The following is a 203,979-nucleotide window of genomic DNA, read 5'->3' as shown; positions in this document are numbered from 1 at the left end:
CACCAAACACCCAAAAATGCGCTGAGCTCTAAAATATGAAGCCGTATAATACTCGCGTCGGAGTGCTCTAATATGAGCAACGAAATACTCGCCACGAGCTTTTTATATTGAGCAACAACACACATCAAAAATGCGTCGAGCTCTATAATGAGCAACAAAAACACGTGGCGAGCTATAAAATGAGCAACAAATACTCGCGACGAGGCTTTAATTTGAGGCAACAAACACTCAAAATGGCGCTGACTATATAATATGAGCAACAAATACACGTGGCGAGCTCTAATATGAGCACAAATACTCGCCACGAGCTTTTTCATATTGAGCAACAGGATACTCAAAGTGCGTTGAGCAATAATGTGAGCAACAAATTCTCAAATTGCGTCGAGACATTATTTTGAGCAATAAATACTCAAACTGCGTTGAGCTCTAATTTGAGTGGCGAATTTTCGAAGTGCGTCGAACTGCATAGTGGCAAGAATACTCAAACTGCGTTGAGTTTTAATTTTAGAGGCAAAATATCAAAGTGCGTCGAGTTGAATAATGAGTGGCGAATACTCAAAGTGAGATGGGCTTTAATTTGAGTGGCGAATTCTGAAAATGCGGCGATTTCAATTACAGTGGCAAATTCTTTAAGTGCGTCGAGCTGTATATTGAGTGGCGAATACTCAAACTGCGTTGAGCATTAATTTTAGTGGCGAAATCTCAAAGTGCGTTGAGCTATATAATCAGTGGCAAATTCTAAAGGGCGGCGATTTCGATTACGACTGGCAAATTCTCAAAATGCGTCGAGCTGTATATTGAAAGGCAAATATTCAAACTGCGTTGAGCTTTAATTTTAGTGTCAAAATCTCAAAGTGCGTCGAGCTGAATAATGAGTGGCGAATACTCAAAGTGAGTTGAGCTTTAATTTGAGTGGCAAATTTTCAAAGTGCGGCGATTTCAATTATGAGTGGCGAATACTCAAATTGCGGCGATTTCGATTACAAGTGGCGAATTCTTTAAGTGCGGCGAGTTCTTAAATGAGAGGCAAATTTCTAAAACGCAGCAAATTACATTTTAAAAAAGCGAATTATGAAAATATGGCGAATTTACATTATAATGGCAAATTCGTTTAAGGGCGGCAAATATAAATTAGAGACGGTAATATGTCCCCAGTAATTATCGATTGCAGAAAAATTTAAAAATATTGAATGGCGGGAGATTTAAATTTTGCTTATTAATACATATGTTAGTATACCTTTAAAAGTTATTTAATCTTAAATAAATGTTTTTATAAAAACTAAATATTACAAGCAACTACAACAAATTAACCTTACAACTTTTAAGTCAATTAATTGATAGAGTTCGATAATTTACATTTTTGTTGTGTACATTTATTAAAAAAAATTAGGAAAAAACCACCTGCGTTTCTAAAAATATACATTGTATGTTGTTTATAGTTGTTTTATATCATATATACCAATTTAAGCAATTGTTGTTTAAAAATTTGTAATAAATCAAATTATACAGATAAATGCGTTGTAAAATATGATTGCGAAACGCGTGTCAGGCAAATAACAAATTGACAATAATTGAATTTTATCTGCTATCCTACTCAACCAACTTCCTTTGCCTTTTTAAAGCTAACTACCAACCTTACTTGCAAATGATGCAACATTACAGTTTATGCATTATTGCGCAACGACTTTAGCTAATTCTAGCTGATTCTGGCTAATTTACCCAATTATTTGGCCACTGAATAGTTTATTCCTATTAGTTCAAATATTTACAGCCAAAACTAAGCTTTTTAAAGTTAACTACCTCCCTTGTTTGCAAATGATACAACAGCACACTTTATGCACTGTTGCGCAACAACTCCAGCCAATTTTATCTGATTCTAGCCAATTTACTCAGTTTTATTGACAATTAAAAGTTTTTTTCACTAAAAATAACTTTTTACAGTCAAAACTTATCTTTTAAAGTTAAATGCTTGCTTTGCTTGCAAATAATATAACAGCACACTTTGTGCACTATTGCGCAACGATTCCAGCTAATTCTAGATAATTAGGGCCAATTTACTTAATTATTTGAATATTCAGTACTATTTTTCTTTAATTTTAACTATTTACAGCCAAAACTTAGCCATATAAATCTAACTCCCTGCCTTGCTCTTAAATAATGCAACAGCACACTTTGTGCACTATTGCGCAACGACTTTAGCTAATTCTAGCTGATTCTGTTCAATTTACACAATTATTTGGCCATTTAATACTATATTTCTCTAAATTCTACTATTTAAAGCCAAAACTTAACTTTCAAAATTTACCTCCCTGCCCTGCTCGTAAGTGATGCAACAGCACACTTTGTGCACTATCGCGCAACAAATCCAGCTAATTCTAGCTGATTATGGCCAATTTACTCAATTATTTGGCCATTTAGTAGTATTTTCTCTAATTTTAACTATTTACAGCCAAAACTTAGCCTTATAAAGCTAACTCCCTGCCTTGCTCTTAAATGATGCAACAGCACACTTTGTGCACTCTTGCGCAACGACTCCAGCTAATTCTAGCTGATTCTAGCCAATTTACCTAATTATTTGGCTACTCAATATTATATTCCTCTTAATTTATATATTAACAGCCAAAACTTAGTTTTTTAAGTCTAATTCACTGTGTTGCTTGCAAATAATTAAACAGCACACTTTGTGCACTATCTCGCAACGACTCTAGCCAATTCTTACTGATTCTGCCCAATTCACGCAATTATTTGGCCATTCAATGATATACTTCTCTAAATTTAACTATTTATAGCCAAAACTTAATTTTTTTAAGCGTACTCCGTGCCCTGCTCTTAAACGATGTAACAGCACACTTTGTGCACTATTGCGCAATGACTCAGACTATTCCAACTGATTCTGGCCAATATACCCAATTATTTGGCCACTCAATAGCATATTTCTTTTAATTTAAATATTTACAGCCAAAACTTAGACTTTTAAAGTTAACTCCCCGCCTTGCTTGCAAATGATGCAACAGCACACTTTGTGCATTATTTGCGCAACTACGCTAGACAACATTTCTAACTGTCCCGCAATTATTGATACACAAGGGACTTTACCTTAATAATATATATGTAAACCTTTATGGGGTATGCTACCCAAGAAGTCTTATATAGTAGGTACTCATAGGGTACTTACCTGTGGAGACATATATCTGGGTGTGGTCGGGTTGGTGTTGCTGTCCATGGTTCACATAAAAAGTATTTGAATTGCATATGGTATTGCATGTGGTGCGTGTCGTTGGGTTCCGAGGGGTCCGAGTAGTACGAGGGTACAGTCTGCAGTTAAAGAATAGGTTTCGGTTTTTTTTTAGTTACAGTTGCTACATTTGGACGCAATAGACAAGCGGCTGTACAATGCGCAGTACTAAAAAGTACAGTAAAACATGCAGTATAGCCAATTCTTGCTGATTCTGGCCGATTTACTCAATTCTTTGGCCACTCAATAGTATTTTTCTCTTAATTTAAATATTTACAGCCAAAACTTAGCGTTTTAAATCTAACTCCCTGCCTTGCTCGCAAATGATAAAACAGCACAGTTTGTGCACTATCGCGCAGCGACTCTAGCCAATTCTAGCTGATTTTGCCCAATTTACGCATATATTTGGCCATTCAATACTTTATTTCTCTAAATTAAACTATTAAAAGCCAAAACTTAACTTTTTGAAGCTAACTCCCTGCCTTGCTCGCAAATGATGAAACAGCACACTTTGTGCACTATCGCGCAACGACTCTAGCCAGTTCAAGCTGATTCTGTTCAATTTACCTAATTTTTTGGCCATTCAATACTATATTTCTCTAAATTTAACTATTTAAAGCCAAAACCTAACTTTTTAAAGCTAACTCCCTGCCCTGCTATTAAATAATGCAACAGCACATTTTATGCTCTATTGCGCAACGCCTGCAGCCAATTCTAGCTGATTCTGGCCAATTTACAAAATTTATTGGCCACTCAATAGTATATTCTTCTAAATTTAAATATTAACAGCCAAAACTTAGCCTTTTAAAGTAAACTCCCTGCCTTGTTTGCAAATAATGCAACAGCACACTTTGTTTATTATTTGCGCAACTACGCTAGACAACATTTCTAATTGTCCCGCTATTATTGATACACAGGGGACTTTATCTCTTAATAATATATATTCAAACCTTTATGGGGTATGCTACCCAAGAAGTCTTATATAGTAGGTACTCATAGGGTACTTACCTGTGGAGACATATGTCTGGGTGTAGTGGGGTTTTTGTTGCTGTCCATGGTTCACATAAAAAGCCTTTGAATTGCATATAGTATTGCATGTGGTGCGTGTCGTTGGGTTCCGAGGGGTTCGAGTAGTACGAGGGTACAGTCTGAAGTTAAAGAATGGTTATTGGTTTTATTATCAGTTACAGTTGCTACATTTGGACGCAATAGACAAGCGGCTGTACCATGCGCAGTACCAAAAAATACAGTAAAACATGCAGTATAGCCAATTCTAGCTGATTATGGCCAATTTACTCAATTATTTGTTTATTCAATAGTATTTTCCTCTAATTTTATCTATTTACAGCCAAAACTCAGCCTTATAAAGCTAACTCCCCGCCTTGCTTGCAAATGAAGCAACAACATACTTTGTGCAATATTTGCGCAACTACGCTAGACAACATTCCTAATTGCCAAGCTTTTATCGATACAAAATCAATACACTGGGGACTTTGCCTCTTAATGGTATATGTGTAAACCCTTACGGTGGATGCTACCCAAGAAGTGTTATATAGTAGGTACATATAGGGTACTTAACTGTATAGACATATGTCCGGGTGTAGTGGGGTTGGTGGTGCTGTCTATGGTTCACATAGTCTTTGGATTACATATCGTATTGCATGTGGCGCGTGTTGTTGGGTTCCGACGGGTTCAAGTAGTACGAGGGTACAGTCTGCAGTTAAAGAATGGTTATTAGTTTTATTTTCAGGTACACTTGCAACATTTGGACGCAATGGACACGGGGCTGTATCGTGCGCTTTAATAGAAAATACAGTAGAACATGCGGTGAAAGCATTATTGGTTGCAGCTGATTTTTAGAAATGTTGAATGATTACTAGATGTACTAAATGTGTAATATTTTTTAATTTAAAGAGCATTCGCTGCTTACTTGAATGGCCCTTAATAACCTTTTTATATTGCTCACTTACCGGCATACACATTAATCATAGTTCTTGCGAACCAATCACAGTTGTTTAATCGTTCGGCAAACGTTTGGATTTATGGTCGCGTGTGCCGATGCTGCTTGGCTTAATATAGCTATCTCTGTCACGCACAATAACCGCATGTTGCTATTTTTTGCACGTGTACAAATAAAGCTCTTCGGGTTTGCGTTCGTCTCGGTAACGGATACATTGCCTTGTTTTCATTGGTCGGCAAACGATCGGTTGTCTTGTTTGCGTGTGCCGCAAGAATGGTATGTTGCGTATTAGACGCTACAAAAACAACTTTGCATATTGCGCCTACAAGCATACAACATACTGATATAGTGTTGTCTCGCTTGCGCACAAATGTATGTGAATATATAATTATAAACGTTTATAGGGAAAGGATGCTACAAGACAGTGATGCTTTATTGCAGGGCGATGGTATGTGCATTTGTAGATTGGGACTTTGTTGTTGAAGGCACACACAATAGGTGGAAACATGAAAGAGAGGCGTTAGGTATGAGTACATTGGACTATGCAACGATTGATCGGTTGTAGGATTGGTTTACGTGATGGGGGTATATGGAGGGATATACTGTTGCAAGTATAACTACTAATCTATACAGTTGGCTTGATTAATATGGTGGAGGAATAGTGCGTTTCAGCAGGACCGTATTGTACGCTGTTATGGGTTTGACATGTGTTAATGCGTGTTGCCGCTTACTCAGTTAGTAGGGGAATGTCGTTTGTGATGTATACAATAATGTAGGAATGTTAGCAATTGTTTTCTATAAACAGATGCAACGGCAAGAGGAATGGGTATGTTACGGATGGGTGAATATAATTTTGATTGGGGGTCGGGCGTTGGTAGTGCAAGCTGGCGTTGGATACTGCTCTAAACCCTTACACACAACAGGAAACCCTCAAAATGCGTCGAGCTTTAATATGAGTAACAAAAACACGTGGTGAGCTATAAAATGAGCAAGATATACTCGCGTGGGGCTTTAATTTGAGCAGCAAACACTCAAAATGCGTCGAGCTCTAATATGAGTAACAAATACTCGCGTCAAGCAGTATTTTGAGCAACAAATACTCGCTTCGAGCTTTAATTTGAGCAATAAATACTCGCTTCGAGCTGTAATATGAGCAACAAATACTCGCAATGAGGTCTATTTTGAGCAGCAAACACCCAAAATGCGTTGAGCTCTAATATGAGCAATAAATGCTCGCGTCGAGCTGTAATATGAGCAACAAATACTCGCCACGTGCTTTTGTATTGAGCAACAGACACTCAAAATGCGTCGAGCTCTATAATGAGCAACAAAAACACGTGGCGAGCTATAAAATGAGCAACAAATACTCGCGATAAGCTCTATTCTGAGCAGCAAACACTCAAAGTGCGTTGAGCTCTAATATGAGCAATAAATACTCGCGTCGAGCTCTAATATGAGCACAAATACTCGCCACGAGCTTTTGTATTGAGCAACAGACACTCAAAATGCGTCGAGCTCTATAATGAGCAACAAAAACACGTGGCGAGCTATAAAATGAGCAACAAATACTCGCGACGAGCTTTAATTTTGAGCAACAGACACTCAAAATGCGTTGAACTATATTATGAGCAACAAATACACGTGGCGAGCTATAAAATAAGCAACAAATACTTGCGTCGAGCTCTATTATGAGCAGCAAACACTTAAAATGCGTCGAGCTATAGTATTAGCAACAAATACACGTGGTGAGCTATAAAATGAGCAACAAATACTTGCAATAAGGTTTATTTTGAGCAGCAAACACCCAAAATGCGTTGAACTATAATATGAGCAACAAATACACGTGGCGAGCTATAAAATAAGCAACAAATACTTGCGTCGAGCACTATTATGAGCAGCAAACACTTAAAATGCGTCGAGCTATAGTATTAGCAACAGATACACGTGGTGAGCTATAAAATGAGTAACAAATACTTGCAATAAGGTTTATTTTGAGCAGCAAACACCCAAAATGCGTTGAGCTCTATAATGAGCAACAAAAACACGTGGCGAGCTATAAAATGAGCAACAAATACTCGCGATAAGCTCTATTCTGAACAGCAAACACCCAAAATGCGTTGAGCTTTAATATGAGCAATAAATACTCGCGTCGAGCTCTAATATGAGCAACAAATACTCGCGACAAGCTTTAATTTTGAGCAACAGACGCTCAAAGTGCGTCGAGCTCTATAATGAGCAACAAAAACACGTGGCGAGCTCTAAAATGAGCAACAAATACTCGCGATAAGCTGTATTCTGAGCAGCAAGCACCCAAATTGCGTCGAGCTCTAATATGAGCACAAATACTCGCCACGAGCTTCTATATTGAGCAACAGACACTCAAAATGCGTCGAGCTCTATAATGAGCAACAAAAACACGTGGCGAGCTATAAATTGAGCAACAAATACTCGCGACGAGCTTTAATTTTGAGCACCAAACACCCAAAATGCGTTGAGCTCTAATATGAGCAATAAATACTCGCGTCGAGCTCTAATATGAGCACAAATACTCGCCACGAGCTTTTATATTGAGCAACAGACACTCAAAATGCGTCGAGCTCTATAATGAGCAACAAAAACACGTGGCGAGCTATAAAATGAGCAACAAATACTCGCGACGAGCTTTAATTTTGAGCAACAAACACTCAAAATGCGTTGAGCTATAATATGAGCAACAAATACACGTGGCGAGCTCTAATATGAGCACAAATACTCGCCACGAGCTTTCATATTGAGCAACAGATACTCAAAGTGCGTTGAGCAATAATGTGAGCAACAAATTCTCAAATTGCGTCGAGCATTATTTTGAGCAATAAATACTCAAACTGCGTTGAGCTCTAATTTGAGTGGCGAATTTTCAAAGTGCGTCGAACTGCATAATAAGTGGCGAATACTCAAACTGCGTTGAGTTTTAATTTTAGAGGCAAAATATCAAAGTGCGTCGAGTTGAATAATGAGTGGCGAATACTCAAAGTGAGATGGGCTTTAATTTGAGTGGCGAATTCTGAAAATGCGGCGATTTCAATTACGAGTGGCAAATTCTTTAAGTGCGTCGAGCTGTATATTGAGTGGCGAATACTCAAACTGCGTTGAGCATTAATTTTAGTGGCGAAATCTCAAAGTGCGTTGAGCTATATAATCAGTGGCAAATTCCTAAAGGGCGGCGATTTCGATTACGACTGGCAAATTCTCAAAATGCGTCGAGCTGTATATTGAAAGGCAAATATTCAAACTGCGTTGAGCTTTAATTTTAGTGTCAAAATCTCAAAGTGCGTCGAGCTGAATAATGAGTGGCGAATACTCAAAGTGAGTTGAGCTTTAATTTGAGTGGCAAATTTTCAAAGTGCGGCGATTTCAATTATGAGTGGCGAATACTCAAATTGCGGCGATTTCGATTACAAGTGGCGAATTCTTTAAGTGCGGCGAGTTCTTAAATGAGAGGCAAATTTCTAAAACGCAGCAAATTACATTTTAAAAAGCGAATTATGAAAATATGGCGAATTTACATTATAATGGCAAATTCGTTTAAGGGCGGCAAATATAAATTAGAGACGGTAATATGTCCCCAGTAATTATCGATTGCAGAAAAATTTAAAAATATTGAATGGCGGGAGATTTAAATTTTGCTTATTAATACATATGTTAGTATACCTTTAAAAAGTTATTTAATCTTAAATAAATGTTTTTTATAAAAACTAAATATTACAAGCAACTACAACAAATTAACCTTACAACTTTTAAGTCAATTAATTGATAGAGTTCGATAATTTACATTTTTGTTGTGTACATTTATTAAAAAAAATTAGGAAAAAACCACCTGCGTTTCTAAAAATATACATTGTATGTTGTTTATAGTTGTTTTATATCATATATACCAATTTAAGCAATTGTTGTTTAAAAATTTGTAATAAATCAAATTATACAGATAAATGCGTTGTAAAATATGATTGCGAAACGCGTGTCAGGCAAATAACAAATTGACAATAATTGAATTTTATCTGCTATCCTACTCAACCAACTTCCTTTGCCTTTTTAAAGCTAACTACCAACCTTACTTGCAAATGATGCAACATTACAGTTTATGCATTATTGCGCAACGACTTTAGCTAATTCTAGCTGATTCTGGCTAATTTACCCAATTATTTGGCCACTGAATAGTTTATTCCTATTAGTTCAAATATTTACAGCCAAAACTAAGCTTTTTAAAGTTAACTACCTCCCTTGTTTGCAAATGATACAACAGCACACTTTATGCACTGTTGCGCAACAACTCCAGCCAATTTTATCTGATTCTAGCCAATTTACTCAGTTTTATTGACAATTAAAAGTTTTTTTCACTAAAAATAACTTTTTACAGTCAAAACTTATCTTTTAAAGTTAAATGCTTGCTTTGCTTGCAAATAATATAACAGCACACTTTGTGCACTATTGCGCAACGATTCCAGCTAATTCTAGATAATTAGGGCCAATTTACTTAATTATTTGAATATTCAGTACTATTTTTCTTTAATTTTAACTATTTACAGCCAAAACTTAGCCATATAAATCTAACTCCCTGCCTTGCTCTTAAATAATGCAACAGCACACTTTGTGCACTATTGCGCAACGACTTTAGCTAATTCTAGCTGATTCTGTTCAATTTACACAATTATTTGGCCATTTAATACTATATTTCTCTAAATTCTACTATTTAAAGCCAAAACTTAACTTTCAAAATTTACCTCCCTGCCCTGCTCGTAAGTGATGCAACAGCACACTTTGTGCACTATCGCGCAACAAATCCAGCTAATTCTAGCTGATTATGGCCAATTTACTCAATTATTTGGCCATTTAGTAGTATTTTTCTCTAATTTTAACTATTTACAGCCAAAACTTAGCCTTATAAAGCTAACTCCCTGCCTTGCTCTTAAATGATGCAACAGCACACTTTGTGCACTCTTGCGCAACGACTCCAGCTAATTCTAGCTGATTCTAGCCAATTTACCTAATTATTTGGCTACTCAATATTATATTCCTCTTAATTTATATATTAACAGCCAAAACTTAGTTTTTTAAGTCTAATTCACTGTGTTGCTTGCAAATAATTAAACAGCACACTTTGTGCACTATCTCGCAACGACTCTAGCCAATTCTTACTGATTCTGCCCAATTCACGCAATTATTTGGCCATTCAATGATATACTTCTCTAAATTTAACTATTTATAGCCAAAACTTAATTTTTTTAAGCGTACTCCGTGCCCTGCTCTTAAACGATGTAACAGCACACTTTGTGCACTATTGCGCAATGACTCAGACTATTCCAACTGATTCTGGCCAATATACCCAATTATTTGGCCACTCAATAGCATATTTCTTTTAATTTAAATATTTACAGCCAAAACTTAGACTTTTAAAGTTAACTCCCCGCCTTGCTTGCAAATGATGCAACAGCACACTTTGTGCATTATTTGCGCAACTACGCTAGACAACATTTCTAACTGTCCCGCAATTATTGATACACAAGGGACTTTACCTTAATAATATATATGTAAACCTTTATGGGGTATGCTACCCAAGAAGTCTTATATAGTAGGTACTCATAGGGTACTTACCTGTGGAGACATATATCTGGGTGTGGTCGGGTTGGTGTTGCTGTCCATGGTTCACATAAAAAGTATTTGAATTGCATATGGTATTGCATGTGGTGCGTGTCGTTGGGTTCCGAGGGGTCCGAGTAGTACGAGGGTACAGTCTGCAGTTAAAGAATAGGTTTCGGTTTTTTTTTAGTTACAGTTGCTACATTTGGACGCAATAGACAAGCGGCTGTACAATGCGCAGTACTAAAAAGTACAGTAAAACATGCAGTATAGCCAATTCTTGCTGATTCTGGCCGATTTACTCAATTCTTTGGCCACTCAATAGTATTTTTCTCTTAATTTAAATATTTACAGCCAAAACTTAGCGTTTTAAATCTAACTCCCTGCCTTGCTCGCAAATGATAAAACAGCACAGTTTGTGCACTATCGCGCAGCGACTCTAGCCAATTCTAGCTGATTTTGCCCAATTTACGCATATATTTGGCCATTCAATACTTTATTTCTCTAAATTAAACTATTAAAAGCCAAAACTTAACTTTTGAAGCTAACTCCCTGCCTTGCTCGCAAATGATGAAACAGCACACTTTGTGCACTATCGCGCAACGACTCTAGCCAGTTCAAGCTGATTCTGTTCAATTTACCTAATTTTTTGGCCATTCAATACTATATTTCTCTAAATTTAACTATTTAAAGCCAAAACCTAACTTTTTAAAGCTAACTCCCTGCCCTGCTATTAAATAATGCAACAGCACATTTTATGCTCTATTGCGCAACGCCTGCAGCCAATTCTAGCTGATTCTGGCCAATTTACAAAATTTATTGGCCACTCAATAGTATATTCTTCTAAATTTAAATATTAACAGCCAAAACTTAGCCTTTTAAAGTAAACTCCCTGCCTTGTTTGCAAATAATGCAACAGCACACTTTGTTTATTATTTGCGCAACTACGCTAGACAACATTTCTAATTGTCCCGCTATTATTGATACACAGGGGACTTTATCTCTTAATAATATATATTCAAACCTTTATGGGGTATGCTACCCAAGAAGTCTTATATAGTAGGTACTCATAGGGTACTTACCTGTGGAGACATATGTCTGGGTGTAGTGGGGTTTTTGTTGCTGTCCATGGTTCACATAAAAAGCCTTTGAATTGCATATAGTATTGCATGTGGTGCGTGTCGTTGGGTTCCGAGGGGTTCGAGTAGTACGAGGGTACAGTCTGAAGTTAAAGAATGGTTATTGGTTTTATTATCAGTTACAGTTGCTACATTTGGACGCAATAGACAAGCGGCTGTACCATGCGCAGTACCAAAAAATACAGTAAAACATGCAGTATAGCCAATTCTAGCTGATTATGGCCAATTTACTCAATTATTTGTTTATTCAATAGTATTTTCCTCTAATTTTATCTATTTACAGCCAAAACTCAGCCTTATAAAGCTAACTCCCCGCCTTGCTTGCAAATGAAGCAACAACATACTTTGTGCAATATTTGCGCAACTACGCTAGACAACATTCCTAATTGCCAAGCTTTTATCGATACAAAATCAATACACTGGGGACTTTGCCTCTTAATGGTATATGTGTAAACCCTTACGGTGGATGCTACCCAAGAAGTGTTATATAGTAGGTACATATAGGGTACTTAACTGTATAGACATATGTCCGGGTGTAGTGGGGTTGGTGGTGCTGTCTATGGTTCACATAGTCTTTGGATTACATATCGTATTGCATGTGGCGCGTGTTGTTGGGTTCCGACGGGTTCAAGTAGTACGAGGGTACAGTCTGCAGTTAAAGAATGGTTATTAGTTTTATTTTCAGGTACACTTGCAACATTTGGACGCAATGGACACGGGGCTGTATCGTGCGCTTTAATAGAAAATACAGTAGAACATGCGGTGAAAGCATTATTGGTTGCAGCTGATTTTTAGAAATGTTGAATGATTACTAGATGTACTAAATGTGTAATATTTTTTAATTTAAAGAGCATTCGCTGCTTACTTGAATGGCCCTTAATAACCTTTTTATATTGCTCACTTACCGGCATACACATTAATCATAGTTCTTGCGAACCAATCACAGTTGTTTAATCGTTCGGCAAACGTTTGGATTTATGGTCGCGTGTGCCGATGCTGCTTGGCTTAATATAGCTATCTCTGTCACGCACAATAACCGCATGTTGCTATTTTTTGCACGTGTACAAATAAAGCTCTTCGGGTTTGCGTTCGTCTCGGTAACGGATACATTGCCTTGTTTTCATTGGTCGGCAAACGATCGGTTGTCTTGTTTGCGTGTGCCGCAAGAATGGTATGTTGCGTATTAGACGCTACAAAAACAACTTTGCATATTGCGCCTACAAGCATACAACATACTGATATAGTGTTGTCTCGCTTGCGCACAAATGTATGTGAATATATAATTATAAACGTTTATAGGGAAAGGATGCTACAAGACAGTGATGCTTTATTGCAGGGCGATGGTATGTGCATTTGTAGATTGGGACTTTGTTGTTGAAGGCACACACAATAGGTGGAAACATGAAAGAGAGGCGTTAGGTATGAGTACATTGGACTATGCAACGATTGATCGGTTGTAGGATTGGTTTACGTGATGGGGGTATATGGAGGGATATACTGTTGCAAGTATAACTACTAATCTATACAGTTGGCTTGATTAATATGGTGGAGGAATAGTGCGTTTCAGCAGGACCGTATTGTACGCTGTTATGGGTTTGACATGTGTTAATGCGTGTTGCCGCTTACTCAGTTAGTAGGGGAATGTCGTTTGTGATGTATACAATAATGTAGGAATGTTAGCAATTGTTTTCTATAAACAGATGCAACGGCAAGAGGAATGGGTATGTTACGGATGGGTGAATATAATTTTGATTGGGGGTCGGGCGTTGGTAGTGCAAGCTGGCGTTGGATACTGCTCTAAACCCTTACACACAACAGGAAACCCTCAAAATGCGTCGAGCTTTAATATGAGTAACAAAACACGTGGTGAGCTATAAAATGAGCAAGATATACTCGCGTGGGGCTTTAATTTGAGCAGCAAACACTCAAAATGCGTCGAGCTCTAATATGAGTAACAAATACTCGCGTCAAGCAGTATTTTGAGCAACAAATACTCGCTTCGAGCTTTAATTTGAGCAATAAATACTCGCTTCGAGCTGTAATATGAGCAACAAATACTCGCAATGAGGTCTATTTTGAGCAGCAAACACCCAAAATGCGTTGAGCTCTAATATGAGCAATAAATGCTCGCGTCGAGCTGTAATATGAGCAACAAATACTCGCCACGTGCTTTTGTATTGAGCAACAGACACTCAAAATGCGTCGAGCTCTATAATGAGCAACAAAAACACGTGGCGAGCTATAAAATGAGCAACAAATACTCGCGATAAGCTCTATTCTGAGCAGCAAACACTCAAAGTGCGTTGAGCTCTAATATGAGCAATAAATACTCGCGTCGAGCTCTAATATGAGCACAAATACTCGCCACGAGCTTTTGTATTGAGCAACAGACACTCAAAATGCGTCGAGCTCTATAATGAGCAACAAAAACACGTGGCGAGCTATAAAATGAGCAACAAATACTCGCGACGAGCTTTAATTTTGAGCAACAGACACTCAAAATGCGTTGAACTATATTATGAGCAACAAATACACGTGGCGAGCTATAAAATAAGCAACAAATACTTGCGTCGAGCTCTATTATGAGCAGCAAACACTTAAAATGCGTCGAGCTATAGTATTAGCAACAAATACACGTGGTGAGCTATAAAATGAGCAACAAATACTTGCAATAAGGTTTATTTTGAGCAGCAAACACCCAAAATGCGTTGAACTATAATATGAGCAACAAATACACGTGGCGAGCTATAAAATAAGCAACAAATACTTGCGTCGAGCACTATTATGAGCAGCAAACACTTAAAATGCGTCGAGCTATAGTATTAGCAACAGATACACGTGGTGAGCTATAAAATGAGTAACAAATACTTGCAATAAGGTTTATTTTGAGCAGCAAACACCCAAAATGCGTTGAGCTCTATAATGAGCAACAAAAACACGTGGCGAGCTATAAAATGAGCAACAAATACTCGCGATAAGCTCTATTCTGAACAGCAAACACCCAAAATGCGTTGAGCTTTAATATGAGCAATAAATACTCGCGTCGAGCTCTAATATGAGCAACAAATACTCGCGACAAGCTTTAATTTTGAGCAACAGACGCTCAAAGTGCGTCGAGCTCTATAATGAGCAACAAAAACACGTGGCGAGCTCTAAAATGAGCAACAAATACTCGCGATAAGCTGTATTCTGAGCAGCAAGCACCCAAATTGCGTCGAGCTCTAATATGAGCACAAATACTCGCCACGAGCTTCTATATTGAGCAACAGACACTCAAAATGCGTCGAGCTCTATAATGAGCAACAAAAACACGTGGCGAGCTATAAATTGAGCAACAAATACTCGCGACGAGCTTTAATTTTGAGCACCAAACACCCAAAATGCGTTGAGCTCTAATATGAGCAATAAATACTCGCGTCGAGCTCTAATATGAGCACAAATACTCGCCACGAGCTTTTATATTGAGCAACAGACACTCAAAATGCGTCGAGCTCTATAATGAGCAACAAAAACACGTGGCGAGCTATAAAATGAGCAACAAATACTCGCGACGAGCTTTAATTTTGAGCAACAAACACTCAAAATGCGTTGAGCTATAATATGAGCAACAAATACACGTGGCGAGCTCTAATATGAGCACAAATACTCGCCACGAGCTTTCATATTGAGCAACAGATACTCAAAGTGCGTTGAGCAATAATGTGAGCAACAAATTCTCAAATTGCGTCGAGCATTATTTTGAGCAATAAATACTCAAACTGCGTTGAGCTCTAATTTGAGTGGCGAATTTTCAAAGTGCGTCGAACTGCATAATAAGTGGCGAATACTCAAACTGCGTTGAGTTTTAATTTTAGAGGCAAAATATCAAAGTGCGTCGAGTTGAATAATGAGTGGCGAATACTCAAAGTGAGATGGGCTTTAATTTGAGTGGCGAATTCTGAAAATGCGGCGATTTCAATTACGAGTGGCAAATTCTTTAAGTGCGTCGAGCTGTATATTGAGTGGCGAATACTCAAACTGCGTTGAGCATTAATTTTAGTGGCGAAATCTCAAAGTGCGTTGAGCTATATAATCAGTGGCAAATTCCTAAAGGGCGGCGATTTCGATTACGACTGGCAAATTCTCAAAATGCGTCGAGCTGTATATTGAAAGGCAAATATTCAAACTGCGTTGAGCTTTAATTTTAGTGTCAAAATCTCAAAGTGCGTCGAGCTGAATAATGAGTGGCGAATACTCAAAGTGAGTTGAGCTTTAATTTGAGTGGCAAATTTTCAAAGTGCGGCGATTTCAATTATGAGTGGCGAATACTCAAATTGCGGCGATTTCGATTACAAGTGGCGAATTCTTTAAGTGCGGCGAGTTCTTAAATGAGAGGCAAATTTCTAAAACGCAGCAAATTACATTTTAAAAAGCGAATTATGAAAATATGGCGAATTTACATTATAATGGCAAATTCGTTTAAGGGCGGCAAATATAAATTAGAGACGGTAATATGTCCCCAGTAATTATCGATTGCAGAAAAATTTAAAAATATTGAATGGCGGGAGATTTAAATTTTGCTTATTAATACATATGTTAGTATACCTTTAAAAAGTTATTTAATCTTAAATAAATGTTTTTTATAAAAACTAAATATTACAAGCAACTACAACAAATTAACCTTACAACTTTTAAGTCAATTAATTGATAGAGTTCGATAATTTACATTTTTGTTGTGTACATTTATTAAAAAAAATTAGGAAAAAACCACCTGCGTTTCTAAAAATATACATTGTATGTTGTTTATAGTTGTTTTATATCATATATACCAATTTAAGCAATTGTTGTTTAAAAATTTGTAATAAATCAAATTATACAGATAAATGCGTTGTAAAATATGATTGCGAAACGCGTGTCAGGCAAATAACAAATTGACAATAATTGAATTTTATCTGCTATCCTACTCAACCAACTTCCTTTGCCTTTTTAAAGCTAACTACCAACCTTACTTGCAAATGATGCAACATTACAGTTTATGCATTATTGCGCAACGACTTTAGCTAATTCTAGCTGATTCTGGCTAATTTACCCAATTATTTGGCCACTGAATAGTTTATTCCTATTAGTTCAAATATTTACAGCCAAAACTAAGCTTTTTAAAGTTAACTACCTCCCTTGTTTGCAAATGATACAACAGCACACTTTATGCACTGTTGCGCAACAACTCCAGCCAATTTTATCTGATTCTAGCCAATTTACTCAGTTTTATTGACAATTAAAAGTTTTTTCACTAAAAATAACTTTTTACAGTCAAAACTTATCTTTTAAAGTTAAATGCTTGCTTTGCTTGCAAATAATATAACAGCACACTTTGTGCACTATTGCGCAACGATTCCAGCTAATTCTAGATAATTAGGGCCAATTTACTTAATTATTTGAATATTCAGTACTATTTTTCTTTAATTTTAACTATTTACAGCCAAAACTTAGCCATATAAATCTAACTCCCTGCCTTGCTCTTAAATAATGCAACAGCACACTTTGTGCACTATTGCGCAACGACTTTAGCTAATTCTAGCTGATTCTGTTCAATTTACACAATTATTTGGCCATTTAATACTATATTTCTCTAAATTCTACTATTTAAAGCCAAAACTTAACTTTCAAAATTTACCTCCCTGCCCTGCTCGTAAGTGATGCAACAGCACACTTTGTGCACTATCGCGCAACAAATCCAGCTAATTCTAGCTGATTATGGCCAATTTACTCAATTATTTGGCCATTTAGTAGTATTTTTCTCTAATTTTAACTATTTACAGCCAAAACTTAGCCTTATAAAGCTAACTCCCTGCCTTGCTCTTAAATGATGCAACAGCACACTTTGTGCACTCTTGCGCAACGACTCCAGCTAATTCTAGCTGATTCTAGCCAATTTACCTAATTATTTGGCTACTCAATATTATATTCCTCTTAATTTATATATTAACAGCCAAAACTTAGTTTTTTAAGTCTAATTCACTGTGTTGCTTGCAAATAATTAAACAGCACACTTTGTGCACTATCTCGCAACGACTCTAGCCAATTCTTACTGATTCTGCCCAATTCACGCAATTATTTGGCCATTCAATGATATACTTCTCTAAATTTAACTATTTATAGCCAAAACTTAATTTTTTTAAGCGTACTCCGTGCCCTGCTCTTAAACGATGTAACAGCACACTTTGTGCACTATTGCGCAATGACTCAGACTATTCCAACTGATTCTGGCCAATATACCCAATTATTTGGCCACTCAATAGCATATTTCTTTTAATTTAAATATTTACAGCCAAAACTTAGACTTTTAAAGTTAACTCCCCGCCTTGCTTGCAAATGATGCAACAGCACACTTTGTGCATTATTTGCGCAACTACGCTAGACAACATTTCTAACTGTCCCGCAATTATTGATACACAAGGGACTTTACCTTAATAATATATATGTAAACCTTTATGGGGTATGCTACCCAAGAAGTCTTATATAGTAGGTACTCATAGGGTACTTACCTGTGGAGACATATATCTGGGTGTGGTCGGGTTGGTGTTGCTGTCCATGGTTCACATAAAAAGTATTTGAATTGCATATGGTATTGCATGTGGTGCGTGTCGTTGGGTTCCGAGGGGTCCGAGTAGTACGAGGGTACAGTCTGCAGTTAAAGAATAGGTTTCGGTTTTTTTTTAGTTACAGTTGCTACATTTGGACGCAATAGACAAGCGGCTGTACAATGCGCAGTACTAAAAAGTACAGTAAAACATGCAGTATAGCCAATTCTTGCTGATTCTGGCCGATTTACTCAATTCTTTGGCCACTCAATAGTATTTTTCTCTTAATTTAAATATTTACAGCCAAAACTTAGCGTTTTAAATCTAACTCCCTGCCTTGCTCGCAAATGATAAAACAGCACAGTTTGTGCACTATCGCGCAGCGACTCTAGCCAATTCTAGCTGATTTTGCCCAATTTACGCATATATTTGGCCATTCAATACTTTATTTCTCTAAATTAAACTATTAAAAGCCAAAACTTAACTTTTTGAAGCTAACTCCCTGCCTTGCTCGCAAATGATGAAACAGCACACTTTGTGCACTATCGCGCAACGACTCTAGCCAGTTCAAGCTGATTCTGTTCAATTTACCTAATTTTTTGGCCATTCAATACTATATTTCTCTAAATTTAACTATTTAAAGCCAAAACCTAACTTTTTAAAGCTAACTCCCTGCCCTGCTATTAAATAATGCAACAGCACATTTTATGCTCTATTGCGCAACGCCTGCAGCCAATTCTAGCTGATTCTGGCCAATTTACAAAATTTATTGGCCACTCAATAGTATATTCTTCTAAATTTAAATATTAACAGCCAAAACTTAGCCTTTTAAAGTAAACTCCCTGCCTTGTTTGCAAATAATGCAACAGCACACTTTGTTTATTATTTGCGCAACTACGCTAGACAACATTTCTAATTGTCCCGCTATTATTGATACACAGGGGACTTTATCTCTTAATAATATATATTCAAACCTTTATGGGGTATGCTACCCAAGAAGTCTTATATAGTAGGTACTCATAGGGTACTTACCTGTGGAGACATATGTCTGGGTGTAGTGGGGTTTTTGTTGCTGTCCATGGTTCACATAAAAAGCCTTTGAATTGCATATAGTATTGCATGTGGTGCGTGTCGTTGGGTTCCGAGGGGTTCGAGTAGTACGAGGGTACAGTCTGAAGTTAAAGAATGGTTATTGGTTTTATTATCAGTTACAGTTGCTACATTTGGACGCAATAGACAAGCGGCTGTACCATGCGCAGTACCAAAAAATACAGTAAAACATGCAGTATAGCCAATTCTAGCTGATTATGGCCAATTTACTCAATTATTTGTTTATTCAATAGTATTTTCCTCTAATTTTATCTATTTACAGCCAAAACTCAGCCTTATAAAGCTAACTCCCCGCCTTGCTTGCAAATGAAGCAACAACATACTTTGTGCAATATTTGCGCAACTACGCTAGACAACATTCCTAATTGCCAAGCTTTTATCGATACAAAATCAATACACTGGGGACTTTGCCTCTTAATGGTATATGTGTAAACCCTTACGGTGGATGCTACCCAAGAAGTGTTATATAGTAGGTACATATAGGGTACTTAACTGTATAGACATATGTCCGGGTGTAGTGGGGTTGGTGGTGCTGTCTATGGTTCACATAGTCTTTGGATTACATATCGTATTGCATGTGGCGCGTGTTGTTGGGTTCCGACGGGTTCAAGTAGTACGAGGGTACAGTCTGCAGTTAAAGAATGGTTATTAGTTTTATTTTCAGGTACACTTGCAACATTTGGACGCAATGGACACGGGGCTGTATCGTGCGCTTTAATAGAAAATACAGTAGAACATGCGGTGAAAGCATTATTGGTTGCAGCTGATTTTTAGAAATGTTGAATGATTACTAGATGTACTAAATGTGTAATATTTTTTTAATTTAAAGAGCATTCGCTGCTTACTTGAATGGCCCTTAATAACCTTTTTATATTGCTCACTTACCGGCATACACATTAATCATAGTTCTTGCGAACCAATCACAGTTGTTTAATCGTTCGGCAAACGTTTGGATTTATGGTCGCGTGTGCCGATGCTGCTTGGCTTAATATAGCTATCTCTGTCACGCACAATAACCGCATGTTGCTATTTTTTGCACGTGTACAAATAAAGCTCTTCGGGTTTGCGTTCGTCTCGGTAACGGATACATTGCCTTGTTTTCATTGGTCGGCAAACGATCGGTTGTCTTGTTTGCGTGTGCCGCAAGAATGGTATGTTGCGTATTAGACGCTACAAAAACAACTTTGCATATTGCGCCTACAAGCATACAACATACTGATATAGTGTTGTCTCGCTTGCGCACAAATGTATGTGAATATATAATTATAAACGTTTATAGGGAAAGGATGCTACAAGACAGTGATGCTTTATTGCAGGGCGATGGTATGTGCATTTGTAGATTGGGACTTTGTTGTTGAAGGCACACACAATAGGTGGAAACATGAAAGAGAGGCGTTAGGTATGAGTACATTGGACTATGCAACGATTGATCGGTTGTAGGATTGGTTTACGTGATGGGGGTATATGGAGGGATATACTGTTGCAAGTATAACTACTAATCTATACAGTTGGCTTGATTAATATGGTGGAGGAATAGTGCGTTTCAGCAGGACCGTATTGTACGCTGTTATGGGTTTGACATGTGTTAATGCGTGTTGCCGCTTACTCAGTTAGTAGGGGAATGTCGTTTGTGATGTATACAATAATGTAGGAATGTTAGCAATTGTTTTCTATAAACAGATGCAACGGCAAGAGGAATGGGTATGTTACGGATGGGTGAATATAATTTTGATTGGGGGTCGGGCGTTGGTAGTGCAAGCTGTTGTTGGATACTGCTCTAAACCCACACACATTTAGTTGTAAGTGTTACTAAAGAATTAATTGTAATTGCTATTGAGTATGATTTTTAGGTATAAAAGTTGTTCTTAATATAATACAACAGTATATTTAATTTATTTTTGCTTTAGAAACAATATTAAATAATTAGAAAATATATTATTTTGACATACAATGTATTTTATTTGATTGATTGCATTTTCTGCAAAGCAAGCGTTTTTATTTGTATGCGGCCATTTTTATGCTTGGCAGCCATTTTTCATTACAGCCAATGGGAAACGACTACATTGAACACACACAACGTAAGCAACCAACTGTAAGACCCTTAACCACCAATGGCAACGCTCGTCGAATTTTGCTTAAAGCGGCATATTCAATTTGGAGTAGCAAATTTTAGTCAATGTGAAGGCGAAGAGCAAATTCAAATTAGAGTGGCCATTTTTTATCTGTGCGGCGAAACCCAATTTTCGCACCAAATTTCGATTAGAGCGACAAATACTCAAAGTGCGTCGAGCTGTAATTTGAGTGAAGAATACTCAAAGTGCGTGGCGGTCTAATTTGAGTGGTGAATATAAAATTAGAGAAGGTGGAATGTACGCAGTTGTTATCGACTACTGCAATATTTCAAAAATATCGAGTGGCGGGAGATTCGAATTTTGCTAATTGATACATACGTTAATTTACGCATTAATGAAATATTTAACCTAAAATAAATTTTTTTATAGATATCAATTATTACAAGCAACAACAACACACACCAAGGTTACAATTCATAAATCTATAAATTTATAGAGTGCGATAATTGACATTTTTGTTGTGGGAATTTATTTGAAGGATTGGGAAAAAAAATACCCGCGGTTGTCAAAATATACACTGTATTTTGTTCATAATTAGATTATAATATACAGACCAATTTAAGCTATTGTTGTTGTTTAAAAATTATTAATAAATCAAATTATACAGATAAATACGTCGTAAAATTGTCTTGTAAAACGCGTGTAGGGCAAATAACAAATTGACTAAAATCGAGTTATTTCTGCTATCCCACTCCACTAATGTCCTTTTAATGTTTAAAACCCACACAGCTGAGAATAAAAATAATAGCGAAAAAAATAATCTCTACAATTCAATGGATATATCACATATATACAGGAAATTTTCCCGCTACAACATACAAATTTTTATATGTATAATAAAATGAAATTTCTTTCATACTAGGTGCAAAAAGATGTTGACTAAGATATCCCTAACCAAATTGAGCAATCGATCCGCCATTGCGGATTTTAATAGGGTGACAGGGTACTTACCCTGTCGACGGTACCGCAACGAATATTCGCAGCAGCATTCCGCACGTAGCTTGTCCTTCTAAGTCCAATAATCAATAACAATGCACCTTCGTCTCTGTTACAACAGGGAATGGTGGACACATCACAGTAGCCGCAGTCCAGTCGGTCCTTGAATGGTCTGTCCAAGACTACATCCAACGTTTTTTCTGATCTGACCTACACATAAAATTATTGTTGATTTTTGAAAGGAGATGCAACATTAATGAAAAGGAAAAATTCGCGCACACTGATAGGCTAGACAAGAATTTTGTCAGATAGATGAAAACTGATTGGCCGCCATGAAAAAGGCAAAACAATTTGTTTCTCTCTTACTCACATGGAACGTGCGTATGCTAGGTATACGCACCATTGCCCCTGCAACATTTTTGTTGGGCAATTTACAAGAACTGCTTTAGTAAAATGGTAAATTACAGATTATGGTTAAACCTATAAGTCTCTTTTTGTAAGTCATATAAATATATTGCGTATTAAGATTATTGTATTAAGATCGTATTAAGATTACGAGCCCATATGGCTAGAAACAAGAATTATTGGAGGAATTTAATAAAAATGTATGAATTTTGTTTTCAAAACAAAACGGTGGGCAGAATGTCAAGTACAAATTTTTTTATTGCTAAGAATATTATATGTTTCAAAAGGCAATAATGCTTAAATTAAAAAATCGTAAGATAAATTAATATATGAATTGCATAAGTTGTGATTTCTTTTTGGATTCTTATTTTTTTAATAACTAATAGTTTAAAATCTAAAAATTATTCGATTAAAAGAAATCTCAAAGTGGATAACAAATTGATGATTTATGGTATTTTTTAGAGACGAATACTTTAGGAAAAGTATTCCAATTTGCTAATAAACTAAAAAATTAATCTATAACTTTTAATAACAATAAAATTTCGAGTTGAAAATGTGAAATCAGTTATACGCTTAAACTCTTTATACAATTAAATGAAATGGGTGTGATATTTAGTTCTTGAAGAACAACTACTTGGTGTATGCTATAAATTCTTTGGAGCTATGAGACGTTTTGTTAAAACAAGAGAATCTTTGGTCAAGGTTATAGAAAGAGAGCCAATGTCATATTCAAAAACAAGATCTACTCCATTTTAACAACAGTCTCACGATCAACACCAAATTTTCGTTGTTGGTGGGCAGCCGCTTGCATTGCATAGCTGGCTACGGCAAGTTGTTGCTGCTGATGTTGGTTTTGTTGGTGGTGATAGGCCGCCAATTCATATTGCTCATCTAAAGAGATAGAGCGATTAAGCAGAAGATCCTCAACATGTTGCTGCTGTTCCAATTTAATCTGCTGCTGCTGCTGATCCTGAGCGTCTTCAGTCAAATAAGGAGAAGCGCCTGACTTGCACAGTGGCATTACAGGTTGACCCACCACGAGTTGGTGATAGGGATTTTGCAAGCTGATAATGGTGTTGTTGTGATCGTGAGTAAGTGTCGAAGCTGTTGTCAGTGTTGTGGTTGCTGTTGTTGCAAATGCAACATTTGAAGGCTCGGATTTTATGGTGTTACTCATAGCTGCTGCAGCCGCCACTGCGGCTGCTGAAATATTGTTGTTGCTCATTGGTTGAGCTTGCAGGTATTTCTGTAGAAATTTATTAGTATTTTCGTTATTATTGTTGTTAAACAATGTATTATTGTTGTTTTGTAAATGAGTGGGCGACGGCATCTGATAAATGCTATTTGACACTGGTGTCGACGTGTTGGGCGACATATCAAGGCCCGAGCAAAGTTGTTGTTGTTGTGAGGATGATGAGCTATGGGAGCTGGCTGGGGATGAGATATTTTCAAGGCTTTGTTGTGGGTGTTGCGGTGTATATGCCATATATGCGATTGATTTCATTTCTAACAAAGAGAACAGACAACACAAATTAGGCCATGCTACTATTTATTGACATAGTCGATTTATTTCACTTACCATCGGAAACCTCATTAATAATTTGACTTTCCAAAGGAATGCCAGCATTTTGGCAGGATGGATTATTATTATTGGAAGTCTCGATGTTGCTGTGCGAGACAATAGTTTTCTTTTTGGATTTCTCACTTTTGGTACCCTTGGGTTTTCGTTTTCGTTTCTACGGTAGAAATGTGGCACACAATTTTAATTTTAGTTAAGCCAACAAATTAATAATGAATGTCTCACCTGTATGGTGTCCTTTTTCATAGTCAAGGGCCGCGCAACGTTGTGCAGCTTAAAATAGAGACCGCAGGCGTTACACACAGGCTCACCGCTGGGATTACGTCGCCATAAAGAAGTGTAGGTAGTCAAACAGTTGGAACAAGAGAGGCCGGCTCGCCTAGACGCATTCTAAAGACGGAAAGCAACATAAATATAATTACAATTTTGAATTATATTTTAAATTTAGGAAGCTTTTGTTTTTATATGTGGAACAACCTTTCTGTATAATAAATAAACTATGATTAGAATCTGTTAGTATATTCTATAGGCTACTTGAGGTTTTAATGAATGAGAATATATTTAATATAGTTTGTTTTGATCAGTTTCAAATTGTATGTATCCGGTCTGAATAGCATACGTTGTTGTTAGTAATGATTACTATTTTCTTTAGCATTACACTTGGCAATGCAAGAATTTATTTCAATTTGACTCGTTAATTAGATGTTGGATAGTTTTGCATTAAAGATGTGTATGTGTGTTATTGTTTTTGTGTAAGTTTGGACGGGAAAAGGAAAATTCATTGGTTGGTTTTTGCGTATCGATAATTAATGGACGACCTACCAAGCGTCTCGAATTGGCGCGACTAACTTGCTCGTCGAGCGTTGTGGTACTTGTTGTTGCCGCCGCCGCCGCCGCCGCCGCTGGCGCTGACGCTATGCTGGTGCTGTTGGCATTTGTGGAGGCCTTACTCACATTAAATGAGTAGTTCTTATAGAAATCCCCGCCTGATTCAGCGGCCACTGTAATTGTAATTGTTGTAATGAAGAAGAAAGGATTTGAGAATTCAGTTCTACGTTTTTGTTTTATCATTGTTTTCCGTATTAAACTAATTGGTAAAATAATAAATTCAATTAATTTGTTGTCCATATATTGCATTAGACATAATTATTTTTTAAAAGGGGCTTTGTTCAAAGAAAGAAGCGAGAACGTTGCACACAACTGTAGTCTGGCTGGCTGGCGGAGTCGGAGGCGGATTTCTACAAGTTTAACCCATTTAAAGACAAAGAATTCTCTGCTTGTTCAAAAATTTTGTTCCACACAAAAGCTAATTGTTAGTAATAATTGTTGTTGTTTTGTTTGTTTTATTGACATTTACCAATCTTCTAGGCTGTTTAATTAAGGGTCGATTCATGCCGTTCATTTTCATATACAAGCCGCAGGCATTGCATAAATAGTGTCCTGTGTTATCGCGTCGCCATAATGGGGTTGAAATCGCACCACAATTGACACATTCTCGCCCCTCAGTGAACAAATCGGCATCGAAAAATGCTTCAAATATTTCGGAAAGGTATATGGAAAAATCGAAGAAATGTGTATTTTTCATCATTGGTTTTGTTTAAAAATGTCAAGTTATAATAAGTTTCATATACATACATATACCTATATTGTGTCGTATGTTTGTGTGTATGTATGTGTGATAGGGATTTGTTTTTGCCATAGTGCTTTATTACATATACAATTGATTTATTGTTGCTTCGTGTTTCTTTTATTCCATTACAAAGTATATGTTATGCATTTATTGTGTTTATTAATAAATTAATTGAATTTATTATACCTCATTGCCAAGAATGTGTACGTTGTATAAAAGTAAAATAATACAAGTCACAAATACTACCTGTTGCAGTAAAAGAATATTTTAAATAATTTTGAAATGCAAGTAAAACCATAAAAATTTCAAACATTCTAATCTTTTTGACATTTTTATGTACATAGCTCCATAGGAAGTTGTATTTCATTCTTTTAAGTATTTTTGAAATTTAAATATTATCCCTTTTTTCAACATTTGCCTACATCTGCATTTATTTGGTAGCGACTGCAGATTCTGTTTCTTTTTGGTTTATACAGACTCGGCAAATAGTGGTAGTAACCGAAAGTGTGAAATTTTGTCTAGACTCTGAAACTATTTTCGGTTGTAGCCCAGTGACAGAGAAATGTGGCGGGCAAATATTAACTGAAGAAATGTAGGAATACTTACATGCAGTTAGAGATGCAGACGCTGTTAGGTAACGTGATGGATCTACTCCGACATTGCTTGAGGCTGCTCCGTCGTTTGCTGCGATCGCTGCTGCTGTATTTGCTGCACTTATAGCCCGTCCATTGCGAATAACTCCAGTGCCTAAATGTGACGACTGCGTCTGGCCAGATGCATTGGAGGATGCGTAACCAATTGGTTCGTAATGATTCGCCCATGCATCGTTCTAAAAGAAAAAACCACAAGCTTCAACATTTAGAAGATCGTCCAGGATCGAAATGCTCAATCCTACGACTTACATGTCCGCGGTAATTTGCCAGCGAAGCGTAGGCAGGCAGAACACCTCCACCACTCCCTCCATTAACTCCAACAAGTGGACCAGAACCAGGCCCCGGACTACTACTTGTGGAATTGTTTGGCTGGTCCTGTTGCGATTGCTGTTGAAGATGCACATGACTGTGGTTGGGAGAGGAACTAGCATGAAGTGCACCCAGTGGACCAGAACCGGGGCCAGGACTACTGCTAGTTGAATTGTGGTGTTGATGAGGTTGCTGATGAAGATGTACATGGTTGTGGGTGGGAGAAGGCAAAGGCATACCGTACTGCATTCCATTAGCAGTCGAGGTAAGCAAAGGCCCCGCATAGACAGAACTGTTAAGGAAAAGGAAATTAATTGACAACTCAACTATGCAAACACAAAAGGATTATTACCTATAGCAATAGTTTTTTAAGTACATATTATTATAATTCGAGAAAAACATTTTAGATTTTCTTTATTATTAAATTGAACGATATGAATTTACAGTTTGAAGACGATTTTTAATTTTTGGGTAGCTTTGGATGCGTTTCTCTTTTCTATTTTTTGTTTCTGTGGCTCACATCAGTGGAAAAGTGAACAACGGTTAAAGGATTGTTTTTGGCTTTTGTACATGTATACGAAATACAAAAGACTGCCAATGTATGCGTCTAAAACAAGTCTATGTCTATGAGAAAGTTGTGAATTGTTATTTATCAAATTATCTTTTTCTTTTCAGACTAACGTCACAATTTTCAAAATACGAGAAGGAAAAATGTGCTACGTTCTACTCCTTTGATCAAATGCTAAATCTTATAATTAAATAAAATGGTTGAATTAAGATTTGTGATAACTATGAATGTTACAAAATTCAATGGCTAAATTCATGAAAATCATGGAGGTTTATATATCTGAATAACTTGGAGATTACTCTCTGGCATACAAACACGTGGGCATATCTCGATTCAGTAAAGATAAATAGACAGCCGCCTTTGTCTGTGCACAACCATATGATCAGTTCTTTAATATTCTTTGTATTATGAGAGAGATTATTGTTTTAGTTGATAAAAATTATTATAGTTTATGTATTCCATTTCGTATTTTTCTAGATGCCGGTAGCCGAAGCTGATATATTTTCCAATTTTTGGAAAGTCCATATGAACCTCTTATCTTGGTATATCAAAATTAACTATTGAAGGGTTACGGTTGCAATTAAATAAAATGCTATGCCTTGACAGCCTAAGGCACTCAATACACACACTCACACATACACATACATTGGCTGCATATGGACATATGCAAATATATAGTTATATTTTAAAGATATTAACTTTGAATAGCGACCACAAAAAGAAATTTGCATTGACGATAAAAGCAAGAAATTATTGAGATCAAAATTCAATAATTGCAGAAAAAAAAACACGTAGATTGTCTTTTACAACCCTTTCTGCGTTTCATTCAATTCAAGGCTCAAAAATGCTTAGGATCCACCAAGAAAAAAACACGCACACTTTTTGTTCAGATTTAATTTAATTTTTTTAGCACACAAGTTTAAAAGTCGAGGAAGACGAGAAAGAAACAACAACCGAAACGGGGCGCGCGCGTTCGCATAATGAATTGTGTCGGGTTTATTTGCCAATGCCGTTTTTCAGTTTTGACGTTGTGCTGTTGCAGTTGCACTTGCGTCGCTGCGGTCAGTGGGAAATGACAACCAAGATCTATCCAAAGAGATGCACACAGAACATAAGATACAAAATATTACAAAGAGAAATGAGATGGCATACTCGTTTGGGCCACGGAACAGCAATATGTACATACTTTAATTCGTTCATACACATACGCACACATAATATTGAAGATCCATACAATTTGCATATAAATTTTTACCTAATTTGAAATAAACAAAATTCAGTGCTTTGCTCACGCTCACTGATATTAACAACAACAATTATAGACCATGACAAATCATGGCAGATGCTCAAGCTAGAAAGCTATGCTTGGTATATAGGAAGTGTGAATACATGATATTATTTTATCGGCGCTTGAGTTGTTGTTGTTTGTTGCAGGTGAGTATTTCGCTTCTTCACTTCTTGTTTCTTGTGTTCTTATGGCAGAGTACGAGTATGTGAGCTTGAAGCTGTCTGATATCTTCTTCTGGTTTCTGAACACGAAACTGACCGAAAAGTCACATACACCCAAAGATGCAGATGCATATCATTTCTCTCCAACATTTCCGTCAATTCCAAATAGCCAAGGAAAGTCTGCGTCTCTATTTACAGTTCCCTATATTTATCTACAAATTATTTTTCTTTTTCAAAATGCATTTGTTGAACTTGAAATGTTTACTTTTTTATACATTTTTTGTCTTCATGCCTATTTTCATATATGCAAAACACGTTTCCAATTAAAACAACACTAAAAGCCTAGCAAACCTGGCGGTTTAACTGGAGTCGGGAGATGGGTGTATAAGAATTGTGCGGGTCCAGAGAGGGCGGGAGTGAAAAAGTGTCACCCACCCGAATCCAAACCGTCTCACCTGCTTAGTCAGCAGCGGCTACCCTGAAACGTTGATGCCTTTCAAGCTGTTTGCGTTTCGATTTAGGTTCAGTTTCGTTTACGTTTTCTATGTCACTGAGTAGATTTGAATTACACCCATCATCCTCAATGGCTTAAGTTGAATATTGTTGGAGTAGAGTTGCAATTGAATACCCAAAACAACATAGAAAAATGCGCGAGAATTGCATTTATTTTAAGTTTTAAACTGTTATGTTTTCTGAGGTGACTAGTATATTTTTGACTTACGTCAAATGCGGGTCACGCCCCTTTTCTACCTTTTTGTTTATTTAATTTGGCACGTGTTACTTTTTATATAGGGACACGTGTTGCATGCAGCCTGCATAGAGTTTATGAACCGATAAAGTCTGTATGTATTCAACGACTTTAGTTACTAAGAGGGCACTAACAGTTTTTCTTGAATCGATCCTTATCTTAAGGTGTATAATAATATTTAACAATATTAAGCAGAGCTTTGTGAAAAAACTGTTGATAATAGATGTTAGGCATATAAAAGTGAACAACCCAAAGACATGCAGAAAAATATTGCGATGCTTCGTCGGCAAACAAACTGTTACGATAACCCTCGTAGTATTTATTATTTGTTTATGAAATTTGAGTGCCGCAATAATGTTCCTACAGATGTGCGACAGTATAATTTTGCTGAGCTTTTTAGTTATACCCAAGAGTGAAGACAAAACGTCACAACTTTTAAAATTTAACAAAACAAAAAATAAATAGAGTCTTGATGCTTCGATTGATTGGGAAAAATTACAAAAATATCTGTTATTAAGTTAACGTTCCTCTACCTACTTAATGTGCATATTTCTTTAAGCCGTGGTATTTGTTTAAAAAAATATAGAATAAAATGACTACAACTCAACTCAGTCCTTAATCTAGGCCCATCGCCTACATACTACTCAGCAAATACATATTGGAACAGATTTCTGCATTCCACAGAGAAAATGCCATGCGCACATAGGCACAAACATACACACATGTGTTGCAAAAACCACCTGAGTATGTCATATAAATAAACAAACCCATAACCATTGCTGAATATATAAGAACGGGATGAAAACGGAGTAGAGCAGAGGTGAACAAAGTCTATGACTTTCGATGACTCTGATTTGGTTAATATAAGCAATGAAAAGTGGAAAAATCAAAGTCGAGAATGCAATAATATAGAAAACAAAGCCAAAAACCATAAATACATGAATCAGAATTGGAAAAGTAACCGACGATAGGTGATCATGACATTTAGTAGTGCTGATGGAGCGTTGCGCCCAAGCGTAGAAACGTTTTTTATCAAAAGGCACGTGCGGCTCTTATTCTTACTTGTAGTAAGATGTGTATTTGGTGCCGTCGTGATAATGAGCTCATACTTTATTTAAAATGTAAAGGTGCTAACTCACCTGGTTTGCAAAACAGGACTAAGCGGTGTTGTAAAATAACTGCTGTGCTCGGGCGATATGCTCCCATAACTTTCTCGGGGATGTCCTGCACCGTTTAACTGGGTGAAACTTTGAAGAGTAGAAAGGGCATTTGTGGGCGAGGGCGAGTCGCCGCCCACTGAACTAGCGGAATTATTGTTATTACTGCTGATCTGGTGATGATGCGGCTGATGATGTTGAAGATGTAGCTGCTGTTGCTGGTGATGCTGCTGCAACAGTTGCTCGTGACTTAGTGCGTAAATAGCTGAATTCGGGTCTTTGAGGTTTTGCAGGTCGGAGACGGGTGTCAGCATGTGGAAACTAGTACTGTGGGCATCATCGAAGCATTCATCTTTTAGAGTATCTTGGATGACCTCATCAATATTCGATGTGCCATGGGTCAGAGATGATGATGCTGACGTTGCAGCCGCCGCTGCCGTTGCAGCAGCATTGAGTGCAACAACATGTTGCTGCAAATGATCGGGAGTGCCCCCACCGCTTCCATACACACTATATAAGGCAAAATTATTACGCATTGAATCCGTGTTTACGACACTATTGAGATTTTGATGAGGATCGTAATGATGGGGATGGCTGTGCGGGTGGGTATGATACGGCAAGTGGGCCAAATAGTGCTGTGGAGCCAAGGCGTAGAACTCGGCTTTGTCTCCAGGATTCGAAGAATTGTTTGTCAAATCGTACGCCGTTAGCCAATTAGTGTGTTCATAAACTTGCTGTTCGTGTTGATGCTGATGGGCATAGTTGATCACTTTGATTTTGTTATCAACACTTTCACTGGCGTTCTCAGTAACTTGTTGCTGTTGTTCTCCTTGATTATCATTTATCACATTAACATCTACTGCTGTCGCGGGTACACTGACGATTGTTGTTGCAGATGAAATTACTGCCGTTGTTATGACTGTCGATTCGTTTGGTGACACTGACGCGATCGTGGCAACCGTTTGCTTTGGTGCTTCGCTGACAACTGAAGTGTGAGCCTGTAAGCGCGCGGACTCAAATGACGATAAATTCGCTGTGGCAAGCGTTGACTGCGAAGTCAGCGTCGCTGCTGCTGCCTCAGCCTCGGTCTTGGTTTCGGTTTTGGATTCGGCACCTACACCTACCTCTGTTGCCATCTCTTTTTCGTCATCGCTGCCCTCGACATTTGATCCTGTTAGAGGCACCGATGCACATGTTGTTGTTGCTGGAGCAGCGGTTGTTGTTGTTGATCGTCCTTTTTTGGTCTGCTGCTGCGTTTTGGTATTGGCCAGAGCCTTGTTTATTTTCATGTTTGCTGCACTGTTTAATAAACTGCTAGTCGCCGACACTCCCACATTCCTATCTTTATTCGGTTTACCCGTTTTGGTCATATTTTTATTTTAAAGATTTTATTCCGTGATCGCAAGCGCACTGAGACCAAGTCAAACAAATGTGTCCGTGTCCGACGCGATTTTCAGACAAACTGAGCTCAGCTCAACCCAGCAACATGCGCTTAATTTCGAAACGCAATGAAAAAAATCAATAAAAATTGTTTTTTTTTTTAGAAATTCAAATACGAATAAGCAGAACAAAAGCTAAATCCACTCAGCATCTCTCATCTTTGTTGCTCCATTCATTTTGCTCCACATGCCGCTACATTTGTGAGCTTCTAACGCCAGTTGAGGTCCCCAAGACTCTCTTTATTTCTTTCACTCTCTCTCTTTTTATGGGGGCAGCCTCTCTTCCTGCTCTGCTACTTGTCTGCGTCGACAACTTTGGTGCGGCTTTGGGGGCTTGCGGTGCGGACCTTATCGCACACATACATTTTCGGTTGACTATCAGACATTTGTCCTCTCGCTTACTCAAATGCTACACCAACGACAGTACAAAACAACGACAATTTTTAGCTACGCCTCCTATACAATACATATACCAGGGCCGAATCAAGATCGAGCCAACACATTCTGTGGGCGCTATTGTAATGCTGATACTTAACAACAAAAAAAAAAAACTGTATTTATTCTGAATATAATAGGAAACTAATTTGGCATCTTTTTGAAAAGTAGAAAACATTTAATGTGTATCTGTTTGTTGAAGAAATTAAAAATAAAATGGCTTTTATATCTAGGCGCAGTTTTCTCTAACTACAGCACAGTAGCAACTGGGCCTACATGGCGTATGAAAGGAGGGGCAGACTCGACATACAAAGGCCATGTCTTGGGATTGGTGCTGCCATACGACGGCAAAAATGATCAACAAATAAGTAAAGTATAAGCATTTTAAACTTCTCAGCGATCATTAACTAAGAAACGCAACAAATATACATATGTACATATATTCAGTCAAGGCTATTTAAATAAATATACATAAATATATTACAAGCTTCTAGATGTGTTAAATTCAGAGTGCAAGAAGTTAAATGTTTACAAAGCGAAAAGTTAAGTTATTAAGTTATTAAGTTTAATTTACATTATCCCCAATTTATGTAATATATTTAACAAATTTCGTTGTCCTTTCTCTGTTTTAAAGAGCAGTGTCTATATTATTAAAAGGAATAGGGAGCTCAAAATGTTTTTTATTGTCAAAATAGAATTTTACAGCCAGTCCATTTATTTTATTTAGTAAATGATTTTCTGTGCAACAATTTTCTATGGTTATAAATCAGAACTTGCTAAATGAAATAGAAATTTTAAAAATAACATGCGTATAATAAAGGAGTAGGAGTGGTATGTTCATGCCTATTTAGATGAAATCATGAACATTTAAATGAGACGCATATTGAATTTCAGAAAGAAAGTAACAGGACCTGCTTCAAGTGACTACGGGCAGGCTGTGAGAAAATGAAAAAGACTTTGGAAAGGTTTTTACTAAAAATGCGACTTGGTTCGCAAATTCCCTAGACGTCGAGCCAAAAAATATATTAAAGTGGAATAATAAAAATTTGTCTGTAACATACATATGCACTTGAGGTTCTTTCATTAGTTATTCCGCTGATTAAAATATTATTATATTTGAACCAGGACATGGGGACCAAGAAACAGAGTCGTAAAATGGGAAATATTTGGTAAAAATTTTATGTGATTTTTATAGTTTTTGAATAGACGGCTCCAACGATGTGTTTAGACATTTTAAGTATAATTTTACGATCGATGTTCAATTGGAAAAGTTGGCGACGTTCTCTCAAGTGGATCGGTCTTCTGATCATTGCTAATGTAAGTAAGTATTTTCCTATACCTACGTAAATATGTACATATATGTATGTAGCATGTACATATGAATATAAGTAGGAGGCTCGCATTTAACCTTTGCGGGCATTTTAAAAATATATATGTATATTTAAAAAATTAAAAAGAAAAAAAATTAAAACTGATAAGGCCAGTCTAGAAGATGAACTGAAATTGGTCAGACACAAATCATACGTCGAAGATTTGTGTTTACTCTATATACATATGTATTCATTTCTTCATGTTCGGCCTCATTAACAAATTTTCAATTTTTTTATTCAAAACAAATTTATATATGTATGTATGTATGTATGTACATACATACATTCATATAATGTACATATGTACATACATACGTATATGTATGTACATATAAATGTATGTATGTCTGTTTAGTGTACATACATACATACATATGTATGTGACGACAAAATGTTATTACATTTTTCAATACACGGGTTCGTAGGTTACATGTGTCTGTGATTTATATGGAACTTTAACCTTGAAATTTATTTAAATGCTAAGCAGAAAACTTGCATGGACGTCATAATCACGCGGTGAAATCATGCATTAGAAGAACCTGAAAAAATGGATAATTCTGAAAACTTATACGTTCTAGGGTTAATTCAAATTTGTTTTCTATTATTATTTTTATTGTTAATTACAAAAAAATACTCTTTTACAACACGATTTGGGTATATTAGAAATTACACATTTTGTATATGTGTGACATTCAAGCTCAGGCCGAGTTCCCACAATTAAGTTGACTGGGTTCACTTGCCAAGAGCCATTGTTCTGCTAAGTTAGTTTTGATAAGTTTTTGAGCACAAATGCAAATACATGAAACAACCCCAGATAAAAAAAAGGGGTCCCGATATGTGTCAGTATGTACATATAATCACCTAAACACCCAGAACAGGTTGCTCTTTGGGTTAGTACATTTTAGTCCTTTGTGTGGTTAGTTTTAAACGAAAGAATGTCAACAAACAAATTCTCTGGGCCATCCCCATAAATTGTCAATGAGCCATGAATACATGTTAATAATGTGATTTATTGCATTCCACTAAAAGCAGCTCCAGTCTCAGAAGGATAAATATATACGGACAGGCTAGAGGGTAAACGCTGTGTTTCACACATCAATTGCGATTGCCAATGAGCCGCATAAAGAACTCTATTCCATGAGAGCCGTGGACATCTTGAAAATATCGTATGCCTTATGTTTATAGCGAAAATAACATACAATTGTAGAAGTTTTTTATACCCACAAACGTTTCATACGTTTACGCTTTACAATGTATGTATACATTTACGTATAAACATTGTACATACTTTTACATCCCACGAGACTCAACCCGGCTCAACTCAACTCACACTTTTTTGATCTTGACATATTTATGGGTTGCTCCAAACTGCTTTGTCTAACAAGTGTCTCACATATCATCCATTGCCCACACTGATATATTTATGCGCGTTTAATAGTTTGAGCACACAATGCATAAATTATTATCCTAGTAATCCAATACCACTAAAATCTCTATTTCGCACTTCAAATAATTTCTTGATACCAATCGTTTGCCTCGTTGGTGGGGCAATTATCAGTACTGTTATGTGGTAGGAAGTTCAATAAAAAAACGGGAAAAAATCTGGTCCAAGTCAAGTGCCCTGTGGTCTAAGCGATTTTTAAGTAGGTTCATGTATTTCTTCTTATCAAAACCCATTAAATCACTCTACGAACTATTTTATGTCTTTAACACATCATTTAATTCTTTTTTAGTGGTTAACAATTTCGAGACACATTGGTTTCGTAAATAATTATTGTTAATTTAATGAATCACATGCAAAAGAAAATCTGAATAAACATTTTGAAGTCCTTACATCAACAAACGGGAACATTTTTAGGCAATATTCCTTTAACACATATTTCCAACACATTTATATTCATAAATTGTTTTTTCCCACAGTAAAGGTAAACAGCACCAACACTTGAATCTATTTAAATAGGCTTTATAAATTAGAAAAACTGTCAAAAAGCCATGATCAAAACCATTCTAATCAGACAACCACAGCAATTACGGTCGATGCAGGTAGAGCGGGTTCTCACAGGATACTTGACCAGGTAAACGTTTTATTTGTTTTGATGAAGATCGCCGAAAAATGACAACACGCGCCGACAGGACCAACTGGCAATTATTATCCTTAAGCCTAAACCAAACAAACAATATCTACAACAACATCCTAATAAATTTGTATACACTAATATTGTCTAGAAAAAATATTGGGTATTCATTCTTGGGTTATATAATTTTTAAATCTTCTTTGTATTTGTTTTTGTTTTTTTGTTTTTAACTACTAATGTGCTTATACATATGTACATACATACATGCGTATGCATACGTAACTGGCGCTAGTTTTCTTTATTTCCTCCTTTAAGGTAATTTATGAAAATTTGCAGATATTATGCAGTTTTTTTACAATCAAAAATTTAAACTGCTGAAATACTATTTATGCATGTATGTATTTTAAAAATTTTCCTAATTAAAAACCAGTTAAAAAGCAAGAAATACATTCAGAGCAATTCATTCACAAAATGTTTATAACTGAGTCAGCAATTTGGTATTCCCACAATCGGGACTATGTCTTATGAATGAAGACCTTATCCTCGTTAATTTTTATGCAGGAAACAAAACAATAATGTGCAGACTGCTATTTGGCAGCGAAAAGGGAGGACAGGCAATTAAACTTGCAAGTCCATGACTGTGTCTAGTCTGTGTCTGGGTCGGCAGGGATCGGGGTCGGAGTATATCCTGACAAACACATTAAGAACAGGTAGAATAACATCATATCAACAGGTACTCCATAGACTATGGACACGCGCGAAAAACAACATTACGTGGGTTGAACTTGAGTACGGATGTGCGTACATGCATGGATAGGCAAACAGGCTAATATGAAGTAGAGTAGTAGGTGCGGTTTTTTCATAGATATTGGCGCACTCCGATAGCCAATGCCAAAGGCATTCGTATACATACATATGTACTTGAACATACATACAAATATATATGTATTTATGTATCTTGTTTTGTCTTTTCTGATTGTTGTTCTGTTTGTCTTTTATTCTTTGTTTTTCTTTCGGGATTCCTTTTATACTACAATTTAAACGTTTTGCGGTATTGGTTGTCGCGGGTTTCTCATCTTGGTCTGTTCCTATGTTTGTCGGAAATCTTACACAGACATGAGATGCGATCACTGCACGTGTTCAACCTGCGTGTATTTGAAGTTTGGGGACATTGAACAAATGTTCTAGTTCGTATTATTTGCAGAACGACACCAAAGCACCACAAAGAACATGGAAATTCAATTTGCTTCATGAATTAGTAGTATGTAAATACGTCCTGATTTTCCGTGCATATCTGTACTATTTTTATTTACATCGGATACACAGGATACAAGTTTATTATTCGGGAAAAATTATAATTTTGCAATATAAGATAATTATCTTATTACCTTTTAGTTAAATTTCTAACTAACTTCTGGTATTATTTTGGAACGGTTATTTTATTACCTTAATTTGTAATAGAAAAATGGTTTAAATTTAAATTCTTAATTAAATTCAAAGATGTAACAGTGAAACTGAGAAAACTACCTTTTGCTTTGGAAGCTATTTAACCTTACAAACCGGATAAATCCAAAAGTTTTAGTGTCTGCAGAAAATGTTCTTAAAAGTTGAATATCTAAAAAATCAGAAAACAATTCTCCAACAGCGAAAATCCCATTTTACACCCCACCCTACCACACTAACATACATACAAACATATATGTTTACATACATGTACAAACATTGTAGACTTCATTACATTAATTTCTTTTGTTTTGAAATTCTTTTGACTCGAGGCATCGATAAGTATTATTTTTCCAACTTCTATAATGTGCTGTTGTTATGTAGGGGCAAACTGATAAGGCTTCAACTCAACGATCGCTGTATAATGTCGAGGGACCCAGTCTTGAAAGTATACATATGTATGTACATATGTATGTATATACACTTGTGTGTATGCAAATGTTTTACATACAAAAGTACATACATCAATTTTTTTATTTCTCGGGTCTAAATGGGCTCTGTTGGTCTGCCATAGCTTGAAAGCACAAGTACATTTCATATAGCTGTATACATATGTATGTTATATACAATTATAAAATGGAAATAGTACGTACATACTTATGTATGTGAATAGCCACTTGGCTTGTCACAAGAACCGTGTGCAACATTTGTGCCACGATGGGTTCGTTGCTCGTCATGCTGGTTTCATGTCATAGGATGTCGTTTGCTCATTTCGGTTAGTTTTAAATAGATACCTTCAGTATGTATGGAATTTTTTGAAACGCTGACATTCGCGGTTTTCAAATGTTTTTGGCATAGGAAGGTACAAATGAATGTCCGTCTATATTTATAAACAACTATTAACTTTTATGAATTTTATTTACCTAGTGCTTGCTTCAGCTGCAGTATCCAATGGAGATTAGCCCGGATTTTTAGATCCGTTTCCCTCATTATAGGGGGCGTTAGTTCACATGTGGTTCACATTGATGATGACGGTCAGCAAACCAAAGACCAAGAAAACGGCATCTGGCATTTACACTCACATTCACACAAGCTCACACGCTTATTTGCTAAGCAAGCGTTACATTTTATAATTTTTGGTTTCGCCCGATTTTTTGTAGGCGTCAACCTTGTTTATGTGAACGAGAAACAGTATAGTATACGGATATGCCCGCAGAGCTCAACTCTTTCTCTTGTAGGCTAACGAGAGGGTGGTATTCCTAGGCGCTCACCGGATCCCGCCGCTTTTGTGGTTAAACACACATTTACAGGATTTTCCTTGCGCCGGCGCAACTTTTTTGTTTCACGTTAACAATATTCTGTGGCTTAGAGTGATTATCATCACGCCACTGCACGACCCACACATACTATATACTAGGACGCACCCGCATCTGATCCGAGCTCCGACCTACTACTACAACTTTTCAAATGCTACTCATGAGACACAGGCCAGGCCAGAGACCCACCAAAGCAATGCGAGTAAAATATTCTTGATTAAAACTTATCAGAGCACATTTCATATCACCTTTTCAAAAACGCAACAACAATAACAACATGTACAACAGCAGCAATAAGTAACGCTCGTATTTATTATCGGGCAAACGGTCGAACTCGTTGCCGTAGTTTGGAAGGCTCCGCTGATTGGACGCCTGGTCCAAGATATGGCTATCAGACCAGAGTATGCCGGCATGGGCGTACAAAATACGATTTGATTAAGTTGCATCACACGCTTATCTCGGGACTGATCCTCTAAGGGTAGACAGTGAACACTTTAACATTTTAGTGCCAATATAGTTTTGGTAATCAATGGCAATTGAATGTTGTACTGTAAGCTTCTCGATAATGTCTTTTTAATAGGTGATACGATACAATTGCAACTTTCAGAAAGAAAATTTTTGCCCATAAGGACCAAATCTATTCGCTATGAACAAGTAAACTTAAATTATATTTAGATAATTTTTAACTGCTCAAGCTTAAAATTTCAACAAAATTTAACAAAAAAATTGCATATACATATATACATATATACCGTGTATGTATGTACATATATATGTATAATATTTAATAATAAATAAATGCATATAAACAGGGCATAGCCAGCGCGCCAAACTGTCTGCAAGAAAAGTAATGAAATCTAGCTAGAAAATAACAAAAGATAAGGTTTAAAAAGAAAATGCGATAAGTAAATAACAAAACTCTGGCTATGTGACGTCACTAAGGTCTGAACAAAAACATTGTCACTATCTGGTCAACAACAAGGCGGAGGGAGAGAAAGAGATCTAGACAATAAAAACAATGTAAAAAGTCAGAGATAAGGAGGTAAATAACCTGCAGAGGCGCCAGACTGCTTTGGAATACAAGAGAGCGGGCCACGAGATAAAGATGTGAGAGTGTTAATCTCCGACTTAGCTTATCAGAAGCCGCAGCAGCGGCAGTAGCCAGCCATATCCGAGCCCGGAAGAGTTGTTGTGGCAAAAGATAAACCCGAATTCGTCTCATGCCACATAGTTAAAGGTCAAATCCTACATTAACCACAGTTTCTCAGCTCGAGTCCAAGTGACTTATCAGCTTTTCATATACTTCGTATTCATGTGTATGTATGTATACATATATACATTTTTTGAATTAATTTAAATACAAAATATTACTAATGAGCAATAACAAGAAGCAAAACACTCACATGTGATAAGGCCAGCATTAACAATGACGAGAGGAAATCAGAAAAATAAAGAAACCTAAAAGTAACAAAGGCAAGCTTAAAAAATGAAATAATAAGATTTCTTAAATTCAGCACTCACCATCGGACAAATAACATGTAAGACCTGAAATATGTATTACGACACTAAGAGAGTTTAACTCTTATTTAAAGGTTGAATAAATTAGCTTTCTTTAAAAATAAAAATGAAATGGTGGACTTGTTTTTTCTCTTCATTTGACCTACCTCGGCTTAAACAATGCAGAGATAGTTAAAGGACCAAATGTCTGATGCCAGGGAATTCAAATAATTTTTTTATTTCGTGTTGGAACTTTCGCTTAACTGATTAATATATATAGATTTTGCACCATCATATTATTAAACATTTGTGGAATATGTACAATGTACATACAAATGTACATAGCCAGCATACCGTGCGTATACGTTATTGTCGGCTGAAATCTTGTTAGGTATAATAGTATTGGGCACGAAGTTATGTGGTGCTCTTCTGTTAAAAAAAATATATGTAGCACTTGCGCTGGAAAAATGTAGATATTAAAGATATATTTTAACCTCTTTTAGTGTTAAATCGATCATTATCTGACAAAGTTTTTAAAGTGCGTTTCGTGCTTCTACATTGGAAACTATATTTTGAATTATTTAATAAGCTTTTGGCTAGTGGACTTTAATGCGTGATTACAAATGCATGAAAAGGGGTAAATGAGGGAAAACTCTCTCGGCCGTAAAATCGAGTGGCAATTTGGCATATTTGGCGTGTTTGAAGTAGTGTTAAAAGTTAAGTTGGAAATTCGAGCATTAAAAGAATACATACACCTGCAAGTTTGCAGATTTTAGCGAGCAAATTTACCATTCACATAAAAGAAGATTCGATGGGCTGAGCGAATTCGGTTCAATCGATGGGCTTGCATCTCTAGTTGTTCGATGCTGGCATCCGACGTATGATGCTCGATTTTGAAGTGGTTGCATGTGACGATAGTTTCGCCGCTTCCACCTCTAGATGGTCGATGTTTCGCCACTTGGGCTCGATGTTGGCATCAATCTTGGTATGACGCACAAGTTGCATCGAGCCAATGTGTTCGGCGGGGGGAGGAGGTTATAAACAAAAAAAAAACACTGCGTTGCAATTAATTTGGTTATTAAAGTTATTGCAAATTGTCTGTAGGTCGGAAAATTAAATTAATAACTAATGCGTTTGCAAAACAATTAAGGAGAATAACGGAAGTTCTCAGCACTGGTGGGCAGCCATTCTACAGGCGAAGTAGCAGCAATAACAATAACAAAAACAACGGAAGCAAAGAGGCGTCAACGTTAACAAACAATAATAATAAGGTTAATAACGGTATTTGGACAGAACAAGGATACCAATAGCCAAAGGAAGATCATCAGATGCCAGACATCTAAGAGTGCAGTACTTAAAACGTCAAATTCAAAAAAATATTTAAAAATTTATAGAGATCAGGCAAAGTCATTCGGAACAGCAAATGCTGAGGAGATAAGCATATTGTCAGTGACCAACAACAAAATGGGTGCCTGTGTGGGTCGCATGAATCCGGACAATGAAACAATGAGTGTCTCCTCTGTCTCCTCGCGTCCGGCCAGTGCAGGTGAGTGGCCTTATTTTTGATTCATTGCTCGATTCCGATTATTCGTTGCATTTTGTTTAAGGCATTGCTTTGGGCGCCTCCCGCAAGAACCGTCATTTATGTCATGAAACTATACGGTGGAGGTCAGATGTCCCCCTAACCGAAGGACAATTAAAGTCCAAGCGCGATGAGTTCTGGGACACTGCCCCGGCTTTTGATGGACGTAAAGAGATTTGGGATGCAATAAGGGCTGCATCCCAAGCAGCTGAGGGACTAGACTTTCAAATGGCTCAGGCAATTATAGATGGAGCCAATGTTTCTGTGCCAAATGGGTGAGTGATTTCTTTGACCATTCCTCCGTTGAGAAGTCAGGAAATCGATATTAAATTGGTGTTTTTAATATGTATTATTGATATACCCGTATAAGCTTAATGCAACAACTGTGCCGGACTATGGACAAATTTAATAGCTGTTAGTTTCTTTATATAGGTTAAAATTATCGTACCAGGTCTAAATCAAAATTATGTTAAATTTGTGTGCATTTGTGTGGTCTCTACGTTCTTTTTTAACAACTGGAACTTGGAACTGCGTCCGCAAAAAAAAAAAAAAAATACTTGCAAACTTTATAAAATGCAACACTCCGTAATTTCTCATTATTGATTTTAATTAGAGCAAGTTTCATTGTTAAAAATACTTAAAACTACCTGGTTTTGGGTGGGGATAATTATTAATTATACTACCGCAATGAAAACTAATATAATTCATTATTATAGATACCTCACGGAGTGTTATGATGAACTGGGCACGCAATACAAGGTGCCGATCTATTGCCTATCATATCCCATTAATATAGTAAAAGAAGAGAATGGAAGAGATTCGCCCGCTGAATACTCAGAGCCAGTGGATGGTGGTACTGAAATTTTCCTCAAATTGCGCATATCATCGACTATGTCGGATGTTAAACTGCCTGTATACTCAAAGGATACAGTGGGACAGTGCAAAAGGAAGCTGCAGGTAAGGAATTGTACTAATTAATTCAAGAGCAAATCAACAATTCCGTTAATTTTATTTACGTATTGATTTCTTCCGTTTAGGCTGCAGAAGGAATTGATGCTTGTTGCCAGCGTTGGTTTTACAGTGGCAAATTACTTGGCGATAAGGTTCCCATTGATGAATGCAACATTCATCAGGGCTTTATAATTCAGGTGATTTTTAATGCCGAGCACTTTAATCATGATAGTACCACGAGTACGATGAAAATAGCACATGCAAGCTAGCGACGCAGCAAAATTCAACTAGTCAACACTAACAAATACAGCAACAATAGCGGCAAAAGTAGCACCATTTGTGAAAACAGCAACAAAATCTTCATAAATATTAACCAAGGTGATGTAAGGACGGCGAACGAGGGACAAGGCCATGGAATATACTCAGTCTACTATAGCACAACGAAGATTCAATACTGCAATAGCACAAACATAAGTGTCAGCATAAGCAGCAACATATGTAAGCCCTCATCACAAAAAATTAGCAAATAACAATTCAAAATTGTTGTTTCATCTAGTTTGTTTTAGCTGTTATGACTGGATATATTGTTGTAGTTAAGGATTATGGAAAAACAAACTCTAGCTGAGAAAACAAATTCAAAACGGTTAAAGCTTATAAAACGAATACCTATTAAGTAATGCATATTTACACGCATCTATATTTTTTTTAATAATAAATCAGAACTGTCTTTATAAAGTTTAATTTATATGATGAATAAAAATAACATGCATACATCAGCTAAATAATTAAATATTGACGAGTCTACATCATTTTATACAAAAATAATTATAACAAATATTTAAAACATAAAAAATAACATTGTAAATTTTTCATTGTAGAAAAATTTATATCATAAAAATACGAACGGAAGAGTTCAATTTGAAAAGAGGCAAAATAACATACTTTTGATACTGTAAAAATATAAGATGAATCACTAAAAAAAGTACACGGAAAAAACAATTGAGAGTTGTAGAAATTGTAAAAAGACCAAAAACACCAATGAGTAGTCAGGAATATAAAAGGCATTGGGTGGACACTAAAATCAATCCACAGTACTAATGCGTGGAAATAAAATATCCGAAAAAGTTAACAGACGATTTATAACGTACAAACAATCAATAAACAAACTTGAAAAATATTTCAATACACTTAACGATTGCTTCTCCTGACTACACAAATTATGTCTTGCTCAAATTACCGATTGAAAATGCCATGACATTTAGTGGATGTAGAGTGTGAAGAAAACGTCAATAGAATAAATCCCAAGTACCTAATTAATGTATATGGATTCTTATTGCTTTTAACTGTGAAGCCATTCAAAAAAATATGTAATCAAACACCTAATTTATTTAGCAATACAGTTGATAAATATGTATATCTTTTGTTAAAATATGTTTCTGTAATAGTGTGCTCAAAAAAGACTGAACGCGCAACTTACAAGAAGTGCGTGTTTCAAGAAGTAATGTGTGGAGTACTGAATGCATATATTTGAATGCATATAAAACAAATTGACGTTTGTACATATTTCGACTCTTCAGTTAGTTTTATAAGCTTATATAAATGTGTTTAATGTATTTGAAATATTATTTCGCTTTACCGTCACAAACTTATGTTAAATTTATCAGCAAATTTGTAATATTTTATTATTAAACTGTGTAAGAAACGATTGAATATTTTTCAAACTGAAAAGCAACTAGCCACGTGCATCCAATTTCTGCAACAATGTTAGGAAAGAGAACGCGGTAGTAATTGTCTGAAACAAATAACATCAGCGAGTGGATAAAACAAATACTTGGTAGTACACGCAATTGAGGTATTGTAATTGCCATTGATTTTAAAAAACAAGTTAGTTTTTACTTACACCTCGAAAACGGTCCACATTTAAATTATATATCTTTCCAGCTGTCAATTGAAATTTTCTTTGGGCATTTAGCAGAAAGAAAAGATAGTCGCTTCGCACTTCCCATATATGTAAATGCCACGGACTGCGCCAAAGAGCCGCGCCGCATTGTTGGCTATTCTGATAAATTACCTCTGCGAAGTAGCAGATGATAAATAGTTCATACAGCACCAGTAATAGATATTGACCAAGCGATACCATCCGCATTACTGAATTATCCTGGCTGCTTTTGGTCGAAACAAAAGCAACAAGGCACATGAGGAACGTGACTTCTCCAATTTTCACGAACCAAATTGGGTTATAGAACTTTTCCATTTTCTGTAGTGCTTTTATTATATAGCGGTGATGCTGTAGACATCGTTTAAACGACATCTTGAAAGCAATTTGAAAGTTTGGACAAATCTTTGACGGTGTTGCAAGAAGTTCTTCAAGAGGTGTATGATTTTCTACTGAATAAGAATATTGATCAGTATCTGCATTCGTTATTGATTGGGCTTCAAGCAGTTTACTGTAAAAATGTGTAGAAACAAAAAAATTTTATATTGCAACAAACAAAAAAAGAAATATACAACCGAAATTTCATTTCTGCTAATTTGAGGTTAGCATTTCTACTTGGATATGACTTAATTGCGAAGCTACATACTTTAATTGTAGCTTAAATATAATATTAGTCCAACTTACTTTAACTCCGCCCTATTTGCACCCATTTGGATATAGGTTGTGGCCAATACATTCTTTAAACTGCAAAATAGCACATCGAATTGTCCAGATATCAGAATAGCCAATACCATATGAGCTCCACTGGATGATGCGAAAGCAGCTGCCACTTGAATCTGGCCAACTGCCTGTAGAAGAAATACTAACTCGTAGACAATGGGTTGCTGAAACATAATGCACAAATCAATTGTTGACATGTAATGTTATTTAAAATCAGAGTATAAAGAAGATTAAAAATAGTCGTTTCGATTAACAATATTCTTACCGTATAATCAAAAGGATACCAGCAGGCAAGGGGTAAACTATTATCCCTGTAGGCTATTGGCAGTATCAGCCAAAATATGGTGCCTACATAACAACAATAAACATAGCTTTTAATCCACATGTTTGATTGTTTTAAGGCACCCGACATTGTAACATAGGTGAATCCCGGAGCAGAACGTAGTTCATATTTCTCATTCATGAACTGCAAGATTTCGTTCAACAAATTTGGCCGTATTCGACGAAAGTACAACTTCATGGAAATTGTCCACATATAGATAATTGTTTGTATTAGACAGCTGACGAAAAAATCCAAATCCCCTTTGCCGTAGTTAATGTATATTGTACATATGTATAGCCCAGCTATATGTATTGATACTATGAGATTGAAAGCCTCGTAAATTAGATCGAAAGATCTTACAAGAATACTGGACTGGTTGTCCCCAAAAGGAAACATTGCAGCAACGCGAAACGTGATGCGAATAAAAACAAACAGGTCTCGGCGTTTAATTGTTTGTTCGTCGTACTGCATGATGAGAAAAATTAGTAGATTTAGAATTTCATATGTCTTATATAGTGGAAAATATATTTGAAGGCGTGTCCCATCTTTTCAAATTCAATTTAAATCCAAATTATCAGCTACAAAGTTTTGTCGTTCTCCATAAAATATAATTTGAATATATTATAAGACAAAAGTTTGACAAACTTTTTATTATAATTATATTAAATTTCAAGTTTGGTTTGTCTATTAAATTTAGAACAAAACATTTGTATACATATATATAGGCATATATTAAATTTTAATGAATGCCTCAAGCAAATTTTGCCCTACGTATGTATATTGATGGAGTAGATCATTGATACTTATACCCTTCAGTTTGTTGGCCTTTTCAAAGAATATTCAACATTAATACCTTAAAAGTAATAAAAGAGCTCAAACGGTTTTTTTGTTTATAGTCCACGGCTTGATTGCAGACTACAAACAAGGAATTGGTAATTTTATTTGCTCATCCTTCACTATTTATTGTGAAAATTTAATGCAAAATTTGCACAAGCACAAAGAAAATAATAATACGTATACATGCAATAGAAGATCATGGAGAAGAGTTCAATAAAGCGAATTAATTTTGCAAGATGTGTAATTGATTCCAAATTTTTAATCAATGTTCAGTTGACGGAATGTACCCTCCATTCCAAACAAATCGTCACTGGTCTTTGGTGCGCCGGGGCGCAACGATTCATTGGCCTTTTTATCCTCCTGCTCCTTGAACCACTTAGTATTGTCGGCCAACTTTTGTTTCCACCACTGATTAAGCTCCACAATACCACCAGCCTTGCCGCCGTATTCATTGGGAAGCAAATCTTTTGGAACCACCTTGTAAAGGCTCTCTACATCATTGTGAAACGTTATGCGGCTACGAATCTTCTCTTTAACGAAGGGCTTCACGAAATTAAAGATCGTGTCCACCAGCGGCGAAATGTTAATCACATGGACCTCTTTCACCTTCACGGGATACGCTTCCTGAACAGCAATTAGAAATTTCTTCACTACAGTCGGTGAAAATTTAGCAAAGTGCGAAGCACTTGCCACTGCAGCGTCTAAAATAAATATGTCGCCGGCAATGCCAACACTCTCTTCAGCTAGACGCACATCTCCAATCATTAAGGCCACCTTCATGGCATCCAAAATGTGATGGGGCTGGAAGTCACAGTCAATTCCCCTTATAAAGGTGATGCGGCGCCCATTTGGCGTTATGCCTGGTAACGTGGGGCAGTGTCTAAAGAGCATACAAGAGCATAATGAGTATTCTTAAAGCAAATCAGTTTTCCTTACACATAGTCTAAAACAATGTTTAGTTCTTCACGGTTAATATCCCGGTTGGCAAAAAATTCCGGTACCGCATTCCTCATTGTATAGTACATATCCAGCTTCTTCTTTACCTTCTCCAAGCTGAACTTACAGCCACGCAAGAAGGTCGTTAAACGCATATCGTCCATATCCTTGGGCAAGTGCGGCTGCGTCTCCAACCATTCCCGTATCAACTTGATGTCGCGCTCAATATCAGAGGGGTCCTCTGGTTCGCGTAACTCCTCGCGTATGCTGACGCGCTGAGCCGGAGTGGGATGCAACATCATCATCTAAGATATTAATCCAAATGTAATTAATGCATGTACATATCAGTGCGCCATTCCACTCCCGTAATTTGTATAAAACCGAATATCTCACGTAATTTTCTAACTAATGCAAATAAAATTGGCATACTTAATGCATTTGTTATTGTCATATCAAAATATTTGTTTTACTTGGTGCATAGTATGCCTAAGTCCGCGAGACGGCTTACTTAGTTCATTTTTTAATCAAAGCACCGTGAACACAAAAAACAAATTTAAATGTTTAGTGTGATTATAATATTTGGGAGTAGGAATGACATTGAACTTATCTACTGTATTTCTTAACATCTTGACTATTGTACTATTTCACTTCTGACATTTTAATTGCACGTCTTGCCGTTCGTCACACGCCAAAGACTCGATTCATTAGCATGGCCAAAAATGCATAACCCCCAGCTCTGTGACACTCTCCCAATCAGGTATACTTAGACCACCGACAATCACGCCCACTTGCGTAATGTTTAATTGTTTTTGTTTGACTCCAAAATAATCAACCAGCATCGACCTTAAAACAACAGAGCCCATGGCTGAGGGCTGACTTTTGCCGTTTTATTGCCTATACAGCAAATTTTATATTAACTTCACCACCGTTTAGCAAGTAAAAATATATATGTACGTATAAGCAAAACAAAATGAATAATTATACTGTTTAAGCAACTTTAGCAATTCGATCGAGGGGGACAGCGAGAAAGAACGATTCCAGCAATTGCTTTCACTTTATTTCAGAGGCACCTACACTAAAAAGTATAATATTTTTTCTATGCATATAAATCCAAAAGGATTTAAGGTAATTTACTTCGTAAAGAAAATTAAATAAATTGCAGCTTAAATTAATAACTTTAACGGCTACCATACCTGAAGTTCCTGATAATTTTGACTCGTTGCTTAATTTCAGCACTAGCGGCTCATTGAGGCCAACATAAAGAATTGGTAAGAAAAGCTTACAAATTGCACAAAAAACTACAATTTGCAACGCGGCAGCTGCTGCAGTGGTAGCAACCACAACCTGTTAGAATACAGCTAAAGCTAATGTGGCCGCTGCCGCTAATGGCTATTGCATTCATTGCAAATGTTTACCCAGCAACTTTACCTCAAAGATTGCGAAAATTTTGGGGAAAATATGGTATAAAAAGGGGCAGACTAAGAGTCATAAAAACGCGCCAAAAAACGAGTTGTGTTTCTTTATTATTTTTGACTGTTGGTCTTTCGGTTTGCGCAAAAGAGTTGATGCCTCCTTCTCCCCTTCACTCATTTTTCTCTCTTTGTGTGCGGTCTACTAGTCACAAGTGTATTGCCTGTTACAATTTTCTGTTTACGTATTTTTTTTTGTAATTATTTTCACAGAATTTCGTCAACTTTTAAGTGGTTAACGAAACGATTTGTAAACAACTTGGACAAGTTCTTCTCGAATAAGCAAAAGAGCTTAGTTTCACAATATGTTAGGTTTGCACACAAGATTTCAAATGCGCTACCAGTATCTATGCATATTATTTTTATCACACAGATAAATCTCACAGTTCAATGATCTTATTAATGAATATTTAAAATACATATTTTGGGGACCAATTGAGCTCTTTTGTTGCAATACAATGCATTTTGAAAGGCACTTGATTTGCAACTTTATCACGAATATGTAATAAGTTTATTTTTTGCGTTCTCATCATCCTTATCATCGCTTATTAAAATTCCAGGCATTGTTCTCGATGATTCTTTCACAATTTCTCACCTTCAGGCGGTGTTTGTAGTATGTAGTGTGTTAGCGAATTTATTAATTTGGTAATCCTTATGTTTTGGAGTGTCCAAGTGGTGCAACGCGGCGTATGGCGATCACAAAATATAAGTATACACCAGACTGACGCACTCTAAAAGACACACAACCGAATTGCTTGGAATGATAACTAAAACTGAATGTCTGAAAACATGTTTCGGTGGCATTTAAATACAGACGAGCCAGAGCCGATCTTTGCGACGCTTGACGAAGCTCATGGTTACGACAATAACAATCATGAGCCTGTATATGGGAGTGTAGCAAAAGAAAACCGAAAGCCGTAAAACAGATCATGCCATGAAAATCGGTCAAAGAGAAAATCCAGACACACGAATCAAATGAGCAGCTGAGCTGAATGCACGAGGGGTTGGCAAGAGGAGTGCAACATCGGTATTTGCGCAAGAGAAGTTCAATGAGCGGCGAACTGGCCGCCGACGCGCTCCACTGAAGATACTTTACTTTTATCTAGCAGACAGAAAATTGACTCAAACTGAGTAAGCGAAGTTTCGAACCAAAGTTCGTGTCTTTAGTTTTTTGAAATTTGCCAGTAAAAATAAATAAAAACCGAACAAGGAAAAACTAAACGTGTGGGGCATAATCGCCACCAATCGAATGCCAAAATTGTATTGTTTTTACAGATAATTATTATATTTCTGATCGTTTTCAACATTTCACAATTAAGCAACTTAATGCACATGGAGAGTCAAGCCTTTGATCTGGTCGTTGAACTTGCAACTGAGGCAATTTACATATTTTCTTTTTTTGTTTTTACTAATTCATAGAATATGGGCAAAAAGACAGAAAGCAAATTATAAATTTTGCACAACTTTTTTATTTTGTTTTGCTTTGCGTTTGGTGGTTGGCAGCAATTATCAACACTTATTGGGCCAACGAAAGGGGTGATTACGTGGTACATATGTACATATGTATACGGGGATGGTCTCGACTTTGACTTTGCTTCTCTTTAACTTACTATGCTCTTTTTTTGTACGTTGTTGATCCCTTACAAATATAAGATATTATTCAGAAATACGTTGGCTATCAGTTAATTTAAATATTTAAAACCCAACGCCTAGTTTTGATGGTTGATTTAATGTAATTGTAATATAGAAATGTGTTATTACTAAAATTTATTTCGTCAGTTTTTTTTAAACACAATGGTACGACACGAAAAGGTAAACCTATAAAACACAAAAATAACGATTATTAATATAAAAAAAAGAAGAATAAGATACCACGTTAACGTAACGAGTATACATGAGTTAGGCGGCTCTTGATAGCAACTTGCTCATGTTAAGAAATTTTCATTGCCAAAGACGAAAGTCTGCACTTTAAAGAAATTAACAAGAAGCAGTAACATCAGACTAAGGAAGGCTGGCGTTTTTTGTTTGTTTTTGTGGATCTCTCAGATGTCAAAATTACAGACTTCTCTTTATTGCCAACAATATAATCGCTGTTAAAAACAAAATTTCATTTGACCGCGCTAAACGCGTTGTGCAGCATATTCTATACCTCGTAAACAAGTAGACATTTGTTTATAATAAATACATATATTCTCTATTGCACTCTGACAGATGCATGTTCTTTTGTCAAAAATTGAATTGATTTTCCTATTTACATGAATATATGTACATATAACTAACGCATCAACTTGGTAGAGGGTATCTTAAAGTCGTAGATCAGCATAGTGTTGTTTCGCAGTTGTTGCTTTTGGGGTCCGCAAACGGAGTTGGGTAATTTAAAAAACCGTAAAGAGCGCTTTCAAAATGCCCAAAAACAAAAAATAAACATATGAATGTGATTTTAAATTACATTTTTGCCACATTTCGTTTAATTGTTAGCTGCAATTGTTTATTACTCTTGCTGTTGTTACGGCACTTTACTTGGCCAACCATAAAGTTGCGACTCTGCCGAAATACAAAATTGAGGAAAAAACTCACAATCAGACTAGAAATTGGCATTCATAATTTTAATTCAATTAAGCCGGCTCTGCACATCTGCCCAACGGATGATGTCCGAGGTTTGCTTTTAACGCAGCCAAGCGTGCCGTGTCTGGACCGTTCAAAATCTTGTGGATGTGGACGTTAGATCTTAGAGCGTTAACGGAAAGTAAAATAGTGGGGAATGCATAACAAATCAAGCTAATATTCTACTCAGTTCGATATATATTTCGTCTTAACTAACTTAACAAAAGGACAGTACTAATTTACGATGTATGTAGATATTTTGTGCAATAACAATAAGTAGATATATTAGTAAAAGAGACCAAAGATAGATATTTTGTGCAATAACAATAAGTAGATATATTAGTAAAAGAGACCAAAGAAAAGCACTCATCATTCTTAATCGAATAAAGCTCTAATTTCGTAATTGTTGTGTTGAGTATTCGTTGTTAATCACTACACGTTTATTTGCATATAAATTTCTCACAATATTTATGCTTACATTGAAAGCTCTATATAATATGTAGCGTGTGTAAAAATGAATAAAGAAAATAAATACATATGTAAATAGACATATGTATATGTTAATAGACATATGAATATGTCAGTTAATAATTATCTCTTGTGTACTACAAAACATTTGATTCGATGTTTTTGTCACTTTTTTTGATGTTGTTGTTAGCACAGAGTTTGTTGGCATATGCAATTGACATTGACTTCTGTTCAATGCTCACTTAAGCTGGACAAGCACCATAAAATAGGTGACCACAGCGCCAAGAACCTACGCATACAGCCACAAAATTAAAAGATCGGGATAATAAACAACAAGAAATAATTGGGAGTCCGGTTATATGGTGAAGTTCAATGGGTTGGGTATTACAGATTATCTTACCGAAGCAAACAAATCCAACGAGACAGTAAAGAATTTCGCACCCGATATGCTCATAGCCTTCTGGCATTGCTGGCAAACAATTTGAACGAATGTTTTCGCCTCCTCAGAGCCATCGTACCAGTGGCAGGAGTAGGCAGCCTCCATAACAGATGAGCTCTATATAATTTCAATAAACATTGTTGTCTTAACTGACATTTTACAGCTGCACAGATGTCTGACCACTCACCTCCTCAATCAGACGGTTGCCAAAAATGCAAAAATGAAACACCTGGGCCAGCGCATACCCCAAATATCCAATCACCGTAAAGGCGTAAACATTTACACCAGTGATTTTGGTTGCTTGGTAGGCTAACAGTGTAAGCTTGATAGTTGAGGTCAGCATATGCAGTAACAAGGCAGCCCCATAAGTATCCCCAATTGCAGCCACCAGGCTAAGAAAAGGTAAGGGATGCCAAGTCAAAAGCTTAATCAACAATTCAAGAGACAATAAAAATAACTAAGCGAATATATAGTCAAAAAAACTGACTTGATTTAAACGTCCAACGTAAATCCAAAAATTATCAAAAATAATTTTTAGTTGCGTTCACATGCACTTACTCACCGTACAACGTGCTTATGTCTCTCTACCCAATATTTAATGGCACTGCGCACCATCATCTCCTGTTTTTTTGTCAGGCCATTGGGATTAGCACCATTTATCCCGTTACCGCCACCACCGTTCGAGCCGCCATTGAAGGACTGCAGAGTAGAGGGTGCTCGAAATTGGGCGCCCCAATCTGCTTTAGTGCTGTATATACCAGACATGTCCATGTCGGCACCAGGATCTTTCTCTGCAATTCGGCAAATGCAATTAAGACCACAAATATGGAGTGCCTTATCATCCGCCTCTCTTACCCTCGTTGCGTATAAGCTCCGACTTTGAATTTGCCGATAATGACCTAAAAAGAGCAGCTGAATTCGGTCTATATGTATCTAGCGAGGCAGAAAGCTCCATTAGCGGCTTCATAATACCCTTAAGATGCTGTAACTGCTCGCAGGCAAAAATCAGCCAAGAGCAGAACATGACATCGCACAAATTCGAGTGGATCATGGAAAATAGAACGTAATAAATCTGAAAAGCAAAACTTATTGTGTAGAACATGCCCTTGCTGGCATCCCAGGGGTAGAACGATTTAATAGGTAGGCGGGGAATTTCAACAGCAATGCTCGAATTTGTCTCTTTGTCAACTACCATTTTAACGCTATCGCCAAAAAAAGTTATGGTAGTCCATGCAGTGGCCGATGCAAATGTAGTAAGCATGACTAAAAAGAAAAGTTTACGCATTTTGGCCAGGGCAATCGAATGATAACGAGCGTCGGACTCGGCGAATAATGGGTGTGTGTTTACTTGATTCCAGATATTCAGAGTTCTGAAACAACAGCCATGATCGCAATGAAATATATACTGTTATTAATTTTTACAATGAATTCCCCCTTGGACACCTTACCTATAAAAGTTCTTCTGATTGACGGCCAAATAAATGAATTTTGTAATGCAGTGGGTGAAAAATAGAGTGGTTATCGTATTCCCCGATAACTCATTTACCTCTTCTGCATTAAGAGCCATGTTAACCAATATAAAGGCAAACTGTATAAACAGAAAGACCAAATGCACCGACGAGTAGATCTTCTTCATAAAGCCACTACCACCAGTAAAATTATGCATAAATAGACCTGAGTATTTCATGGCCCTTATATTAGGCATCAAATCGGCCACTAGGCCAGTGTATTTACTTGGCTGCATTGGAGTTGTCATCTGCAAAAAGTATTTGTGTGCGATAATTCCAATTATTAAATTAAAACAACTTGTCTCAGTTGCAGTAGATACAAAAAAAAAGAAGAAAATTAAAATCGAGAAAATTCCACGAAAACGTATTATCGGGCTTGATTAATAACTTTAATTATATTTTAGTCAAATCCTTTTGCTATTTTTAGCTAAGACCTTTCTGTTTAGATCAATATCTTTTCTCTTTTGAATGACATAATTAATTGAATAACCTCTAAAGCACACTTTTGTTTTTACCTTTTTTTTTATATGTTAATATATTATCTTTACACAATGTTCAAAAACTTTTTTGTTTTAAATCGTTTTTATGCGAAATTAATAGACGATGCCGCCTTTGAAAACCATACATACAAAATTTAAAGTATGTTCTAAATAGACGATCCGCTGAAGAAACCCGGGATAACTTGCCACCAACGAGCTTTCGACATTAATGAAAGTTGAAAATTTTTAAAAAGTTCACAAGTTGCGCTGGAAAATTGTTTTACATAAAAGTAGGTTTAATACATAGGACGGTTCCCACGATGAAACTTTAAGACAAGGCCATGACCATACACATTAAGATAGCTTCAATTGAAAAAGTGAGAAATGAAGGGTCCTGCCGCCTTAGCTTTAGCAGCGTCCATGGTAACAAACTGTGGGTGTGTGTACCATACATATGTAGTTAGTCAAAAATTCAGTTCTTATAGCCACGACATTCATTTCCACTTTATTTACATACATGTGATTTGTGCGTGGCAGACGCAAAATTCCCACAATTAAATTGAACGCCCACGAACTTGCCGACGCTGCCGCCCTTAGGTCTTGGACTTGAGCTCAGGTTCAATGCGGCGTATGCGCAATGTGAAAATGCTCAATGGGATATATTGAATATGGTAAATAAGAAACAAGGTTGAGTTTAGCATCTGTGTGGTATCCAAACTTATGCAAATTTTAAAAGCATCGATTATTTTATTATGCCTCGGTGTGTGTCATTCATTCCATCGGCATCACCCCGTAGGCCCATAACAAATGCTGACCTAAAAAAATAGAAATACATACATACATATGTGTTCACAAATGCGTATGTACAAATACATATGTCACAAATGCGTATGTACAAATACATATGTATATGAAGGATTTTGTGAAATGACGCTGTTCTTCGCTTGGTTCCAGTGTACTGCAACTATAATAAACTAACAATGGCTTATGGCGGAACCCCTTGGAACGGAATGGAACAACTGATGGCGAGTCTGTACTGAAACTTGTTAATAGAATCCGATTGGTACTGTTATTTATTTTATATATTGTCACACACAGGACATATGTACATACATAGACAAAGGCATGGACCCTCTTACAATAAGAAATCTAGATGAAATTAATGCTTTGTGCTGAGTACCCACAATTTAATACGAAGTTATCAGTGGTTTTATATGGAACAACTTTAAATTGATGCGAAGCGACACAACGTAGTATCTGTGGCTCCAGTAAATTAAGTATTTAAATAACATAATAAAAAGAATTATTATAAAAAGATATACAAACAATTAGAATAACTACTGTTTATAGATACGAATTAATGCACTGAACAACACATTAGCAAAACAAAAACATACATACATATGTAATTCTTTCAGCTGATCAGAGGAGAGTTGCTATAAAAATCTTATACAACATTTTTTTTAGAAACTTTTATACTAAGTGGCAAACTTGTAAAGTCTCTAACCCAACATAATGTGGTCAACACAGATCATGGATCATGGCCCACATTTACAAACAGTTAAAGTTTTCCCAGTTGTCATAATACCAATCTAGGTACAGATCTTCTTTTCACTTTATTTAATTTAGAGCATAAAAGAGCAATTATGAAGGGCTATATTGTTGGGAATAGTATTCTTTTAATGGACCGTCTCCAGATTCATATTCAAGTTCAAAACTGAAAAACAGAATGTAGAAAATTATACACTAAATAAACAATAACACAGTAAGCGTCTGTTGCATAAGAATCAACACAATTTATTGGCTTCGTTTACCATAAATTTAAACCAACGCAAATTTTAGGACGCCGATAATCAAATCGAGTGATAATAGGAATACCAGGTAATTAATCATCAAAATATACTAACTATATATACAGTAAAAATAAGCAAATTTGGCACTGTCAATAATAAATATATTGAACTGAAAAACTAATAAATTTCAGACAATAGATAAAAAAATAGAACTAGTCTCGATGTGTGGATGAAGATTACATGTATAAAATTGATTGGAGATTCTTTCTTCTCTGATTTGTATCCCAAGGACAAAACTAATATACTCGTTTTGCAAGGGTATAATAATTTGCGAAATCCATCAAATTGCTCATAAGTTACGAAATCTGAGCGTATTTATGCACATACACCAACTCACATATCGAGATATGTATGCATAAGTGGCCCACAAAAAAATGGAAATCAATAGAAACAACAAATAAAAGAAAAATCTGTTAGGTGACAAACAAAAAGGCGGCAAAGTTAAAAATTTTAGATGAGCCATACATAGCAGCACAAGTCGGTGTTTGTGGATAGGAAAACAAATGTTGACATGCTTCTTAGAATCCCTTAGAACAGGCGTATGAAAATTTATTAATATTTATTTCCCACCCGTAAAAGATTCCTAAAAATGGCAGACAAGCAAGCAGCAAGCAGGAAGAGCCATATAAATTGTTTCAGTGTGTGTAGAAAGAAGAAAGAAAACGGCTCCAGCTACGAGTCATGCCAAGACAGTGTCAAAAGTTAACATTAGATTTATAAGCCATTTTGTATTTTTTTGTTGCCTAACATGTATGTGCGTATAGATATGTAAGCAGGTCAATGCTTTTAGCTTGGCCAAAATTCTTAACAAAGAAGTCCGTGCATTCGCATGGTATCTTTCTCTAACTTGTTTTTGCCCACCTATACAAAATATTCCTTTCATGACAACACACACATTGTCACTTTTACCCCCCCTTACTATATCTCTCTCTCTCTCTGTATACTGTGGGAGTTTGTTTCTTGCTCGCCACAAAGTTGTCAGCACGGCAACTAAACGCGTTTTGGTCTTGTGGTTTGATATATACACATACATTTGTCGAACACTGTGCAAATGTTCTGTTTAGTATAACACCTTCCTCTTTCTAAGCTAAGCTCGAAATTCGAAATTTAAATAGCAACACGGGGAATAGAAAATTGCGCATGCTCCAGTTAAAGGCAGAATGAATATAAGAGCAATATATGTATTAACAGAGTTACCAAGTAAATGACTACTAATTTTTAGACAATAATATAAAAAAAAAAAAATATTAATCAAATATTTCTATAAATGGAAAATCAGAATTTATGATTGTTCGAGTTTTGAATCCTTGATACTAAACATTATTGACTTTATTGTGCAACGTGGCAACTCCACTTTGCACATCGCACTGTTAAATAAAAAAAACAAACATAAAGGACCTCTCAATGGTCACATTTTCATTTTCTCCATCACTCTCATTTGTCTCTCATTGTCTCTCTCAGTAAGTTGGCAAGGATTTTTCTAAGCGAGAGCAGCAGCAGCAGCAGCTGGTTAAACATGTATAAGGATCTCGCTGCTGTCAAACCACATCGATTTGAAGACAGTCAAAAATGGTCCACCGAAGTGACATGAACAGCATCCGGCAAAATATTTAAAACACGTCTAATACAAATTTGAAACGAACCGAAACGGAATCGAAACGAAACCTAAATCGAACCGGGACAATTCTAAACAGTGTCAACAGCAACAATGCAAGCAATGTGAAACGAAATAGAAATATAGTTTGTTTGATTGTGTGTGTGTGTGTGTGTCCATGTTGAGGCAAGTCTGCACGTCTCTCTCTCACTCTCTCAACATTTATTCGTGTATGCGTATGTACATATGTATGTAAGTGTGTGTTGATGACAACGACAAATGTCCATGTCTCCAGTGGTATGGCTGCTCCTTGTTAGCGGCAAAAGAATTATCAGAAGCACAGAAATACCAAAGTCTGACTAATAGAAAAATGTGCCAAATCACTTATAAGCACACTCACACCCACAAGCACACACACACATCCTACACGCATACTCAATAGTTAAATAAATATGTATGTATATGTGTCTGTGTGGGTTCGAATTATGCAGCGTTAGTTACATAAGTTATCATCATCATCAGCAGCAGCAACAGCAGCAAGCAATCTAACCCATCACTGCTTGTCCAATAGGACTGTCACCATTAACAATGAAAATCACATTTTTCTTAGCCTTAAATGTGAAACAAACGAAAAATTTCACCCACTAACAGTAGCACTCAACACCATAAAACCAAAAGAGAGGGGCCATATTCTAAAGCTATACAACTGTTCATTTAAGCTTCTAATGAGTTAAAAACAGATTTATTTATTGATTAACTTCAACGAATTGATGACAGAAAAAGTTGTCTAAATTACCAAACCTTTGTGGATAGTCAGATTTCGCATATTCTTTTATCTTGTTTTCTTGTTATCAAATGCCTATACCGATTTCCTGTACTGGGCATGCTTTGAGTTTGCCTGAATGTCTGCAATTGCAAGGAGCAATGTAACCAATTCTCTTAATTCACAATTCCCTCTGTAAACTTTAATTTTGTTAACAAGAGAAACAGAATATGCGAAGACTAGTCTATCTAAAAAGTAGAAAACAAAAAAAGGGTAAAAAGAACTTTAGTACTTTATAAGACAGAAATTTGAAATAAACTCGATTACTATTTGAGAAAGTATCTTAAAAGCTTCAAATATTATTCTAAATCGCTGTTAGATCGCAAATGTTGTTTTTCATTACAGAGCATTTAAGTAGTCAGCGCAGCAAAAAACATGTAGTCAAGCATTTAGTCTACTTTGTTTCCCACGCAATTAGAAATCCACTTCCCGTGCATAACCGATTAGAGACACGTCAACCCTTTGCTTTGGATAGGATTTTCTCAATGTTTTCTGGGAGCCTTCTCTTCTCTTTTGTTTTTTTTATCCAACTAAGCATTAGCTAAATGTTAAACCGCACACACACAGCGGCAGTTTTTCCCAGGACATTAATAATGTAAACACTTCAACAACGCCGAAGTAAAATTTCGTTTGGCCATGAGAACCAACAGCAGCAGATGTTTTACCTCCCATTCAAAATTTAGCCCTCGAAAGACAAGAAGCTTGAAATGTTGTAAATTACGAATTCAAAATAGCGCCCAAAAACGGAAAAGGGAGATAAAAATATAGGTGAAATATTTTTCTTCATTGAAGAAGCCCAAATAATTGCCTTTGGACAACGCCTAACAATTAAGAAACCATTACAAAAACGGAGCTCTGAAAGTGGAATTTGTAATATCCGTTTACCCTACCAGTTAACTAACAAAGTTAACTGGAAAAACAGAATCGCTGAAAATGACAAATGAGAAACTTGGGAGAAAATACCAAATGAGGAACTTAGATAATGTTGAGGCAGTTATAAGCAAAACGGACTAAAGGGGGACAAAAGCACAAAACAAATAAAAGATCGAACTGTCCTGATAAAATAAAATAGGTAAAACGTAAAACGGAATGTGTAAGTTATTAAATATAGACACAAATTGAAGTAAGTCGTCTCGCCGACTTTGTTTTTTCATGCACCAAGTAAAGCAAATGTTTTAAAACCCGGAAAACGGAAAATCCCACAAAAAAATCCGCAATACTATGTGTGTGGGTGCCATTAGGCATGCATGCAACTTCTTGAGCTGGAGATTTCAGAGCAAATGTCCTTCCTCAGCCAAACACAAATAAAAAAACACCCTAAAATGTCATATGACGACTTGGCTATACCCTTATTAGTCAAAACTCTATTCTTGAAACGTTGACACTTGTAATCAAATATTCCAAATCAAATGTCCGACTGCAATATTTTAAAAGTACGTTACTTTTGGCAATACTTAGACGCACGGTCGGGTAAGAGCTGGACATGCTGACATAGTATATGTTATAAAAAGATAAAAATACCATTAAAATTAGTATTTCCATTTTGCTAGGGCATTAAAGCAAGTACAAACAAACATGCATAAAATGAGCAAGAAAAAATTAAATGAAGTGGGCGTTAAACTGGGCGGTGCACAGTCCCTGCCAAGTTATTTATAGATTTTTGCAAGTAGACACTCACAACCTTACACATACATTCATGGACTTCTTATGAGCCTCTAAAGAATAGTTCAGGCCAAATCGCTTTGAGGTTGTAAAGATGGTGTACTCCGAGTGTACCATTTCCTATACTTCAGCGCGACTAAGCCAACTACTTTGACTTTCCTTGTCTTGGCTAAGTTTTACACAAGGCATTTAGCTAAAGGATATTCGCTGTCCATTTGCCATACGTTCTCATTTGTTATCCTATGAATTATTTCTATCTGTAACACGTCTTATCATGTCTTCTAATTAACCCTTTTATTAACATACTTTTTGGCAAGGACCACATGGCTGCTGTAACATATGTATGTAGTTCAGCATAGTAGTTCGTAGGTTAAGAGTTAGACTTTGCCATATCCAATCGCAAATTAGCATCATAAACTAAAATTCAACAATTTGTCTAGATTTCGACCTTATTGAAGTTAATCAAAAACTTTGTTTTAGCGGGGCTTCAGGTCAACAAAATACAAATTTTAAGCCTGTAAGATCCAGATTACCAATCTAATCCAATAATCGTGATTCGCCTTTTTAAAAAAACTTTCCCTTTCTACTTTTGTTAGTGCATTCAAAGGCGGTTTTTGTTAATATATTTGCATTTGCAATATCAAGTCTTTTGTATTTGCCAAGTGTGCGATCCATTAATTTGAAGAGGACAACAGAATAAGAATGGCATAATGACAAATAAAAATATGTAGGCTTGTATGTATGCATGTTTGTGTGTCTTCGCATCTTAATTATAACAAGAAAGATCAGTAAATGTTTAGCAAGTCGCTACTGCTCGACTTCAATGTCCTCAGTTTGAGTTTTCCTTTGAGCTTCCTGCTGTTCTTGTAGTTGGCTCCTTTCACGAAGCTTCTGTTCACGGTGCTGGTGCTTATGATAACGGCAAGAGCAACGTGGCTTTTTCATATTCTCGGATTCCTCCCTCTCTAAATCCACCCAATCGAACAGGAAATCATAATGGAAATAGTTTCGACGAAACAGCACTTTAAATAGTTGCCTCAAATACATGTAGTCCGGTTGTTCCGCAAAATGCAAACTGCGACAATATTTCAGATACATGAGAAACTCGATAGGTAATCCGCCGCAGAGCGAATGCAACGTCATCGAGGATTTCTTTTCGGCGATTTTTTCGTATTTCTGTTGTCTAGATTCGGCCTTAATACCCTGCCATGGTAAATGTCCTCGGCGAAAATACAGTAATAAATATCCTACAGATTCTAGATCATCCCTACGTCCCTGTTCAGCATAATGGGCTCTAACCGATGCATATCGAGCAGTCCCAACCAAATCGTGATTTTCACTGTAGCCAATATGTCGCTTTGTCCGGGAACTATAGAACTTTTTTGCTAGACCAAAGTCGATCATAAACACTCGTGCACGCTGTCTGCCCAGGCCCATGAGAAAATTATCGGGCTTAATGTCGCGATGAATGAAACATTTCAGGTGGATGTACTCGACCCTTGCCAACATTTGATCAGCGAGCATTAAAGTAGTCTTCATACTAAATTTCCGGGCACAGAAATTCAAAAGATCTTCCAAAGTAGGTCCCAAAAGATCCAGGACTAAAACATTAAAAGCCCCCTCTGTGCCATAGTGCTTAATGTGCGGAAAACCCAAACTGCCCCTTAGTAAGCCATAAATCTTTGCTTCCCGAGGCAACAAAGGATGACTAACCAATGCATTTTCCAACTTTACTGCTACTTCTTCGCCAAATTGAAGGCCACATGCCCGATAAAGTTCTCCAAAAGATCCATGGCCAATGCGACTTAGTAGACGATACTTGCCAGCTACAATTATGTCAGATTTGGTATCGGCGGCAGCTTGGGCCCTGGAACCCGCTGGAGGACGTAATTGAGGTGGCTGCTGCATGTGATACTGAAACTGAGCGTGCTGATGGCGATGCTGCTGCTGGTGCTGCTGCTGCTGTTGTCGTTGAAAACGATTACGCGAATTTTTACGCGCCAAGCGACAGCAACAGCTGTTGTTTTCTTGCTGCCTATGTTCATCGTCTTTGGCAGTTGCCATGTCCTTAGGGAGTTTTCTGGGTTTTTTCTCCGTTCTACGTTTTGAGTTGAAAAATATATGTATCTTGTGTAATAATGATGAGAGTAACTGCAAGACTAATGTGATCAAATGTGTGTGTTCTGATGGGTCTTATTGTTAGAAGTTTTCCCAAACAAAATTCAAAGTTTGAATTTCAAACCCGTAAAGCCAAATCAATAGCATATCCAAAATTTATACTCCGCAGATTGGATGCCTTTTTTTTCTTGATGAGGCTCACATAGTGATACATAGTGTTACATTCACACCACCCATGACGTAGAGATATGAATGGTAAGTACATACCCATAAGAGAAGGGTTATATTAGCCAACAAATGAACCTAAAGAAGTTTTTTGTAAGTTTTAAAAGTAAAAAAATTCTTTAGAAAATGTTCATCTTACTGAATACGTTAAAAAAAGTTAAAAAAAAAAAAATCAAATAATGTTGGAAAACCAAATAATTGTAATTGAAAAAGTAAAAGTAGCAAATGATGGAATGATGAAAGGGATGCCACACAGTCATACTTATAACTCAGTAATGGAGCGAGTGATGCAAAAGGCATACCAATGCCAATATTTAATAAAATATAATTAAATTAAATAATATATTAAAATATAACCTGTGAATTATAGACTTTCTTTGTCCCACTCTCTAGGGTATTGACTAACTCAGCCACTCAAACAAATGCAAACTGCAAGCTTCTTGGTGTAATTGTGTGGGTTTACTTTGTGGCTTATGTTTTTATGTATGAAGCAATATTTTAATGAGCCAGGCCTTTTGGCTTTTGGGCTTTTCACACTCTCAGTCTCGCCCTTCAAATGCAAATTAGTTCAATATGACTTGCTTAGATTTGCAAATGTTCTGCTTACTCTTATTTTGTTCTTGTCATAATGAGAATTTTAATCATGCTGACTATGCGTTACAGGAGTACGCTTCTTTTCTTATATGCCTCTGGTAGTCTGGCCTGATTATCATCACAAGCGAGGACAAATTCGCTGACTCTGTTACAAACACACACAAAAAAAGAAAAAGCCGTGAGAAAGAATGAAAAAATTCATTCTTCAAAAGACAAAAGTCGTTAAAAACGACATACAAATTATGGTGGGGGAAGTTGAGTCTAGAACGATGACAATACAAACCAACAAAAAAGTTTCAGAACATCATTTCCATTGTAAGTACAACACCATGGGATCTACGGTGGTTTCAATTCTGAAAATAAGAATTGGCATACAAACTAAGCGGATGAATGCAGCTGGAGGCTTGAACGATCATTATAGTTACACCAAATTTAAGTATGCCATTATGCCCATTGGCTAAATACATATTCAGTATTTAATTTAATTTTCGCTCCTTTTTCTTAACAATTTACCAATTGTGACACGTACGCCAAGCGAACAACAACTAGGAACCAAGGAACATAATTTCAAAGTGTTTTGGCCATTTGAACACGTTCATCGCAAAAAATCTCTTCCCCCGACCGAAATTTTTGTTTGCTATTTTTAAATTCTGTAGGCGTTACAAGACTTTAATTTTTCAGCCGACTTTAAAACACGTACCGTACATAAAGACACTGGGTGATTAGGTTGGTGTACGGTTGGTAGCCATATGAGTACGGCAAACGTACAACGAAAGCCTGGGAACAGAAACCTGAACGGATGCTTAAACAGACAGGAGGGTTGATTTGCATCAAATTCAACACAATTCAAGCACAAGCCTATAAGTTATAAAACAAGAATATATATTAACTATTGAAAACAGACTAAGAAGGACGAATAGAAAGACTTTGATACCTAGTAATTCAATTAGCAACAATGATTAGATAATCATCTACGCTCTTGTTCATGTTTATATAAGCATATACAGGTAGCAAATTTGTATTTTTTACTCTTGATGTTCCAATGTCTTGTCACCTAGTTTTTTTCTTGCCGTTTCTTAACCTAAACATCGGTACTTCACTTTACCCTTAACCATATACCCACATTTATTTTTACATCATTTAAACGTTTTAAATTTCCAGCTGCGATATGTTTTTATCTTTCCTCTGAAGATGCTGTGAAAATCCGTTGAAATATCTTAGGCCCAAGCATAAGCGGGGTACATATATACATACATATATGTGTGTGTGGGTTTGGGTGGGGATGGGTACGCGTGTGTGTATTTACTTATTTATGTTGGTTTATATGTATGTATGTATGTATGTAAGTATATCTGAGTTGGGATCAACTCGTGCGCAAAACAGTTTAAGCAAAAATTGAATCTGTCTTGCATTTTAATGATTTAATTTTGCATGCGCTAATATCACTAAGGCGCTATTTTTCTTATACTCTCGCTATTCTGTTTTCCCTTTTCTGTTGGTCTAGCTGTATTTCAGCATAATACTGTACTTGCTTTTAAATGGGTGAAGAGTTGCTTTGGACTTGTAAATAAGTGACATACCATTTGATGACATTAGCGAAATGCCTGCTTGAGTTTCTTAGCTGACTGATCTGCGGGCGTTCTTTATTCCCTCCCTATGTCTTATAGGTTCCTCTCTTTTTCTTTTTTTCTTTATATTTTTGCTAAACGAAGCCGCGTGAGTATGTTTTGGCCAAACTTTTATCGTAGTGGAGTGCTGTTTGCCACTTCGTTATTTGATTTTCCACAACAATTTCTCAAAAGGATATGCGTAATTTCCGAATCCAGAAACACACTCGTGCTAATGATGTCCTTCATGTCAACTGTAAGTTCTGTAGTGCTTCCTGCATGACGTTCTGAGAAACACTAACACACACACACACACTTACATATATCCATTCTCAAAAAAATAGAGAAGAAAAGAAAAGAGACAGCTAGAGACCTAGTCCCCAACTTGTAACTTAGGTGTTTTTGTCACGAGTTCAAAATGAATCTGGCTCATCAACGTGCAAAATTTTTCTGCTGATATGTTGACCTGTCTGACCACATGTGCCATTTCGTATACTGTTCCTATTCGGGCTAGATTTTCCAATTGGTTACTGGTTGACTTGACTCATCAGTCTCATACCAAGCTTGACTTTTTTGAAACTCAATAAATATGCATTTTGAGTCAGCTGAATACAGACCTTCTTCCGTAGTTAGTTTTATATACATAAATAGGTACGTCTACATATATGCATGCGTATGTGAATTTATGAAGAAACTTCCGGTGGTGGTATTGCTCTTATTGCTGGTTGACATTGATTCCATTGTGTTGGGTTTAGATAATCCCCAAGCAGTGGCCACATGCATAGTCACAGCACGTGCTCACGCCTGACTACTATAACGTGACTCCACAGGCATCAGCAGTGGCTTTGGCACTGACGTTTATTAAGCGTATATTATCGTAAAAAAATTAGCTTATATAAAGCTCGCACGCAGACAGCGCAGGATGGCAGCGTGATTTAAATGCAAATGACACTAAGTGTAGCATACTTTGCAGAGCTAGTCGCCCTTACATCTACTTTCACTTAAGCAGTTTGGTTACGCTTTATCACCATCTTCAAAATTTACAATTTAGTTAAGAGTAGAAAAGTCAAAAGCATTAATTGTTTTGTTAACCTTGTTTTAAATATATAATATATAAACACATATATTAATATTCGCTTTGAATTTATTTATTTTCTCATTCTCCTGCCTTATTCCACTAAATACGAAAACTGAAGAACTTTCCCATAGAATCGGACTATGACCGTCAGTATTGTAGCAAAGTTTATAAATAAACCAATAAAATTTCAGTGTCAAGTAGCATAAAAAATACACGACTCAAACGTAAAAGCAAACACACACAACGGACAAGTAGCGCCAGCACGACGAAAAACAAAGAGCGCAATAGAAAAAACAGAGCATACAGACAGGCCATGAAATGGTCGTACTTTGAGGGACTGCTTAAGTCTGTCGGCATAAATTTGGTGGCCGACATGGAGAGCACAAATGACAAAAGTTGAAGAAGGGGAGATGGGTATTATTGACAACAGAAAAAGGTCTTACACAATAACTGAATCACAATTGTCTCGGACTTCTACTATGATTTGAAACCGTCTTGCCAAAGATTAGACAGTTGTTAAAGTGGTTCAAAAATATGTGGAAGGTTTTCAATTGTCAGGATTTGGGCACACGCTCTCTAGTAGCTAGCCACACAAGTGACTTGCAAATCTGTTTATGTGCTGTTTCTCTTCATATTGTGAAGAGCTAATCAATCAGTTGAGAGTCCTGTTGTACCTACATACGTTCTGATACTCCGGCCCTTTGTATCAAAACAAATATAAACTTTGCAAAAATTAGAAAGTCTTAAGGTACTGAAGTAATGGCTTAACAATAACAAACAGTGTGGCCAATTTTAATAACACCCATTGATTTAAATCTTAGGAACCAGTCAATGATGCGTTATTTTTAATATTTTTTTTTCCTGCTACTATCTTTTATAAATTCCTCTTATTTACCGTTACTTCAGTTTATGAGTATGTCAGCATTTTGGCGTCAGACAGACTTGTTTATATGCCAAATAATAACAAAAAGATTTTGCTCCACCCATTTGCGCCCCTATCAACTACAGTAAAGGCGGCAGTGGGACTCAGAAACTTTTTGTGTATAAGAATGTTTGTGTGTGTCTATACATAAAGGTGGAGATATGCTGGTGTCAGAGTGTGTGGGTGTTACAAGACTACGCCCATTTGCGGGCGCTTTCAATCATATGAAATCAAATCAACGTTGTCTTGCTGCTGCTGGCATCCTGTTATTAGACCTACGCAGACATATAGCTAGTTGTTATTTAGGAGAAGGCGTCGTAGTCCTTTCGATGACGCATGCTATATTTAGTGAGAGTGGAGGGTAAGTAGGTTAAGGCTAAAGCTTAGATGTTCGCTATAAATAGGGCAGCCATTTTATGGCTGTGTGACTTTTTATCGGCCCTCAGACTCACGGCATATTTTGCGGTTATTAAATTTATTAAGTTTGCCCTGCGCAATGTAAGTAATGTAAGAGCGCTGAAAGCGCTAATGCGGATGAAGGCGAGAGGAAAATTTGGATAATAGATGATAGATGAATTTGTTGACATCATGTCGGCCTAATAAATTGAGTTAAATAATTGCTTTCGTTACATTTAATTAAAGAGAGCCCAACATTTTTTAAATAAAGAACTTGAGAAAGTGGCAAAGGCAAAAAAGCTTTTAAAACATTTCGATTATCATTCTCGTTGTTCTGTTAATAAAATCCAATTTCATGACAAACTTTTCTAATTACGCTGCCTTTAATGTAATTTACATGTTGCCCTAAAAACAACTAAGAAAAAAATCGCCTAATTTTTCACGCTTTGCTTTTTATATATATTTTCCTTCATAAATAAGAACGCAAGAAATTGTGCGTTTTGGTAAAATAAATGAGTCTTTTTTGCCAGAATAGCCCGTCGCATATTGGTAAAATACATTTCGATTTCTTATCACAAAGTTCATATGCTACCTAGTAATTAAATATAAATATTTATATCTTATCTCATTAATAGCGAGCGCTGACTATGCGGCCTGCCTCGATTGCCTTGTCAAGTTGAAACTTAAACATTAATGGGTTTTACTGTACCACAGTAAAAAAAATCCGTCAAGCTGGCGTCGTTAAAGCAAATAAATCGTAAAAACAATAATTACAACAATAATAATACAAATAATCTAAGCAACTATTCTAACAATATAATGTGGAGTAGTACTATATCGCCAACAAACTCGAAAAAACTATTAATCAATAGTTCCCGAAACGTTGATTATGTCGGTAGTAGTACAACAACAGCAAGTAAATTTAGCACTGAAACAACAACAGAAGCAGCGAGTACAAAAACAGCAGCAAAAGCATCCGGAGTTGGAACAGGAGCGAAAGGAGCAGGAATCAAAGCAAGTGGAACAACAACCAAGATTTCAATTGAAATGGAACTTCATATACAAAATAAGTGCATTTCGGCATAGCGCATCACTCTGGAGGAGCCGCCATGGCTGCAAGGCCCCCTTAAAGCCGCATTTTTGGGGGCTACTGGCGTTGGCAAAACAAGCATATTACAGGTTTGTAATACTTTTACTGTTTACTAGACAACTATGTATGTATGTATATCATCTAAAGCTCCAACATGAATTCATTACTATGATAATTACTTTATACATTCAAACAAACTATTCATGTCAATAGTGAAATTTAACATTAACACTGAATGCACATTAATGACACGTAGCACAAATTTATCGCGCTTTTCTACCATTTACTTATTAATAGCCAAGTACAGAGGACCAAGGGTGAAACAGAGAACGAAGTTGGAATAACGAATTAAAAACTTTTATTAGAAGGTTAAAGTTTTAATAGGCTAGTCGACAAAGTCAGGTAGATGTCTCTTTCGTACTTAATACAGCTCATAGCAGCTGTTCTTCTCCCAGCTGCCATTTCTAATTGCATTTGTATGTGGATTCGTGTAAAAGTGTGGGTCTGCCGTTAATTTGATTTGGGCTTCGCTTAGCAAATCGTTTCGGTATCTTTTGTGGTATATCTTTTGTAGTCAGAGAATGGAAACGAGCATAAAGTGAATAGAAACGACAGCGGCAACACATGTGTTTTTGTTTTATTCAGAAAAAATCTGAATAAGTAAAAAGCGACTAATTTAGTTATTTAGTATGACACATAAATGGTTTTTGGCGTACTAGAGATTAGCGTTTATATTCCTCATATGTGGGTTTAAGAAGGTTGTAGGTTAAGTAAATACACCTTTTGTTTACAATACTGAGTAAGACTTAGTCTACTCGACGCCAATTCCCTTTCCTTTTGGCTCGATTTCCACATTTACGCTTTGGCTCTCTGCAAATTCAATTAACTGCAGTCGGCAGTTGGCCGTGTTGCTTGGTTGCAACGTTCCTGCATTTGGTTTTCCATTGCTCTTTATTATTCCTTAGTGTGTGAGCATTTTACAGCTGCTTTTAATGCATATGTGACGGAGTGTGGGTGCATTAATTTAATAGCCGTTCAGTCCCTAACCCCCGTTTCTTCTAACCACGGCACTACGCCGTATTAGACGTAGGAGATTTGTGTTTGAGAATTGTGCAGTTTTATGGCATTTTAAGTACTGGAAAATCAATTTGATCCCGTGTCTGTTTGTGCTTTAATGGCCATTTGTGCTCAAGCTTAAAAAAGGATCAAATAGTCATGCTTTTGGGAAATGGGAAAATCCAGGTTGACTTGAGTTGCGGAATGATTCTAAAATCAGTTGTAATTAAAGGGTTTTCATTACCTCACAAAAAGGAACATTTCAAATTCTGCTTGGACGGACAGCTCACACATTAACATAGGTATATGGCAATCATTACAGTTTGTAAGTCGTAGTTTATTTTTTTAACCATTTACCAATGATAAAATACATTTGGACTTTATATTTAACATTGTTTTCCAAAACTGTAAAGTTATCTCGGACGTTAAGTCCAGCGAAACTTAAAGCCTTGAAAACCATAATCAACACTCAAAAGTATTAAAATTGAAATATCAATGAAAGTAGCCCGCACGTCTATTAGCAAGCTTCCTTCAGTTATTTTAAAAGACTGGGGCAAAGTAATTTTCCACAACATCGCAGGGAGTCAAAGAACTAAAAAGGACAAGGCCAGCAAAGGCATAAAATAAATTTGAAAAAAGGAAATGGGAGAGATACACAAAAAAAAAACTAAAAGCCATCATGAAAAAGGCAGAAAACTGGCAGTGGGTCTGCATTTGTATGTGTGTGTTCGGGTCTGCGCCTGTGTGTGTGTGTTTGTGTATGTGTATGTTTACGCCATCAGAGGGTATCAATGCATGAGACCAATGAGTGACAGGCCAAAGGATATTTAACGCCTGATTGCATTTTAAAGTGATGCCTTGTTATTATCTTTCTTTTTCACTTTGTTTTGCCAGTCAAAGGAGCCATCTCATTGAGAATCTTGTCGCTGGTTTGTATGTGTTATGCGTGAGCGTTTGTGCGTATGTGTGTTTGAATGTCTTCAAGTACCTAAAGTGATAGCTGGCTAATAGTAATAGTTAACATCATTTAGAGTTGATAGGTCTATTGTTCAACCAAACTGGTGTTGCGGCATTTAAATCAAAAAATCGAATGATAACGTGCAAAATTCAATGTGTATGTAACTACTGTACTTCAAGTTCCAATGAACTCACCTTTTCTTTTAAATATTAATATTTGGTGTGTTTCGAAACGTTGGCACCTTTAAAAAGATTCCAATAAAGATTTATAGATTCATTTGAAGTGTGTTTTTCTTGAAAGTCTGAACGTCATATTAAAATTAAATTAAATAAAGGCTTTTTTAAATAAAGGCCCCGACTCATTTCTTTGAGATTTATTTTTATTGAACTGGTAATTGAATAAGAAATGACATTGATGGTCGTTGGGAGCCAACAAGTGTCGTCATGCCCTGGCCAGCTTTAGCCTTTTTATGCTGCTCCTGCTGCGCCATTAAACGCGCTACATTATCTACCACATAAATAACCAGAGGGCCGGGGCTAACTTCGACCGCGTCAAAGTTTGTATACCCTTGCAACTTTTTTGGTAACTCTATCCTTACATATTAGCCATCAATGTGGAAGAACGTTTTATCTAAAAAGGCTTAAGCTTGAGAAAGAAAGGCCTACAATCATAGGAAATAACAAAGATATTGATCAAAGTCACTGTTTTCCACCGATCGTTCCTATGGGAGCTATATGATATAGTCACCCGATCTTTATCAAATTCGGCACAGTCATTAACATATATATTAAATTAAGAAATGTTTAATTTAAATGCAATCGCGTTAAAAGTAACGAAGTTATTTACAAAAGTCACTGTTTTCGACCAATCGTTCCTATGGGAGCTATATGATATAGTCACCTGATCTTGATCAAATTTGGCATAGTCGCTTATAGGCGTAGTAAACTCTCTAATATTAAGTTTCACGACAATAGCTCAGAAAATAACGAAGGTATTGAGAAAGTCACTGTTCGTGACTTGGCCGTTTGTATGGGAGCTATATTATATAGTCACCCAATCTTGATCAAATTTGGCATAGTCGCTTATAGGCGTAGTAAACTCTCTAATATTAAGTTTCACGACAATAGCTCAGAAAATAACGAAGTTATTGAGAAAGTCACTGTTCGTGACTTGGCCGTTTGTATGGGAGCTATATGATATAGTCACCCGATCTTGATCAAATTTGGCATAGTCGCTTATAGGCGTAGTAAACTCTCTAATATTAAGTTTCACGATAATAGCATAGAAAATAACGAAGTTATTGAGAAAAGTCACTGTTCGTGACTTTGGGGTTTGTATGGGAGCTATATGATATAGTGGTCCGATCCGGCTGAATCCGAGATATACAACGCCTGCAGTATATACAAGCCTACGTGCAAAATTTCAGCTCTGTAGCTCTTACGGTCTAGGAGGAGTTTGCGTTGATCCAGACGGACGGACGGACGGACGGACGGACATGGCTAGTTGAACTCGTCTCGTCGTGCTGATCAAGAATATATATACTTTGTATGGTCGGAGATGCTTCGTTCTATGCGTTGCACACTTCTGACCAAAATTAATATACCCTTTTTGCAAGGGTATAAAAACGAGGAACTTTTTTAATTTTTTCAGTCATTGTTTTTCTTGGCTTATGCTATACAAAGTTTGTACGTGTATAACCATCGTGAATGCGAACTGCATTATCCGAGTTACCTTAAATAAAATTACTTTGGCTTATGTATGTTAAAATTAAGGACTCTTGATGTACTTTATGAACTTAATATAGGAAAAGAACCAATTCCATTAATAATATTTGTATCAATTAAAATACCAGATCAAACAATATTCCCTATGAGTTATCAATCAGCATAAAAGTGATTAAAAGAAATTTATATGCATGCCGGAAGAACATTTCCATTTAGTAAATAAATTATTTCAAGATTTTAAATACAAAACAAAAGAACAAAAAAATATTAATATGTGTGTTAAAATCTAAGCTAATTCTTCGCAGACTTTTATAGGCATACCCTTTAACAATAATTCTCATATTCTATTTGCCTTTTACGTGTTTCCTTTAGCAATTTTTCTACCATGACTTTCCGAATTCTTATCAAACAACCACTCGGCGAAAGATTTACAAGAACTGTTTGGTTTGCGATACCTGCATACGTGAGCTAATGGTACTAGACGTTCCGCCCCAGGTAAGTTATTGTCGCGTTATTAAGCTAAAAATGTAGTTGTCCATATCTAATTTTGAACATTATCGTATACCCTTGCTTGTTTGGTTCACTCACTTACTGACTTACTTACACAATGTTTATTGAAGTTCACAATAATATTTTATAGAATCATAAATAAATTTATGCGAAATTACAACAGGCAACCTACAGTAGCTGCAGTCTTTGGACCACCTGCCGCCTTCTTATTAATATTCCTTAGATGGCGACTACGGTGAAGTCTGATTTTGTTTCTATCTCTTTGCTGTTTCACCGCCTGATGGTGCTGTCTAGACTCAAGCTGCTGCCAATGCAGTATTTTCATTACATGCAAAAGGTTTTTATTTTCCCGCTGCTTCGCATAAGCAACAGTTTACCATAGGCAACATTTATGGCAGAACAGCAAGACCAACCACAAAGCAAAATGGGCCGACAGAGAACATTTTGTTTCTTGCCACAACCAAAGATATATACATACATACATGAGATTCAATTTTAAAATAAAATTGTTTTATGCACCAACTCGCATAAGTATGTATATTAATTCTATCTATGGCGACCGATTAAAAAAAAACCAGAGGGCCGGGGCTAACTTCGACCGCGTCAAAGTTTGTATACCCTTGCAACTTTTTTGGTAACTCTATCCTTACCTATTAGCCATCAATGTGGAAGAACGTTTTATCTAAAAAGGCTTAAGCTTGAGAAAGAAAGGCCTACAATCATAGGAAATAACGAAGATATTGATCAAAGTCACTGTTTTCCACCGATCGTTCCTATGGGAGCTATATGATATTGTCACCCGATGTTTATCAAATTCGGCACAGTCATTAACATATATATTAAATTAAGAAATGTTTAATTTAAAAGCAATCGCGTTAAAAGTAACGAAGTTATTTACAAAAGTCACTGTTTTCGACCAATCGTTCCTATGGGAGCTATATGATATAGTCACCTGATCTTGATCAAATTTGGCATAGTCGCTTATAGGCGTAGTAAACTCTCTAATATTAAGTTTCACGATAATAGCATAGAAAATAACGAAGTTATTGAGAAAAGTCACTGTTCGTGAATTTGGGGTTTGTATGGGAGCTATATGATATAGTGGTCCGATCAGGCTGAATCCGAGATATACAACGCCTGCAGTATATACAAGCCTACGTGCAAAATTTCAGCTCTGTAGCTCTTACGGTCTAGGAGGAGTTTGCGTTGATCCAGACGGACGGACGGACGGACGGAGGGACGGACGGACGGACGGACATGGCTAGTTGAACTCGTCTCGTCGTGCTGATCAAGAATATATATACTTTGTATGGTCGGAGATGCTTCGTTCTATGCGTTGCAAACTTCTGACCAAAATTAATATACCCTTTTTGCAAGGGTATAATAATAGCTAATTTCCACGAAGCACAACATCTTGTCTTTATTAACATATATAAAAGTCAATGCATGCACAGAAATAGTGCACAATAATACACATAGAACAATATTTTTGCTTGTATATATGGGAGTTTAATTCTGTGGGAAAATGAACATCGCTTATGTATGTATGTATGTACATAAGTGAAAACCATTTAGGTGGACTCTGACTGCGCGTTATACTTTTGCTGTGCACTTGACGATGAAAAATCTAGCACAATAAACAGGCTGTTCTCCGTTTGGAGACCAGTACAGCCTCCCGGGATGGCAGGAGCATTTGGCCAACACAATGGCTGAAACACAATCAAAGCAACAAAACCAAAGAACGTATACAACAACGTGAACAACAAAAAAACCTTACTCGAAAACAAATTTACGCCAAAATGTGTATGAATAAGTTGAAAAGCATTGAAAGGTGGTCAACTGGGAATTGGAATCAGGGTTAATATGACAATGGATGTCGTTGGCTAACTGCCCGACTGGCAACTGCCTTTTTGTCCACCTCTCAACTCTTTTGCCATCCTGTCCCAGCCATTGACAGTATCGTTGTTTGCTCCGATTCAAATTGTTTTTTTTTTTTTTTTGGTTTTTGGCTTGTGATATTTTTTTTCTCTTGGCAGCTTAACTCATTACCAAATGGGTAAAACGATATGCTCATTTACATATACATATGTATATGCCATTGATTTTGTTCTGACTGTTTTCTATTAAAGTCGCCAGATTTTATTCTTTTGCTGTAATGTCAAAGCCTAAATTGGTAAGATAGTTTAATTAGTTTGATTTTGGTAAAAGAAAGGATCTGGCACTGAGAGGTTAGTCAAGGAGTCTGTCCACTAAAACTACTTTGGTTTTAAGTTAGTCTATGAATAGACCGACAATATTTGCTGGTTGTCTGGTTGCTCTCAGATTGTGGTTTTGCGGTATGCTTCGAGATGGTGATGCTGTTACCCAGCAGGTTCCTTAGGCCTTCAAGGACTCCGTATGTTTGCGATTCGGTTATGAGGCCTTAAGCTTTATAGCACAATAAACTGCCCCAGGATACACAGGCCAAACTTTATGAGTGGCAGTAATTGTGCTTTCATGCGAGTAATGGCGAATAAAAGGAACAACGAGCACCTAAACCTATTTACTTATATACAAATGTAGTACACACTTTCGTAGGCACACCCACATACGAGCAATTTCTTGGCAATTGAAATTAATAAAAATCTGAATATACACATCGTGCTTATACATACTATGTCGTCCGACTGAAATATGCAAAATTTGTAAACAATAATATAAGCATATTTTATGCGCTCGGTAACGATGCACAAATCAAAGGTGGCTTTCGTCGTTTACTTATACATTCGTTTCATTAGAGATCTTAGAGCCGAAGATAAAATACAAATTCAGTTCCCAGAGATTGGGAAACCTTCATTTTCTGTGAAAACTAATGTGATATAAACCCAATCTGATTTATGTATTGGAACAAGGAACGCAATAAAAAGCAGCAGTAAATGGATAACATTGGACTTAAAAGGGGATGTCAATTGTTCTGTTGTCGGCTGACGATCTGATTCACCCATTCCAAAATTGCTTTACAAAGGCGGTAATTAACGAAAACAGAAACGGCAATCCCAAACCGGAAGTAGGGAAAGCGCAAATTAAATTAAATTTAATCAAAAACGTAAATCCAGCCAACTTAGACCAAACTGGATCCTGAGTTCGGGGCTGGCAGACAGCCAGCAACTTATTTGAAATGGCATAAGATACAAACAAGCAAACACTAAATAGACACAACGGCGCCAAGGAATGCCGACTCTTAACTCCAAACAGGAGCGCCAAATTAAGGGCTGGAAATTGGAGGTTTGGAAATTTACGTAAACTTTGTAGATTTAAACAAAACGTTGCTCCAAAAATGTTATATACTTATATTATAAAATCTGCGTGATTTTTGCATTTTAAGTATAAATCAAACGTTTATAATTGCGTAATCCGGACCTGAACTGAACTAAGCATAACTGTGCGCCCGTGAAAAGGTCGCTTTACGAGGTTATCAGCATCTACTGGTTCAGCTTGTCTCTTTTAGCAACTTCTTTTGCTCTCTCTCTATGTCCCTCTCTTTATCGCACACTCTATTTGTCCGCTTTTTCTGAATATATCTTAACTTTTGTTTGCACCTTAAAAGCTGCTGCGTAAATTTAATTAGACCGTTTACTTACTGGCTATTGCCATTGGCGTTTTAGGCCTAGCCAATCAGGCGTCTTATTAACGCTTTGTCCATAAAAGATAGTATGAATCGAATATGTTAGAATAATGCAACATTATTATTGCAAACGACAGAATTCCACACCCAATATAATATGTTTATTATATTTTTAAACTTTTTGGCCCTGTAATAACAATTGAAAATATATTATAAACTGTTTTCTTACCCTTTCACAAATTTGCTATTCATATTCGTGTGCGCCTTTCGAATGTAACGAAAATACAACTCTACCAAAAATGTTGACGTACACAAATAACAAATTTTGGAAAACAAACAATCTTACAAAATACTCAACCAATTGGCATGTAAATGTCAACAGAAGCGATTTCCGGCTGATAACTTTGCTGAATGGAATAATGGACATCCGCTGGGGCTGCGAACGGTGCACGCTTATGTTCTAGTCTATGACATGGGCAATTTGGAAACGTTTCAGGTACTTAGAAATGCAATTATATGCAATGTTGACAAAAATACATGTAAAAGTCTCTGTCTCAGATTTAGACCTCAAACGTTTACATTTTTAAATTTTTCAGTACTGCCGCTCTATGAGAGATCAAATTTTGGACAGTTTCAGTCATCGTGATTTTAGCATAATTGTGGTTGGCAATAAATATGATAATGTGTCTGAGGCGCAGGCCAATTCGCAGGTGAGCATAAATATTATCAGAACTAGTGAACATATAAATAAAACAATGAACATGTGCCAAGGTCATCAACACAGAAAGTGTTTTTAGTAATTTGAAGAGCAATGCAATTAGGACTATAATTTTTCTATTTTTATCCAATTTTTTAGGAGCTCAAGGATATCTCCACACTGGTCCGCAAACACTGGCGCTGTGGCTATGTCGAATGTTCGGCGCAGTAAGTAAATCGGATGTATTTATATGACTACAGTCTAATTCAGTACTTTTACCATTTACATTAAATTCGTAGATACAACTATAAAATCGGAGACGTTTTTCGTGAGCTGATGGGGTGCACTAACAGCGGCATTAGTGTCACAACTGTTGGACCCAGAGCCGGTGGCGTTGTTGGAAGTGGTTTGGTTGGCACTGAGTACTCACAATCAACTAGGAATAAGGGACGCTGTACAATACTTTAGCAACTGTTGCATAAGTTTTTTAAGCAAATGTTTTGATCTAGTGCGTAAAAACAACCCGAGGGAATCTTTGGGTCTTCCACCGTTCTGTGCTTTTGGTTATTTCCTTTTTGCCAAGTGCAACTTGGGCTGATGCATAATTTAGCGTATATCTTTTCCCCTTCTACCCATTGTCCTCTTTATAGCCATTAACTTTAGTTTTTGTTGCTTTAAGGACGCTTTTTGATTTTGATCTCAATTTCTTTATCTCTTAATATCCCCTAATTACTACCAGCCTTATCACTTAAATGGCGTCGTTTACAACTTTTGCACAACTCTCCAATATTGCGATAGGACAATTTCTTTCAATTGCTACTACTTAAAAAGACGCAAACCTAAAAGGTTAGTTTTTTGCAAAATGCTGCATCTGAAGAAGTAAATAATACCATTTATTGAGTAAATTAGTGCTTCAGAGACTTATTTGATGATCGTTAAGTTATCTCACGAGTTTCGTTTTTCAAAAAATTATCTTGTTTTGGGACAAACCCCGGCAAGTAACTTATAAAATTTATAAATGTTTAATTTTTTTTAATGGAACGTACATTGGTAATTAATCCCACCATAATTTACAATACTTAGACCTTGTTATTAACGACAAGAAAAACAAATTGTATTAGTACTAAACAATATTTGTTTGCGATATATACAGCGATATATGCATGTATATGCCAAACGAAGTATAGAATAAATATTTAACATCCTTTAACGTTGTGATCATTTCAAGAATTAAATAATAGGATGAAACACACGCATAAAATAGTCGCTTAAAAGTAAAGTTAATGGAAAAGTCAAAAAAAAAAAAAAATGACTATACGTAATTTTAACTAACATCAAAGTTGAATGAGTTGGTGGAAAATCAATTAAGAATCAGATAAAGATATTATCGGTGAATCGACTCGAATATTTTAATTTTTCATATGACCATTCAGTCCGTAACTCCAAGTCGTAGCAAAAGGATAATGAGAGTCTACTTTCCGACACATATTTGAATTCTCTTTTGGGAGTATCAATAAATTTTCGTTAGATAAATAAGATGTTTTGAATTGACAAGCTTAACAAATTGTAGCATCAAGCCTTAGATTGGAAAAAACAAAAAATTGGGAAAGCAAGTTGAATAATATTGATATTAATATTGAACAGATATAACAAATTGTCAAAATTAAAAAGATGATTAAGCGCACAAAAAGAACGGATAACGATTGTGTTAAAGCTAGATATAGGTTTAGTTTAAAAAAAATAATAATAACAGGATATCATTCAATATGCGAAGTTTTAGAAAAGACATTGGTAAAAAGCCATTCTCACCGGGTTACACTCAGTACCCTAAAAATAAGGTAAAACAAAAAATTACTGTTACGAAGTAGCTTATTAGTTAGGGAAACAATACGACGGATCAGCCTTTCTCTTCCTATCAGTCAGATGGATCTTTTCGAACTTCACTTATCATACTATGACTATTTCTTAACATTTACTCTACTCAACTGAACTCAAAAAAAAAAAGCAATCAAGGCTGACTTTGTACATAAAGATTTCAAAAACTATGCCAAGCTAATGACTTAGACACAAGTAATAAACCAAATACAAAACAAAAATTAGTCATCTACAAGAGTATACTTAACTACCTATTATAATATAAAATTTTACAGCAACATAAATATAAATTATAATGTGTATATACACAAAGTATTATACAGACTACATAAGTACTCCCATTATTAAAAAACTGGGCGAAAACTGCCAACTCCACACAAAGATTGGATGGTCTCGGTTTAAGAATTTATTTTAAGTAAATTACAATAAGGATTAGAATGTGCAATAGCGATAATAATACCAGTATTACAACAAATATTTATTGATCAAAGTAAGCAGTAAAGAGCAATTTGTAGGATTGTGGCTTTATACCAAATAAGACACGTTAATGCTGTACTTTGCTTACTTGTAATATCGTGATCAGGCCTTAACATGTTTATACCATGCAACCGCAGTGTGAATTGTTATATTAGATTCGCCAAAATATACTATATGACAAGCAGTATGAAGCTTTTCGGATCCCATTAATCAGCATTAACAACCAACTCGATCTACCCATGACCGTCAGTCTGTACGTCCGTCCGTATGAACGCTGGTTTTAAAGTCAGCAAAAGCTAAAGTGCGAATTTTTGTTTAAGACACTACACGAATGCGCACGAAGATCATTTAATTTGATTTTTTTTTGAGACTCAAAAAGCAAAAGTCATTAAAATTTGGTTCGTAGATTCGTTCAGTATGCGCGCAAATAAACCATTGCCTCCTGCACATTTCTAACACCCGAATTAAGAATAACTATCTGAATACCAAATTTTACTAAAATCGGACTAGAAATATTGTAGAGTTGGACAATTTAATTAAATTTGATATGGACATTTGATATTATAAATTTCAAATTGGTGTTTCACTTGGTGCATGGTATAACGAAGTCGACGCATCGACTTGCTTACTTCTTTAGATACCCAAGCAATATCACAAACTTAAAGGTTTTTTAACCTATTAATCGTTGAAAGTTTTTGATTTTAAAGTACATTTAGCTCATTTTTATCACTAGTTAGTTATATCAGGTAAATTAGTAAGCTTACGTTTAGATAAGACAGTGTATCAAGGCCGTACGCATTTCAGGTGGCATCAAGGACTATTCCTTTCTTAGCCTTCTTGAAAACGATACGTGGCATCACAAGTTTAAGTTTTAACCACTTAATCCAATAATCTTAGTTCATTAATAGTTGAGCAAACGATGTCAGAGAATTTAGTCATTTAAATATGAGGTTGTTAAAGCAACTACTGTTTACTTCGAACCATAATGGCCGCACATATACATACATGTTTCTGTTATAACTAATTATTGGCTTTTAATTTTCATACAAATAAACAGGAAGGTTCAAAATATAACGCATGTATCTAAGAAAACAAATTTATAGTAATTTTTATGCCACATAAAATTAAAAATACAATACATACATAGTACAATTGTACAAAACGTATGCATTTCGTTATCAAATTTTGTACTTATGATTTTGAAATTTACAGATTCGTCAAAATGGCTGTTAATTTTTTTGGAAAAAAAATATGTAAGACGCAGTAAAGCTAACCATAAAAATGAGAAAACATTACAATAAAAATAATATTCATTGTTAAATAACATTTAAGCAAAACGCGTTGCCTGCAACAAAATGCGATAAAATAAGGAAGAACCGAAAAATAATGCAAAAAAATGCTTGTTAGTTGTTACAAGAGAAAAGCATAAATCATATTAAGAACACATTATTAAAGCTATTATGTATAAGTTTAGAAGACAACAAAAAATAGTTTGGCCAGTTTAGTATTTTATTGTTCAATAATTATCGAGAAATAAGAAACCACGCACTCAAAATAAAGGTAATGTCAAGCAATTTGAAAAGAAAGCCTCAAATCAAGATACACAAAACGCATAAAAACTATATACAACGTAGACAAATCGTACTGAGTACATATATGCAATATGTTAACATATGTAAATATGCAATATGTAAGCACGAAAGCGAATAACCAATTTATGATAATCTTTTGACAGAAACGACGACGATTAATCCATTAGACCTATAGAAAAAGTTTTTGGAAAATAAACCAGACAATGGCGCTATACCATTCATAAATAGAAAAAACAAAAGCGAAAGAAAAATACAAAATAAAGTGATACAAACATGCACAAACCTTCTTTTCATTTAAGCAACACCGACTTGAGGACACCTTATAATAACTCAATAAGTACAGAACAGACAAATTCAGTTATCTATTGATTGAGTGCAAATTAGAAAAATTTGCTACCGTTGAAGTTTTTAAATGTTTAGGCAAGACTCTACAAACTCCTTTAAATTTGCAATTTCGAAGTAAGCTCATTTGAGCACTATATCAAATTTTAGGTTTCATAACAGACTTATTAATATCGAAATTCCTTATGTAGGAATATGTTCAAACAAGAACATTATTTTAAAATATTTTATTCTCTTGTTTGTCTTATTTGTAGAAATCGGTTTATCTTATATATGACTAAAAACAAACATTAACCGTACACTTAATTAAATAGCCATAACTATTAATTTGTTAATATAATGGCTGCAGGGAGTTGTTTGTCAATTTGTGAACGCCTATATATATATATATTGATAAGAAGTCGGTTTTAAGCACTCGCTTTTTTTTTTTTTCTCTTTTTTTGCAATGTGGTTGTTTTGAAACATATTCTAAATATGATAGAAAAACTTTTAATGCAAAAAATATGTAGTTAGATATTGGTAAGCATCACTTGACGGCGAAGAGAGTGAAAAATAGCCATTGATGACAGACTTGAGTTATGTTTATAATAGAGTAGAACTGGTTTGTATATTGGTAATAACTTATAATCAAAATGCTCACTTGATAAAATGGTCCTGAATTTGTTGTATTTCGTTATCACTGCTACTAAAGGTACGACTTCGGCTAAGTCGTTTGTTGGCTTCCACCAATGCAGCCTGTTCGCTCCGTCCATTCGCAACATGGTTTGGTAATTGCAAAATCTTATGCAGTTGTTGTTTCAATTGCTGTGTTTGTGGACGGCTTTCCGGCTGAGAGCTCAGCATCTGCAAAAGCAACTCATATTGTTTCGGATATTTTGATGTGAAGTCCTTGGGATATTGGCCATCGCGTAAGGAACGTAACGTTTTGATCCTTTCCATTTCGGTGGAGAAATGTACATGTAACTCGAAAAATATTAAGCCAAGCGAATAAATATCCACTTTGTAGTCATAATGTTGGCCCAACAACTGCTCGGGCGACATATATAGATGAGTGCCAACCTGCTGGGTATGACGTGGACACGATGGTAACCCCGTTTGATCGCCACATTTAGCCACAAGATTCGGTATGTCCGCCATATCGGTAACAAGGCCAAAGTCTCCAATTTTTATTTGTCCATCTTGAGAGAAGAATATGTTACTCGGCTTCAGGTCGCGATGAATCAGCCCCTTAAGGTGAACATAATCTACTGCATCCACTATCTGATGAAAAATATGTGCAATATGAGCTGCGCGAGCTTCTGTTTGATTTTCTCGCAGCCAATCCCGTAAGCTTTCTTTTCGACATAATTGCATCTGGATATAGAGATAAACTTTACTTGGCTTACTAGTGATCGCCAACAATGGTCCATTTGGCTGAATTGTGGCACTTCGAGGAGCACCTACAACATGGTGATGATGCTGTGCCAAAGCCAAAGTGAGTGGTTTCCGGGATTGACGTGGCAGAATACTGCTTAAGTTATCCTCATTGTTGCCTCCATCTTTTGATCGGACAGATTCAATTTGAAATGAATTTGACACTAACTGATGTTGACTATAATTAATATTTTTTAAATCAAATGAGGCGGAGTGTATGTCGATAGAAACAGAGTTGCGTTTAAGTGGTTCGCTAGCTTCGTCACTGTCGTCGTCGTAATCATCTTCCATGCTCCCTTCCTCTGCTTCCCTTAAAGCAGCTGATTGCGATTCACTGCGAAACTCTATAAGAGAGTCTTCCTCTTCTTCGTTAGTTTCTTGCATTGGATTATATCTACATTTATCTGATAAATCATAGCTGCACGCCGTGCTGGTGGCTGCATCGGATACCCAAGATAAAAGCTGCTGATGCCGTTGCATATTTAAGGCTTGCAATTGATTGTCAGCGAAAGATGGCATTGTACTACCGTCAGGAGTCTCAATCTGAATAGAAGTGGAGAGTTCATGCGCTAGCAGTTTTCGGTCCTCTTCCTCCTGCCAGCCAACTGGGGGCGTTTCTACCCAAGACTAAAGAATAAAAAAAAAACAAATAAATTAGTTATCTGTATCTAATTTCTTGAACAAATTATAAACAAATTAAAAATTTTTAATTATCAACCAACAATTCCAGAATGTTCTATTCTGAAAACTTGAAACTCCTACTTACATGAAAATATCGGACGATATTGTGATGCTCACAACTGGCCAATGTGCGTGCCTCTCGCAATACCCGTTGTCTTGATTGTTCTTTATTAGGCAGTGTAATTCTTTTAATGGCATAACGATTTTCATCTAACTTATTTTTGGCCTCAAAGACGACACCGAAACCGCCGCGTCCAAGACATTGCATGAGCTCAAAGTCTGTTTGAAATCTAGAGGTAAAATGTTCACCTGAATGTGAAGTAGATTCGGAAATCGATCTTTGTGTGGAACCCCTGTCACCACCGTTGCCAGTAAGACTTCGAGGTCTTTGATTGTGTTGCTGAATATGTTTTTGTCCTTGTAAGGACGACACAACGGGTCCTAGAAGAGCTTGTGTTGATGCCTCTGTTGCCTCTATAGCCGTTTGAACTGGCACATGACGTTCAATAACCAAATATTCACGCTCCACACGTTGATTACGTTGTCCCATAAATATATTTAGTAGGACAGCCGAGGTAAAGGCAATAACTACAATCTCCTTCCACCAAAACCAAAGTGACAAGATGACTACCTTAACAGGCGCATCAATATCATCCAAGCTGAAGCCCAAATCCTCATTTATGCTATGGTTTGTCGTCGACTGCATAGAGTCATTGGCAGGAGCTGTCGTCGAAGGACTTGCTTCAATCGCGGTCCCAGCAGCTGGTGGTGTTTCATTGGTACCACATTCTCCGATAACACTAGGTGACTCCAGCTCCCACTGAGCTTCAGTGTAGAAATAAAAGCCATTTCCATTTACGAATTCGGAAGCATTCAGTACAGACTGAGCGGCCACAGCAACATTTTGATCGTCATAAAGTACTAGTTCAGCACCTACAGTATTTTCTGCTATGTACTCTTTATCCTTTTGAACATCTTGGAATAGTACCAACGAGTTACTACTGGCAGCTATGGGTTTCCATGGTATTTTCGGCATTAAACTTGTGTCCCCAGTGAGCTGTTGATATACCTGAGTTTTATCTAAAATTTCCTTACGCAGTCGTATAGATTCCTGTATATACAGCTGTTTCTCATACATGCCCAGATAAACAGATGGCGGAGCACTTTCTGATGCCTCCTCATTTTGCTCATAGAGCCACTGAGCTGAGCTAAAGAGATCTATTTGTTTAAGTTCATCGTGTCCATTTGTTTTCCATGCACTTACAATAGGATGATCGAACTAGAAAAACATCCCAAAATATTAGTGAACCTGTACATACATGGTTTATTCGTGAATTGAGCAGAATTTTGAAATGATGGCCTACCTGATATCTCCACAGAATGGTCTGTGGGTCGCTTTTACTGAAGGCACATATTATACCCTCTGGCACCACCACTCGTATATCCACATCTAGCACAGCCAGCTCCAGATCACTCCGTGTCTGTTCATGGCATTCTGACGCCTTTATAACATCTAATTCATGTTGACCCACACTAAAGTTCCAACGTTCCATCCCGGTGCGCGATTCCACAGCACGAACTGTCTGCGTTTGACGACGAACGACAATAACATCGTCTAGTAGGGAATCGTGGGTCTCAACATAAGCACTATTTTTGTTCCGATTTTCATAAAAATCCCCTTGTTCATCATCTAGCTCATCTTCAGTAACCGTTGCTTCCTTAATGGCTCGGATATCATCTGTAGAATTTACACAACCATTTAAAGAGCATTCGTATAGTACTTGACCGGTTCGAATTGAGATGCCGTAGGATCTCGTCTCTTTGCCACCCGAAATAACCAGATCATCACTGAACTTGGCACTTGAACTGAGTAAATGTTCTGCAGTTATTGGTATAGGATCTATGGAATCACCATCAAATTTGTATATGCCACCACTCAAAGAGGGTATCATGCGTACAAATTGTCCATTATTGGTTAACTCCAAACGATGAATGCTAGATGATATTAGGGGTCCTGGTCCCGTAGGTATACTCCAGTGAAGCTTTCCCGATTTGGATATGTCTAAGGCACTCAAGCGTCCATCTAATGTTGTAACGTACAGTAGTCTAAGGGCAAAAAAGGAGATATCAATCGTGACTGTAGATTTAAATAGTTTATATTTATATCAAATCTAAAAGCATTTTTTATAATATACAGTTAAATCCGCAGAAAACAGGGCTTTATGAACTATTCAATAAATAAACCTCATTATTATTTTTCATAATTAGTCATAGGCATTTAGAACCTACCCCGAACAACAATTTCGGCAACTTATCAGTTTCGGATTCTGTCTGATTAGTCCCAGACTACATTTATAACAAACCAAAACTAGAATGTTTTGTTCGTAAATATTTCATCATAAAGTTGCATAATTTCACATAAAAGGATATTGGGGTTAAAGCCTTTGCTTGGTTCAGACTGACAGGTGGTTGGATCTTAGCCAAGTGGGAGTGAGATAGCACATTAGTTTTTGGAGTCGTCCCCGGTACGCGAGTGGGTGTATAGATAATGGCGCGCATAGCTCAACAGGTGCCTTGATGTTTTCTCCCTAATTCTCTCTCTATTTCTTTTTCTCTCACTCATGGGCAAATAAGAGCCAAAGCAAGGCCAAGAAAAATTGTGAAATTCACCAAACATTTAAATATGTTAATTGACTCCAACAAACGAATCTAAACAAATTAAAATCAAATACACTTTTTATGTTTAAAAAAACATGGTTATCTTTCGCTGCGTTTAATTTTGGTCGAAATGACTCACCGCATTTTTGATAAGGTGTTCAATCGAACTCTATTACTCTGTTTAAAAGAAGTGCACGTAAGTTTTACTTTTACAGAGAATGACTCTGTTGTGCTTTTTTTTCCCCCCTATTCAGCAAAATTTATTAAAAGGTTAATGCAATTTTTTATCATCAAACGCAAATTTGTTTTCTTGCACTCACAGTAACACGTTTAGGAAAATTAAGAACATTCGAGAAATACATCACACAGAAGGGCATTTTTCCTCTCTTCTCTTTCAGCCTTTTTTTTTTTTGCTGTTTCTTCTTCTTACCTACGACCAACGCGGCGTTCTTCCTGGTCAACGCAATAAGTCAACGCCGGTGGAGCTGTTGAGCTATCGGGCTGGAGCTCCCAGTTATCCACAACTTCCCCAGTTGTTGCTGCTGGTGTTATTGCTGCCACCACAATAGAAGTGAGCATAGTCAGCTTTAGGATTTTGGCATAATTCTCATAATTTATGCCCATATTATACGTCGTAGTCGTACACGTAAAAGCTACGTTGTTGCTGTTGTTGGAATGTGTAACTTAAGAATTAATTGGCTTCGCGGTGTAACAGCCATTAAATTTAACGCACATTGCCTCATCACTTGACAAAGGGACAAAGTAAGCGAATCAAGTGCACAAAAGTGCACGGAATTAACAACTCTTTAAGCAATAAATTGTGTCCAAAAAATTCACTACTGCTTTCCCCACGATGCGTGCTTTTTGCAAACTTGTAATGTTGTGGGTAACAGCATCATTTGCGAGCTCTGTAAACAGCTGTTGCTTACAGCATCATTTGCGAGCTCTGTAAACAGCTGTTGCTAACAGCATCATTTGCGATCTCTGTTAACAGCTGTTGCTAACAACATCACTTGTGAGCTCTGTTAACAATTTTCTGCTAAAATTTAACAGATGAGAAGTTTGCTACCCACTGTCTGAAGGGCTTATCGGTGCAATAACTTTTTGTTAGCAAACAAATTCAAGGCAAAATTTTATAAATTTACACATGCGTATGTACGATGAAGATGTAGTTGCAATATTAGGCTCTTCAATTTCAAACAGTTCACCACCTTTAACAATGCAGCACTACAATTTTCTATTAAATTTAAATTGTCTCATTTATTTTAAAACGATGTTTATTAACTGCTGCACTCAGGTCATTAACTGAAGTTGTTAAATCATTTAAATCCTTGAAGGATACAGCATCTGAAAGTAAATTTAACATATAAATAACATGACAAGAGCTCGTTCGTTGGATATCACTTACGATGCGAATACGGTGTCCCATGGCATGACCGGGCAGATTTCTGTTGAAACGGGCACGCACAGAGCCAGTATTGCCGTGGATACGGGTCACCTTGCCCCAAACAGCGCGGACACGAGTCTTGCGCTCGGGATGCTGGGGAACGCACTTCTTGGTCTCAGCTTTGTATACATAAACACAACGCTTGCCAACGTAGAACTCACCGTGCTCCTTACGACGGGCTCCCTCAATCTGTGATAGAATTGAAACTGTTATACAAACTGCACTCAATTTTTATACAATTCGTCTGACCTTTAGGATTGCCTGGTTCTCGTGTTGATTCCTTAATCCACGCTTGTATCCGGTGAACACAGCCTTGGCAAACAAACGGCCATGACGTTTGTATTTCTTAGCCGATACCTTTGACTCAGTTGCGGCTACCTTCTCTGCTTTTGGTGCCTTGGCGGAGGCGGCTTTTGGAGCCTTAGCGGCCTTAGGCGCAGCTTTGGGAGCGGCAGCGGGCTTGGCTTGTGTGTCGGCCATGATTTACCTGTTGGAATAAACAATGAAAAATAAACTTTGTTAATGTCGGTCCTTATATGTAAATAAAAATGTACATTGGTTTTTTTATTTTGATTTTCATCTCTTAACATCTTCTTAGACTATTTATTTAAAAGCTTTCCAATTAATTAACTGCATAAGAAGAAAGTTCATCTAACGTATAGAACCATTATTAACATTAATTATGTTAATTTTCTACTCCATATTATATTTTTTGTTAGGGGTTCTTAAAAAATCGCGTACGTACCGGAAATATGTCGAATGGCGAAAGAGCGAATTTGTGTGACCAGCTCATTGAGAGAGAGAAAATACTGCAAGAGTGTAATGTATAAAATACTAAAAATACTAAATTCGTTCAGTGGCGCTACTGAGCGATTCCATATTTGTGGGTATTTTTAGTGCTAAGGCCTAAGTCGTAGTCCTAAGGTCTCGGCGAATTTAATATGGCGGGGCGAATTTTATGCGGCTGGCGAATTCAATATGGATGGGCGAGTTCAATATTGATGGGCGAATTCCATGCAGCGAAAACCTGAGACGAAGTGCTAAGGTCTGCGCTGGAAGTACTAAGGTCTGAGGAATTCATTTTGGCTGGACATTTAAAAAAATGTACTCTAGATAAATTAAGCTGCCATAATGAATAAAATATAATTTTCGTTGACCGGTGCATGCAACAAGAGAAAAATTGTTTAACATTGACGTGAATTTTTTAATATTAAGGTCCTAGGGATTAAACTTGATCTGTGTATACCACACACTTTGGTACTTTAGTAATGTTAAAGGATAGCTTTTCTAATATACTAAAACTAATATGTACAAACATGAATATGCAGAATGATTATGAATTAGGAATAATCGCACAAAAAATTTACAATTATGAACTATTTTGATTGTGAAGCAGGAAGTGCAACCGGAGTAAAATTATTATTATTATTATTTACTATTTTTTAATAACACTAAATAATGAAAGAAATTAGCATTCGTTTTAAATCAAGAGTAAAATCCTTAGTACATATATTGGAATTATAAAAGGTTCAGACGATGTTCATACTATTGCATAAAGTAATGGGTGCAACTTAGACAACGGTTGAATAAGGGAACTATGAATATTTGGCAGCTATTGTGAGGGTTTTGCATATATGTATGGGTGAACAAAACAATAGCCAATATTAAATTTTACATACAAATTATTTCGTTACATTTCTTGTTCCTCCTCATATTTACTATAAGGCCGTAGGTATCACAGTTGAATTTTTAAGCACTAGTTTTCTTCTTATTTCCTTTACGAATAAAATCGTCTCACTTCCTTAGACAAACGATCTACACTATCCTCGTCTACGGCTACAAAGCATTTCGCACCACGACTAAAATAATATATATCTCCAGTATAGATGTCGAACCACAAAGCATGTATGTGTAAATCATGGGATTCCAATCGTGCCTTAAGAAATCCATATGATGCTATATTTGACATTTGTTGGAGCGTGTTTATCTGGGACAGTTTATCTTCGATAGAAAATTTCTGATCCTTATCAATGTAGGCTACAAACCGGCGTAGTGGAGTTTCTGACGAAAACAGTAAAGGATCGTTCATGCCAGCATCTCGCCATTCTTGAAATTTTTCTAAGCTTGTATTCGCATGAGTGCATAGCCAAGATCGCAGGGGGGATAGACGCCGATTGAGCTAACAACAGATGAAACGAAATAAAATACTTCAATATTCTTAAAATGGAAATACTCACTTTGGATGCAAACTCAGGATCTCTAAGTTGATAAAGCAAATTCATGGCCTTACAATCACTGTGCCCACAGACAATAATATGCCTAATATCATTTACCACACATCCCAACTCTAAAGCCGCTGGCTCACAGCTGAAATATTCATCCTGGAAATGTTGGGCATGAGGTATAAGGTTACCAGCATTACGGACTGAAAATCATAATTATGATAAATAGCCAAAATTTTGAAAATCGATAAACTCACCTACGAACATATCACCCACATGAGTATCCGTATATCGAGTGGGAATCATTCGGCTGTCCATGCACGTAAAGAAGACGGCCTTGGGCTAATGATAACAGAACGAAATAGATAATATAAGTAATTGTATATGTATATGTATATGTATGTATGTACATATATACTAAATATCTCAATCTATAGTTGGCAGAAAGCCAAAGTACACAAAGTACATGGTTTTGATAATAAACTCTGAAATCGTGCACTAATTCTTCCACTGTACATATGTATATGTACATATCTAATGTCAAAAGCCAATTCGTTCATTAATAAATGTATAACATTATTATTCATACACAAAAAAGATCAGATGAAACCACAACTAGGGAGTAGTCTAGAAAGCGCAACAGCCGCAAATTTATGTCTCTTATGACGCGTTCTAGACGTGTAAAGTACAAAACAAAAAACAAAAGCACACTGTATTATAGTGCCGAATATTATATACTCTGACATATACAGACGTATCGTCCAAATTTGTACAGCGAATAATGTCATAGCTTCTTACAAAACGTATCACATACATATGTATGTAGATCTCTTTTATACTTACTTCTGGATTATCGCGCACTTTCTGAAATTCTTTGACCATTTGCTCCCTTGTTGTATTCCGATAACGCATAATTCCTCTCAAGATGCGCTCCATTGCGATTGTTTTGTTGTATTTAAAAGTTCTTAATTGACTAATCAAACGATTTGATTTAGTATTCACACGTCTTTCCGATGCTTCAACAACAACTAACTATGACAAATAAAATAGAAATTTGTTGGACTCCAAACCACGCGACGCCAGCAGCAACAGCTGTTGTTGGGGCTCTCTGAGAGACGCCCGAATACGGGAGAGTAAGTTGCCTATACGTGTATTATGCTTCATGGAAGTGCCTGCCATGATACATGTGTATGTATGTATGTACATTCATATGTACCTAAACAGAGGTGTATTATTATGTATGTATGTATGTATTATTTGTTCATGTATACATCATACGTTTTATGTTATCCTCAAATTATTTCTAGAAGAGCCACTTGTGTTTTGCCGTCCCCTCCCCCGTGCATTGCCTACACACATATCCGCCTTCCCCCGTGCTGTGCCCACTTACTGCTCTTTCGCCCACCAGCTCCATCTGGATTTTTTTAGCTGTGAGTTAGTAGCTCAGTGTCGCCTCAGGTTTAGTTCCGGCTTTGCTTGTACCCAACACCCATTGGTTAAAGTGGTCCATTAAAGCCTAAACTTCAGTGGTCTCTTTACATTTTTGATGTCTTTCAGGAATAGTTTGCTTTGCCCATGGCCTACGTTAACTGCTTTTGTTATTTTTAATGTAATTTATTTAATAGGAGAGTAATTTTAAATTCATGTAAAAGTTTTTGTATTATTTATTAATACATTCTTCTACTGACTGTTTCTTACACAGAATTGTTTTACTGCAAACGCGTAGTATAGAAAGCCATAACAAAAGAAATGGCCAAAAACATACAACATGATGTCATTTCGAATGTTGGCCATTTTTTTTAAACTCATTTTTGGAGTTTTCTAAGCATAATTTATAAGGGTGTTACCTTTAAGCCTGGCCTTCTCCCTCTCTAATGCCACAATATCTCATTCCCTCATCTACAATTTGCCAATGAGTTTTTGGAGCATGATTTTTATTTTGGGCTTAGGTTAATTAGTAAGTATCTTTCTCTATAGCACGCACAACAATGTTTAATTTTGCTTGTGTGTGTATTAATAATGGATGAGACAGCTTTGGTTGTTCATATTAGCGCTTGGAGTATACACATGCATACATACATACATTTTGTAAAACTGGGTCAGTGGCGTCGTTAAACCTTCCTTCTATGTATGAATGTACATACATATGTATGTGTGAGTGAGCAAAATAAATATTCTGAGTTCTTGTTGTTGAATAAGCAAATCATCATTTCATCATACATATATGTATGTAGTTGTTGTTGTTGCACTTCCTCTTCTTTCTTACATATGTCTGCTAAGTTTTTCGATCGATTTATAAATAAAACACATATGGGATCGTATTGTGTTCTAATTGAATGCACTAGACTATGTTTTATCTATCCTATCCGTCCACGGCTTTATTTATTATATTATAACTTGCTTTCGGCTTTATTTAACAACACACTTCAAATACGTTACTTTGTTCTTTGATTTTGATGCGTCTTGTACGTTACGTCATCATTCCATTGCCACGTTGCATATTATCAAGTATACATATTTTGCTAATATGTAGTAGAACACCTTGGCAATTTTTGGAATCAGTTCATGACGCTTGAACATGTGTTAGTCGTGCGTCCTAGGCAAAGGGATAGCGATTTTTATTGCATAAAAATTACCTAAGCCAGTCGAAGGTCTTGTCAATGAGACAGTTACGTTTAGTAGAAGAGGTTTTTAGCATAATTTTGCACAAGTTTTGGGAAACTGAAAAAACATTTGACACGCTGCAGGGGTTAAAGAATATTTAAATCTGGGTCAGCCTTTCTTCCGGCTGCGTGTTCGACTGCCTGTCTTTTGGACAAATGTTTGTCTGCGTCACATACAAAAACATTGCCTCATGATTTACGACTGTCAGGTAGCCACAGCAAACGGATGCAGCACTAAAATATCATCTAAGCCAGCAATGAAATCCGCCTTTCTCCATCCTTTTACAAAAGTGAGTTATGCTAAAATTATACTCAACTTAACCTTTGTAAAAGGTTTCTTGCCTCGATCTTGTGGGTGTTTTATATTATTGTAATGTTCTTCCCATAAGAACCTCTATAACCTTTAGCACTAAGTTGTAAGAATTATTTTTATAAAATATAAGAGATATACAGTAGAGAAACCAAAACTATACTGCGTTAGACATGTAAATAGTAAGTTTTTTTATAACCAAAAGGAGACCATGAGTTATTAATTCATAAATCTACACTCGACCTTTTAATACCTCTCAAACATCTCCAACACCACCAAAAAAATGTATGCCAAATAATCGCATCGTTGGAATACAGATACAGATGTCTGTCGGTACGGCCATTAATTTGGCGGACTTTTGTTATAGCAAGAACTGAAATGAACTTTATATAGGAAGGAATTTAGTTGATAGCCACGAATAGGCAATCCCCTTACTAAATGTAAACTTATACATATATGAAAACTTTGTTGAAGATTTCTTATCCGTTCCTGGAGTTTTAGTTTATCAGATATTGTATTGACAAAAGTTCCCAAAATTTATTCCCCCTTCTTACCTTGCTGTAGTCTCTCACCCGTGTCCATATATTATAGCTCAGGTACATACATACACACATAAGTACATATATCAAATCTTATGCACTGGTAAATACATTCACCTAATTTTCCACCAACTTGTCATGCTTACTAAATTTTTGGTTTTGTTCCAGAAACTATTTTGGGCGTATCAGTAGCCAAAACTCAAGAAATGCTGACACAAGCTAAAGTGGTCGACTTCCATTTGCCTCAAATTTAAACGGATCTAAATGTTGAAAATGATTATGTATAGAAGCAGAGATGCTTCATCATAGCGCCACAAATACAGAATACATTCAAGGACATTATTAAGATTTTTATTTAGTTTTTATCAATTGGCTGGAAGGAACACGAACGCTGGACTATTCAAAATGACACAAATTGTTGAATATTGCACTACATTTAATGTATGTACATGTGGTTGTTGTGGTCGTTGTCGATGAGTGACTTCTGTACACCCGGATTTTAAACCGGAGTTAAAAAAACTCGTTGCACACGTTTTATATTAAAGTGTAAGCTTGTTCCTATTTTCTTTTTATTAATCAAAGCACTTAACAACATAAAAAATTCTCTGGCTGCAGTTGACACACATTTATCAAAGGCGAGTTGGATCGAGCTCCAAAGTGGACCAGGTGCAAAGTCAAGTTTGGGGTTGATCTTGTTAATCGCTTTTGATTGTCGCCCGTTTTCAGCCGCTGATGATGATTGTCGTTTGGACCAGTAAAAGAAATGGCTATGAATGCAGATTGCATACCATTTGATAAAAGCATACTAGCACTTTGCCTCACCTGACAACGAACTTCCATAAACCAAGTGAATATCGTTATAGAATTCTGCTAATTTTATGTATTTACATAGAAAATAAAGTTAATTTTCTGCCCATCAAAGACTGTGAGGCGGGGTAACGTTTAGATTGTTGTTAAATGTTTTTCTTCATACGGTAAATCACGCATAATAAATTGTGCCTTTTGGTATAAATTATAACCGTTTTATTGGACTTGGACCAGAGAGCCAACTAATTGGTTGTGTATAATGACACATTTATATTTATTTTTCTTTTCTTCTTTCTTTTATTATTGCTCAATTGAAGTGTGACGGAACCGAAAGGGAGAAGAGACAAGGTAATGATTTTTAAAGTATTTACTAAAGTACAAAAAATATTAAGATGAAAATAAAAATATTCTGATTAAATACAAACATCTTACTTCTTTGAATACTTTTCAAACAGCGGACAGTCGTAAAATGCGAATCACAAAGAAAGACCAAAAGAATAAGGCAAAGAAGAAAGATATATAGAGAAACTAAAAAGTCGGTCATGAAATCGCAAGTGACCCACTTGGCAGACGGCGCAAACGAAAGACTTAAGCAACGAACGCCAATGGCAGACAAATATGACACGACGTAGATAGAAAGACAGAGAAACATAGTAGCGCAAATAAAGAGGACACCATAATTGGCCAAACACACAAACATATACATACATACATACATACTTAAATATACATGTGTGCTTATACAGTGGTGGGGAACTCTTTCCCTGCAGGGGGCTAGCAACCCCCTATATATTACTCAACATTAGACAAGTTAAATAAATTACTGAAGTATAATTTAAATAAGTTGTAAATAAAAATTAAATGCATTTGGCAGAAACTTAACTGTCCCAAGTGTAAGCAAACTTTGAAGAAATCTCTTTAAACTCCGTCACTGGTATTTACTTATGTTTTTGTTTATGTGTATACAATATATGAACATATTTATTTATGTACATACATATAAACAAACAAGAAATAAAAAGAGAGATGCCAGATGCCAGTAGGACCGGCAGCTCAGTCTGACTAACTACATTACTAACTTGGTCTAGCCGGACCTGTAGCTGCATCAATACCAACATCCACTAAACTTGACCGAATTGCACTAGGAAGTGGTAGTCAGGGGAGACAAGGTACAGGTACAGGTACAGCCTTAGCTTTTAGACAATTTGTTGTGACTGTCCACGAGTTCAGTTTTACTGTCTTTATCTGTGGCTGACCTCATAAAATTTTGTTTTCTCTTGTAATGTGAGATAATTGTATATGTGTATTGTTTTCATGTACCTGTCTATCTCTGTGACGTTTGGTCTGGACATCCATGATGGGTGAAAATATAATTGCCAGCGTATGCCCTTTTTTTTTGTATGTGTAGAAAGACTTAACAAGGATACGATAGGATTAAAGTAAATGCAAAAGCGAAAAACAACCTAACCTTGCGTAGAACATATGTACATATGTAATATTATTTCAAAATTTTAATAAACTGAGAGCCAAAGGCCACTAACAAAACATGTATTTTGAAATTGTATCAATATAAACAAGGCATTTTATCATGCGCTATATTTTGCTTATATAATTACTTATAATGTTTTAAGTTTACTTTGACACATGTCTGAAGAATAGTTTTCTTTTTTTAGATACTTTATATCATCTTCCACCATTCAGTTGCAGACTCTTCCGTAGACATGGCTTACCAATATCCACATAATATACTTGACTTTATGTAGGTCATAGACTGTACATACATATATGTATTTTCATATGTATGGTATCTAAAGCATTCTTAACAGACACAAACCCACAAATATAGCCAAGATACAATGCGAACACTTTTACTCTCATAAGCATAATCATGCTTACTCAAGATAATTGGTTCTGCCTGGCGAATGGGATCGGGTACTTGACTGCTCATTACCATGCCAAAGCAGTAATAAAACACTTACAACAACAATAACAATTATTATACCAACATTAACTAGTTTCCACACTTGGCCTGCTCTAGTCTTCGAGCTGTGTTTCAGCTTGCCCGCACAATTTTCCATTTCAATTTCCATTTTCCTTGCGAATGCGGTCGCCGTCTTTTTCTTCTTCTTACTCTGCTTCTTGTCCATATGTGGGTATAAAAAATACTTAATGGGACATATCAAAAAAAGCTTACTAGGTATAAACAATTTTGTAAATTAAAAATTCCTCACGTTCGATCAAAATAATCTTGACCAGTGGGTTATGTTTTGATGAAATAAACCAGGAGAATGAAAAGCTTTACGTTTTTATATTACATGAGTCACTGTATGTACAGACATACACACATATATGTACATATGTAATTGCAACTTGAAAGCAATAACATACACAATGTATCAATATGCACACACATACAATTATAACCACACGCACCTATGTATGTACAATGTACATACATATGTACATAAGTATGTATGGTCTTTGCTTAAAACGTTTTTCGAATGTTTTGAATAACGGTGCATGGAATACCAAAATCAAATCAAGTGGAATCGCTGACCCGGTCTCCACTTGAAACCCACGGAACAGAAAAAAACGACAATGAACGCGAAGACGATGCATATAAATTTTTGTTGTTTTTGGGTGCGATGGTGGCAAGTGCGCTGGGAAACCAAAAACCTGTTGGCCCATATCACGTATTGCCTCTGCCTTCTACTTCGTCTCTACTTCGACCGTTTACCGCCGCCACAAAAAAATCTTGGGCCGCCACTTGCCGGAATTAATTATGTAGCCCAAAGCTGAATTGTATGCGAAAGAAGCTGCATCTTCACAACCAACAACCAACACCCCCTGGTCCCAAAAGAAAAATATATACAAGTTGCAATTCGAATATCCCCTCAGCCCTGCCCTGTCGTTCGTTTTATGCCCGTGAAGCTATCCGAAACTCGTTTACGCATTTAATTTATGGATGCATCACCCAAAGAAACATTGCACTTGTTGGCTGCGAATCCTTTAGGAAAACCTTCAGCAGGCGGGTAGAGCTATGGCAAGGAATCAGGTAAAAAAACGAAGAAAGGGAGGTGTACTCAGCCGCTGGCACTCGCATCATAAAATTGTCAGATTCAAGCACGTGACCCAATTTAAGTTCGCATCTTATTCGATACCAACAGCCAGCCATGCGGACGAGCCTATCATTCCTGTCCACTTTGATTTTGCTGCGCCTGGACATAATTGGGTTAATTTTTTTTTCAGTATTCCTTTTTTTTTGACAGGCGTTACATTTTCTCTGCTGGGAGAAATTTAAATTCAAAAAGGTTTGTTTTTTACTTCACAAGCGATTCCAACAATATAATAACAGTTGCGTAAAGAAACGAACCTATCATAATGTTTCCATAAATTCCAGGAATCAAATCTTTTAAAATATAAACTCTTGTTTACAAAAGTAATTGTAAAATGTAAGTACTAAAGCTAAAAGAACAATCAAAATGCTGTATCAATAAAAATGCTAAACAAATTGACAGGCGAAAAAAGGGCTTGACTTAAAAAAACTAAGAATTTATGAATATGGTGTAAAATGTAGGCGGGCGGGTTGAATATGCAAATAGTTAGAGGGGGAAAGCAATTGCAGACTTGGAATATAGGTGTGGGTGTGCGGAGGCGCTGTAAAGGTCAAGATGAATGCAACACGCATAGAACTAGGCAACAGCCACCGGAAGTAGGTCACTAAAACCGGATCCCACATAGACAAAAAACACCCGCAGCTGCGCCTAGAGAAGCATAGAGAGATGAAGAGGCAAACCAAACGAGCAGACAATACAAAATGCAATTGAGATGCAAATGCGAATTGCACTCGAGCCACATGTTGCCATTGTTGCTGTAGAAACAATGCACGCCATCAACATTTCGACTGGCCTCCGAAAACGCAGCAAAACTTGTGAAGTATAGGGAGTTCATGTTTGCTTGTACCAGGCGACGGTTAAAGTTGGTTGAATACCATGTGTACGACAGGAGAAAATACGAATTATGCATCTTTCATCAATACTGTTTGATTTGATAATTTAAGAATCATATATTTTTTATCAGACAATTTATAAAATTAGAAAACGAATGAAAAGAATGAAACGCTCTTATTGTTACCACAATCATTATTCAGTACAAGAGCAATCATTTGATTAATATATGAAATTGCGATAAAAATAATACAAATATTTCATATCGAAAAATCCTAAATGTTATACTTACTTTTCGCTTATAAATGAAAAGATCTTTGAAATTGGTTTTATTTTTTTTTCATGTTTCAATTATACAATAAATTTTAAAAACAAAAGCCGGTAAAACCATTGCAGGATTCACCTTGGGCTACCTTTGACAATACCTGTGACACCGGCTTTTATCGGCTTCAATTTCTCGAATTTCTCTCACTTAACCAAAGAGAAAGATGAGCATACAAAATGTTCGACACTTGCAAAAACAAACCTTTGTTAATTTTGACTTCTGCTCAATTGTTTGCATCTTTATTTACAATTTGTTGCGGTTAGACTTCATTTGGAAGCAAGTCGATGGCTTAGGGGTTTCGACTGACTTTTTCACCGTTTGTATAACCCAAAATATGACAAATGCACAAATCTTGTTTCTGGTCTAGGCTTTTGACCCCCCCTCATGACAATATTTATTTAATGAAAGGCTTTTATTTGGTTTACCGTTGGCCCAATGACCTCTTCCAGGTGGCTCCTTTGCTTACCTTGATTTGATTACTTGTTTTATTTGTTTGGAACAAATAGCTGTGAGCTTTTTGACTGATGGGCCTGACTTATTCTCCAAACTCCAACTTCATCCCAAGTGTCACGCTGTCCAAGTTCAATTAGTTTTTCAAAAGAGTTTTGCCGTGTTCTTCTCCATTCCCGATACCAGGTCGGCCGGGTTGGGGTCTTTTTAATACTTAAGATTGATTTTTTCGACGTTCGTTTTGTTGAGCTGCGTTGGTTTCTGTATTTCGCTGTGTTTGAAAAAGATTGACATTTGACGTGCATAGAATTTGTCTAACTGTAATTTTGCTATTAGCTTGGCTTATACGCTGAAGCTCAGTCTCGAAACCAAAACAGAGTTGCGCCCATGCCCCAAAGCAAGCAAGCAACTGTCTTCAAAGGTCTGGAAAGACTCTTGAGCATTAAAATGTTGGCTCACCAATTCTGATTGTCTGTAACTATAGGAGAGTTTGAAGTCGTTCTTATAGCTGTTAAACAATAAAATACATACATATGTATGTATGTACATACATATATACAAAATTTCGAAAAATTATATTTGGTTATCATGAAAAAATGCATAGAGATATCTCTTTATTCCTATCTTTAAACCAAAAAAAAAAAAAAAAATTCCTGGTAGTCCATCAAGTTTTCCTTTTTCTAAAAACAAAAAGACTTAGACAACAAACTTGTAAGACGGACAAAACAATTACCGCAAATATATAATATCTTTAATCAACACAACAAAAAATGGAGTAAGTAAGTAGCCGACTTTGGTATACCATGCCTATTGCATACGTTTTCGACTTTGATATACCATTTCACATAATGGGTAACATGCTATAAGAACTGACTAGATTTTGACTTTTTTGAAGTTAATCAAAACTCGGTCAATAAATTTTACTTGTTGTATTATTAGTAAAATTTATTGGCCTCATACCACGAAATAAAATTTATTTTTTATAAAGGGATACATAAGAAATCATGAACCATCAATACCATAAAATTCAAACTCACTGATATACAATATATGCGGACAGTACCCAATCTACAGAAGTGACGCAGTTGCATCCTGGCCAACATGAGCATGATGATGAGATGAAAGATGATGTTTATGGTAATGCCAGACAACAACAAAATTCGTGAACCCAAAAAACCCAACCTGTGAGTCAAGCGCAAGCTTTCATTTTCAAAGTGATACCGTTAAATGCAAAAACTAAAGAGCGCTGAAAAGAGCAAAAACAACCAACTATCCAACAACAACACGCGCAAGTGCGAATAGGAAATGCAACAACACAAAAGAACAAAAACAACAACAACATCAAAACTGGCAAAACAAAAAATAACAGGAAAAAATGTGAATTTTTTTAGTCGCCAAAGTAGGTCAGGTTGTATTTGCGAGTGAAAGAGCGACAAGCGAGTGGGAAGTTGTGAGAGATGAAGAATAACCAAGAGAGCGAGAGAGCTTCAAACAGGTTCGAGCTAGAAATTGTTTTTTAAATACAATAAGGAACACAAAATATGAATTTATGTGAAAATTTATTTTGTTTTTTTAATCATAATAACTATTTGTTTTTTATATAGAAGTACGATTTTTGTTTCTTGGTTTTCTTCGCTGATAAATCAAAAACAACTTTAGCCCTGACTTTGAACCCGACTTACACTCCCTGGCTCTGACCTCGACTTTTACAGAGGACACCTGTTCAGACATGTTGGCCATTAAGCCCACATAAGCGTAGCGCAAAAAGGCAGAAATTCTTTGTAAGCTCTTCTTACAAATAAACAAAAAGCAATTGCTGAAATTGCTTATCATCCTTACATACATATGTATATATGTATATAGTATTTTGAATAAGTTGCTTTAAATTTGAGAAAGCAACGAAAGTGCTGTTTTTGTCTATCCCTGGCCACCTCCGCTCATGACATCAAACATGTTGCATTCGCTCTCAGGTATACATGCCTCTGTCTCTTTTTCTCTCGTGGCCTGTGCGCGAGATTTCTGACTTCTTTTACCTGCCGAGGTACAACAACATTCGGCTTCCACTTCTTTTGGCTCGAAAATTTCTTTTCGTGTTGCGCCTGCGCACAGTTGGCTTTCTACCTTCAATGTCTTCGGATTAGTGCGAATTTACTCTGAGGCCGTCGCGTTGTGTACATTTCGAATACATACATAAATATATAAAAAAGAAAAAATAGTTTCGCGTTGTCGCTTCGGATTTGGTGTAGACGAAATTCCAAACATTTTAGTGACCCTAATAAATTCTACATTTAAACCAAATGAATATAATCAACTCGAAAATGCATAACAAAAATTGTGAAAATGGTTAAAAAAATGTTTCGAAAATGTTTTGATACATTTCAAATAAAATAATAATTTTCGAAACGAGTGATAAAGAAAGAGTGTCCCATAAATACATATTTAAGTGCAATAGAAAAGCAACAACCGCAAAGGAAATACGAAAAAAGTTAAAAATTTATTAAAACCAACAATATATATATAGTATATTTATATATACGAATACCCATTCCAAAATTCAGCAGAAAATTGGCATACCCGCTGTTGTAAATATTTTCATTTGAAAGGAAATACAAACCCAACCTTCAATTAATACGTCGTCCATTGTATATATGAAATACGACATATATTAGTTAAATCAACCGTTTAAGAAACTTATACAACATCCCACTATTATTATTTTTGTTTTACTATTTATGCCCTGCTCCCATTGTTTTTGTGAGTATACCAAAAAATACACAATATGTATTCTGAGTTTTTGTTATTATTCTTCTTTAGCTTTGTGTTGCTTGTCCAATTAACATACATACATTTAAGATCGTATCTTAACCAAAGCATTTAACAAACCAATTTGTATAAATCTAAACCATTTTAAAGGACATTTTTACGTCTGGATTATAGAACAAGGTCTGGATTATCCAGCGAGGATTATAATAACGGACAAAAAATATACATGTACTTTGCAATACAAGTACTGGAACATTCACGAAATCAATCTCTCTCAATCTTTTAATAGGGACGTCATTTCATAACAGTAAGTAATCACTATATAACAAATACACTCGTATATGTAAATTAACAACAACAAATATTAACAAATATTCTTAAGTCAATGGCCTCGCTTATGTAGAAGAATATTCTCATGCTTGAAATTTTATAAACAAATCAGACAAAAGTCAATGACCGAAATCATCATCGCGTTTCCGATATTATTACTCACCTGTTATAAATACAAATAGGCATTTTGCGTAGACTTAGTGTGGGCGTTGACAGCAGCTAAGGCTCGAGAGAGGCAAAGTCCTATTTCACCATGACACTCTACCATTTAAATATACATAGGTTGTGAATAAGTCGGGCTGTTAGATATAGAAAAGTAGAACACAATTTGTTTAGAGCATGAATTATGCGTTTAAATCCAATTTTATTTGTATTAATTTATTTTGTGATCATCAGAATCTTTTGGAAAACAAGTTTATTGTTGTTTTACTGAACATTTGTTTCAAATCGAATTAAAGCATTTATATGTATGTACATATATCATACATACATACATATGTATGTATGTATCAAAGGTATGTATCAAAGGTTCGTAATTAATATGTTACACCGCCAGAAGGTTCGTATCCGATCAGTTCACAGTTACAGTCCCCTATGTTCAAGCATACCTACATATTAAGCTTAATTTGAAAAATTCAATTAGAGGAAAATCTTTTCTGGCCAAAATGCAACCTTAATGGTTTTAGGCGAATTTGATACGCTCATTGAAGCCGCCAGATAGACAACAGTCTACACACCGAAAAACAGACTATTGTAGCTTCTCTGTCTTATATTTGGGAAAACTGTTGCCTTGCCGCTTGCTGAATGAGTAAGCGTAATTTTGCGTCATCTAACGGTACAAACTGCCGCTACTGTTGTTATTGTTGTTGGACTTTTTTTCGGAGGTTGCTATTGCCATCCCGTTGCTGCTGTTGTTGTTGTATATTAGACCATTTTTGTCAGACAAACAAACGGTTTTTATGATTTATTTTTAGATCTTTCACCGGCTTAGCAACAGAGTATGACAGAGAGAAAGAGATTGGAAGAGAGACCTAGAAAACTTCGTCTCATTAATTGTTAGCTGTAAACCGAAATATCTATTTACTTCCGACTGCACTGTTTGGTACCAGCTTTTTTAATTGTTGGCATCGTAATTCTTTAAGTACAGAATGTATACATACACATACATAAGCAATATATTTAAATAAATAAGCGTTTATACTGCCAATTGTTATGACAGATAAGGCTTTTCACAAGATGGGTTTGTATAGGCACTTTGTTTCATTAATTTTATTAATATTTGCAAATATGTTTAAACTTTTTGCTTGCATTCCCAATAGTTTCAATAAATAAATAATTACAAAATAATATTCACCATAAATTAATTTGTATGCTAATAACAACGTTCCCTGATACATCTAGTTAATTTGAACAAAATAAAATGATGTGTTTTAGCAAGGCGTGGCGCCGACTTGAATATACACTGCACAAAGCTAAAAGAGATCCAGATGTGTACATATTAGGTACAATAGTTCAAATAGTTTGTCCACAAATAATTAGTACCCTTTTTTAAATGAATAAAGTATCCAACTTTGGTTACTCTCTAAAAGTTTCAGTTTAAGCTTTATATATAGGGGTAATTAATAAAGTGTTGAATTATATTTAACTAATGAAACATACCATTTTATGTTAGATCTATAGGGTATAATAAGTAAGCAAATATTATGCACAGCAACATAAATATTTTGGGTTCGCTGACCTGAGCAATGTTTTTTTTTTTTTTGTTTTGTTTTGGGACTGGCTTGTCCAGATGACCACAACAAAAATATATATATGTATGTATATATATAGTCTCGACACGCACAGACATAGCCAAAAAGACCCACCAAAGGTAAAGCCATTTAAATAACAACAACCTAACATAGCCCAAAAACAACAACTAAAAAAATTAAACACCGTAAAAATTTGCATAGTTGTTGTTGGTCCGCTAGGCACAACCATAAGCACTGGGTGTGGTGGGTTCATCTCCATCTCTCTACTTGTACTACATACTATAACTTAAGTCATAAAAATAGCGCCAAGCCTCCTTCCTCCGCCGTATGCTCCATCTCCATCTGTTTCATGCATTCAAGTTTATCGTTAACTTGTCATCTCACTTGTTAGACACATGTTCGTGCACGGACTAGCAGAAAAAGGGAGTGGAAATGTAGGAAAAAGAAGCCTGTAAGTCAAAAGATCTAAAACAAGTGTTTGACCAGTTGGATAGTATTCATTCATAACCAAAAAAATAATAATAGGAATACGAAAAACAAGACAAAACCTCAAATGTCCATAGGCTGAAGAAAGTATCAAGTTCATATTTGGATTTGTGCATCCATAAGTAAATCTGTATTCGTGTATAGGCCATCCAGATCAACTAAACCTACGCAGTTTAACAATAAAATGTTGTACTAATATTGTACTTGGGAATATGGTTATATCTGTGAGTTTTAATTTAAAGCGTTGCCAACAAATTCAAGTTCTAAATACCTAATGATTAGTATGAGCACACAATAATCATACTCATATCCCCGAATTCTACCCACAGAATCTTTTTCCATGCTCTATCACTGACATTTTATAACTTATCACACGTGCCGCATGTCTAGCGAAGTGTATAGCTGGCAATAAAAATAAATGTACCCATGAGCCCTGGTTGTATGACTCGCAAGTTCTAAGGAAGAGATACGTTAGGAGGTGAGGAAGCACGTTTCCCAATGCTATGGCAGTTTGTAGTTAACTTGCTGTTCTCGTCAATTGTAATTTGTTGCATGTTTGGTAGGGTTTAGAAGGGGCACGGGCGAAACCTTCAGTGGTTGGCGATGACCTCAATGTAAGCCACACGTTAGCAAGGTTGTTGGGAGATCAAAAACATACAATGCATTCAAACAGACATTCACACATATGTATATGCAAACGTTCATGCAACTTTTTGTCTTCTCGGTCTTGGCCAAATATTTTTTTCTTGATTGAAGGCCTTGGTGGAAGCTGTACGTGCGGTTTTACCGATCTTCGTCCAATTGTAAAAAAATGCGGTTTTAAAGTTTTTTATCCACTTACTCTCCTTTTCAACAATGTCGAATTGTTTTTTTTTCCTATTTTTCAAGAACGTTCAAATACTTTCAAATGGTTTTTATATTGTGTTTTTGTGCTTTCTTTTATGGGATTTTTTTCGGATTGACCTTTTGCCTGTTGCATCGTGTTTAATCATTTAAACGGATGCTGACTGCCTCCAGAGGTTAAGCTCAATTTCCGATAGCATTAAACTTTTGGTACTTTTTTTTGCCCATTTAAGAACTTAATTTTATGCCAGCTGGTCTGGGCTGCATTATTGGAGTTCACTTTATATGCGGAATTCTAGAGGTCAGACACTAACATTAGTCGGCTGTTCAAAAATATCTAAGGTCCTTATTCTTGTCTTCAGCAAATACAAATGAATGAAAGGTTTTCCGACAGTTAGTGCGAAAAAAATTTACAAATGTAGGTCTATTGAGTTCACTAAAGCACTCAACCGTTTGAAATAACTGTTATAATTTCACACAGAAGTAATTATAATGCCCATAGTGGGTCACTGTCAACTGACAAGCTGAAGTATTTTTGTGACCATAATCTGAGCCAAAAAACAAACATATACATTTACTAGCTTAAATTACAATGGAAGCGCTTTGTGGCGCGCCCCCGCATTTTCTGTGACTATATTAAGTCTACGTCTGGCAGGGGAAGCGGGATGCGGCTATTCAAATGCAAAAGAGAGTCAACGGTTGTCCGTTACAATGCTTGGATCGTTAACAAAAAAAAAACCTGATTAAATAAAACTTCAATGTGTAAAATTTGACGCTCACCAAACAATAACAACAGCCAGAATCATAATCCAGTAAGTAGAATAAAATAATATGAGTATACATATGTACATATGTACAGTGGCGGATTTACCTCAAAGTCACACTAGGCCCTGCTCTGGGGCCACCAGACATTGTGACCTGTAATAGAAAAAATATGGGGTAAAAGTACAGAAAAGGTTACAGTAAAGTCAAAGAGCTTCAAATGCAATATAACAAAATATTAATATACATACATATGTATGTAACTCGGTTTGTGCCAGACTGTTGTGGGTGAATATCTGAAGTAAAAAGCAGTCAACTCTCATCATCATTTACAAGAATAACTCATGACTATAGCTATCTCATAAATAACGGAATGCTGATGCTACATGGCTCATGGCGGCCAAGCCTGCAAATCCGCCACTGTGTGTGTATGTGCGGTTGTTTGGATTGATCCCTCCCTACACAGATACATACATACATATGTAGCTACACATACATATAAGAATAAATACATATGTATGTATATACGTGTGTGAATAAATTTATTTATTTGCGTTAAAATACATACCTTGCGCCAATTTTCAATTTTTTTCAGTGAAAAAGAAAGAAAGGGGGGCACCCCCGCTCTCTTTGTCATTGCCAATCTACATATCTCTTTTTCTCGCTCTCTAGTGCTTTTTCTTTCTCTCTGTCTCTCTCTCTCTCTCTTTCTCTCTTCCTCTCTCTCTATCTCTCGCTCTCTCGTGAAACGACACTCATTGTCAGACTTTAAAGATGAAACTGGGAAGTATGTCAGCAGGTCTCCCGTCATTGCGCTGTCGGCTTCGAAGCCGCAGTCGCTCGAGTAACGGTAGTTTGGCTGCTTCTGCCTGCCATGCTTAGCTGCGCATGCTTTGCGCTTCTTTCCGCAAAGCTGAGCTCTAAGCTACATACATATGTAGGCCTAGACAACCTGTTGAAAGCGAAACTCTAACTGGCTTTGATTTTTTTGTATACGTTATTTGTATGTATGTACATATGTATGTATGAGCATACGTACATATGTATATGTATGTTTATTTACCGTCGTCTCTTTTTTTCTCCTACTTTCTGACCAAACCTCACAAACTTAACTGTTTTTGTGCTTTTGCTTTACCGTTTATTTTCGTTTTCTTGCCGTCTAGTTGAAAGAATACATGCATACATATACATATGTACATATGAACGTACATATATACATATGTATGTATGAGAGTTTCAATATAAATACATACACATACATGCATATGTACATTCATACGTACATACATACATACATACATATTTTCTTTTTCGTTGACTCTTTAATTCGTTGTCTCCTTCTACACCTGCGGACTTTCATTGTCGGCTTCTCAATTCTCTCATTCTTGTCTTTCTTCTTCCAACAATTTATATGCTAATTTAACTTGATTATTAATGTTTTGACCCAAATACCATTTCTAAATTATTATTGGCCATTTCTGGTATAGATTTCAGTTTTTCCTTTCTTGTTTTTTCGATTTTCCTTTAAATACTACTGGATCCTATCAAATTCCTTTTAAATGAATAATTTATTAAAGCATCAAAGAGAATTTAGTCTAATTGGTAATTTTAATAAAGTCTAATTAGAGTTCACTCTTTCACCTCTTTCGATTACAGCTCAATAACTACCCATCTTGCATTCCACTCGATTAAAGAGAAATACCCTTTGACAATACTCTGGGTTGACTGGACAATGAAGTTTTGCAGTATGAACGGCCCAAGTGAATCGGAAGTCGAAAGCCTACTGATGAGCCCCTGTTGGGGACCCACACAGACCGGCAACGCTCAGGATCAGTACTTGCTAGATGGACATAAGTTGCTGTTGGAACACGATTTGGATTCGCTACCAAGTGATGGAGATCAGAAAAATTCGATGGATGTTTTGGATAATTTATTAATGAACAGCTCATCGCTAAATGCTTTGTCAGACTTGAAACCATTACCACCATTTACAGGCTATACAGGACATTTGTCGATCAATGGTATATCTGGGCATCATTACCATGCCATTGCCCAGAGACTGCCCGATGAAAGTAATAATAATTATATACAGAGTGCCTATCAGAACAACAATAACAGTAATCCCACCTCTACGACGCCTTCCGGCTCCTGTAATGGATCATCTAATGAGCACAACATAGTCTCTTCCTCTACCTGCCTACCGGAGAGCGTGCTTAGTGGTACAGGCGGCGATAACTGCGCGAATTCATGTCTGGGTGATGTGAAACTATTTGCCGATAGTCAATTAGATTCTAAGCTTTACTCAGCGGACAGTTGTGTGATGAACGGGGGTGGAAATGGAGGAAATGGTAGCAGCTCTGCTCTCACACCCATCGATCAAGTTGCGGACTCACTACATGGAAGCGGCGTACGCATCTATAAGGATCTAACGGAATATGTTGATATGAACTCCATTGATGATATAGCTGCAATTATAGGATCTGCAATAGCTGATACTACAGTCCCCAATCAACTCGATAAGGATGAGGGCACTGATACCCGTGACAGTTGGATGGATCTTGATGCCTGGATCGATGGTAATTGCATACAACCCGAAGCCAAAGTTTTGGTATCCTCCCATCATCAACAGGATACGTTAAGTGAATTTATTTTGCCGCATTCACCGTTGCCCATGCATGCTGCTAGTAGTTCTACTCTGCAAAGCCTTCTCAGTCATGGCTATATGCCCCTTTTGCAAAATCGCCTACAACATGGACCACCTCCAACCAGCACTAACACCAGCAGCAACAGCACATCAACAAATTGTATCAAAAGTGAAGCAGCACCCAGCAGCTCTACCTCATACTGCACCGAACAACAGCAACAACACCTTAGCAGTAGTTGTAGTCCACCTGGTTCGGTGGTAAGCACTACGGATAATACTTTAATGATTAATCCGCGTTATCTTACCCAAACTCAAACAAATCCTAATCAAAATCAAAATCAGCAACAGCCCACATATCAATTACCCTCTGCAAATGCTTTAAGCTTACCAACAAACTCGCTTAAAGATAATGGTTTATGTTCTCCCGAAATGCTTGGCAATTATCCGCACACTACTACAACATCGTCATCAATATCGGCATCGACAAATTCTGGTAGTGGTACTCCCAAAGCAAAAAGATCCAGAGCTCAAAAGAAAAACAACCACCAACATTCGCATCATTCCACATCGCTCGAGAATATCAATGGAGCATCCACGACAAATTCTTCTACTTCTTCCCAACTTGGTGCCCTTTCACCGCCGTCCAGTGTTCAAGGTAGTTTTAGTGCCAGTGATTTGAGCGGGCTTCTTGGCAAGGAGAAGCCTGTGCATCGTTGCAGCATCTGCAATCGGGGCTTCCTTAATAAATCAAACATAAAGGTACATTTGCGTACACATACGGGCGAGAAGCCCTTTCGTTGCGAAGTCTGTGCGAAAGCTTTTCGGCAGAAGGCGCATTTGCTCAAACATCAACAGATACATAAGAGAATTGGGCGTGACTGAGACTTGATTTAAAATTTAATCATTTCTTTTACTCGCTGGCCAATAACGAAGCTAGCAACCAAAAATGACCATGAATTGGGATAGAGAATAGTAAACGGCTATCGCACTCTGAGTGCGAACTTGACGATTCTACTCTATTGCAGGGAAGGCGCCTATTCTAAGTACCCTAATCAATGGCTTAAGACACAATACACGGCTTAGTGTTATTCAAAGCTATCCGATTAGCTGCTACTTAATAGGCGTTTTCCCATGTGTTCTGTGTGTGAGGTTGCTTGATTCGCGACCCATTGGAAGCTTTGGTGAAGCAATCTTATACACGAACATTTTGTATACTTTCGTTGTTGTTGGTTGCTTTTGATCTCTTTACAGATTAGTCGTTTATAGGATAAATCTTAACTTTAACAAAAAAATCAGAAATTAGAAATTGTATGCAGGTATTGGATTAAAGTCGATTACCCGAGTCTAATTGATCTAAAACACGATCTGCCTAATAGAAGTTCCGTCTTCATTTTGTTGTTCGTCTGCAAGTTTCTGGTAAGTTAGCTCAGGAGAACACCCAAGTAACAAATTTTGAAATGCAAACGAAAATTAATATGAAAGTACTTGGTAAAAATCAACCTACTACCTCCACGCAAAGAGTATAAATACCAAGTAAAGAACGCGAACAACTAGCACAATGTTCATTAAAGGATTAAATTAGTTTTCTGCAAACGACAAACATCTAAAGAGACCACAAGCAATGTAAGAACAACGAAGCGTCCAATTGTCTTTCTGCAACTGTTGTTTCGTTTTGAGTAAATCATGATAGGGCCCTGAACAGCTATAAGCAAATAACATAGCAAGTAGATTCTTGGATTTATTGATCATGTACCTCATCTTGTTGAAAACTTTAAGTGTATAGCAATACAATTTTAGATTAACGATCATTAAAATGTACAAATAGCTACAAAAACAATTGACACACATATTTAAACCTAAAACATAAAACATAGGATAAGACTTTGAAGCGGGCTTGGCAAAATATTTCGAATTAAACAAAAAAGTAATACCCAAATTAAAAATGTATGTATTTATTATACTTTCTAGCAAAGTACTCAAGTAATATTTTTTACAGAAAAATAATGTTGTTAATTTGTTTTTATAAAAAATTAAAAATTTGTTGCTAAAGTTTTATGTTAATTTTACACGTTCTTTTAAGGACTTAGGGATATTAAAAAAGTAACCCTCAGCACATTCTATAAGGAAACAAGAAAAATATAATTTTAATTTCTTATATTTTATAATTACTATTATAAGTTTTCGTGCAATTTTATTTATTTTTTATAAAGATTGACTATTTAATCAAACCATTTTGTTTGTAAATATTTACTTCAGATAGATTACAAAGACAGAAATTAGAACTAAGTTTTAATAAAGAATTGATAAAAAAATATATTTTGTCAGATATAAGAAATCGAAAGGAAACTAAATCAACACATGTATTTTTTTGTTATTTTATTTCAACAGTCAAAAAAGTAAGTTCAAAATCGCTTTTGTTTCAAATTTGTAACAAAAAATTATAACATTCTGTGCTGGTTATGTTTGCTGTGAGGTAAGAACATCGAAATACATATGTTAAAACTTAACATACATTTTAGCATATGAAAAAATTAAATATCTAAATGGTTTGGCTTTTAAAATAATTTTTTATTGATAATGCGACTCCCGCAAATTTACAGTCATCTGTAAGTAGGTTCGATATATCCCCCATGTGGGGATATAAAATTTCTTATACAACACACATACATACATACTTTTGACAGTAAAAACCTGACTACGTGGGTCTGATTTGCGCATGTTATTAGGCACGTCTTTGGTTAAGTAAAATGGAGTAGAGCTGCGTAAAAGTATACACTGGCGAAGACGGCTGAGAACGAGTCGAGCAAAATCATTATATTGACCACAAAAAAAGCAAATGCCGATGCTCGGAAGAAAGACACGACAAGATAGAAGACAATTGAAGAGAAGCGAAGCGTAGAAAAAGCAACCACAGCCAACTTACACTGTATAAGATATGTACAAATACAAAGACAAAATGCCATGCATACTGTGCCACTGACCCAATTTCAAGACTCGTTTGGAGAACCACAAAAGAAAGAAGAAAAAAGATAGAAGGCAACGTCAGCGGATTTGAAAGATACGAAGATACAGATACATGCTCTGCTCTTTCACCGCAGAGGTAGACACCGATCATTGGAGTCCGCTTCTTCTTGCATGCGCATTTCTTTCTTATATGTACATACATACATACATACATAGCTCAGCTCAATGGCTACGTTCTGTTTTCGTTTCCAATGTTCATCATCGAATGCATGTATGTATGTACAAATATACATATATACTATGTATAACTCGTTTTATATTTGTATGTACATATGCATGTATGTATCTTTGTGCTTTTTAAATTTATGCAACATAATGGTCTATCGCGGTCTTACATATATTGTTCTGGGCTTTTGTACTAATCTGAATGCTTATACTTTTTAATCTTAATATAATAATATCTTGAATTGAAGTTGAATTTTTGATTTTTTTAACAAGTCCTTTTAATTTCAAACCAGCTAAGCAGACTCAAAAATAATTTTGCCGACTCGTTGTTTACTTCTTGTAAGGTTTAGGAATCAGCATTAACAAAAATTTAGTTGCCCGATTGTCAAGAAACTTTTTTCTGTAAAAGATAACATCTTGTATAGCAACATTATTGCACACACAATGATATTTGTTACTAGTTGGTCTTTGCGGCTGTGACTGGCGTAGTTAAAAACACAATGACCTTGGGTGAAAGTTGCTCTCTATTTCTATTTTATCTGTGTATGCATGTATGTATATGTATTGTAACTGTGCATTTCTATAAATGAATAGGTGTGCCTATTTGCTAGCATTTTTGTATTGTATTTAATATATGTACATACACCTACATACATACATCTAGAGGTGCCTAAAGATTTAGTTGATTATTTCCTATGATTTTACTAATCTTTGTATGCTTATTTCTATTGGGCCCTTTTAATTTATGTGCACATATCACGTGGAAAGGAGAACGGAAACTGCGCACAGGCAGGAAGTGGGCGGATTATATTAAAGGTGTGTGTTCTTGACTGATGATAAAAATGATGAAATATTCACAAATTTGTTATTTATGCATATTCTGTGTTTTGTTAGTTTTTGAGCTTTGGCAATTAAGTTCAAGTTAATTTTTCATTTTGCAATATTTCTGTAGCCGTATTTACGCCTGGCCGCCCACCTGACCAAGATTATAAATGGAATAATTCTGATCCGTAATTGCATTTTATTCAATTATTAATACTTGAGCGTGATCTGGTTTGATTTTTGTTGAAGCCAACAATAATTACGTGCAAAAACAAACAGTGCACAACGACAGAATGTCTTATGAAACACACGATTAGGCTTGACTGATGTAAGTTAAATAAAAATTGCCAAAAAAAAAATAACTGTTACAAGAACCTCTTTTATCTAAAAGTTTTATTAACATAAATTACAAAACATATAGTACATAAATATTATAACAATTATAATAAATACATATGTATGTATGTATGTATGTATGTACATACAAACATAAACGATGTTGATGTTCTCTATAAGCGAAAGTAACTCTATTATACAAAACTAAAAAAATTTGACCTACAATTTGCTTAAAGATTATTTTCTTTGCCAAGTTCGTGGTTGCATTTTAATGTTAAATTGAATGTCCAAAAACTGGTTAAGAACGGTTCAAGCCATAAGAGAAGCGACGCGACTGCAATTAATTGTAAATGCACAACAACAAAATCAGACGGCGCGTGATCTATGTATGTATGTATGTGTGAGAGGGAAAAGGGGGGCACAAGCAGGCAACTGGTCAGCAAGTGACCTCAATTTTATTGGAACCTCTTAACGAGTTGCGTGGTTTATGTTTTTTGTAGTTTATTCTACTTTAAAATTTCACTTTTCAAATAGGAGCGCGTGTGTGCATGTGAGACAATTTAATAAACCTAATAAAACTCTATGAATTGTAATTTGTTTTAGTTGCAGTGTAGATGTATGTACATACATATGCATAAATCCATAGATTTGTATGTATGTATGTACATCAAAACAGAGTCAGCCCATCTGTGAATGCACATACATATGTATGTATGTATATATATACATACATACATACATTCGTAGATATGTAAGATTTAACCTCAAACTTCAAAGTGTCACTGTCATGGCCCTTTTTACCACTCTGCTCACTCCATTGCCGTCGCCATAACCTGTTGGCAATTCAGTTTATGGATCTACAGTGGTTGGAGATCGTGGCAAAGTCGAAGGCACACGAGCAACTCTTTTCATCTTTCTTAAGTGGTTTTTTAAACCCACTGTGTTGTCTCACGTATCGCTACGAAAAAAAGTGGGTCAAATAAAACAAGCCAAGCAACCGCAGTCAAAACAACAATAACAACATCAGCCACAATAACGCTGTGTCGTATCAGGGGATATTAGTTAGATTGGAAATAGAAATCAAGTTATTGGGTGTTTCAGATTTAGATAATCAAAAGTCTGAGATTCCGTGATAAATTTTTACTTACTCGGGAAAGCTACTTAAGAAAAAATCCAGGGGCGCGTCCTCTGGTGCGCCTTGTTGGCTTATTGGCTAGTTACTAAGTACATATGTATGTATGTACATAATATGTACATATGTATGTAACTTTTAACCAAAAATAGTTCGATCGTTTTTGTTGAGACAGACAAATGTATAAATCATGGATACTTAAAGTTTTTAAATATTCAAAATGTTAGAAGTTACAAAATACATGTATGTACATACATATATGTACATACATATATGTACATACATACATACATGTATTTGAAATAATTAAGAGACCGTGGATGGTGGCAGTGGGAATCGGGTATTAGTACCATCGAAAGTAGGCCGAATCGATACTGCTGGACCCGATAGTCGATGCCGATAGTTCCATAGATAGTTTTTCCATCTCTATGCCAAAAACAAAAAAATGAGTAAACATTTGTTTATTTAAAAAAGTTTGTTTTGTGAAATGTTATATTTTAGCACCAATGAACGCTCTGAGACAGTTCTATTTGGAGATACCGGTCGTGACGAGAGTGTACACGACGGTCTGCTGCCTTTGTACTCTGGCGGTGGTAAGTGAAGAAATGGGACCTCTGAGATGCAGTTGAGATGACGTGTCCGCTAACTAAGAATATGTTTTGTACGTTTTAGCACTTGGATTTAGTGTCGCCACTCCAGTTATACTTTAATCCGACGTTGATTGTGCGGAAATTCCAAATATGGCGGCTGGCGACCACATTCTTATACTTTGGGACGATTGGGATTAGTTTCTTTTTCAACATGGTGTTCACCTACCGCTATTGCCGTATGCTCGAGGACGGATCCTTTCGTGGGCGCAGTTCCGATTTCGTGATGATGTTTATCTTTGGAGGCGTGCTGATGACATTTTTTGGCATTTTTGTGAATTTGCTCTTCCTCGGCCAGGCATTCACTTTGATGTTGGTGTATGTGTGGTCAAGGCGAAATCCCTTAGTGCCCATGAACTTCTTCGGAGTGCTAAATTTTCAAGCACCCTATTTGCCATGGGTACTTCTTTGCTGCTCTATGATCTTGGGAAATACTGTTTGGGTGGATATCATCGGCATGGGTGTGGGCCATATATACTATGTGCTAGAAGATGTATATCCGCAACTTTCCAATGGGTATAGGCTGATCAAAACCCCATATTTTCTGTAAGTAGCTATTAAACAAATTTACTTACATTTTCGTTGACGACCAATATGTGCAGCTTAAAGTTCTAAGCAAAATATTTATTTGTCAACTTCATTTTTAGGAAACGTCTGTTTAATGAGCATATTGATCAAAATTATCAAGCCGCTCCCGAGGATCGTCCTGGTGGATTTCTTTGGGGTGGTGAGGGTCAACCTTTATTGCCGAATCAACAGCGAGAAGAAGCAGGAGAACAACGACAACAACCGCCACAAGAGGAGCAACCAGCCCAATAACAAAGCACCAAAACTTATAGATTGTTTCACAGAACGACAACCAAGACCGTGTACCCCTCCGTTACATCCACCTTCCATTTGGTGTTTGGTTCATGAATTTAGGCAGTAGTATTCAAAGGAAAGAGATATCGAAGAGAGCAAGTAGTGCAATAGTTAGCCAAAGTGTTTTTAATTCCGTAAAACATCCACACACATATACGATTGTACTCTGTAAATTTGCCCAAAAGCATTCATCTTAGATCGATTCAGCGTAGCAAATGCACATGTGATTATAAAAAAAACAAATACATATGTATGTAAGTATGTTTAAACATGCTATAAAATAAAACTGATTGTGAAAAACCAACAAATCGGAAAAATATCCCAGATCCAATCGTAAATTCTAGTCGCCTAGACCATTTCCGCAGTGCGGCGATTGCGTAGACAACACACTGGGGCACATTTATTAATCACATGGGGCGATTTTTACCCAATTTAGGAATGAGATTTTACTTGACACCCTGCATCCATAACAACAAACAATAGACATACATATGTACATACATACATGGAAAATCAATTGCAGTTTATTGTTGTTTTTCAAATACCTTATACTCATACTTTAAGCCGTTCTCCTCTTGAATGCCCAATGGCGTGTCTTTATCAGGGGACACTTCACGGAAACATTCGGGTATGTTGGGGAAGAAGGTATCACAATCAAATTGAGCATAGATTTTTGTTAAATACAAGCGATGACACCGGGGCGATGTCATGGACTCGGCGTAGACTTTGCTACCGCCTACAATCCAAACGTTTTCAATTTGATCCGTTTGTTTGTCCAGTTCTTGCATAGCGGCCTCGAGGTTGGAAAAGAGTAGGACCTCGTTGGGCAGCTCATTTGAGTTGAGTGTGGAACTAAGTATTACATTCAAACGATCGGGTAAGGGGCGTTTGCTTGGGGGAACTCCAAAGTAAGTTCTTCTGCCCATAATAACAACATTGCGTTTGCTGGAATCTAGGCGGCGTTTAGTGGTGTTGCTAAAATACTTTAACTCTGACCTTTAAATATATATATGAATACATACATACATATGTATGTACATAAATGTATTATTCATCTAAAGTTGGTTTGTTTTGTAGGTAGTTAAACTTGCCTAATTCGCCAAGGCAAATCACCTTTGAGCCCAATTCCTGAATTCTCGCAAACGGCGACAATTAGGTTGAATCTAAGCATATTTGTCTCGGTGCAGAAAATAAAATAATTTATTAAATTTTTCAAAACTAAAAAGAAAATGCAGTAATCAGCCGTATGTAATAAGCGCGGTTTTTTTTTTACTGTTATCGATAAGTGATTGGAAGCAACTCTACATAAAAACAAGCGGTTTTGCGTAAACAAAAACAAAACATTTTTGTGAACCATTTTTGACAACTACAGTCCAAAATGTTTTATCATGTAAGCATAGGCGATGATAGGGTTGTGTGTCATTGAATTACATTTTTTTATTATTTAGATATCCCTTGAACACGAGATACTACTGCATCCACGGTATTTTGGGCCGCAACTGCTGGAGACTGTGAAGCAAAAGCTTTACTCGGAAGTAGAGGGCACATGTACGGGAAAATACGGTTTTGTTATAGCTGTGACAACTATAGATCAAATTGGATCGGGTGTTATTCAGCCTGGACAGGGATTCGTAGTTTATCCTGTAAAGTACAAGGCGATTGTGTTTCGCCCATTTAAAGGAGAGGTATTGGATGCCGTCGTCAAACAAATTAATAAAGTTGGAATGTTTGCTGAGATTGGGCCGTTGTCCTGTTTTATTTCGCATCATGTAAGTAAACAAATCGGTAAAAAATCAAAAAAAAAGTTTTTTTTTTATTTTTGATACATATAGTCCATCCCTGCTGACATGCAATTTTGCCCGAATGGCAATCCTCCTTGCTACAAATCTAAAGATGAAGACGTGGTCATTTCTGGGGAGGATAAAATACGACTCAAGATTGTAGGCACACGAGTGGATGCCACCGGCATTGTAAGTAAAGTTAACAATTGAATTTAATATTTTTATTTTAATAAATGCTAATTTTTTTTGCAGTTTGCTATTGGCACATTGATGGACGACTATTTGGGATTAGTTTGCAATTAAGTCCAAGAAAGAACAATTAAAACTTTTGCATATATATATATATATTTATATTTAAACATTAATAAAATGCATTTAAGACATATAAATTATGTATGTATATAATAAGATCCATATACATATATATCTATATATATTATAAATATTTGCTTTTTAAGATAGATTTGATTTCAATTTAAAAAAAAGGTACATTCCAATTGTAGTTTAACTTGTAAAATTTTCAAACAATCTGTAATGCACTTGCTAGCAAAGTACATACATAGTTAGTGGTAGAGCTTAAAAATATTGCACTTGGAAAAGCAGAGTGGTGAAGAAAAAGCGAGCAGCTCTGCCTATTGAGATACAATTGCGTATTGGATTTCTGTTCAAAATTTCGGGGTGCCGGAACTCTATACACATAAAATAAATAGATGGTGGAATGTTTTGCTTGTTATAGATCCCAGGAGAACAAATGATGCTTCACCAACATGTCACGAACTCCATCCTTCAGTGGCTGCGATTCTTTGCCCCGCTTGGGTGGCAGTTCCCAGTCGGGATTTAAATTGAAAGCGAATTGGGACAGGATTCGCAGTTCACATTTTATTTGCACCCAGCCGGGTGAATCAATAAAACTCCACGAGTGATACCACTTTTGTACAACTTCTTGGTTGGCACACAAGACCTCCAGCCAGAGATGCAGCACTTGCTCATTAAGGCCTAAACAAATAAGAGAACGTAATTTCACATCCATTTGGGCATGTGCATCGTCGTGGGTTTGATTGATGGCCTGAACACAACGGTAGAGCAGCTCTTCTGGAGTCAATACTTTTCCATCTTCGTCCAGGCGATACGTCTTGCATAAGACTAGGCGACTGTATACCGATTCAAAATCCTTTTCAACTTCTCTTGTTGCGGCTTCTTCGATAAACAGCCAAGGATGAATGGGTCCACCAAGAAATGATGGTCGCTGCATTCCGTGTTCGAGAAATGCTTTAACAGCTGGCGCTAAAGTACCGCGTACAAGGTCGGTAACTGTCTCTGAAATAGCATCGTCGCCAGCGGATGTATATAATTTGCTGCGTTCATCAAGGAGTTCCACAAACTTTGCAGGAAACCAACCGCGAAGACCATTCAACTCACCAACCCAACAATGCTCGTCTTTCTGACTAATTATGGTGATAATATCATTACGTCGAAATCCCAGCTCGTCGTCATCGTGGCGTTCGAAATCGTGAAGAGCCTTTGCCCGCCGTTTCCGAGTTCTGGCCACATTGATAAAATTCTCATGATCACGTGAATGGGACTCGCTTCCATAGTTGGCCGTCAACTGAATGTGTCCTGCGAGTTTTGGCTCAATCGTAATAAAATGACGCCCTACTTTCAAAATAGCCTCACGCAAGTCCACCAGAATTTCGGTCTGTCGTATATTTTTGTTCTTAAGCTCTTGCGTGGCGTCTGTTGAATCTCCACCACTGCGAAAGAGGAAAGCCTCTAAAATCGATTTGCTTTTGCGGACCTGACGTCGTACCAACTGCTGTTTGGGCAGATTAGGTACATCCTCGGGATTGCCTATCTGATGACCTTGGTCAGCCATCAAATAAGCCAGGTGACGGCGACGATGAGTTTCAATTACAGTTAGACTAAGGGATCCTCCCACCTCCAGAGCCTGCCGAAAAAGTACCTCCACATCAGTTACTTCACCAGGGATATCCGATAAAGAGTTAAAGATCTGTGCAGAGTTCTCTAAATGTTTTAGTTCCTGTTCCTTGACCTTAAGCATTCCCAGCGTTAACTGGAATAGGACAATTGATCCTTCGTAAAAGAACCAATCCCAGATACGTACTAAAATCTTCATATGTACAACATTGGCGAAAAGAGTAAGAAACCAATGCAGTGTTATTAGAGACAGCTCAATGTCGTGTTCTTTCAACGACTCATCAACAGCGGACAGGTAGTTGGCAATTAGAGTCTGCATTACTCGCTGATCCGCTTGTATACCCAGTAGAGTGGAACTGTAATACGAGGCTGGAAGCAAGTCCTCAACAATAGTTGCCATCATCCAGAATGCGTTTTCTTCCTCCATGAAAAGTAGCAGACAAGCTGCAATTACTCCGGTGCCCTGGCAATAGCCAATATCGGGGAAAAGCCAGGCAATGCCCCGGAGAATGCGCCGCAGTCGTGGTATTCCTGTGCCGCTTGGATGGCTAAAACACGCATTAGTGGGTAAAATGCGTAACAGATCCTTTTCGATTTGCTTGGATGTCATTAATTGATCATTGCTGGAGGCCTTTACAATATCTTGATAGCTTGTCTCACTCTTTTGCTTCTTATGTAAGGCGCCGGATAGGTGTAACCACATTTTTGGCCTCAATGTGTGTGGGATGCCTCCCCGTACCATAGCCCTTAGCTTTTCCGTTCTTGGCAGCATTTGTTCACTCTCCCAACACAATTCAGCAGCCTCACTGTTGTGGGAAAACTCCAGATGGGCTATCCACTGCATTTTTTGTTGTTCGTCTTCAATGAACGGAATGCTAAGCAATTTATTTGATATTTGTTCGGGACCATCCTCCTCTTCCATACGAAAACCAAATTCATCGAAACGATATTCGGGGTCGTTGGGTCCCAGATCTGCTTCACCGTCAGTTAGCTTTGCCAAAATGTCTTGGGGCCACATTGAGGGCGTAAGGGCTGAGAAAGGGCCTCCCGCACATGGTCGAAGCCCATCGGAGACTTTTAGTTCCTCCATCATTGTCGGTAATTGCAATATATCAGAATCTGGCTTTTCGCAGGCTGAGGTGAGATCGTGCAGTTTTCGCTAAGCCATTAAAATGCAAAGGGAAATTTATTTTTATTAACCTGATAAACAATTGTTGCCATTTCCAATTGACTCATAATTACCGTATGCTCTTCGCGACCCACGTACCCTTCATGATCGCGGCCGAAAATGCTTCTAGCCATCTCCATTATGCCAAGTCAATGATTTGGTTTGTTAATTGTCACAGCAGGAGCATTTATTAATTATTTTAAGGATTTTTATTCGCTTTTGTTGATTTCTTTGCTAACAACGGTAACAATATGGCAACGTTGTTTCGCAACACGACTCAAAGAGAAAAAGATATCTCGGGGTTGTTATTGAGACACTGACGTCAGGAATGTATTCTCAGAGCGTTTAAAATCAGTCATTGCTGACGTAAGCGTGCAAACCAGCACAGTTATCTTCGCTATCTTTTGTCTTTCTGCTTGCGCTGTCGGGCTTTGTTTTTTTTTTAATTTATTAATGTTGCTGTTTTCAATAAAATGTTAATAAAACCCACAATTACTTGTAAGTAAATGATTTAATGCACCTTATTTTTATTAATTATTAAGTTTCCTCAGATGCGGGATCATGTCCACTTTTTCGGTCGTTGGAAATGCAAATTTTGAATGCTATTCCATTGGACAAATGTGAATGGCGACGTACATTCCAAGTGGGTTTTATGGTTTTCCGAATTTTCGTTTTCTTTAATGTGTCTTTTTTTGAATGGCAGCGTCCCACCAAACAGGTCCGGTTAGACGCTCAGGCCCAACAGTTTAACGTGACTGTGCTTGAGAAATATAAGCAGGGTGAGTGGAGTATTTTGGAGCATCCGATCCTTCACATTTTTGTAACAGAATGCAATGTAAGTTCCAATTTTAAAAACAAAAAGGCGAGGCAAAACCTAACCTTTCTTTCCCAAAGGATATCGACACGTATAAGGCCACAATAAAAGACGAAATTGATGCCTGGCTGAAACTCCTGACTAGCTATGGCGTTTCGGATTGGATGATTTTGTTGGTAGAAACGCTAGATATGCGAAAGACCAAGAACCTATTGCCTCGCACCACAGTGCTGGATAAGATACGGCTTGATTTTGGTAGCAAAAACGATGATCGCTGTATATCTGTGCTAAACCCGGCCAAATTTGAGCAAAAGTCAACAGAATCATTTCGCTGTTTGGTGCAACGCATCCGCTTTTTAATGCTTACAAGCTATAACAGGAATATTGTCAAATATGAAGATCTCTTGCGCAGTAAAAGGGAGAGGCGCAATCTTGATGGGTGGGACTTTCGACAGTATTTTTTTTGCAAGAAGATTTGGCATTAATTTTTGAAAAGTTGGAGTTGCATACTGAAGCGTTAATCCAATACGATGAACTGGACGCATTGTTCTCTCAATACGTGGTACAGCAAACGGATAGTTTTCGTCAACCTTTAGATGCTTTTAATGGAATTTACCTGAGCAGAGTAGATAAATTTGAGATGCGATCTAAGTTACGCAACAAATCCCTTCACTGTTCCCTCTTGGAGTTCCGAAATTATTTGTTTGAGCGTCAGGCTCAACTTCTTTTCACCAGTAATGATATACCCGAGATAGCCAAACGTCTATTAAATTTCCTTTTTTCTACATTGCGGGAAGTTGATTATATCAAAGTAGAGTGTCAGGAGGGATCCCTAGCCTGTTGGTCGTTTGTCTGCGCTTTGGAGGTGCTGCAGCTTTGTGAGCAGGCAATGGAACCGAATGAGGTGACAGTGCAATGTTTTCAACATTGTGCTCCCATATGGAATCTGGCCAAGGATAAGTTGTATGAATTAGGCAAATTATGCGGCTTGCTGCCTGGTTCTACGCCTACATCGGAGCAACTGCATATAGTTGTGCAGTTGTCATCAGGAATTGGCGATGACACTTCACCATTCGAGCAGCAACAACACTTTTTGCAGGCCAATCCTCAAATAAGGGAACGTTCTCCCAATCGTAAGCCAAAGAAATCAGCAACACAACAATTAAAAGAGGCCCTAGGCTCAAATCAGGCATTCGAAAAGCTTTACTTGGAGTTGGCCGAGTTGGCTATTAGCACATATAAGCATGTAGCTCGATTACGTTCCGCTAGATTGGTGGGTTTGGATCTAGGAAAGTTTTATTGTATTCACATGAATGAACCCCATAAAGCTGTGGGATTTTTTACCGATTTATTGCGAGAACTTAAGACAGAAAATTGGCAAATGCTTAGTTCACAAACACTGCTCGAACTAGCCAATTGCTATCGAAAAATGGGAGACACTTTGGCGTATACAAAATCTTGTAGTTCAATCTCTTGCTGCGTAGAGCTTGAGACTCTAGTACGCACCTTCTACTTCGACGAGTTTCTTAAATCATTGAAAAATCTAAACACCACACTTTCGGCCCAGTCATCAACGGAAAACGCTAACTTTTGTGTACTTGAAGATCATTTTCGCATCCTGGATGTCGAAATGATCACTCCTAAGCCTATTATTCAGGATGATTTTGTGGTTGTGCAATTAAAAATGGAAAGCTTCTACCCTAGAGAAATTGTAGCAGAAACCATCAAGCTCTGCTATGAGTTGCAGACTCAAACAGCTTTTGAGGAAGTTTCCATTACCACTCCAACGACAAAAGAATCCATATCGCAATTAAAGGTGTCGCTGCAGCTGAGCTACAAGCAGGACAACAAACTTCATATGTCTACGGTTAGTTGTGACTCGCCCAAGGCAAAGCACAGTGTACGGCGAACTAGCAGCACTAAGCGCAAACTTTCACCTAGTCTTCACGCCGATTTCAGCAATTTTGTGCAAGCAGAAAACACAGCCTTACAGCCTGGTGTAAATATCATTGAACTTAAGGCCAAGGCAATGCGAGTGGGTAGCTGGCAATTTAAGCAGGTGATAAACACGGCCACACAGGAAAAAAAATCCTAAATTCGCTAACTAAATATTGTTTATTTTTAGCTTTCGCTCTGTATGTCTAGGCTGGAGTTTCTATCTGAACAACTGCCTATTTCTCCGCCTAGCTTCGAGGTCAGCACGAAACCAGCAAGTGCAACTCTGGAATTTAAAACCTTAATTGCAGGCGTAATTCAACCCATAATGCTTCATGTTTCCGGTGGTAGTTTTATATTTCCTGCCGATGCTAAAGTTACACTGCGATGCTCCAAAAATTTGCGGATACGGCAGACACTGAAGTCTAACGACGAGACTAATAATTTGTGCAATGATTTAATGTTTGAGACTATTCTTCAAGTACCGCTAAAACATTTTAAGTCGTTCGAAGAGCGTTGCATTCCTTTGGAAGTGCTGACAGATATGCCTGGTCGCAAGACGACCAAGCATCATGAACATCACATTGCCATCAGCTGTCCGTGGTCGCGGAATGAGTTGGTAATACCAATAGAGTTTCAACCGGCTATGGAAGCAACTTGCCGGTTACATACCTGCGGCACGCAAAAGTTTTTACAAGTGATTATGAAAGGGCTGGAAGCCCATTTGTTGCTAAAACAAGCCATGGTAAAGTGCGATGTGTCCGGAGTTAAATTGGTAGATCTTAATCCAAAAAATCAACAGCCTATTGTAAGTACAGAGTAAAAGCACACAGACATATGTAAATTGTATGTAGCGTTAGTGGTAATGGTATCCGTGCTGTTGCTTTCAGGAAATATACAAAACTCTGATGGTTACTTATCTGTATGAGATCCAGGTGGAGCCTCTTAAAACAGAAGAGGAGTTGCCTATTGTTAAAGTGCATTTTGTAATTCAATATGCTTCCTTGGACCAGCCGAACGTTTGGAGGAACTACGGATGTGCCTTTGACCTGGTTGACTATACCACGCTCTTTAAGCTTCAAGGCCAATTAGAGCCCAATGAACTGTGTCGTCTCCGTACTGTTTGTAACATGAATCTTAAAATTACCAAAATCCATGAGAATCCTTATGTGGACCTGATGTATGAAGTGCTTAACGATCAAAATCTTTGGGCTGTTTGTGGACGCTCTGCGGGTAAGCATATTCATTTGTTATTATAATTTAGAATTTCAAATAAACCCACAAACTCACAATTTAAACTCATTTAAATAGTTTTAAGATAATGGTAAGTTACTTTTAAGTTTAAACTTTTGCAAACTAATAGATTATTCAATATGAAGTACATGGGTAAAAAGCAAACCTACTGATAATTGATATTATTACTTTTCATTTTTCAGGAGTTGTTTCAATGAAAGACGTTGATAGTCATTCGATATCTCTCGATGTTATGCCTTTGAGCACTGGATTCCTACCCATGCCTAGTATACGATTATCAAAATATACAGCCGGTGGCAAGACTAAAGCCGATGCTCATTCCAAAGTGCATCCATTTCCGCCAGGACAGGTTTATAATTCGACCAAGAGTTTGCAAATACATGTTATAGCTAGCATCAGTGTGGATCAATAAACATTCAACAAGACAAGTCATTCTAACAAACTATTTATAACAATACAAACAAATAAAGCGTAACAGAAAAGAATATTATAAGTATTTGTTGACCAGATTTGTTAGTTTGTCGCCTTCAAGGCGATAAAAATGCCATTTATCTTTGACAGTCAAATCTTCTGCACCTAAATTTTCGTAGAATCTTCTTGCTGGATTCCATTCTAGTACATGGAAATCCAGACGTGAGCAGTTCAATTCCTTAGCCCGAGCGGCAACCGCAAGGAAAAGATGCTTTCCAGCGCCTTGCTGCCGATGTTCTGGTCTCACATATATATCTTCAAGAAATAAGCAACGCCCGTTCCAAGTCGAATATGATTTGAAACATATCGCATAGCCAATATACTCTGTCGATATGCTATATGAACAGAAATATTTATCTCCGATTGACATTGACAAGTCAGTTTCGTTTGTTTGACTTACTTTTCCTTTGTAAGTACGTAAATCTCACAGTATTCGGGTCCACCATCTAGTCCTGCATCTCGAATAAGATCTACAGATACATACATACATACATACATATGTATGTACATACATATTTTGTCATAAGAATTTAGTTACATTTACAAGATAAAGTCATTGTCATTTTACCAGACTGACTCAGCCTTGGGCCATCGCTCATATTCTCAAAATCTGCCAGTTCCTGGATCATATCTCTAATATGGCCAATATCCCCTATTTTAGCACGTCGAACGTTCAGCATGATTGAGATTGATTTATTTCGATGTGTTCTAGTTTCCGATTCACAGCCTTTAACCGCGTATTACTAAGTCTAGTATTAAATATACATATGTATATGTATGTAGTCGTCTCGATAACAGATAAGCTAATCTAATGTTAAAGTTAAAACAGGGTCGTATCCAGGGGGGTCGGGATCTTCACTTTTAAAGTGGAAGTGCAATTTTAATAAATTCTCATTTTGAGGAAATACCTTCATTAAATGTTTGATAGTGACAGAATTATTAGGAAAATTAATTTTAGAGCAAATTTTCAACAATACATCACCGAATTAGTATCTAGTATTTTTCTCACGCTGACTATTTTTTTTTACCACTATTTTGTCGTAGTTCCCTCAATGGCGCTTAAAATGCCATAATAATGGTTTTCGTCTGCGAGTAATGGGTAACAAAAAGTGAAAACATTCTTAATTACGCAGCAAGTAGCAGAACTTACTATAAGGAGTAGCGTGCTTTTCATTTCGTTTCCAAAATGGATGAAGACCTGATGGGATTCTTCGACTTTTCAAAAGAATTTAAACGCACTGAAGCTCCAAAAGGCTGTATTTCATCCAATCTTGTCGTTCCCGTCATAGAAAATGAAAAAACGAAGCCAGTTAAACAAGAGAATCTCAGCATTGAATATGTCAAAGAAATAGTCGAACGCGAAAAGCAAAGCCTCGAGTCGGTAAGTAAATACACAAAGGAATTTTGCTGAGATTGCGGTTTCCATTGTTTTGTTTAAAGATCGGAATCGGGGCAAGTGCTCGCAAACGGATTCGCACTTTGGATGATATAGATTCTGACGATGAAGAGTGTTGCGAACCGCCTGACCTACGAGTGGATGAAGAGTATTATTCAAAATATCATTTCGATTTGAATCGTGACAAGACTTTGCCAATTTATTCTCAACGCGACAAAATTATGAAAGCTATTAGAGAGAACACTGTTGTCATACTGAAAGGTGAAACCGGATGCGGCAAAACTACTCAGGTGAGTTAAACATGAACTGGTTCATTCACAGGTAAAACTTTCTTGCAACGGTTGTTTTGGCGGCAACAACAACCAACAAGATCTCAATTAAATATTTATTGAAGGTTTTAAAATAACTCGAAATAAGAGTCGAGTCTGTAAAATGTATTTTCACTCAAGCAACTGGTTCCTCATCGCCACTCTCCTCGCCTCGCCGGTATTCTTGGGCGACCTCCATAGGTAATTGTCGGACAAATATTGTGGCTGAAGACATACGACGTTGTGCCAACATGGTTAAGCTCGAGTCATCGGGGTTTTCCAATGAAGATTCAGTTTTTGCATCCTCTTCACCGTACATCGCTTTATGACGGACTCGTTTACGCACTTCCCCTTGACCTACTGCTTGAGATATAGCCGAAGAGGAGCAGGGCTCCTCGTTCTGACCGCCTAGTAGGTGACTAATTTCATTAAAGGTTTCCAGCAACTGGCTAAAAATCTGAGTGGGTGGCAATGCTCCAGCATTGTGTTTAGCCAATTCATGTTTTTGCTTATTATATGCCACCTCAAGTTGACAAAATGGTCCAGTAGCTCTATACAAATCACGTAACTCATTCAGATCCTCTTCGAGACTAACTTGACCAAGAGCCGGCCGCATTTGTTGTTTGGTGCCATTATTCTGCTGCTTCCAACCACCCCCCTTAGACCCAACAATACTCTCCAAACGGTCGTAGGAAATTAGATTGTCCAAACCTAGAGCATAGTCTAGAGCGGTAAAACGGAATGCTTGATGCTGGTAAAGGTGGGAAAAGATATAGCAAGCCTGCATGGTATCTTTCCTTGGGTTCTGTTCCTTCTGCAATTCCCTAAAATAGCACGTGAGGGTGTTCCAGGTACTCGACGCTACATCGATCTTTGCAAAATTCTGCGTCGGCTGCTTATTGTATATTACGTAGAGCAGATAAATACCAGCGAACCGTTGCGCACGGGATGCTTGAAATTGTTGACCATTAGGACGACAGCTGCAGGCGACACGTTTGCCAACATGCATGGCAGCTAGAGTTGTGGATATCACCTCGATGTGATTCGTCTGAGCAGAGTAGATGTGTTGCATTTGAAACTCTCTCCAGCAACGGCAAAATAGCTCAAATTCCGAATGTTGCAACTCCTCTGCTAGCCGATGGAAGCGCTGCACTAGTTGCCAACAATCGTGGAAAACATTCAGCTCCATGGGGGCATCTGCAATTGTTTAATGTCCATTCATGTTATGAGTACGTTACACAACACTGTATAATGGAATCTATCGATTTGACTGGGCTATCGGTTCTTAATCTAGCGATAAATTTAATTTGAATATTTCCCGCTCTACTAGGTGCCGCAATACATAATAGATGAAGCCTACCAAAATCGGCAATACTGCAACATTGTTGTGACGCAACCTCGTCGGATAGCAGCCATCTCCATAGCAAACCGTGTCAGCCAAGAGCGTCACTGGGAACCCGGTACTGTATGCAGTTATCAAGTAGGTTTGCACCGCCAATCAGATTCAGAGGAAGGACGACTGCTTTACTGCACTACCGGAGTCCTGCTAAACTTTTTAATTAATCAAAAGACCTTAACCCACTACACGCACATTGTCTTGGATGAGGTGCATGAACGAGATCAGGAAATGGATTTCTTGCTTATTGTTGTTCGCCGTCTCTTGGCCACCAATTCGCGGCATGTCAAAGTTATTCTTATGTCAGCGACTATAGATAGTCGTGAATTTGTTCAATATTTTGCGACTAAAAAAGGCATTCCTCCTGTGATAAATGCAAGTCACGGACGTAAATATCCATTGGTAAAGTTCTATCGAGATCAATTAAAAAATATGCAATGGGAAGGTGAACAGCCCAATCCAGACGAGCCGGGCATGGGAACACATGGATATTCGGCAGCCATTAAAATTCTGTTGGTTATTGACAATATGGAACATAGGGCTGAAGGACAATCTAAGCTGAGCTACGAAGAAAATCTAAGGACTGGTTCAGTACTGATTTTTTTGCCGGGAATAAATGAAATTGACATCATGGCAGAGAGTATTGATCATGTGGTGCAAGAAAAGTATGTGGATTATTTATAACTCAATATTTAACTAATCTAATAACAATTTCTTGTCTCAGTCCCGCATTAAAGGTTTCCATAGTACGCTGCCATTCTTTAATGACTCCCGATTCACAGCGAGATGTCTTTGCTCCGCCACCTGTTGGTTACCGCAAGATCATTTTGACAACCAACATTGCCGAGAGCTCAATAACTGTGCCTGATGTGTCATATGTAATTGACTTTTGTCTTGCAAAAGTGCTGGTAACCGATACGGCCACCAATTTTAGCTCACTGCGGTTGGTGTGGGCCTCGAAGTCAAATTGCCGACAGCGAGCCGGGCGCGTGGGGCGCTTGCGCAGTGGACGTGTTTATAGAATGGTTCCTAAATCATTTTACATGAAACATATGCATGAGTTCGGCATACCGGAGATGTTACGCACACCATTAGAGAGTTCAGTCTTGAAGGCCAAAGAATTAAATATGGGGCCACCGATCGAAATATTAGCATTGGCGCTATCGCCGCCAAAATTGTCGGACATAAGAAATACTTTGTTAATGTTAAAAGAGGTTGGCGCCTTGTATCCCACTGTGGATGGCAACTATGTAGAGTTAGATGGAGACCTTACTCCTTGGGGCAGTATAATGAATAAATTGCCACTAGACATCCGTTTGAGTCGTTTAGTTCTCTTGGGTTATGTCTTCAATTGCCTAGAAGAAGCTATTGTTATGGGTAAGATACAATTCTTTATGATCATGCTCCTTAATAGTCTAGTCGATAAAACAATATACATTTTTTTAGCTGCCGGTTTGTCTGTGCGTGGACTGTATTTGCACGAATCAGGTTTCCAAAGTTATGAATCTTATTGGATGCACTATGTCTTTGCAGATGGATCATCTTCGGATTTGGTAGCCATTTGGCGTTTTTATAAGGTAAAGTTCTTTTTAGATTGAAATAGTGTAAAAAAAAAGAATAACTTGTGCTCTTTAGACCTATCTTAACATGTGCGAGAATCGCATAATGCAGGAATCGGCAGCTCAATGGGCCAGACGTTATCATATTTCGCTTCGGTCTCTTAAGGAGATGCATTTGCTAGTCCAGGAACTGCGTAACCGTTGCAATACACTACGTCTTCACCCCATGCAGTTTCAATCGTGTCAAATTAAGGATGATCGCGAACGCGCAATCATACTCAAGATTCTCATTGCTGGTGCATTTTATCCTAATTATTTTATCAGGTCAAATAAATCCAATCCAGACTATGGTCGTAGTCTGTACCATGTCCTCGGTGGCTACGATCCTTGTCGCACTGTATTTTTCACCCAATTTGAGCCACGCTATATGGGCGAGTTGTATACGCGTCGCATAAAAGACCTGTTTTTGGATGCCAAAATACCACCAGAAAATATGGATGTCAATTTTCAGCAGGGTTCGGAGAAGATATTTGTTACGTTTAAGCAAACGGAGGATGAGATAGATCAGTTGAACTTGATCCAAGTGCCCGGACGTATATTAACAGATGTCTATAAGGCTGTCCGACTTCGCCTAGGGAAACAATTTCGTCCTATACGTGTCATGGAGTGAGTTTTTTTAGTTTTAACTTTTGTTTTTGCCTTAATTTTTATTTTTTTCGTCATTCAAGCCATCCACAAGCTATTAAATATGTGCAAGAAAACAAGATTGGGAATGTTATTGAAGGTCAGTGGTATCCACCTGTAAAGACTTTTAATGCAGGACTCATGGCGTTACCTTCAATATATGACAAAACTATAATTGGACACATAACCCATGTAAGTATCTTAACGCGGAATATAATAACTAAAATAACTAGAATAAGTAAACTTAAAATAATAAACCACTCTTCTCATTACAATCATTATGTTCCGTAGATTGTAAGCTGTGCCAAATTCTTTTTCCAACCACTAGAATTGGCTGATTCCATTATCAACATGTCCGAACATATAAATAAGGCAAAGAATCTAAGCCATTATGTCGTTGATGCCGGATCTATAACAAAAAATTTAAAGCTGTTGGCCAAACGGGTCGATGATTTCCAGCGTGCCCAAGTAATCAGAGTGGAAACGCATAGTCATCAGTATCCCAAGTTCCGCGTTCGTTTCATTGACTACGGTGATTTCGCTGTATTGCCAATGGATCAATTACGTTTCATGCCCGACCAATTGAAGCGAGAATATGATGATTTGCCGCCACGTTGCTTTGAGTGTCGCCTTGCCCTGGTGCAGCCTGCTGCAATGACCAGCAACTATAACCGTTGGTCAGTAAAGGCTAACGAAATGGTCCGTAGAATAGCCATGGATGGCCGAGTTGAAATGGAGATCTACTCTGTGGTTTATAATGTAGCTGCGGTTTTTATTAAAATGCGAGAGGGAATTCTTAACGATAAGTTGGTAGAGAAAAACTATGCCCGGCGCTCGGATGAGGACTTTGCTTCATTACAAGATCATGATTTCCGTTTGCGGAAACAGGACCGTCGCTCCTATACTCCAAAAGCGGAACGTAAACGGATGAATGAGCAATACTTAAAAATAAGTCAATTACCACAGGATGCAGATTTGTCACCACCGCCGCTGCACAAATGCCAAAGTGTGGTACGCTTGAAAGGGCCCTTTAGTCCGCTAGAGACCAGCATGTTCTCCACTATTCAAGCAAGTGCTTGTAGAACAGTTAGAATCGACCCAGCTTCAGTCAATTCGGTTTTGCTTGACTCCAATCCACAAGACAGGCACGATCAATTAATAGTAGCTGCCTCTGTGACGACTAGTAATAACAATCAAGTTCTAACAGTACGGGGATCTACAGTAATGCCCAATACCCACGGTTTCGGTGCATTCATGGCGCTCCTCTTTTGCCCCACTGTACAAATTAAATGCAACAAGGAATGCACGAAATTTGTTAGCCTTTTTAGCTGGTTTGGGCTATAACCCGAAAACAATGGAACCTTATTTTGAAGATCATGACTTAGTGATGAACTTGGATGTGAACATACTTGAGGATGACGTGCGCCTGGTGAGCATTATTATAGAAAATGTTGGCGAATTGTTAAAAAAATAAGTTTTGCGCTTTTTTAATTTTTAGATTAATCAAATGCGCTATAATATTGATACCATTTTCTTTAAATACGAAGGAGAAGATGCCCCAGCAGTGTCTGCAGGTGATCGAAACATTGTGTTTAATCAGTTACGTTGTTTGCTTAGCCGGTGAGTTTCATTGATTTCGTAATACCGAAATCAACTAACATCATTAACTCATAAAACTAGCATCTGTGGGTATATGGGATAAATATGATAAACCATGGTTTTCCACAAATTTATTTCTTCGTTCTTTTGCAGGCTTCTAAGCAAGGATCGTTGTTATATTGAGCCCCATAGCAGCAACTCAGAAAATGTATGGGAGAAATTGGACAATTTGGAGCCCCAGTCGGAGCCCTATGGCAAACGTGCAATATTCCCAATGCATACTATACCGGAATTACAGAGCGAGGATATGACCGTTACATTAGCGTTGCAGGAGAATTGCAAGGAACTATACAGTTGGCGCACTTTGTAAGTCACCAAGATAATTGCAATTCTTGTAAATATTACAAATATTTATTTTTTTCTTTGGTTAGCGATAACGCTATCCAGCCCTTAGACTGTAAGCTCTGCCATCAAAGACTCCAAACTGTTACGCAGCTACGGCTGCATTTATTAAGTCAATTGCATCGCGACCGCGAGAAGCAAATTGGATTCCAGAATAACTAAGCTTATGACGCAGATATTGAAATGATTAATTCAGTTTTTACCTATCCAAGGAAACGAAATACTTAACCAATTTGCATTCCACTGATTTAATTCCTACTATATTTACGAAATGAATATGATAGTCAATTTAATTTCTTTAACACTCGAAGTCCCATTCGAATGAGACATTACTATACCGCTGAAAAGGTTATTTTTGCTTTAATTTTTTACCAAATAAAATGCAGATCAAAACACAAATATTCTTTCTCGTGAATATTATTTATTAGCTTTTGTTTTACTATGATGCCTGGTGTTAATTCGATTCAGATTTATTTTGAATTAATTCAGATGTTGCTGCTAACGGATAGCTCTCTATGGCAGCAGCCTCACATAGCGTATAGTTCTGCATGCGATTCAGTGGCTTGCTGCACAAGCCACATATTTGACGCTTGTTAACGCCAAAGATTTCAAAGTTTAAAATATTATACAGATCAAATTGAATTGTGGCACTTAGTTGAGAGCATTCTACGATTAGAATGTTTTGCTCATTAAGCTCCACCCTGTAAAAAGTATTTGTTGAGATATTATCAGTATTCAATAACATTTAACTCACCGAAAATCATAATCGCTAGTTTCTGGCCATTGGTAGGCCTGGTCCCTTACATTATGCGGTTGATTGCCATTTAGATAGATAACAACGGGATCGTCGTTGGATGTCTGACTAATATTGCCTGGTCTTGAGTTAAAATTAAAGTAATTTTGTCCAATGTGGACACGTAGACCATAATTGCTAGAATTTGTTGGTATTAGAAAAACTGCCATTTTTGGTTGCGATGAACAGTCAGCCGCCAGCAGTGTTAAGCACTTAGGATTCGTGATAATCTCACGCAGATTAATGAGATAATCATCAAATGTATTTATCATGCCATTAATAACCGAACAGGAACGTTTTAGCCCCGAGTCGTAAGTGAGCTCATGTGAGGCGTCGAACTTTGAGTCCAGTTTGTAGAGGAAGGGGATGTGATAGATTCGCCAATTAACCCCATTCACTTCCACATTAATCCAAAAATAGTCGTGGGGTGTATGCATTGTGATATTTATCTCCTGACTCATATGCAAGGAGTTAACTTTATGGGCCGAAAAGGCTGAAACCAAATGATCCAATCTCGTCGACCATAATTCAAACCAGGCGGGCATCTACCAGTGAATAGGCAAATATTTGACTTAAAGCACGAATTTGTTATTTATGCTTACGTTGTTAAACTTTAGGTCCATATCATATTGCGTAATGGATGTGAAATTCTCAAAGTTACTTCGTTTGCAATATTTTGATGTAGGGATGGGTGAGAATTTTAGCACTTCCTTGGGACAGAAGTCCGTATCGGTTAGCGAGATCTTGTCCGAACGCAAAAAGGCATGGGCATGCTCCGAGGGCTTATAACGGTAAAAGGGAAAAAAGCGACAACAATAATTTTAATTCTATTTAGGTATTTTAAATTTCATACGTACGCCAGCTCGTGCTGCAAACTGCATAGTGGAACCACTTTCTGGGCATTCTGCCACCTCTGAGGCGAGACCAAACACAACATAACCAATGAGTGTGTGTGGTCGTTTTGTGAAAACCAACGGTTCATATGTTAACTTTGTGCAGGCCTGAAACAAGAAACAATTATTTTCATGTATGTATCTGCATGTTCTGCAAATAAACAAATGCTAAACGCTGAATCACGTTAAGAGAAAGGTTAAAATGCATTAAGGGCAGTTTTGATAGAATGATTTAAGAGATTAAATACGTACTAAGAGGTATTACTGTTTAACTTTTTGGGCAACAATAGGTAGTCGTAAACACGAAGCAGAGCAAAGCCCCACATTGCCATGACGAAACGGCACGAGTTAACCACAACAACTCAGCTGTGGGAACGATTAGCACACGTCCTGCGCTGTCTTTTGACAAGTGTGTCTGCAAGTCCTTGTCATGTCCTTTCTGCGTTTGCTCTAACAAACGTTTTTCATGTGTTTGCCTCCCACTCAACCACTTTCACAGAAAACTTGCCCCAGATTCCCCGAACAAGAGTGCTCATTCTCATACTTGTATCCGCACCTGTCTCATTACCCAAAACATAACTAAAAAAAAAAAAATAACGAAGTAGACTGGAACTTGTATGCCACCCCAGTTTGATCAATACGTTTGCTACACATTTCAGAAGGCAGTCAGCTACGAAACAGTTAGGACGCATTTCTCCCGTCGGGAACGGAAATTTCAATAATAATCTATACAAATTTTCTCGATTTTTTCTATGAACGTGTGAACAAAAATCTCAAAACGCAAGTGTCCACGTGTTTTTCGACTGTCTTCTTTCCAATTTTCTTTGCGTTTTAAAAAAATTTTCGTTTACTTTATTTTCCGATAAACTACAGGATGACTTCGGTAAGCTTTTAAAATGTGTATGGAAAAATGGAAATTTAGTTAAACATTTTCAGATTGAATCGAAACGCGTGCAATATCGCAAATATCTTGAAAGAGCCGGTGTCATTGATGCTTTGAGTAAGGCCCTTATTAAGCTGTATGAAGAGCAAAACAAACCCGAAGATGCCATAAGATTTGTACGGAAGTTTATGTGTGAAAGCTGCCCGGATGATGCCCAGTACGACCTGATGAAAAATGATCTAGAGGAGGCCAAGACGAATATAGCGCGACTAGAACAGGAATTGGAACGCCTGAGAGGCCAAATGTGAGTAATGGTATAAGCTTTTGATAAATATTGATATAAACGCCAATAACAAAACAGCAAAAAATCACCCGAGGAATACCAGGAGCTCACTATGGCTGGTTACAAGTCTTTGACTGATGATGAGGAGAATGTCTCTTCGCTTTTACGCAAATATTTAACCCCCGAGCTACTGGAGGAATACATGCTTGTAACCACATCAGCACCCGTTGAAGCATATCTATACGATTGTGCGGTTTCTGGATTCGTGCATCATGACTCATCTGTTGGCATCTATGCCGCAGATGTGGAGAGCTATGATGTATTTGGAAAACTCTTTGATCCCATTATTAAGGAATATCATGGCCAAGAAGAGAACGATTCCGATGTACTGCAAAAGGACACCGACTGGGGCAACGTAGATGAAATTGAAAACCTAGATGCGGAACGGAAATACATTTTATCGGCTCGCATTCGCATTGCTAGGAATATTGAAGGTTATCCATTTTTCCCCAAACTGACGGAGAAGCAGTTTATCGAGGTAGAGGACCGAGTGCGAGCTGCAACCGAAACAATGGATGGCGAACTTATTGGCAGTTATATGACACTGGCTGATCTGGATGCCGAGACCCAACAGGAAATGGTGAAACGTCATATCCTGTTTCAGCGTGGTGATGAGTACCTGACCACAGCGGGTTGTTATCGATTTTGGCCCACAGGCCGAGGAGTTTATCATAATCCAGCAGAGACTTTTCTAATTTGGGTCAATGAAGAGGATCATATGCGCATCATTTCCATGGCTCAATGTGGCGACTTGGGTGATGTATACAATCGTTTAGTCAACGGATTGCAAGAGCTGGAGAAGAGCTTGTCATTTGCGCGTCATCCACGGTATGGCAATTTGAGCGCTTGTCCCACCAATTTGGGCACTACTTTACGGGCTTCGGTTCACATACGCTTGCCATTACTGGGCAAGGATCCTGATCGATTGGCAGCCATGGCTGAGGAACTGCAATTGCAAATACGCGGTACGGGTGGTGAGCATACAGCAATTGAAGACGGTGTTATGGACATTTCCAATAAGCGGCGTCTTGGCTTCACGGAATTTGAGTTAGTCAAGTCTCTTCAAGATGGTATTGTGGCTTTGATTAATGCTGAGGAGGAGTTGGAAATAGCTGGACAAGAAGGTTAAGTCACTTGTCGAGGAATCTTTTGTGAATGATTCAGATTATATCAGTCAATACATTCTCTTTCCCCCACAAACACATTCACACACACAAATATATTTCGGTTAAATAAAATTTGTCCTGTACTAATCCCACTTACTTTCCAGTCCTCATTGTCCTTGGAACTGCGTTGTATCTTTCCAATTATTTTAAACCAACTGGATTTCTTTGAGGTCTGTACGTCTAATGAAACGTTCCATTTATGCAGAGCCTCCACGTTATGTGTTAAGTCAGTATGATGGACAGTGAAGGTAATTTCTTTGCCCTTCAAATCGGCTGTGTTCAAAACATCTTCGACGCAGGTGTTACCATCAACCTGAGAAAAGAGAATATTGTTAGAATACCAATCGACTTATTCACTCTCACCAATTCTTACCCTAGTGGCATTCTCATTGAACATAAGCAAAGTGAAATTACGGTCATGACCAAGATGGATGGAACTTAGCTGGGTAAAACCAAAAATATACATCAAAATACTTAGAGCCATATTTCGCGAGAAGCCACTGGAAAATATAAGGGATGAAAGAAATATATATGGCGGGTGTTTTAACAATGTACTTCTCTATAAACTCTGATTTTAACAGCATTCCACGATATTTGACTAATTCGTTTAGGTTCGTATTGATAGTCAACTTGATGCCTAAATCTGGCACATCATAGCTAAAAAGCTGAAACTATAAGAACATTAATTAATTAAATTTAGAAAATTAAACAATAAAAACACCATTTACTTACCACTTCACGATTTCTCTCTGGTAGCATTATTTCCTCAAATAGCCCCGCTGCTGTCTTAGTTATAAGTCCTCGTGTTTTAGTCACTGCCCGCGACTTAAACGACAGCCCACTCGTTAAATTTTGGGGGCGGATAAAGGAGTACCTGGTGCAACCATTTGCTCCATTTTCATTGCGATTCCATTCAATGCTAAATGGCACGTAAATGAGGAAACCTTGCTCCCGTATTATCTCATGATCCAAATTCAAAAATGGATTGTAGCTGCGACTGCATACTGATGCATACGATGAATATCTCGCATCTATCTCCAATGTATGCCTACTGGCTGGCGGCGTTCGGTGTTCGGTTATGTTTCCGCGAAGAGATGTCAACACTGTTGTTTGAAGTAGTACATCTGCAGTTGTGCCTAGGACTGTCGGCACTGAGTATTTATTCATAAAGGGCCAACGTACAGTCTGCATATTAATATGACTATCAGTCCGTATAACTTGTTGTAGGCGATCGAGAACTAAAAAACCAGCGGATTTTAACATTTTGGTAAAAGCAATAATAAGATACTTACTATTGTCATAGGTCAACTGACGGAACATGCGCTGATTCAAGTAATAGGAAAGAACCGTCTTTCCCTCCATTTGCAATATAAACTCAATGTGCAGATTTTGGGGATTTATTATAGGAGCTTTCAACATCGAGAGCAAAGTTTTTAGGCTTCTAAAGCTGAAAGGCTCACTGTTGTTTTTTAATTTTATTGTACTTAAAATGGCATCAGGGAGACCTCGGGCCTTGATGTAAAGCTGAATAAAAATGGTATATTTAATTTTTCTGCATTGTGATCATGTTATGTACTCACAGCCAGTTGACCAGTGAATTTTCCCAATGCCTCGGTATCAAACTTAAAATATGCCACTACAGGCATATCCGATTTAGGATCACCCACGAGAAAGGCTTGCAACATAGCTCCAATGCCAAATTTGGAATCTCTGTAATCGAATATGTAATTACCAGTGACCCAATATCGCGGCTCTGGCTTTTGCGGCAAATGTCGATGCATATAGGACAAAAGACGTCGTCTAAAAGCAAAGTTTATAAATTATATCAGTCTAGAATTCCTTTATAGCAATGCAAATTCATTTATTACAGATGCTGATAGCACGGATAGGTTGTCTCCGATATACTCGTTACTGTAGTGCGATAATAGTTTATCATGTGTGGGTCGGTTTCACTTTGTATAATCCGATGAATGCTAATAAGCCGTGCAGCTGTTGGATTGGAGATTAAAAGCAGCGTAACTGCCGCTACTCTCAACTCTAAACTGGCATTACGGGATTCAAAAATGGGCCAATAAATTTCATATATTCGTTCAGCCCGTGTGTCGGCCAATGCTAAAGTGGTCCAAGCAGCCATAAACTTGAGATCTTCATTCTCATTGGGATCCGAGACAATCGGTTCGAGATAACTAGCGACATTGCCCAACTGTAAGTTACTTAGACCCTGGAGGTAAAGCATCTTTTGTTCATAGTCACGATCGTCTAAAAGTCACATAAATATTAAATGTCTGAACTTGTTTATAAACCTTTTTACTACCTACTCAGGTATAGATTGAAATATTTCTGCACATATTCTTCAAACTGATCCTTGTCAATGCCATGAGCCACGTACACATTGTAGACTAAAGTGGCAAAGCTTAAAATTGCTGCCTGTCGTACATCGGGACGATCAGGTCCAATTTTAAGGAAGTCTTGGCATACATGTACCAACTCAGCGGATAGTTCAAAAATGTGAAAAGGCATTGGAATTAGCAGTTGAACTGCAATAGGTGGTTTCACTTTTCCGTCGGTCGTTACCAGATGATGTGTAAGAAACACCGAGGCCTTCGTTCCGATTCGTGGTATAATCTCATGGAAGATGTTTCTTATAGTTTCTTGACGATATGATGTACCAATATCCACCTCTGTGTAAAGTTTCTTAAGTGAATCAAAATCAAGCTGGCTGAGAATTCTAATCACATCCGATAAAGTGGAATCATAGGGTTCACTGAACTTAAACTCGGTACTCTCCAAAGCCTCGGCTAGATTGTCAAGCAGACCGGCTGCGTCTGCTATAAGAGTCTCCTGCTGCTGGAAATTACGTCCGCCTGTTGGATCATTCGTTGGACTTTCTAGTTCCAAATTGGAAAGCTCGGAAGCCATCGATGTTTCGATGTCAATAGGATTATCAATGGATGTTTCTTTAAGAAAGTTGAGTAAAAGTTCGGAATTTATATATTGAGCTTCCCCCGTTGATTCAAACGTATGAATAAGAGTCGTTCCTTTTGCATGAGCCATGCTGAGAAAATAGCCCGTTTCATTGTGAGGTAACAAGCCGTAGATAGCCTCATTTCCAATAATGACACTTTTCTGATAATCAAATTCGCAGGTATTGGGTGGAACGTTACTTCTAGTCACGTGGACTGCCTCAGAGTATGGCGTGCATGTCTTTAACTCTGGAGTTTTACGGATTGAAATATAGTTGGTCTTATTCGAAATAAAATACTCAGTTTGACATTTGCCGTGAATACCCAGCTGAAATAAAAAGTCTTAAAAAAACACTCTCTGAGCATAGCGAATCAGCCTTACCTCGTCGATCACAAAAGCACCACTAGACTTCATTTGGAATTGCAGAATTGAAGCTATTGCTCTCTTAAAATTCATAGACCAAATAGGATCACCTTCTTTGAATATAATATGCGATATTGTTCCTGTGTTGTTACTGTGGAGCAGATAAATTCATCATGTCATTATGGTGTTTTAATAAACAGCTTAATAATAAACTTTTCTAATATAATAATGTTATTGTAATATACATATGTACATATGTATGTACATATGTGTTTGCCACATATTACTTACCTGAGCACTATCTTAAAAGGTTTGTAAGGCGGATACATTTCCTTGTTTTGCAGAAACTTCTCGCCCGAATTGTTTAATGTTACATCGTCAATGACCAGCTAACAAAAAAAGAATTAACGGTTAGGTTATTTATTACCAACAAATTATTGATTGAGGATTGTGTTAAAAAAGGTAAGGTTTTGAATGTGCGCGTACACTACAATTTCTCACCACAACTAATTACACCACAACCCCATTTCACCACATACATAGTTCAGCGTTGCCACTAACAACACAAGGCCATTTCCTGAAAAAAGCGCGGAAGACGGTTCTTTTTTTTCTGTGCCTTATTCTGGTGTTAATACTTAAATCCTACAGGTGATCAAGTTAGTAACGTTTTTAAAAGTTATAAAGGCTATCAAAATAACAACAACATTATGTACAACTGTACATAAATACATTCATGTGAAAGGAGCGCTGAAGACGCGGCTGCGGTCTTCTACATTTTGTGTGTGTATGTGTGGCTTACAAGTACAGTGCACACATTTTGATCTTTTTTTTCTGTTCCTAATTCTGGTGTTAATACTTAAATCCTACAGATGATCGAGTTAGTAGCGTTTTTAAAAGTTATAAAGGCTATCAAAGTAACAACAACATTATGTACAACTGTACATACATACAGTCATGTGAAAGGAGCGCTGAAGACGCGGCTGCGGTCTTCTATATTTTTTGTGTGTATGTGTGGCTTTCAAGTACAGTGTACACATTTTGATCCTGTAATAATACGGGATTGAAGTATTGGTGTTAAAGTTATAAAGCCATCAAAGCAACAACAACGACAACTGCGCCCCAGAGATGAAAAGTGGTAAGTCAAAGCAATGAAAACTGGTATCTATGCTCAATTTTATCCTAAGTATTCACACATGTATGTACATACATACGTACATATGTATTTACATACATATGTATGCACATTATGGCGGGCCAATTAGTATGGAGCAAAAAAACGACATAATCGTCCACCAGATCGGATTCTACGAAGAATTCTAAGACTTTTTGACCACGAAAGTATTTCTCTTAAACTTCTTAGCCCTGAGAAGACTAAAATTTTGGACTGGGGGACTTCTTTTTTCTTTTTGGTATATATTGAAATAGTTATTTTATTTATTTTTTCAAAATGTTAATAAGTTTTACATATGCAAATTTGGAGTCTCGGAAGAACTTTAAAGACTGCCAGTTGACAGGTTAACATTTTCAAAAATAAGAAATCAAAGCAAACTTAATGCGCGTTCTAGAAATTCATTTCATACATACATACATACATATGTATGGTTTCTTGGTGAATAAGTTTTAGAATTTTTCGTAAAATCCAAATCTGCTGGACGATTTGTACAACAAAAAATTGACCCGCCCTAATGTACATGTACATACATACATATATACATACATATATGTACATATGTATGTACATACATATATATAATCTGCTGCGACAGCTCTGCCTCTTAATGAAAGAAGTTCACAGTCCGAGAGCTCAGTTCATTGTGCACTGTCGGGCTTCTGTCTCAACAGTGGGAAAGGTTAAATTGTTTTTAATTTATCTGCAATTTCTTGTGCCTCATCTTGCAAAAAAAAAAAAAACTTGGCATTGAGAATGTCGCATGTTATAAATTGATAATAAAATCAATAAACTGATTTCTTATTTCAATTAATATCAATTTTGAACTTCAATTTTACAAATTATTGCATATAGTATGTTCATATGTATGCATATAATATGTACATAAGTACATACACATATGCACATTGGGAGAGGGTCTAGTTCCGCCGGTACTCCAAATTTTCTTTCCAATTTATGATCCGTTACCGCTACTTTTCAGGAGTGTTTACATACATATAACAACAATAACGTGAAAATGACACTTACCGCCGCTGCCATAATTAATTCACTTTGCCGCTGCAATGTCAGTTTGCCCCGGACTATCCATCCTGTGGTGGGTGGCGAGGGGTGTCCTTCATCTTGAGGCTTGGCACCAACTAACACATTTCCCACATATTCGTAAAGCATTTGTTTGTTAATGCCGATTATGTTGAAGGCCTGTCCAGCATCGATGATTAACAGTAAATCTGATATTGAGCGGGACATAGGGAGTATGGGGCGATGGAGAAAAATTGATTTAAATGGGCAATAAACTCTTTTGAAATTATATGTATGTGTTTAGTAAAAAGATGAATGGATGCTTGGCTGAGAGCAATAGCATTTCTCCATTTACTTTATCAATTTGAATTGTTCATACACACACATTCATATGTATGTATGTATGCACATACATATATTATATTACATGAATGCCTGCATATAATTACATACTTCTTATGTATATAATATTCAAATACATATACATACGTATGTACATATGTATACATAAATACACAATATATACACACATATGTATATACATAGATGATTTATATTCCTCTTGTCAATGAAATATGTATTACGTCATGTTCTTTAATTAATTTCTGATTGTTTTTTTTTCGTTTTTGTTTTAGGTTTATCAATTAGGTTAGGCATCTAGCTACGTACACATAAACACTGAGCACTTGAGTCGCCTCATTCTTTTCTTATTTTGTTAGGTTTTACACTGAATGGTTATACATAGACTAGATAAATATGCATATAATTGTAGAATATATATTTTGTTTAATGCCGATTTTTTAAAACTAGGGGATCTTCTCAATGATTTTCGCGTCCGCTCAGCCAGCGTTTCACACTGTACTAAACTCTGAGCTGGGAATGGGTCTGGGAATAGTCTGTCTGGCCTTGCTGGAGGTTTCCAACTGATAAGCACAAAATGAGAAACAAATCGGTTTCTCTCCCACTTTATCTCTTGGTCTCTCTTTTTTTTGTTGCCTCAAAGACGAAGACGCTGTTAAAGCCGCTCTTTGGTCAAACGGTTACAGTAGCATCCGCTCGCGTTGATCCACTATTGTTTATCGAAAATTACTTGTGTCGGTTTGTCATCCTTTTCTTAGAATAGGAACAAAAACATTAAAATAACATCATTATTAAGGAATAAGTCAGGTACACCCAGGTCAATTACCAAACCCTTATAGTTAAGAGAACTTTCTTTTTTATATAAAATTTACAATTATTTATTATAAGATTAACATATTGGTTCTATTTTTTGGGATAATTATAATAACTAAAACCAGTATAATAACAAAGAATGCTTCAATCGAAAGATCTAACGCGTTCCACCATGGGCGTGTCCTGCCCTAAAATATGCACCCCCTCCACTCCTATCCTGGGGCTTTGCGTCCTGTTTCTGTTCATTTCTAGCTAACAATTCTGAATTTTCAGATGTGCTTTGTTCTACAGCATCCAAATTTTTCAGCTGCTGCTGCCACATGTCTGCATAAATGCCATCACCTCGCTGAACTAACTGTTCATGTCTTCCTCTCTCCACAATTGTACCATCCTGCAGAACCAGAATTTCATCGGCATGGATGATGGTTGAGAGACGATGGGCAACTATAATTGTAGTGCGATTTGCACAAACTCTGCCTAAAGCCGCCTGTATATTGCGCTCTGTATGTGTGTCTAAAGCAGAGGTTGCTTCATCTAGTAACACAATAATGGGCGCCTTTAATAGAGTGCGAGCTATAGCCACACGCTGCTTTTCGCCCCCACTTAAACGTAATCCTCGCTCACCCACTTTTGTTTCATAGCGATCCGGGAAGCTTAAAATCTTTTCGTGAATGTCTGCTGCACGTGCTGCTTCATAAACCGCGTCGGAAGTGGCTCCCAATTTGGCATATTCAATGTTATAAAATATTGTATTATTAAACAACACCGTATCCTGCGGAACCACACCAATGGCCTGTCTGAGGCTCTGCTGCTGTACTAGCTTGATGTTTTGACCATCTATCAAAATTGCTCCTGTGTGTACATCATAGAAACGGAATAACAGTCTCATTATCGTGCTCTTGCCAGCTCCAGAAGGACCTACAATAGCCACTGTTTTGCCAGCCGGCACACTGAAGCTGACATTGCGCAACACAATTTTTTCAGGGGTATAACCAAAGGTTACATTGCTGAATTCAATGCCGCCGCCAGCTGTCAGGAGCCGTCTGCATCCTGGTGCGTCGACTATTTCTTCCTCCTCTTTTAGCAGCTCAAACATATTTTCCATATCAACGAAGTTCTTTTGTATGGCTCTATAATAGGTCCCAAACCAATTCAGTGGCATGTACAATTCCATAAGATAAGTAGAAAAAAAGCACAAAATCTCCCACCGTTAAAGTCTGATGGTGAGCTACCATATAGACACAGAGCAGAGATCCCGTCAGTAGTCCCAAACACAAGATTATATTTTGGGTGGTATTTAGCATGTTCAGAGTCAGCATTGAGAGAAATTCTTCTTTCTGATATTTGATTATGGCATCCCTGTAGCAATCCACTTCAAAGTTCTCCGCGCCAAAAAACTTAACAGTTTCAAAATTCAAGAGCGAGTCCACACTTCGCGCTCGTTGCTCGTTGTCGGCCAAGTTCATTCTCCTTTGATATTTGGTGCGCCACTCAGTAATTGCGATGGTAGAAGCTAAAAGGACAATTACAAATTTTATAAATATTGCGGAATAAAAAACCGTAAATGTTATTTGTTATTACCAATGTACAGAAACATGGTTAGGAACACAATTAGACCAAACCACCAATTAAAAGCATAAATGAAATATGCCACAGCCACTAATAAATCCAATATGGTGGGTGTAATGGAGAACACAATGTAGTTGAGTAGATTGTTAATCGAGTCAGTGCCGCGATCCATAACACGCAGAACTTCGCCAGTTTTTCTTTGCAGATGCCAGCGTAGGGACAATTGATGCAAGTGGCGAAACAAATCGATTTCAATCTCCCGCGTCGTATATTGTTGCACACGTATCCAAAGAAAAGTTCTTAGATTATTAAACAAACCCATGGTGCCAGTGCCACCACCTTGCAGAAATGACAAAACCACATAGATAAGTACAAAGTCCCACCGAAATAGGATCGGCTCTATGGTTAAGCTGTCCACTACAAAAAATGAAAATAAATGAAATTAGCAAATAAAAGATAACGGCTAGAAAAGCCAATAACCTACCCAACATTTTGCGATAAATGGGTAAAAATAACTTAATAACGCGTCCGGCAAACAATAATATAACACATATGACCACAGCGGTTTGAAGCATCCGATCCTTTTTTGGCCAGATATAAGGAAAGAGTTTGCGCAGCTTTTGCCAAGTGTTACGAAAGGCTGAGCCATTGAGATCGTCGGCCGCTGCAGTTGATCCACTTGTTGAGTCGTTTTGCAAACGTTGATGGGGGTTGTAGAAACCCATTATGCCCGGAGCTTTTAGACCTAGAACAAAAATAGCCAAGGAGCTAAGAAAGCGGGCGACGAAGAGACCCATTTCAATCTGGTCCTTGTTGCTTTAAAGAAAAAACTCTTGTCCATAAATATGTCTTTACTTATTTTGTATTTTTGGTACTTACTTCTTCAGTTGAAACCACCAGTCTTTGTGCCTAAGATTAATAAACGACAAAGACTCGTTTATAAAAGCCAAAGTGAAAAATAGAAGCAATATTAAGCCATGTCCCCTGGTAGGTAGCGAGGGTAGTTGATAAAAACGCTCCTTGAGTATTAGGGATATGGAAAATGGATAAACTAAGCATATCAAACTGGTAGAGAAGATCTGTGGAAACAAATGCATTAGTTTATTTTTAAGAGACCATATACATTTACTCATACCATATAGCCGTAAACTGCACTGTCAACATAGATTCGGGCATTTAAAAAGAATCGTGTCAAGGCCAGCACCGGTACAAAAAGTAGAAGAAAAAGCTGCAGGGCATATAGCCGCGATTTGGATATATGTGTAGGATCTGTGATTCGTGTGGCATATTTGCGGTAGATTAACAATTGGATGCTACCAAAGATCAAAAGGAATCCACCGTATACGGAAGGTCCGACAGTATCCATAAAACAATGTGAAATCCCATGGTCGATCCACACAGTGCTCAGCGTCACATTCGGTGGGCAATATAACATTTTGTATAATTTGATTGCCTAGATTCGGTAGTAAGACATTAAAATCAGTGAGTTACTTTTAGTTATTGTTGCCTTTTTTATATGCACTGCAATAGCCACTTTGAAAGATAGATAAGCTATCCTATATGTAGACGGTAACGTGGCGTGTCCATACAGTGGCTTAGATCGATGAGTATTTTATCTGTTATCAATCGTACGGACCGTGCGGCACCAATGGAAAACTCTTTCTTGCGTTCAGACTGTGCGCACAGTAAAATTCCTAACCTAGTGCCGTCTGAATTTAATTAACACCAAAAAACATGCAAATCATTTCACAACTAAAAAGAATCATAATTATGTAATTTCATTCTATTAGCCATTATCTAGAATCTAGATAGTTCTTCAATTACACAAAACTCAATTTTCGTCCTGCTAATGTGTAGGAGACAGCATTTCCATATTATCAACTTTAACTGAATTTTAATATGATTATTTAGATATTAACATTTTTGTAGATAATTAAATTTTAATAACCTTATCACCACTACAGAATCACGTTCACATGTGGAAAACACCGGCGTGTTTTTACCTCTAACGTAAAGTTTTGATAAAGATTTAATGAAGGGTGGTGGGTGGTAAAGATAAATGTGTAAATGAAATAGTTTTTTATTCCAGCTGATCTATTCACTAAGAGTCGAACGAAGAAAACGAATGCCAAAGTTTATATGTAGATAAATGCATGCTATTTGAGTAGTTTACCCGATTTAGGGTTGCGTTAAGTTCCTTTGAATAAATAAATATTCATTTATAACAATTTGTAAATCAAATCTTTTAACATTACAAACGAAAACAAAAGCAAACACTAGTGGTAACAAAGCAACCGATTATTTACTATCGATATTTAATCGATTGTGAGTCTCACAGTGAGGCTGCCATTTAACGACTCATGTTATAAAAACACATCGAAACACGAAACACAGCATCGATACCGGTCACGATGACTTTACAGAATTGTGTAAAAAAAATGTTAGTTAACAGCCATTTTATATTGAACTTTGCCGTCGTGTCGAAATTATAAAAGTTTTTCTTTATTATTTATAATTTATACACTAAATAACCAAATAAAAATGGGCCTGTGTTATGCGCTGCGAGTGAGAATCATGAATTTCATGATATTCTTTTTGATTATTATCCTTCTGCCCGGTCTGCCACCCCGCACGACATTCCCCTACAAAGATTACATGTAAGTTCGGCTTTCCAATTGAATGGACTTGGACCTACACAATATGCATACATATATTATTTAAGTTAATTTGATTTTCCCTTACCAAAGTGTAAGTGAGCCCAAAGAACTGAAGGGGGCTCTGGAGCCGAACTTTCACCTGGACGGGGCGGAGCGTCTGCTGGAAGGGCGTGTCTACGGTCCAGAGTGTCTGATAGCTCGCAACAATGAGATCTATACCGGTATCCATGGCGGTGAGGTCATCAAGCTAACGGCAAATCATGTCACTCATGTCACCAAGATTGGTCAGCCATGCGGTGAGTAGAGAAAAGTGAAAGAATTTGGCATCTTTAATTAAGTGTTTACTCTCCACAGAGGCCATCTATGAGGAGTCGAGATGTGGACGCCCGCTGGGCCTGGCATTCGATACACTAGGCAATAACCTGATTATTGCTGATGGTTATTATGGCATTTGGCAAGTTGATCTGTCCACGCATAAGAAAACATTGCTCGTCTCACCGACTCAGGAGCTGCCGGGCAAGCAAATTAATCGTCCAGCCAAGACTTTTAATGCTGTGACTGTAGATAAGAAGGGTGATATCTACTGGACAGATTCCACATCCGATTTCACCATACAAGATCTGGTCTTTTCCTCATTTGCCAATCCATCGGGCCGGTGAGTTAACAAAAGCTAACCAAAAACCGGTTTTTAAGACCAAATAATGATGGAAACCCTCTCTCTTTCTCTTTCCCCTCCTGCCTCTTTCAGTCTTTTCAAATACAATCGTTCGAAGAATGTCAGCGAGGTTCTTTTAGACGAATTGGTCTTTGCCAATGGCGTGGCTCTCAGTCCCAATGAGGACTTTGTTGTGGTGGCCGAAACGGGAGCTATGCGTTTAACGAAATATCATTTAAAGGGACCCAATGCCGGACAGAGTGAAGTCTTTGTCGATGGTTTGCCGGGTAATCCCGATAATTTGACACCAGATGCCGAAGGCCTGTGGGTTCCCATTGTATCTGCCGCCGATAGCGAGCATCCGAATGGCTTTGCGTTGTTCGCCCGTTTCCCCACCATACGCCTTTTCCTGGCTCGCATGTTGGCCCTGTTTGAGCTGCCTTTCCGCTACATAAATAGTGTCTATCCGAATAAATTCTCAGAGCGGTTCATCCATTTTGTGGGTCATGGCGAAAGTATTATGCTCCTGTCTTCCAAACGTACCACTGTAGTGCGTGTCGACTGGAATGGCAACATTGTTGGCTCTCTGCATGGTTTTGATAAGTCAGTGGGAGGTGTGTCCCATGTACTGGAATATCAGGATTACTTGTATTTGGGTTCACCCTTTAATCACTATTTGGCTCGTGTTAAATCCCCAAAGGCCAAGCAGCCCACAGTTAAAGTGCGTAATGTTCGTGTTGAGGGTGACGGATTGGAGGCATCTGTGGGTAAGCCACCAGTAGCAACTACAACAACTACAACTGCCAAGCCAAGAGCTGCGCCTACAACAACAACAACTACGACAAGTACACCCAAACCAACAACAACAACTACACCTAAACCAACAACAACAACGCCCAAGCCGACCACCACCACACCAAAACCCACTACAACAACTGCCAAGCCTGCAAAAACAACAACAACAACCACACCTAAGCCAACAACAACAACCAAACGTCCAATTCCAACCAAACCGGCGCCCGTCAAGGAAGATATCCCCAAAGATACTCAGCCGCCAAAGAAGGAGAAACTAAAGGTCATCAATAAACAAGGCGATCATGTGGAACTCTAAACTGAAACACAACGAACCGCAACGACCATTCCATACCCTATTCGAAAGCAAAACCCAAACACGGGAAAATGGAATGGAAAAGATGATGTAAAAGTGCGCAAAAATTATTCACTATTTTGGGGAATCACCACAACAAAAAAGACAACAAAAATCTCCAATACACACAGAGACACACACACAAATTTAAATATGGGAATTCAAAAATCGAAAAAGGCTTAGCAAATCGGTAAAAATTTTTTGAAATTGTTATGGCGAATATTGTTAAAGGCTTTATTATCGATTTTAATGTGAATATCGCTGAGTCACGAAGTTGATTACTTTGCCTCGACAGACACGGATATTTACTTCTATCTGTAAACATTATTTCCATGTTCTGTGTAAAAAAGCCTTTAGCAAAATTTTAATTGATTTTAAATACCTAGTGATAATCTTAGTCTATGGCGCTTATATTATCTTTTTTTTACGTTCTTTCTTTTGATTTCTTTTTATATGCTCCCTATACATATTTTTGGACCCTATGCTATTGCACTTAACCACACGCACACACCGCTCTACAGCACTCTACACAGGCTAAGATAATGGTCAGTTAATTTTAGTATACGATTTTTAGCTAAATATCCACAACTAGCTACAAGCTTAGCTCTAATTGATCTTCTAAAGGCAGCCTTTTATATGACTCAGCAATTGCATATAAATATAGCTTTTGCCACATACTATTTCACTCTGATTCCCCACCTCATCAATACTTCATCATCATTCCTATATATATTTCTATATATAATATCTAGTTAAGCTCAAAATCGATCTATATTTAGAACAAAACTGTGGAAATGTGAGCAAATTTTTTCGTACTGATTTTTCATTTTCTCATTAAATTTCTTTTCTTATATTTTTTTCTCATTTTTGTAAAAATGAAAATAATAACGTAAAAACTATAGATGGGTTTGAATATTTTTTGTCTGATGATGAGATTATAGATTATATTAAATTAGAGATTATATTAAATTAATTAAGCATAATGAGTGAGCTCTAGTTTAAGCAAGTTGTCCAGGCTTAGTTCAGGGCCTGTGACTTGGGACGGCTTGGTGGCTCTTTGAAATCCGTCCAGCTCCAGTCGGCGTAATGTATGCAGCGACCCAACTCCTCGGAATACAATTGCGATTGCGGACAATGTTGAAGACGAGCACGTGTACCCTGCTTATCGCATACCCAATATGCCGTGGGATCCCAGAAATTGCGGAACATGCGATTCACTTCCTCCAGTCCGTGACAACCGGGTTCGCCATTATGTTCATGGTATTTACGCTTTTGGACGGGTAAGTGAGCGGCAGCGGCGGCGGTAGGCATTATGTATTATCTGCAAAAACCGGAAGTTCATATTTAGTGATACAATTTTCTCAAACAAAATGGTCTGCCCCAGTTTTTTAAATATTTTTTTTTTTTAATATTTCTCTTACCTTTTTCTTCTTTAAATTCTTAATTGATTTGAAAAATTTCCGTTGCTAGAGGCTAGCAAATTACTTGACAGAATTATTGTCTATTAGTTATTTTGGTGTGTGCTGCTATTCTCACAGCTATTTCACTTCTGATTTGTCATACCGAATCATTTCTCGCTTAAATACTTTTTCCCCGACGCGTCGCCAACGACGCAAACGAAGGCAGAAACGTTTCGCGCAGGGCCTGATTTCTATTAGTAATATGTCTGGGCCAGTACGAACTCGATTTTTATCTGCAACAACACCACACACACATTTTTTTCGCCATGTTCGCCTTGTCCGCGCCCGCCTTGATCTTGAAACGGAACGGAACGCAATATAGCTTTCCGAATTGATGTTTATAATCACGTGTAGAATTCGTGCTCGGGGAATACGCTAAAATGTGACCACATTCATGTATATACATACATACCAATTTTATGCTAAATCAGTGAGCAAACATTTGGCAAGACATTCCAAAATTTGCTTGGCAACAACAGGTGGCTGACAAAGTGACCTAGAGGTTGAACTGCCCTTTTGAGGGTATGTAAGGGATAACGGGGTCACCTAGGTCGTTTGTTGTGATATTAGAAGAATTGCCAACAGCTCGCTAGGGCTTAGCACGCTCGAGATTTATGAAATACGTAATCGCAATCATAATCTTACTGCGATCACGCCGTTGACGTATGTTTCCGTAATAGCTTTTGGGGGGCTCGTCATCAAGAAACTTTTGCTAGTCAGTAATTTTCCCCCGCTAAGGTTTCGTGGTGGTGGCGAGGGTTTGCTCACCTTATCAGCAGACGTTTTAACAACTGGCGGCAGGTTAATGCTACTCGATGCTTTGTAGGCGTGTAAAACAAACCATTGTGGCGAGGGCACGTGATCGGCAAGTGGGCTGCAGATCTTAACGAGGGCATAGCGATCGGAAATTGGCAAAAGTTAAATGAATTAGTTGTTAGATTACGTCAGTCGCAAGGGTCTAATTATGCCAGACACACGTGGTTAGCTGGTGGTCGACCTCAAAGTCATTCCAGAAAGTGAGAAAGTGCGGCACGAGTTGTGAGTTATAAATATTTTGTAACATATTGGCATTTAAAAAGAGAGAGGGAGAGTGAGAAGGGACAGACTTTGTTCTATGCAATATGACGCCTTTTGTTAGACAGCTAATCTGACCATTTCTTTCGAACGTTGTTGTCGTCTCTGTGACGTCTGTCGAAATTCGTTTGTTATTTGTCTATCTGTAAATCGAGTCGTTTGTCTAGAAAGATGGGTTCAAAGGGGGGTTGAGTGGAGCTTTGAATATTGAATGGAAAAAAAGTCTGACATAATGTCATTTGATATCTCTATGTCTGACTTGTGTTATCATTTAAGTAGAATTTTCAAATTGCATGGTTTTTAAACTTTAAACAAAAGGCCTAGCCCTAAGTGAGGAAGTTCTGAACTCCAGACATAGAACCTACTCACAATACAGAGTCCAACGATAGCAACAGCAGTCTCGAAAGTTTCGTTACGCCATTAGATAATAGAAATTGACTCGACTGCAAATACACTTCACACAGAAAATTACGCTAACTTCACGTGAATTTGCGCGATATGAGCTATAAATAAATTGATGATTGGTTGGCATAAAAAAAAGACTTTTTCGCTTTGTAGTTGGCGTTTTGTTTATTGCTGGAGGAGAAGGGCTACTCCGCCCAATACCCATTTAGCCGGACGCTCGCGTGTCTTGAGATTGAAGGTCCAGACATAAGTGTTGCCACGCGATCTACCAAAAAGTAGGCAAAATACGTTAAGAGCTTGCATGAGATAGAGGTGCGAAATCTCGTGCTTACCTGGTCTTGTATAGCGGACACTCGTAAATGCGTTGCAGTTCTTGTTTCTCCTGGACAATAGATTTGATATAGATGACGGGCATGGCGCATAGTAATTCTTTGGGATGCAGCGAAACAATGGAATTCAGCTGGCAATCCCAACTGGCACCATCCATATATATTTCATGGACAAAAGCGCCTTCCATGGGTGGCAGACTAATTAAGGATATGAAATGTTACAGTTGGAGTCTCGTTCCTTTTGGATACACTTACGTTACGTCGTCTTTTTGCTTTTTGGTTACATCGCAACTAATCAACATGCGATCCAGGGGTAGATCATGTTTGCGTGCACTCTCCTGCATGATGGCGGTGAGGAAACTTTGAGGATTGAATAAACCCCCCAGCCAGATGACACACGGAAGCTTAAAATCGTTTAGCCAACCGGCTAGTTCTTTGATGCGATGCAGGAGGTCGGCAAACCAAGCCTGAAGGCCCAAGTTGCTGGGATAGGCCAATTGTGCCCAGGCATCGGGCACATGATCATAGAAAATGGCATGATCCAGACGTTCCATCTCCTGCGTAATTGTTAGTTCTCCCCTCAGGCCTAGCATAAGTTCACGCAGCGAACGTTTGATCTCTCGTATGAGAGCATTCATGCGTTCACACTCTTGCAGGGCGACAACCACAAACGGAGTCTTGCGTTCAACACGATTTAGCAGGACCTCCAAATTGAACTCATCCTGCAACTTGTCAAGGAAGTCATCGATCATTATCTTAACCAGCTCCTCGCGCGGTGCTCCACAATGCGAACTCAGCTCGGATTCACGTGGTTGCAGCTCGAAAATGGTGCGTAACAATTGCTCCGAGGCCGTGGTAAGGAAACCAATTTCAGCATTTGGATGCAAACCATAGAGCAGAGGAGATTCCTCGGGTAGCATCTCGTTGACGTAAGCGTGATAACCCTCAAAGTCTAGATTTGGTGGAGCAGGAAACCCAGGACACAACTCGAAGTCACCGTCAATAAGATCTTGTTGCAGTAGCTCCTCCAAATAGGTTTGACACAAGCGACGATCCCAATCGTCGGTGATGTGACCGCCATACATAATCTCCCCAAAGAGATACCGCAAATCCTCGAAAGGTATCCGATTGCTGTTATGCTCCAAATAGTTGTGCAATACATTCGCCGAAATGGTCAAGTCACCTATATTAAAGGGATACACTTTGTTCCAGCCCTGAGGACCGAATTTGCGTCGTTCGCCGGCCACCGAATGGAAATAGCAGAGGGCAAAGAGTATGGACTTAAATTCCGCCTCCTGGGTACAAGTTTCCAGGACATCCTGAGAGAAATTATCCCATGCCTTATGTAGATTGGCTGCCATCCCAGCGGGCGGTTCATTCACGACTTTCAATGAAGACTCTAGTATGCCCTGCGGTATGATGTGATATTGAGCATCGGGAGCTGGCTCAGCGCTTATGAAGAGGCGAAAATTGGATTCGCCATGCGTCTCACTCTGCAGCACAATACGTTCGATTAGTTTCTCCAAAGTAGGCAACCAATTGACCACCAAATGGATATTCTGCAATATTACCCACTGTTCACCAGAGTCGAGGGCCTGATGGATGGCCTGTTCGGCTAGCGATTCCTGTCCCTGACCCAGCGAGATGTTAACCAGAGTGCCAGCTTCTGAATGAAAGCCTTGCTTTTGCCCATATCTCTCCACATCGCGTATGGGATCTACTCCGGGTGAGAGTATAAAAAATGCTGGAGTAGCTGAATTTAACTCCTTAAATATGGCCATAAACGAGGGCGTCTGTTCCTCTGCATACGGACGACCCATGGTTTGCTCCACAAACTGACGCATTGCATAAGTCATGCGATCTGGACGCAGGGCTCGAATTATACATAATTTTTGCAAGGGAGTCCGATGCTTCCACTCACCAGGAAATGCTTCCCGTTCCGGTGTATCACTGGCCATGAATTTGCGCCAACGTTTCGTATAGTTTTCCATGTCCTTGTCGATGCCATAGAAATGCTCGATCAGGGTCAATGATTTGATGCCACCCCACGCACTGCGCCCCACGAAATCAAGCGGCGACAGAGTATTTGGATCGTGGGGATAACGCAACAAGAAATCTGTCTCATCTTTGGCCACCTGTTCGGCGGCAATTAGAATACGCAGCGTCATGTGTGAGGTGAAGGTCAGCTTGTCAGCTTCAAATAGTCCCCTCAGGGTATAGCGATAAGTTTGTAGAGTAATCGAGTCCACCAAATGCCCCACTCGCTTTTCACAGCTTTTGCAGTCGGTAGGGGCCACGGAAATGGCCTGGCGAAAGACATGCATAAAGGATTTAAGTGAAAACTTGTAGATGGGATCGATGCGACTCAAATCCGTGAGGACGAAATATAAAATTGCCGCCCGTTTGGCTGCCGATCTATAAATGTTTCTAGTCTCGTCAATCTGCGAAGTGGTCAGACGTGCCTCCTTTACTTTGGCCTCAATTTCGTCCACTGTTCGCTTGGTATTTTCTAGATTCAGGACCAAAGCATGATCATCAAGAACATTCTCTCCCGCCGATGCCAAGCGGGCCAGCAGTTCATCCTCTAAAGCTTTTAGTGAGATTTTAAATTTATTTTGCTGCACCGTCACCTCTGTTTTCATCAGCTCCAAATCCGGTCTCTCTATTTTGACCACTTCCGCCAACAGTTGCTCCTCTAGACCATCCGGTGTTACAGTAAAGTTAATCAATGTCGTCTGCGCCTGCATTTCCGGCTTGTAGTGCGGATTCGCCACCTTGGTGTGCAAGATGAGACGGAAATTTGCATTGAATTCGATTTCCTTGTCTCCGATACGTAGATAGCGTCCCTTTTTGATCAACGCCCGACTGAGCAGAGGTTCCAATACTGTGTCCATGGTTTCCTCGATTTGTTCTATCAACACCGTGTCGCCCACTGAAATGGATTTCTCCAGGGACTCCAGAAAACCACGCTGATTGAGACGTAAAACAACTAGTGAGGCACCAAAACGATTCTTAATCCATTTAATGCCTTGCCTAAAAAAATAAAAATTAATAACCATTCTCTTCTTTCTCTTTGCTGCTTACAGCTGCGGATCAATCATAAGAGGCCAACGCGTTGAATGCTGCAAAATGGTTGCATTCTCCGTGGACATGCGATCCATGGGCAAACCCTCATTGTTCCATGTAGCGATTTGTGCATCATCTGAGAAGAGCGCCAATGTATCCACACCTTCGGTATGCGGTATATGAGGCTGTTTGAAGAAGAACAAGAGTTTAGTCAGTCAGTCAGAAAATTTTTTGTTGGCGGGAACATTTTACTTACATCGATTTTACGAAAATTCGGTAGCCACATTTTGTGTTGCAACTCCTCACGATACCGACGCGTAAAGCAGCCCACGTACGATAGGAAGGAGGAAATTAACAGTATATCTCCAGGTAGTGTGCCAATTTTTGCTTGTAAGCTAAACGTTTGAGACAATGAACGGGAGAAGGAAAGATGAGACGCCGACAAAGAGGAATGTGTCGAGTGGCTGTGTTGGGTACAAGTCAACGTGGGAGAGGGTGCGGGAAGTGGGTCATAATCTGCCGCATTTGGTACTAACAAATCGTATAAATTACAAGAGGGCAGGCATCCTGCCTGAAGGTTGCAGACGCCTTAACTTCCGTTTTTTCTTTTTTAGCTTCCTATACTGCATTTAAATAAGGGGGAAATTGAAAAAATAATGATGTCGAACCAGGAGGAGGTTGCTACTTGCAACTTGTTGTGGATCCTTCTTCCAGTTGCGAGCTGCCCACATAACTCCTGCTGACATTGTGGAGGATGGATGCCATGGCATCTTTGAGTAGCTCGTATAACTTATTAGAAATTTGCTGCATGCCAACTATTATTGAAATATTTCTTCTCCCTTTTTAGATCCACTTTATGACTTAATTTGATGCGAAACTAGCATAAAATAATTTTCAATTAGTCTCTTCTCTACTCTTTAGCTCAGTTAAAAATGCATACATACTTTCTTTCTCAAGTGATTTATGCTTAGTAATTGAATAAGTAACTAAACTTAAGGACATTCCGACTCTTTAATACACTCTTCATTCGATTTAGCCCAACAGTAGACAACTCAATACCAGAACAGTTTGGTAAACTCATAGGCGTACTCTGGCTCAAATTTTTGTTTTGCCATATTAGATAAAATTGCAAACAAAATTGTAAAATCATTTAATGTGTAGAGGGATAAAGACTTTGTTTTTCATCATTTTTGTTTACACAAATGAAACCTCTTGAGTTTAAAAACCAGGTTCTTTATGTTTTTTACCATTACCTATATATGTATGTATGAGAAATATTTGAAAGAGCAGATGGGTAGTTGCTTTAATGCCCAGTTAGTTATTTATAGCATACTTTTGGGAACTACGAATTAAAGATATAAATTATTTTTTTTTTTAAATGAGAATCATTATCAAGTTAATATGACTTTAAAAAGTGCATAAATGATAGAGTGTTTGGTAAAACAACAATCGATTGTCTGTTGTGAGGCAAAAGCCTCTCGAATGAAAATGTTAAAATATATTTCACATGTATGTATTTATGGTGTGTGTGTACTGTGTTGTGGATGTGAGTGTGTTTGTGTGCGTGAATGTATGTGTAATAATTGTTTTGAAGAAATATTCTTGTAAATGTTTTGGTCAAATACCTGTCAAGTGACATAAGAGCATTCTCATTCAGAGTGCAGACAATATTTTTGAAAAAGCATTTCTCTCTACCAATAACAACAATGCCAACAACAGCAAAGTACATAAACAAATAACCCAACATCCTCTTGTGCAACGTATCTATGTGTGTGTGTGTGTATTGAGTATTTGTGTGCTTGGTTGTGTGTGTGTAATGTCATTGTCAAATATGTAGAAATTTATATGCAAGTCATACACACACGCACACACACAGCCATTTGGGTGCAATTTGTTGTTGTGAGTCAAATTATATTTTCATAAATATTTGAAAATTCTTAAAATTGTATGTGTGTATGCCGGTAAGTCTGTATCTACATATACTTATATGTTTTATATTCATTTTTCGAAATCGACCAAAGGCTATTTGCTCCTTTGCCAGTGCATTGTTGTTGCATACGTATGCATTAGATTGCATTTGTAGAAATTTTTATATTTAGCTCTCTTTCTCCTTCCGATTTACCCCCATAAACTCTTTCCAATATGAAAATCTTTTCTATATTTGCTTTCCTCTGTGCTCAGAGTTATTTAGGTGCGAAAATGCAAGAGCCCTTTTGCTTTTGGTTCTTTTGTGGATTTTGTCGATTTTGATCCCCTTTTACTTGGCTAACACACACACACGTGTACACTCAGTCAATTGAATTTCAATGAATTGTATCCGCTAGTCAAGCAGGTGTGTGTGCCAATTGGGGCAGCTGGCCAACAATTTGCCATTGACATCAATATGAATTTGATTAAGTTTCTATAACTGGTATATGGCATTTGGCTTACATTGGCTTGTATGTTGCATGTAACTTGGTTGGTTGGTTGCCTGTATGGTTAGTTGGTCGAATTGTTGGTGGTTAATATAATTGACAGTGGTTTCCATAACCAAATACATGCTCATTCAAACGGAAATAGGCAATTGGCTGACCAATGCCCAAAAGGTGGCAATGGTAATGCTCATATGCATTTGATTAACAATGAAGCGGAAAGGTAGGCAACATTAAAATTTAAAGCGGAGAAGCAAAGTTTCGTTTAGGTGCTTTAACTAACTTATTACAGAGAGAGGCGGCAAATTAGCCACAGGGATCTACAAGAGATCTTTGGGGTTATAGCATTCGAAACATCATTAAAATATTTCTCCTAGTCTTTGGTCTTTTAAAAACATTTTGAAACCTAATACTTGAGCTATTATCAAAATGTTTTTAGTCGCCCTTGACTTTCACATTTAGTAACATTGCAGTTGAGATTGAAACGTTGAAAACTTTATTTCAATTTAAAAAAACCTTTCAGAGCCCTTCAAAAATATAAATTTTAGGTATATTGCTGAATTCAATGGTTAAATGCATTAGTGTGTCTTTAGATTGACAGTGCACTGCGTCAGAATGCCATATGTGCAATTGACTAAACGAGTCGTAATGAGTTTTTTTGTTCGTTTCGAGGGTCGAGAACCTCATCGAAATTGGGAGAAACAGCCAGAACAGAGACAGAAATGGGAGCAAGTAAATAAAATTTACGGCCTTTTGTTGCTGTGTGGTGTCACGCAAGTCAGCAAAATGGTAGCAGCTAGCCAGTCAGTTGGCCAGTCACCTTTAACTGCCATTCCATTCACAAGAGGACGGGGGCAAAAGAAAAGAAATGAGACTGGGGCAGGTTGTGGAAAGGCAATTAAAGCGATTGCGGGCGCACACGGAATGTAAATTAAATTTAATAATTGATTACGCATAAATGCGACGCACTCACTCACTCACTTACCTTTGGATGGACTCGCGCCAACGTATATTCTCATTGGACAGACCGTGTATCAGGCGATGCGCCAAATCGATGGTAAAGGCAGTTTTATCCGCCTCTTGTTGGCATTTTTGCTTTTCGGCCACTGCATGCTCAAATTCAGCTTGAATTTCGGCCAATTTGGCCTCCAAATTGTTGATCTTTGCCTTAAGATATTGCAAACGTTCGCGGGCCTCTAGCAATTCCTGGTGTGAGTCTTGCAGAGCCTGCTGCTTGGGACCGACAATCAGAAAGACCTGATGGTAGCGATGCAAATTAATGACCCAGGCGCAAAAGGCCTGCAGCGGCCACAGACTTTTGTACCACCTTATCGGGATTGAATTCAGGATCCTATCCGAAAAGAGACAGTAAACCATTGATTTCGTTTATTTTGCCTTGCTGTTTTGCCTACCTTTAGATATTCCTGCAGTGTTTCAATTATATTTGGATGTATATTGTCCTTGTTGTAGTTGAGGAGATCATTAAGAAACTGATCAACACGAACCATCATCAGTTTGGCTGCCTTCCAGCTGCGTTCCTTTGGGATTTTGCCATTTGTGGCCAATAGAACCATGACGGCGGCACAGACATTGATGACCGCCTTTGGGGGGTGATCCAAACGACTTTAACTCGGTCAAATTGTTCTTGTTCAACGTATTGAGAGCAGCCTGTGCCGCCACCAGAGCGGGTTCAGCCTGTCTAAGGTCCTCTTCACACATTTTCGTTTTGATCGAGACATCTTCCTCTATAATGCGTACACGTTTCTCCTCCTCCGAGGCTATGAAACGTTCCCGTTTCACTTTTTCACTCTCCGCGCTGACAATCACAATCAGTTTATCAGCTGCGGCATTTTTTGCTGCCAATTGGACTTCCTGTATGGCCAGTTGATGCTAGTCAAGGAGGAAGATAGAATGATTTTAGTTTTTTTTAGACAACTTTTAGAACAAAACTCAAACCTTCGAAAAAGAAAAGCCAGATGAAAAACTTTTGATGAAAATAATTAAAGCTCAGGCACGCTGGCTCAATATTTACACGGCGCAACTTTTCAGCACAAATTGCGGTCAGTGACTAAAAGAGGGGCGTAGTGGGGGCTGTGAAACTGAAGTGCCTCTTGTTCAATACAAACGAATTCAATTTAATTCAATTAGTTTAAATAACATTTGGCTGGCTCTCACTTGCTTTCTCCCTCTAGCTTTGTGGGTCTTTCCCATGCTAGTGTTTGAAATAAATGCGTAATCGGAAACGGCGCTAAAAATTGAAAGAATATTCTTAACTTGTGTCCCAAAAGTGCCTTCCGCTTTCTCCACACACTCACACTTATTGGTTTTCTCATTCCTTTGACTGTGTTGCCATGGTAAATGGTGAGCAGATTTGCTGCAACAACAATTCAATTAAACGCACTAATTGAATGGCAGGCGGATTGGTTCACGGATCGAATAGAGTGCGCTTGTCGCGATGTCATTGCAAGAAGTTATATCGATCAATTCTATACCCTAAAAGTTTACGAGAAATTTCTAAAGGCGACTACCAATTGAATTTGAATAATTTTAATCTTTTTTTACATTCTTTAAAAGAAAAAAACTGATTAAATTTCCCAAATTTTTTTAAAATTTTCAGCAATTTTTTGAAAATACGCTTCATATTCTTGAGAATTAATCACAACGAAGAAATAGTGTCTAAGAAGTAAATCAATACAAGAAGCATAATAAAGCATGATAAAGGGGTAAGTTCCTATATATTTGTATTTGTATTGAAAGCTAATACATATAATTTAACTGTGTCAGACATTAGCATCACCTTTATCTCTCTATGTGGTCCTCTCTCTACCCCTTTATATCCTTCTCTCACTCCCTGTATTTGTATATACATATGTAGATAGTACATGCATATAGCATAAAGTGGGGCTCACCGCATTCACATTTTATTTGCATGTGGCAACCTACCTGACCCATCTGTCGGTGCGTGTGTGTGGGTGTATGTGGCATTCAGTTTTGTTCTCTGTTCATCATTTACTCACCTTTAATGTGTCCACCTGACGCGCGCACTCGGCCAGCTTGGCCATGCCACTCTGGAGTCGTGCAATGCGTTCAGCGAACTCTCCATTTTTGTCCACCAACAGTTTGCGGTAAAGGAAAATGTATTCCAGAAAAGTTTTTGGGGTCGTGTAGTTGTAGCGTTTTTCATTCTGTAGATAAATTTTCGATATCTGATTCACGGTCCCATGGACGTAGGCCATAAAAATCCCAATGGGTGGCACCAGACCAGGCTGCGTGCATATGAGAAAAAAGGAGCCGGAGGTCAGTCTCAGTGGTCCACACAGAATGAAGGCTATTTGTGCTGGTAGTGGAGGACTTAAAGCCTCCATTCTGTGTGACAGGTTTCAGTTGTAAATTGTGCAGGACAGATGCATAAATAAATGGACCAACCTAGAGAGTGAGAGAGAGATAGAGAGAACTGGTAAACGAATACAAACCTCCAAAATGTTACTGATTTCGTTGAGAAATTTTTGTGATACAGATTCCAAAGCACTTTTTGGCCACTCGTGAAACCAATCGATAGCCGTTCTACTAATAATTGCTGGAAATTTTCGGGCGCGAACTCGCAAGGTTTGACCAACTGGTGAGAAGCAGAGTACGACTTTTAGCAATCTTCGTACTTTCTCTACAAAATATCGCCAACAGTTCTCTTTGGTGTCCAAATTGCCGCTCTGCTTCACCTCATTCCTAATGCCATTAACAATTGTTTCCATTTGATCGTCATTGAATAGATCGGGAATTTCACCCGATGCAAGAAGATCATTGATCAGCATCAGTATCGATTCATCGGGTATTTGAGCATCCGAAATGAGAAAGACTGAGGCTAGATTTTTTAGGCCAACTTTTATATAAATTGTGGCTATTTCTTCTCTCATATCGAGCAAACCGAAACCCCTTTTTATCTGAATTTGCGAAACACTCAGCGATGATATAAAGGCAGCCAGACGAGCCAAGGTTTGTTTGCCTGAGCCGCCTACGCCAATTAGCAGAGCATTGCCCCTCGGACTCTCCAAAATACGATTAATTCTGGCAAATGAATCGCAAATATTAATTGGAAATTGAAATAATCAAGTTTCTACTTACCGACAGACATGTATCATGGCATCTTCAAAGAGTACCAGATTCATATATCCCACAACCTCATTGTAGCTAGCCTGTGCCTCCAGTAAAAGTTGATATAACGATTCCCAATTCTTCAAGGGCATATACTTCTGATCCACCAGCGATTGAGCAAAGTGACTGTAGATTAAAGGCTCCGCGAACACAAATTCCTCATCGAAATCCTCGAAATCCTTTTTGAAAATATCCCTTATGGAGGACTTGAAAGATTTGATATCATACAGATCGACCAGTCGATCGTGATAGACCCGAAAAGCCTCGTGCACATAGAGACGCATCAGTTCGGAGGGTTTACTGCATATGGTGCCACCATAACTGGTTGTTTGACCAGAACTTGGTGCTCCCACACTATTCATAAGCCCCTGATATATACTGGTAAGATCTCGTAAATTGAAAATGTAATGGAATTTCACGGCCGTTGGCAGAAAGGCGTATTCTACACGGCGATGCAGAGCAATGCCCACACGTACCAATAGATTGCCTATGGAACGTATTTCCTTGCTAAAACCCTGGGCAGGATGCTCCAAATGATTATTCAAAATACTACTGTAGATATAATGGAGAGTCTCCTCGCCCGGAGTGGCCACCGAGAATACACAAAAGTGACGCTGCAGCCGGGGATCTATGGTAAAAGAGCCGGCTGTGGGATTCATGCAGGCAGCAAACTGGCAGTGTCTAATATCTTTCAATTGCAAACGCTGACGATCGTACCTACATAACGGGCAAGGGAAAGGCAAATGGCAATAAATAAATGTTTCCTCAAGAATAACTAACCATTGTCTGTAGTCCATGAATTGACGCATTATAGTATGCGGCTGCACTGTACCGTAGGCATCCACTTTGGGCATATTGAGGTCGTTAACGAAATAGATGAGACGCCTTTTGGGTCCACTGGGGGCATAGCATCGGCCTGATTTCTTCTCCAGAGGGCCGTCTAACATTTTCTGAAATATCTCGGACGTGGTATAGTAGTTGAAGTGAGTTGCCTGCACAGTGGTCAGCATTGCCGATGTCGACGACGAAGACTTCCGACGTATGCTAGCCACTCCTGGAGTTGTTGTTGTTGACATCGAGTTGTTCAGAGGTGCTGGCTGTTGCTGTTGACTGTCGTTGACAGCTGTCACAGCGATTTCGAGTAGCTCCTGGTCACTGGCATATTTGCTAAAGAGCTCACGAAAGATGGCGCCCTTGCCGCAGCCGGAGTTGCCTACCAGCATGCAGCCCAGATTGCGGTCAATGAGCAGCTTGAGGAAATAGGCCAGACGTGTGGTCTCTGCAGTTGAAATGAGCACGTTCTACATCCCCCCCCAAAATGAGGCAGGCCAGGAACATGGGCAGAGAGATGAATTGGTCTTGCTAGTATGCATGATTAGTTTACCTCTTTTGGGGCACGCACACTCACCTGCAATGGCATCTCGGGATCAATTTGTACTCCATCCGGTGGCTGCTCTTGGGCAGCCATTTCCGACCATGACTGAAACTTTAATGTCTGCACATTCAAATGATAGTCGAATATGGTGCCAGTGTTTGGTAATTTAACATCCTTGAATTCACCCGTCCACCACTTGTGAAATTCGCGATGCCAGTCAATAATTAGATCCTGATGCAATGCCGAACCAAAGCTCCAAATGCTTGCATATACGAAAATCGTCTCGAGGGCCAGTTCGGCGGATTCATGTGAAAGTTCACCATGATGCAGGCTATGTGGATTAATGCCAGCTTTTGGTCCATCCATATGGCCATCGTTTGCTCCGTTTGTCCCATTACCGTTTGTATCCAGCAGACATTCGAGTAGGTGACAGGTCATTTGTATCATGGCCATGTCCGTGATGGGTGTGATGCGTCGAAAATCTCGATGGCGCTGCATCAAACAGGGAAAATATTTCTCAAAGAGCGTGGTCAGAATGCCTCTCTCAATCATGTCCACACGAGTTTCCAGCCAGGATGAGACATACCTAATGAGATTCGAGGCAATTAAACCACCATACTAAATAGTACAACTACTCACGGTGACCAGCCAAGATCCTGTGGATTAATATAGAGGATTCCCGCTCTCGAGACAGTGGCTGGTGTGGCAGCCTTCAGGTGTCCAACTTCGAATAGCAGACGCATCTCTCGTTTTAATGAAATTCTTTCATTGCTGGCCAATGTCAAGATTTTGTTGTCGTCCATCAATGTATTGAGACTCTCAATCCACATGGGATCAATGTCACCATCGAGGACTATCCACTTAGGATTACCTGGCGGCATATTTGCCTGATCTCTCATAATCGAAGAAAACAAACCATCTTTCCATTCGCGTGTCGTGGGATTGACTATGCCAAAGAGCTCATCATTCGATAGAGCCTTTGGATTAAGGACATTGCACACTGGCTTCATTTTCTGTATGCGATAAGTTTCTCGTAATGTTTGCCAGATTTTGGTTTTGCCAGTGCCAGCATCGCCCACAATGAATACAGAATGACGGACATCGAGAAGCTCCTGCAATTGCACCACTTTCATGAGGAAACCCTCCTCGGGCTGAAGTTTAATTTCATTAACGGCCCGCCTAATGGTCTTCTCGAACTCAAAGACACGCTTTCGTGGCACATCCAGGGCCGGAAAGAGATCACCAATGAGACCCATAAATATGGGAACATCCTCTGTCACAATTTTCGGTATATTAAAGTCACGCAATGCCCGCATTAACACCTGATCCTCTGGCCGACTGTGGTCATCGCGCTTTAGTGTGCCAGCCACCACAAGAACCGATTTGATAGCCCTGAGTCCCCAATCGTAGTGATCCTGCTTGGACAGCAGCTGCTTGCACAGCATATACAGTGTGATAAATTTACGTGCCAGCAGTCGGGCATCTTGGAAACCCTCTGCCATTAACATAATCTCACAAATCAGGGCAAAGTCCGGCACAATCATGGCGCATGGACGAAACAATGTTTTCAGGTTCTCTGGCAGTTCAGCCCGACCGGCATACCCAGGATTCATTGTGATAAAAATGCCAACCGACGACTCCAGCGAAATGCTCTCGCCCATAAAGATAAATTGGGTTTTATGCATCTGTAAACAGAAGCAGCAGCCAGCCAACCATGTCCAGGTTGCAAGTTCCCGTTCCAGAGAAATGTAATCAATGTGCAGCATGGAAAATGGAGGAAAAGGAAAAGCAAGGCATGAAAGTAAAGCGGCAAAATCAATTTGCAAGCAAAAACGTAGTCGACAGTGGTCGGTCGCACCTTTATCGCCTCCTGCATGGTCTTCACCTGAACGGCCACCACGGAAAGAACCTCAACAGAGATGCGATTGAACTCGTCAAAGCAGCCCCAGGCACCAGTCTGGGCCAGCCCTTTGTAAATGTTGCCGCAAGATTTGTAGTCCATTTGCTCCGAACAGTTGAAGACATAAACCATTACGCCCAGTGCCCGTCCCAGGTCTTTGGTTGTTTCAGTTTTTCCAGTACCAGCCGGTCCAGCGGTTGCACCGGCCAACCTCAGCCTCAGTGACTGTCATGTGGGCGTTGGAGTGGAGAGGGAATGGAGAAATGGGCATATGTAAATTACAAGCAACATTTATTTTCCCACTAACGAGTTGTTTAATTTGCTGAGAAAGCTGAGAGCGAAGGCGTTTCCTTTCATTTTGCATCACGTTGCCTTGTAAAACAATCTGAAACTCTACCAAATTGATAGCCAGAGTTCCGTTCGCTTTGTTTTTATATGCATTTTTGTTTTGCTGGATGCATTTGGTTTCATTTTACCAAATGAACGCACAATTTTATCATTCTCAATATTTTACAGAATATTTAATTTTTGGTCAGTAAAAAAAGTGGTATTTGTTTATTGGTATACAGCATAGTTTTCAGCTTAAGGCAGAGAAATTGTTTTAAGTTTAGCAGCAATTACATATTTCAGTGTAAAATTGGCGACATTTAAAGGGGAGAAATGTGCGAAAAAAGCTCCCATAATTGCCTCAGACAAATAACAGGTATTTGACTTCCGGTTGTTAGACACATACACTGACACCGGCCTTTTGTTTCAATGTATTTGCATTTAATTATTTAAAACGCAAGCGAATAACTAATGCGAATATTGTGACGGATTTCCGCTACTAAAAGCATTAACGCCCATCTCAAGGTTAAATTTTATATCAATTTTAATCACTTACCTGAGTCAGAGTGATGTAGCAACGATCGGTGAGTGGTGTGATGACTAGACGTGAAGTATTGCCCAGATACTCGTAGGCATAACGAAATTCAGCATCGCAAATGTTGGCAAAGCAATCCTCTTCGCCGCGGCTGAATGCTCCACGGCCACTACTTGAACTACCGGCCTGGTCATCATCCCAGCGATGTCTAAGTTGGCTTTGCCATTGAAATGCCAATGAGTTGTCCACCTTGGATGAAATGATTTTACCCACCACATCTCGAGAGTGGACATCGATTGTGCATATGGTCATGATCTTTTGACGATCGCCAGGGGTTAGCTCGCCCAACAACAAATTGATCAGGGCATTAAGCTGGGCCATTTGTCGTTTGTGCAACTCTTTCATCACACCCTCATAGCCCTCTTCCATGTTGGAGAATGAACGATTTACATCCGCTGTCCAACTAATTTGGCTGCAGCAGAGAGCCACCTGGGCTGGCCAATCGTAGAGCCACAATTCGCGTGGCTTCTCCCCAAATGCATGCAATGCCCGACGAAAGAGTTCATGGAGAGTGCTTCGCATTTGGTAAATAATGGCTCGTAGCCAGAGTTCAACACGACCACTGCATTCGATGAAGATCTGCCCGCCTCCAGTTTCGCCCACAAAGGACACATACTCATCATTCTCCTTGGAGTGCATACCAACGGCATGAGTGGTATTCGTTTCGTATTGTAGCCTGAGTATTGAATCGAAAAGCTTGATCAAATGCCGATCAATCACTTGTGGGTTATTGCCATTTGAAAGTATGTCCAACAGATCGGCAGACGAAATGAAATAGAAACGGGGAAAAGCCAAACGCTTCGTCTCAAGGTAATCATTTAAGGCCTTCTCGCATACGGCAAGACGCTGCTGCAATTGCAACAGTTGGTCCATGATATCGTTGTGTTGCAGCACAACCTGCATGACAACACGAACTTGACTAACTCGTGCCAGAAGCTGCGTGAAATCGCGATCAATTTGCTCAAAGTTTGCTGCCTCTGCCGGTAATTGGGCTCGTATGTCAGCCGATCCAATAAAAATGCACTCCAAATAAATCCATTTCCGCTGAACCTCAAACCAATTGCCAATCAAATTGTCAATGCCACTGAGAACACGCTGCCAATGATTGAGTTTGTCCAACAGATATTCAATATGCTTGGATGTGGATATATTCTGCAACTGCATTTGATTGTCATCCAATGTTTCAATTAGTTCTTCTGATACTTTGAGCAATTTTATATTGCAACGTGTCTGATGGTCTTCCAATTCGAACTCCAAATGGGACCAAATGGCCCTTATGTCATCTAGAACTTTAGTGACTGTCATCTCTTTAATGGCACGATCCACAGTGTTTTTAATATCCTCCTCGTGATGATGCAGTTTCAGTGTAAGCAATTCGGCCAGACTGGTGGACGGATTGCTTTTGTATCTAATCTAAATGTGGAATCAAATGCATATACAAATGTCATTTTAATTTGGAGAGTCAGTGTTCAACTCGAGTTTCTTGTAAACATATCACATGTGATTTGTGTTCCGGGGTTTGGGGTGTGGAAACCAGTGGCAACCGTCAGATAAGTGCCAAAATCGATGTACACGAATGTATTAATTAATACCAAGATTGCCTCGTTTGGCTGGCCAAGCATAAGGCAAGCCTTTGTTTAATAATACACGCATTATGACCATTTTGATTATTGAAATGGCCATAAGCTAGATATGCACCAAATAATCGAAATAACTCATTACAATGTGTCTTCATTATGTTATCCGGTACAAGCAACAGCAAGAAACTAAACACCTTTGTGCTTATTTGTGTAAGGCCTAATTAAATTTGATACTAGTTAAGCTTAAAGTTTCACTTACCAGCGTTTTCATATTATGGTGTTCATTAAGCTGAAATGCAAAGAGAAATTCTATGAGAGCGTTTATTTCATTGCATTGTCTGGTATGCAACTAATAACAACTGTATCTAATACTTTTAATTACGATGTTAGCAAAGTGAAATTGATACTGCAACGATCTAACTTATTGGTTGAAGGTTTCAGCATGTTGCCTTACTTTTTAGAATGTCCTTACAAACTGTACAGTTTTCGAACATCAAAAAAAATTCTTTAATAAAGTTTTGTCAATAAAAAAAAAGTCTGGGTAATGGACAATTTCTTTGAATAAGTCACATTAGGTAGTAAATTTTAAACGTTATTCTGTAAATAGGTCTCTCTAAAATCATTATAGTGGCAGTTTTAGCTTTAGCAACTATGTTGCCGAAAGTGCTATATCCCACGCTTTTATTCATGGCTATGTCCTGCAGCTTCTGATGAGGTCGCTGTCAGAAGTTGTGAACGTTTGTCAACCTGTATATACAGACACACAATAGCACACACGCACACAATTCAGCTGCTAATGTGTTTGGTAAATGTGGGCCGGCCATTGGGAACTGAGAGTGATATGTCAGTCAGATAGGAGCAGGAAAGAGGCAGGCAGACAGGGGGTTTGGCCATCAGATTCCATTGTTGTTATGCCGCGCAATCATTTGGCAGGCATTTGTGACGAGCTGCACTGTTTTGGGCTTGCGTTAACGTTTGAGTTTCGAGTGTTGCTTACCTTTGTCAGTTGCATCAGTTCAAGCCAATGGCGTTCGGTAATTGCTGAATTCTGCAGCTCGGTAATAGCTCGAAGCGAGGCGACCAATTCACGCAGAACACCCACAATGTACACATACGGCTGCCATTCTCTGATACACTTGTCCAGTGTACGTAGATCACGTGTAAATTTCTTGCACTCATGCTCCATGTCATCTGTGTCGATGAGCAGCCAAGGTGTCCCATGCCAGTCAACAATGCAGGACTCGATGACGCGCACAAAGTCCCACAATTGCTGCGGAACGGAGGGCAAAACAAAAACAAAGAAATTCGTGTATAAGTGCACATCTTTTCATTCGTAAGCAGAGCTTACCTTTACTCGTCGAAGTTCGATGTGACACAACTGCAACGTTGCCGTTTCGGGGGCCGGAATATCTAGAAGTCTGGCCCAGTGTGTATAGCGACGTTGCTGATTACCAAAGCGATGCAAACGCACGTAGACCTTATCACAGTCATCGTAGACCTGCGGGCAGGGTACACGAAAGAACTGACAAAAACGCAAATAGGCAATCAAAATGGGGGCTCCATGCTTGTCAAACGAATAACAACAACAGCAACAGCAATAACAACTTACCGACATGCGTTGGAATTGCTTGATGACGTAATGTTGCAGATGGCACGTGTGTAGACCAATCAATGCCCCAACTCGCTGCTGCTGATGGTAGCGCGTATCCTGTAGGGCCTCCTGTTTGGCCAGGGCTTTCAATTTAAGCTGCTGCCACAGTGTGGGCAACTGTTCAATGCTACGCAACAGCTGAGCCTCAAACTCAACATTGTAGGTCTTGAGCAGGCTCATAATATCCTTGAGCGGCTTGAAGAGATTGTCGGCATAGGGTTCACGTTGTCGGATTTCCGCCACAATGGCCAGGACACGCAAAAGTGCCTTGAAATCCTGACGGGCAATATGCAATTGCAGTGTCTCATGACCACGAGCAATAAAGCCATTCAATTCCTATCAGAGAAACGACACTATATATGCATGACAAAACTGTTAAACTCCTCTGGCCAAATGTTTCACCTTTAGAGTGCATTGAACATAACGCAACAGCCATTGCTTGCAGAGATGCGACCATTTGCAGGCATGATTGAGCAGTGCAAATTTAAGTGGCTTCAGATCCAATGCCAACCAACCGTTAATGCAATGCCGATTCTCATCTTGGTCAATAGCATCGTGTACCTCATTGTAGTGCTCAATCTGTCAGAAAGGAAGAGAAAAAAGAGAACACTTTAACATCGTTCTGTCGGGAGGACAACTTCATTTGCCTTCGTCCGTAGCTTAATTTATTTGCTAATTTGCCATGTGAGTGTGAGCTTTTGTATATACTATATAGTATACATATATATATATATATATATATACATATATATATATATATATATATACATATATATATATATATATACATATATATATATATATAAATAGTATTGTGGGCTTTGGTTTAATAGACGCACCAGCTGCCTCTAGAGGCTACTCAATGGGCAGTCATAAATAAAATGCCGGTCAGTGATTTTTTATGCTCTACCAATGGGTCTTTTGACTAGCACGTTCGAGTTGTAAATCTAGTAAAATTAATTAAAAAATTAGGTTGATATTCTTTTCTTATCAGGTCATGTGATTTTAGGTCTTTCACAAGTAAGTCTGCAATACGAATCGGTGTTATTTTACATCTCACAATCAGTTATTTATTAATCGAGATTTATGAGGTATAATTCCTACAAATGGAAGATTAAGGCCGATACTTATTGGTTTCTAATTAATTGTGAACTTTGGCCGCCAATGCAGTAGTCCTATACGTTCACTCAAATCCAAAATTAGAAAGTTTTCAAATCTTAAGTGAGAAAATCAATTCTAAAACGATATTCAAATCGTATGTTGGCAAAGGATTTGGGTATCAGATCTTGATTAAAATGTTTAGAATAATTAAAGGGCATTTATTATTCAGTTTTTCATGTAAAATGATCTCAAATACTATGGGTCCTATTTTATGGGGCAGCAACCAATTTCACACGCTTGTGACCATGATTTGTTGTTGCTTTGTGTGTTTGTCTGCTTTAGCATTTACATTTGTATGTCTATGTGTGCAATTTATAGCATACTTTTTTGGGGCTGCGAGGTGGTGAGGCGCTTGATAATTGTTTAAAGAAAGTATTAAGCTTTCTGTCGCTTTGTTAAGAGCGAAAGGAAACAAAAGCATCAAAAAAAAAGCATTGATATTTTTTGTTTTGCTGTTGGCATTGAATTAAGCTACATGCTGGATTTTCGGCCAAAGCACACACACACACACATTTGACCCTAAATGGTCAACATTTATCAACCGTTATTGGTCTCAGGGGTTACACAACGTAAATTGTGTGGTTGCCAATTGGGCACTGACCCACTAGAGTGTCTGTGAGTTGGCCACTTCTCCCCCATCCTCAGCCTGGTCTCTCTGGGGTGTTTTCTTTTACCTCCTTTTTGAATGTCTCCATGATGGCAAAGCCCCCGCCAGTAACATGGTTGGTCTGGTCGCGTGCTGTCTTTATGCAAGCCGCTAGCACTTGGCTGCTCTCTTGCTTCCAAAGGAATTCATAGGCGTGGAATTTGGTAGCATAAGTCAATGAGGACTGCACAGTATCTGCCAAGGCATTGCGTATGGCCTGCTCCAGGAGTGCCAAGTCTTCATTACCTGTAAAGAAGAGGACAAAAACAAAAAAAAAAAAAAAAAACAAAACAAGACGTAGGTGGATTGGTTGGTTGGTTTGTTGTGCTGTGTACCTGGTGTTAAGTTGCCATTGCATTCCTTTTTTTCACTATATGCCTTTGCCGCAGCCAGAAAGTTGAACTGCACGACCTGCTGCTGGCGAGGTTCTTGAAAAGATTTTGCCTCCTTTACCAGTTGTGCCTCGTCGTTGTTGTCATAGCCATCGTCATCGCCGTCATTCTCATTCTCATCGTCATCCTCATCCTCTGACAGGGCACTGTCAGCCACAATTCTTGGCATGCAGTTGCATGTCTGTTTTATATCCAGCAACAGCTGCTCGACAATTTGTTGAAAATTATTTTCCACACTTGCATCAAAGGCTGGCGAGAAGCGTATTTCCGTTTCCGTCAGTTCCAATTTCACTTCGAAGAGTGGTGCATCCTGAGCTGCTGCTGTTGTTGTTGTTGTCGCTTGCGGCATTGTGATTTGTTGTAGCACTAACCTTGCCATACTACTAGTTGCAATTTTTGTTGCTGCCTCCGTTTCTGGTGTTGTTGGTGGTGTTGCTGCTGCCGTTGCCGTCATTTCTTTGTACAAATACTCTAAACTGAATTACATGGCGTATGAGTAATGCGAAAATTAAATTTACTGTTGAGGTTGAGTTTGTTTTGTGCTGATTTCGTAGACCACCCTCCTCCGCATCACGACATTGTGTGTGTGAGTGTGTGTGTTTGTGTTTGACTGTCTGTCTGTTTGTCTGTTTGCCGTCTCTTTTTCCTCTGCATGCAATCACGAAAAGTGCCGTTAAGTGAAACATGCAATTGACGCATGAATGCCCCCGCCTCTTTAGAAATTTCTTGTCGTTGTTGTTGTTGTTGCTGGTTTCAGCCATTGCAGGTGTCTTCTTCATTTTTGCGGTTGCTGTGTGCGATATTGTGCTCATTTACTTGATTAGTTTTGATGAGACATGAAAGGTGGCTGCTAGCGTGTCAAAATGCAATGAACTTGTTTTGTATTTTCGAGTATGAGAATTGAATAAGTGCAAGCGAAAGTGTGATTAGCTTCCAAATAATTCAGATGTAATGAAATGAGAAAAGTCGAAATGAAAGATGATGCCTGAAGCAATTAATATTAATCAATTATTTATTTGTGTGTTGAAACCTGATTTTCATAGCCTGACGGACTTCCTGGGCAATGAGTTCATCCACACTAGCCAAATATTTATTAAATTTATATCGCTGCCCCTTGGGAAATTCTAAAACGAACTTGTCAAACAAAAGAAGATATGTCATTCAAGCTGCTAACAAGGTTCTGTTGTTTTTTGCATTACTTACTTCCTGCACGTTAAGATCACGTGAATAAAGCTGAAACTCTTGGGTTTCATAGTTGAAGAACAAACAGAAATTTGCTATCAATAGACGATTTAATAGCATTCTCGTCTCATCACATTGTAACAAACGCAAACGCACACGCTCCTGCTGATGTCGCAAATCCAGGAGATTGCGTCCATAGAGACTACGCTGATGCAATGGCTCGCGACTCCAACGTCGAATGCTTGCCAATATGGCATCCAAATTAGCATGCGATTGCCGTAGGCGACTAAATAAGTTGCTTGACTGCTCAAAAATACAGCCAATAAGTTCATCATCTGAAAAAATATGAATTATAATCTGCCAGAAAGAAATTCATACTGATAACTCACTATAATTTTGCCAGGTTAGACGCTGACTAGCCTTTGCCACCAGCTTATCAATAGTCACCAGCTCATGGACAATCAATTGCAACTCGGCTAGAGCACATTTTCCACTTCTTATGCCGTTATAATACTCCTCGATTTTGATTAAACGTATGCGACGCTGCCAATAGTCATCCCTTTGGGCATATAGCGAAAGTAGTGACTTCGGCAATTGGAACAGATCCTCTGATAAACTGCCGTTTGCTTGCAGAGTTAAAAAATATTTCGTTTCCTTTAGAAGAATGAATAGAGCTAGGGAAAAATTCAACTGCAATTGCTTAACATCGGTTAATTGTGTGAAAACCGATTCCTCAAGTCCTTTGGCAATTTGTTTGTCTATTCCCTCTTGCCAATTATTCCAGATTTTCATTTGAAGATTACTCAATTTGGTAGTCAAAATATCCCGCCGTGACAATAATGATTTCCACTTTGAGGGTAAAGTATGAAGCTCTGATTTCTCACATAGTCTACAATCGAATAGCCAATGAATAGAAAAAATATTCTAATGTCAGTAGACTCACAATATCTCGATCAGTTGTGTCAATGGTTTGGCTCCCAATTCGTCGCAGCATTTGAAATGCTGTTCCAACCACATCATGGCGCCAGCAATGGGAGGAAAATTGAATGGCAACGGCACAGCTGGTAAACCACGCAAGTCATAGCCCAAAAGAATTTCTGCCACACTCTGCTCCAGCTGCATCAGTTCCTGATCATAGATGCTCATTATATGCGGTAAGAGACACACTAGTTCCGGCTGTACGGCTCGTCGCTGCAACAAAGGCCCAAACATAAGTGTGAGCCTAACCAAATGCTTCCAACTGGGACACTGTTTGAAGGCCTGAAGTAAAATTGTGGCCAATTTCTGCTCTAGCAATTGCATGCGAGCAAAGAAAATATTCTGCTCTCTCTTGAAACATTTCCATTTGTGAGCAGCTGGAGCTGCTAGATCGATGTCCACATTGCTCCACTGCTCAAAGAGCATTTTAAACTCATTAAATATCTAAAGAATGTGGAATCAGTAAATAAATTTTAGTCAATTTAAGCAATTTTTCATGTACCTCTCGCAAACGTTCGGTGAGAAGCTTGCCATGCAATCCACCAATTTCCAATTTCTCTAGTTGCTGAAACTGAACCGCAGCCTCAAACACTTGACGCAATTCCGACAGCTGGGCCAAGAAGCCATCAAGTGTTTGACCAAACACTTCCTCGTTGGAGAAGCGCCACAATTGCTGTTGGCCCTCATCGTCGTCGCCGACTGGTGGGGAATGAGCAGCTTCGCGCAAGGCAGACAAAAAAATCTGATTGCTGGCATATCGTTCTTTATACTCGAGAACGCGTTGTCTAAGGATTCATAAAAATATTCATAAAAATACATATATTTACAGAAATATAAAAAAGTTTACTTGAAAAACTCCAAGACTTTGCTAGTTCGATTTATTCTTTGAAGCCCTTCATCGGCATCTCCTTGAAAGAGTAGAGGAAACTCAAGATCTTCGGCAGCACGATGCACCAACATGTTGCAGATGCAACGCAGTAGGACACTCATCCTTCGGGAACTACGGTAGAAGCGAGCATTGCTCCAAATCAAATGAACTACATGCACCAGTGGAGCAATCAATTCATGACCATTGCTAAATTGCACCGAATTGAAGGCGGAAGTGTGTCGCAGCAGAGGTTGCAGCCATAACGAAACATCCTGAGCTTCAAGCCAGGCGGTGACGAGTTGACGAAATGCCTTGGCATATGGTTCATAATACACAGACTCAATTCGCTCCAGTATTAGTGCCAACGTTTTGTGAGTTGGCTCCCTTAATTGATCGTAGATATTCTGTAAATTTAGTTTACGATTTGTCCAGAAGCCAATCTCTTGGGCTGGCAGCGATACCATATTTATGTGCTTCGATGGAATACTGCTGCTACTGCCGGTTAAAGAAGCTGTTGCCAGACTCATGGGCTGGCATTCGGAACGTTCCATGACAATGTCATGCATTTGGGTTGTCCAATTGATGAACATTTCCTCCAATAAATTACGAAACTTTGGATCCAAGGCGGGACACAGTTGGCTAAAAATAGGGGAGAGAAAACAAAAAAGAAAGGAAGAACAAAGAGTTAAACGCTTTTTCGTTTCTATCTTTCTTGCAATTTGTTTTGCATTTGTTTCTTATAACCAGCAACTTTCATTTCCAATGACCAAAAACTTTTTCTAATGAGCAAAAACATTTATTGACCTAATTCCCAAAATATTTGCGCACATTTACTCCTTCTCCCATTTTAACTCTTTCTATTCAATTTTCTCTCTCTCTTTTGTTATTTTGAAGTAAATTTTCATATACATTTGACCTCAATTGAATTGATTTAATGGCTTATTTTCTTTATGGCTTTAGTTAGATTTTTAACATTTTGCCCAAGTACAAACAAATTGCTCAAGCATGGACAAAGACCACAAATGGCAATAATTGTTGATAATAAATACTTTTGCAACATGCACAAAGGCATTTTTGCCAAATTGCTTTTAAAACGAAAAACCACACTGAGGGCAAACTCGTAAAGCAACTTTTACATTAGGGTTTTAAAATTTGAACTATTTTAAGGGAAATTCGCAACATAAACTTGACAATAAACGGATCTGTGTTACAAAAAAGGTCTAAGGATTTAATTTTTATGAATTTCTAAAGAAATTATGTCATTAGTTTTGATACTATTTATTACAAAATGAAATTATGGAGAACGAAATTTGTAGGCCTTTCCTCATACATCATAGAATGTAGCTTCGGTTGAAAAACAATTATTTAAAGAACGAATATTGGTAAAATCACTTTGTTTTATTTGCACAGTGTAAGAGCATATTCAGTTGCAATTTTTAATTCTTTATTTTAGTAATTCAATTAAAACATTTGAAAAATTAAAATTTCTCTAAGCCGGATAAATTTTGTATGATGCCAAAAGTAGGAAAAAAAACTAAAAAAAAAACTTGCATTGGAGTAGCAATAAATAAATAAATAAATAAAAGAAAACTTGAGTTTATCCTAAATTACTAATTTAATCAATTTGCACCAACTCATGGGTAAAAGTTATTTGCCTGAAATTCAATTCGATAGCTTGCCACTCCTTACACACTCTCTATAATTGGCCATGGTGTAGGACATTCCTCTATTAAGGCCTGAGATAATGGGCATTGAATTGGGCTCCAACTTACCCTCGGTCCACGTGCGCAAACACTTCCTCGACGATTGTTGGCGAAACTAATAACGATAAAATTGTGCGATTGTTGGTTTTGCCCTTAATCTGTGGGGATAACAATAAAGTATATATATATATTTTTAGTATATATGTATCTATGTATTGTATATTTTGCTTTTAGACACATGAAAAGTTTTGCCAATTAAGCGAAATACTTTTCCAAGACAATGGAGCTAGTCCAAGGCCCCTTGTAGACAAGACTCTCAATTAGATTAATATGATGAGATAACGCCTCAGCGCTCATAGTGCCCCTCCATGACCCACATACCTCTGTAAGGGTGTTTCTTACTTCCTTGATGCGCGTCTGTAGATCCTTTTGCACCATAGCAGGCCATTGACTTTGCGCCTGTTCCAGTAAGGGTTGCAGTATCTCATCAAACACCAGCGACATTGTCTCGATTTTGCTATGAACTGGAAAATCTCCATAAAGGACACTGGATGCAAAATTAGCCTCTGTCAGTTTGAATGCAGAGCCACCGCCACTGCTGCAGCGTATGAAGTAGGCACACTTGCCACGTGGCACACCATCCAGTGTGGTGAAACTGGACGAGGCTGGTGGCAATGGGACCAAAAGTGCGCCTGGTGTAGCCGCCATTACCGCAGACACAGCAGACACTGTTGCAGTGGCCATGGCCACATCTTCCTGCTGCTGCTGCTGATTACTGCCACGTAAACCGATGCCGCTGGCTAAAGTGTACTTGCGATACAAGTCACTGATGCAGCTACGTGGAACTAGCTCACCGCCCGGACTGAGCGTTATGATGAGAACTCGTATTTGTCCATTTGCCCAGTCTAGAACGATGCGCTGTTGTGGTTATGTGGGAGTTTGCGGAAATTGGGTTGGATTCTATTCGATTGGATTTGAATTAAAAAAGGATGATGGTTACTCACACGAAACTCCTCGTTGGCCATCATTTTACCCCATTTATCTGGTTTGAGGCGCATTGTGGTTATTGTATAGGTGGCCACACGGTCCAAGCGTGCATCGTTATATTCACGCTGAATATACGTCGAATGTTGTTTGATGCTGCCATTGGGGACAGCCGACTCTTCATCACTGCTGGCCAAGGCAGCCGCATCGGACATGGTCTACTACTACTAATACTACTACTTCTACATATATATAGTAGGATATGTGGGAGCAGTGCAAATGAAATGCAAACAATTTAATTGAAGCTGTGCCTTCGCTTGATTGAGCAAATCAAACAGCAACAGTAGCAGCAACAGCTCAGTGCGGCGTTTGGCGTTGAAATGATTATGAAGCGCGTTGTATGACCGACCTCTAATGCCGGGGCCAGTAGTCGGGGGGTCAGGTGAACGCCCACTGGCGCATGCCACCGCATATCGATCAAACTTCAAATTCAAATTAACAGAGAGTTATAGAGAGAATGGGAGTAGAAGCGCAAAAGAGGGAGACTAACAATTTTAAAGTGTGTGTGCCTCCTCTTACTGCTACTTCTCCATCACTTTAATTGCACACGAACTAAGCAAAATGTAATTTCCGTTTGTTCAGCAAGTTTTTGTTAGTTATGCCCGCTCATAAGTCATCATCATCATCAACCTTGTTCTGCTTCTTCTACTGTTCATCATCATCAGCATCGGACGTGGCGGGAACATAAATCCATGGCATCGCATCTGATGAGCATGAAGGTGGCAATGAAAGTTGTTGATTTCTGCTGTCCATCATGGCGTATGCTTAATATTCGCACATTCAGACAAAAGAAAACCGCTCAACCACTTCATAACTGGACATTTTAAGTGCTCTAGAAATGGGAATGAGATGAAAGTGGGCAAGTGCATTTTACGTATGACACACAAAGTTGAATTTATAGCAAATGCATGGCCAACGTTCAAAAAGGCAAACGCACTGAGTGACTCACTGACTGAGTGACTGACGACCAACTGACATGTGTCAAGTAAGAGAGCAGGCAAAAGCACCCGCAGCAACCGACCGTAGTATGGCATAGTTAAAATGCTACGCAATTACCGCAAGTACACTAACACACACTCAGATTCCAGTAAAGATTATTCTTAAACAAGAATCGACTCTACAGATGCCCAGCAAACAGATTGTGGATTTTCTGTTAGAGAGGTAAAGATAATTCTATTGAGTTTTAATGAATTTCCTACATTAAATTAGTAAACATTTGCTGCTCTTTTTTCTCTTCACAACTTGTTGTAATGTCCAAGTAAGGGATTCTGGATTCCAGAAAAGAACTTGTTATCTACAGAAAACTAGCCTATCTTTGTTTGTTAGCTTAAAACCTACTCATTTAAAATTTAATGTACTGCAGAATTATTAAGATTTGTTAATTGTGGCAAGCTTTGTTGCAGGATTTTACTCACTGCATAATTTAGAATTTGTACTGCATATGTAAGTGTTGTTCCTTCATGTTGTCAAGCTTAACATACCCACGCATATGACTGACTGTTTTTTCTATTTTTCGTGGTCTGTGCCACTCGGGGATAGCCATCATGCCGAAATGCTGTGTAACTTTGATGTGAACTCTACTTTAAAATATCAGCGTCACATCAAAAACAAGCTCATGGCAGACACCCGCTGTTCTCCACTCTGTTCCTGGTTCTCCAGAACTTCCTGCCTCATGCTACTTTCGGATTTGCAATGCTTGGTTGCATCCATTTGCGCCCAAGGGACAAATGCATTGCCCTCGTTCTCGTTGGTAGCCGCAACTTTTGTGGTGTTGCTTCTTTTCTACAAGAAGGTATTACAAAATGTGGGTTAAGAGTGTGGAAAAAAAACACCTTGCCATTGATAACTAGATCTATCTCTATATAAGTTAAATTATCTTTTTAAAAATCTTTTAAAATTAATTTAATTGCATTTTATTATGTTTGGAAAGAATACCCAATAATTTAATAAGATTTAATCGTTTAAAAGTCTATCAAATTTCGATAATTTCTAAATAATTTCTTATGAAAGTAGTATTTATTCCCTTCCTTCGTTTCAGTAACAAATTGACACAGATCCAACCTATACTCATTTTCCTTTGAAAATCTGAAACAGCTGATTAAAATTTTAATTTAAAGTTACGCCAGCGAATTTTGAAACGGGAACAGATGTGAAAAGATTCTATTTGCCAAATTGGTTTCCCAGAGACAGCGAATTTGCAACGAATATGTTTTGTTGGTATATTTAAATGGCAAATATGTGTTAATGTTTTGATGATGTCGTCTTCTTCTTCTCTGGTTAATGAATTTATTCAGCATTGAATTCAGTTAACTCCTTTGGCAAATACAGCATGGTTTTTCTTTTTTGGATGTGCCGCTCATCAATATTGTGTGTATGGAAATACATTTGAGTAGATAGGTTTGTCACCCACACAAAATGGATCAATTTACATAGTTTGTTTAACTGATGCCACTGGTTAGTGAGTGGAATGTGGTCAGCAGGAGCTTATGTCTGCAGGAGCAGACAAACGCCAGCCAAGGTCCATTTGCTGGCACGCTCACGGCTCTTCAGATTAAATGTCCAAACGAAAGTGGGTCCGCGTAGCCTGTAAAATAAAAGATGTGCATAAATAGTGCTCACAGTCCAAGTCAAACATTAAGTGAAAAGCAACGAAGGAACAAAAATGAACGAAATGAAATAGTATGAATGTAAAGGGAGGGAAATGGAGTGCGGACAAAAGAAAGCCGCAAGAAAAATAAACGTCAAATTGATTTTAAAAGGAATTTCTCGATGATGATGATGATGGCCTCGGCACATTTCGAATTAAGTAAATCTTACGAAAGCCGCACACAGTGCCGCGACAGAAACGGACATTGGTCGGGCGCTGAGCCATGAAAAATGAAACTGTAAAATGCTTTTACTACATTCAAGTGGGTTCGTAGTTTATCCCTTTTTTCTGTTTTCATTTTGCTTTTTGAATTTATGCCAAGCGCCGCGAATGAGTTTTTGCTTGCAAGTTTTCTTTTTGTCCAATGTTGTAGCTGCTGCTGATGAGTTTCATTATGGGTGAACAAATCATCACATGGCAAGGACTGGGAGTATGGAGTGTAAACTATGGTTCGAGGTAGAGGCGCAAACTGGATTTAAAAGCAATTCCATCGACGGTGCGAGTGTGTGTCAACACACTATTTCATTACGAACAAAAGGCATTTCCATTTGGGTAAATTTATGAGAACATTGGTATGCGGCATCTATTTAAAAATGACCGCATACAAAGCACTCAATGAAATAAAGAAAATACAACAGCAAATCTCCAGATAACGAGCAGAAGAAACAAACGCATTTGGCACCACACACAGCGTAAACAATATCTTAAAAGCACTCGCAAAAATTTTTCCAAAATTTATTAACCTTTCGAATGAGGCAAGCTTAAAGTCGTTTCAAAAATAAACGAAACTATAATTGTTATGGGATATCACTTCTAAGACTAGAAATAAACTTACTATTAGACACAGCGATAAAGAAAATCAGATGGTAGTCTGGGAAGCATTAATCGTTACGTAAAAATATAAAATATTATTTGATTGTCCCTTTTTGCAATGAAGTTTTCAAATCAAAAAACTAAAAGATTTTCTTGCACAAACGTCTTTTGTGCAGTGTTGAGAGTCTGGTTGACTGACTATTGGTCCGCAAGTAACTTTAGCGGCGATGGCAGCCTAACGACAACATTCAATAAACAATTCAGAATTGATTGACAAACGGACAAGGGGAGATTTGTTATTTGGCTGACGTCGACTGACGATTGACCAGACACAGTACACACACAAAACATTGGCCATGATGACAAGTCAGCAGCAGGAAGGATGTTAGTTCGAGTGGATGAGGAAATCGAAAGGCAATGTTCACCCACACATACATACATACACACTCAGCAAACTTGAAAAGGAACAAAAATCGAATCCATCTACAAACGAAAACGAAAGCAGAAAAAAACAATAGCAAGCAAATTTCTCTACGGATATCCGTCAGCGATTAGACATGGCTAGCTGTGATGTTTTGTGTCTCTTCTGCATTTGTGTGTTATTCTTGTTGTTTTGTTGGCATACCGAATTTTATAGACTGGACATTCGTAAATGTTCTTTGTGTCTTGTTTGTCCTGGGTGACGGCCTTGATATAGATAACCGGCATGGCTGGGAATAGTTCTTTGTTGAAGGCATCTGTTATGGTACCCATTTTCATATCCCAGCGAGCTCCTTCCATGAATAGACCATTCACATAGGCACCTTCTCTTGGTGGTGATCTATAAATATAGAAAATAAATTATTATTAGTACCGCCCACTCACACAAACGAACATCTGAATCTATTCATGGCCTACGTGAATTCCTCTTTGAATTTCTTGGTCACATCACAATTGAGACACACCCTGTCCAGGGGCCATTCATTTTTACGTGCCGTCTGTTGCATAATTGCTGTAAGAAGCGACTGTGGGTTAAAGAAACCAGCTAGCCATATGGAAGAGGGTAAACGGAAATCAGCCACCCATCCTTCGAGCTCACGCAAACGCTGCATAAGATCAGCGAACCAGGATTGTAAGCCCAACAAACTGGGATAGGCCAGTTTTGTCCATTGTTCGGGCACTTGGTCCATATAAAGACAAAGCATTAGATCTTCCATAATCGATGATATTGTTAGTTCACCTTTGAGACCCAAATCGAGCTCATTTAGAGAGCGCCTCAATTCGGCCATTAGAATATTCATGCGTTCACATTCCTGGAAGGCCACAATTATATACGGATTGCGATCCTCAACGCGACCCATTAGTTCCAGAATATTAAATGGTGTGGGCACTTTGTCCAGCAGATCCTCAATGATGCCCTTTGTAATGTCCTCTTGTGAGGCTGATTCACCGCTACCTCCAGTGCCACCGCTCGACATACGTGGCTGCAATTCAAACACTATGCGAAATAGACGTTCCGAAACTGTAGTGAGGAAACCAATTTCAGCATTCGAATGAAGGCCATACAGAGCTGGACTTTCTCCCGGTAGATTATCATCAATATATTGATGATATCCGGCATATTTGAGAATACCGGGAGCTGGAAAACCTTGACAATACTCCAGTTCGCCGTCGATGAGTTCCGGTTGCATGAACTCTTCCAGATAAGTACGGCAAAGGCGTCTATCCCAGTCATCTGTAATGTGACCGCCGTACATAATTTCACCAAACAAATACCGCAAGTCCTCCCACGGAACTCTTGTGTTGTTTTCAAGATAATTATAGAGGACATACACCGATATAGTGAGGTCACCTACATTGAAAGGATAACCTCGATTCCATCCCTGTGGACCAAACTTGCGACGTTCTGCGACCACAGCATGGAAATAGCAAAGTGAGAACAAAATAGCCTTAAACTCGGTCTCCTTGGAACACATTTCCAAGGTTTCATCGCTAAAGTTGTCCAGAGCTTTATGTATATTGGCCAACATACCAGTGGGCGGTTCATTGGTTATCTTAATGGCCGACTCCAAAATGCCTTGAGGTAGTATATGCATTGTAGGGTCGCCAGCGGGTTCGGCGCTAAGGAAGAGTCGATAATTGGGATGAGCATTGTTGAGGGAGGATTCCATTTTTTTCTCAAGACTTGGCAACCAACGTGCCACCAAGTGAATGTTCTGCAATATGACCCAGTGACCGTTTTGTGAGGCAGTCTCTATAGCCCTTTCTGCCACAATTTCCTGTCCCTGACCCAGAGAAACACTATGGAAATTCTCTTGATCGAAACTAAAGCCTAGTACTTTTCCAAGTTTCTCCACATCCTTAAGTGGATCAACACCAGGTGATAGCACAAAGAACATGTGAGTTTCGGGACTACTCTCCTCATATGTTTTTGCAAATTCCACCGACCTTGCATCAATGTATTTGGAGCCCAGTTTCTCATCAATGAACGTTTTCATGGCATACGACATACGATCGGGCCGAATGCAACGCATTATGCATAGTCTTTGGATAGCTGTTTTACCCTTCCATTCACCAGGAAGCTTCTCATTTTCTGGACTCTCAGAGTCAACATATTTCTTCCAACGCTTGTGCGAGCCTTCCAAGTCCTTCTCCAGACCTTTGAAAGCTGGCAAATTTGTAAGGGCACGAATGCCACCCCAGCCCAAATTGGTTAACCAGGGGAAATTGGAGGTTTGATTAGGCATATAGGGGAAGCGTAGCAGAAAGTCAAGCTCACTGGGTTCCACTTCGCCGGCATTTACCAGAATCTGTATACACATTTGGGTAAGGAAGATCAGTTTGTCCTGCTCAAAAAGACCGCGCGACGTGTAAACGTAACTACAATAGGTAATCGAGTCGATGAGATTCTCCACACGTTCCTTTAATTTCTCCGCTGGAGTGGCCTTCAGCATGGCATTGTTAAACACGACAGTGAAGGCTTTTAGCGAAAACTGATAGATGGGGTTAATTTTGAAAAGATCATTCAATATAAAGTATATAATGGAGGCACGCTCAGCAGCCGGGCGATAAGCCTCACGTGCTGAATCGATTTGTACACCGGTTATTTTAGCCTCGGCCACCTTGACCTCAATTTCATCGGCGGTTTTCTTGGTCTTCTCCAAATTCATGACTAGGGTTACATCTTCGAGGACATTTTCACCGGCAGAGGATAGACGCGCTAGAAGATCATCTTCCAGAAATTTGAGTGTAATTTTAAAGTGATTCTGTTGCTGGGTGAGCCGCGTACGCATGGCTTCCAAGTCGGGACGTTCTACTTTCACCACCTCGGCCAACAGTTGATCTTCGAGACCATCACGAGTGACTGTGAAATTAATTAAAGTCGTTTGGGCCTGCATTTCGGGCTTATAATGAGGATTGGCCAATTTTGTATGCAATATCAAGCGGAACTTCGGATTAAAGTCAATTTCTCGATCTCCGATCTTGAGAACGGTGCCCTTTTTGATCAACATCCGTCCCAGCAGTGGATTGAGCACGGCATCGACATTTTCACCAATGTTTTCAATAAGTAAAACACTGCCATTGCTGACGGCCTTCTCCACATGATCCAAATAGTTTCTTTGCGTAAGTCGCAGGACAATTAAACCGGTGCCGTATTTATTTTTCACCCATTTGATACCTTGACTGAAGGAACCATAATCTGTATGTAAAAATATAATTAATTATTCATCTTAAAAGACTTACAGCTGCGGATCGATCATTAATGGGTAACGCTCAGATTGAACTAAAATGGCAGCATTTTCCGCTGACATGCGATCACTGGGCAAACCCTGATTATTCCATTCGGCTATTTGAGCATCGTCGCAAATCATTTCAAAGGGATCAATGCCCTCAGTTGATGGTATCGGTGGCTATGGCACATGATTAACAATCATTTATTACTTTTTTTTTTTTTCCTATTTTTGAACTTACCTGGCTTTTAATAAAAGCGGGCATCCACATTTTTTGCTGAAGTTCAATGCGATAGGCGCGGGTGAAACAACCGACATATGATATGAAACAGGATATAATGAGAATATCTCCAGGCAACTGCCTTATACCTGATGTAATACTAAAGAGACAAAGTGTTGCTTTAATATCGAAAAGTAAATATTGTGTCGTGTTTAATTTACCTCTTGACCGACTCTGTCCAGCGTACTTTTTCAGTGGCTAAACCACCAATCAGTCGATTTGCAATGTCAATGGTAAAGGCTGTTTTGTCCGCCTCGTCTTGGCATTTTTGCTTTTTGGCCAACGCCTCATCGTATTCTCCTTGCAGCACATTGAGTTGCTCCTCCAGTTCGGTCAGACGTTGATTTAGGGCGGTCAATTTATCACGGGCATCTTTTAATTCCTTCTCAGACTCAACCAGGGCACGCTCTTTGGGTTCCACAATGAGATAGACATCGTAGAATCGATTGATATTAATTACCCAAGAACATAGACCGGCCGCAGCTGATGACTTTGAGATAATCTTTTCGGGGCTAAATTCTGGATCTTGCACGTAAGGCTGTAGAGCCTTGATAATATCTGGATGAATGTGTTTCTTATCGTAGTTGATTAGATTATCGAGAAATTTATCCACATTGCCCATCATGCCACGGGCCGCTTTCCAACTACGATCTTTCGGTATTTTACCCTTTACAGAGAATAGAACTAGAACAGCACCACAAACACTGACCACAGCATCTGGCGGTGATCCAAAGGACTTCAACTCCGTCAGATTATTCTTGTTTAGTGTGTTTAGAGCCTCTTGGGCGGCAAGAAGAGCCGGCTGTGCTTTAAGGAAATCCTCTTCGCATACTTTGGCTTTGGCCGTAACTTCCTCTTCGATTTGGCGCACATTCTTTTCCTCTTTGGTGGCAAATGCTCTCTCCTTTGAGACTTTTTCATTTTCGGTGCCTACAACAACAATAAGGTTGTCTGCTTCCTGATTCTTTATCTTCAGTTCGACCTCCTGTAGTTTTAGAACATCTTGGAGGGCGTCTACTTCTTTGGTGCAACTTGCCAGCTTAATGAGTCCGTTCTCCAAACGCAGTCGTCGATCCAAATTGGCTTTGACCTTTTCATGAAGCAATTTGGAGTAGAGAGCAATAAGCTCGAGGAATGATTTGGGTGTGGTGTAGTTATATCGCTTGGCATTAGCCAAATACACTTGAGAAATATCGTTGACAGTCTTGTGTACATAGGCCATAAAATTGGAGACCGGAAGTGCCAACTCTTTGGGCAATACTGATATCTCAGAAAGGAAGCGCATCGACACCGATTCCAAGGCCTGTTGTGGCCATTCATGGAACCAGTCGATAGTTGTGCAATTAATCAGAGCCGGGAATTTGCGTGAACGTATTCGCAGTGTGGCACCGACCGGAGAGAAGCAAAGGACAACCTTTAACAAGCTCCGAACCTTTTCAATAAAATATTTCCAACAATTCTCACGACTATCCATAATGCCCAATTGCTTGACCTCATTACGCACCGCATTGACCACATTCTCAACCTCATCGTCAGGGAATAACTCATGAATATCGCCCGATGCCAATAAATCGTTGACCAGCACTAAGAATTGTTCGCGTGCCACTTCTGAATCGGTAAGGAGGAAACAACAAGCCGTTGTCTTCACACCTGCCTTAGAGTAAAGAGTGGCAATATTTGCCTTCAGATCATTAACACTATAATCTTTGGTCAGTTGAATTTGGAATACATCCAACGAGGAAATGAATGCCGCTAGTCGAGTTAGAGACTGTTTGCCCGAACCACCGACACCGATTAGCATGGCGTATCCTCTTGAGGATTCAATTATACGACTAATGCGACACACATGAGACATGGCATCATCGAAGAGCACCAAATTCATGGCTCCCACATAGTCATTATAACGATCTTGAGCCTCCTCGAGCAATGACTTTAATCTATCCCAGTCGCTAATAGGCATATATTTGATATCGGATAAGCCCTTGGCAAAGTGACAATATATATGCGGTTGCTTGTAAACAATGTCGTCATTTAAACCATCAATACCTTTGCGTACCACGTCGGCAACAATTTTCTTAAAGTTACCTATATCTGTGTAGTCAACCAATTTGTCACCGTAGACCCGATAGCACTCGTGAACCCATAGACGTATCATTAGATTGGCATTTGGGCAGGTCTCATTATTCGCATAGAGAACTCCCTGAAGAGGAACAGAAACTAATTGCGATTGCCTGATTGTCGATACAAAGATCTTACCGTAAAAATATTGGCTATGTCACGCAAATTAAAGTTGTAATGAAATTTAATGGCAGTGGGCAAAAAAGATGAGGCAACCTTTTGATGAAGGGCTATGGCAGTCGTCACCAGTGGTTCACATAGCCTAATTACACTCTTGTCGAACTTGTGTACTGGATTCTCTATATGTTGCGAGAGAATGGAGTTCAGTATATGGAACAAGGCATCTTGACTGGGCTGGCTGTAGAAAATGGTTTTAAATCAAGAAATCTCTTCTTAAGCAGAAAAATAATAAAATTACTCACTTTACAGCAAAGGAGCAGAAATGTCTCTGCAATCTTGGATTAATGGTAAATGATCCGGCAGATGGATTCATGCAGGCCACAAAGTTACATTTGTGTATATCCTTCAGGGTCATCTTTTGGCGATCATACCAATGGTGATAGTCCATAAACTGTCTAATTAGAGTATGTGGCTGTACAGTGAAATATTTATCCACCTCTGGCATATTCATATCATCCACAAAATAGATCATTCGCTTGGTCCCTATGGGACCATAATTACGTCCAGCTTTTTTTCTCCAATGGTTTCTCTAGAATGCGTTGCAACATTTCGGAGGTTGTATAGAAATTAAAGGGCACATTGGTCACTGCATATTTCTCGGTGGGCAAGGCATTCAGTTTGGCATTCATCAATATGGTTTTGCCCGATCCAGATGGACCGATTAACATTAAGGGATGATCGGCCTCAATTAAAGTGTCCATGAAAAATCGCAAGCGTGTTGTTTCATTTGTATTGACCAAATTAGATTGCAATGGCAAATCTGTATCCAACTCAAATTCTGGCACCAAATTTGTCCAGGGCAAGAATTTTTTGGTGTCATTGTCTATATAGAATGAGAAAATATTTCCAGACGGTGGGAATTTAACGGCTTTGTATTCATTGAGGAACCATTTACTAAACTCATTACGCCAATCAATTATCTGATCCTGGAACAACGAAGAACCAAAGCCCCAAACAATGCAGAAGACAAAGTAAATTTCATACCAGTCCTTTGGGCAATCGTTAGGCACATTTTGTGGTGTTAGCATGCTATCTAGAAGGAAGCATGTCATCTGTAAGCGGGCAATATCTGATATTGGTGTAATACTCTTCAATCGATTTCTAAACGCTTCCAGCAATGGTGGCACATACTTGTCAAACAGAACATTCAGAGTGGCCACCTCACTGGAATTTGAGCGAGTGCCCAGCCAGGACTGTATAAATGGTGTCCAGCCCAAATCCTGTGGATTAATATACAAAATTCCCGCTCTCGACACTGTGGCTGGTGTGGCTGTGCGCAATGAAGCAATTTCAAAGAGCAATCTCATTTCTTTGGTCAGAGCAATACGCTCGTTGCTGGCCAAAGTCAGCACTTTATTGTCATCCATCACTGTGTTGAGACTCTCAATCCACATGGGATCAATATCACCATCAAGAACAATCCATTTTGGGCCACTTCCCCCCAAATTGGCCTGATCTCGCATCAATATAGAGAAAAGGCCATCTTTCCACTCACGTGTGGCCGGATTAACTATGCCAAACAATTCGTCATTGGTTACTGCTTTGGGATTAAGATCATTGTAATGGGGTTTCCTTTTTTGGTTCTGATATGTCTTGTTTAGCGTTTTCCACACTTCCGATTTGCCTGTGCCCGCAAAACCAATAATGAACACAGAATGACGGACTGCGAATAATTCCTCCAGCTGTACAATTTTCAATATGAAACCCTCCTCTGGTTGCAGCTTTAAATCCAATGCTGAGCGCTTAATCACAGCCTCAAATTCAGGATTACGTTTACGTGGCACATCCAAGGCCGGAAACAGATCACCAATAAGCCCCATAAACACGGGCACATCATCGGTCACAATTTTGGGTATATTAAAATCACGTAAAGCTCGCATAAGCACTTGATCCTCTGGTCGTTGACGATCGTCGCGCTACAATCATAAAGAAAGAAAGAAGAAAACGAGCCACCGTTATCTTTAATTAAAAAGAAATGGAAAAAATTGGTCGGGCTTGGCTAATTGCGCACGTGACTTTTGCGGCTCATTAGTTTGGCTCACGTAGCCATAGCGTTTGGGCATACTTTTGGCAATTGCTGCCAAAAAAGTTTGCCCCAAGAACAATAGCAACAACAACGGCCAAGCTAATATGGGCATTATATGACTTTTAAATACCCTAAAAATAAATTATCATCATCTCGGTTCACTTCAAGTCTCTAAATCGCAATGCTCACCCATCCATGTTGTTAGAATTTAGTGTAAACAAAGACTTGCTAAACGCATAATTATCTATTAAGCTTTCAATAAGTAAATGTACCTATTCACTTATTTAGGGTATACAAATTAAGATAGAGGTCATCGCGGTGTAAGGCTGAAGTTTCGCAAATCCTTTTGGCAATTAGATACTTGCAGCCAATAGAGGAAGGAGAACAGGCAGAGAAGGATGGACACCCACAAATATTGCAGAAGCATCGTGGTATCGCCCATCGACTATTGCCCATCGCCAACGCCATCCTCGTGTCGTTGTCGTTTTCGTCGTAGTCGTGGCATTTTGTAGTGCAAATATCCCATTACCCGAGTGAAACTTTTAATTAAAAAGTTGCCAATGACAAACGGGTGGCGGCTGCGATGCTTTCGGTTCCTCTCGACCCTGAGTAATCGAGCAATAGTCTTAATATTTTCGCCACAACTCCCCTTCCCCACTTTTCCCATGCGGGGGATGAGCTGCTGCTGCTGCCTCAGTCTGTGGCACGCACGTAATTGAGACAAACTTTGAGACAGTAAAACATTCGTGCAATGCTTCGCAGCGTTGGCGATGCCAATGAGAAAATTACGACATTTAAACCCGGAGGTTAAATGTACGTGAAATATTAAGTTTAGTTGCATGAGAGGACACTAAATCTTATTGTAGGTCATTTGTCGACCTACCCCTACTACATACTAGGTTAGGCTGGGCTATCCTTTTCTCAGCGTTAGCTAATTATAGCCTGTTAGGATGGTTCCCCCATTTGCACTTACCCTTAGGGCTCCAGCAACGACTAGCACCGATTTGATGGCACGCAGACCCCAATCGTAATGGTCCTGTTTGGATAGCAGCTCCTTGCACAGTGTGTATAACGTGATGAACTTGCGGGCCAGTAGACGTGCCTCTTGGAATCCCTCGGCCACCAACATAATTTCACTAATCAGTGCAAAATCAGGCACAACCATGGCGCAAGGACGATAGAGTGCCTTTAGATTCTCCGGCAGCTCTGCACGACCAGCGTAACCGGGATTCATGGTAATGAAGACACCCACCGTATTTCGTAATGAAATGTGCTCGCCCAGAAAACTAAATATCAATTTTTTGCTCTTGATGGCATCCTGTATGCACTTGACTTGGACAGCCACCACCGAAAGAACTTCAACAGAGATGCGATTAAATTCATCGAAGCAGCCCCATGCTCCAGTTTGGGCCAGACCTTTGTGTATGTTGCCAATCGATTTGTAATCCATTTGCTCAGAGCAATTGAACACATACACCATCATGCCCAAGGCGCGACCAAGATCCTTGGTTGTCTCGGTTTTTCCAGTACCAGCTGGACCAGCGGGAGCTCCACCTTAAATCGGCAAGCAATTACATTTAAACATCCCGCGACCTCTAGAATGTAAACTTACCCATAACCAAATGTAGAGATTGGGTCAGTGTTATGTAGCAACGATCTGTTAAAGGAGTAATAACTAGACGAGGTGTATTGCCCAAATACTCATAGTCATAGCGAAATTGGGCATCACAAATGTTGGCAAAACAATCATCGATCTTTGAGTCCCAACGATGACGCAATTGGCTCTGCCATTGAAAGGCAGTTTGGACTTCCACCTTCTTGGCTATAATCGTGGATACCACATCACGACTATGCACATCGATGGTGCACACAGTCATTACCTTTTGACGCTCTGCGGCAGTTAGATCGCCCAGCAGCAAGAGAATGAGATTATTCAGCTGAGTCACCTGCTTTTTGTTGTAGTCTTTTAGGGCATTCTCATAGCGTTGCTGAACTTTAATAAAGGCATCGTTTGTCTCAGCTGTCCACATAATTTGAGTGCCCACCAATGCTGGCTGGGCAGGCCATTCAAAGATCCAGACGTGACGCGGCTTATGATCGTAATGGGAAAGAGAACGTTTCAGCTGATCACGCAAAGTGTCGCGCATTTTGTCAGTGACACGATTTAACCAGACTTCCACCTTGCCGCTGCAATCGCAATTTTCTAGAAATGGTACATATTCCTCCAATTCCTTGGCCACCATTCCAGCAGCTTGTTTTGAGCCAGAAATTAAATTCAATTTACCCATCGAATCGTAGAGTTTGGTCAAGTGACGAGCCACCATAGAGGGATTATTACCATTGGATAGAATATCCAGCAGATCGGCTGATGAAACGAAATAAAAACGCGGATAGGCAAGACGCTTCGTCTCCAAATAGTCATTTAAAGCTTTCTCGCAGAGTAGCAGCATCTTGAGAAGCGATTCCAAGTGATCGTAAAGTTTGCTGCCTGATCGATTAGTGGACCTTACCACATTCTTATCAGAGTTCATTTGGGCCAACAGCGCCTTGAATTCCTTATCGATATAGTCAAAGCGCTTAGAGTCCTCTGGCAATTGGGAGCGTATATCCTCAGAGCCAATGAAAATGCTCTCCAAATATTGCCATTTGCGTTGAACTTCAAACCATGAGCTAATAATTTGATCGGCATTCGATAGTTTTTGCTGCCATGTGCGAACCTCATGCTCAAAGAATGAAATGTACTTGGACGAGGCCATATTCTGTAGCTGACCTTGATGATCCTCTAGAGTTTCGATCATCTCCTCGGATGCCTTAAGCAGCTTGAGACCAGTTCTCTCGTGAATTTCTGTGCCAAACTCCATATTGGCCCATGCAGCAGCTATATCGCGCAATTGCTTCTCCATGGCCATCTCCTTGACTGACTTATCCACAATATTCTTGACTTCCTCCTCATACTCGTGCAGATTCAGATCGATAAGGTCTTTCAAAGTTGTCGAATCGTCCATGCTGAATTTCACTTGGGTCGTTTGCATTAGTTCAATCCAATGACGATCACGTATGGCTGGATTTTGCAATTCTGTGACAGCCCGCAGTGAGGTCATCAGATTCTTTAGTGATGCTTCCATAAATATAAACGGTTCCCAGCCACGCATGGCCTTGTCGAGGCCACGCAATTCACGACCAAATTTCTTGCATTCCTGATCCATGGTCTCGATGTCTATTTTCTTCCACGGTGTCTTCTTCCAGTCATTAATTGTCGACTCTATGGTAATGGCAAAGTCCCACATTACCTTGACCAGTTTCAAATCATTGCGACATAACTCAATTTTGGCAGCATCTGGTCCCTGCAGCTCGAACAGAACTGCCGATTCAGCGAGATTCTTTTGTCGTTCCTCTAGAGCCACAATTTCCAAATCAGCCTCATCTATTAGTTCATAGCAATTGGGACAGGGAACATGAAAGAACTTTTTAAGTACAAACTTTTTGCGATATGTATTTGACATGTTGTCACAGAGCATGATGCGCTTTTCTATCAAATCTACTTGGTAACTCTGAATGGGTGCAATCATTTGCTTTGTGGTGGCTGCTTGTCGCTTAACCTTCATCCAGGCATCGGGTAACTCATTTAATTGAGCTAACTCTGTGTCCTTGAACTCGTAATTATATTGCTTAAGAAGATCAACAATTTCTTTCAGAGGCTCAAACATATAATCGTAGACATATTGCTTCTCATTGATCTGATTCAAAACAGAAAGAATCTTTACGAGGCCTTCAAAGTCATCTTTCTGCAGTTCCATTTTGAGTACTACATTTGCCTCATCCACAAAGGCTTGAAGTTCTACCAGTGAGTTCTTTACCCGATTAATTAGATCCATTTTAAAGAGACTAATCCATTGTCCCACTTGACTAAGTACTGAGGACTTGAAACCGGCCGTATTCAGGCGCAGAAAGACAAAAAAGTCAACAAAAGTTTCCCAGGTTCGTACTTGATCTTGCAGTTCTATAAACTTATCCAATTGTTCTTTGTAAACCGATAAAGGTGGATACTCTTCCCCTAAAGGTTTCACACCTGAACTGCCCTCTAGTTCCGCTTCGGCATCTCGTTCATCTAGGGTCAAATTACGGCCATACTTTTTGACCTCCATTAAATATTTGTTCTTATCCCAGAGCCAGAGATATGAGTACTCCATATAACCCTTGCCGTGCACTCGTATTGACTGCATTGCCATTTTGATTTTGTTTATAATATCAAAACGCTGCTTATCCAAATCGGGTTTATTTTCCAACTCGGCTGTTTAAATCAGAAGAAGTAATCAGAAACAGATATTAATCATTACTTTTTGCCAGCTACTTACACATGAAACGTATGGGCTCTTCACCCGTCACCTCGGTGGGATCCTGTGCGACTCGATACAACAGATTCATCATTTCATTGATACTACTTAATATTGTTTCCACAAAGAATAGGAAACCCGCTTTCGAGTTTGGATCCAAATTGAGAAAATAAACAACGTTTGGCTCTTGTAATTCCATAAATATTTCAAAAATGGGTGCATTGTTCTCATAACGATTCTCCACTTCCAATCTCAGGTATGTGGTGCTGGTGATGACTGCATCCAACAGATTTTCAGCTATGATTGTATCCACATACTGCTCGTAGGTCCGAAACAACAGACGTTCCTCTTCGCTGACGCCCTTGAGCAATTCATATCGATGAAATGCAGTAATCACTTCCTCTTCGCTCTCCGACTGCTCCTCTTCACCCTCCTCATCCAAATACTCTTCCTCGCCGCCATCACGTTTTTTTTCACTTTGCCAATATTTGTCATCATGGTCAGACTTATAATTGGTGGCCAAATGCCGTCGCCTTCATCCTCTTCCTCACCAGCCTCACCTGGTGGCAGACTATAACGTCTTGGGATATCAAAGAATAGTTTTAGATTAATGTATGTAAGTAGATCAATGAGACGTTGAGTGATATTCGCCTGTTCCATACGATTGTTTAAAATGGGTTCCCTTGGATCTGTATATAACATTTGTGTGGGATTGAAATCTTTGCGTTGGAAAAGCGGCACTTTGCCCCAGGATCGAATACTCTCCTTAATGGCCTCCAAATTCTCTTGGGCGGCCACCAAACGATCATGCAAATATTTAACCATTTTGAAAATCATCACAATGAATTTCTGACCTAATAGGAAGTTTATTCTATATTCGCAATTTAATCTTGATTGGACCCCAAACACTTACTAAACTCATTCCATGTTATATTTTCTATAAGGGGCTTCATTTGCTCCTCAATCATGGTCATTTCGGTGGCAATTAAACCTTTCTCAGTTTCATGGGCTCTTTCATGGATATCATTATACCATTCAGCAATGCGCATTAATTTAATACGCGCTTGCTATAAATAGAAATAATTAATTATTATTATTATTATTAGTATTAGTTTTGGTTAGTCATGTTTACCCATAGCTCCTCCTCGCGACTAAAGAACTTCATTAGCTGTGGCGTCAATTCACAGTGGAGCAAACGCAATACTTTAATATCCTTAAGGGCAGTTTTTAGATTGTCACTGAAATTTACACTCAGTATATCTTGTTCATTCTTTTCCAAAAGAGTCAAAGCCATGCCTTGCTGTATACCAGCCCAGCATTCCACAACCCATTTGTCCAATATCTGCTTAATGAAATCATCAATTTCCTGCAACATTAGGTCATAGATATCCATGACATTGCGACCACGTTCATTTTCAAAAATGCTAAAACAAAGAATGCAAAATTAATGAATCAATTAGTAACTTTCTAACACTAACGGGTATTCGTATAATTCATGTTCCTTATGCATTGCCGTTATACGATTTCGAAGTTTCTTAAGCCAGGCCACAGCTCCCGATATTTTCGGAAAGCAATCGTCTGTGGGCAATTCCTGAGATGATAGAATATCATAGTCAACTATGTTATCATGTCAACTATCATGCAACTTACTTCTTCTCCCGCTACCAGATAAATCTGTTTAAACTCATTAAAATCTTTTTTCACATTTAGAATTTCTTCCTCAAAGTCATCGACTATAATGTGCATAAATGGTTCAATGTGTTCCCTGATAATTGGACGTAATAAAAGCTGTCCGGCCAGCAAGAGATCGTGTGTATCCTCGAGTGCCTTCTCAAACTGAAAGGATATCATGCGCTCCATTACATCTGTTTTCTGCATAAATTTCAGGCGATCCTTTTCAAATTCAGAGTTCTCTGCTTCCGGATCTAATGGATTATATTGTATGTTTGTCCATTCTCGATAGATGGAATTGTAATCATCGAGAATTTTCTCCAAAGCAGCTGTAATTTGACGTCCCTTTAGTCCACCCATGACGATTTTTTCTAATTTCTGAAAATCACGACCTGTGTTGAACAGCTCTTTGAGCTCGCCCAGACGCAACATGAAGCCGTCGAGACGGTGGAATACCTTTTCGGGATGCCAAGTCCAATCTTGAGAATTGAATGTGGTGCCAATTTTGAATTTCTTTAAGGAATTACGGCATTCCTTGTAAATAGTTCTACAAATGGTGAGAAATTAAAGAAAGTATTTACATAGGGAGATTGACTTACTTATAGTACTCCAAATGTTGAATATTCTGATCGACCTTCTTATAGGCCTCATCTATGTCGCCTTGAAATATAGAATCTGGTTCAATTGTACGTATGGCACATTCAATAATTGAATTATGTAATAGATTGAAGAATAATGTCATGTTGTTGAGCGTATGAAAGTAACGAGAATGTCCCCAGACCAATCCAACGGTTAGCATAAGTGGACGAATTTCGGGTCGATTTTCGTCCATGTCGCTATTCTCAAATTTATCCATTTTCTTTTTCTACAAAAACGCAAGAGCTGTATAAATTCGTCTTATGTAATATCTTTGCCTTACCAGTGGTGCCAGGCATTTGGTTATATCTCTAGCTTCGGCTAAAGCCTCCAGAACAAGTTCCACAATCCGTCTATACGAATGTTCGAATACCGATTGAATTTTCTCCAACACAAAACCTATGGTCTTGATACGTTTATCGCACAATTGGTCAACCAAACTATCAAGATTCTCTAAGCGTGATTCCCAGAATTGGAATAACGCCTCTGGCAAAGGATATTTCTCTTTGGAATATATTTTCTCGGATGGCTTAATGCCAACTAAATCTTCTACAGAATCTAACCATTTAACCACCATGAACTCTAATGAATGTTTCATCAAATGATTTACCACGGAAAGATCTCTGAAGGACAGGGTGAGACAGTTATTTTTCTTTTAGAGTCTTTATATTACACTACTCACCCTGCTGCAATAGCCGGAGCCGCTTCCATTACTTCATCCATGCATATGGGCAATGGAAATATAGTTCGATTGATGACCAAACCCTTCATTTGTGCTATGCCATTACGCATCTCTTGTGATTCCGTTTTCATGTCATTAACTATCACACTAGTCCATCCGGTTTGATTGACAGGATTGTTAAGCAACGGGAAAAATATCTCATCGCAGAGTACGGAAAGATTTGCCAGAGGATTGGGCAATAGATCACCAATCATTAGTGACTAAAAGAAGAGCTTTAGTTTCTGTTTCAGCCAAATCGTTTTATTTATCTACTCACATCAAACATATTTTCTTCGGTTAGATATAATGGTCGGGAGTTTCGTATGAAATAGGCCACCTTTGAGCGCGGTTTTGCCGGAAAATTGTTCGTGGGATAGAGTTGGGAACTCGAATTCAAAGTGAATATCAGTCGTTGTACGTTCGGATTGTTGAGAAACTCCATTATCAGGTCCTGTCGAAGATAATATTGTTCAATTGAAAAAGGCCGCGAAAAATTTACTCTTTAACTGTGCATTCAATGTTGCGAGGATTCTGCAGGCACAGCACACACCATGCATAGGCATAGGGCTAACGTTTGTGAGAAGTGCTGGGCAGGGGGCGTGGCTAATTAAGCTCTATACCCTTCTGGGCCGTGAAGGCAACGAAATGGAAGAAAAGCAACACTAGAGCGGGTAAAGAGCAACGGTAAATGTTACGATTTTGCAAAATAATCAGAAAATGCTCTCAACATTTTACGTAAAACGAGAAGCGAAACGAAAATTCACGAGGAAAAGCGGAAGTGCTGTGGTCGCATTGTTGTTGTTGCTCTCTTGCGTTATCTAATTACAAAGGAATTGTGCAGTAACGTCACACAGATTTTTGAAGGCTTGGTATTTTTTGTGTTTAATTTTTACCACACTAGAAGAAAAAAAGAGACAAAAAAATATAACAAATGCGGAAAGGTAAGCAACAAAAAAGTCATTTATGTTTATAAGAAAACTATTTAATAAAAAATGAAAAAAAAGAGCTTAAGAAGTATGCATAAAGAAACTGTTTAAGAAATTGTTGAATTTCGAGCCGAAATAACTAACGAAAAGTTTTTCTAATGTGGCATCGATAGAAAATGAGTTGAACAGGAAAGGCCGAAACAAATTTTGTTAAGTGCAGCAGCTTCAGTCAGACTCAGTCAGTTTGGTAAAATATTATTTCTGTTCAAATGCACAGAGGGTCTGTGCCGAATAGGTTTTGGGTCTCGTCCTCGTCCTGGTCCTGGGCCGTAGCAACAATAACAACAGCAGAAAAATGCTGCGGGCATCCGATTGATATATGTAGGTATCTGCATTTGTATGTGTGTATATAAGTGCGTTGTTTTTGGACGTACTATCTAGTTTTGCCTAAAGAATGGCCCGCAGTTAGTTACACACACACACACATATACACACACAAACACAAACAGACTGTGGGGAGGAGGAACAGACACATATGCGCTAAATACACTTGTGTCTAATAAGTTTTATCCAAATGGCCAACGAAGCGTGCACCCACACAAATACAACAAGGGGCAACCCCCACCATTCACCCAATTGAATGGACTGATGGTGAGGGTAAACAAATGAAGGGTCAGTCACATTTTTAGAAGGCGGGGTTGAAGGGAGTGTACAGATGGGAGCTGGTAGCTGGAGCACAGCTGCGTTTGCGGCATATTTGAGTTTGTATGGCGAAAAATTGTCAAACTGCCGGCCGTGCGCGGCCTGAAAGTCACTTTGGGCTGGCAATCTGCTTAGCTAAAAGCCCAAATTCCCATCATACCATCGACCCCCTCCTCCCCCCAGCTCCCCCATCCCTTTCACACACAACAGGGCACTTGCATTTAAATTGTGAAAATATTTGGACGTTGGTCGTTAACTGAAAATTGAAGTATGGCGGTTGTTTTTGAGGCAGTCAACCAACCTACAACAACAAAAAAAATCTTTAAACAAACGAGGTCAGCAACGATAGGGAGGGAAGAAATGTGGGCGGGAGAGTGGACGCTAATTGCGTGCCTGTCAACACTCGAAATAAAAATAATATTTGCAACAATTAAAAGCGCGCTAAATGACAACAAAAGAGCCAAACAACATTTCTAAGGAAAGGCAAAAGGAAAAACAAAAAAAAACCTAAAAAAAGGGATTCGTACAAAAAAGGCACTGGCCTCCAGGCCGTTGCCACCTGCCGCATAATTCCACATTTCAAAAAGAGGCACAACACAAAAAAAAATGAAATAAAAAAGGCCAACGCGTTTAGCAGATTTGCAGGCCTGGCAACGGCAAACGGCAGCAAATTATGCAAATTAAAAATTTGTGACAGAAGAGTGTCAAAAGAGCAGGATGCCGCGTTCCTGGTCATCAGGATTGAACTGAAGATGCTGCTGTTGAAGATGATGAAATCTTACCTTGTACTCGTTTGTTGTTATCATTTTTGTCCATTTCTCTTGCTTCAGACGCATGGTTTTGCTCACATAATTCCAGAAAAACTCTGGTCTATTGTCAACCTGTAAGAAGAAAGTGGAATCCAAAATCTTGAAAGGAACAGACAGAGAGAGCGAGAAGCAGCAGAAGGAAGTTTACCCACCACTTCCTTTTTCTTCTTGTCGTCATCATCGGCCATAATTATTATTATTTGCTATGTTTTTTTGTTGTTTTTATTTTTTAGAAATAATTTGTTTTACTTTTTCTTATCAAATGAAATCATGAAATGAAAATGCTTCGTGTATCTGAAAGCCTACTCTGAAAGTTAAAGGAAGATAGAATAACTTTTGATTTTTTGAAGATGGCATTTGATTTAGATTTTATTTCGATTTGTTTTTGTAGCAGCTTTTTACTAAGAATTTAGAAGGCAGTTGTTTTCAGGCAAGTAATGGTGATGTTAATGAGGTGATTGAGATGGAGATGATGGTGGTGAGTGGGTGAATTTGTTTGTGTTTCCATCCAACGTACAACGATGATTCTAGTCCGTGTAACACATTTGAGCCATCCTTCCCTTTCACTCTATTTGGTTGCCAGCGGCATTTTGTGACGTTTGGGTAAATTCCTTTTCAACAATTGCCAATTGATGCTTGTGGGCTGTGCATCCTTGTTACGCTTCCTGATGGCCAATTGTTTTTGCTTTTTAGCCTTGTTGGCCAACTTGGAACGTATAATACCCAGACTGTGATACTGACTGGCGCTGCGTGTCATTCTAGTATGGCTAATTATCTTGGGCATACGAAACTTGCGCTTAAGTTGCATTTTGCCATGACCGATCTTGTTCTTGGAGCCAGCCGATTTCGGTGAGTTGGATTTACCTTTCGTTTTATGTAAGCTCTTTGATGATTTCGCTGATTTAACCGACTTGAGGGACTTGAGAGACTTGCTGGACCTGTTGGACTTGAGAGACTTCACAACTGATTTCGCCGTCGTCGTCGTCGTCTTCGTCTTTGTAGTTGTCGCTGCCTTCGGTTTGAGACTTTTCGCCGATTTCTGCTTGGTAATCACGGCACCGCCCTTGGCACGCTGAACCAATTGCTTCTGTGACATCTGCTGCTGCGGCTGCGGCTGCTGCTGTTGCGGCTTGGCCACTAAATACTTGAGAGCTGGCGGCGGTTGCTTGGAGAATGAGCGAGCTGCCTTAGCAATTGAGTCAGTGTTGCCAAACACTTGCATGATATTCCGATTAACATATTGTAGATATTTTAGCGATGAGGCACATAAGTTGCATTTATGTTCACCCTTATCGCTATTGTTACGTATCAGGCTCTCCAGATACAGAAAATTCTTGGCCATATTTTCGCAATGGGGACACTTGCTGTTGCTCATGTTGCTGCTGTTGTTAATGTTGTTGCCGTTGCTTGTTGTATTCTCTAAGACCTGCGAAATTGGAGGATCGGCAGTGCCGGTTTTTTGTTGCAAATTAAAGGCCGAATTATTTGGTACTACGTAGTCTTTAGCTGGCTTTTTTTTATCTAAACCGATCATTTTTCGTAAAACTGAAATTTTGTTCACCTTCTCAGGCATCAAATTTGACTATGGGCATAGAGTAAAATATAGGTTAATAGGTAAATAATTATTCGTTGACATTTGGTGAACTTGGCCTACCTGATGAGCCATGGATTCGTTTCGGTTTCACTTTTTTTAAACCTAACAACAATATTTGTTACTGAACGAAATTTTGTATTGTTTTTGCTCCAGTCGGCCTGTTTTTTGTTGCTGCCTGCTACTACTGCTGTTGCTGTTAATTTTCTTAGCTTGGAAATTGCTTTCGTCTGACATTGAAGGCAACGCCGCCTGCCCTTTAACTATTCTCAATTGCTGGAACAAAATATTGTCATCGACCTTGTGCCACTCAATTATCGATAAAATAAATTGCATTGCATATTTAAAGGGGCACGAAAATTAATTTTAACAAAAACAAACACACAGAGTTAGTTTCTATTTCCTTGGGCGCAATTAGCAATAATCAGCTAGCGATTCTCAGTGGCTGCCCAGTGAGCCCTTTGATCCCTTTCCTTAGTTTTTCCTCATTTTGATTGTGTATTTGGGTCAGCAAGCAGCCCATTGCAATCATTTATTTTATTTCGAGATAAAATCGCGAAATTTTAGTTTTTCGTGTCGTGTCGTTTGTTGTTTTTCGGATTTTCGTTTCGTTTTTTGCTAACACATTTTTAAATGCCCCCCATTGGACAATGGTCTAAAAGTTGACCTTGGCTGGGAGCAGCAAATTGTCAATTATATATAGTGTTTTTAGTTGACTGAGGTCATCAAATAAATTACTCGATTTAATAGTTATGCAAACATAAATGCTCTCAAAGGGCAACTTTTCTATGAGTTTAGGAGTCGTCTTCATTTACCACAATTTGCCATCCATGACACACCCAGCGTTCCTCTTTTGCTTAGTGACACGTAAGCTTGTGTGTGTGTGTCACTAACTTTAAATTGGAAATATCTTCGGCAAAGTCAAAACAGCAACATAGCTACATGCTCGTTCTTTGGTTGGGCGTTACTCTAAACATGATTGCTCATAAATGTACGGGGCGTATACGTAATGTCTTGTGTAACAAATAGTGCGCTGTGTCTGTCCTGGCATGACATTGGCCAAGTTTTTAAATAGATTTCAATTATTCGCACTTTGCATGCGACAACTGGGTGTTAATGTTAATGGATTTGAGCCAAGTTCTACCTTAACTGTGCCCACTGATTTATTTGTGGTGAAAAGCGGGACACTTTCATTTTTCTTTTGTTTAACATTTGACCCACAAAGGTTGCCGTTGGTTTGCTCTTTGGCGCGTCCTCTTTGCTGTAACGACTTCCTGAGACGCCGGCAGCAGCAGAAGCAGCAGCACTGCAAACTACCATTTGCATAGCCGACATCGACATTGACGTCCTGCCTCAACACACTGCGCCCCCCTGTTTTTCCTTTCCCTCTTGTTATTGCTGGCTTCTTGCGCCTGCTTGACGTGTTTATCGCCTGCAAATGGCGATTCTTGATTCACCTTTGGGCTTTACTTTGCCTTTGCCTTTAGATTTTGGATTTGTGCTTGCTTTGGAGTGTGGCAATGGGAGTTCAACTTGCTCGACCATTTCAATATCAACGGAGGCATGCATAATTTGGACCGAGCCTATGTAAATTTGTTCCACTTTTGAAGGGTTTTTTTTTCGTTCGTTTCCAAAAAGCAGGTCAACTTCATTTTGTGTTTCTTTTTGTTGTTATGTGAGTGCTGACCGACAACCACAACAGCAGCAACAACAGGCGGTTGTTGGCTGTTTTCTTGGTACTTGTTTGATGTGCGAAAGCCGCAAACACAAATTAGCACAACACTACGAACAACACAACGTAAACGAAACACTACACACACACAGAAGTGGCAGCAGCAGCAGCAGCGACTGGTAACGACGCTACCATAATTCCTTTTGCAACGCTGCATTGAGAAGGAGTAAAGTAGGGTAGTGTACCGTCTTCTTAGCTGCTTTTCGCGTTGATTCGCGTTTTTGGTTTTTATTGCCTTTGCTTTGGTTTAGTATTTTCCGTTTTTGTTTTTTTTTTTTTTTTTTTTTTTTTTTGCAAAGTTTTTTATTTTATTGTTATTATTTCGAGCAGCCGCTGACGTCGCTGTCGACGTCGTTACCACATAGTCGTCGTCTGCTGCTTGGCATAAAGTCCAAAGTAAAAATACTTTGCGGTCAGTTAGGATTTGAAGTTGGCTAGTTGCGAGACAACGTGTCCCAGCACCTGCTAGAGCCCTTGCCATTTCCATATATATAAACTATTCGTGTCATTTTCGTGTATTGAAACGCGTACAGTGAAGCGATAATCGAAAAAGAGTTGCAAATTGCAGGTCAAAGCAGATTTCTTTCGTGTCTAAAAGTGAAAGGATTTAAAACAGAGTGAGTATATATACAGAGTATTTAACTATGGAAAGTTATAAGCTAAAATCTTTTTAATCAGCCTGAATAGGATTTCAGCACCGCAAACTAAAACACCATCTTCACTCTTTGAATTCAAAATATGAACTGATTTTATTAACACAAGTATTGAGTTTATATAGGGAATCTTAGGCTCTAGGAGGTAACAATTGTTCTTAAAATATCTTATCCTAATGAGACTCAAACCCAAGATTTCGGGGGTTGAAAATTATTATTATTTTGGGCACGGCTTCGGCCACTTGACATCCTGCCGTTGTGATCTTTTGGGTTAGTTTAGAATTACAAGTGTTTTTCTACAATGTGTGTGGCTGATTGTAATTCTAGTCATATGCTAGATTACTTGTTTGTGACAAAAGTACAGTTGTCTTATGTTTTCTTTAGTGCATCTGATTTGGTGAAGCCGCTTCAGATGAACACCATGTTTATTCTTAAACACAGCCTGCTCTAAAATTTAAATTACATATTATGTAACGACATTCTTTATCATTTATAAAGCATATAAATAGTAAAGTATCTTGCCTAGGTACACTTAAAAAAATCAACGTTTTTGGTCCTAAGAGTTTGCATTAAAAAGTTAGATAAGGATTGGCAAATTCTTTTAAACAATAATTTATCCTTAGATATATCTTTGTTATAAAAAAATTTACTTCTAAAGAAGCGTTAAAGGCATAAGCACGAGATAATTGGTAATAATTGTCAGAAACACAAAAGCATTTTCTGTACATATTGTTTTCGTAGATTTTCTTTTATTTAGCTTAGATTTCAAAAAAAAGTTAGATAAGGATTGGCAAATTCTTT

At 38.2% G+C, this 203,979-nt stretch overlaps 27 protein-coding genes and 3 long non-coding RNA genes across 45 annotated transcripts; 9 read left to right on the top strand and 21 right to left on the bottom strand.

The window, feature by feature from the left end:
• Window positions 1-4,268: 4,268 nt before the first annotated feature.
• On the bottom strand, window positions 4,269-5,450 carry LOC137585653 (uncharacterized). Its single transcript, XR_011033617.1, has 3 exons — window positions 5,206-5,450; window positions 4,815-4,949; window positions 4,269-4,383 (listed from the first exon to the last, which is right to left on the bottom strand). It is a non-coding gene; the product is annotated as an uncharacterized lncRNA (long non-coding RNA).
• A 6,468-nt stretch (window positions 5,451-11,918) lies between these two features.
• On the bottom strand, window positions 11,919-18,530 carry LOC137585654 (uncharacterized). Of its 2 annotated transcripts, none has more exons than XR_011033619.1 (3): window positions 18,475-18,530; window positions 12,465-12,599; window positions 11,919-12,033 (listed from the first exon to the last, which is right to left on the bottom strand). It is a non-coding gene; the product is annotated as an uncharacterized lncRNA (long non-coding RNA). The 2 variants fall into 2 exon arrangements; XR_011033618.1 differs by lacking the exon at window positions 18,475-18,530 and adding an exon at window positions 12,856-13,099.
• A 1,037-nt stretch (window positions 18,531-19,567) lies between these two features.
• On the bottom strand, window positions 19,568-20,750 carry LOC137585884 (uncharacterized). Its single transcript, XR_011033643.1, has 3 exons — window positions 20,506-20,750; window positions 20,114-20,248; window positions 19,568-19,682 (listed from the first exon to the last, which is right to left on the bottom strand). It is a non-coding gene; the product is annotated as an uncharacterized lncRNA (long non-coding RNA).
• A 2,448-nt stretch (window positions 20,751-23,198) lies between these two features.
• On the bottom strand, window positions 23,199-39,126 carry srp (serpent). Of its 5 annotated transcripts, none has more exons than XM_068302037.1 (7): window positions 38,872-39,126; window positions 27,205-27,556; window positions 26,909-27,131; window positions 25,495-25,673; window positions 24,898-25,062; window positions 24,673-24,829; window positions 23,199-24,599 (listed from the first exon to the last, which is right to left on the bottom strand). In XM_068302037.1, the coding sequence occupies exons 2-7, from the start codon at window positions 27,511-27,513 to the stop codon at window positions 23,836-23,838; spliced, it is 1,797 nt and encodes a 598-aa protein (XP_068158138.1). In that variant the 5' UTR covers window positions 27,514-27,556; window positions 38,872-39,126; the 3' UTR covers window positions 23,199-23,835. The 5 variants fall into 5 exon arrangements, 4 of the variants coding, with proteins under 4 accessions (XP_068158138.1, XP_068158136.1, XP_068158134.1 ...); XM_068302035.1 differs by lacking the exons at window positions 25,495-25,673; window positions 38,872-39,126 and adding exons at window positions 26,030-26,202; window positions 31,169-33,465; XM_068302033.1 differs by lacking the exon at window positions 38,872-39,126 and adding an exon at window positions 31,169-33,464.
• Window positions 39,127-41,753: 2,627 nt separating this feature from the next.
• Window positions 41,754-45,026, top strand: LOC137585976 (ubiquitin domain-containing protein 1). Of its 2 annotated transcripts, XR_011033654.1 has the most exons (5): window positions 41,754-42,307; window positions 42,369-42,618; window positions 43,060-43,300; window positions 43,381-43,792; window positions 43,851-45,026. XR_011033654.1 is itself a non-coding variant. In XM_068302039.1 (4 exons), exons 1-4 carry the CDS (start codon window positions 42,226-42,228, stop codon window positions 43,561-43,563), a joined length of 756 nt encoding a protein of 251 aa, XP_068158140.1. In that variant the 5' UTR covers window positions 41,754-42,225; the 3' UTR covers window positions 43,564-45,026. The 2 variants fall into 2 exon arrangements, 1 of the variants encoding a protein (XP_068158140.1); XM_068302039.1 differs by having other exon boundaries at window positions 43,381-45,026.
• On the bottom strand, window positions 44,785-46,702 carry Or83a (Odorant receptor 83a). Its single transcript, XM_068302038.1, has 4 exons — window positions 46,216-46,702; window positions 45,915-46,114; window positions 45,195-45,741; window positions 44,785-45,086 (listed from the first exon to the last, which is right to left on the bottom strand). Exons 1-4 carry the CDS (start codon window positions 46,666-46,668, stop codon window positions 45,027-45,029), a joined length of 1,260 nt encoding a protein of 419 aa, XP_068158139.1. The 5' UTR covers window positions 46,669-46,702; the 3' UTR covers window positions 44,785-45,026.
• Window positions 46,703-47,208: 506 nt separating this feature from the next.
• LOC137584311 (alpha-tocopherol transfer protein-like) lies at window positions 47,209-50,282 on the bottom strand. Its single transcript, XM_068299644.1, has 3 exons — window positions 50,110-50,282; window positions 48,046-48,350; window positions 47,209-47,989 (listed from the first exon to the last, which is right to left on the bottom strand). Exons 2-3 carry the CDS (start codon window positions 48,348-48,350, stop codon window positions 47,368-47,370), a joined length of 927 nt encoding a protein of 308 aa, XP_068155745.1. The 5' UTR covers window positions 50,110-50,282; the 3' UTR covers window positions 47,209-47,367.
• Window positions 50,283-52,521: 2,239 nt separating this feature from the next.
• Orco (odorant receptor co-receptor) lies at window positions 52,522-55,447 on the bottom strand. The gene is made up of 7 exons (XM_068301820.1): window positions 55,049-55,447; window positions 54,474-54,781; window positions 53,881-54,395; window positions 53,588-53,816; window positions 53,213-53,417; window positions 52,987-53,142; window positions 52,522-52,875 (listed from the first exon to the last, which is right to left on the bottom strand). Exons 2-7 carry the CDS (start codon window positions 54,779-54,781, stop codon window positions 52,825-52,827), a joined length of 1,464 nt encoding a protein of 487 aa, XP_068157921.1. The 5' UTR covers window positions 55,049-55,447; the 3' UTR covers window positions 52,522-52,824.
• Window positions 55,448-58,438: 2,991 nt separating this feature from the next.
• LOC137585158 (ras-like protein family member 10B) lies at window positions 58,439-81,749 on the top strand. The gene is given in 8 exon segments (XM_068300817.1): window positions 58,439-58,645; window positions 63,232-63,317; window positions 68,520-69,063; window positions 73,085-73,207; window positions 77,209-77,322; window positions 77,423-77,536; window positions 77,683-77,750; window positions 77,823-81,749. Coding segments are annotated over 6 exon segments (948 nt in total). The 5' UTR covers window positions 58,439-58,645; window positions 63,232-63,317; window positions 68,520-68,703; the 3' UTR covers window positions 77,992-81,749.
• LOC137585157 (casein kinase I) lies at window positions 61,556-63,110 on the bottom strand. Its single transcript, XM_068300816.1, has one exon. The coding sequence runs from the start codon at window positions 63,006-63,008 to the stop codon at window positions 61,752-61,754; it is 1,257 nt and encodes a 418-aa protein (XP_068156917.1). The 5' UTR covers window positions 63,009-63,110; the 3' UTR covers window positions 61,556-61,751.
• A 272-nt stretch (window positions 81,750-82,021) lies between the features above and the next one.
• On the bottom strand, window positions 82,022-87,443 carry PEK (pancreatic eIF-2alpha kinase). Of its 4 annotated transcripts, none has more exons than XM_068299999.1 (4): window positions 86,992-87,443; window positions 85,268-86,009; window positions 83,989-85,182; window positions 82,022-83,849 (listed from the first exon to the last, which is right to left on the bottom strand). In XM_068299999.1, exons 1-4 carry the CDS (start codon window positions 87,183-87,185, stop codon window positions 82,446-82,448), a joined length of 3,534 nt encoding a protein of 1,177 aa, XP_068156100.1. In that variant the 5' UTR covers window positions 87,186-87,443; the 3' UTR covers window positions 82,022-82,445. The 4 variants fall into 4 exon arrangements, with proteins under 4 accessions (XP_068156100.1, XP_068156101.1, XP_068156102.1 ...); XM_068300000.1 differs by lacking the exon at window positions 86,992-87,443 and adding an exon at window positions 86,882-86,917; XM_068300001.1 differs by lacking the exon at window positions 86,992-87,443 and adding an exon at window positions 86,701-86,808.
• A 351-nt stretch (window positions 87,444-87,794) lies between these two features.
• RpL35A (ribosomal protein L35A) lies at window positions 87,795-88,879 on the bottom strand. The gene is made up of 4 exons (XM_068300125.1): window positions 88,754-88,879; window positions 88,258-88,495; window positions 87,970-88,197; window positions 87,795-87,908 (listed from the first exon to the last, which is right to left on the bottom strand). The coding sequence occupies exons 2-4, from the start codon at window positions 88,486-88,488 to the stop codon at window positions 87,885-87,887; spliced, it is 483 nt and encodes a 160-aa protein (XP_068156226.1). The 5' UTR covers window positions 88,489-88,495; window positions 88,754-88,879; the 3' UTR covers window positions 87,795-87,884.
• Window positions 88,880-89,188: 309 nt separating this feature from the next.
• Window positions 89,189-114,417, bottom strand: CAHbeta (carbonic anhydrase beta). Of its 4 annotated transcripts, none has more exons than XM_068300122.1 (6): window positions 114,346-114,417; window positions 106,225-106,362; window positions 102,528-102,663; window positions 90,488-90,572; window positions 90,246-90,433; window positions 89,189-90,187 (listed from the first exon to the last, which is right to left on the bottom strand). In XM_068300122.1, the coding sequence occupies exons 4-6, from the start codon at window positions 90,546-90,548 to the stop codon at window positions 89,786-89,788; spliced, it is 651 nt and encodes a 216-aa protein (XP_068156223.1). In that variant the 5' UTR covers window positions 90,549-90,572; window positions 102,528-102,663; window positions 106,225-106,362; window positions 114,346-114,417; the 3' UTR covers window positions 89,189-89,785. The 4 variants fall into 4 exon arrangements, with proteins under 4 accessions (XP_068156223.1, XP_068156224.1, XP_068156225.1 ...); XM_068300123.1 differs by lacking the exon at window positions 114,346-114,417 and adding an exon at window positions 106,775-107,030; XM_068300124.1 differs by lacking the exon at window positions 114,346-114,417 and adding an exon at window positions 106,775-107,030 and having other exon boundaries at window positions 106,316-106,362.
• Window positions 107,124-110,762, top strand: ich (zinc finger protein ichor). Of its 3 annotated transcripts, none has more exons than XM_068300118.1 (2): window positions 107,124-107,143; window positions 107,863-110,762. In XM_068300118.1, the coding sequence occupies exon 2, from the start codon at window positions 107,939-107,941 to the stop codon at window positions 109,730-109,732; it is 1,794 nt and encodes a 597-aa protein (XP_068156219.1). In that variant the 5' UTR covers window positions 107,124-107,143; window positions 107,863-107,938; the 3' UTR covers window positions 109,733-110,762. The 3 variants fall into 3 exon arrangements, with proteins under 3 accessions (XP_068156219.1, XP_068156220.1, XP_068156218.1); XM_068300119.1 differs by lacking the exon at window positions 107,124-107,143 and adding an exon at window positions 107,170-107,209; XM_068300117.1 differs by lacking the exon at window positions 107,124-107,143 and adding an exon at window positions 107,646-107,808.
• A 341-nt stretch (window positions 114,418-114,758) lies between the features above and the next one.
• Window positions 114,759-116,145, top strand: Der-2 (Derlin-2). Its single transcript, XM_068301730.1, has 3 exons — window positions 114,759-114,922; window positions 115,002-115,522; window positions 115,624-116,145. Exons 1-3 carry the CDS (start codon window positions 114,836-114,838, stop codon window positions 115,793-115,795), a joined length of 780 nt encoding a protein of 259 aa, XP_068157831.1. The 5' UTR covers window positions 114,759-114,835; the 3' UTR covers window positions 115,796-116,145.
• Window positions 116,146-116,339: 194 nt separating this feature from the next.
• Window positions 116,340-117,119, bottom strand: Dhfr (dihydrofolate reductase). Its single transcript, XM_068301731.1, has 2 exons — window positions 116,929-117,119; window positions 116,340-116,833 (listed from the first exon to the last, which is right to left on the bottom strand). The coding sequence occupies exons 1-2, from the start codon at window positions 117,006-117,008 to the stop codon at window positions 116,362-116,364; spliced, it is 552 nt and encodes a 183-aa protein (XP_068157832.1). The 5' UTR covers window positions 117,009-117,119; the 3' UTR covers window positions 116,340-116,361.
• On the top strand, window positions 117,100-118,075 carry Polr2G (DNA-directed RNA polymerase II subunit Rpb7). Its single transcript, XM_068301732.1, has 4 exons — window positions 117,100-117,227; window positions 117,286-117,606; window positions 117,670-117,807; window positions 117,871-118,075. Exons 1-4 carry the CDS (start codon window positions 117,216-117,218, stop codon window positions 117,919-117,921), a joined length of 522 nt encoding a protein of 173 aa, XP_068157833.1. The 5' UTR covers window positions 117,100-117,215; the 3' UTR covers window positions 117,922-118,075.
• Window positions 118,076-118,339: 264 nt separating this feature from the next.
• On the bottom strand, window positions 118,340-120,991 carry LOC137585787 (small G protein signaling modulator 3 homolog). The gene is made up of 2 exons (XM_068301728.1): window positions 120,796-120,991; window positions 118,340-120,712 (listed from the first exon to the last, which is right to left on the bottom strand). Exons 1-2 carry the CDS (start codon window positions 120,859-120,861, stop codon window positions 118,349-118,351), a joined length of 2,430 nt encoding a protein of 809 aa, XP_068157829.1. The 5' UTR covers window positions 120,862-120,991; the 3' UTR covers window positions 118,340-118,348.
• Window positions 120,992-121,102: 111 nt separating this feature from the next.
• SIDL (SIDL trafficking protein particle complex subunit 10) lies at window positions 121,103-125,220 on the top strand. The gene is given in 8 exon segments (XM_068301727.1): window positions 121,103-121,219; window positions 121,273-121,364; window positions 121,425-121,556; window positions 121,616-121,997; window positions 122,000-123,594; window positions 123,661-124,278; window positions 124,361-124,703; window positions 124,907-125,220. Coding segments are annotated over 8 exon segments (3,417 nt in total). The 5' UTR covers window positions 121,103-121,194; the 3' UTR covers window positions 125,137-125,220.
• On the bottom strand, window positions 125,154-125,897 carry LOC137585792 (thialysine N-epsilon-acetyltransferase). Its single transcript, XM_068301733.1, has 3 exons — window positions 125,764-125,897; window positions 125,596-125,665; window positions 125,154-125,530 (listed from the first exon to the last, which is right to left on the bottom strand). The coding sequence occupies exons 1-3, from the start codon at window positions 125,873-125,875 to the stop codon at window positions 125,212-125,214; spliced, it is 501 nt and encodes a 166-aa protein (XP_068157834.1). The 5' UTR covers window positions 125,876-125,897; the 3' UTR covers window positions 125,154-125,211.
• A 393-nt stretch (window positions 125,898-126,290) lies between these two features.
• On the top strand, window positions 126,291-132,938 carry spn-E (spindle E). Its single transcript, XM_068301725.1, is given in 12 exon segments — window positions 126,291-126,576; window positions 126,636-126,881; window positions 128,230-128,960; window positions 129,020-129,672; window positions 129,742-129,872; window positions 129,931-130,520; window positions 130,583-130,730; window positions 130,830-131,861; window positions 131,863-131,967; window positions 132,037-132,158; window positions 132,291-132,503; window positions 132,569-132,938. Coding segments are annotated over 12 exon segments (4,299 nt in total). The 5' UTR covers window positions 126,291-126,381; the 3' UTR covers window positions 132,702-132,938.
• On the bottom strand, window positions 126,363-128,120 carry Pbp45 (proximal sequence element A Pbp45). The gene has a single exon (XM_068301729.1). The coding sequence runs from the start codon at window positions 128,086-128,088 to the stop codon at window positions 127,036-127,038; it is 1,053 nt and encodes a 350-aa protein (XP_068157830.1). The 5' UTR covers window positions 128,089-128,120; the 3' UTR covers window positions 126,363-127,035.
• Window positions 132,939-132,940: 2 nt separating the features above from the next.
• On the bottom strand, window positions 132,941-143,031 carry cv-d (crossveinless d). Its single transcript, XM_068301723.1, has 16 exons — window positions 142,802-143,031; window positions 142,142-142,341; window positions 140,236-140,333; window positions 139,963-140,095; window positions 138,936-139,908; window positions 138,486-138,876; window positions 138,198-138,417; window positions 137,910-138,141; window positions 137,350-137,855; window positions 137,173-137,288; window positions 136,991-137,117; window positions 136,715-136,930; window positions 134,190-134,333; window positions 133,935-134,114; window positions 133,294-133,877; window positions 132,941-133,240 (listed from the first exon to the last, which is right to left on the bottom strand). Exons 1-16 carry the CDS (start codon window positions 142,830-142,832, stop codon window positions 132,994-132,996), a joined length of 4,398 nt encoding a protein of 1,465 aa, XP_068157824.1. The 5' UTR covers window positions 142,833-143,031; the 3' UTR covers window positions 132,941-132,993.
• LOC137585784 (arginine kinase) lies at window positions 134,885-136,709 on the top strand. The gene is made up of 3 exons (XM_068301724.1): window positions 134,885-135,108; window positions 135,162-135,412; window positions 135,470-136,709. Exons 1-3 carry the CDS (start codon window positions 135,100-135,102, stop codon window positions 136,578-136,580), a joined length of 1,371 nt encoding a protein of 456 aa, XP_068157825.1. The 5' UTR covers window positions 134,885-135,099; the 3' UTR covers window positions 136,581-136,709.
• A 283-nt stretch (window positions 143,032-143,314) lies between the features above and the next one.
• Hmt-1 (ABC transporter ATP-binding protein/permease Hmt-1) lies at window positions 143,315-147,163 on the bottom strand. Its single transcript, XM_068300865.1, is given in 7 exon segments — window positions 143,315-144,494; window positions 144,496-144,818; window positions 144,887-145,291; window positions 145,359-145,690; window positions 145,754-145,953; window positions 146,010-146,327; window positions 147,048-147,163. Coding segments are annotated over 6 exon segments (2,592 nt in total). The 5' UTR covers window positions 146,310-146,327; window positions 147,048-147,163; the 3' UTR covers window positions 143,315-143,462.
• Window positions 147,164-147,308: 145 nt separating this feature from the next.
• Hmu (Hemomucin) lies at window positions 147,309-150,186 on the top strand. Of its 2 annotated transcripts, XR_011033609.1 has the most exons (5): window positions 147,309-147,531; window positions 147,622-147,827; window positions 147,886-148,186; window positions 148,280-149,523; window positions 149,855-150,186. XR_011033609.1 is itself a non-coding variant. In XM_068301470.1 (4 exons), the coding sequence occupies exons 1-4, from the start codon at window positions 147,416-147,418 to the stop codon at window positions 149,295-149,297; spliced, it is 1,641 nt and encodes a 546-aa protein (XP_068157571.1). In that variant the 5' UTR covers window positions 147,309-147,415; the 3' UTR covers window positions 149,298-150,186. The 2 variants fall into 2 exon arrangements, 1 of the variants encoding a protein (XP_068157571.1); XM_068301470.1 differs by having other exon boundaries at window positions 148,280-150,186.
• On the bottom strand, window positions 150,153-150,907 carry LOC137585636 (uncharacterized). Its single transcript, XM_068301472.1, has 2 exons — window positions 150,755-150,907; window positions 150,153-150,654 (listed from the first exon to the last, which is right to left on the bottom strand). Exon 2 carries the CDS (start codon window positions 150,642-150,644, stop codon window positions 150,351-150,353), a length of 294 nt encoding a protein of 97 aa, XP_068157573.1. The 5' UTR covers window positions 150,645-150,654; window positions 150,755-150,907; the 3' UTR covers window positions 150,153-150,350.
• Window positions 150,908-151,037: 130 nt separating this feature from the next.
• LOC137585629 (dynein beta chain, ciliary) lies at window positions 151,038-177,784 on the bottom strand. The gene is given in 32 exon segments (XM_068301464.1): window positions 151,038-152,537; window positions 152,605-152,799; window positions 152,857-155,634; window positions 155,686-155,852; window positions 155,924-156,062; window positions 159,064-159,371; window positions 159,373-159,429; window positions 159,491-159,688; window positions 159,690-159,968; window positions 161,096-161,344; window positions 161,552-162,140; window positions 162,198-162,944; window positions 163,008-163,528; window positions 163,636-164,188; window positions 164,242-165,287; window positions 165,461-165,727; window positions 166,386-167,837; window positions 169,002-169,274; window positions 169,353-169,526; window positions 169,614-169,991; window positions 170,058-170,234; window positions 171,491-171,708; window positions 171,819-172,330; window positions 172,885-172,988; window positions 173,058-173,371; window positions 173,426-173,925; window positions 173,980-174,458; window positions 174,517-174,799; window positions 174,862-175,521; window positions 176,655-176,743; window positions 176,967-177,503; window positions 177,590-177,784. Coding segments are annotated over 32 exon segments (14,538 nt in total). The 3' UTR covers window positions 151,038-152,437.
• A 2,050-nt stretch (window positions 177,785-179,834) lies between these two features.
• Window positions 179,835-199,473, bottom strand: kl-5 (male fertility factor kl5). Its single transcript, XM_068301465.1, is given in 23 exon segments — window positions 179,835-180,213; window positions 181,715-181,909; window positions 181,987-184,752; window positions 184,813-184,979; window positions 185,041-185,179; window positions 185,241-187,279; window positions 187,336-187,555; window positions 187,620-187,891; window positions 187,893-189,293; window positions 190,377-190,957; window positions 191,016-193,694; window positions 193,759-194,218; window positions 194,221-194,591; window positions 194,651-194,804; window positions 194,870-195,161; window positions 195,216-195,328; window positions 195,388-195,955; window positions 196,008-196,273; window positions 196,328-196,667; window positions 196,727-196,986; window positions 197,043-197,216; window positions 199,176-199,274; window positions 199,355-199,473. Coding segments are annotated over 23 exon segments (13,692 nt in total). The 5' UTR covers window positions 199,391-199,473; the 3' UTR covers window positions 179,835-180,113.
• A 63-nt stretch (window positions 199,474-199,536) lies between these two features.
• Window positions 199,537-201,002, bottom strand: LOC137585635 (uncharacterized). Its single transcript, XM_068301471.1, has 2 exons — window positions 200,857-201,002; window positions 199,537-200,784 (listed from the first exon to the last, which is right to left on the bottom strand). The coding sequence occupies exons 1-2, from the start codon at window positions 200,866-200,868 to the stop codon at window positions 199,771-199,773; spliced, it is 1,026 nt and encodes a 341-aa protein (XP_068157572.1). The 5' UTR covers window positions 200,869-201,002; the 3' UTR covers window positions 199,537-199,770.
• Between the last annotated feature and the right edge of the window lie 2,977 nt (window positions 201,003-203,979).

The sequence above is a fragment of the Drosophila tropicalis genome, unplaced genomic scaffold (genome assembly GCF_018151085.1).
Source record: "Drosophila tropicalis isolate 14030-0801.00 unplaced genomic scaffold, ASM1815108v1 contig_878, whole genome shotgun sequence".
Taxonomy (NCBI): Eukaryota; Metazoa; Arthropoda; class Insecta; order Diptera; family Drosophilidae; genus Drosophila; species Drosophila tropicalis.
This window is presented reverse-complemented; position numbering and strand designations above follow the sequence as displayed.

What these genes read in the sequence shown, in the direction of transcription:
- Der-2 (XM_068301730.1), top strand. Translation starts at nt 114,836, where the DNA reads ATGAACGCTCTGAGACAGTTCTATTTGGAGATACCGGTCGTGACGAGA. An exon ending in GCCTTTGTACTCTGGCGGTG is followed by an intron (nt 114,923 to 115,001) that starts GTAAGTGAAGAA and finishes TGTACGTTTTAG; the next exon opens with CACTTGGATTTAGTGTCGCC. An exon ending in ATCAAAACCCCATATTTTCT is followed by an intron (nt 115,523 to 115,623) that starts GTAAGTAGCTAT and finishes CTTCATTTTTAG; the next exon opens with GAAACGTCTGTTTAATGAGC.
- LOC137585784 (XM_068301724.1), top strand. An exon ending in GAACGCCTGAGAGGCCAAAT is followed by an intron (nt 135,413 to 135,469) that starts GTGAGTAATGGT and finishes ATAACAAAACAG; the next exon opens with CAAAAAATCACCCGAGGAAT.
- Orco (XM_068301820.1), bottom strand. Translation starts at nt 54,781, where the DNA reads ATGACAACTCCAATGCAGCCAAGTAAATACACTGGCCTAGTGGCCGAT. An exon ending in GCAACCGTCTGATTGAGGAG is followed by an intron (nt 53,143 to 53,212) that starts GTGAGTGGTCAG and finishes GAAATTATATAG; the next exon opens with AGCTCATCTGTTATGGAGGC. An exon ending in CGTTGGATTTGTTTGCTTCG is followed by an intron (nt 52,876 to 52,986) that starts GTAAGATAATCT and finishes CTGTATGCGTAG; the next exon opens with GTTCTTGGCGCTGTGGTCAC.
- srp (XM_068302033.1), bottom strand. Translation starts at nt 32,556, where the DNA reads ATGACCAAAACGGGTAAACCGAATAAAGATAGGAATGTGGGAGTGTCG. An exon ending in AGTCCTGTTTTGCAAACCAG is followed by an intron (nt 27,557 to 31,168) that starts GTGAGTTAGCAC and finishes TTTCCTTAACAG; the next exon opens with TTCTGTCTATGCGGGGCCTT. An exon ending in TGAAAAAGGACACCATACAG is followed by an intron (nt 24,830 to 24,897) that starts GTGAGACATTCA and finishes TTTCTACCGTAG; the next exon opens with AAACGAAAACGAAAACCCAA.
- Hmu (XM_068301470.1), top strand. Translation starts at nt 147,416, where the DNA reads ATGGGCCTGTGTTATGCGCTGCGAGTGAGAATCATGAATTTCATGATA. An exon ending in CAAGATTGGTCAGCCATGCG is followed by an intron (nt 147,828 to 147,885) that starts GTGAGTAGAGAA and finishes TACTCTCCACAG; the next exon opens with AGGCCATCTATGAGGAGTCG. An exon ending in TTTGCCAATCCATCGGGCCG is followed by an intron (nt 148,187 to 148,279) that starts GTGAGTTAACAA and finishes TGCCTCTTTCAG; the next exon opens with TCTTTTCAAATACAATCGTT.
- LOC137584311 (XM_068299644.1), bottom strand. Translation starts at nt 48,350, where the DNA reads ATGATGATGTTGCATCCCACTCCGGCTCAGCGCGTCAGCATACGCGAG. An exon ending in AACATTGTTTTAGACTATGT is followed by an intron (nt 47,990 to 48,045) that starts GTAAGGAAAACT and finishes TATGCTCTTTAG; the next exon opens with ACACTGCCCCACGTTACCAG.
- RpL35A (XM_068300125.1), bottom strand. Translation starts at nt 88,488, where the DNA reads ATGGCCGACACACAAGCCAAGCCCGCTGCCGCTCCCAAAGCTGCGCCT. An exon ending in AGAACCAGGCAATCCTAAAG is followed by an intron (nt 88,198 to 88,257) that starts GTCAGACGAATT and finishes ATTCTATCACAG; the next exon opens with ATTGAGGGAGCCCGTCGTAA. An exon ending in TGGGACACCGTATTCGCATC is followed by an intron (nt 87,909 to 87,969) that starts GTAAGTGATATC and finishes ATTTACTTTCAG; the next exon opens with ATGCTGTATCCTTCAAGGAT.
- LOC137585157 (XM_068300816.1), bottom strand. Translation starts at nt 63,008, where the DNA reads ATGGCAACTGCCAAAGACGATGAACATAGGCAGCAAGAAAACAACAGC.
- cv-d (XM_068301723.1), bottom strand. Translation starts at nt 142,832, where the DNA reads ATGAGGCGACTCAAGTGCTCAGTGTTTATGT. An exon ending in AATTAATTATGGCAGCGGCG is followed by an intron (nt 140,334 to 142,141) that starts GTAAGTGTCATT and finishes TTTTTTTGTTAG; the next exon opens with CTGGTCATTGACGATGTAAC. An exon ending in TATCCGTGCTATCAGCATCT is followed by an intron (nt 138,418 to 138,485) that starts GTAATAAATGAA and finishes CTTTGCTTTTAG; the next exon opens with ACGACGTCTTTTGTCCTATA.
- Polr2G (XM_068301732.1), top strand. An exon ending in CCTGTTTTATTTCGCATCAT is followed by an intron (nt 117,607 to 117,669) that starts GTAAGTAAACAA and finishes TGATACATATAG; the next exon opens with TCCATCCCTGCTGACATGCA. An exon ending in GAGTGGATGCCACCGGCATT is followed by an intron (nt 117,808 to 117,870) that starts GTAAGTAAAGTT and finishes TTTTTTTTGCAG; the next exon opens with TTTGCTATTGGCACATTGAT.
- PEK (XM_068299999.1), bottom strand. Translation starts at nt 87,185, where the DNA reads ATGGGCATAAATTATGAGAATTATGCCAAAATCCTAAAGCTGACTATG. An exon ending in CCATTCTGTGGAGATATCAG is followed by an intron (nt 85,183 to 85,267) that starts GTAGGCCATCAT and finishes ATGTTTTTCTAG; the next exon opens with TTCGATCATCCTATTGTAAG. An exon ending in ATATCGTCCGATATTTTCAT is followed by an intron (nt 83,850 to 83,988) that starts GTAAGTAGGAGT and finishes TTTATTCTTTAG; the next exon opens with TCTTGGGTAGAAACGCCCCC.
- ich (XM_068300118.1), top strand. Translation starts at nt 107,939, where the DNA reads ATGAAGTTTTGCAGTATGAACGGCCCAAGTGAATCGGAAGTCGAAAGC.
- LOC137585792 (XM_068301733.1), bottom strand. Translation starts at nt 125,875, where the DNA reads ATGCTGAACGTTCGACGTGCTAAAATAGGGGATATTGGCCATATTAGA. An exon ending in CCCAAGGCTGAGTCAGTCTG is followed by an intron (nt 125,666 to 125,763) that starts GTAAAATGACAA and finishes ATGTATCTGTAG; the next exon opens with ATCTTATTCGAGATGCAGGA. An exon ending in TACGTACTTACAAAGGAAAA is followed by an intron (nt 125,531 to 125,595) that starts GTAAGTCAAACA and finishes CTGTTCATATAG; the next exon opens with CATATCGACAGAGTATATTG.
- LOC137585976 (XM_068302039.1), top strand. Translation starts at nt 42,226, where the DNA reads ATGGGTGCCTGTGTGGGTCGCATGAATCCGGACAATGAAACAATGAGT. An exon ending in AATGTTTCTGTGCCAAATGG is followed by an intron (nt 42,619 to 43,059) that starts GTGAGTGATTTC and finishes TCATTATTATAG; the next exon opens with ATACCTCACGGAGTGTTATG. An exon ending in AGTGCAAAAGGAAGCTGCAG is followed by an intron (nt 43,301 to 43,380) that starts GTAAGGAATTGT and finishes TCTTCCGTTTAG; the next exon opens with GCTGCAGAAGGAATTGATGC.
- Pbp45 (XM_068301729.1), bottom strand. Translation starts at nt 128,088, where the DNA reads ATGGAGCTGAATGTTTTCCACGATTGTTGGCAACTAGTGCAGCGCTTC.
- LOC137585787 (XM_068301728.1), bottom strand. Translation starts at nt 120,861, where the DNA reads ATGGAGATGGCTAGAAGCATTTTCGGCCGCGATCATGAAGGGTACGTG. An exon ending in TGGGTCGCGAAGAGCATACG is followed by an intron (nt 120,713 to 120,795) that starts GTAATTATGAGT and finishes TTAATGGCTTAG; the next exon opens with CGAAAACTGCACGATCTCAC.
- LOC137585636 (XM_068301472.1), bottom strand. Translation starts at nt 150,644, where the DNA reads ATGCCTACCGCCGCCGCTGCCGCTCACTTACCCGTCCAAAAGCGTAAA.
- CAHbeta (XM_068300120.1), bottom strand. Translation starts at nt 91,166, where the DNA reads ATGGAGCGCATCTTGAGAGGAATTATGCGTTATCGGAATACAACAAGG. An exon ending in TGTGGGTGATATGTTCGTAG is followed by an intron (nt 90,434 to 90,487) that starts GTGAGTTTATCG and finishes TATGATTTTCAG; the next exon opens with TCCGTAATGCTGGTAACCTT. An exon ending in ATCCTGAGTTTGCATCCAAA is followed by an intron (nt 90,188 to 90,245) that starts GTGAGTATTTCC and finishes ATCTGTTGTTAG; the next exon opens with CTCAATCGGCGTCTATCCCC.
- Dhfr (XM_068301731.1), bottom strand. Translation starts at nt 117,008, where the DNA reads ATGCTTAGATTCAACCTAATTGTCGCCGTTTGCGAGAATTCAGGAATT. An exon ending in GATTTGCCTTGGCGAATTAG is followed by an intron (nt 116,834 to 116,928) that starts GCAAGTTTAACT and finishes ATATATTTAAAG; the next exon opens with GTCAGAGTTAAAGTATTTTA.
- Or83a (XM_068302038.1), bottom strand. Translation starts at nt 46,668, where the DNA reads ATGTTTCCTTTTGGGGACAACCAGTCCAGTATTCTTGTAAGATCTTTC. An exon ending in GCAAATAGGGCGGAGTTAAA is followed by an intron (nt 45,742 to 45,914) that starts GTAAGTTGGACT and finishes ACATTTTTACAG; the next exon opens with TAAACTGCTTGAAGCCCAAT. An exon ending in ATGTGGACCGTTTTCGAGGT is followed by an intron (nt 45,087 to 45,194) that starts GTAAGTAAAAAC and finishes TATTTGTTTCAG; the next exon opens with ACAATTACTACCGCGTTCTC.